The 249,056-nt window shown below is 43.9% G+C and overlaps 1 protein-coding gene and 1 pseudogene across 1 annotated transcript; one reads left to right on the top strand and one right to left on the bottom strand.

Moving 5' to 3' along the window:
- Window positions 1–57,936: 57,936 nt before the first annotated feature.
- ABCA4 (ATP binding cassette subfamily A member 4) lies at window positions 57,937–202,183 on the top strand. The gene is made up of 50 exons (XM_027536459.1): window positions 57,937–58,063; window positions 67,401–67,494; window positions 68,873–69,014; window positions 71,545–71,684; window positions 77,944–78,071; window positions 83,422–83,619; window positions 100,594–100,683; window positions 102,947–103,187; window positions 104,210–104,349; window positions 104,968–105,084; window positions 105,949–106,146; window positions 119,644–119,849; window positions 120,500–120,676; window positions 122,889–123,111; window positions 130,105–130,326; window positions 132,191–132,395; window positions 138,169–138,234; window positions 141,519–141,608; window positions 143,548–143,722; window positions 150,575–150,706; window positions 151,628–151,767; window positions 152,250–152,387; window positions 153,317–153,510; window positions 154,589–154,673; window positions 158,012–158,217; window positions 158,586–158,634; window positions 163,104–163,363; window positions 163,968–164,092; window positions 164,577–164,675; window positions 165,464–165,650; window positions 168,480–168,574; window positions 170,064–170,096; window positions 171,465–171,570; window positions 171,700–171,774; window positions 172,024–172,193; window positions 174,107–174,284; window positions 180,804–180,919; window positions 182,139–182,286; window positions 185,044–185,167; window positions 185,853–185,982; window positions 189,163–189,283; window positions 189,710–189,772; window positions 191,140–191,246; window positions 193,284–193,425; window positions 194,997–195,131; window positions 196,013–196,116; window positions 196,204–196,296; window positions 198,252–198,501; window positions 199,786–199,872; window positions 201,380–202,183. The coding sequence occupies exons 1-50, from the start codon at window positions 57,998–58,000 to the stop codon at window positions 201,413–201,415; spliced, it is 6,846 nt and encodes a 2,281-aa protein (XP_027392260.1). The 5' UTR covers window positions 57,937–57,997; the 3' UTR covers window positions 201,416–202,183.
- A 3,298-nt stretch (window positions 202,184–205,481) lies between these two features.
- Window positions 205,482–206,131, bottom strand: LOC113890319 (annotated as a pseudogene).
- Window positions 206,132–249,056: the final 42,925 nt, after the last annotated feature.

Consider the following 249,056-nt stretch of genomic DNA (forward strand, 5'->3'; position numbering starts at 1 on the left):
TACTTAATAATTCAGAATCAGAATTTTAAATGATTTTTTGTTTTGACTCAAATGCCTAAGTATGTATATGGGTGTATGTCACATATAAAGAATAATTGTAGAATGAACTCCCGTTAACCCTCAATCCCCTTTAATAGAATGTTAAGAAGCCACCAGAGCCCACTCCCTGATCATGTGACAGTCACTGCCTCTCCCCGCCCAGGTGTAACCGCCATCTTGAATTGTTAATCATTATCTGACTTTTTAAAAAAATTACTAATCTGTGTATTATTTAATTTTGCCTGTTTTTGAAGCTTTTACAAGTAGAATCATCATTGATTCTTTTGTGGCTGGCTTGCTTACATTCAACATGTTTTGGGGATTAATTCATGTAGATGTTTGTAGCTGCAAACATTTTTCCTGTTTTTTTTAAAAACTGAAGTGTTCCTGTGGAAAATACATACGATTTAGTATTCATCTAACTACCGATAGATATTTCATTTGCTTCTGATTTTTCATCACTATGAACAATGCTGCATTGAAAACTTAGTCTTTACTTTTTTTTTTATTTCACTTAAAAAAAATGTTTTGTCATTGTATCATTTAACCATTACCATAGCAGGTATTCTTAACTGCCTTTTTTCAGATGAACAAATAGACTTCAAAGAGATTAAAAAACTTATTACTGGTCATACACCTAATAAGAAAGGGTAATAAGACTTGAGCCCAGGTGTCTTTATTTCAGGCTTCCCGGGTAGCTCAGCTGGTAAAGAATCTGCCTGCAATGCAGGAGACCCCAGTTCAATTCCTGGGTTGGGAGGTTCCCCTGGAGAAGGGATAGGCTACCCACCCCAGTATTCTTGGACTTACCTGGTGGCTCAGATTACAAATTCTGTCATTTCTAAATTATTTCATCTTCATTTTTTCAGCCAAAAGCTGTGACAAATTGTTTACTTTCAGGCTTTTATCTTTTTCTTTATAATTGCTAGGATATTGAAGTTAGGGTTATCCATCCAACGTCAAGGTCATTTGTGTGTGTATGTGTATGTGTGTATTTTATTTATTTGATTAAAACGGGTCTAAAATTGCTGAAATTTTCCTGGGTTATAGTGAGTTTTGTAGGTAAATTTTGCTGATAATGAGAGAACAAAAGAGCAGATAACAATAAATAAACAGTTTTACCCCTCCACACTCTCTCTCAAAAAAGTAGTTTGGAAAACAATTCTGTAATGGAGAGCTGCTGAGGATTCTTTACATAGAGAGAATAGGGTTTGCCTGAGATCTCTTACCATCTGCTTGTAATGGGGGAAGGTGTCAGCAGTACAGGTGAGAAATGGGTCCTAAATTAAGCCACTGGCTATGGGGATGATGACCTAAATTCCAATTTATTTTTAGGAACATAACTGACAGGGATTAGGGACCCATCATGAATGTGGAGTTGGTAAAGGTTGAGGATGGACTTGGGCTGGGTGGAGAAAGACGTACTTAACCTGGAAGCCAGAACATAATACCTCTCTTCATTATCCTAAGTGAAAACAATTTAAGTTAAATATCTTACTTGCTCCTTTAGAAGGATAAGTTTCCATCACTGGGAGTTAAACAGAGGCAAATTTCATTTCAGTACACTCCAAGGAAGTCATTTATCATTAGAATTTTTTTTTTAAATTTTATTTTATTATTATTATTTTTTACTTTACAATATTGTATTGGTTTTGCCATACATTGACATGAATCCGCCATGGGTGTACATGTGTTCCCCATCCTGAACCCCTCTCCCACCACCTTCCCCATCCCATCCCTCTGGGATGCATTAAACCTGGACTGGCGATCCATTTCACATATGATAATTTACATGTTTCAATGCCATTTTCCCACATCATCCTGCCCTTGCCCTCTCCCACAGAGTCCAAAAGACTATTCTATACATCTGTGTCTCTTTTACTGTCTCGCATACAGGGTTATCGTTACCATCTTTCTAAATTCCATATATATGTGTTAGTATACTGTATTGGTGTTTTTCTTTCTGTCTTACTTCACTCTGTATAATAGGCTCCAGTTTTTGAATGGAATGTGTTAACTTGTGATTTGCTGAGCTTGCCCAAACTGGAAAAGTTCAAGGCAAAAACAAAATAGCCTCCTTTGTTACTAGGGAGGAAATTGGGCTAGATGATCTGTAGTCTTTTCAAACTCTGATCATGATTTTGTGACCTTGAATTTAAACTGAAGGAGATGTTTATTGGTGCTGCAAATCCTAAAATCACTGTATTAAGCGATTTCAGTGTTTTCAGTATGCCACTGTTTTTGATGTCAGCAAGCAAGCATTTAAACCTCATTACCTACAGGACAGAAAGTGAAGAACTAAAGAGCCTCTTGATGAAAGTGGAAGAGGAGAGTTAAAAAGTTGGCTTAAAGCTCAACATTCAGAAAATTAAGATCATGGCATCTGGTCCCATCACTTCATGACAAATAGACGGGGAAACAGTGGCAGACTTTATTTTGAGGGGCTCCAAAATCACTGCAGCCATGAAATTAAAAGACACTTACTCCTTGGAAGAAAAGCTATGACCAACCTAGACAGTGTATTAAAAAGCAGAGACATCATTTTGCCAACAAAGGTCCATCTAATCAAGGCTGTGGTTTTATAAAGAAAGCTGAGCGCCGAAGAATTGATGCTTTTGAACTGTGATGTTGGAGAATACTCTTGAGAGTCCCTTGGACAGCAAGGAGATCAGTCCTGAGTATTCATTGGAAGGACTGATGTTGAACTTGAAAACCCAATACTTTGGCCACCTGATGCAAAGAGATGATTCATTTGAAAAGACCCTGATGCTGGGAAAGATTGAAGGCAGGAGAAGGGGATGACAGAGGATGAGATGGTTGGATGGCATCACCAACTCAATGGTCATGAGTTTGAGGAAACTCCGGGAGTTGGTGATGGACAGAGACGCCTGGTGTGCTGCAGTCCATGGGGTCACAAAGAGTCGGACACGACTGAACTGAACTGACTGACCTACAGGACATCCTTAAAGTGCTAGGGGAAAAAATGTTAACTAAAAGTTCTATATAGAGTTTAAAATACCTTTCAGATACAAAGATGAAATATAGATGTTTTTGGCGAACAAAAAGGAGAGCTGGTCACCAGCATGCCTGTGTTAATCAAAATTCTATAGAGAGGTCTTTAGTCAGAAGGAAGCTGATCCCATATAGAAATACAGAAATGCAGGAAAGAATGAGGACCTCTAGAAAGGTTGAATATAAATGAATATTGACTGTTAATAAAAATGATAGTAATATAGAGTATAAAATTTATATAGAGTTAAAATATATGGCAACAATAATGGAAAAGTAAAAAAATGGAAGTATAAATTTCCAGCATTATCAGGGGCAAATGTACTAATTTGTAATAAATGCAATCCAGATGTGTGTTGTAACATTAAAAAGAATGGTAAAATAAAGGGAGAGAAAAGTGAAGTATTAGTATTTGAGTAATCCAAAAGAAGACAGAAGAAAGCAAATGAAAGAGTGCCTCAAATGGAAAACAAATTGATGGTAGATATGAAAGCACTTAAATCAGTGGTTATGTCAAATGAAAATAGACTAAATATCCCAAGTAATAAGCTAATGTTATCAGACTACAGAAGAAAATAAAACCAAATGCATTAATATATCCTGTTTACAAGAGACATAACCTTAAGATGCACAGAAAGTACAAGGATGGAAAATGATAAACCATGCAACTACTAATGAAAAAACAGATATAGCTATACTAATGTGAGATAAAACAGATTTAAATCAAGAAGCATTACTAGAGATAAAGAGGATATTCTGTAATGATAAAGAAGTCAATCTACCAAGAAAATTAAAAAATTTTAAGAACATTGCTTCAAATATGTAAGGCAAAAATAGACAAGTAAAAGGAAAAGCGGAGAAATTCACAACCATAGGGTTACTTTAACACACTTCTGAACAGACAAAAAGAGCAGTAAAAAGGTAGATCTGAAGAACACAGTTAACAACCTTGACCTAATTGACATGCAGGGAACACTGCCAACAATGACAGAATTCATATTTTGGTTAGGCCCATATTTAAAATTTATCCAAACTGATAATAAGCAGTCCATATAAGAAAGCTCCAAAATATTTCAGAGCATTGAAATAATTCAAACTATGCTCTCTGACCTCAGGGAAATTATGCCAGAAATCAGTAATAAAAGCTAGAAGATCCTCAAGTGCCTGGAAATGAAATAGAACACATTTCTAAATAACCCATGGATCAAAGAAGGAGCAGACATTAAGAAATATTTTAAGCCAAATGATAAGGAAGATGTACCATATCAAAAATTGTAGGCTACAGCTGAAGCAAAGCTTAGAAATTCATGGCTTTAACTACATTTACTATGAAGGTTGAGAGGTTAAAATCAATTAAACTTCATCTCAAGAGACAAAAATAAATCTAAAGAGTGTAGAAAAAGGAAAGAATGATTAGAAATAAGTGAAATAGAAAACAAAGTAAAGTAAAAAGCTGGTTCTTTGAAAAGTTTGATATATTCCCAGTAAGACATCAGTAAAAGAGAACGCAAAGTAACATTAGGAATGAAATCAAGAATATCATTAAAGACACTGCAAACACTAAAAGCTGTAATGCCATAATGAACAACTTATAGTGAACAACAAAATTTGAATAAGGACAAATTTCTCAAAAAAATTAAACTGACAGAAAAATCTGGAGAGTTTCCTCTCTTAATGGGAATTGAATGAGGCTTTATTAAAAGCCTTACTAGTGATTTCTTTCAAACATTTAAGGAAGAAATTATTCCAATTTTATATACATTCTTCCAGTGAATAGAAAAAGGGAACGTTTCCAAACTTTCTAAGTCCATCTAACCATGATATCACAATCTGTCAAGGACATCAAATACACAGAAAAAGAACTTGCTGTACATAAAGAGGATAAGCAAGTGAGGTTAACTCTCCCTGTATGCAAATGTAATTTACATTTGAAACATCAATGTAATTTTCCACCTTGATTTCTTAGAGGGAGAAAAACACAGTTATCTCAGATGCAAATTGAAAAAAGGATTTGATGAATTTCAACATTTATGATAAAAATTAATAGCAAACTATGAATTGTTGTTGAGTCACTAAGTCGTGTCCAACTCTTGTGACTCCAAGGACTAGCCCACCAGGCTACTTTGTCCATGGGATTTCCCAGGTAAAAATACTGAGTGTTAGCCATTTCCTTCTCCAGGGGATCTTTCCGACCCAGGGATCAAACCCATGTCTCCTGCACTGCAGGCAGATTCTTTTCACTGAGCCACCTGTGAAGCCCTAAACTATGCATAAAAATTCCCTAAACTGATAGAAATACAGATCTATTTAGTGGTAAAACACTGAAAGTTTTACCCCTGAGATAGACTACCTGCCATTACTACTTCTATTCAACATTGTTCTAGAGATTCTAGCCGTGAAATAAAGGGGGAAAAGAGAAACGAAGGGCATAAAGATAGAAAAGGAAGAAATAAAATAACCATTTGTTTACAGATGATATCTAATTACGTACACGGAAAATCCAAAGGAATTTACCAACTATTAGAATTAGTAAGTCAATTTAACAACCTTCTTATCAGGTCAGTACTCAAAAGTCATTAATATTCATATATAAACACCAAACAGAAAATGGAATTTAAAGTCAAAACATCAATGAGCTAGGAAATCTACCATGGGATATGTAGAGATGCTTATACATTGAAATAATTGATACATATACATTTGTATGTATAGGTATATACATATACATAAACATTGATATATATACATACACAAATATATTTGATACAATTTAAAGAAGAACTAAACAGGGGGATATGCCATTTTCATGAACTGGAAAATTCAATATTATGAAGACTGGAGTTCTTCATTTGGAGTTCTCACCAAACTAGTCTGTACATCCAACCCAGTCTTCTTTATTTGTGTTAATTTTTGACAAATATGCCTTAAGATACTTAAGATAGTGTCATGATTCCCAGAGAAGCAGAGCAGGTGTTTTGAACTTGCCCTTAGTGTCTTCAGAGGGGATAACTTGCCATGGAATATACAGCTAGCAGAGAAGAGGTGGTACATGAACCCGTGGGATTCTTACTGGGACATTTTTTTTTTCTCCTCTACTCTTCCACCAAAGACTGCTCCAGTCCTATTCTTCCTGGTTATGCTGCTTCCTCCTAGAATCTTGACACTACCAGAGACATGCTATAGGATTTAACCTGCCTCAAAATCCCAGGCGTTTTTTTTTTTTTTTTTTTTAGTGTTCTATGTATTGAAGTGGTCAAACAAGAGATGGCAAGAGTGAATGTCGACATTCTAGGAATCAGCGAACTCAAATGGACTGGAATGGGTGAATTTAACTCAGATGATCATTATATCTACTACTGTGGGCAGGAATCCCTCAGAAGAAATGGAGTAGCCATCATGGTCAACAAAAGAGTCTGAAATGCAGTACTTGGATGCAATCTCAAAAATGACAGAATGATCTCTGTTTGTTTCCAAGGCAAACCATTCAATATCACAATAATCCAAGTCTATGCCCCAACCAGTAACGCTGAAGAAGCTGAAGTTGAACGGTTCTATGAAGACCTACAAGACCTTTTAGAACTAACACCCAAAAAAGATGTCCTTTACATTATAGGGGACTGGAATGCAAAAGTTGAAAGTCAAGAAACACCTGGAGTAACAGGCAAACTTGACCTTGGAATATGGAATGAAGCAGGGCAAAGACTAATAGAGTTTTGCCAAGAGAATGCACTGGTCATAGCAAACACCCTCTTCCAACAACACAAGAGAAGACTCTACACATGGACATCAACAGATGGTCAACACCAAAATCAGATTGATTATATTCTTTGCAGCCAAAGATGGAGAAGCTCTATACAGTCAGCAAAAACAAGACCAGGAGCTGACTGTGGCTCAGACCATGAACTCCTTATTACCAAATTCAGACTTAAATTGAAGAAAGAAGGGAAAACCACTAGACCATTCAGGTATGACCTAAATCAAATCCCTTATGATTATACAGTGGAACTGAGAAATAGGTTTAAGGGCCTAGATTTGATAGATAGAGTGCCTGATGAACTGTGGAATGAGGTTCGTGACATTGCACAGGAGACAGGGATCAAGACCATCCCCATGGAAAAGAAATGCAAAAAGCAAAATGGCTGTCTGGGGAGGCCTTACAAATAGCTGTGAAAAGAAGAGAAGCGAAAAGCAAAGGAGAAAGGAAAGATATAAACATCTGAATGCAGAGTTCCAAAGAATAGCAAGAAGAGATAAGAAAGCCTTCTTCAGTGATCAATGCAAAGAAATAGAGGAAAACAACAGAATGGGAAAGACTAGAGATCTCTTCAAGAAAATCAGAGATACCAAAGGAACATTTCATGCAAAGATGGGCTCGATAAAGGACAGAAATGGTATGGACCTAACAGAAGCAGGATGGAGAAGGCAATGGCACTCCACTCCAGTACTCTTGCCTGGAAAATCTCATGGACAGAGGAGCCTGGTGGGCTGCAGTCCATGGGGTCTCGAAGAGTCGGACACGACTGAACGACTTCACTTTCACTTCTCATTTTCATGCACTGGAGAAGGAAATGGCAACCCACTCCAGTATTCTTGCTTGGAGAATCCCAGGGGCGGGGGAGCCTGGTGGGCTGCTGTTTATGGGGTCACCAGAATCGGACACGACTGAAGTGACTTAGCAGTAGCAGTAACAGAAGCAGAAGATATTAAGAAGAGATGGCAAGAATACACAGAAGAACTGTACAAAAAAGATCTTCATGACCCAGATAATCATGATGGTGTGATCACTGACCTAGAGCCAGACATCCTGGAATGTGAAGTCAAGTGGGCCTTAGAAAGCATCACTATGAACACAGCTAGTGGAGGTGATGGAATTCCAGTTGAGCTATTCCAAATCCTGAAAGATGATGCTGTGAAAGTGCTGCACTCAATATGCCAGCACATTTGGAAAACTCAGCAGTGGCCACAGGACTGGAAAAGGTCAGTTTTCATTCTAATCCCAAAGGAAGGGAATGCCAAAGAATGCTCAAACTGCCGCACAATTGCACTCATCTCACACGCTAGTAAAGTAATGCTCAAAATTCTCCAAGCCAGGCTTCAGCAATATGTGAACCGTGAACTTCCTGATGTTCAAGCTGGTTTTAGAAAAGGCAGAGGAACCAGAGATCAAATTGCCAACATCCGCTGGATCATAGAAAAAGCAAGAGAGTTCCAGAAAAACATCTATTTCTGCTTTATTGACTCTGCCAAAGCCTTTGACTGTGTGGATCACAATAAACTGTGGAAAATTCTGAAAGAGTTGGGAATACCAGACCACCTGACCTGCCTCTTGAGAAACCTGTATGCAGGTCAGGAAGCAACAGTTAGAACTGGACATGGAACAACAGACTGGTTCCAAATAGGAAAAGGAGTACGTCAAGGCTGTATATTGTCACCCAGTTTATTTAACTTCTATGCAGAGTACATCCTGAGAAATGCTGGGCTGGAGGAAGCACAAGCTGGAATCAAGATTGCTGGGAGAAATATCAATAACCTCAGATATGCAGATGACACCACCCTTATGGCAGAAAGTGAAGAGGAACTCAAAAGCCTCTTGATGAAGGTGAAAGTGGAGAGTGGAAAAAGTTGGCTTAAAGCTCAACATTCAGAAAACGAAGATCATGGCATCGGGTCCCATCACTTCATGGGAAATAGATGGGGAAACAGTGGAAACAGTGTCACACTTTATTTTTCTGGGCTCCAAAATCACTGCAGATGGTGAATGCAGCCATGAAATTAAAAGACGCTTACTCCTTGGAAGGAAAGTTATGACCAACCTAGATAGCATATTCAAAAGCAGAGACATTACTTTGCCAACAAAGGTTCGTCTAGTCAAGGCTACAGTTTTTCCTGTGGTCATGTATGGATGTGAGAGTTGGACTGTGAAGAAGGCTGAGTGGGGAAGAATTGATGCTTTTGAACTGAGGTGTTGGAGAAGACTCTTGAGAGTCCCTTGGACTGCAAGGAGATCCAACCAGTCCATTCTGAAGGAGATCAGCCCTGGGATTTCTTTGGAAGGAATGATGCTCAAGCTGAAACTCCAGTACTTTGGCCACCTCATGCAAAGAGTTGACTCATTGGAAAAGACTCTGATGCTGGGAGGGATTGGGGCCAAGAGGAGAAGGGGACAAGAGAGGATGAGATGGCAGGATGGCATCACTGACTCGATGGACATGAGTCTGAGTGAACTCCGGGAGTTGGTGATGGACAGGGAGGCCTGGCATGCTGCGATTCATGAGGTCTCGAAGAGTCGGACACGACTGAGCGACTGAACTGAATTGAACTGATATATTGAATAACATGTGGAAAGCTGAAAGAATGTGTGCTTAGTCATATCCGGCTCTTTGTGACCCCATTGACTGTAGCCAGGCTACAGTATGCCAGCTCCTCTATCTATCGGATTTTCCAGGCAAGAATAATGGAGTGAGTTGCCATTTCCTTCTCCAGGGGATCTTCCTGACCCAGGAATTGAATCCATATGTCTTACATCTCCTGCATTGGCAGGCGGATTCTTTACCATTGAACCACGTGAGTTCTACATATTATAGAAATTTTACTCTTATAAATAAAGTCTTTGAATTTAAAGTCAGAAATGACTTCCATGCAGCACTGGGGTTTACAGGCAGATTGTCAACAAATACTTTGAGTTGCTGTTCAGGGACATTCTGGAGATGTGAGCCTAAATATTTAACTGAATGTTGTTTTAACTATCTTTGTAAAAACAAAGTTCTAGCTACCCCCAGAAATTAAGACCCAATCTAGAGCAAGCCTTAAATTATTTGGGATCCTGTAAAGATTTTTCATAATAAAGACAAAAATTTTCCTAGCATGTGAGAGTTGAGTGAGTGGTGTTAATCGCATCTTCTTTTGGTTATTCATTGAATAAGCCTTTTGTTTCCTTACTATGTCGCTCTCCTTAAGCTAAGTTTAATTTCAAAAGGAAGTTTTTAAAATGTATTTGTTTTTGGCCATGTTGGGTCTTTGTTGCTGTGCTCCAGCTTTCTCTGGTTGTAGCAAGGAGAGCCACTCTCTAGTTGCGGTGTGCAGGCTTCTCACTGCAGTGGCTCCTCTTGTTGCAGAGCACGGGCTCTAGGTGCGCAGGCTCAGTGGTTGTAGCACGTGGGCTCAGGTAGTGGAAGCGCATGGGTTCAGTTGCCCTGCAGCATGTGGACTCTTCCCCAAATAGGAATCAAATCCACGTCCCCTGCATTGGCAGATGGAGTCTTACGTGCTGGACCACCAGGGAAGTTCATCAAAGAGAAATGTTTAAAGCTGGTAATCTTGCTTGGGCTAAGCTATTATCTGACAGAAGGCTCCCCATAAAAGAATGTGACCAGAGCTTCGCAGGGTTTCCTCATTGTTATCTGACTTCCTTGGACTCACTCTGAAGTCCTCGCGAGTCAGATAATATTTGAAGTATAATGTGTCATAATTCAATGTATAAATGTATAAAACCACCAACATACCTGTTGGCAGCGGAGAGGGAACACTAAAGACTTGTTCAAGGAACTGAGGAACTGTAATTGATTTTAGTGACCTATTAGGAATGTGGAGTTGCAAAAGGTGAGACTGGAGTTGGATAAGGTAGAGAATAGTCAGAATCTAGAAACTGGTCACATGATAAATGGTTGAAGACCGGGAGGCACATAGCCTGGAAAAGAGGAGAGCTGGGAACATGACAGTTATGCTCAGACAGTGGAAGAGGAAAGAGATGACAATAAGAATGCTTGTTTGCTCCTGTAGGGAGACATGTGACCACGGCTAGGATTTATAGGTGACAGGTGTCTGCTCAGTAATACAAGGAAGTAATACAAGTAATACAAGGAAGTATTACAAAGAAGTAATACAGCTGGAATAGATCTAAAATGAAGATGTGGGGGACACATCCAATACAAAAACTAGATGACCACCTTTTAAGCATAGTTTGAATGGGGAAATAATCTCTTGGGACAGAGGATGTGGTTTAAATAATTAGTAAAACCCCACTCCAATACTGTTGCCTGGAAAATCCCATGGACGAAGGAGCCTGGTAGGCTGCAGTCCATGGAGTCGCTAGAGTCGGACACGACTGAAGCGATGCAGCAGCAGCAGCAGCAGCAAAGCACGTTCTAACACTGAACTAAAGATTGTTAAGGCCTTGAGTTAAGTCTAATCTTCTACTTAGACACAGCCCTGTTTGCAGGATCAGCAAGGAGCAAATAAACCTCATTACCTGGCCGGGCTGCTTCCGAACATGCTTTGAGACAACTGGCAGAGACCTTGCCTGACAGCTCATGTCCTGTGAGCTGTCATAGGACAGGATCATTGTTCCTGGTTCCCAGGTTCCTGGCCTACTGGCAACATAAATGTGATGGTGCTGTTGTATTTCTATGTTTGTAGATTTTTGTATATTTTATTATAGAAAGCTTTAGGGTACATTGTATTTCTTTGTCACTTAATTCAACAAGCATTTAATGACAACTTACCATGAATCATCTATCCACTAAACCAGATCATAGAAACAAAACAGAAACTAAAAAACACTTCCTGTCCTTGCAGATCTTACCACCTAATATTATTAGAAATTGGCTCTCGGTTCTTTTTTTCACATTTGGAAAAGCCAGAATTGTTAAATATGGCTTTTTTAAGGAATGAATAGGGAATTTCTCTGTATACAGTCTGAGAATAGAAAGAACATTATATATTGAAACTAACATAGTATGACTTGTTCCTAAAATACTGTTATTCAGATCAGATCAGATCAGTCGCTCAGTCGTGTCCGACGCTTTTTGACCCCATGAATAGCAGCACACCAGGCCTCCCTGTCCATCACAAACTCCTGGAGTTCACTCAGACTCACGTCCATCGAGTCAGTGATGCCATCCAGCCATCTCATCCTCTGTCATCCCCTTCTCCTCTTGCCCCCAATCCCTCCCAGCATCAGAGTCTTTTCCAATGAGTCAACTCTTGACATGAGGTGGCCAAAGTACTGGAGTTTCAGCTTTAGCATCATTCCTTCCAAAGAAATCCCAGGGCTGATCTCCTTCAGAATGGACTGGTTGGATCTCCTTGCAGTCCAAGGGACTCTCAAGAGTCTTCTCCAACACCTCAGTTCAAAAGCATCAATTCTTCCCCACTCAGCCTTCTTCACAGTCCAACTCTCACATCCATACATGACCACAGGAAAAACCATAGCTTTGACTAGACAAACCTTTGTTGGCAAAGTAATGTCTCTGCTTTTGAATATGCTATCTAGGTTGGTCATAACTTTCCTTCCAAGGAGTAAGCGTCTTTTAATTTCATGGCTGCAGTCACCATCTGTAGTGATTTTGGAGCCCAGAAAAATAAAGTGTGACACTGTTTCCACTGTTTCCCCATCTATTTATTTCCCATGAAGTGATGGGACCGGATGCCGTGATCTTCGTTTTATTACCCATATCTAAAATTCTGCAGTGAATAATTAGGAGAGTCATGTCCACAATTTTAGGAAACTTGTTGAAAACAATCATGAGCTCTAACTGGAAATGTCTTCTGCTGCCCATCTAGATCTGAGTTGTCAATACAGTAACCAGAAGCCACATATGGCTACTTAAAATGAAATTCATTAAAATTATATAAAATTAAAATTTTAGTTCCTCAGTTATAATAGCCACATTTCAAGTGCTTAATAGCCACATGTGTCTGGTGGTTACCATATTTGACCATGAAGATTTTGTACATTTCTCTTATGGCAGAAAGTTCTATTGGTGTTGACCTAAAGAACCATTATATTTAGAAGCTGGATTTGAAGATGTTTAAAAGCACAAAAGCATTTGATAACTTTAATACTTATTTATGATAAAGACTTTAGCATACTATCAATAGAGAATGTCATTAGTTTGCTGCTGCTACTGCTGCTAAGTCACTTCAGTCGTGTCCGACTCTGTGCGACCCCATAGACGGCAGCCCACCAGCCTCCCCCGTCCCTGGGATTCTCCAGGCAAGAACATTGGAGTGGGTTGCCATTTCCTTCTCCAGTGCATGAAAGTGAAAAGTGAAAGTGAAGTCGCTCAGTCGTGTCCGACTCCTAGCAACCCCATGGACTGCAGCCTACCAGGCTCCTCTGTCCATGGGATTTTCTAGGCAAAAGTACTGGAGTGGGGTGCCATCGCCTTCTCCTAAAGTAGTTTAGTTTCCACTAAATGACTTGAATCAGCAGCAATACATGATATTCGGAAAACAGATAATTTGGAAAACCACTTTATTCTGTATATGTAAAATATATCTTGATGGTTTGTACAAATATGCATTGATAATGTATTAATCAAATATTACAAATTCAACTACAAGGATACCAGTAAACTAATTTATCTAATATGTTTTATAACAGATGGGAAATTCTGCCATGAATCAATACCAAGTAAGGGATGTGTTGTGTAAAGTGAGAATTATCCAGGACCTATCCAGTTTCATAGTTAGGTATATTGGTCTAACTGCTCCAAAAAAAAAAAGGGCCAAATTAGACTTACGAAATCACTAGATGTTATTTTTTAATATGCATTTGCCTGTGGTCTGATTTATGCTCATTATGCACATATATGTATATTTTGGTCCTCCCGGACGTGGTCCACTGGAGAAGGGAATGGCAAACCACTTCAGTATTCTTGCCTTGAGAACCCCATGAACAGTATGAAAAGGCAAAATGATAGGATATTGAAAGAGGAACTCCCCAGGTCAGTAGCTGCCCAATATGCTACTGGAGATCAGTGGAGAAATAACTCCAGAAAGAATGAAGGGATGGAGCCAAAGCAAAAACAATACCCAGCTGTGGATGTGACTGGTGACAGAAGCAAGGTCCAATGCTGTAAAGAGCAATATTGCATAGGAACCTGGAATGTCAGGTCCATGAATCAAGGCAAATTGGAAGTGGTCAAACAGGAGATGGCAAGAGTGAATGTAGACATTCTAGGAATCAGCGAACTCAAATGGACTGGAATGGGTGAATTTAACTCAGATGACCAGTATATCTACTACTGCAGGCCGGAATCCCTCAGAAGAAATGGAGTAGCCATCATGGTCAACAAAAAAGTCCGAAATGCAGTACTTGGATGCAATCTCAAAAATGACAGAATGATCTCTGTTCGTTTCCAAGGCAAACCATTCAATATCACAATAATCCAAGTCTATGCCCAACCAGTTAACGCTGAAGAAGCTGAAGTTGAATGGTTCTATGAAGACCTACAAGACCTTTTAGAACTAACACCCAAAAAGATGTCCTTTTCATTATGGGGGACTGGAATGCAAAAGTAGGAAGTCAAAAAATACCTGGAGTAATGGGCAAATTTGGCCTTGGAATATGGAATGCAGCAGGGCAAAGACTAATAGAGTTTTGCCAAGAGAATGCACTGGTCATAGCAAACACCCTCTTCCAACAACACAAGAGAAGACTCTATACATGGACATCACCAGATGGTCAACACGGAAATCAGATTGATTATATTCTTTGCAGCCAAAGATGGAGAAGCTCTATACGGTCAACAAAAACAAGACCAAGAGCTGACTGTGGCTCAGATCATGAACTCCTTATTGGCAAATTCAGACTTAAATTGAAGAAAGTAGGGAAAACCACTAGACCATTCAGGTATGACCTAAATCAAATCCCTTATGATTATACAGTGGAACTGAGAAATAGATTTAAGGGCCTAGATTTGATAGATAGAGTGCCTGATGAACTATGGAATGAGGTTCGTGACATTGTACGGGAGACAGGGATCAAGACCATCCCCATGGAAAAGAAATGCAAAAAAGCAAAATGGCTGTCTGGGGAGGCCTTACAAATAGCTGTGAAAAGAAGAGAAGTGAAAAGCAAAGGAGAAAAGGAAAGATATAAGTATCTGAATGCAGAGTTCCAAAGAATAGCAAGAAGAGATAAGAAAGCCTTCTTCAGCGATCAGTGCAAAGAAAATAGAGGAAAACAACAGAATGGGAAAGACTAGAGATCTCTTCAAGAAAATTAGAGATACCAAGGGGACATTTCATGCAAAGATGGGCTCGATAAAGGACAGAAATGGTATGGACCTAACAGAAGCAGAAGATATTAAGAAGAGATGGCAAGAATACACAGAAGAACTGTACAAAAAAGATCTTCATGACCCAGATAATCATGATGGTGTGATCACTGACCTAGAGCCAGACATCCTGGAATGTGAAGTCAAATGGTCCTTAGAAAGCATCACTACGAACAAAGCTAGTAGAGGTGATGGAATTCCAGTTGAGCTATTTCAAATCCTGAAAGATGATGCTGTGAAAGTGCTGCACTCAATATGCCAGCACATTTGGAAAACTCAGCAGTGGCCACAGGACTGGAAAAGGTCAGTTTTCATTCCAATCCCAAAGAAAGGCAATGCCAGAGAATGCTCAAACTACTGCATAATTGCACTCATCTCACACGCTAGTAAAGTAATGCTCAAAATTCTCCAAGCCAGGCTTCAGCAATATGTGAACCGTGAACTTCCTGATGTTCAAGGTGGTTTTAGAAAAGGCAGAGGCACCAGAGATCAAATTGCCAACATCTGCTGGATCATGGAAAAAGCAAGAGAGTTCCAGAAAAACATCTATTTCTGCTTTATTGACTCTGCCAAAGCCTTTGACTGTGTGGATCACAATAAACTGTGGAAAATTCTGAAAGAGATGGGAATACCAGACCAACTGACCTGCCTCTTGAGAAATCTGTATGCAGTTAGAACTGGACATGGAACAACAGACTGGTTCCAAATAGGAAAAGGAGTACGTCAAGGCTGTATATTGTCACCCTGCTTATTTAACTTCTATGCAGAGTACATCATGAGAAATGCTGGACAGGAAGAAACACAAGCTGGAATCAAGATTGCCGGGAGAAATAACAATAACCTCAGATATGCAGATGACACCACCCTTGTGGCAGAAAGTGAAGAACTAAAAAGCCTCTTGATGAAAATGAAAGTGGAGAGTGAAAGAGTTGGCTTAAAGCTCAACGTTCAGAAAACGAAGATCATGGCATCCGGTCCCATCACTTCATGGGAAATAGATGGGGAAACAGTGGAAACAGTGTCAGACTTTATTTTTCGGGCTCCAAAATCACTGCAGATGGTGACTGCAGCCATGAAATTAAAAGACGCTTACTCCTTGGAAGGAAAGTTATGACCCACCTAGATAGCATATTCAAAAGCAGAGACATTACTTTGCCAACAAATGTCCGTCTAGTCAAGGCTATGGTTTTTCCTGTGGTCATGTATGGATGTGAGAGTTGGACTGTGAAGAAGGCTGAGTGGGGAAGAATTGATGCTTTTGAACTGTGGTGTTGGAGAAGACTCTTGAGAGTCCCTTGGACTGCAAGGAGATCCAACCAGTCCATCCTGAAGGAGACCAGCCCTGGGATTTCTTTGGAGGGAATGATGCTAAAGCTGAAACTCCAGTACTTTGGCCACCTCATGTGAAGAGTTGACTCATTGGAAAAGACTCTGATGCTGGGAGAGATTGGGGGCAGGAGGAGAAGGGGACGGCAGAGGATGAGATGGCATCACTGACTCAATGGACATGAGTCTGGGTGAACTCCGGTAGCTGGTGATGGACAGGGAGGCCTGGTGTGCTGCAATTCATGGTGTCGCAAAGAGTCGGACACGAGTGAGCAACTGAACTGAACTGAATGTATATTTTTATTTCATTATACCATTTTATTCACTGTTTTTCTTTATAATTTATTTAGTTTCAGAGTTCATACATGCTGATAGAAATGTCTCCACTGTTAACTGCAGTTTTATACACTGCTGCTCCTGCTAAGTCGCTTCAGTTGTGTCCGCATAGTTTGTGCAACCCCATAGACAGCAGTCCACCAGGCTCCCCCGTCCCTGGGATTCTCCTCTCAAGAACACTGGAGTGGGTTGCCATTTCCTTCTCCAGTGCATGAAAGTGAAAAGTGAAAAGTGAAATTGAAGTCACTCAATCGTGTCTGACTCTTAGCGACCCCATGGACTGCAGCCTACCAGGCTCCTTTGTCCATGGGATTTTCCAGGCAAGAGTACTGGAGTGGGTTACTAGTAGAACTAAATTCTATTTTATATTGATCTACAATCTAGCATCAATAATAAAAGCTAGCATCAATGATAAAATAGTATCAATAATCACGGTGTCCAAAAGGATGGTGACAAAAAAAACAGCAATTTCCTACTTGCTCTATTCTCCATATTGTGCTAGGTGCTTAATTCCATTGATTTTATTTCATATAACAACTCTGAAATATTAAAAAAAAGGTAGAATTAACCCCAGTAAACTCATAGTGCAGCAGGCCAAGAACAGTTTCATAAGATCCCCTATATCATGCCCCTACTAAATTGTTCAATCAGAATGTGAAAACCCAGTCTGATTCTTATATATGTGTTTATTTCACTATTCCATTACCTAGGGTTCCCAATTATGAATAATAGTAAATGCCATTTTTTTTTTTTTTCAGTTTAAAAGGCAGACATTTCTATCTCATGATTGTTGAAGCTGGGAAGTCCAATATGAAAATGTTGGCAGATTTGATGTCTGGTGAGAACCTTCTTTGGAGAAGGCAATGGCACCCCACTCCATTACTCTTGCCTGGAAAATCCCATGGATAGAGGAGCCTGGTAGGCTGCAGTCCATGGGATCGCTAAGAGTCGGACATGACTGAGCGACTTCACTTTCACTTTTCACTTTCATGCATTGGAGAAGGAAATGGCAACCCACTCCATATTCTTGCCTGGAGAATCCCAGGGACGGGGGAGGCTGTTGGGCTGCCGTCTATGGGGTTACACAGAGTCGGACACGACGGAAGGGACTTAGCAGCAGCAGCAGCAGAGAACCTTCTTCCTGGTTTCCATAATGCCGTTTTCTTGATATACCCTCACATGAAGGAAAGAAAAATGTCACTTTCTAAGTACTTACAATATACTAGATAATTCTAAGCACTTTTCATGATTAGATCATTTAGGCCACACATTGCCATAGATACAGTTATGATTCCTTTTGACAGATGAAGACACTGAGGGACAGCTAGATCACCTTGCCCTCTGCAAAGGGGCAGAACTGAGCTAAACCCAAACACTGGGCTTCAGAGACTGCACTCTTATCCATTGTGCTGTGGTGTGCTTAGTTGCTTAGTCATGTCTGACTCCTTGCAACCCCATGGACTATATAGCCCACCAGGCTTCTCTGTCCATGGGGATTCTCCAGGCAAGAATATAGGAGTGGGTTGCCATGCCCCACTCCAGGGGCTCTTCCAAGCCAGGAATCGAATCCAGGTCTCCCACATTGTGGGCAGATTCTTTACCAACTGAGCCACCAGGGAAGCCCTCTCTTATCCATTACTCTGTAGTTTTTTTCCCTTAGAACAAAAGAAAGCACTTTGGTGCCTAAGGGCATCATTGACACAATGGACATGAGTTTGAGCAAACTCTGGGAAATAGTGAAGAACAAGGAAGACTGGTGTGCTGCAGTACATGGGATCACAAAGAGCTGGCCACGACTTAGCAACTGAACAATAGTCAACTGAAATGCATCAGGTCCCTTAAGGTATTCTATACACATAGAAAAGGACCTGGGAAATCAAAATAAGAGAGCACTGCACTGGAAGCCCAGGGAAGCTCCATAGTCTCAGGTAAGAAGGAAGATCAGATGAGGTGGTAACTGTTAGGTCATTCTGATGGGCTCCTGTCTGCAGATTGCTGTCCCCAAAATGTGGAAGAAGGACCTGGCAACAGAGCATGCTGTGCTCAGGGTTCTGAAGCTGAAGTTCAAAGCCAGAGTTGTTTGATGTTTTTCAGCAATAAAAAGGAGTGTGAGCAAACAGCTGGAATTTTCCAGCTGGGAATTTTTCAGGGAAGACTTAACAAAAAGGGTCAGGGTTTGAAGAAGCTCAGGGAACTAGTTTGAAAACACATGGACTGTGGGTTAAGTCTGGGAGTAAACTGTAAATGAGAAGAATGGCAATTTTTACCTAAAATAAAACTATTCACTGATTCATGTTGAGGTTTGAAAGAAAACAACAAAATTCTGTAAAGCAATTATCCTTCAATTAAAAAATAAATTTTAAAAAAGCTATTCAGTTTTAATCAGACAGGATGAATGTTACAGTCCATGTATTAGTTGATCAGATTAAGAGGGGCATCTAAAGCATTTAATATGATAGCTCTCACTGTGCTATGGATTTGATGTATCTGAAAAGTGGATTAAGGGAGTTGACAAAAGCCTTGGGATTCAGGGCACCTGCGTTTGGTTGGTGTAACTTTTCTGAGGTTAATTACCAATATCTGCCTATTGAAATCATGACAACTCTTTGGAACAAGTTTACTTCTGTGAAATTGTCTTGTGGAAATTCTTACTGAAATTTTTATAAATAGAACTTCTCAGAAGGAGAGTTTTTTTTTTTTTTTCTTTTTTTAAAGCATGTTTTGTAGTTTGTTACATTAATTTAAATACCCACACACACATACATAATTTTACAATTTCATTCAAAGTGTACTTTTAATCCTTTAATATATCTCCAGGGATAGGTATTCCTATTGAGTAGGAAACAGTTTCTGTCTACTTAGTAGAAAGAAATATTCACTAATTCCTATGTACTTTTTAAACTGAGAACAGTTTGTTTTAATAAATTATCTCTCCATTGTTCTGTGAATGAGTCCATCTGTCAGTCCACATTTTTTATTAAGCTTCACATTTGATTTTGATACATAAAATGATGATCCTTTTTTTTTCTTCTTGTCAGATGAACTTATTTGCAAAGCAGAAATAGAGACCCAGAGGTAGAGAATAAACTTACAGATACTAAGAGAAGGAAGTGTGTGAGAGAAATTGGGAGCCTGAGACTGACATAATACACTACTAGGTATAGAATGGGCTTCCTTTGAGGCTCAGCTGGTAAAGACTCCACCTGCATTGTGGGAGACCTAGGTTCAATCCCTGGGTTGGGAAGATCCTCTGGAAAAGGGAAAGGCTACCCACTCCAGTATTTTGGCCTGGAGTTCCAGGACTGTGTATTGGAATTCCTGAAATTCCATGGACTGCATAGTCCATGGGGTCACAGAGTCCAATACAAGTGGGTGACTTTCATTTTCATGTAGGGAATAGATAACTAATGAGAACCTATTGTATAGCAGAAGGAACTCCACTCAGTGGTCTGTGGCAACCTAAATGAGAAGGAAGTCCGAAAAATAGGGGATATATGTATAAGTATAGCTGATCGCACAATTGTACTTATCTCACAGGCTAGCAAAGTAATGCTTAAAATTCTCCAAGCCAGGATTCAACAATACATGAACCGTGAGCTTCCAGATGTTTAAGCTGATTTTAGAAAAGGCAGAGGAACCAGAGATCAAATTGCCAACATCTGCTGGATCATGGAAAAAGCAAGAGAGTTCCAGAAAAACATCTACTTCTGCTTTATTGACTATGCCAAAGCCTTTGACTGTGTGAACTGCAACAACCTGTGGAAAATTATTCAAGAGATGGGAATACCAGACCACCTTATCTGCCACCTGAGAAATCTGTATGCAGGTCAAGAAGCAACAGTTAGAATAGGACATGGAACAACAGACTGGTACCAAATCGGGAAAGGAGTACGTCAAGGCTGTATATTGTCACCCTGCTTATTTAACTTCTATGCAGAGTACATCATGAGAAATGCTGGACTGGATGAAGCACAAGCTGGAATCAAGATTGCTGGGAGAAATATCAATAACCTCAGATATGCAGATGATACCACCCTTATGGCAGAAAGCGAAGAAGAACTAAACAGCCTCTTGATGAAAGTGAAAGGAGAGTGAAAAAGCTGGCTTAAAACTCAACATTCAGAGAACTCAGATCATGGCATCTGGTCCCATCACTTCTTGGAAAATAGATGGGAAAACAATGGAAACAGTGAGAGACTTTATTTTGGGGGGTTCAAAATCATCGCAGATGGTGACTGCAGACATGAAATTAAAAGACACTTGCTCCTTGGAAGAAAAGTTATGACCAACCTAGACACATGGCATCCCACTCCAGTACTCTTGCCTGGAAAATCTCATGGATGGAGGACCCTGGTGGGCTGCAGTCCATGGGGTCACGAAGAGTTGGACACGACTGAGCAACTTCACTTTCATGCATTGGAGAAGGAAATGGCAAGCCACTCCAGTGTTCTTGTCTGGAGAGTCCCAGGGACAGAGGAGCCTGGTGGGCTGCCGTCTATGGGGTTGCACAGAGTCGGACACGACTGAAGCAACTTAGCAGCAGCAGCAGACGCATATTAAAAAGCAGAGACATTATTTTGCCAACAAAGGTCCATCTAGTCAAAGCTATGGTTTTTCCAGTAGTCATGTATGGATGTGAGAGTTGGACTATAAAGAAAACTGATCACCGAAGAATTGATGCTTTTAAACTGTGGTGCTGGAGAAGACTCTTGAAAGTCCCTTGGACTGCAAGGATATCCAACCAATCCATCCTAAAGGATATCAGTTCTGAATATTCATTGAAAGGACTGATGCTGAATATGAAACTCCAATACTTTGGCCACCTGATGCGAAGAACTGACTCATTTGAAAAGACCCTGATACTGGGAAAGACTGAAGGTGAGAGGTGAAGGGGATGACAGAGGATGAGATGGTTGGATGGCATCACCAACTCAATGGACTAAAGTTTGAGTAAACTCCAGGCATTGGTGATGGACAGAGAGGCCCTGGCATGCTGCAGTCCATTGGGTCACAAAGAGTTGGACACATCGGAGTGACTGAACTGAACTGATCACTGATTCACTTTGCTGAATGACAGAAACCAACACAATATTATAAAGCAACTATACTCCAGTGGTTTTTCCTGTGGTCATGTATGGATATGAGAGTTGGACTGTGAAGAAGGCTGAGCGCCGAAGAATTGATGCTTTTGAACTGTGGTGTTGGAGAAGACTCTTGAGAGTCCCTTGGACTGCAAGGAGATCCAACCAGTCCATTCTGAAGGAGATCAGCCCTGGGATTTCTTTGGAAGGAATGATGCTAAAGCTGAAACTCCAGTACTTTGGCCATCTCATGCGAAGAGCTGACTCATTGGAAAAGACTCTGATGCTGGGAGGGATTGGAGGCAGGAGGAGAAGGGGACGACAGAGGATGAGATGGCTGGATGGTATCACTGACTCGATGGATGTGAGTCTGAGTGAACTCCAGGAGTTGGTGATGGACAGGGAGGCCTGGTGTGCTGCGATTCATGGGGTCGCAAAGAGACGGACACGACTGAGCGACTGATCTGATCTGATCTGATCTGATACTCCAATAAAATTTTTTTCAAAAGATGCAATCATATACCTACTTGAAGTGCTCAAAACATCATTCCTCTCTAAAATGAAAAATCTCTAATCAAATTCCTTTAAAATCTGATTATACTTGTAACTCTGCCTATACACAGACTTATTCTAAGTTCTTCTAATGAAAGAAAGACAGAAATAGGAAATGTAAAGACAAGTTTTGCAAGTGTTCTTCTGTAGAATCTGGAATATGACCATCTTGTCCATCATGGTGAAACTATCCAAGAGAAGTTAAGCAATTTAGTTTTGCTGGATATGAACCTAGGCTGGTGGGCTTCCAAGCCTGTGGTCATTCTGTTACCTCATGATATAGAGTTCATTCCAAGAAACGTTGATCGTGATAAAATAGCTAACTGTACCGAGAATTTGTTAGATCAGGTACTGTTCTAAGCACTTTGCATCTATCTCTCAACAAACTTTAGCGAGTTCTCTATTGATTTATAAGGTTATACATCTATGAACTCAGTCAAACTTAGCTACTAATTAAATGCCCTTGAAATTTGCTTTGTAAAAAATTAATTGACATTCCATTTTTTTAAAAAATTAGGTTTTTGGCCTTGAAACAAGATACTCTTTTTTAAAAAATCAGTAAGTATCTAGATCTTGCTCAGCTCTAAATTCTTGAGCTACTTTCAGGGCACCGAGAACATTGCAGCCCAAATATGCTAATGATGTTCTAGGAATCCCTCAGAAGAAATGGAGTAGCCATCATGGTCAACAAAAGAGTCCGAAATGCAGTACTTGGATGCAAATCTCAAAAACAACAGAATGATCTCTGTTCGTTTCCAAGGCAAACCATTCAATATCCACAGTAATCCAAGTCTATGCCCCAACCAGTAACGCTGAAGAAGCTGAAGTTGAACGGTTCTATGAAGACCTACAAGACCTTTTAGAACTAACACCCCCAAAAAATGTCCTTTTCATTATAGGGGACTGGAATGCAAAAGTAGGAAGTCAAAAAACACCTGGAGTAACAGGCAAATTTGGCCTTGGAATACGGAATGAAGCAGGGCAAAGACTAATAGAGTTTTGCCAAGAGAATGCACTGGTCATAGCAAACACCCTCTTCCAACAACACAAGAGAAGACTCTACACATGGACATCACTAGATGGTCAACACCAAAATCAGATTGATTATATTCTTTGCAGCCAAAGATGGAGAAGCTCTATACGGTCAACAAAAACAAGACCAAGAGCTGACTGTGGCTCAGATCATGAACTCCTTATTGGCAAATTCAGACTTAAATTGAAGAAAGTAGGGAAAACCACTAGACCATTTAGGTATGACCTAAATCAAATCCCTTATGATTATACAGTGGAACTGAGAAATAGATCTGAAATAGGCCTAGATCTGATAGATAGACTGCCTGATGAACTATGGAATGAGGTTCGTGACATTGTACGGGAGACAGGGATCAAGACCATCCCCATGGAAAAGAAATGCAAAAAAGCAAAATGGCTGTCTGGGGAGGCCTTACAAATAGCTGTGAAAAGAAGAGAAGTGAAAAGCAAAGGAGAAAAGGAAAGATATAAGCATCTGAATGCAGAGTTCCAAAGAATAGCAAGGAGAGATAAGAAAGCCTTCCTCAGTGATCAATGCAAAGAAATAGAGGAAAACAACAGAATGGGAAAGACTAGAGATCTCTTCAAGAAAATTAGAGATACCAAGGGGACATTTCATGCAAAGATGGGCTCGATAAAGGACAGAAATGGTATGGACCTAACAGAAGCAGAAGATATTAAGAAGAGGTGGCAAGAATACACAGAAGAACTGTACAAAAAAGATCTTCACGACCCAGATAATCACGATGGTGTGATCACTGACCTAGAGCCAGACATCCTGGAATGTGAAGTCAAGTGGGCCTTAGAAAGCATCACTATGAACAAAGCTAGTGGAGGTAATGGAATTCCAGTTGAGCTATTTCAAATCCTGAAAGATGATGCTGTGAAAGTGCTGCACTCAATATGCCAGCAAATTTGGAAAACTCAGCAGTGGCCACAGGACTGGAAAAGGTCAGTTTTCATTCCAATCCCAAAGAAAGGCAATGCCAAAGAATGCTCAAACTACCACACAATTGCATTCATCTCACACTAGTAAAGTAATGCTCAAAATTCTCCAAGCCAGGCTTCAGCAATACATGAACCATGAACTTCCTGATGTTCAAGCTGGTTTTAGAAAAGGCAGGGGAACCAGAGATCAAATTGCCAACATCTGCTGGATCATGGAAAAAGCAAGAGAGTTCCAGAAAAACATCTATTTCTGCTTTATTGACTATGCCAAAGCCTGTAACTGTGTGGATCACAATAAACTGGAAAATTCTGAAAGAGATGGGAATACCAGACCACCTGACCTGCCTCTTGAGAAATCTGTATGCAGGTCAGGAAGCAACAGAACTGGACATGGAACAACAGACTGGTTCCAAATAGGAAAAGGAGTATGTCAAGGCTGTATATTGTCACCCTGCTTATTTAACTTCTATGCAGAGTACATCATGAGAAACGCTGGGCTGGAGGAAGCACAAACTGGAATCAAGATTGCTGGGAGAAATATCAATAACCTCAGATATGCAGATGACACCACCCTTATCGCAGAAAGTGAAGAGGAGCTCAAAAGCCTCTTGATGAAAGTGAAAGTGGAGAGTGAAAAAGTTGGCTTAAAGCTCAACATTCAGAAAACAAAGATCATGGCATCGGGTCCCATCACTTCATGGGAAATAGAAGGGGAAATAGTGGAAACAGTGTCAGACTTTATTTTTCTGGGCTCCAAAATCACTGCAGATGGTGACTGCAGCCATGAAATTAAAAGACGCTTACTCCTTGGAAAGAAAGTTATGACCAATCTAGATAGCATATTCAAAAGCAGAGACATTACTTTGCCAACAAATGTCCGTCTAGTCAAGCCAATGGTTTTTCCTGTGATCATGTATGGATGTGAGAGTTGGACTGTGAAGGCTGAGTGTCGAAGAATTCATGCTTTTGAACTGTGGTATTGGAGAAGACTCTTGAGAGTCCCTTGGACTGCAAGGAGATCCAACCAGTCCATTCTGAAGGAGATCAGCCCTGGGATTTCTTTGGAAGGAATGATGCTAAAGCTGAAACTCCAGTACTTTGGCCATCTCATGCGAAGAGCTGACTCATTGGAAAAGACTCTGATGCTGGGAGGGATTGGGGGCAGGAGGAGAAGGGGACGACAGAGGATGAGATGGCTGGATGTCATCACTGACTTGATGGATGTGAGTCTGAGTGAACTCCAGGAGTTTGTGATGGACAGGGAGGCCTGGCGTGCTGCGATTCATAGGGTCGCAAAGAGTCAGACACGACTGAGGGACTGAACTGAACTGAACTGATTAGTCTCTTGAGTGACTTCTGAGCAGTACAAGCTTCAGTATATTTTGTGTTTTGAAACATAAATAGAACACACTGATGTTTAAATTGTAAAGTTTCATTGATTTTTTTTTTTTTTTTGCTCCTGTAAAATGGACTCAATCTACCTTCAATAAAGTACAGTTGTCAAGCTGAAAGATACACTCAGTAAGAAGCAGTTTCACTTTCTTGAGTGCAACTAAGCGCTTATTTATAGAACTGAATTTCTGACTACATTGGTTAAAAAAAAAAAACCTCTACTGGTATAAATTACAAAGTTATGAAAAGAGATGACAAGACTTAACAGTTGTCCTGTTAATAAACATAAGCTTTTGTATTCCAAATGTAGACAGCTTCTTTCTAATATTTTCTGTAATAGTCAAAGGCTAGCAAATATATTTATATATTTTTATTTCAGGATTGAAGTTTTTACCAGTGACAGTTATCTGGATTGTACAAAGAAGATGCACAGAGGCCTGTTTCTGAATCACATGGTTTAGTTATAGCTCGTTACTTAGATTTTAAAATGTTAATAGTTTACCATTCAGCACTTGGGCTTTGATATATGTAAATTTTAAACTTTCAGTTAGATTCAAGGTGGCAATAAATATTTTGTATAATGGTGAAAAAGTCCAGGACTGAGTTACATATTAAAAAAACAGAATGTACAAAAAGGAAAGAAGAAATATTGGGAGAGGGATGAGTGTTTTAAAGCCATCAAACCACATTACAAATATTACTATTTCCTGAACTTCACAATTCAGACGAGATTACTTGCATTTTTTCATTGTAGAAGTACACGATATAAAACTGTCAACGACTAACATAGACACACTACTATGTATAACATAAACAACAAGGACCTATTGTAAAGCCCAGGGAACTATATTCAATATCTTGTATTAATAATAACCTACAGTGGAAAAGAATCTGAAAAAGAAATTATATATATATATATATATAACTGAATCACTTTGCTATATACCTGAAACTCACACATTATAAATTAACTATACTTCAATTAAAAAAATAAAACTGTCAACAACTGAAATATGAACATAAAAATAAATAAAATACAGTTTTAAGCTTTTTCACAATTTTATAAGACATTTAAAACTTGGTTATGTTTATATTTACACATATAGATATATATAATGTGTAATTTTATTTTTTCATATGTGAACAGTGCACAGATTGTTAACTATAGAGATCAGGTTAATTTAAGCTTGCTTCTGATTAGTTAAGTCAAGTTATTTAGAATATGATACATGGCTTAGTTCAGAGCACATCTGACTTGCCACATATTTTTGTTAATAAAATCTTATTGGGACCCAATCGTGTCCATTCATTTTCAGTGTCTGTGGCTGCTTTCCTTCAGAGTTGAGTAGTTGGAGCAGAGACCCTACGGCCTGCAAAACCAAAAATATTTACTGTCTGTCCCTTTATAGAAAAAAATTTGCTGACCTCTGTATTTGATGAGTCAGATGGTGCGCTAAATATTACACTTGCTATTACAATAAATGTTTTACGTACAGGAATTCCCTCTTCTGCGTTTTGACTAATGTGTCTAAAATAGAATATAAGACTGGCCAAGATAGCCTAAATGTCCATATTAGTATGTGCATATTATGTCTACCCATAGCAAATGTTTTATATGACCTTGTTATAGCTCGTTTATATATATATATCTCATATATATGTAAACTCAGTATTTGTAACCTATTTCAAGGACTCATGGCTCCTCTGAAATTGTGATCTCTTAGACTTTATTCAAGTCTGAGCCACTCACATGGTTTTCAACATTTTGAATCATACTTCTTTTGGCTATGAGATAAAATAAATTTCACAGGAAGTTGTATTATAGTACTGAATGTCATTAAGAAATAGAGGGGAAAAAAATAGCCCACTCTCTTTGCCTTAATAGCTTTGTTTTTAGTCCTTAGTGCTTGAAATATAAAAGCATTGTATTGTTTATGGAAACCTAAAAGAAATCATGGTAACTATGGCATCACTGACTCAATGGACACAAGTTTGAGCAAACTTAGGGAGATAGCAAAGGACAGGGAAGGCTGGCGTGCAGCAGTTCATGGGGTCACAGAGTTGGACATGATTTAGCGACTGAACAACAGTAACAACTTATTGAGCCTCCAACATGTCAGGCCCTGTTAGGTACTCTACACACATCATCTCATTTCATCCACATAAGCTTAAAAAATATGTTGTTGTATTATGCCTGTTTTACATATGAGGGCATGAAGGCTTAATGAAGACACTTGTCCAGGATCACACAACCAGTAATCGACAGAGCAAGGACTCACACAATGAACTGTCAGATTACAAAATCAGGACTCTTAATCTTACCATTAAATAATAGGTGTTAGTATTTATGCACTTCAAAATACCTTCACATGTCTTTTAACATGTTGAGACAACCAAGTCAGAGAATATAATGGAATTACCTGGTGAACTGACATCTTCGTTTGCCCTCACTGGCAAACCTCCTTGGGAGTATCGTTTCCTGCTGCCATTTCTTCCTTCTTAGTTCATCTCCCTTTTCCATTCCCCAACACTTACCAACCTACATACATTGAGGTGAGTCAGGAAGTCCTGCTTCAGGGGTCTCAAGTATCTCATTCTATCTATAATCCTCAGCTTATAGACACTTTCCAGCTTCTGAAGCCATTTAATAAGAATATATGTTGCTATTTCTATTGTGGAAGTCACTAGTTTGGAAAGAGATTTATTACAAATGGGCAGAGATATCTGACTGAGGGAAAAAGACAATAATAGCGCTGAGTTTATAAACCTACTGACTACCACGAGTCCTGGTAGCTAGTGTACTATGCCAGTGTAAAGGAGAGTGTCTGAGGAGGTGATGAACTCTAGTTTAATCTGGCTTTATGACTAGAAGACTTAGTTACAAAGATGGGCAGACATTTGGAAATGTTTCTTATGGTGTGCATTTGGGCAATGAATACAGAGATGGATAATGAGTGTTTCCTGTGATGAATTCTCTATTTTGAGATCTCAAAAGCAAATGGAATTAAATTCTTTCTTCCTTAGTTCACTTACTTGAGAAATGATACCATGACTTTATCAGGTATAATGCTTCTTATATTTGTCAGTACTGGAGTTTACTCCAGGAATTCATGGATGGTTCTGTAATTTAAAAATTATTAATATTATTTTATCTAGGGATGAAGTGGAGTAACAGCCTAAAATATCAATATGCATTATACTTTGTGGATGAACAATACCAGAGGCATCCTGATATAGAAAAACATAGCAAAAATACCTATCACTACTATTACTTAACTATTATTTAATATTGTACTAGAAATATTGGCTAGTACAATTAAGCAAGAGAAGGAATGTGGAGGGAAAAAGCTTGGAAATGACAAGATAAAATGATCACTATCTGTAGATGAAACATGATCGTAAACCTAAAACCTCAAGGAGAATCACTGACAAACTGCAAATAATAAGGGACTTTGGTAAAACAGTGGAGTGTAATAAAATCTGAATGTAATGAAGAGCACCTAACATCTATATTGAACTAGTATCACTGACACAGCTGTTGATAATGGTTTCTACTGAGGAATAAACACAAAACTGACTGTTTTGTTTGGATTTTCTGAAAAATCCTCAAGCAGATGTTCTCAAATCACCCAATGAAATCTTCCTAAACCAAAACAGAGACTATGATAAGGTAATTAAGCAATTTTTTCTAAGTAGCCTATTAAAAAAACTCAATGGAATTTTTGGTATTTTTATCATGTGAGGACTACCTTGGCTTTGTTCCCTCCCCTATAATAATAGTGGTCCTACCTGAAACTTTTCAATTTATGTGAATAGGGTCTTTTGAGCATTTTGAAAGAAAAAGCAACTTTCCAGGCAAGGTTGTTGCAGCTATTTCAATAATCATTGTGCATATGTCCGCTTTAATAATACTTAAAATCAGATGATGCTGACCCAGTTAGAGCTAAGGATTAAAGAAATCTGCTTAGAACTGAATTGGATCCACTAGAGCAACTGCCAAGAGAAATGCATTCCACAGAATGCCCTTCAGAGAACCTCTCATTAGCCAGACTGCAAACCTTTGATTTCTTTTCACTTGATATACAACTGCCTAGAATTCACTTAAACATGGATGTAATATATGTTCATATATGTTCACAGCATATTGGTCTAGTTTTTCATTTTTTTCGTGGACAAAATATATAGTCTTTTGCAGAAATTAGTTATTTGCAGTTCTACCTTAAAATATAAAAATCATATAATTTTAATACAAATTGTATACACTGTAGGTATACCTTTTATGTAATTTTAATACAACTTCAAATACATCTGAAGATGTTAAAGCATTGCCTTTTAAACCAGAAGCACTTTTTCTGACTATAAACCTTTAATTTGAAATTCACACACACACAAAAAGCAGTAACAACAGCAGAGTGTATTATTCCTCCCGTCAACCAAATGTAATAGAACCTACCCAGAGAAATCTCTGTGATTTCCCTAACCTCTGACAATATTGCATTTATCCTTCCATCTATTCATTTGTTTCTGCGTCGGACTTGATGCTATCTACCACTATTGTCTTTTGTCTAATAGGTATCCTTACTGCTGCTGCTACTGCTAAGTCGCTTCAGTCGTGTCCGACTCTGTGCGACCCCATAGACAGCAGCCCACCAGGCTCCCCCATCTCTGGGATTCTCCAGGCAAGAACACTGGAGTGGGTTGCCATTTCCTTCTCCAATGCATGAAAGTGAAAAGTGAAAGTGAAATTGAAATCGCTCAGTCGTGTCTGACTCTTAGGGACCCCGTGGACTGCAGCCCACCAGGCTTATCCGTCCACAGGATTTTCCAGGCAAGAGTACTGGAGTGGGGTGCCATTGCCTTCTCTGGGTATCCTTACTACTTGTCCTATAACAGATTTATTTACATCAATATTACCTGTTGTAGACTAAAATTCATGGATGGTAGGATTTTTAACACCACAGCTTTGAACCTTGGCTCTTCATTAAGATCACCTGGGAGGTTTATATTATGTCGCAAGGATATTGCTCCTGATGAATCAGCAGATGTTGGGTGGGCCCCATACTTCAGTATTTTTTAAAAAGTGTTATAGGTAATTCTGACATATAGGTAAGAGTTGGGAGGCACTCTTTTTAATATTATGCCTAATTCCATCCATTGCACCCAGCATAACTGACCCATAGACAACCCTCAAAAACTGCTTATGATACAAACCCTTTTGAGTCAGGTCCCAACAAGGGTCCTCCTGTCCTGTGTCACTCATACCAATAGAAGGAGACTGAGTTCAGTTTGGAAGCAAAGGAAAGCTTTGTTCTCCTTCTTCTTTTTAAAAATATTGATTTATTTGGCTATGGTGGTTGTGTCATGCCTTACTTGTGGCATGCTATTTCTTTCTTGCCACAAGTGGTAACTTTAGTTGCACTGTGCAGGATCTTTTTCAGTTGTGGCACGCAAACTCTTAGTTGAAGCATGTGGGATCTAGTTCCCTGACCAGGGATCAAACTTCACCCACTGCGTTGGAAGCCTAGTGTCCTAGCCAGGACCACCAGTGAAGTCCCAAGCTTTTATCTAAGAGTGGAGCCAGGCAAGGTCTCACTCTAGTGTATACACTCTCCAGAAAGACCGTTGGCACTGCTGCTTTATAGGGTTCTCCTTAGTGGGGGTTGGGGGGAGGTGATGGTGGTGAGGAGGAGAGGGGGACCTGTGGGAGTTCCTGCTGGTCCGGCGCAGGCGTGTTGCTCACGGCACTCACGCCAGGTCGTCGCAGTGCCAGGCGCAGGGTCTCTGCACTCCCGCTGACAACGGCCACCGCCATCTTGAATTGAGGTGTCACGTGCACATACCTGCAGAGCTGTGTCTGACGCAGCCATTTTGTACTTGGAACACTGGCCTGAAGAGGGACTCTGCATGCAGTACCCTATGAACAGGTGAAAATAGGTGAAGCACAAAGAAAAAACAAAAGGTTAGACTTTATTACCCGGGTTCTACTTTTATTTCCTGAAAATTGTTAATGGATTTTGCCCATGACAAGTCCCGCCTCTGCCGTTTGTCCTACTCCTCATTCGCGAGGGGTGCTGAGAGGCAGGTCCATCTTTCTATAACCACTTTCTGCTACTTTGGGCATCATGAACCCAGTTGGAGGAGCAGAACTTCTCCCCAGCTACACTTTACTGTCACCAGACATCAGTCCTGATGTTCCTATCTCTAGGCAATCACCAGTTGTCTAATCTTTTAGAGACAAAGGGCACCAGTCAATTTAATAAGACACATGGCCAAATTAAGACACCAGACAATATAAGACACATTAAGAATAATGGTTCTTATTATTCAACGTGCAGATGTTCAAGCCGGTTTTAGAAAAGGCAGAGGAACCAGAGATCAAATTGCCAACATCTGCTGGATCATCAAAACAAGAGAGTTCCAGAAAAACATCTATTTCTGCTTTATTGACTGTGCCAAAGCCTTTGACTCTGTGGATCACAATAAACTGTGGAAAATTCTGAAAGACACAGGAATACCAGACCACTTGACCTGCCTCTTGAGAAACCTGTACACAGGTCAGGAAGCAACAGTTAGAACTGGACATGGAGCAACAGACTAGTTCCAAATAGGAAAAGGAGTACGTCAAGGCTGTATATTGTCACCCTGCCTATTTAACTTCTATGCAGAGTACATCATGAGAAACGCTGGGCTGGAGGAAGCACAAGCTGGAATCAAGATTGCCGGGAGAAATATCAATAACCTCAGATATGCAGATGACACTACCCTTATGGCAGAAAGTGAAGAGGAACTCAAAAGCCTCTTGATGAAAGTGAAAGTGGAGAGTGAAAAAGTTGGCTTAAAGCTCAACATTCAGAAAACAAAGATCATGGCATCTGGTCCCATCACTTCATGGCAAATAGATGGGGAAACAGTGGAAACAGTGTCAGACTTAATTTTTCTGGGCTCCAGAATCACTGCAGATGGTGACTGCAGCCATGAAATTAAAAGACGCTTACTCCTTGGAAGGAAAGTTATGACCCACCTAGATAGCATATTCAAAAGCAGAGACATTACTTTGCCAACAAAGGTCCGTCTAGTCAAGGCTATGGTTTTTCCAGTGGTCATGTATGGATGTGAGAGTTGGACTCTGAAGAAAGCTGAGCGCCAAAGAATTGATGCTTTTGAACTGTGGTGTTGGAGACGACTTTTGAGAGTCCCTTGGACTGCAAGGAGATCCAACCAGTCCATTCTGAAGGAGATCAGCCCTGGGATTTCTTTGGAAGGAAAGATGCTAAAGCTGAAACTCCAGTACTTTGGCCACCTCACGGGAAGAGTTGACTCATTGGAAAAGACTCTGATGCTGGGAGGGATTGGGGACAGGAGGAGAAGGGGTCGGCAGAGGCTGAGATGGCTGAATGGCATCACTGACTTGATGGACGTGAGTCTGAGTGAACTCCGGGGGTTGGTGATGGACAGGGAGGCCTGGTGTGCTGCAGTTCATGGGGTTGCAAAGAGTCAGACACGACTGAGTGACTGAACTGAACTGAAGAATAATGGTCACATGTCAATTTTTTCCTGAAAGTGAAGGTGTCTAGGTCTTTTACCCATAGGCAAAAGTGTGCTCTGATGACAAGGCTCACTGCTGTGGCCCGAATCTCCCCAAGTCAAACTTTTCTTGTTTTCCAGAAGAGAAACTTCAGGTCAAAGAGAAGTTCCATGAGTAGTCAAGGAGGTTTATTGCCCCAGGTTGTGTCTCTGGACGTTTGGGTTTGCGGGCCCTCTTCACCTGAGTGTGATGTACCCACAGAGTGATCCCTGCAACTGCAGGCCAGAATGGGTAGTTAGGATCACCAAGCAGGATCTGTTCCACATAGGACTGAGCTGATCTTGTGAGCTTCTGGTTTTTTCAGGTTTTATAAATAAACCCAGTTTCCTGGTCAGGTGCAGGTAGCACCTGGTTATCATATACCATGAGGGCTTGCATGGTTTCTCCTACCTGGAGGGCACACTTCAGTTGCTCTGTTTCAACTAAGGAGGTTAAGGGGATAAGAGGGTTAAGGTGTCCCTTCTTTCAGGCTTGGGGAATGGGTCTACCATACATGAGTTCACATGGACTTCACTTTAACTTATTCCTTGGTGCTAACCACATGCAGAGCAGGGCTATCAGAAGCAACTTAATGCAATTTTCTTGAGTCTCCTGACCTAGTCTGGCTGAGACTCTTGTCAAAGTCTGATTGAATCTCTACTTTACCTGACAATTGGGGTCTCCAGACTGAGAGCAAGGTCAATTTTTATGCCCAGGGCATTCATAATCCCTTTATCACTTGAGATACAAATGCTAGACCATTACTGCTTTGGAGGGATATTGGGAACCCAAGCCTGGGGATTATTTCTTTTAGTAATGCCTTAGCCATTTCAGCTGCCATTTTGGTTCTAGCATAGAATACTTGTATCTACCCAGAAAATATGTCTACTAGCACCCCAGATGGCACTAGTGGTAAAGAACCCACCTACCAAGGCCAGAGACATAAGAAACACAGGTTCGACCCCTGGGTCAGGAAGATCCTCTGGAGGAGGGCATGGCAACCCACTCCAGTATTCTTGCCTGGAGAATCCCTTGGACAGAAGAGCCTGGCGGGCTACAGTCCATGGTGTCGTGAAGAGTCAGATACAACTGAAGTGACTTAGCACATGCACACAGCACCAAGAGAAATCTGAAATTTTCTGGTACTTGGCAATGGCAGTGACATGTCTTGGCATGACAGTGAAATCAATCTACCAGTCTTCTCCAGGTTCCCTTCACAGGTGGCTCAGCAGTAAAGAATCCGCCTGCCAAGCAGGAGACCTGGGTCGATCCTTGGGTTGGGAAGATCCCTTGGAGAAGGAAATGGCAACCCACTCCAGTATTCTTGCCTGGAGAATCCTATAGATACAGGAGCCTGGCAGGCTATAACCCATGGGGTCATAAAGAGTCTGACACGACTGAGCAACTTAACAGCAACAGCAGCATAGTGCTTCCAAGAGCTTCAATATGCTTAAGCCATGTTTCACCTGTTTATTCTCCACAGTAAGTATACTCTGTTTCTTTACAAACAGCCCTGTGTCCATGTAGGATGCCAGATGCATATTGGGAATCTGTGTAAACATCTAAGGTCATCCCTCTCCTGAGCTCTATGGCTCAGGTGAGGGCTATCAGCTCAGCCTTCAGGCCAGAAGTCCCAGGGGTAGGCGTCTTGTTTCTATGACATGGGTCTGGGAAGTTACTGTGTATCCCACCAGCTTTTTCCTCTCCTGTGAAGCTGCTCCCACCTGTGAACCATTCTTCTTTGGCATTGGGAGAGGCTCACTTCTTAGGTTAGAGTGACTAGAGTAGGTTGTCTTATAGAGTCATGCTCCAGGGAGAGCAGAGTGGCAGGATTTAGCATGTAACAGGTATTTATGGCAGCCACTGGACTATTTAAAAGTCCAACATGAATTTCTATCTATCTTCTGAGGAATAGCCATTCTGTTCCCTTAGAACATACTAATGCCTGAACCCAGTGTGGAGTCCATATAGTGACTGGCTGACCAAACCTCAATTTTTCAGCCTCCTTTAGCTGCCAATGCAGTAGACGCAAGTTCAGTCCCTGGGTCAGGAAGATCCTCTGGAGAAGGAAATGGCAATCTGCTCCAGTATTCTTGCCAGGGAAATTCCATGGACAGAGGAGCCTGATGGGCTACAGTCCACAGGGCTGCAAAAATCGGATACAACTTAGCAACTACACAAGTAGCTGGTACAGTCCTTCTCTCATGAATGTAAAGGTCGAAATGATTAGCTAAATCTGGGAGGGCCGGGGATGGGTCCGAAATAATTGTTTTTTCAATTCTTGAAGGGCCCTTTTTGCTTTCTGAATTCCATTCAAAGGAATCATCATCTTTCAACTTTTCATATAGAGGCCTAGATCATACTTAAGGATCCAAATGTGGCAAAACCTGGCCATCCCCAGGAAACCCCAAAGCTGTTTTCTAGTTTTAGAAGGGGTGAGGCTGCTAATGGCTTGTGACTCTGGGGCTAATGGAGTACAGAAGAAGGCATCTTTTAAATCTACCACATAATACCCGGTCCTGGTGGACAGTAGAGTGACCAGCAGGGCATAGGGATTAGGGACTACTGGATGCATTTTCTCAGTTGCTTCATTGACAGCCCTGAGGGAGAATAGGGTATTACAGTCCAACTGGCATAGTCTAAGGAAGCCCTAGTGAGTTAAACCCTGTATAACAGGGGTGGTGCCCAATAAGGCCTCCCAACAGAGAGGGTCCTGTTTGCCGTTGAGTCATGTATGTCAGGGTTTTATATGGACCATCACAGGACTGGCTTTTATAGCTCATCCCACCAGTCCCTGGGCTCAGACCTCAGGATTTACTCTGGAGAGATTGATTTATTCTGTCTGGGGAAGTTTATCTTTAGTCATTAATATTATCATCTTGTGCCCTTTGTCTAAGGGGATGCCAATCTCCAGTTTGTCTCCCAATATGTGGATAGTAACCCCAAATTTATGCAGGACACCTCTTCCTAGCAGGGGTATAAGGCATTCAGGGACATACAGGAAGGAATGAGTGATGTGTGTTGATCCAATTAACATTCTAAAGGTTCTATGAATGCCCATTCTTAGACCTTCCCTGTTATCCCCCCTATTGTTTTATAACTCTTGTCACTGAATTTGCCTGATCTGGTGTTCAGAATCGAGTAAGTGGCACTGGTGTCGACTAAGAATTCCTCTGTTTTTCCCACTATGTCCAGTGTCAGCCAGGGCTTCTCAGGGTTCAGTTGGAATGCCAGCCTGAGTCTCCTGGCCCCATCATTCTTCATCTTTGTTGACTATCTATCTTCAAGGGCAGTGGTTGGGATCTGCCATTTCTGTCCTCCTTCAGGAGTGGCAAGGGCATTCTTGTCCCTCTTATTTATATATGGTGAAGATTGGATCCTAGTTTCCTTGGCTTGCTAGCCCTCAGTGGGGCCCTGGAGTCACTCAAAGGAGTTGAGAGTCTTCATGGGTGGTTAGTCCAGATTCCTGACATTGGAAGGCAACAGCCAGTAGGTGGGCTTGCCTCTGGGCCTTTTTATCCTCTGACTTCTCCTCTATGAAAAGTGAAAGTGCAAGTCACTCAGCCATGTCCAACTCTTTGCGACCCCATGGACTATACACTCCATGGAATTCTCTAGGCCAGAATACTGGAGTGGGTAGCCTTTCCCTTCTCCAGGGGAATCTTCCCAACCCAGGAATCAAACCCAGGTCTCCCGCACTGCGGGCGATTCTTTACCAGCTGAGCCACAGGGAAGCCCAAGAATACTGGCTGCTAATGGGCTAGAAATAGAGAATTCCTCCTCTGCATCTCAGTTATTAAACACCTGGTAGGCAATCTTGATCAGGTGAGTGGTAGGGGTGTCTGCGTCTATTTCCAGTTTCTCAAGTTTATGTGCTTTGGGAAATGAAATATAACCTCAGGATTGCATTTGCTTCCAATGAAGGAAGGGTTGGTGATACTATAGATTTTGAGGCATCCCCTGAGGTCCTTTAGTAATGCCAAAGGGTTTTCCATTCGCTCCTGACTGATTTCCTTTATCTTGTTTCAATTGACAAGATTTTTCCAGGATTCCCTTTAGGATCACATTTTTATAGTGGGTCAGACTCTGTCTTCCATTTCTTTCTTTATTATCTCAGTGGTCCCAGGTAAGTTCATTATCTGGGATCACTTGATTCCCTGGTCTGAAAATAGCATGACCAGCATTGTTTCTGTTCTCTATGTCTACTTCCTCTTGGATTTTTGAGAAGACTGTGGCCTCTTCTTCCTCTCTTAGGAGTAAGCTGAGGAGGGTCTAGATGTTAGCCCACCTATCGTGGGGTGATGGATCTGAAAGATTCCCCTAATCATATGCAGGAACCCCTCTGGATCTTCTCTCAATGACTTCCTGTGACTTTTCTAGTTATATAGACCAGAAATGGTAAATGGAATGTATACCTAGATAAGCCCTCCTTCTCTATCAGGGACCTGCCTCAAATGCAGTACTTTTCCTAATAATTAGCCCTGCTTAATGTACTTGCTGGACTGGGTTCTGGGGGATTTGGGCCTGTAGTCCAAATCGCGATATATGAAAGGAAAAGTTTTGGGAGGGAACAGTAGAAAGAGGATTAGAAAAGAGATCAAGAAGGTCCTCAGGGAGAGGGTCAAGGACTGGTATTACCCCAGTGGAGGAGAGTCCACATTCCTTTTGAAGGTCTTTGTTCTAAGGCTATAAAAAACTGGACATAGGGAATTCACCTGATTTCTTTTGTCTCTCACATAACAAGTCCAACTGTAAAATAATGTAATTTAGAGACCTATCAGCAGGCCAACTCCCAGTCAGAGTTTGGGGCCAGGCTATATTACATGATTCATAGCTCAGGAAATTTTGGGAAGCAGCACCAACTACTAATGGTTTCGTCAAAAGATCACAATAGAAGGTCCAAATGTCGTGGACTCTGATATAACTGGAGGTCCCCCTTGAGTTTGTAATGATCTGTACTTGGGTCAGAACATTCCTCAGAAGTTTAGATGGGACTAACTGCCCAGATCACTGAGGCAGGTGGTATTCTGTGCTGATAACAGGAGGAGTGCCCATGGAACGTCAGTCAAGAATCACCCAATTTGCCTCATAAGCAGAGTGGGGAGAAGAGATTGAGGGTGGGTGTTCCCTGTTCTTGCTAGTAGCTCACAGGGCTTCCTGATCATGGGATTCCTGGTTCTGCAAGTGGCTCACATGCTCACCAGCCCACTTCAGAGAAACTAGTGCTGCCTGGAAGAGGTCAAGTCACAGTCCCATTCCTACCTTGGGACACTTTCACATTTGAGCATCGGATTGAGTGTCCTCATTCTGAGTTAGCAGGTGGTCCTTGTTACCTACTCCCTTTTCCAGTCTCACCTCTTGGCTCACAGGGCTGGCCACTTTCCTTAACCAAACCGCAAGTGAAAATGGAGAATGCTACTGTTGATCCCCAGAGTTTGGCAAAGAAGCAGAAAGCCCTAGGGCAGCCACTGTTGCCTTGTAGAGAAGTCAAGAGGATAGCATTACTGGCAAAGCAGAAACAAGACTGCAATGGTTCCCTCTCATCCACAGGTTCCCTTTGTCCCTGGGCTTCTGATATCATGAAAGACCAGCCAGAGGCAATAGACAGACAGGTGTGAGGTTTCAATCTCCAATCCCCAATGATTCCATATTATGATCCCTTGAAGGGGGGCACAGTCCAGATTACTCTGGGAGCTACACTGTGTGTGTACCATATGGAAGTGTTGGGTTGCTGGGCTGAGTTGCTTTGAATTTGGCTGAAGGCTGCCACTGTTTTACCCCATCAGGGTATACTCAAAGATCAGAGTCAGTCATCCTCACGTGAACCTCCAAAGCCTCTGCAGTCCTCTGCAGGCAGTACCCCATGAGCAAGTGAGACTAGACCAAGTACAAAGGGAAGAAAGGGATTAGCCTTTATCATCCAGATTCTATTTTTATGTCCTGAAAAATTGTTAATGGACTTTGCTGGTGATATTTATGTAATTGGTGAACTGGTTTGACATGGAGCTTCACTTGAAAGGTAATTGACAGTCATAATATCAATTAAGTAAGTCAAATAAGTCCAATGATTCCAAGTAAATAAAATACTGACAAAGCCATAACTGCACTTGTTTGAATTGTGTCATTTGAGCCAACCAAATTATTGACTTAACCTGGACAGACCTAACCTTTTGTAATTAAAAAAAAATTTTTTTTTCAAGGAGATTCTGGTTGCCAGCAGTCTGAGTTTGCAGAAAGAATATGCCTTTGTTGTCGTAAACAGTCTTTATGGAGTCCTTTTCTTTGAATTAAAAATGAGTAAATAACCATGTGTTCAAAGAAGAGCTTCAAATAAAAGATCCCAGAGCTGAGTTATAACATTCCCAAAGATTTGTTTGTGATTGGAAGTCAGTATTACATTTTCTTAGTATAAACTAATTCCACTTTTAAGTAGTTCCTACAGCAGCAATTGGTTTGTAGTAATCCTAGTCGTGAGAATTAATAAGACTTGGATGACAGTGTCTGAAGGCAAACCCTGGCACCCCAGTGAAAGGCTGGCCCATCTTTCTGTTCTTTACGTTGTTCCTCAAAGGTGAGGTGCAGCAGAATCACCTGGAAACCTCGATAAACATGCAGATTCCTGGCCTCACCCCCAGAGACTCTGATTGAGTGGCTTAGCCACCAAGGTTGAGAATATGTATGTTTAACAGCTGTTGATTCTGATGCAGGGGGTGTGACACCTATAAAAGGATTGGATTGTGCTGTTTTGTTTTCTTGTTTTTTTCTCTTTCCAATATCTGAAGGTAACTTGTGCAAGGGCTTAACAGCCGAAGCCGTCATGGGAGTTTTCCTGTGCTAGGCAGGTATTAAACTGTTTTTTGTTTTAATCTGTTTTTTAACACATGTATTTGTATACCAAAGAATTTATATGCCCTTGGACATATTTATTCCTAGTTGAAATTCAGTCTTGAAGCCAATGTTTTCAAGTCTAGTGAATTAAACTCTCACCAAAGCAGTTGGGAATGTTTTTACAAATCCTACCCTTTAATCCTAATGAAAATAGAATACAGACAGTACTAAAACAACCGCAGATATAATTCATAATCTAATCAAGAGAAAACACTGCCAAGTAATCTGACCCAATAGCAGTTCTCTAAAGTGCAGCAGCAGTTGGTAAACCATGTTGCAAAAGTACTCAGTAGTAATGATGATGATTTAGACTGTGAGGGCTTTGTGGTCGGAGAGGAGAGAAAACAAGGAATAATGATGCTCTCCAACTGTTTGCGTGCCACTGGGATTTTCCCTGTTTGGGGTTTAGGGACTGTGAGAGGGACCTGAGGTTAGCATGTGCCCCTTCTCTCTGCCCTCAACTTTTCTAGTTATTTTCCTCCTTTCTCCCTTGCTCTCTATTTTTGTTTTCCTGTCTTTTTTCTCGAGAATATGTGTGACGTCTGGGCCCTAGAGCCCATTGAAGGGGGTTATTTGACCTTTTTAAAAGATGACTGGGTGATACATTGACCTGCAGGTTCTCAGCCAAAGGTCTCCTCTTCAGGATTGAAAGGGCACAACAGTTTGTAAAACCAACCCATTTTTTTTCCTTTCTTTGAGTGCCGACAGCAGTAATTAAAGTCTATTGTGATACTTTCTGAAACAGGGAGGAAATAGGAAATTAACATCCTGAAGCTGAATTGGAATCCCAGAGAAGTTGCCAACCTGTAGCTGAGTCACTAAACGATCTGGAAGCTATTTGCCATCTAGCGAGACAGAAGGAGGTTAGGATGGAAATCACTGAAAAACAGATGACTCAGTTTTCCTTTTTAGAAAATGTTCAATTCCAGCTGCCTGATTTCCCAGTTTAAATAAAAGGGATAAAACCGCACAGGCCAATGGCATCTAGGACAGAGAGTAATAACCGCTACCTGCATTCGTATCAATCGAAAGGCACTCACTGGGGCGCTGGGGAACTTTATGCAGAAGCTTATGACATTTTGTTGGGCTTCCCTGCTGGCTCAGATGGTAAAGACTCTGCCTGCAATTCAGGAGACCCAGGTTCAGTCCCTGAGTCAGGAAGATCCCCTGGAGAAGGGCATGGCAACCACTCCAGTATTCTTGCCTGGAGAATCCATGGACGGAAGAGCCTGGTGGGCTCAGTTCAGGGATCCCAAAGAGTCGGACCCAACTGAACGACTAACACACACACAATGACATTATCTACCCGCAAGAGGAGATATAAGTCAAAGGAAGATTCAACCATGTAGTTATTTCCTGCTTTGTCAGAGACTCATGTGGCAGGAAAGAATGAGAAGTCCTGTGTTTCCATCCCAGCTTTTCTATTTACGCACTGTGTGACACTGGCAGGTCATTCAGCCCCTTTGAGAGTGCTGCCTCATCTGTGAAATTAGAATAATATCTGCATGACAAGGCAGCTGTGACGGATAGGTGAATTAGTATACTTGAGTTAATGTACATTTTCAGCCCTATAAAAATGTAAAGCATCTTTGTGGCTGTGAAGGTATTTGGAGGGGTTGGCCATGGTTACTTGATCACAGTAATAAGGTAAGAGAGAGGTCAGTGTACTGTTATTGCATTTAGAGGGGAAATAGTGTTTAAATGAAGATACTCATTATCATAGATTTATTTTTGTAAGTATGAAGATGACCTCCGTTTGAAAGTTCAATTATATCACCTTTCATTTCAAAATATTAGGTAGCAAATGCATCAACAGTAGGCATTTCTTACCAAAGTAATAATAATGGCCATCATCTAATGTTTTCTTTAGACTGAGCATAGTGATAACAAACTCTTCCCTTTATACCATCAGACTGAGCCATAGCCCCAAAATGTAAGCATTCTTCCCAGACACTGTAGACAACAGCCCTACACCAGTAAGTATTATTATGCCCACTTTAGAGATAATGAAACTGATCAAAATTAAATTTTAAAAAATTCCCCAAGGGCATATACCTAATAAGCAGAGAAATAGACTTTTTAACCCAAGTATATCTGACCCTAAATCATGTGTCTTTAACTACCAAAATCTTGAAGAGAATGGAAACCACACTGTTTTCCACTGAATTGGAACAGAAGTCTTGTCTCTGTGACAAGCTGACCTTGACTTAAGGTCCTGTCTTTGAAATCGGTACATGATGGTCAGAGTAGCTTAGATACAGGCACACACACACACAAACACACACACAAACACACACTCCTCCTTTATACCTGGCTCCTGTCAGCCATGAGTTTGTTATGAAGGAGACATGTGTTATAACTGACTGATAAAGGGCCAGAAAGCTTAGCTCATATTGCTGATTACCTATGTATCTTTGAGTAAGTGATTTAAAATCCAAGCCCTAATATCTGCTTTGAGTGAAGGTCATAATGTTTATCTAACCCACCTCATAGGGAGTTGTGAGAGTCAAGTGGAATGGTGCGCATAAAAGTATGTTTAGATATTAAAGAAAGGGGAGGGTGTTGTTAGGAGTTTCTCAACCAGTAAGAGATTGAGAGAAGGTTTGGTAAGTAATATAGAAAAAAAGGAACCATTAATCCTCTGCAATAGTCACTCCTTTTATTTCCCATGCCACTTCCATCACCTCACAGAACGCTGCCTCAGTATACAATAGTCTGATTATCTAAAAAAGTGGCTTTCAAAGTATGGTGTGCCAACTGGTGAGACACAAGATTATTTCAAGAGGTACTTGAAAATGTATTTTAATAGTTCTGTTTATTAGAACAATATAGAATAGAAAAATATCAAAATACTGTGATATCCCAAATTATTTTTGAGAATTCAGCTAAGTATAAAAAGTGAAGCAATTTAAAATGAATTAAATATAATGAAGTACAGGTATTACACAGATCCAGCAAACATGGCAAAAGTAGAAGCAAAAGATTTTAGGAAGCTCTGACAAAAGCGCTCTATTTGAAAACGGAGTCTTATGTCAGAGGAGCTTGTTGGAGCTATCTCCGGTTGATCTCTGTTGATCTCTTGTCTTCAACAACAGTAATAATAACAGTAAAGAGCTCTGTTGACATTCTCTCCAAAGCTCACCCCATACTCCCACCTTCCCTACTCTGGTTGAATGTACTTGCCCCACAAGGAAGCCAATTTGAGCCAAAGTATTGTTTTATTTCTTCTCCAAAAAATACACTTTTCACCCTACATTACACAGGATTCAAACCATGGGTGCACCTCTACACAGGGCATGAGTCTCTACTTTGAAAAATGAGAATTTACTCTTAGTATCATAAACATACTTCAGAAAGAAAGCCTAAGTGCTCTGGAAGGGTCTGTAACAGTCCTACTGGGACTGATTGCTCAGTTCAGGCCTTGAATATTTGCCAGGCCCTAGCTGGATCTTATGGAGAAGGCAATGGCAACCCGCTCCAGTACTCTTGTCTGGAAAATCCCATGGGCAGAGGAGCCTGGTAGGCTGCAGTCCATGGGGCCACTAAGAAGACTGAGCGACTTCACTTTCACTTTTCACTTTCATGCATTGGAGAAAGAAATGGCAACCCACTCCAGTGTTCTTGCCTGGAGAATCCCGGGGATGGAGGAGCCTGGTAGAAGGCCGTCTATGGGGTTGCGCAAAGTCGGACACGACTGAAACAACTTAGCAGCAGCAGCAGCTGCATCTTAACTGCTAAAGGTTAAAAGCTAGTGACAACTCTTCTACTGCAAGGCTTGTTTTGCAAGCCTTTGATGACAGGGCTTTCATTTAGGATGGCTTCTCCAGGCTTGTTGAGAAACCAGTATTGACCTGATGTGACCTCAAAAGAAAGCAACACAGTCTTCTATATTAAGGGACTTCAGTGGACCATGTTGGATTTTTCTCCGAATATAGTCTAGTAACTTAAATAGCAATTAAAACTAAAATAAAGAAGCATCATTTATTAAGAAAAGAAAAAAATCCCTTCATGTATTTTCCTGAGAAGTTCCTGGTCTAATAGAGACATTTTCTCTTACTAGCAGTCACACAGCTAAGGGCAGTCTGACATCCAAACCAGGGTCTCTCTGGTTCCAAAGACAGGGACTTTTCCCCATACCACAGTCCTTGTACTCAAATCTTTATTGATTGATATCAAAGAGTAGCACTTTGAAAATCATTTAATTTCATTAAGAAGAAAAGAGAATCAGAATTTAATTAAGCTATGGAGACGGAAATGCTTGCACAGCATTCATGGGGATTCCCGGGAGACTGTTGGGGAAATGCTGGGACCCCATCACTGCCTCGGCTCTCTGTGTTAGATAAAATGACTAAGCCACATTCTCGCTGGGGCTGAGCTAGAAATGAATCCAAAGCAGGGGCGAAGGCTGGCACACACCCCGCAGCTCTGCATGTGGATCTTGCCCCGTCCCCCGGCCCCAACAGATGCAAAGAGCAGGGGAGACAGAGGGCCAGGGGGGCCCTGAGTGCTGGGAATCATTAAGGCAGGGGGTGATATGGAGCTGTTTGAAGAGAAAGATTTCCCTCACCCGACAGAGGTTTTTCTCCCTTTGACAAATTTAGCTGAAGGAATCTGACAGCAAACCACAAGCTTTCTTTGTCAGGCTGAGCAGGCAAGAATCATGTGAAATATTTTCCCACGCCACTTCACCACCTCATAGAACGCTGCCTAAGTGTTCAATAGTCTCTGTTTTCCTCCTGTTTTTCTATGCTCAAGGTCAAACAGTTACTGGAAAGCTGACATCGTTGTTGGCCGTTGCGTGGTTTTGCCACTTGGCGGGTAAATCGGAGCAAGCCCTTCCTCTTGGTTCGCCTGTGGTGAGTTGCCCATTGTTGAGTTATTGCAGACCTCTCGGCAGAGTCTGCAGAGACTTAACTTGTTACCTCCTGACAGCAAATTCCCAAGGAGGGGCACCAAGCCTTCCTTGGTGTTATAAGGAAGATATATCTTCCACATGGGCACTCAAATTGTTGCTATTATTTGTCTCACTAAATGGATCACCACAAAGAACTTGTTCTGAATTAGTCCGGGTCCCTGAGTCTCAGTTATTTTTGGCACTGAAATACCTCTTTTCCTCTGTTCTTTAAGCTTACCCCTTGGTTGTGCTGCTTGCCTCTAGCTGGAGTCCTTCGGAATGTCTGGTTCTGGAAGCTGAGCTTATGATGCCCTGAGATTCCAGATTGGCAGGTCTGGCCCTGGGGGTGAGGTTACTCAGGTGTTATCAGACTCTGCCCACAGCCAGCAGCTCATACCCCCACTGAGGCCCATGTGATAACATCCCAGACTAATGGTCTGCTATGAAACACTCCTCAGCATCCCCTAAAACTCTGTTATCTGACAAGTATTTTGTACTTAATTCCCAGAAAATGTGAAATCTCTGGGCTCTTGTGGGTTTTCTGAATGTCAAGTCAGCACAACTCTAAACAGCTTTTGAAGTGAGTGCATAGAATGTGCTTGGAATAGCAACCTGCCTCCTCATTTTTGATAACAGCTTGATTTAGTTTTATTTATTCTGTTAGAACAGAGTCCTTTATACTGGGGCAAGTGGGCTACCCCCCTCCCCCACCTCCAAGAGTCCTCAAAGACTTTCCAAAGATACCAGACCAAGACAGCTGACATGGATACATTTCCAGAGCTTCAATTTCCATATGATTATTTCCCCAAATTTATCTAACTTTGATGGAAATGAGGATGCCAGTCAGGCTGAAGAATGAGAAGAAATTCAGACCGACTCTACAAACAAGGCTGGGACTGGGCATCCAGGGAAGAGAGGAGGGCGATATGTGAGTCCACGCGGCCTTTTGGAGCATGCCTTGAGGTGGAGGTGAGACCCAGGAACCCAGATCTTGTTTCCCCAGGGACAGCTGACCTTTCATAGGGTCTTGCCCTCCCAGAGCAGAAGTACTGTGACTGGGATAGGAATCTCCAGAAAACACTTCAGTTGGTGCTGGTTATCGGTTTAAACCGTCAAGTTGAATTAATAACAAGACCCTACCTGTGACTTGCCAATTCATTAGGTGAATATAGTGACAAGTATGTTTGGGGGAGGAGGGGTTCAATGAATAATTTCACCCCTAAGAGCTCTACACACTGCAGATCCGTTACTCTCCCTTTATAAATGGCTCAACATGCACTTTGCTTAACAAAAAGCTCAAAGGAGGACAAAAGAAAGATGAGAAATAAACTTGCATATTTGTTTCTCATTCAGTTCACAAGGTATTTTCACATTATCTCATTTAATCCTCTTATTTTTCCTTTGCCACATTTAAGACAGGAACCACTAGAGTGAGGTCCCCTAGCTCCTGGCCTCCGCTCTCTTAAGTGAATCTGCCCCTGCTCCTTGTGTATGGCAAAAACCACCACAATATTGTTAAGTAATTAGCCTCCAATTAAAATTTTAAAAAAATAAAAGAATTGGAGAAAAAAAAAAGATCCTTCCCACAATGATTGTGGGATGCAAGGTGTCCCTGCCCCTGCCCAAGGCTAATTCTACTTCCTCCCCTTCCTTGGGGCCACATTAATCATCCGCACTAGCTTTAGCATCTTCCTTTCAAAGTATTCTTTTCCCCACATATTAACAAGGTCAAATCTCTCCTGTCTTCAGGGAAAGAAAGCCTGACTGACCTGATGTCCCTCCATGTGTCTCACACCTCAGTCCTCTGCTGTCTGGTATCTACCTCCCTCGAGACTGTTCTCTCAGAGGCCAGTCATCCTACCCAATAGACAGCTTTCAGTCTTCATTCTACTCAACCTCCTTTCTTGAGCCATTTGGCACTTTGAACCAATTCCCCCTCCTTGAAACATCCTGTTTCCATGGCTTCCAGGGTATCGCTTTTTCCAGACCTTTCCCCATCACCTCTAGCTAATCCTGCTCAAGTGCCTTTGCTGGGTTCTCTTTGTTCACCTGCTTTTTAAGAAACTATTATTATTGAAGTATAATATAGAGAAGTGTCCAAGTCCTAAGTTTACCGGCTAATAATTTCCACAAACTGAACACACCAAAATAACTAGAACCCAGGTCAAAACACTGTTTCCAGTGCCCCCAGAAATCACCCTTGCAGCTGCCATGCAGCCAACTTGCCCCCGCAAAGAGTAGCCACCCTCCTGATTTTGAAAATAAGGCATGAGTTTTGCCTGGGCTTGAACTTCATATAAATGTGAACTATGAATGCTTTGTATCTGGCTTCTTTTGCTTGTCATGTGTATATGGGAGAATTAGCTATCATTTTCTGACTTTGTTCCCACTCATTGCTGTATGAGCTTTGACTGAGAGAACACACCACAATTCATTTATCCCTTCTTCTGTGATGGCTGTTTGGTGAATTTCCAAGGTTTTGCTATTAGAAGGCATGGTAACAGCAGAACACTCATGCACCTGCTTTTAAATGGTGAATTCTCTAGATTTCCATCCTAAATCTCTCCCTCTACCTTGTCACCCAGAGAAGCTCTGGAATATTTGAGGGGCAGATGGGCAAAGATGGCTTAGACATGAAAGCCAGTGTCCCTTCTCACTAAATAAGAAAGAAGCTGCTAGAAGTATTTCACATAATTTTTTTCAATTACAATTTTCGAAAGTTTAAATTTAGCATCTTCAAGTTAGCCCAACAACAACCTGAATTCCAAAATTCTTATACCAAAGATTAAAGTAGTGCCGGGTAATGTGCAAGGGCTTCCCTGTTGGCTCAGGTGGTAAAGAACCTGCCCGCAATGCAGCAGACCCAGGTTTGATCAAGAAGATCCTCTGAAGAAGGGAATGGCTACCCACTCCAGTATTCTTGTCTGGAGAATTCCGTGGATAGAGGAATATTCCATGGATAGCTCCATGGGGTCGAAAAGAGTCGGACGTGAATGAGTGACCAGGCATATAGGTAATGTGCAAGATTCTCATAAGAGAGATTAATTTAGAAAATTTGTTTTTCAGCATATAGGGCCATTGATTCCATAGTACTACTGAAAGTTTACATTCTCTTATTTTGGTCATTAGCTTCTACTCCACAAAAATTAGCAGGGCTTGGACCTCTTGATGACACAGTGTAAATGTTCTAGCAAGGTACAGTAGACAGTGTGCATGCCAACCTTGCCGCAGTAGTCAACCAAGTCAAAGCAACCTGTGACAGCTCCAAGTCACAAGGCTCACTGATAAGACCACGTCAAGTAAGAGTCAAGATCAATTAATAGATGAAACTGAGCTGTAGATACTGTAGGTAAAACCAAAGTTCTGGGATTATACTTGCATCAAGTCTGTAAAGGAATTTTTAATGTATTTTGCTACTGCTTTATTTGATAATTCAGAAATTATTTTTATTTTGGTATAACCATTCTCAAAAAAAAATGTCAATTCAAATCTAGTAGTATAATTAGCAATCCATAGAAAAAGATATTAATTTTATACTATCCTGAGGAGGTAGAAAAAAAAAATTTCATGATTTTTCTCACTTCCCAAAATTTCATGAATATAAATATTCAAATATAAGACTTATAGAGATTATTTTTATCCTTCAAATATAAGACATGTAGAGATTATTTTCTGAAGAAATTCTTCTACTCTGTGCCAAATGGTTTGGAAATAGTCATCGTTTCCCTCTGATGATAAACTATGTGATATTGCTTCTACTTTTAAAAACAAAGAAAAAATGTGTTTACAGTTTCCCTTTGAGGCTCTTTAGAAAGAATTCTTGTAACACTTAGTGAACTGTAAATAAATATTAAACAAAAAGCTGGCTCAAAATTGGAAACAAATATCAATATCACACTTGATTCATTGGCCACCAAAGTATAATATGTAAAGAATCAGTTGACATAATTTTCAGTTTAGATCATCGATGAAAGTATAGTCCCAGCTAAGAATTCACAATGGCTGATGTGCTTTGAACCTGCCACACATCTTCCCACTTGTTATGCCTGCAGCATGTTTTAAAAAATTGTCAACATTTTCCTAATAGAAGAGGAACTGACAGTGTTGAATATTTTGAAATTCCTTTGCTTTCTTAAAAGATCCTCATGACAGTGTCAGTTCAGTTCAGTTCATTTGCACAGTCATGTCCGACTCTTTGCGACCCCATGAATTGCAGCACACCAGGCCTCTCTGTCCATCACCAACTCCCGGAGTTCACCCAAACCCATGTCCATTGAGTCAGTGATGCCATTCAGCCATCTCATCCTCTGTCGTCCCCTTCTCCTCCTGCCCTCAATCTTTCCCGGCATCAGGGTCTTTTCAAATGAGTCAGCTCTTCACATCAGGTGGCCAAAGTATTGGAGTTTCAGCTTCAACATCAGTCCTTCCAATGAACACCCAGGACTGATCTCCTTTAGGATGGACTGGTTGGATCTCCTTGCAGTCCAAGGGACTTTCAAGAGTCTTCTCCAATACCACAGTTCAAAAGCATCAATTCTTCGGTGTTCAGCTTTCTTCACAGTCCAACTCTCACTTCTATACATGACCACTGGAAAAACCATAGCCCTGACTAGACGGACCTTTGTTGGCAAAGTAATGTCTCTGCTTTTGAATATGCTATCTAGGTTGGTCATAACTTTCCTTCCAAGGAGTAAGCGTCTTTTAATTTCATAGCTGCAGTCGCCATCTGCAGTGATTTTGGAGCCCAGAAAAATAATGACAGCCACTGTTCCACTGTTTCCCCATCTATTTGCCATGAAGTGATAGGACTGGATGCCATGGTCTTAGTTTTCTGAATGTTGAGCTTTAAGCCAACTTTTTCACTCTCCTCTTTCACCTTCATCAAGAGGCTTTTTAGTTCTTCACTTTCTGCCGTAAGGGTGGTGTCATCTGTGTATCTGAGGTTATTGCTATTTCTCCCGGCAATCTTGATTCCAGCTTGTGCTTCCTCCAGCCCAGCGTTTCTCAGGATGTACTCTGCATAGAAGTTAAATAAGCAGGGTGACAATATACAGCCTTGACGTACTCCTTTTCCTATTTGGAACCAGTCTCTTGTTCCATGTCCAGTTCTAACCGTTGCTTCCTGACCTGCATACAGATTTCTCAAGAGGCAGGTCAGGTGGTCTGGTATTCCCATCTCTTTCAGAATTTTCCACAGTTTATTGTGATCCACACAGTCAAAGGCTTTGGCAGAGTCAATAAAGCAGAAATAGATGCTTTTCTGGAACTCTCTTGCTTTTTCAGTGATCCAGCGGATGTTGGCAATTTGATCTCTGGTGCCTCTGCCTTTTCTAAAACCAGCTTGAACATCTGGAAGTTCACGGTTCACGTATTGCTGAAACCTGGCTTGGAGAATTTTGAGCATTACTTTACTAGCGTGTGAGATGAGTGAAATTGTGTGGTAGTTTGAGCATTCTTTGGCATTGCCTTTCTTAGGGATTGGAATGAAAACTGACCTTTTCCAGTCCTGTGGCCACTGCTGAGTTTTCCAAATTTGCTGGCATATTGAGTGCAGCACTTTCACAGCATTATCTTTCAGGATTTGAAATAGCTCAACTGGAATTTCATTACCCCCACTAGCTTTGTTTGTAGTGATGCTTCCTAAGGTCCACTTGACTTCACAGTCCAGGATGTCTGGCTCTAGGTGAGTGATCACACCATTATGATTATCTGGGTCGTGAAGATCTTTTTCATACAGTTCTTCTGTGTATTCTTGCCACCTCTTCTTAATATCTTCTGCTTCTGTTAGGTCCCTACCATTTCTCTCCTTTATTGTGCCCATCTTTGCATGAAATGTTCCCTTGATTTCTCTAATTTTCTTGAAGAGATCTCTAGTCTTTCCCATTCTGTTGTTTTCCTCTATTTCTTTGCATTGATCGCTGAGGAAGGCTTTCTTATCTCTCCTTGCTATTCTTTGGAACTCTGACAGTGTAGTTCTTTAAACTTTGCTGCAATTCTGTTGAGTTTTCTGCTATATTAATATTGTAATTATGTACCTACCTAGGTACTTTATTCACATACATCTCACAGGCTGCAAATCAATTTTTGCCCTATGTCAGTTGTCCAGGTGATAGCCTCTCCTTGATTACAATAACTCACATTAATCAGGAATTTTTTGGTTGCAAGTGATAGATGTCAAACTTGAGCTAAGTTAGGAAAAGTGGATTTTATTGGAAGGACTGGGGTGTCTTACAGCTAAATTGCCTGGAAGAAAAGCAGGAGAGCAGCTGTGTCCTGGGGACAGCTGGAAGCAGGGCCATAGCTAGAAGGAGGGCCACAGCTGCAGCTGAGACTGCTGCTCTCAGCCTCAGTCTCTCCTGTGCATTCCCATCATTCCCTCTCACTGCAGATCAGATTTCTCTCCATAGTGGGGTACACAGCCTCGAGGCCACTGCCGGTCCATGGCATGTGGGTGTGCATGCGCATGCCCACAGAGCCTCTCAGTTGTGTCTGACTCTTTGTGACCCCGTGGACTGTAGCCTGCCAGGCTCCTCTGTCCATGAGATTCTCCAAGCAAGAATACTGGAGTGGGTTGCCATTATCTTCTCCAGGGGATCTTCCCAAGCCAGGGATCGAATCCACGCCCTATAGCACTTTCGAACAAATTAGAAGGCGGAGACAGCTCCACAGTTGCATAGTTTGGTGAGAAGAGGCATCTTCATGAATTGAAAAATGCACACGTTTTTCTTGGATACAAGAACAACCTATACCAGGGCCCATGGTTTAGTCAGTAAAAGTAAGTGAGATTGCACCCACTCCACTCTTCACCTGCACAAAGTACCAGCTGGACCTAACGACCTAGCATGGCCTCTGATTTCTCTACCAACTTCTGTGCTTCCATAATGATAAACTCAAGCTTCTCTCAGGCTCACAATAAAACATTCTGTGATTAGGCTCTGATTGACCCAACTAAGGTCAGAAAACCACTCGTGACCAATCAGCTCTGACCACAGACCCACAGCATTTCCTAGCTACTGTAGACCCTTTCCTTGGCATTGGGGTCACCCCCAGAAGAGAACAAGTCTGTGAGTCAGGCAGCCAATCTGTTGGCAGCTCCTACCCAGGTTTGGATAATTTTTTTTGGAGAAAATTACATAAACTGAATTGTATTCATTTGTTGTACTATTGGGGCTTCACAGGCGGCTCTAGCAGTAAAGAACCCACCTGCCAATGCAGGAGAGTTAAGAGAACATGGGTTCAATCCCTGGGTCAGGAAGATCCCCTGGAGAAGGGCATGGCAACCCACTCCAGCATTCTTGCCTGGAGAATCCCATGAACACAGGAGTCTGGCGGGCTGCAGTCTGCAAAGTCAGACTAGACTGAATCGACTGAGCACAGTACATCACACTACACTATTACCTTATCAAATATTATTGAATAAGTTGAGGAGATGTTATTCATTACAATTGAAGGAGTTTGAGAATTTAACTGCCAATTATTTAGTTTTAAATCTGGTAGGAGTAAACTCTGGCGAAGGCAATGGCACCCCACTCCAGTACTCTTGCCTGGAAAATCCCTTGGATGGAGGAGCCTGGTAGGCTGCAGTCCATGGGGTCACACAGAGTCGGACACGACTGAGCGACTTCACTTGCACTTTTCACTTTGATGCATTGGAGAAGGAAATGGCAACCCACTCCAGTGTTCTTGCCTGGAGAATCCCAGGGACGGGGGAGCCTGGTGGGCTGCCATCTCTGGGGTCGCACAGAGTCAGACATGACTGAAGTGACTTAGCAGCAGCAGCAGCAGGAATAAACTCAAAGTTAGAAAGCAAAATATTTTCCCTTTTGTCTTACACTGTGATGTCTCAAAACTGTCTTTATGCTTATGACATAGATTCCTACTGCTTCCCACCCCACCTGTAATCACTGTTTTCAAAGAAATATGTGTCCAATGATGGATTAGGGTAATATTCTATTTTCTTCAGCTTGTTTCAAATGAACTATTGTTATCTATTGGTATTAGTTCATTATCAAGTTTATCTCCACTCCAACATTATAGTGTTTCTAATTCATTTAGCTTACATATTTTCCTGAGTATTTTCTCCAAGAAGAAACTTATTAAAATTATAAATTATTTTTCTCTGCTACATAATTTTTGCAGAATAACTGGTATAAGTAATAGAATGTTTCTTTCTTGATCACACTGCATTTCAACCCTCAGAAACAGAAATGAAATCTTTAAACTTCACCATTTGTCTTGAATTTCTGTACTTTTGAAGATAAATATAGGTTGATATAATCTATCACTTAACTTCACAATTCCCAAACCACAAACAATTCTCAATCCTCATGTAGGGTCCTAGCATGAAACCATTGCATTCCCTACATTTACATCAATTCTAGATTTACCCCCAATCAATTAGTGTTATTGGTGATAACTATCCGTGGGGTCACTAAGAGTCGGACTCGACTGAGCGACTTCACTTTCACTTTTCACTTTCATGCATTGGAGAAGGAAATGGCAACTCACTTCAGTATTCTTGCCTGGAGAATCCCAGGGATGGGGGAGACTGGTGGGCTACCGTCTATGGGGTCGCACAGAGTCGGACACGACTGAATCGACTTAGCAGCAGCAGCAGCAGCAGCATGCAAGGAGATCCAACCAGTCCATTCTAAAGGAGATCAGCCCTAGGATTTCTTTGGAAGGAATGATGCTAAAGCTGAAACTCCAGTACTTTGGCCACTTCATGCGAAGTGTTGACTCATTGGAAAAGACTCTGATGCTGGGAGGGATTGGGGACAGGAGGAGAAGGGGACGACAGAGGATGAGATGGCTGGATGGCATCACTGATTCAATGGACGTGAGTCTGGGTGAACTCCAGGAATTGGTGATGGACAGGGAGGCCTGGTGTGCTGCGATTCATGGGGTTGCAAAGCGTCAGACACGACTGAGCGACTGAACTGAACTGAACTGATAAGAATAAAATATGAAATTATTAGCACCATTCTTGATTAACTATGCATATTCTCAGAAGCATTTGAGAAAACAACATAGGATTTATTTTGACATAATTTTTAAACAACTATAGTTACCTGCAAGGAGTAAGGTGGGGGAATTACACTTAAAAATAGCTATAATATTTGAAGAGTAATTGTCCTCAACGTCACCAGTCGTTAGGGAAATACAAATCAAATCACAGGATACCATTTCATACCCGCTAGGATGGCTATTGGGCTTCTCACGTGGTGCTATTGGTAAAGAACCTGCCTGCCAGTGCAGGAGATGTAAGAGACTTGGGTTCAGTCCCTGAGTCGGGAAGATCCCCTGGAGGAGGGCATGTCAACTCACTCCAGTATATTTGCCTGGAGAATCCCATGGACAGAGGAGCCTAGCAGGCTACAGTCCATAGGGTTGCACAGAATCAGACACGACTGAGGCAACTTAGCACACATGCACAGGATGGCTATTATAAAACAAAACAGAAAGTAGTAAGTGTTGGTGAGAATATGGAAAAATTGAAACTCTTGCGCACTACAGATGGAATGTAAAATGATGCAGCTCTTATGGAAAACAGTCATTTTTAAGAAAATTAAATGTAGATTTACCATTTGATCTAGCAATTCCACTCCTGGGTGCTTATCCAAAAAAACTGAAGGCAGAGACTTGAACAGATATTTGTGCACCTATGTTCATAGCAACATTATTCACAATAGCCAAAATGTGGAAACAGCACAAATTACTGTGGATCAAAGAGCAATGAAATATTATTTTGCCTTGAGAAGGGAAGAAATTCTAACATAATGCTACAATATGGATGAACCTTAAAGATTATGCTAAGTAAAATAAGCCAGACACAAAGGACAAACACTAATTTTTACTTATGTGGGTACCTATAGTAGTGAAATTCAGAAACACAGAAAATAGAATGGGCCTCGGCAGGGGAGGAGGGAATAGTGTTATTGTTTAATAAAGACAGAATTTCAGTTTGGTAGGATGAAAAACTTCTGTAAGTGTACAGTGGTAATGGTTGGACAACAATATAAATGTACCTGGCACTACTGACCTATACACTTAAAAATGGTTAAAATGGTAGATTTTATATTACATATATTTTGCCACAATAAAAATAGTATCAACATCAACAAATATCTGTGTAGACAAGAACATCAGTTACATGGGAATAAAGCCACTGCAGTATCAGCAGTTGAGTTTAGCAAAGTGCTCAAAGTTTAAAATTTTCTGGTGTAACTCAATGAAAAACAGAATATTTGTATACTGTGACAAGACACAATTTACATAGCAGATATCTGATGACTACAACTTCTTCCCTTTGGGAATTTGAAAAGAGGCATATTTTTTCACCAGCTGTAGCTCCCCACAGCAATTCCACACGCTCTCCAAGTTTATCCTCCCTGGGGAATCTACTTAATCACTCCCAGGGCTTAATCTTCTGTTTATATGCTGATGAGTCCCAAATCTATGTCTCCATCTCAGAACGGCCTGCTGAATACCTCCAGTCAGATAGGGAGGTCATAGGGACCTCAAAGTCAATATGTCAAATCTGAGCCCATCTTCTCTCCCGCTTCCTCCTACTTCCCTAGGCCCTCCTCTGGCATTCTCCTCCCAGTTACGGGCAACACCAACTTCACTATACAGCCAGCCAAGCCCTGAACTTTAGTTACTCTAACTGACTTCTCCCTCCTCTTCCTCACCCACTTCCAGTTAGCCACCCAGCCGTCTGTGCCGTCTTCCTTTTGTCAGTCCAGTCCCTCCCCTATTACCTGCTGCCTTGGCTCAGGCCTTCTATTTCCCCCACCACTCCCTCCCTACTGCCAGAGTGAATTTACCCTTCTTGGCAGCCACTGGATTAAAATCTCCAATAGCTTCCTGCATGATTAAACCCATACTCCGTAGCATGCAGCAATGTCGTAATGACTCTGCACAGCGCCCCCTTCTGTTTGGGTGTGCCTTGCACCTGTGGACCACTGAGCGATCACTTCTTGGGAGCCCAGGAAACCTCAGTCGAGTCAAAGGTAATCATCAATTTGTCGGTCAAGTTTCCTTTCTAGTTGCTTCTTTCAGCATTTCTCCACCCATATCCTCCACTTCAGTCTGTTGTACTTCTGGTTTTCCTGGGCAGGATTAAGCTATTCCTGCCTCTCTGGCTTTGCATGGGGTTTAAATGAGATGTTCAGAAATCCGGCATTGTCATGTGTGACCCTAAGCACAGTATTTAATCTAACTAGACTTCTTGTTCCTTGTCTTGTAAACACCTACCATACAAAATTATAGTGAGGATATAATGAAATGACGTATGCAAAAGTGGTCTGTAAACCATAAAAATAAAATGTTATTTTGTAATTCATCAAAGCCTAATTTTAATGCCACCACTTCCAACAAACTTATTTGATATCCTAAGCAGAAACCAAAGAATTGATGCTTTTGTATTGTGGTGCAGGGGAAGACTCTTGAGAGTCCCTTGGACAGCAAGGACATCAAACCAGTCAATCCTAAAAGGAAATAACCCTGAATATTCATTGGAAGGACTGATGCTGAAACTGAAGCCCCAATACTTTGGCCTCCTGATGCGAAAAGCTGACTCATTGGAAAAGGCCCCAATGCTAGGAAAGATTGAGGGCAGGAGGAGAAGGGGACAACACAGGATGACAGTTGGAGGACATCATCAACTCAATGGTCATGAGTCTGAGCAAGCTCTGGGAGACAGTGAAGGACAATGAAGTCTGGAGTGCTGCAGTCCATGGGGTTACAAACAGTCAGACAGGACTTAGCTACTGAACAACAAACCAGAAACCATTCTCTTCCTCTTGGAAACCCTACCGTACACAGCCTGTTTGTGCTCATGGATTCCATCACACTCCTTAGCTTATCCAAGTTCATGTCTCATGTCTACAACCAGATCATTAATTCCATGAAGTCAGCAGCCATTCCTACTCTATGACTCTCCCTCCACCCTATCAAGGTCTCAAGGGTCTAGAGTCTTTAAAAAAAAAAAAAAGTAACTACTAAGATTTGAAATGGTGGAGACTAAAAGTTCCCAGTGGTGAAGCAGCAGAAAGGCTTCTGTTTGAGATGTTTGGGATCATGGATCCACCTGCAAATGACGAGTCCATCCACTGTGAGCTGGAATATAGTAGCTTATCCACCCACTATTTCTTCTCAAGCCTAGACTGTGTCAGGCATGACTGGCCAATCACAGTCTGTTCTGCTGAGCATGGAGGTTTCCAGCAACTTTTCCACCACAGCTCCAGGTAGCCATGACTAGCTGATCAATTTCAGCACAGGAGAAAAAAACTCTTTACCATCCACTAAACTCAGAGATGCCTACAAATAGCTGACCTAAAGTCACTACAGAGCAAGATAAAGGTTTTTTAAAAGGAGAGATGACTTCAGATCTGGCAAGTGATCTGACTGGGCTTTAAAGTAGTCGTCAGTCCTTGGGTGCTTGCTCAGGGCAAGCTATTTCAGAGGACACAGCCCACCCTATATTTATGGGGAGAGATTCTGTCCCAAACTGAAAGGTCAGATTCCCAAAGGCATATCCTCTTCAGGAACTCTAGGAACCCCTTTGATGGACAGGGAGCCTGAGGGTCTTGGTTTCCCATGAAATGCCCCCACCTCGATTCACTTAGTGCTCCGTCACTCATGTGTTCCCAAAAAGAAGCCAACAGAGTGTCAGCCTGCTTTCCTCCATGAAGGGCTTATGTGTAATTAAAAGGGATTATGCTCTGAAGAAAGTAGCCTTTAATCACCCCGTGAAGGACACAGCAGCCTAAGCTGGAGGTGCTCTGGGCACCATTTATGTCCATTGCTGCCTGTGAGCCCCTGTCACAGACAGAGGGCTGGGAGTGATCTCCGATCTTCCGTGATCACCAGCATGGGCTTTGCCAGACAGATCAAGCTTCTGCTGTGGAAGAACTGGACCCTGCGGAAAAGGCAAAAGGTAAGAGAGGAAACTGTGGTCTTGGACTGAGGAGGTGTGGAGCAAATAGACAATGGAGAGAATGGGTGGGGTGGGAGCGGGGAGGGTGAGAAGCCGATGGGTTAGTTGCTATTTGTCACCGAAGCAGCAAGTAATGTCTGGCTCCTCAGTAATGTGCCGCTCTGACGAGGGTCCTTCCCAGGAAGATGTGCTTCTCTGTCCTGAGGTAGCCGCCCTCCATCCGCAGCCCAGCATGGCCGTACTGTGAAGTGTGCTTTTGCCTGTCCTGCACATGAACCCATTGCCTGCCCATCCCTCCCCGCCCCTGGTTTTTAAGCCTCCGTCTCTGTCGGCATTCCCTTGTGCATTCATACTGTGTGGCGGAAAGAGTCCAAAGTCCTAAAAATCAGGCTCAAAGGAAAACTACGGTTTCCAAGAGCTTCCCAAACCAATGATACTATATTTCATTGGTTCTAAACGGCACACTGTTTTTTCACATTTCTGAAATTGAACTACAGCTCACAATCAAGTGATGCGTTCTTTTCTTAGTGTGCAAAAACAACCCATTAAAAAAGGTAACAACGCATCTTGATGGTGTCAGATTCGATGAGCTATAATATCTTATCAGCACCACAGATGTTTACTGAGCCTTCCAGTGAGCACACATGTACTGGGCTGGACCAGGGACTTAAAAGGCACAGATCCTACCCTGGACTCATTTCTAGTCTGGCTGAGAGAAACTGAAGTATGTTTTGAGACCAAGAGCAAGAAAAAGGAACACAGGCCAAATATCCCCTGAGAAGAACAGCCAACAGCCACAAGAGATCAGAGGACCCCAAGGGTGTACATGTAAATCCATCTGGCCTCTGTCAATTTTTTCTGGGAAACGATACAGAGTGAATACGTAACTATAGATAACGCACATTGCTGTGGCCTCAGGGGCATGGAAATGCTGGGTGACTAAAGGAGCCAAGAGAAGAAGAAGCGGGGGAGGACTGAGTGGATAGGACTGAGAGAGAGCCAGGCGAGGTAGGAGGAGACGGGGAGGAAGATGGGCTATGGGGAGGAAGACAACGGATCTGTTCCAAGCCTCGATTCCGTGTGGGTTTTTGTGGTCAGGACAGGGTTTTCATGGGTATTGGAAAGGAGATTGGAGAAGGAAGGGGGCCAACAGATGTAATATCTGAGGACCCCTGATGAGTATCTCAGTCACAGTCCAGTCAGAGGGACTCTAATGGAAGGAGGCATTAGCTGGTAACCAAGTTGGTACCTAGGAGAAGGCAATAGCAACCCACTCCAGTACTCTTGCCTGGAGAATCCCATGGATGGAGGAGCCTAGTAGGCTGCAGTCCATAGGGTCGCGAAGAGTCTGACACGACTGAGCGACTTCGCTTTCACTTTTCACTTTCACACGTTGGAGAAGGAAATGGCAACCCACTCCAGTGTTCTTGCCTGGAGAATCCCACAGATGGGGAGCGTGGTGGGCTGCTGTCTATGGGGTCGCACAGAGTCGGACACGACTGAAGTGACTTAGCAGCAGCAGCAAGCTGGTACCTGAGGATGTAAAAGAGCTCCAGGTGACATGGAGGCAGCAATTGCAGGATACAATTACCACCCCTACACCTGAGAGAACCAGGGAGAAAGTGGGATTGCTAAATATTAGAAACACAGAGGTGATGTCAGCAGAGCCGAAATGCAGATCTGTGAGGAAGGGACACAACGAGGCCACTGCTGAGGTCTCTGAGCCCAGTCTCAGGCTCAGACCCAAGAGGAGGAAGCCCTGGCTAGCAAGAGGGTTTGGAGCTGAGAGACGATAGGTTAATAACTGGCACGAAAGGGAGCAGCAAGGGCCACAGTCAACCAGTGGACAGATGATTCTTCCCATTTGTGTGTCTTGGACAGGATTTAGGGAGACTGTAGGGGAAGCCAAGTTAGGACCCCTTCCTACTGGGAGACACCACTATCCTCAGGCTGCTTTCCTTTGTCAAAGCTGGTGTGATTTTCAAACTAGCACTGAAGTTATATGTTACCCCAAGAACGCTATACTAAAAGTAATCAGAAACTTAATCTCTATTTCCAGGAGCTTCCTTCGTAGAATGCAAATAGGCAAAAACTGAAGCAGACTCGTTATTAAGTTCATTCATTTATTCATTTGCTCCTTCAGTTAACAAATACTTAATAATCGACTCATTGGAAAAGACCCTGATGCTGGGAAAGATTGAGGGCAGGAGAAGGGGGCGACAGAGGATGAGATGGCTGGATGGCATCACCGACTCAGTGGGCCTGAACAGTGAAGGACTGGGAAGTCTGGCGTGCTGCAGTCCACAGGGTCGCAGAGTCAAACATGACTTAGTGACTAAACGACAACAGTAATAGCCAGGCACTTGGCCAGGTGCTGGGCACACAGTAACAAGACAATCATGGTCTCTGCCTACATGATGTTTAGCCTAGATTTTCACTCAGTTTTACTCTCAATGTGCTCTTCATGGTCCTCTAAAAATGCACCCAGGGACAATAGCTGCTGGCCTGAAATGATTCCATTCCTGTGGCAAGTGTGTTGCTGTTACAGAGAATAACCCTATTTTCAAAAACCCTATCTTCAAAACCCTTTTGGCTCAGAGGCCCTCACGGTTTCTGCTTGCTTTCCCTGGTGCTGGTGGGTGGTCTCTGTTCAGGGATTCTATCTTCTCCCCAATGTGCTTCCTGGAGGCAGCATTGCCAGCGCCTCTGTGGTGAGACAGGGCCTTTCAGGCTGAGGACCTTGGCTGGGGGAATCTCCCAGGGTGCACATAGTCAGGCCTGACAATCATTTGGTGCCATTGGGATGATGGAGATTGAAGTCTTTGTCTGGTGTGCCTCCAGCTAGCTTCTCCACTGCTACATTCCAGGAATTTCCAGGATGTCTGGGTATGATGGAGATATCCCCACAGCCCCCAAGAGCTCTGATAGGGATCTGTGGCCCCTTCTGTAAACTTTTTGGAAGCTTCTGCCTCCACAAAATGATGACTATAAGAAAGAAAAGAAAAAGAAAAAACTCACCCAGCCCATAACCCAGCTCCTAGGTTTTTAATTCCTCAGACTTTCATGGTTTTGGATGTTTACTATTGTGGGCAGAGCAAGAGCAAAAACCAGATACCAGATTTCCCCCTTCCTCCTCTCTTTATCCCTTAAGGTCATAAAAGGAAAGTCTTCAGATCTTTGCTTCCCCCACCCCCATCCCTTTGTTTTTCCTTCCTCTGTTGACATTTATCAAGTATTACTGAATGTCTGGCATGGCACTAAGTATCACTTCATTTAACCCTCATCTCAATTCTGTGAGACAGCCTCCACTATTATCCACCATGGGCATCAGTGACGTTATTGAGTCTTTGGAGGTTAGTGACTGGTGGGGCTGGACCCAGGGCTCCAGGACAGGCAGACACGCCAGTGACCCCACACTGCCCCCAGGTAGCAAGCCCTGTGTAGTAAGCTGGTCAGGAAGACAACAAAGATAGGGTGACCATCTAGTTTATCATCCAATCCAGGGTAGCTTTAAAAGTGAAAGGAGGCACTAATGATGAATATACCAGAACAACGAGTGTAAAGTGATAACAGACCTGGGAAAGTGGGTTTTATGGTCACTATCTGTGACCTAGGGGCTTCCCTGGTGGCTGAGATGGTAAAGAATCTACTTGCAAAGCAGGAGACCTAAGATCAATCCCTGGGTTGGGAAGGTCACCTGGAGAAGGGAATGGCAATCCACTCCAGTATTCTTGCCTGGAGAATTCCATGGACAGAGGAGCCTGCAGGCTACAGTCCATGGAGTCGAAAAGAGCTGGACGTAGCTGAGTGACTGACACTTCCACTTTCTGTGGCCTAGTCATCTGCGCGTTAGATAGCCCCTGTCCTCACGGAACTCAGAGCCGGGGTGGGAGCGGGTATCTGCGCACAATGACTGAGCAGCAAAACATGTGCAGTAGTGGAGAGGAAGGCGGCATGGGGCAGGAGATGAAGATGAGCTCTGGGAGCTCAGAAGAGAGAATGGGGTTGGCAGGGATAAGAGCAGACTCCTCAAGGAGTTCATTCCCCAGAGTATGCATTTCTAGTGATAAGAGTTCTCCCTCTGTTCCCTAGCAAGTACACACTTGCTCATACTTTCGATGAGGCAGGCACTGTGTTGAGTGGGTTTATAAAGACATATTAGGTGTGTCTCTTGCCCCTTAGAGCCCACAGTCTAGGGCCCCTTGGTGTCATCTCTCTGGTCCCAGCTTCCATATCAGGGCAGGATATTTGGGGAAACCTGAGAATTCATGGAGCTTCCCAGGTGGCTTGGTGGTAAAGAACTCACTTGCCAATGCAGGAAACGCAGGTTTGATCCCCAGGTCCATAAGATCCCCTGAAGAAGGAAATGGCATCCCACTCCAGCATTCTCTCCTGGGAAATTCCATGGACAGAGGAGCCTGATGGGCTACAGTCCACGGGGTCGCAGAGAGTCAGACATGACTTAGCGACTTAGCAGGCGCACACGAGGATTTGTGAGAGTAGGGGGCTTATCATTTCCTGGGCCCCAGACCTGGGCATCTGGTATATCCATGACCTTTGACCTAGGGGCCAGAATTAGGTGAGGAGAACCTGGCAGGTGAGGGAAGGCTGGGCAGCTAGTTCCAAACCTCCTCAGGTCTTGGGGCATATTCATTCAGGATGACAATCCTGTCTGGGCTCTCAGTGCAAAAGGGGAAATCATGCAGCTGTTTGGATCCTTGGCCACCGGCTTTCAAATTGAAAACAGAGTAGGAGGGAAGAAAACCTAGCTGACCAAGGTTTCAAACAACAAGCATGACTCTGCCCTTCCCTGTGACCCCCTCCTCCCCTAAGTAGATTGAGTGGTAAAGGGGGAGGAGGGGGCAAAAAAAAAAAGAGAGAACAAGGAAATACCAGTTTGAGAAAAAAAAATTTCCACCAGCCCCTTCTGAGCTTCGGCTGGGCTTAATTAGTTACAGACATGTTTAAAGACGAGGGGTGTGGGGAGGGAGAGCTACTCCGAAAACATGTGTTTAATTATACTGTGGAATTTCTCCCTAGGGTATGCCTGTGCACAGTTGAGCATCAAGGACAAAGATGCCGCTCTGGGATGGGGGCTACACATACAGTTCTGGGGGAGGGGACGAGGTTGTTGTGGGGACTTGTCAGGCTAGAAAGGCTAGAAAAGAATTGCTGGTGGTCTTTGTGCAGGAAGTGAAGTGTGAAATGCAGCCCTATCTAAACAAATACTCGCAGAGTTGAACAGTAACACTGACTTCTCCAAAACTGCTTTTCAAAGATTACCAACTACTACTTGGGCCAGTGGGTCTCAGTCCCAGCCACACACTGGAACTACCTGAGAAGTGTTAAAAAACAAACAAACAAAAAAATACCAAACTGATGTCCCATGGCCAGACACCCTGGTGTAATTGATGTGGGGCATGGCCCGAGCTCCCTACAGATTCCTGCATTCAGCCATGTGAGAACCGCAGACCTAAGTTGATGAAGGTGATCATTTGAGAGGCAGGGACTTTAGGTGGAAAATAGAGGCCCTAATTCAGAGATGTGGTAAAGAGGAAAACCTGCAAAGCTGTACTAGTCCTTACCCTCAGCAAAGGGTGAAGGAGGAAAGTAAAGTTCTGAACTGGCCTCCCCGAATAGGTGGACTTGCAAAGACCAGATATTTCAAAACTACAAGTGTGAGTGAGTAAGTGGGTAAGAGAATGTGTGACTTACATGACAAAGAGGGATGAGATCCACTAGCCTGGGTTTGGGAATTTTATCCACAGGACAGGTAGACCAGGCTGGCTGACCCTCCCCTGGCCCAAGATCCTCCATGGAGTAGGGGACAGTGTGTGGTTAGTTTTCTCAGAAAGCCCCATGCTTCCAAACTGAAAACTGAGTAGTTTTGACTCCAGAAAGGAAGAAAAAGGAGGAAACGTGAATGTGAGTGGAGGGCAGACCTAGGACCTTGCAGATAATTTAAATTATAGCTCCTTGCTGTTCAGACTTTACAATGTGCTGTCACTTATAATGTCCCTGTGACCCTTGTGGGAAGTGAGGGTCAGTAATAAACGTCTCATGTCCATAGTATGTTTCTATGTGCCAGACTCTGCTTCAGGTGTTTTACAAACTGAACTCACTTCATTCTCACAACTGCTCTGAGAGGTAGGTCCTGATAGCACTCCCATTTTACAGATGAGACCCCAAGGCATGGAGAGATCGAATGGGTTACCCAAGGTTGTACAGCTAGTAGACAGAAAAGTCAGCTAAGAACCTCTGCTGTTGACACACTTTTAACCCTCAGTATAAGCTATAGGATAGAATAGGCTGATTTCACAGATGAGAAAACTGAGACTTGGAGATAAAACAAGCCCCAAAGTGATTCCTAACCTAGGTCTCCCCATTCCCAAATCAGCAGCAATGTTTCATATACCAGCCTATTCCCAGGTAGGCATTGCTACATGGAAGGTGGCTGACTTAGTAGACGATAGACAGCCAATGCCGCAAGCAGTTGTCTTAAGGAAGAATCAAAGATGTAGAATTTGGACTGGTTGTCTCATTTCCTTGGTGAGGACACCAGGAAAAAGTTTTGGTTTCATAGTTTGCACCTATCACTCACATTACTATCTTGCAGAACTTGCTCTCCAACCTTACCAAGTGATGGGGACTGGTTGGAGAGTGGGTGGGATGGGGAAATTTGGGATGGAAGCTGTGAAGCCAGCGTACTGTCCATGAGGGAAGCAGTTTGTTCAATTTGCAAACTGTTGTTTACCTGAGCCACTGAGTCACCTCCAACTTTCTAGAGGAGCCTCCTAGACCAGTCTTGACAAAGATTCATTCATTCCGCCAATATTTACTGGACATTTTTTATAAACTTGGCCCTGTATTGGGTGTAGTGACAAGGATAGACATGGTCCCTGCCCTCAGGAAGCTTATAGCCAGGGAGGGGTCCACCTGCATGAAGGAGTAATGACGATGAGTGCCATGGGAAGAGCTCTAGTGACCAGCAAGAATGGGTGCGTCCTTAACAGTGAAACAGGGTAACTGTGGACAGTTTTTACCCCTCCACCCTTGATTTGCATGGCTTGGGGGAACTGCCAACATTTTTATGACTATCAAGTGTGCTCGGAGCCAGTCCTTTTAATACTGGATGGGACTTGTCTGATATTGGTGTTTAGCCATTTGTGGGGAGAATGTATAGGAGAAGTCTTAAAAACGAGTGGTTTAAGGAAAAATCTACTGTTCTTTCTTCTTCCCATAATGTTTGTGTGAGTTTGTCTTCTAATACATCATCCCTAGACATATTTTGGATAAAAGGTTTTGTAAATGTTACAACAGCATAATCACCACCTATCCTAAACATTTTTTTTCTTTTCTTCAATGTATTGTCTTTTTTCTCTCATTGACTTATGTTATGATTTGTAATAATCTGTTTGCCAGCAGACCTAACCAACAGAGAAGGAACAAAGATTTATTGAGCATATGCTATGTTGTCTACTGCAGATGGTGATTGCAGCCATGAAATTAAAAGATGCTCACTCCTTGGAAGGAAAGTTATGACCAACCTAGATAGCATATTCAAAAGCAGAGACATTACTTTGCCAACAAAGGTCCGCTAGTCAAGGCTATGGTTTTTCCTGTGGTTATGTATGGATGTGAGAGTTGGACTCTGAAGAAAGCTGAGCGCTGAAGAATTGATGCTTTTGAACTGTGGTGTTGGAGAAGACTCTTGAGAGTCCCTTGGACTTCAAGGAGATCCAACCAGTCCATCCTAAAGGAGATCAGTCCTGAGTGTTCATTGGAAGGACTAATGCTAAAGCTGAAACTCCAATACTTTGGCCACTTCATGCGAAGAGTTGACTCATTGGAAAAAACTCTGATGCTGGGAGGGATTGGGGGCAGGAGGAGAAGGGGACGACAGAGGATGAGATGGCTGGATGGCATCACCGACTCGATGACATGAGTTTGAGTAAACTCCAAGAGTTGGTGAAGGACAGGAAGGCCTGGAGTGCTGCGATTCATGGGGTCTCGAAGAGTCAGACACGACTGAATGACTGAACTGAACTGATGTTGTCTGCCATTCTCCTGAGAATTTAAGTACATTAGTCCTAACCCATAGAAATGGAACAAAGGTTTATTGAGCACCTGATATGGTGTCCACCATTCTGCTGAGAATTTAAGTACATTTCTTTGGAAGGAACAATAAAGGGTTAAATTTAAAGCCACATGAATAGCCCCTAGCTGATCTATATAGGCTTACATTTCTATTTTCAGCCATCTGCTTAAATTCTGCTTTAGTTTTAATGCGTTTCTGAATGGGGGTTGGGTGGAAGAACTATTACATTCCCCAATACATATCTGTCAATACCAATAATCCCACACCTCCAACCACACCCTGACATGCCTTGGAGTGTGGGCTGCAGCAACCAACTGGTTCTTCTTTGGAGTCAAGAGTCCTTAAACTCTAAATTGAACCTAAATTAAATACCGACGTTTAGTCATATGTTGATATTGATAACTCCTTCCAGTATTGTAAAATCTCATGGCAGTGTGCCCTTCTTTGTTTATTTAAGCAACAAGAAATTGTTGAAGAAAAATGTTGGTAAATTTAGATTTCTGGGTTTGACTTTACTGTGAATCACAGTATTTCATGGAAGGATTTGCACCTTCATTCATTCATTCAGTGACCACACATGCGAAGTCCAGTGGCACCATAAGAAAACAGGGCAGTGAGGAGGGGCAGAGCTCTGGGCCTGGAGACAGGAGGCTGGATTTTGGCTCCAATGCCGTCACTGCCCATGAGATACTGCACCAGTCACCTGCCCTTCCTGGGCCCCTGTTTCCTCATCTGCAGAAGGAGAGGTTATCAGGAGACCTTTACTACCTGCGGCATCAGCATTACCTGGGAGCTTGTTAGACATGTGAGATCTGATAGGGCCTTACAGAATCAGAATTTGCGTTCACGTGCATAGCAACATCCAAAAAGCACTGAAGCACTTAGCCTGATGATTTTTGATGAATGTACTGTGCTAACAAAGTTTTCAATTGGGTTGGCCAAAATAATCAATTGGATTTGTCCATATCATCTTACAGGAAAACCCGAATGAACCTTTTAGCCAACCCAATAAAATAGAGGCAGACTGGAACCCAGATGACACCAAGTCTTGGGGGTCCAATATATCAGAGTAGAGGCAGTATGGAAGGTAAGGTCTAAAAAAGGAAGTCCTTTAAATATGCCACAACCAGAGTCCTGTTGCAGAGACAGACATGGAAATGAAGTGTGTCTGCTCGGGGTATGTTTCCTGTAGTCACTTAGTATCACTGGTCTTTCTCACTTTGTGTTTTGTTTTTCCAGATTCGCTTTGTGGTGGAACTCGTGTGGCCTTTATCTTTATTTCTGGTCTTGATCTGGTTAAGGAATGTCAACCCCCTCTACAGCAAACATGAATGTAAGCATAACAGAGCTGGGGTAGGGGGAGCCTTGGCATGCCTGGAGGTCCCTATCACTTTGTTTAAGAAAGGGTCTGGGGACTGGGGGGTGCCAGGATCTGATCTGCTTATCATCATTTCATGCCTAGAATGCAGAAAACACATTATGCAAACTAACTTTTAAATCCTGCACATTCTACACAAATACATGTGGTTACTAAAGAATTGTGTAATTATTTTTTGTTTGGTTGGTTTTTTCTACACCTAAACTCTTTGTACTTTTAAAGGGAGCAGATTATAGATGAATTCTTTGAAATATTGGGTTGGCCAAAAAGTTCATTCAGTTAAGATGTAGATAAACCCAAACAAATTTTTTGGCCAGCCCTATATTTTGAAGATAGTTTAGAAATATATTAGGCATGGTGCTAAAGAAAAAATAAGAAGGGATATCACCAGTCCAGGTTTGATGCATGAGACAGGGTGCTCAGGGCTGGTGCACTGGGATGACCCAGAGGGATGGGATGGGGAGGAAGGTGGGTGGCGGGTTCAGGATGGGGAACACATGTACACCCATGGCTGATCCATGTCAATGTATGGCAAAAACCACTACAATATTGTTAAGTAATTAGCCTCCAATTTAAATAAATAAGAAGGGACAGAAAATAGTGTATTAATAATGTAATATTTCTTGGACCCCAGAGGTGTCCTGGGACCGAGGATGAGGGTATGTGTGCCTCTCTTATACTATGCTCCTCAGAGAAAGCTTTCGCCTGGTTTCTGGCTGGGATGACTTCTTCTGGGCTCTTGGCAGCCGGTGTGGGATCCTCAGGAGTCATACCAGCTGTTCAGTCCCCTGTTCTGGTTTTCCATCCTCTTGTTAGTGAGTTTCAGGCCCCATATTCTGCATATGGACAGCCTTCTGCCCATTAAACACTTGCTTGTGTACCTGACCCCTCAAGGAGCCTATAACCTGTGCTCCCTCTTTAATGCTTGGGGTTAGATGCTCAATACACAGTTGTGGAAGGAATAGACAAACCTCTTCTCCTCGTTAAACATCAGCAACGCATGGAGGCTTCTCGCTCGAACATCGCTCCACCCCTTCCATCTCCCCACAACACAGTGTGCTCCTCTTCTGTTCGCCCTTCACAGGTCCATCCATGCCTCTGTTAGGTATGTTTCCATCCCACCACTACCCTGGAAGCTTGAGAGAAGAGACCCTGTCTCCAGCACCCAGCACAGGGCCAGGCGTACATTAGATGCTTCTGCTTCTTAAACATTGGTACATGAAGGAAAGCACCAGAAGGACCAGGGTCCATCCTGCAGAGGCTCTAGCTCCTAGGACCTGCATCCTTCTTAGTGTCAATGTCTAACTCCTTGTCTTCCTTTCCTTTCTTAAAGGCCATTTTCCCAACAAGGCGATGCCCTCAGCAGGAATGTTGCCATGGCTCCAGGGAATTTTCTGCAATGTGAACAATCCTTGTTTTCAAAGTCCCACTGCAGGAGAATCTCCTGGAATTGTGTCAAACTATAACAACTCCATGTAAGTGCTGGGATTCCCACCGTACACCCTTTATTCTCCTCTTGCCTCGGAGTTCGTGTATGTGCACACAGAGCATGTGCTGCTGAATAAGTGGTCTCGTGGCTTGTGGAAACCTTAAATTCAAAGGAGCAGGGCATGTTTCCACTCTGGAACATTCTGTATCAGCTGTCAGGGCACTTGAGGAAAAGGCTACAAACTTCGGCCAGATGACAGAATTTCTTGGTCCTTATATCCCAAAGATATGACTAGGAGTCTGATGCCAGCACCCTGCTGAAATGTGTCTACTGCCTCCAGCTCATCCATCTGCTCAAGCGGAGTCACTGCATGAGAAACAGTCCATTCCCCTTCTGATTCCTTATGTCACTCTCCACCCTGGATCAACTCTGAATGATCTCTGTTCTTTTAAAAGTCTTCTTGGACATCTAAAAGCTAAGAAAATTGTCAGGGGACCTTTTGAGGGTGAATGAAACCAAGTTTACAAGGTGAAATTTGCTTCTTGGAAGAAAAAGAGACAATTTCCAAATCCTCTGTCATAAATGTCGTTAGTTCTCTTGGTTGGCCAGATCTTAGGATGTTGCTTGAGAGCAGTAGTTCTTAACTTGTAGGGCTGAAGACCATTCCCAGAAGCTGATGAAAACTGATGGTCCCCTTCCCAAGGAAAATGAGGATGCACATACCCACAGAACATACACCGTGCATATGATTTCAGGGCATATGTGGACTCCAGGTTAATAACCTCTGGTCTGGGATTGAATTTCAAGTCAAATTCCATAAGATAGTCTATATTTGGAATTCCCTTGAAGTAGATAGGGGGACTTGATGTAGCATGTTCTATAGACAGAGGCTCCAGTGTTCTTGCCTGGAGAATCCCAGGGACGGGGGAGCCTGGTGGGCTGCCGTCTATGGGGTTGCACAGAGTTGGACACGACTGAAGCACTTAGCAGCAGCAGCAGCAGGAATGAGGACACGGTTGTCCTCCAGCCACTGGGCTGACCTCCAGCTGCAGTTTGTGATGCTTATGCCCAAGGGTCACCAACAAGGGCTTGTTGGAGTGCAGGCTTCACCTACTTGTATAAACATCAAGTCAGATGGAAACTGAGATATTGGGTTGCTCCAGTTCTTTCCTTAGAGGAGATTTGGATATAATTCCACCAGGGCAAAACTGCGTTTTGACAAAAAGAAAAAGAACATTTGGTAATTCCACTTAATACTCAGAGGTAACCTTCCCCACTGGGAACAAACTGTGACTGCTTTTGCCGTACAAGGCAAGAGTAGTTGTGACAGAGACTGCCTGGTCCACAAGCCTATAACATGTTTGCTAACCCCTGGTTTATTGGAAGACAGAAGAGGGAACACAGAACACCCATCTTCCTGGAAGACAGCATTTTAGCTGGGCTCCCCTGGCCGCAAACATCTTAATTTACAATCTGTACTTTCAGCTTGAGCCTTCTCGAGGTGCCTAAGAAGAAACACTTGCCTATCCAGAGAGACCCCATGAGTCACGTCATGGGATCAGGGGCGCTTTGGAGGTGCTTCAGCAGCAGCTCCGTGGAGCTTTGGTGGGACTGGCTCTGAGGGTCCACAGGTTGAGAAGTGGAACTGGGGAGGGGAAGCAGCTTTGGACTCTAGCTGTGTTCAGCATCTGAGCCAGGAAATCTGAGTTTCATGTTTCATGCACATAGTATACGTGAGATGTTGGCTTACTCAAAATTCATTTGCTTGCAAGGCACAGAAACACATTTAAACAAGTTTAAACCTCAGAAGGAAAGACATGATTTGGACACTAGACCTTCTTAAAAAGCCAAGAGCAGCAAGCAGTTCTCTGGGAGGGGGACAAGAACAGAAGAACCACCAGGAGCTGCTCCCTCCTGTCTGGGCCTACAAGGTCCAGCCTCTCCACCACCGTCTGGGGTTCTACTCCATCTGCCTCTCTCCACTGAGCACTCTGCCCTGCTTCTCAATGCCTCGGCTGGTGCTAGTTGCCCAGTTCACGATGCCTGGGCTTGGGCAATCAGAAGAGCATCTGTGAGTACCATTCAAATTCCTGGGAACAAATTTGTTTCCCCAGCTTTATTTCCCTTGTCCAGTCAGCCTTGGCAGAGGTGTGTGTGTTCATGCATGCAAGGAGGGCTTTGTAGATTAAGTATGGCTGTTAGAACCTGAGCATATGAATGGCTGGAAGGGCAGGTCTCAGAGAAGTGGATACTGGCTGAAAAGAGCCCCTACTAATATCTCCTATTATCATCCTAAGACTTCTTGGAGGAGGAAACACATAGTGAAAAGAGTTGAGAAGTGACCCAGCCCTGACAAAGTTGGAAGACTTTTGACAACAAATTGCTCAGAGCCCCCGTTATCTTATATGTATAAGGAAGTAAAAATATCTCCTTTTGTCTTGGCAATATTGAGAGGATATATAATGTAAGTATATGCAGCGGGGTCAAGCAGGTGGTATCTTAAAAAATTACACAATGTATTATAATAATGATGAAAATGACAGCTATGTCTTTAATGATGAGGCTCATTCTTACAGCTTGGCAAGGGTGTATAGAGATTTTCAAGAACTCCTCATGGATGCACCAGAGAGCCAGCACCTTGGTCAGGTTTGGAGAGAACTCCGCACCTTGTCCCAGCTCATGAACACCCTCCGAATGCACCCCGAGAGGATTGCAGGTGAGGTGGGCTTCAGTGTTCTTAAGTATCACTTGCTTCTCGTTTGCCTCCTCCACCAGACAAACTGAAAATACAGAAAGGAATTAGATTTGGTTGGAAAAGATACCAGAGGGTGTAGGAAGGGATCTAGAGACAGGAGGAGGCTTACCTTGGTAAGAACTCCTCTTTTTACCAGGCCTGAAGGTAGAAAGTTAGGAAGGAGGGCAAGAAAGATCTCATCCCAGGTAAGTCGCGAGATAGGAGAATGTGGAAAGATATGTGCTCTGGAAAGTCTGAGGCCAGGTGAAGGGGAAAGAGTTCATGGAGCCTGGAAAAGATGTGGACCATATTCACAGAGTCCTAGAGAGTGAGCTACCCAGGACTGTGCAGAAGCAATGCCAAGTAGCAGTAAAGAGCCAGGAAGATCAGTGCACATGTTGGTTGTTGTTATTTCTGTTGTTTAGTCGCTAAGTCATGTCTGACTCTTTGTGACCCCATAGACTGTAGCCTACCAGGCTCCTCTGTCCATGGGATTTCCCAGGCAAGAACACTGGAGTAGGTTGCCATTTCCTCCTCCAGGGGATATTCCCTACCCAGGGATCAAACCCACATTTCCTGCATTCGCAGGTGGATTCTTTACCACGGAGCCACCGGAAGCCCAGAGCATGTGTTTATCACGACATAAATATGTATAGTCCTTCTTTTTATTCTGGTAATATTCAGCGTCCCAGGCCCTGAGGCAGAGCAGGTGCAAAGTTGGGGGAAGTAGGATTGGGGGCTGGTAGGGAGGTGCCAGGGAAGGTCCAGGAGGTCAGGGCGTTGAGGGGAGTGATTGGACTACACAGATAGGGTCCAGGCTGCATATGGATGAAGGAGAAGCCAGAAGGACTGGAATTGCCCAAGGGAAATGGAGAGGCAAAAGAATGGAGGCCTCAGAGGGTTCCATGACGCTGGTTACAGACTGAGAAAACAACAGGATAGAAAGATTGACAGCTGTGGTCAGAATGTGAAATATGTGGATTCAGGATTTCAAAGGCATGCAGGACAGATGAGAACAAGCCCCCAGGCATGGCCATGGAGGTTGAAGTGGAGCAGAGGTGAAGGTTAGGCGACGGGAAGGCAAAGGAAAGCAGGCTGGATGGACACAGAGGTTGCGGGGGTGGGAGAGCCCCCTGGAATCCAGAAGCTTGAGGACAGAGGGGGAAGGAGCTCCCTCTCCCATGCCCCCCTCTCCAGGGCAAGAACTAGAAACAAGCAAAACCCAAACCCAGAAAATCTCGGACACCTCTTTTCAGAGCACAAGTGGATGCTGTGTGGTTTTCGCGTCCGCCATAGGCTCCTCTGTAGGTGGTTGGAGTTACTGGCTATGGAAACAGCCTGGGCACCAGGTGGACCACACCCGCTTTTCAGGGGTAAATGAACAGCTGGAAGGCAGCAGGCTGGCCAGGACCCCAGGGGTCAGTGTGGTTGTGGGGGTGGAGAAAAGGCTGCCCGGGTGGGGAAGTTTGTTCAGGGATGGGCTCAGAGGCTGTAAAGGAAGTGGTTTGTGGCTGCTGGGAAATGTCAGCTCTTTGAATGGAGATGAACTGACCATGAGGACGACCTTGCAGGATGACAACGGTGAGGAAGGTGATGTCCAAGGAGACAGAAGGGGCTGGATCGGACAGCTTCTGGCTAGGGAGAATGGTACGAAACAGTCGCCCAGGGCTCCTCACCCATGCAAGCCAGGCCGTGTGCTGGTGCCTGGTGACAGAGTCATTAGACCAGTGCCCTCCCCCGAGGGATCCCTGGGCAGAAGTGGAAGGCCCAGGTCCGCACCCTGTGGGGGCTGCTGGAGGGAAGCAGAGGGCCAAACAGCATAGGTGAGTAGGTCCAAAGAGAACCCAATCCTCCTGCCACTGGGCCACCTTCTCCCTTCTCTCCCTATTGGAAAAATAAAGCACAGGAGTCTGACCAGATGACGGTTAAGATTCCTTCATTACATTCTACTGCTTCTGAAATCAGTAATGCATACATGTTATGTCGTAAAACTAGAGTACAAACACGACCTTCTTTGCTGCTCAGGAGTTTACTAAGAGTAAGGGTTGAAAGAACCGCAGGGCCTTGCAGGGTCTGGGCACAGTTGACATTTTAATATGAGGGAAATAAGGGGGAGAAGCACCAACAAGGCAGCAGTTTTTCCCAAGGTTGAACAGCAGATGAGAACACGGGCTTGCCCAACGCCTGGAATGACTATCCACCCTGTTCATCAGTGCACGTTTCACTGCGTTTTCTCATTGTCAGATGGTCTGGCTGGAAGGAAGCAAAAAGGAAGTCATTTCAAACCACAGTGTCTCTGTGGTCTTTCAAGCCTTTATATGAGGACCGAAATCACTGCTTACAAGCCAACACAATGCTAGTTTCGAATTGCCATACAGGTGCTTCTTGTGTCAGCCTTCGGGCTGTGGGGGAACATTCCCCTCATGAGACTGGCTTCGGGGGGGTCTGGGAAAACAGCGTTAGAGGAGGCCAGCTGAGACTGTCCAAAGGAATTTGGGGGCTGAGAACATGGACTCTGCAGAACCCCTGTCCTTGGTGGCCATGAGAGGGGAAAACAGACCATCCCCAACAAAAAGGACAGGGTGTCTGAAGGAACTTCTGGCCGAGCACTAAAATCCACAGTCAGTAGTGAAGATAGTTTCAGAGTCTGTCCCTGGGCTCCCAGGACCTTGCTGGCTGTGAGCACTGAATCCTCAGCCCCAGGCTGCAGTGGAGGGTTAAGCCTCTGAAAGCGAGATGGGCGGCTGTCACTGGTGTGTACTTTTGCCTGTCAGTTCCCCAGTCACCTGGGAAAGTATGCCAACAGTGACCTAGGGCATTTTCCTTTCCTAGCAAACCTGTAGTACTGCATTCTCCACAGAGGAGGATTAATGGTAAAAAAAAAACACTAGCCGTGAAGCCCCCTCCCCTCTTACCCCCGAGCAAGCTCTGCAGTCTCTCAGTCATCTTTAAACATTGCCCTCTGAGCCTCACGCACGCATTTTCCTGGTCTCCCCACCCCCATCCCAGCCTTCTGAGCTCCATGGGCCTCAGCAGCCCCTTCCCCCAGCCTCTAATCTTCCCAGGGAAGAGAACAAGAAGAACAACATTTTAAACTACATTTATTTTCTTTTCCTCAGGGCCCCCCAGTTCACATTTCTCCCTCGGGAATCCTGCTGTCTGGTATCGGCCACTGCTTACATTCTGGCCCCACATCTCCCTACAGGGTGGCCCCCACCCTTCCTCAGGTGTGCTGAACCAGCACGCTCTTTCATGCACCTTCTCCCTGGGGCCACGGCAGCCCAGGCACCTGGGTGGGAATCTAGGCCAGGGCAAAGTTGCTCCCAGTTCCCCTCGTTTTGTCCCTTTTCCCAAGCGAGATGTTTGTAGATGTTTGTATGTAAGGTCAGGTGAGGGAGTTAAAGAATAACGAAGAGTTCAATAGTCAGATAGGGTCCTGACTCTCAGGTCAAGACAACAGTTATTTACTGGGTGTCTCCTATTACTCCATAGACATTCACCAAAGCCCTGATTCCATGTCAGGCTCTAGTGCTGGGTGTCACATAGAGATGACTTGGAGGGCTTACATCTCTGTGCCCAGCTAGGTATGATGGGGAGTGTGATAAAAGCAGTATCTGTAGCTCTCTACTCTCAAGAGACTCTGTGAATGTGTGTGTGTGTGTGTGTGTGTGTGTGTGTGTGTGTGTGTGTGTTGGGAGTTGTGTTGCTGGAGGTCAGAGGATATAGTATGATACTATATACAAAGAGATGATTTGGAGATGAACTACCAAGTTGGAGCCCCAGGTGAAGAAAAAAAAAGGAATCTGGGTTTGGAAGATAAGTCATTGAAAAGGAAAGAAAGCAAGAAGAAAATAGAGCAGCCCCTCTCAGAACCACTGCTCTCTCCTGGGGTAGTGTCCCCAGTCCATGGTTTCAGCTACCTGAGGTCATCCAGTCTGAAAATGTAAGTGGAAAATTCCAGAAGTAAATAACTCATAGGTTTTAAACTGTGTGCCTTTCTGAGTAGCATGATGAACTCTTGCACTTACCTGCCTGGGATGGAAACCATCCCTTTATCCAGGTATCCTGCCCATTAGTCACTTACTCCCTGGCTTTTTTCAGATTGACTGTCAGAGTATTACAGTGTTTATGTGCAAGTAAGCCTTATTTGATTTAATAAAGGCCCCAAAGTGCAAGACCAATGATGCTGGCAATTCAGATATTCTCTTACTCTGCCTAGTTTATAAATTAAACCTCATCATAGGTATGTATGTATAGGGAAAAAAACACAGTATATATATATATAGGGTTTGGTACTATCTGCTTCCCCTTGGGGGTCTTGGAATATATCCACTGAAGATAAAGGGACTATTGCAGTCAGGTCCTCCTTAAGGCTTTGGGTGACACTGGATTCCCTGGTGGTACAACTGTCAGCACGCTCCATGGTGGTGAGGGAGGTGTCCGTGTGATAGAACTTCAGGGTTGGTTCCCCGAAGCTGGCCCCAGCTGCATGGGCAGGTCTGTGGCTGGCCCATCCCCTTTCAAGAGGAAATTAGCAGAACATCAATCTGGAGGCGGCATATACAAAGAAAGTCACGACCTGAACATGAAGGGTGGCTGTCAAGCACTCAAGGGAACCTCTTGGCTGCCTGGGGAAGGGAGGATTTGGGGACAGAGCAGATGAGGCACTGTAGTATTAGAACCTGGAAGGAGCAGGGACATTTGATGGTTAAAGTTAAAGAAGAACTAAGAGATAAGCAGTCAACCAGGCTCCTGGCAAAGATAGGATGTAGAGATAAGCATTTTCATGCAACCCAAATATTTGAGTCTGACACAACTGAGCAACTGGAACTGAAATGAACTGCATGTTGAAATGATTTCTTAAATATCTGGACCCTCTGCCATCTTCTCTGGCTGGTGCCTCCAGAACTGGAGCAGTGGCCAGCTTGAGACTGAAGGTTGGCCCTGGAAGCAGGCAGAGAAGGTGAGTGGGAATTCCCTAGAAAGGGTAAGAATAATATTAATGCAATTAGGACAAGCTTTTTCTTTTTTTTTTAAGTTGGCAGCTAAGTACTTTACATTCTTTATTCCAAGTCACCCCCACAACAATCCTAAGAGGCATATGTGGAAAATGCAGACCCAGAGAGGGTCAATCACTTGCCCCAGGGTCACTGTAATGGTTAGGAATCCTTTATGCCTCCTTATAAAGAAATTTCTGCTTCCAGTGGGTTTGAGTGGAGTGGAAAGAATGTGACTGGGCTGATCAGGGCATGAGACTGCAAGCCCGGGCAATAGACCCTCCCCTTTCCCCACTTGAAGATTTTCTTGCCCCAGACAGCCCCGTAAGTCTTAGTCCAAGTGCATACCCTGAACTTAGAGCCATAGCTGACGTGACAGAAACACCAGGAAGGGTCGTCTACCCCTTGACAATGGCCCTGTGGACAGAGCACGTGTCTCCTCCAATTCCACGTGTCTAGGGTTTGAAATCAGTCCTGAATATTCATTGGAAGGACTGATGCTGAAGCTGAAACTCCAATACTTTGGCCACCTGGTGTGAAGAGCTGATTCATTTGAAAAGACCCTGATGCTGGGAAAGATTGAAGGTGGAAGGAGAGGGGAACGACAGAGGATGGGATGATTCAATGGCATCACCAACTCAATGGGCATGAGTTTGAGTAAACTCCGGGAGTTGGTGATGGACAGGGAGGCCTGGGTGCTGCAGTCCTTGGGGTCGCAAAGAGTCGGACATGACTGAGCGGCTGAACTGAACTGAAGGGTTTCTCAGCCTCAGCACTATTGACCGTTTGAACTGCATAGTTCTTTGCTTGGTCAGGGAAGCAGGGTTCTTCTGTGCATTGTGGGATGTTTAGTGGCATCCACTAGTACTTACCCACCAGTATTTTCCAAGTTGTAACAACTAAAAATGTCTCCAGACATTGCCATATATTCCCAGGAGGACAAAACTGCTCCTCACCCCACCCCATTGCCCAACACCGACTCTGCAAAGGATCTGATGACCACCACCACCTCCAGGCCAACCTAGCTTTTTCCAGCTTGTGTGCCTTCTCACAAATTTTGCCTATCTGCTCCAGCAGTAAATGCTGTGACTGTGTTGGTGACAGGCCTGACCCTTAGGTGCTCCCATGGAGCCCCCAAACAGAGCCTTCCTCTGAGAGTCCAGTTAGAAATCACTTCTCGATATTTTCCCTTATTTGACCCATTTTTCCTTCAACACCCTGCTCTTTTTCTCTTTCGTATGCAGGAAGAGGAATACGAATTCGGGAGGTCCTAAAAGATGATGAAACGTTGACACTGTTTCTCGTGAAGAACATTGGTCTGTCTGACTCAGTCGTCTACCTTCTGGTCAACTCCCAAGTCCGTCCAGAGCAGGTAGGTGGATGTCATTGGCCCAGTGGTCCCTGGAGGGGAGGAGTAGGCACTGAGCCTGAGAAAGGCAAGGGAGACCTTGAGTTTCTTTTTTCTTTCTTGCTTTCACATTCAGAAGCATTCAGATTCATGCCACATGCTCAGGAGAACACCTCGGGTTCAGTGAGATGATACAGTCCCCATGATGGGATTCTGAAGTGGCACAGAAGCTGGCAGCACTTCAAACACCTCAGAGCTTTAAGACTGGAAGGAACCTAAGAGATCACGTGGCTCAAACTCCCTTTATTGTTGAGGAAACTGAGGTTTATTCATGTAGCCATCAAATACATAGAGACGTTTTAGGTACCAGAATGCAGTGGGAACAATGCGAGGAAACCCCTGACTCCGGGAGCTCACATTCCAGTGGGGACAACAGGCGATGACCACGTAAGCCAAGGGCACCTACGTGCGTTCCCAGGTCGTGAGGAAGGTCCGGCAGCATCTGAGTTAGGAAGGGACGGGGGGGCAGTTTTCAATGTAATCATCAGAGAAGGCCTTCCTGAGGAGATGCTATCTAAGCAGATCTTACTGAACAGTAGACCCAATGCAAATGCCTGTGAGAGGAGAGTGCCAGCTGAGAAACAGGCAAAGCCAGGATCAAGTGTGCTGAGGTGACCTTCAAGGTCATGGAGCCTGATAACAGCTGCATACAGAGCAGACCTCTGCTTTCCTGGGCCGTGTCTCCTCAATGCCAGGCAAACTGCTTGTAACTCCGCTAAACCTGTGTCATCTGTTTTCATAATCTCCTGTATTTGTTCAGAGCATTTTTACCACTAAAGTAAGACTTCCACCTCTCTGAGCACCTGAGCTCCTCACACTAATCCCAAGATGGGTCAAACAGATGAGAAACTTGACATGCCTGGTGGCCGAGAGACTGGTGCCCAGCTAGAGAGCTGGAATTGCTGGAGCTGGAGTGGAATCGGGGTCTTCTCATTCTCAGTCCTGGGCCCTTTCATTGGTTCTCAAGGTCCCCAGACCAGGAGCATCAGCAAGGACTGGGAGTAAATTCACAGGCCTCACCCCAGACTGACCAGCACTCTCCACTTTAACAAACCCACTGGGTGGTTCTAACAGCTCAGGGGTGAGAACCATGGCTCTAATCTAGGGCCTCATGGGCTCCTGGCCCAGCATCCTGGGTGTGTGGGTTCCTAGTGTGATAAACACAGAGAGAATGCATGATAAGCAGGAGCCTTAGCACAGACATCCTGCCTGCCTCTCCTGGCCAGGATGGCACCTCCTCTAGACTCCGGAAGAATTGTTGTTTAGTCACTAAGTCTTGTCTGACTCATCCTGACCCCATGACTGTAGCCCACCAGCCTCCTCCGTCCAAGGGATTTCCCGGTTAAGAATACTGGAGTGGGTTGCCATTTCCTTCTCCAGGGATCAAACCCGCATCTCCTGCATTGGCAGGCGGATTCTTTACCTCTGAGCCACTAGAGACTCCAGGGAAGACGGAGATGTAAACAGAGAAATTTCAGGGCCTGTGTCAGTCTTGAGGCAAAGGTCTGCACAGGGTGCCGTCTGAGCCCGGGGAGAGGAGGGGACTTACCCACCTGCCTGGTTGAGGTTGGTTCTGTTGGATGGGCTTTTCAAGCTGGTTCCCAGTACAACAGTGAAGAAATCCATACCTACCTTTCTGGCTTCTCAGTCCCTGAGGTTTTCATGGAAACTAGACAAGGGGAAATAAGGTTCAGCCCTGACACAGCACATCAGGGCACTTGGAGTGAGGGCAGTGCCCAGGTGCGGCCCCAGTGCACGCCTGGGTAGGCCCTGGGGGTCAGGCCTGGCTGGCTGCCCAGCTCTGCTTGGCTCCCCCTCCCACTCCAACCCAATGGCAGGCAGCATGGATTGCTCACTTTCCCTTTGCTTTCTCTTCAGCTCATAAAACTCAAGTCCTGGAAATGCCTGTGATGACTTCCAGTTGGTAACACAAGGGAGATGGAGATAAGGGCAGGAATTTAGGGGAAATTTCTTTCCAGTTCCTCACCTCTGTGACATTTAGGTCTCCAGCTGCTGTGTTGCTAACATCAGGGCAACAGCCTTTCATGTGGGGAGGAGACAGGGCCATTGGGGTGTGCCTGTGTTTAGTGTTGCAGGCTCTGATTAGCTGAGGCTTCCCTGAGCTTAGGAAGGAGCTCAGCTCCTGCACTCCAGAGGCCAGTCATGTGGACCCAGCTCCCTCCATGCCTCCTACCCACCCTGCTTCTCAGCCCCAGTGACCTGTGAGCCTTCCTCCTGACCTCTTTCTCCATCTCCAACCAACTCTGTAACTCCTGGACAGAACTGTCCCCTGGAACTTCCTCCATGCTGGCAAAGTTCTCTCTGTGCCATCTATAGGGTAACCATAGCCGTGTGTGGCTAGTGGGCATGTGAGACGAGGCTAGTACAAGTGAGGAAGTGAATTTTAAATGCCATTTAATTTTAATTACCTTAATCGATCACATAGGGTGTGCTGCTCTCTAATTGATCATCATTATACATGGGATTTTGTTCTTGACTGTCAAGACTGGATATCCCTCTGCCTAGTATCTGAGCACAGCTCCAAAGGGAATCCCCTCGCCCCATCTAGGGAATTATTAGATGACTGAAGTAGCAGAGTACTCTGGCTTATCCCTCACCACACCCCTTACCCACAGCCCAGGAAACTCCTGAACTTTCTTCAAGGCCCAGCTCAAATGTTACTTCCTCAATCGAATGGTTCATAAACTCTCCCTTCTTTGTCCCGCCCCTCCCCCTGCCCTACTTGACAAGAGAATTAAGAGCAAAAGTTGTTCAAAATGGCTAAGCAAAAGCTCTGGGTTCAAATCTCAGCAAGGTCACACAGTTAACTGCAAGTTAAATTAATCACTCTATTTCCTCATGTGTAAAATGGAGACAATAAAATTTCCTACCATATACAGTGGTTGTGGGAGGTTAAAGACTTAGTATCTATAAACCACTTAACACCTGGCACATAGTAAACACTTAATAAATACCAGCTACTTTTACTAGCGATTCTTAATGCTCCCTCTTCCGTGCTCTGGTTTCACTACGTTCATTCTAGCACTTCAGTTCAGTTCAGTTCAGTTCAGTCGCTCAGTCATGTCCAACTCTTTGTGACCCCATGAATCGCAGCACGCCAGGCCTCCCTGACCATCACCAACTCCCGGAGTTCACTCAGACTCATGTCCATCGAGTCAGTGATGCCATCCAGCCATCTCATCCTCTGTCGTCCCCTTCTCCTCTTGCCCCCAATCCCTCCCAGCATCAGAGTTTTTTCCAGTGAGTCAACTCTTCACATGAGGTGGCCAAAGTATTGGAGTTTCAGCTTGAGCATCATTTCTTCCAAAGAAATCCCAGGGCTGATCTCCTTCAGAATGGACTGCTTGGATCTCCTTGCAGTCCAAGGGACTCTCAAGAGTCTTCTCCAGCACCACAGTTCAAAAGCATCAATTCTTCGGCGCTCACCCTTCTTTACAGTCCAACTCTCACATCCATACATGACCACAGGAAAAACCACAGCCTTGACTAGACGAACCTTTGTTGGCAAAGTAATGTCTCTGTTTTTGAATATGCTATCTAGATTGGTCATAACTTTCCTTCCAAGGAGTAAGCATCTTTTAATTTCATGGCTGCAGTCACCATCTGCAGTGATTTTGGAGCCCAAAAAATTAAAGTCTGACACTGTTTCCACTGTTTCCCCATCTATCTGCCACGAAGTGATGGGATCGGATGCCATGATCTTCGTTTTCTGAATGTTGAGCTTTCAGCCAACTTTTTCACTCTCCTCTTTCACTTTCATCAAGAGGCTTTTTAGTTCCTCTTCACTTTCTGCCATAAGGGTGGTGTCATCTGCATATCTGAGGTTATTGATATTTCTCCTGGCAATCTTGATTCTAGCTTGTGTTTCTTCCAGCCCAGTGTTTCTCATGATATACTCTGCTGCTGTTTAAATGCCTGCATTTCTAGCTAGCCCATGAGCTTTTTGGAGGGCAGAAAATTTATCTCATTCTCTCTGCATGCCTGGTAACTCTCCTAGTCCCTGCAGAATGGGAACACAGTGAATGAGCATTGAATGAATGAGTGGCACTCGTCTGGTGTCCCAGCTTTCCTCCAGCCTGTTGTATAACCCTATCAAGTCACCTAACCCCTTCAGCCTCACTTCTCTCCTCTGAGATACTAGAGGTTTGGACAAAATGAGTTAATTAATTCCCTCCCCTGTGTAGAATCCATGGGACTGTGGAGGCCAAGGAAGTCCATGAGCCTGTTCTGTTCATGGTATTTAATGCTTTTGTCCACTGGGAGTCCAGGACTCCAGGAGGCCATTTACTGTGCTGGGTGGATAAAGGTCCCTGGCCAGGGCTGAGGCCTCCTTTGCCTCTGGAGGCCATCAGGGAGCTTGTGCTTTGAGAGTCACTGCCCACGGGAGGTTTCTGATGTGGGTGCTCCAGGGGTTAACATCATTGGATAAAATACAGGGTGCCTAGTTAAATTTGAATTTTAAATAAACAATAAATAATTTTTTCAGCATAAGGATGTTCTATTTGGACTCCATTTGGGACATACTTGTACCAAAAATTGTTCACTGTTTATCTGAAATTCAGATTTAACTGGGCATCCAGTATTTGTATATGTAAATCTGGTGAGACAGGAAGGGGGAGAGGTGGTCATTCACCATCACTCCAAATGCATTCTAGCTACTCGCCCCCCTCAGCTGCACACAGTAGGTCCTGATGGTACCTTAGCATCATGTGCTAAGAAGGAATGGCTCATGTCGTAAAGTCTCTCTGTTAAAATGAGGCTTGGGAGTGTTTTCATTTTCTGTGGCTGCTGTAACAAATTACCACAAACTTAGTGGCTTAAAACAACACACATTTATTATTTTATGGTTCCAGAGATCACATTCTGAAAGTCAAGGTGCCAGCAGGGCTGTGCTCCTTACTGGGCAGTCTAGAGGAAAGTTCAATTTCTTGCCTTTTCTAGCTTCTAGAGACTGTCTACGTTCCTCAGCTGGTGGCCTCCCTTCATCTTCACGGCTAGTAGTGGCCGGTCCAGTCTTCCCCGCATCAAATTATCCTGACATTGTTTATTCTGCTATTCTCTTCCACATTTAAAGGACTCTTGTGATTACATTGGGTTCACCCAGATAATCCAAAATCATCTCCTTATTTTAAAGTCAGATGAATAGCAACCTTAATTTCATCTGCAATCTTTAATTCCGCTCGCTGTGCTGCATAGCATATTCACAGGGTCTGTGGGTTAGGACATGGAATCACTGGGGGGCCAGTATTCTTCTACACAGGGAGGTTTCCAGTGTTGCTTTTCCTTTCTGCAGTTTGCTCGTGGAGTCCCAGACCTGATGCTGAAGGACATCGCCTGCAGCGAGGCCCTCCTGGAGCGTTTCCTGATCTTTCCCCAGCGCCGTGCAGCCCAGACAGTGCGTGGCAGCTTGTGCTCCCTCTCTCAGGGAACCCTACAGTGGATGGAAGACACCCTGTACGCCAACGTGGACTTCTTCAAGCTCTTCCACGTGGTAAGGGAGGTGTTCAGCTGCTCGCCCCTTGGGAGGTAATTTCTGGAGGCAGTATAGCCAGGAGACAGGCCACTGGGAACTCATGAATGAACAGTCAGGGAAGGCATAAACTTGGTGTTCAAGACAGGCTCCAGAGGTCCCCAAACCAGCTGACAGTATTTCCAGAACATGGCCCAGACATGCAGCAGTCACCACTAGGTTCACCCTTAGACTTGGGTTGGGGCAGGCCTAGGCCCATGCCAAATGTGGGACCAGCCCTCTTCGCCACCACTGGCAGTATGGAAAGGAGGAGGCCTGGGGGGACCCCTGGATTGGCTTCCTGGCTAGGTCATCATGGACATGATGGTTAACCTTTCTTGGCCCTATCACTCATCTGTAAGACAAATATAATACTTTGAAGAATAGTAGAAAAGATACATTAAAAATATATGCAAAACATTTAATAAATGTCAGTGAATGAGAGCTTTACACTCCCTTCTCTGGGTCTGCTTTTGACCTCAGAGCTTACTGTTTATGGGTAGAAAAGAACAGAGAAAATGTTACAGAAAATTTGCAAAAATTTGGCATGCCTGATCTAGCACAACGCTATGCTCAGAACGACATCCTACATAGTCTTGGGATTCGATTGTATCTCTTCTTTTGCTCGAAGGGGCCTCCCTGGTGGCTCTCAGATGGTAAAGAATCTGCCCGCAACACGGGAGACCCAGGTTCAATACCTGGGTCAGGAAATCCCCTGCAGAAGGAAATGGCAACTCACTCCAATATTCTTGCATAGAGAATTCCAAGGACAGAGGAGCCTGGTGCGCTACAGTCCATGGGGTCTCAAAGAGTCGGACACGACTGAGTGACTAATACACATACACACACACACACACACACACACACACACACACACACACACACACACACACACGATGAGAGGGATAGGCTTCAGGCATTTGTTCTCGCACTTCAGAGTGCCTGAAAATCATCAGGGAAGCTGGTAAAAGATGCAAGCTCTAAATTCCTACCCCCAGAGGTTGATTCAGGAAACCTGGGCTGGGCCGCAATCTGCTGTTAACACAGGTGATTCTGATAGAGGTCTTTGTAGGCCACGCTTCAAGAAACACTCAGAATTAGAATTTTCTAGCATTGAATTGTGTTTTCTCTTTCGCCTACATTGTAATATCTGGAACTATATTTCAGGGAGTGCCAGTCAACTGAGAACTTGCCGGAGGAATTTGTGTTTTGTCTTAAAAAAACAAAACAAACTGCTTCTTAGTATATTTTTAAGAGAGTTATTAACTGATTTATTTCTGGCTGCTCTGGGTCTCTGTTGCTACTCGTGGACTTTCTCTAGTTGCGGGAGCGGGGGCCGCTCTCTAGCTGTGGTCTGTGGGCTTCTCACTGCAGTAGCTCCTCTTGTTTCAGGACACAGGCTCTGGGGCACGTGGGCTTCAGTAGTTGTGGCACACAGACTTAGTTGTCCCATGGCACGTGGGGTCTTCCCAGACCAGGGATCAAACCTGTGTCCCCTGCATTGGCAGGCGGATTGTTAACCACTGCACCACAAGCGAAGCACTGTGGATTTTTGCTTTGCTTTGCTTTTTTTTTTTTTAATTTGCTCTCTCAAGTAGAAAATTTGCCTTAGGCTTGTCTTTAAAAGCAAGGTGAAGGCCTTTAAAAACAAAGTAAAACAAGACCCCACAGTTAATGGCAAGGTTCACACTTCATTCCTTTCAGTGTGACTTTTCCTTGAAATGTCACTCCATAATTTTCCCAGTTCATTGGGGATCCAGAGTGGGTAAAGGGGTCATATCTATGGATGCCACCGATACTGAGAGTCAAGGGCCCCAGAAAAGATCTCTGCCAGGAGAATAAAAAGTCACGCATTTCTAACTTCTCTGTCCAAAGTGCCTCGAGGAACCCAATTTTAGACAGTTCTCAGTTTGTTTTCAGATTCGGACAGGAGAGTGAGTAGGTGATGAAGGTCCTTATTCTGGACAGCTGAACCCCAGCACCGTGGGAGACCAGCTCCTGCATTTGTAGGTTTGTATTTGAAGATCTGTGGGAGGTTCCCTGAGTACCTGGAATATGCAATCCTCTGGGCGCTAGAAAAGGGGTAGGGGCATGTGTCTCTTTTTGAAGCACCTTTATAGCAAATGTACCTTTGGGGCATGAAGACAGACAGCTTGTATACAGCAGGACAAAGGGCGACCTGCGCACAATGGTTCATTAGGGTCTGGACCCATAACTTAGGCTACTGACTTTAGATGTTTATCATATAAGAAAAACCAGCATGCTTTTTCTTCTGTCCTTATATGCTGCTCTGGCAAGTGTCAGCATTCAAAAACCAGAGAATTTTGGTTGGTCACCCTCACCTCCCTGAGATGGACCCTGGGTGCTTGCCCACCACCCACGTACACGTGTCCATGCACTCAAACCTGAATTGGACCAGGCACTGAGGCCAAGGGCCCAGCCACGGTCTGCACACCCTTACTGAATTCCCAGCTACCCTGAGACAAACAGGCCATGTCACAGCACTGAGGCTTAGGACATTTGGCCTCTAGAACAGTGGTTTCCAGCGTGGTTGCATACTGAGTTACCTGCGGAGCTTTTAAAAGTTACGAATACCACCTTTCCCCACAGCTGATTGATTTTGATTCAATTGCTTTTAGCATTTAAAAAAAAATTTACGTATTTTATTTTTGGTGTGCTGGGTCTTCATTGCTGTGTGGGCTTTTCTCTGGTTGTGGAGAGCGGGACTCCTTTAGTTGCAGTGCAGAGGCTTCTCATTGTGATGGCTTTTGTTTCGGAGCACTGGCTCTAGGGAGCTCAGGCTTCAGTGGTGGCAGCATGTGGGTTCAGTAATAGAGGCGCCCAGGCTCTAGAGCACAGGCTCAATAGATGTGCACACAGGTTTAGTTGGTATGCAGCATGTAGGATCTTTCTGGATCAGGGACTGAACACGTGTCTTCTGCATTTGGCCAGCAGATTCTTTACCACTGAGCCCCTAGGGAAGCTCTCTTTTAGCATTTTTAAAAGCTTCCCAGGCATTCTCATTCCAGCCAGGGTTGAGAGTTGTGGACCTACAATATAGGAGTTTGATTTACAGACTTAATTTCTGTAGACCAAGCATGTGAATGAGTGCTAGTCGCTCAGTTGTGTCTGACTCTGCAACCCATGGACTGTAGCCCACCAGGCTACTCTGTTCATGGGATCTTCCGGGCAAGCATACTGGAGTGGGTAGCCATCTCCTTCTCCAGGGGATCTTTCTGGCCCAGGGATGGAACCGGGGTCTCCTGAATTGCAGGCGGATTCTTTACCAACTGAGCTATGAGGGAAGACCAAGCGTAATAATAATAGTACCCAAATGCCCCGAAGGCCTCAGAGCACTTTCACTTTTCACCCCTAAGACCAGGGTGTTGTGCAGAAGCGTCTTCCCTGCTGTTGACCCAGAGACTGCCAAGAGGAGAAAGCCCTGGCAGGAGATGGGCTAACCCTGCAGATAGGGTTGCCCTACCTTCCATCTTCTTGCTCCTGCTTGTCTGTGGGGGAAGACCTGACCAAGACAGGACACATGGGCCCAAGCAAAGAGGACAAACAACCTAGGTGATGACCTTGAAACGTGCTTTTCCAGCTGACAAATGGACTAAGTAACTAAACATCTACAAAGAAGGAAACCTACGTGGCTCAGATGGTAAAGAATCTGTCTGTATTGCAGGCAGACGCAGGTTCGACCCCTGGGTCAGGAAGATCTCCTGGAGAAGGGAATGGCAACCCACTCCAATATGCTTGCCTGGAGAATCCCATGGACAGAGGAGCCTGACAGGCTACAGTCCCTAGGGTTGCAGAGTTAGACATGACTGAGCGATTAACACCAACATGAAGAAGGAAACCTATAAGGAATTATTTGCAGTAAGATGGAACTTTTGCTCCTATACCCACCCTATCAATGATTTTAGAAAAACAGTGATGAAACGGGCACAGAAAAGCTCAGGGCAGACCCTCCAACCCTCTCAGAGGGGCATGGGCCAGGCATAGCTGCTCGGAGGCCGGGGCAGAGGCCTCCCTGGGAGAGGGCTGTTGTTGCAGCTGGTTGGCAAGCAGCCAAGCTTAGGTCCTGTGCGCTGAATGCGTCTTCCGTTCTCCTGGGCTGTTTTTCAGGCACATGTGTATCAGTGTATAAATAAGCTTTCAGTAATTGCCAAATTGGTGCTCACTAACAAAGAGAGAGGGGCCAACTCACTAAACCACTGCATGACACCTACCCCTGTTGTGTCAGGACCTGGGCGTGTGGGTGGAAGTTTAACCCCCAAACTGGCCATACAGCCAAGAAAACTAGGAGAAGGGGGCTGGGGACTCAGCACCAACTGGGGCCAGCTGTGTTTTTCCTCAGCCCCTTGGAGATCAGAAGTGAGTGTTGTCATCCTCAAATAATCCAAGTGCAGTACCCACGCCTTCCTCCACCCCACCCATCCCCAGATGTACGCTCGCGTGTACACACACACACACACACACACACACTCCTCTCTCTCTCTCTCTCTGTGCCCAATAACCTAGGCAGACTGGGAAAAAAACAGCAGCCAGCTGACTGGATTTACTCCAAGAAGAATTAGCCCCTCTTGCTTTCACCTGGGTTGAGATGGTTTAAAAGAGCTTGCCTTCACCTGTGGCCTTTTCAGACCTAACACCCCCAGCTTGAAACCCAGCAGCTCAGGCCTGGGCCGAGGTACTGAGACTGCCGAGGCTACCTGAAACGTCTTGCACCTCATAAAAAACGGTGTGTCAGTTTCGGGTGAGGGGTTGGGCTGTTTCCCATCTGATCTGGCCCAAGGCGTGTGTGTCCCTCCCCCTCCTCCTCCCCCTTCAATCCTTCCTGTTTTCTCCCTGACTCCTGGTGCACAGCTTTGAAATCTTGCTGAGAAGCAAATCTGTCCCTTCAGCTCTGCATGTTTATTTGTGGAAGTTCGGCAGGAGAACTGAGGCGGGTGCCAAGACCTGCCACGCTGCTGGGAAATCTGCGTTTCCCTCCCTTCCCCCTCTCAATGGACACTGATAGAGGAAATTGGCCTCCCCGGCATTTTGGCCCGTGGTTTTCCCCTTTGCAGTCGCTTCCAATGTGACATGATTCAGCTTTCTTTCCTTTCCCTCAACTACTACTCTGAAACATTTTGAGTTTTCTGACTTCATTTTCCCTGTGTCTTTGTGACTATGGGGTGGCTGAACATTGATTGAGTTCCATAGGAGAAAGGCCAGTCTTAGGGGTGCTTGCTACATGCTCTTTTCAATGTCCTGCTTTGTTCTTGGCTCTGCTCCCTAAATTCCTGAATCACTGGGAATAAGCGTGGGTGGACTGCCCCTGCTCAGTGTGAGCTGGCCGTGGTTTCTGCTCTCTTGGATCATTCGTTGCAGTTTGTTAAATTTCAACTATGCGTTTCAGTTTTCGGGTGACGTTGCCACCTCAAAATTCTCTGGAAAAGCCCCATGTCTCCAGGATTTTGTGATGGTTTCTCCCATTAGTGACTTCACTTCATGATCTCTCTCCTCCCCTCTTTGAATCCTTGGGCTGTCAACATTCTCCCATTTTTGCAGGGTGTCTCGGGGGAAGGAAGAGAAAGCAGTGGTGCTCGGTGTCAGCAATGTGGAGGGAAGCGCAGCAGGCTGAGCAAAAAGAAAATCAAGTTAGAAAATAGATTGTTTTTTGAAAATTATTTAGCCACAGCAAATACAGCTGATTTATAGCATTAGTATTTGTTCTTTCTACAGCTACAAAATTATGTGTCTATTATAATTCAAAATTTTGGCAAGCTGATTTTGATAAAGAAATGAAATGGAAGAGAGAGGGACATTAATGTATGTTAAATGTATATTAGGATTATGGGCTTGACTGGCATTGGCCTGCAATGGTTTCTTTTAGGCTCCAGGCACCAGTAGGTGCCTGGAGCCTAAAATAGGCCAGGGCTTATTTTCTTACCAGATGAGTTGTAGCTTTATGAATTTAAAAAGGAGAAAAAGACTTAGAGGTCAAAACTAAAGTCACTTAGGACACAAACAGTCCCCTGCAAAGACTGCTCTTAGGATAAAGTGTCCTGGGGTTCTGGCCTTTATTCAGTAGCTGTAGATAGAGTAGCAACGTGTTAGGCATCCGGTTTTCTCCAAGGTAAACTGGTTTAAAGAAGGATTTCTGCCTCTGAGTTTTCTTATCTCTCCAGAACAGTAGTTCTTAATCTTTTTATAGATTAGGACTGCCTTTGAGAACGTGACAACAGCTCTAAGCCTTTTCCCTACAGAAATGTGAGTTCACACGGACACACAGCAGGTGGGGGCGCTTGAAGCCTCTGAAGTCAGACCCCAAGTTAAGAGCTTTTGCATTAAAATTTCTTTCCTACTTACCATTCATGTATATCCTTTCCAAAAGATTTAAAATACAGCCACAGATTCTTCCTTAATTCTCCTTATCAAGTAATCAGCTTCTCCCCTGAGCACAGGACCCCAGAGAGAGAGAAAGGACCAGAAGGCCGACAGCCTGCTGGGGTGCACAAGATCTCCTGATGGTCAGGGGCCTGGTCCTGGCTCTGCACTGGCCCCTTCCTTGCTGTCATTTGCAAGGAACTCAGCTTCCCCATGTGTAAAATTGAGACAGCAAAACCTATTCCCTGGATCTCATAGGATTCAGTGGTGAAATTTACATTAGAGGTAGAAAAGCACTTTGAAACAAAAAGCATTTTTGCTCTTACAAAAATAAGAATGTCGCTGCTTTGTGGGGGGCCGCCTCATTGCTCCACTCCCAGAAGTGTCCTCCTCAAACACTTAGGTGGGACATTCTTCCTCCCCAGACCCCCAGACCCTCAGACTAGGAAGAGGACTATTTCAAGGGGTAGTCTCTTGGCTGCCCCTAGATTCCAAACTCAGTTTTGCATTCATCAGCCACAAATACTGAAAACAAAACTGAAGTCACCATGGAAAGAAAAAGGCCCAGTTTCTGTTGAGCCGGAGAGAGTCCCATTACTTGTCTGTTCAAGAGCCCACCCTCTCATTCAGACTCTCTGCCCCTCCTTCCTCCCCAGTTCTGGGAGACAGCTTGTCTCTGTGACCTCTCCCGGTAGAGACAGTTTGGCATTTCCCCACTGCTCTGAGTGATTTAGTCTGAATTCTCTACTCATGACGCATTTCCTGGTACTCAGGGTGTCCCCTCCTGGTTGCCCCCTCACCACTGAAGCTGGTTTCCTCTCTTTTCATCTGATGCTTCACAACTGTCAGGTTGCAACAAACATGCTTCAAATCTACATTCCTCCAGTTGCCTAGCAACAACTTCCCTCCCGGATAAATCTGGATTTCCTGTAGCAGCCCACAATTAAACACAGTGGGCCCCTCACTGTCTGTCTACCGCTTCGTCTGCTTTTCACCTCTGTCTGGGTGGTTTAAAGACAGAAGCTCACCCTTTACTCCAGAGCCCTCCACCAGTTCCCAGAGACCACGTTATCCTTGTAAAGACAATTTTAACCCAAGGTTACCTATTCACCCTTGTGTTAGATCCTCAACTTAGAAATCAATACTGGTTTCCAGATGGCCTTCTTTGAATCAGAGAAAGTAAAACAAAAATGTCAACTCTTAAAACATGTCTTTTTTTGTGCTGACAGCGTGGCATCTGTTTGATTAACCTGTCGGATCCAAAGTGTCAGCAAGAATTGCTCAAGTGAGACTTTTTTAGTAGCTGCTGCTGCTGCTAAGTCACTTCAGTTCTGTCCGACTCTGTGTGACCCCACAGACAGCAGCCCACGAGGCTCCCCCTTCCCTGGGATTCTCCAGGCAAGAACACTGGAGTGGGTTGCCAATTCCTTCTCCAATGCATGAAAGTGAAAGTGAAGTCACTCAGTCATGTCCAACTCTTTGCGACCCCATGGACGGCAGCCTACCAGGCTCCTCCGCCCATGGGATTTTCCAGGCAAGAGTACTGGAGTAGGTTACCATTGCTTTCTCTGTTAGTAGGGAATATAGTTTATTCTGCCTCAAGAAAAAATATTACACAGTCCCAAAGGATAGGCATGTACCTCGTCCCTTGAGAACCCAGAGACCTCATGTAACCAGAATTTTCTTGGCTACTGGGTAGGACCTTGTATCCATTTTTCAAGTTCTGGACCAAGGCCCAGGAACCCCTCAGACCTCCCAAAGCTGATGGAAGATGATAGAGACCTACTTTTCTATAGCCCTATCTGTATATCCAATCTTCCTTATGAGATCTAATCAGGTCTTAAACGGGTTGAGTTCAACTTGAGTGCTGAGGACAGGCGTGACATAGAAGGGTTACTTGTTGTTTGGGAAATTGAGAGAATTTATTTGGCATAGGAAACAGTGGTGTGCGTGTGTATGTGTGAGAGAGAGAGAGATGATGATACTTGCCATTTTGGTCTGTGACCTTTTTTTCCAGAAATGTTTTCATATTTCCATTCAAATAAATTTACAGTCCCTTCCGGTTCTTTTGGCAGGAACAATCCATGCAAATTTGAATAGATACTGGGGGAGGGAGCCTGGGAAAGTTATTTTATAATTTATGGCAACATCAATCAGACAGTTGGTGACTAGACACATATGAAGTGTTCCCTGGGGAGACGGGATGGGGGAGCACTGTTCTGAGATGTAGGTGGTATCTAAAACAGAGGTTCGAGTACAAGATCCTCATTATTTACCATCTCCACTGGAAAGAGCTAGGAAAGGCATTGCAGCTGTGGTACCAGGGATACAGCTGGAACTCAGTAAATATTTATATTAACATAATGAATATTATTAAATTATTTTTTAATGGGATATAGTTGCTTTATAATATTGTCAGTTTCTGCTGTGCGACATGAGTCAGCTATATTCACACATATATCCCCTCTCTCTTGAGCCTCCCTCCCACCCTATACCCATGTAGGTCATCACAGAGCAGCGAGCTGAGTTCCCTGTGCTATATGGCAGGTTCCCACTAGCTATCTATTTTACACATGGCAGTGTATATATGTCAGTCCCAATCTCTCAATTCATCCATACCACACCACCCACCATGTCCACACATCTAGTCTCTATATTTGTGTCTCTATTCCTGCCCAGAAAATAGGGTACCATTTTCTTAGATTCCACATATATATGCACTAATATAAAATATTTGTTTTTCTCTTTCTGATTTACTTCACTCTATATAACAGACAAGACTGAAAAGGAAAATGTTAACCAAACACAAAAACCTCCAGCAGTTGTTCCTCCTGTCCCCCTTCCCCAAATTTCTGGTCTTATTCTGACTGGCTGGCCCTCTAGTCTCTCTTGCCATCTCTCCTTACATTCCTCCTCCTCCTGAAATTCCTGGCCCTCCTGTTCTGTCCATAAACACTGCCCTCACTCTCACGATCATTACCTTGTCTTCTTTCAAAGCAAAACCAAGTCTTAGCTTCCCCCATCCCTAGGCAGAGCCGACCACACCCTTTCTGTAAGTCACCATTGTATCCTGTAAAAATATCTCTCATTGAACCTAAAATCACAATAGACTTTGTCTCTTATCCACTAGATTGTGTTTATTTTCTCATTAAGTGATACAGTACACATTTATTGCACATTTACTATGTACCATACTCTGAAGATATATATAAAAAAAAATGTATTCCTATGCTTAATGAATTTACAGTATAGTAGAAAGACAGAGGGTCTTCCCAGGTGGCTCAGCGATAAAGAATCCACCTGCCAATGTAGGAGATGCAGGTTCAACCTCTGGGTCAGGAAGATCCCCTGGATCTCCAACCCGCTCCAGTATTCTTGCCTGAGAAATCCCATGGACAGGGGAGCCTGATGGGCTACAGGCCACAGGGTCACAAAAGAGTCAGACACGACTTAGCAACTAAAACAACAACAACAGAAAGAGACATGACTTAAAAAAAAATAGCAAACCAGTGTAAAAGTGATAAAAGGACAGAGGATTTAGGAGCAACTAGACGGGGTACATTAACTTACGGGGAAGGAGGGCAAGAAGAGCATGATGGTGAAGGGGAAGAAAGCTTTCTGGAGAAGATGAGGTGGTTTTACCTGACCTGACTGGCCAATAGGGTGAGGATGGGGTGAGATGGAGTGGGTAGGCTGTTTTATTAGGCCCTAAAATGATAACCTAGTAACTAAAGGCAACAGGGTTTGCAGAGGCCTACAAAAATGTTTGAGATCTAAAAATAAAAAATTAATCATACTCTGGTTTCTCTTCAGATCACATAAATCTTTCACCTTTTACTAAAAATAAAAATAATGGCTTCAAAATACAAAGAAAAAGCTTAGAATTAAAGTTAATAAACATTAAATTGAATCCTTAAGAAAGGTAATGTTATTCAACTTTATGGTTAAGTTTAATATTCATGAAATTCTAAATTTAAAAAACTGGTTTATAGATCAGTCTTTCCCTTTACAAACATTAGTAAGTATTTGCAGTGATTGCTTAGACATTGTACCAGATCATTCATTAAATGAGTTCAGTTCAGTTCAGTCGCTCAGTCGTGTCCTACTCTTTGCGACCCCATGAATTGCAGCATGCCAGGCCTCCCTGTCCATCGCCAATCCCGGAGTCCACCCAAACTCATGTCCATCGAGGCTGTGATGCCATCCAGCCATCTCATCCTCTGTTGTCCCCTTCTCCTCCTACCCTCAATCTTTCCCAGCATCAGAGTCTTTTCCAATGAGTCAACTCTTCACATGAGGTGGCCAAAGTACTGGAGTGTCAGCTTCAGCATCAGTCCTTCCAATGAACACCTAGGACTGATCTCCTTTACGATGGACTGGTTGGATCTCCTTGCAGTCCAAGGGACTCTCAAGAGTCTTCTCCAACACCACAGTTCAAAAGCATCAATTCTTTGGTGCTCAGCTTTCTTCACAGTCCAACTCTCACATCCATACATGACCACTGGAAAAACCATAGCCTTGACTAGATGGACCTTGTTGGCAAAGTAATGTCTCTGCTTTTGAATATGCTATCTAGGTTGGTCATAACTTTCCTTCCAAGGAGTAAGCGTCTTTTAATGTCATGGCTGCAATCACCATCTGCAGTGATTTTGGAGCCCCCCAAAATAAAGTCTGACACTGTTTCCACTGTTTCCCCATCTAATTGCCATGAAGTGATGGGACCAGATGCCATAATCTTAGTTTTCTGAATGTTGAGCTTTCAGCCAACTTTTTAACTCTCCTCTTTCACTTTCATCAAGAGACTTTTTAGTTCCTCTTCATTTTCTGCCATAGGGTGGTATCATCTGCATATCTGAGGTTATTGATATTTCTCCCGGCAATCTTGATTCCAGCTTGTGCTTCTTCCAGCCCAGCGTTTCTCATGATGTACTCTGCATAGAAGTTAAAGAAGCGGGGTGACAATATACAGCCTTGACGAACTCCTTTTCCTATTTGGAACCAGTCTGTTGTTCCATGTCCAGTTCTAACTGTTGCTTCCTGACCTGCATACAGGTTTCTCAAAGGCAGGTCAGGTGGTCTGATATTCCCATCTCTTTCAGAACTTTCCACAGTTTATTGTTATCCACACAGTCAAAGGCTTTGGCATAGTCAATAAAGCAGAAGTAGATGTTTTTCTGGAACTCTCTTTCTTTTTCCATGATCCAGCGGATGTTGGCAATTTGACCTCTGGTTCCTCTGCCTTTTCTAAAACCAGGTTGAACATCTGGAAGTTCACGGTTCACGTATTGCTGAAACCTGGCTTGGAGAATTTTGAGCATTACTTTACTAGCGTGTGAGATGAATGCAATTGTGTGGTAGTTTGAGCATTCTTTGGCATTGCCTTTCTTTGGGATTGAAATGAAAACTGACCTTTTCCAGTCCTGTGGCCACTGCTGAGTTTTCCAAATTTGCTGGCATATTGAGTGCAGCACTTTCACAGCATCATCTTTCAGGATTTGAAATAGCTCAACTGGAATTCCATCACCTCCACTAGCTTTGTTCATAGTGATGCTTCCTAAAGCGCACTTGACTTCACATTCCAGGATGTCTGGCTCTAGGTGAGTGATCACACCATCGTGGTTATCTGGGTCATGAAGATCTTTTTTGTACAGTTCTTCTGTGTATTCTTGCCACCTCTTCTTAATATCTTCTGCTTCTGTTAGGTTCATACCATTTCTGTCCTTTATCGAGTCCATCTTTGCATGAAATGTTCCCTTGGTATCTCTGATTTTCTTGAAGAGATCTCTAGTCTTTCCCATTCTGTTGTTTTCCTTTATTTCTTTGCATTGATTGTTGAGGAAGGCTTTCTTATCTCTCCTTGCTATTCTTTGGAACTCTGCATTCAGATGTTTATATCGTTCCTTTTCTCCTTTGCTTTTCACTTTTCTTCTTTGCACAGCTATTTGTAAGGCCTCCTCAGACAGCCATTTTGCTTTTTTCATTTCTTTTCCATGGGGATGGTCTTGCTCCCTGTCTCATGTACAATGTCACGAACCTCCATCCATAGTTCATCAGGCACTCTGTCTATCAGAGCTAGTCCCTTAAATCTATTTCTCACTTCCACTGTATAATCATAAGGGATTTGATTTAGGTCATACCTGAATGGTCTAGTGGTTTTCCCCACTTTGTTAAATTTCAGTCTCAATTTGGCAATAAGGAGTTCATGATCTGAGCTACAGTCAGCTCCCGGTCTTGTTTTTGCTGACTGTATAAAGCAGTTAGTCAAAGTCAAATTTCAAAAGTAAAATTAAGAGCCTTAAAAATGTGTATCTATCTACCTGTATCAATATAGCTATAGACAGAGACACACATGCTTTAAACATGTGAATTTGAGGCAGGATCAAGTTTTAAGATCAGAGCATGCCTAGAGCCTATGGAGATGAAGGAGAGAGGATGGAAAGAAGCTGTCCACTGAGGCAAAGCACAGACATAGATAGTATCTAGTCCACAGTTAAGTGAGGAAAACACACAACAAACTCACAAAGAAGAGAAAGTACTTAAAAGTGATAGGAGCTGTGACTGACTGATTGCTGTCCAGTCTCTGGGTGCATGAATGTGACAGTTGCTTATCTTCTGTGCCTCTGGACTTCTCGTCTCTCTTAGGTGCCTCCCATCATCTAGGACCCTGCTTGTTTTTCTCTGTACAGCTTCTTTAGTCTCCATCCCTTGATTCCAGCTTCTTTCTAAGGCTGTCTTTCCTATTTCTCTTTGCTCCCCTCTCTGCATTTTAATGGCTCATCCTGGCCCACACTCAGATCCAGCACCAGCTTCTAGATCTTCAGGCTTGGATTTTGACAATGGGATGGGGAAGAATCACCCGTGACTCCCAGGCTTCCAGCTCTGGTGACAGGCAGGAGGCAGTGCCACCAACTGAGGAAGGGCATCCCAGAACAGAAGCTGGTTTGGGAGAACATAATGAGATCAGTTTAGGACAAATTGGATTTGAGCAAATTATCCAGCAAACAATTGAAAGTTGGAGATGCAGATTTAGAAGTCATCAACAAAAATGTAGCGGATTAAATGATAAAGGGAATGAAAAAACCCAGAGAGAGTGTGTGGAGTGAGAAGAGCAAGGGTATGGAGGTCCTCGGGAACCTCAGCACATAATGCAGAAGGTGGAAGCAGAAGCACTTGGACAGGCAGAGAGAGAACAGAGGAAACCAGGCAAGCCGAGTGTCATGGAGGAAAAGAGCATGACCAAATTGTCAAGAGCAGAGAGGTCTGAAAAGACCAGAACCGAAAGCATCCTTTAGCCTCTAAAACTGGGGATTCTAGTGAAAGCATCTTGGTAGGATGATGAAGGTAGGAGACTAGGAAGTGCTGGTGAGGAAATGAATCACTGAATGTGAATTGTTCTTCTAAGAAATGTGGGAATAAAGGGTGGAGCAGGGAAGACCTTCTCCCAAGTAAGAGAGAATTCTTCCTGCCTTACTAGCTTTGAAATAGGACATTGATTCTTTTTCTGCTTTTGAACTCAAATTGAAACACCAACTCTTTGTGGGTCTCCAGCCCGCTTGGGCTTCCCTGGTGGCTCAGATGGTAAAGAATCTATCTGCAATGGAGAAGACCCAGGTTCAATCCCTGTGTTGGGAAGATCCCCTGGAGAAGGGAAGGGCTAACCACTCCAGTAGTCTTGCCTAGAGAATTCCATGGACAGAGGAGTCTGATGAACTAGTCCATGGGGTGGCAAAGAGTTGGACATGACTCAGCGACTAATACACACTTAGCCTACCAACTCACCCTGAAGATCTTGGGATTGGCCAGCCTCCATAATTTCATGAGCCAATTCCTTATAATAAATGTCTTCCTATCTATCTATCTTCCTATCTACCTATGCACTGCCCTTAGTAAGCATACCATTTCATGAAGTAGCAGGCACCTGCTTGTTGCTATGAGCATTCATTCATCATATTTGATATGTGCCTGAATGTCTACTATGTGCCCAACACACAGACATAGTTCCTGTCTACATGGAGCTTAGAGTATAATAAGAGAGACAGATAACATGTGAACAGTAGAATCATTACCTATGGTGAAGAGTGCAAGGAAGGAAATAAACAGGGCACCTTAAAAACTCAACAGAGCAAGGGTGAGTGAAGAAGCATATAAAAAGAAGCATCTTCTGAATCTACCATGAGAACACTGCTTTATAGATAGTGGTCTTAGGAATCAGCCTTGAAGAATGAGGAAAACTTTACCAAGCAGAGGAGGGAGGCAGACAATGTGCACAGGCCAGGAAGCATGAGAAAGGGACTGGCACATTAGGGAGTGTAGAATGAAGTCTAGACTCTGAAGGAAAAGTAAGAGAGAAGGCTTGAGAGGGAGCCACGCACCAGCTCATGAGAAGTCATGTGTGTCCAGCATGGGTACTGACCTTCTCTCCTGGAGACAGTAGGGAGCCACGGAGGATCTTTGTGCGGGAGAAGTAACATGATTGTATTGTCATGTCAGGTAACTCAGGCTATAGTGTGGAGGGTGCATCTGAAGGAAGGAGATTAGGGTCAAGAGGCCAGCAAGAAGGCTGTTCTCATAAGATGTTCTGAGAAAGAAGCAAAGAGAACTTAAGCAAAACAGTTTAGTGAGGAAAGAACAAAGAGAGGCGAGAGTATTCATGCAATATTAATTTATTTATGCATGCAAAAACCTTTTTATTTTTAGAATTTTTTATAGAAATAACTATAATAGAGAAAACAACATCATAAACTCCCATGTACCCATCACCCAGCTTCAACTATTATTAACATTTGGCTGTTCTTGTTTTATCTGTTCCTTTTTTCCCTGAAGTCTTTTAAAGCAAATTATACACAACATTTCACCCACACATATTTCCCTATGTATCCCTAACATAAAAACTTACTTGTTTTAACAAAACCACAGTTCTATGATCACTCCCAACAAAATTAATTCCTCAATAATACCTAATACCCTGTTACGTTAACTTTCCCTTTGCTTGTTACAGGTGGTTTGTTCAGATCAAAGTCAAAATAAGGTTCACAGTAGCATTGTAATTGGTTATGTCTTATATCCCCTTTCATCTGTAATAGTTCTTATTGGAGGTAGTTTGGAAGGCGAGTCAGCAGGACTGAGTGATATCTTACCACTGGCATATATTTTTACCTGCTGGCTTCCTCCCTTCCTACCTACTCTTCTCAGCCCCACCATCTTATGGGAAAACAGGAATTAAAGTACTTTGCCCAACACTGAAGCTATTTTCAAGGAGTTTGCAAAGTAGTCATGGCAAGACCAAAGTCTGGGACCAGTGTAAAGGTTAAGGAGAAAAGACTTTTCTCAAGGTTACAGTCTCAATGGTGGCTTTACTGCTCCTTAGTCTAGAAAATTCTCCTGCTGCTGCTTTGTAGCTCGCATGCATAAGGAGGTCTTTCATACTGCAGTTATAAAGTAAGTCTGAAACGCTAATGCTCCATAAGTGTACATACACTTACTCTTCAGTTCAGAGTCAGAGAGAAATATGAGGGCTCCTGCACCTACAGCCAGGAGAGAGGGGAGCAGGGCCACAGCTAGAAAGAGCCAGGCTGCTCAAAGCCCAACTCCACCTGCTTCTCTGCTTTGCTGCAGCTGGGTCAGTACCCCCAGCATTTAGGAGAGCGGTACTGGCAAATGAGAAGGCAAGGCTTGTGGCTTGTGGTCCACAAATATATGAATGAGAATTATATGTTGAGCTTGTTAAAACGCAGATCCCCTCCAGGCCTACTCAAGGGGCACACTTGAGTTTGAATCACCATCTCAAAAGTTAGAATTCAATCCTAAAAAAACAGAGAACTGGTGATTCAATCATTTTGAAACTATGAAGAATGAAGTCATTCATTCAGGACTTGAACTTGATTTCTGCCAAACAAGGTGTTCACATCAGGCTCCGGGACTCAGAGCCAGAAAACTCGTGAACTTCCACCTTCCCCACAGCGGTGGAAAACATGCAAACAGCCCTGTATTGCTGCACAGGCCTGGGATCACTAGAACACTAGCATGAGACAGAGACTCTGAGAGGGAACTACTCTCTCTATTCAAGGCTGCCAGCAGCAGCTTTGAAAAGAAAGGTGCTGGAGTTGGCACATCCATAACAGATTGGTGCTGAACAGAGGAAGAAACACAACCTGTTTGGAAAGGACATAAAGGGACAACAATGACAAGGAAGCCTGCGAGTGTCCACAAAGCCCAGGTGAACAGATGGGCAGCCTCCTTTACGCACCAGCAGCTGCTCTCTTTTCCTTCCTCCAGGAGTCTTGTTTGGTATCACTAAACCAGCAATCAGAATCACTTTGGTGTATTTAATGTCACCATAAAACTATTTGTGATTGACTAGTTCAGTAGGGTTGAGAATAAGAACCTTTGATTTTCTCTTAGACAAAAACTTGTTTTTGAAAGCAATCTTGCAGAAGAGGTCCTGTAATCAGAAAGAAGGTAGGAAATGTTTTACCAGCATACCGGAGATCAGATAGCACCAAACGTGCATATGTAGACCTATATACACACACATACATGTATATATATGTTTTTAAAATATTTTTTTCCTATCAATTACAGTTTCCCAGACTCCTAGACAGCCGTTCTCAAGGTATGAATCTGAGATCCTGGGGAAGAATATTATCTGATATGTCACCAAGAATTCAAGAAGTAAGTGGCTTGATGATAGTAATATAATTCCATTATATCTTTTCACTGTTTTATCACACTTAATATATCAAATAATTTAATTGTACTTCGGACCCGTCCAAGGAGAAATACATTTGATTTTTCCATCTAGCAATTTCAAAACACCTGTTCATATATCCTTAATTATCCATGCTCCTGAGTGGGAGGCAGACAAAAAGGAACCATTTGTCTAATTTCACACCTAGAAGGAAACAACACTTTAACTGGTATAGTGGATTATCAGGGGACTGACAACTGAATTCAAATCTTTTCATTCTTTCTGACATGATCCTATATTCTCTTATGTCCTTAAAATCCACATGAATCTATACCATTAATAGTAATAGCATATACTTACAGACTCTAAGTGTCTTATATACATTACTCATTTCATCACAAAGAGAGTGACTTTTTGGTGTTGTTTTATAAATGATGTGCACATTTTAATCAAATACACAAGCCTTTGCCCATATATAAACGATTTTCCACTCAACAGATGACAGGTGCTGTGGTCACGATGATGAAGAGACAGATATATGGTCACTGCCTTGTGAAATATGTAGTCCAACAGGGAGGAGAGCTGTGAAATAAACAATTAGCTTCATGTGTAATGAATATTATGAAAGAGAGGCAAAGGGGAAACATAATTTTCCCCCAACTTTTTTCCCTCCAGTATTCTCAGCTGATTTGGGCTTTGCCAACCTTGAAATCTGCATGGTTAGAATCTGTCCTCATAAAACTAAGCTCAGCCTGGGCAGAGTGCTGTGCAGGGCAAGTTAGAAAAGGACCCATTGTACTGATGACCACCTGCTGTAGTGGGAGTCTCTATTTAACATTCTTCTCTTCATAAGCATTTAAAAAATGTATATCAGTATAATAGGGTTGAAGTTGATAGAGAATTTTTTTTTTAATCTCCAAAGCAAATCAACACTCTTAACTCCATGTGGGAGTTCCAGAAAGTTTCTTGCCTGACTAGATAACAAGTCTAGCATTCGTGAACTGCACTGAAACAGATGGCCCTGTTTACATTAACTGATACTAGACCATTTGACCCTGGAACAGCCTCTTCATCTCTGAGCGCTTTGATTAAATGAGCAACATAATAATGGTAATAACCTCTTACAAGACTGTCATAAGGCTTACTGCTATTAAAGCAATTTGAGATTCCATCTTTATTATTGAAGCCTAGACTGTGATTATAGGCGTGACTCACTATGTGGATTCTCCACGGCACTCAACAGTCTCAGAGGGCAAGTGTTGGCATGTGGACAGAGAGGAGATGACAGGTAAACATCACTTATTGCAGTAGGAGAACTATTTTCAGTCTCACCAGATTGAATGGTTTTTTAAGACCTCCATATGCCTTTGAAAACAGGTAACCAAGTCTGTTTGGGGAATAAAAGCAGCATGGTTTTTATTTTGTATTTTCCTTTAAAGTCAAATGGTAGTATGGAAACTGATATCTTGGCAACTCTGGCAGCCCTTAACTTAGTTCTCAGCATTATAGATTCACCTTCAAAAAATGAGGCCAGTGAGTGCCACCAGTACCCATATGGAGAGAGGACCACCAGCCTCTTCTTAGTTTGGTGCAGAATTTAAAGAGTTTTTCCAGGAATGGAGAGTTCATTTGTTCTATATTTGCTTCGATCCTAAAATATAGACACACACACACAGACGGAAAGGAACCACAAACCACACATTTCAGGTAAATGGAACAGTCCACATTTGGTAAAGCTAAGCTAATAAGAAGATAATTTTCCAAATATAAGAAACTAATTTCTAAACTTTTGGCCAAAGACCAAATTTGCCCTGACTTTGCCTTTCTAAGACAGAGCTACTCCTTCATTTCATTTCCCAGTTTTTTCCAGTAGCTCCATCTTGGTGGGAATAACAGAACCAAAGAACTGACTTACAAAGAAATATTCTCTACATTTCGCTAAGGATACATTCCCAGGGAATTCACGCTAAACAGACTGGGAAAGAGAAGTAATATTAAAATGCTTTTGGAAGTTAACTCTTTTATCTTCTTTAAGGCTCATCCTAGTTTCCTCCTAGGGCCTGAGTGGATGGCAGTAGCTTTTATTTCACACCTGGATTAAAGATCGCCAAGAATATTTATATTTTCTTTTAAATGTGGAAATCAAACGCATATGCTGAGATCTCCCCAAACTTTGGAGCTTTGGCTTCACAGTGGGTTGTGACTCTGACTGCCTTAGAATGACCTGAAGCCTTTGCCTTGCCATAGTTCATCCACCGGCCAAGTGTTCAAGACTTGCTGTGGGTGACCAGGCCACTCGTGCAGACTGGTGGCCCGGAGACCTTCACGCAGCTGATGGGCATCCTGTCTGACCTCTTGTGTGGCTACCCCGAGGGAGGAGGATCTCGGGTGTTCTCCTTCAACTGGTATGAAGACAATAACTATAAGGCCTTTCTAGGGATCGACTCCACAAGGAAAGATCCTATCTATTCTTATGATGAAAGAACAAGTAAGTTTTCTAAGTCCTGCATATAAATTGGCTTCTAATGTTGGGTTAAGCTGATAGGGTAACACTTGCAGGTGAAATTAATCCTGGGGTTGACTTACCCTGGGTCTTGTTGATCAGCTTTGGGCAAAGAGGCTTCTCCTTGCACAGAGTCCATTTCCCCAAGTAGGAAGAGGGGCAGTGCTCCGAAAGAAATCTGGAAGTGAGTCAAGGAAAGAACTGAGACCCGCTTGGAAAGGGAACAGAGGGGACATTTCCTACTGATCTGATTGAACTAGGGTTAAGTTCTAGAGGAAGAGAAAGATAAATGAGGAGGCAGCCCAGAGTTGCAAGCAGAGCTGGGGTCAGAAGGGCTCTGGCAAATAAATATGGCTGGGGGATGTTTTTACAAACACAATACGGTGAAAATCCGTGTGAGTACTATTGAATTGTGTTCCAAATGGCAAGTTGCTTGCAAGTTATCTTTCCCACTTTTCCCTATTTTTTTTGGCTCCTGTGGGGTAAAGGAGGGTGGGGTATGGACGAAATGCAACTTAGCCCACTAGTTAAAAATTAAAGAGGCAATGAGGCACGCACCCAAAGCAGTTGGGCCCCAAGATAGCCACACACAACAAAGAAGTTAAGCGGCTAATTGAAGGGAAATTATTGAAACTAAAGCTGAGATTTCCAGTGAAGGCCTCATTTGGCCTCTCGGTCCCTTTCATCTGAGAATGTCCTCTGTTCCTTTTAATAATCGCAAGCAGTCTTCTCAACCTTCTTCTAAAGCAGGGGGGTAAAAAAAAAGAAAGCGAGGGCAAGCCCCGTCCTTTGTTTCTCTGATGAGGCCTTTATTGAGATGCACTGCGGCATTTTGTTACTTACTAATGATGAGCTTGTTATTGGTGGAGTGCAGCCTATTAATTTAGGTTATTTGTCAAATCCTCCAGCATATAGTTGAATGAAACATGTGATTTGAACACACTAATGACTATGTTTAGCTGAGCAACAGGGAGTTCCTATAAAATCCATCCCTTCTCTCCTGACAGCAACCTTTTGTAACGCATTGATCCAGAGCCTGGAGTCAAACCCTCTAACCAAAATAGCCTGGCGGGCAGCAAAGCCTTTGTTGATGGGAAAAATCCTCTTTACTCCAGATTCCCCTGCAACACGCAGGATACTGAAGAATGTAAGGTCCCAGCTGGTCTTGTCCCTTCTGCCTTCTGCCTCTGGCTGTCCAGTAGAACGAGAGTGTATGTGCATGCATGTGTGTGTATGTGTGAGTGTGTGTGTGTGTTTTACTGTGCCCTCCTGGTGGTAGCCTTCTGTTTGTTTTTTGCTCAGTGGACACTGGGTTCCTCCCCTGGGAAGGCTTTGCACCGGTGCCCCTGCCTGGACCCTCCCTTCTCTATGGAGCCTGCAATGATATTTTCTTCCTCATTGCCTAAATTCTATCCCTTAGAGAGGAGTTCACAGTTCTCTGAAGCCTAGCTTCCGGGAATAGACAAAGATAGGGAGGAAGGGAGGGAGAGCATTTGCTCACAGGGAGTCCAAATCTAGCTTTAATGAGATTCTGAGACAATACATCATCAATATTAGGAATACCACTGAGAAATGAGATTCTGTCAGTCCTGGAGGCTGGGAAATAGCCGATTGTTCTGGGAAATATCAGTTGACTGAAAAAATAAAGACACTTCCTTGAAAACCCTTTCCTAAACATTGAAGGTTAGTGACAGGAAAGGTACAACCAAAGATTGTCTCTTACTTTTTCTCTCTCCATTCTTTTGCTGTCTCTGTCTGATTTTAGGCTAATTCGACGTTTGAAGAGCTGGAGCGTGTCAGGAAGTTGGTCAAAGTCTGGGAAGAAGTAGGGCCCCAGATCTGGTACTTCTTTGACAAGAGCACACAGATGAGCATGATCAGAGTACGGATGGCATTAGAGGTCGGGAGGGAGAGGGGAAGAGAAGGGCCAGGAAAGTTCCATTTGTTTGCTCTTCCCAAAACTTTCCCTGGAATTAGATCAAAATATAACAGGCTCCAGTTTTTGAAGCTGTCCTTAAGTGGAATCATTGACTTTGCATGGGACCTAGGGCTTTGCTGGTGGCTCAGATGGTAAAGAATCTGCCTGCAATGCGGGAGACCTGGGTTCTATCCCTAGGTTGGGATGATCCCCTGGAGCAAGGCATAGCAACCCACTCCAGTATTCTTGCTTGGAGAATCCCATGGACAGAGGAGCCTGGCGGGCTACAGTCCGTGGGGTCACAAAGAGTTGGAAACAACTGAGCGACTAAGTACAGCACAGGTTTCTGAAACTGGGGAAATACAAGAACCATCATAAGACAAGTGACCTCCTGAGGTTCTTCACTGTTATGCATATACATGAGAGCCTCTGATTCAAAGGGGCATCTCCGCAAGGGGCCAGTTCTGTAACTACAAAGATAGTCAAATGTGTCTCCCTGGTCCCATTTTCCATTTTGCAAAATCAGGAGATAAGAGTCCTGTGTAGCAGAAATAATTTAAAGGAAACCAAAGAAAATCCTTAAGAAAAAGAAAGCTTCCAATATACCATGTCCCTACCCCTCTCCCCCATCTCTCCTTTCTTATAGAGACCTATGTATAGGGGGAAAACAGGATATAGCTAGATATGCTTTATGATAGAAGAAAACCCACTAGATTTTTAGGGAAACTTAGAGTCTATCCTATTTGTTAAAAATTGACAATGGCCTAAAAACAAGACCAGAGATCCTGTGGAATTCTAAATGCTGTAATTGTATTGCTTCTTCCCAAGAACACTCTGGAGAACCCAACAGTAAAAGCTTTTTGGAATAGGCAGCTTGGTGAGGAAGGCATCACTGCTGAAGCCGTCCTGAGCTTCCTCTATAACGGGCCTCGAGAGGGCCAGGCTGACGATGTGGACAACTTCAACTGGAGGGATATATTTAACATCACTGATCGTGCCCTACGCCTGGCTAATCAATATCTGGAGGTAAGGGTAGCAAGTCACCTGAGGGCCACCCAAGACCCCTTCAGGACAGCCCTGTACATGGAGCCAGAGATTCCTTAGCAAGTCAAGTGGTCTTGGGTTTCAAATCTCATTTTCCTCACTCAAAGATTGCCACAGTCCCCAAACAGAGATGGATCTTGTTCTCTATCAGCTTATCCACAATTGAAACAGTTCCCTCTTCACATCTCCTGCCTCCTGACAGCTCCCTAAATCCTTCTTGGCTGTTCCCTTGTAGCCCTCATGGTGTCACGTCTGTCCTTAGCCATCTCTTGTCTGCATTGCCTCAGCGGCTGTCCACTGCTAGTGTCACCGAACCTCAAGTTATGAGGTCCCCCTGCTTGTTAGACACTCCCACCCTCAGGTTCTACAGGCACATCAGACTCAACATGTCCCAAAATAAATTTGCGTTCACCCTCCCTGTACAGTGCATCCTCCTTCAGCATTTCCTACCCTGATCAAGTCCTCTGCATTTTTCCAGATTCTTAAATTAGAGGTTTTAGGGTCACCCTTAAATCGCCCTCCACACAACACTTCTCATTAATTGTGTAACTTTGTGCCAATCTCTGTGCTAAGTGTTTTCACGTACGTTAGTCCCTTCAGTCCTCCGACAGCTCCATCAAGTGTCGGTTGTCATCATTCCCACTTTACAGATATAGAAGCTGAGGCTTAAAGAGTTTAGGTAAGATCCCCATTAGCTATTAGGTGGAGTAGACAGGAGGTAGAGCCTGCTGCCCAGACTCCTGCCCTGCCTCTGTCATGCCCAGTCACTGAGCTTTGTCTTCTCATCTCTTAGTATTTCTCAGCTCCTCCTCTTACCTTCTAGGCTCTCTGAACCCCAGAGGCCTTCTCATCTCTCTACCAGTCCTTCCTAAATCCTCCCTCCCTGGACTCCAGAGTCCACTCTTTGTTGGTTCAGGTTCTTCTCCATGATGACACCAGAGTTACATTCCAAACTCACATCTGCTAATATCACTCTCACACTTACAGTCTTAATGACCCACCCTCCAAGAAGACAAGTCCCTTCCAAACCTGCCCCAGCCCGCCTTCCCAGCCTCTGCTCGTTCACACATCTTCAGTTCTGCCCCACTGGCCCTGCCACCACCCTAAAGCACACCCTGGCTTCTCATGGTGTCATTCTTTACAAATGGCTGTTTCTCTGCCAAAGTATTGGAGGCTTTTTGCCTAAATAAAGACAATTTATTGGTTGACATAACCTGGAAGTTCAGGGGACCTAGGACACTGTGTCCTTCCCCCTCTTACCTTGCTGTTTGCCTCGGCCCGACTCTGATCTCAGCCAGATCCTCTCCACTGGGTAGTGAGTCAGCTGCTCACAGCCCTCAGTGGTCATCCTTATACCAAAATCTCTGCGGAAAGAGGGAGTGGCTTTCCCACAGCATTCACAGTCCTCCTGGACAGTATTGGCCTGGCCACTCTACCTATCACCAGCCCCTTAGGGGACTGTGTACCACCCAGGGGTAAGGGAGGCAGCGTTAGCTTCATCTGAGTCTCATGGACTGAGCAGGGTTACTGTAAAGTGGGGGAAGGTCTTTCCCCAAAAGAAGAAACACAAGGCAGAGAAGTCCAAAAAGCTTTCCCTTCCCCATCGATTGAGTGACTATTCATTCATTTTTTGAGGCTTAGCTCTCAAATGTCACTTCTGCTTCAACGTAGGGTTAGTCATTCACTCCTCTGTGCCTCCCTGGCCCTCTCTTCGCATCTCTCTTAGATCTTGTTCCAGTTAGATTCGTGTCAGCTATTAACATGTCCATCTCCAGCTGATCAGCAGACTGGAGTTATCAGAGTCAGGGAACATATCCTAGTTATGTTCAAATTCTCAACCTCAGACTCCCAGGGAACATCTCTGTCTGGGAGCTTATTGCAGCTACCAATGGGCCTCATGTCATACAGCACATTGACACAGAGAAGATGCTCAAGGAAATAGGAGAGGAAATTAAGCCAGTGGCCCCCAAGAGCAAGCCCATCTCCCCCATACTCCGTGGTCCTAAGGATAACTGACTAGTGAAAAAAAAGCCCACCTTCATCTGTCACCACAGCATTCTTAAAGACTCCCTGCTGCTCTTGGAGCCACCAGAATTCTCCCAGTGTATGCGCCACTTCCTCTCCAGAACCGTGGATGTGTCAGCACAGGCTTCCTAGGAGGCCTTTCAGAAGGGGCCAGGCGTGGCAGAAACACAACCAATGTTCAGGTCATTCAAAGTGATTCCCACTTGTCTGACGGCAGCAGTGACCATAGGTGCTTTCTACAAGACAGATTTCTGGACACAAACCCAGATCGACTGACTCAGAATTACCAGGGAAGAGGCCTAGTAATCTGTGCTTTCACAGACCTATTAGATTGGTGGGGCCTCGGAGTCCCTCGTACAATTACTCAGTTGCTGTTTTCTTCTTGCAATGCCTCTGCCAGCTAAGCCCCCATTCCTGGCCATGCCCACCCCCATCTGCCACTGTGGTTATAATATAGGCAGGATTTTTGGATGGGTTCTGGACAGAGGCACTCTATTTGTTTACTCTTGCTGAATGGAGTTCACTGGGTCTCACAGTCTTTTTTGTGAGGTCCTGTCAGAATACCTCTTACCTTTTGTTTGACTTGATATTTGTATAGTGATGTAAAGGACTTATTTTCTTGAAAGATCAGTTTTCCCACATATCTTGTGCTTAATATAGTACCAGATACCAAATAGATACTTAATATATATTAGATGGTTAAGAATTTAGTTTCTAGAACCAGACCACCTGGGTTCAAATCCCTGCTAATTGTGCCTCAATTTCTGCATCTGTAAAATGGATATATTGATACTTATCTAATAGGCTTGTTAGGAGAATTAACTGGGTTAATTCTTGCAAAACACTTAAGACAGTACCTGGCAATTAGTAAGCACTTAATATTAACTTTTTAGTAAAATACAAACAAACAGAAGCTACTGCTTGGGAGGAGGCGAGTGGAATTAGTGAAATTAGGCCCAGACACTGAGCCCCTCCTGCTGCTCCTCTAGGGATTTCAAAGCTATAATCTCATCTAACATCAGCCACCAGCATGTCCCCAGGGACTTGCAATCCCATTAGCCCAGCCAAGTGCTCCTAAGCAAAGACTAGGATAGCCACCAGTTAGTGGCCTGCCCCAGGGGTTCCTAACAGGGGTTTTGATGGTGGCAGAAACTAACTGTGCTGAGGTTTCTGATCTTCCTGCCCTCAGGGGTGGTGGGGGGAGGAAAAGTGAGGACCAGTGACCTGAAAAGAGAAGAAGGGGGTGAAGAGTAGTGAAGAAGAATCTGATCCTTGCAACTGGTCCCGGGATGTTCTGTTTTTGTCCTTGTGTTTTGGGAAGTCAGGAAGAGCCTTGGAATTGGGAAGTCCAAGGCAGAGCCTTGGAAACTCCCCAGTTCTTATCCTCAGGAGCAGACAGGGCATGAAAACCCCTTCACAGTGGCTGCAGGACTTCTCCAGGACAGGGCAGTAAGCGTGTTCCTGCACAGGCTGTTTAAGGCTTGACTGAGCCTCTCCCCTCTTCAATAATATGACTTTCGTTAAAGAGCTTTGAGAACTTCTGGGCCAGACTCAAAGCCTACTTCCCTGCCTGTTCCAAAAAAAGAAAAGAAAAAAATCATTTCAGGAAAATTCAGCAAAAAATACTGTAAAACATAAAATATGTTGATCCAGGTCAGCTTCCCTGGTGGCTCAGCTGGTAAAGAATCTGCCTGCAATGTGGGAGACCTGGGTTTGATCCCTGAGTTGGGAAGATCACCTGGAGGAGGGAAAGGCTCCCCACTCCAGTATTCAGGCCTGGAGAATTCCATGGACTATACAGTCCATGGGGTTGCAAAGAGTCGAACATGACTGAGCGACTTTCACAGGTCAGTGTGGCATTCAGAAGTGATATTGAACAACAGCAGCTCCAAGAACTAAGACCAAATTTTTATACATTTTGTCATTATAGGAAAGGGGAGTGATTCAGTAGGTTCTCTCCTCACCTCATAGAAGTGCTAAATCTTCTTTCTCTCTGCTTGGGGTAAGGCCTTAGTTACTGGACGTTCCATGGAGCAGGCTGGAGAGCGTACCATGCCTCTGGAGCCGCCTTGCTGGGTCATTGTATACCATGTTAGGTCACTGCTTGGGGAATCTTCTCACCCACCAGTGAGGATAAACATCTTGGATCTGGCTTATAAGCTGTATCCCTCTGGGAAATCTACTTTACCTACAAAGGCTCAATTTTGTCGTTTGTAAAATATAGGTAATAACACAACAGATCTCACAGAATCGCTGTGGAGGATGAAGTGAGTGAAGTGTGCGATGCACTTAGAATGATGGCACTCACTCAGTGCCATTGATTAGTTAAGCCTGTGTGTAAATTCTCTGCCCTTGATTCCTCACATCTTAGGTGGGGCTGGCAGTGCCCTCCTTTCCAAGTGGCTGTGAGGATGAGACTGGAGAGGGTTGGGCACCTAGCCATTTGATGCATGGCAGCTCTTGCTGTGAACCACAAGGATGTCTACCCTTGAACCACAGGCCATGTGAGGAATGTCCTTTTTCTCATTTCACGTAAGCATTAACCAGGGATATGAAGCCACTCTTCATATTAACCTTATGAACTGGTTTAGAATCAGGACTGTCAGATAATTCCAGAAGGGTACAAAAGTCTACAGCATGAAAGCATATTATTTCAAGAGCCATGAACTGGATCACAAACAGCTTATGGACAATGATCTTATTTTATGTCTCATCAGTCTTTCAGAAACATAGAACTGGATGGAGGAAGGAGAACACAGGTCGGGGATAGGGAGGGCTTGAGTCATAGGTGGAAGGAAGGAAGGGGCGTTTGAGCCTGCTGTGACCAGCCACTGTGCTGGACAGTCCTACACGTCATCTCGTGCAACACTCCCGCCTGCCCAGCGGGCATAATTGTTACCATTTTATAGAATGAAAGACCTAGTTGCCTAATATACCACAGCAGATAAGAGATGGCTTCAGAATTCTAACCCAGAACTGTCTGGCTGTGAAGAGGAAATTTTTTCTTCTACCATAGGGGCCACATTAGTAGGGAGCTCAGTAAGTTTGGATAAATTATATAATGAGTTGGATGCACGCTTCAGTCGTGTCCAACTCTTTGCAACCCTATGGACCATAGCCTGCCAGGCTCCTTTGTCTGAGGGATTCTCCAGGCAAGAGTACTGTAATGGGTTGCCATTTCCCCCTCCCGGGACTCTTTGTGACCCAGGGATCGAACTCTAGTTCTTTGCCTCTAGGAGCACCTGGGAAGCCCATTTAATAAATTGGATAAGGACAGTAATTATTTTGTAAAGTTCAGGATAGCAGATACTATTCTTTTTCAGTCTTTTCTGGTTGGAAATAGCTAGGTTTAGAGGCTTCCCAGGTGGCACCAGTGGTAAAGAACCCACCTGCCAGGGCTCGAACCTGGGTCGAACCTCTTTACTGACTGAGCTACCACGGCCTTCGTAGTGGTAGTATCTCAGAGAACTGCTACAATTCAATCTGATGGAGGAGAAGCAAGTTGCGCAAATCCAAAATGTCACAAATCCTCCAAGCTCTGTCAATTATCCTCCAAATTGTCTCTGAAACCCCCCTTCCTCACTCTCTCCGTGTACGGCCTCTGTTTACAGGGACTGGTACCAACTCTCCTCGCTGGTTTCTGGGCCTCTGGTCTCTTACTGCTTCTGTTCAGCTCCCATACTGCCCAGTGAGATTTTCTGAAACTCATCTTGCCATCACTTACTGGTTCTGTGATTTCAGGCAATATTGTTCCCCTGCCTGCTGAAAATAAGGATGATAAGTGAAGTTACAGCCAGGGCAGCATTTACCAATGTGGCTGGACTGGGTGTTTGTGATTGGAATGTGCTTTCAACAGTTAGTGCCCGGCTCTGTTGCTTATTAAATATTTTAAGTATGATAACACTCACCTCCCAAAGTTGTTGGAATGATTAAACAAGAAAGCTTTGAGAGCTAAAGTGCCCTGCAGTCAGCCAGACTGTTCTCTTTCCTTGAACCCAGCTACACAGGAAGCATCACCTGGGGGCTTTGGTGGAGTGTGAGTCTTCATGCTCCAACGTGACCTTTTTATTTGTTTCATTATTGTATTTATTTTAGAAACAGACATTTTTAAACAGCTGTGCATTTCCTCTCCCTTTGTTTTCCAGTCATGGTGCATTTCCTCACTTTTTACAGTTGAACATTTCAGATGTCTGTTCATGGTGCCCAGTGTGTTAGATAAAATTTATTGCGGCGCCTCTGGCCTGTACTTCACCATCCCAACCAACACAAACAGCCCAAAGCTATTTTATCCAGTGGCTTTTTCCATGTGGGGAGAAACAAATCTTGAGTGTTAAGGTTTAGATCTGCCAGGAAATTCATTCTGGGATGTTTGCCCACATTCATTGGCATTTTTCAAAAGGAACCCCAGGTGTCTACATTAACACCAGCAGGACCACTTGAGGCATTCATCAGCCACTTTGTTCTCGGCCTGAGTGTGGAAGTTAAAGATGTAAGAGACAAGGTTGCAGAGCCAGCGTCTCTAAGGGTGCAGTGCTTTTCTTTTCCCTGAAGATTTATGCCTCACATGTCCTGAACGTATTAGCCAAAAAAGGTCAGCCCAGAGTACCAGTCTCCTTTGATTATCAAGTTCAAGCCAAGAGAATGGTTCTTTATTTCTTTGCCTCTACTGGATATAGTTTTCCACTTAAGAGATAATTTAATTTATTTATTACTTAATGTGTTTGAATTAGCATTGGAGGGGTCACAGTTGAAGAAGGAAGCCTGCTGCTACTGCAGCTTCTTCTCCCAAGGTGGTGTTTGACTTAGCTGTATAAACAAATGACTGCATTCTCCAGAGGTCCTGAACACAGCTGTCTGCCCTGGAGAAGGCCACACCTCTTCCGGCAGGGTGAACTCTGCTTCCTGCTGAGAATCAGCAAAACAACCAACAAGGAATGGTAGGAATTGTATAGACTTCAAATGGCAATGACCCTGCCACCCAGATTTTGGCCACAGCAGTTGGAAACTGAATGAGACAAGGAAACCTCTTCTCTGCTTTACTGCCCTTGGCTATCACAGGGCATTTTAAAAATTCTCTTTGAGATTCTCAACTCTGGTTGCAAAATTTGTCTAGACGATAGCCATGAGACCCCGGAGACTGTCTTTTTAATCAGTGAAGATGCCCTTTGAATTTTTTCCTAGTCGTGATGCTATCTTTCTGCTGAGCCTCTCTCACTGGCCAGTTCTTATCTACCTACAATATTCTTCCCAGCATCCATGATCACACTGTTTCTCTCTGTTTAGAATCAAAGAGCTTTTATAAACAGACTCTGTGGCTTCAGTCTCATTAGAATCTACTATGTTTTAACTTAACAAGCCAACCAGACCAGACCAGATGTGTCAAAATTCATGACCTTGGTTAAGGGTGTAGTCATTCACCATTGCTTCCCAAACACACTCATGCACCTACTCACATGAGTATACATGTTCATTAGTCAAGATCTTCACTTCAGGGACCCAGAGTAAGTGCCAGTAGGGAATGAGGTCACTTGCTGTGAGGCAGGTAGCCTCCCCATGAGAATGCAAGGATACATTATGAATCATACCTCAGGGTATGACCTAGGGACTTCTGACTCATGTCCAAACCAGCTTCCACAGCTGCTCTGCCTTGACCTCTGGATTAGTTTCATAAGACCTTCCTCTGGATAGAGTTGTCTGACTTTCAACTAATGGACAATGAGCAAGCTAGTGAACACCAGTGGCTTAGGATCCATCCCACTGCCACCCCTGTTGCCCAGGTGGAAGCTTTGGCTTCTGTTCATAGCATACTTCTAACCAGATGGGGTGCTGCAGATAAGTTTGGGATGGATTGTGTTCCCAGCCATATTGTTTTTTTAAAATAACTGTCTTCTTCCCTAGACAAACAGCTATTATAAATGGCTGGGCTTAAATGCCACTGGACTCTCTTAACTTTGAAGATATTTTGCAAAAACAGTGATTAAAATGGTATTGATCAAGTCCTCATTATTTGTGAAATTGTTTAGTATCCTACAGGCTTTCCTGGTGGCTCAGACAGTAAAGAATCTGCCTGTAATGCAGGAGACCTGGGTTCGATTGCTGGGTCAGAAAGATCCCCTGGAGAATGGAATGGCAACCAACTCCAGTATTCTTGCCTGGAGAATCCCATGGACAGAGGAGCCTGGTGGGCTACAGTCCATGGGGTCACACAGAGTTGGGCACGACTGAACAACTAACACTCACTCACTCTTAGGATCCTACATAGTTAAAACACAGGTTCTCTCCAGAGGAAGTTTGCTTGTTTCCCTCATAAGAGAGCTTGGAGTGATCATCATAAAGTGGTTGGGAGGATTCACGGGGTTAATACAAGCAAAGCCCTTGGACCAGTTTTGGGTACATAGTAAGCCTTCATTAAGCATCAACTGTTATTCTTACCAGAAGGCAGTGGTTGGCCCTTCCCAAACACACTCATGTGATGCTTAGAACATACCTATAAGGTAGGCACATCTCTGTTTTGCAAATAGAGAAAGAGAGGCCACATGGTTAGCAAACAGCAAAGTAGGGATGGCATTCAAACACTACCCTGTACCATGTTTCTAGAGATGATAATTTAACTTGGAAAATGGGTCAAATGTTTCAGGGTGAAAATGAGTGAGAACCATTTAGATTTTGTTTTTCCAGAGACTATCAGAGTACCAATCTAGAGAGACACAGCAGGAAACATGGCTGTGAATCAGCTGCCTGATAAAACAGCCAGGATGGAGCCCCGGTCATTGCAGGACTAAACAATATCACTGAAAAATCAGCACTTACTCTACTATTAAAGATTTCCCTTTAAGACATGAAAGAAGAATTCAAAGAGAATGGGTTAGATTGCTCAGAAAGTCATATTATTAAAATGTATTTGTTTTTATTATTATTATTATTTTTGCTTTAATGAGAGTTATACTCTTGTTAACATTATACCAAAAATTCACCTTTCACTAATTTCTCCCAGTTTGTCATCTGATTTCAGGTGCATAGGATTATGTTCAAAACACACAGTAGTAAGGTTGTATTTCTTGCAGCATTTGGGACTTCTAAATTTAACTCAATTCAGTATACACTTATTAAGCCCCTTTCATGAGGAAATACTGTTACAGAGACTTAGTAAACAAGACATGGCCCCTGACCTCCGGAAATTTACTATCTTTAGAGCTGTGCTAACAATACAGTAACCAGCAGTCACATGTGACTATTTAAATTTAAATAAAGTGAAAAGGCCAGTGCCTCAGATGCATTAGCCTCATTTCAAGTGCAAAATAGCAGTGTGTGCTTCCTGGCTACCATGTTGGATAGGGCAAAAGTAGAACATTTCCATTGTTGTGGAAAGTTCTACTGGACAGTGCTGGTCTATTGACCAGAAGCAGGAGATCTTGTTCAAGAATTCTGTTACTCCCACTTTGTGGCTGCTCTTAGAGGAATGTGAAGGAACAGCACCACCCTTCAGGCTTAACATTTGAAGACATGGATCCATATTCTGCTTCTGACCCATATTGACCTTAGACAAGGACCTTTGCCCATCGGATACCAGTTTCCTCATCAGGGAAGCAAAGACATCAGACCGTAAGACCTCTATGACTCCTCTGGCCAAGTGCCTTGTAATGCTATGAGGGAATTGATAGACTGTTCTCTGTGTGTGTGTGTCACAGCCACAAGAAACTGAAAAGAATTCCCATCTCCCCAATAATATTCTTTTTTATTTTGGAAGTTTAATTTCAAGTTCACCCTATTTGTCAATGCTAAAACTCTGTATGTGCAGTCCTAAACTTGACAAACTGATTTTTTTTTAAAAAAGGGAGACGTTTTTATTTTAAAATAGACAAGTAATCAGATCAGATCAGATCAAATCACTCAGTCATGTCCGACTCTTTGCAACCCCACGAATCGCAGCACGCCAGGCCTCCCTGTCCATCACCAACTCCCAGAGTTCACTGAGACTCACGTGCATCGAGTCAGTGATGCCATCCAGCCATCTCATCCTCTGTCATCCCCTTCTCCTCTTGCCCCCAATCCCTCCCAGCATCAGAGTCTTTTCCAATGAGTCAACTCTTCACATGAGGTGGCCAAAGTAATGGAGTTTCAGCTTGAGCATCATTCCTTCCAAAGAAATCCCAGGGCTGATCTCCTTCAGAATGGACTGGTTGGATCTCCTTGCAGTCCAGGGGACTCTCAAGAGTCTTATCCAACACCACAGTTCAAAAGCATCAATTCTTCAGCACTCAGCCTTCTTCACAGTCCAACTCTCACATCCATACACGACCATAGGAAAAACCATAGCCTTGACTAGACGAACCTTTGTTGGCAAAGTAATGTCTCTGCTTTTGAATATGCTATCTAGGTGGGTCATAACTTTCCTTCCAAGGAGTAAGCGTCTTTTAATTTCATGGCTGCAGTCACCATCTGTAGTGATTTTGGAGCCCAGAAAAATAAAGTCTGATACTGTTTCCACTGTTTCCCCATCTATTTCCCATGAAGTGATGGGACCGGATGCCATGATCTTCATTTTCTGAATGTTGAGCTTTAAGCCAACTTTTTCACTCTCCACTTTCACTTTCATCAAGAGGCTTTTTAGTTCCTCTTCACTTTCTGCCATAAGGGTGGTGTCATCTGGATATCTGAGGTTATTGATCTTTCTCCCGGCAATCTTGATTCCAGCTTGTGTTTCTTCCAGCCCAGCATTTCTCATGATGTACTCTGCATAGAAGTTAAAGAAGCAGGGTGACAATATACAGCCTTGACGTACTCCTTTTCCTATTTGGAACCAGTCTGTTGTTCCATGTCCAGTTCTAACTGTTGCTTCCTGACCTGCATACAAATTTCTCAAGAGGCAGATCAGGTGGTCTGGTATTCCCATCTCTTTCAAAATTTTCCATAGTTTATTGTGATCCACACAGTCAAAGGCTTTGGCAGAGTCAATAAAGCAGAAATAGATGTTTTTCTGGAACTCTCTTGCTTTTTCCATGATCCAGCAGATGTTGGCAATTTGATCTCTGGTTCCTCTGCCTTTTCTAAAACCAGCTTGAACATCAGGAAGTTCACGGTTCACATATTGCTGAAGCCTGGCTTGGAGAATTTTGAGCATTACTTTACTAGCGTGTGAGATGAGTGCAATTGTGTGGTGGTTTGAGCATTCTTTGGCATTGCCTTTCTTTGGGATTGGAATAAAAAATAATAGCTATGCTCTATTTTTTTTTTTTTACCTTTTTATTTTGTATTGGGTTATCCCTGTAGCTCAGATGGTAAAGAATCTGCCTGCAATTCAGGAGACCTGGGTTCAATCCCTGGGTCAGGAAGATCCTCTGGAGAAGGAAATGGCAACCCACTCCAGTATTCTTGCCTGGAGAATCCCATGCACAGAAGAATCTGGTGGACTACAGTCCATAGAGTCACAAAGAGTCAGGTATGACTGAGTGACTAACCCACACATAGATGATTAACAGCGTTGTGATAGTTTCAGGTGAACAGCAGAGGGACTCAGCCATACATGTGTATCCATTCTCCTCCCAACCCTCCCCCATCCAAGCATGCTCTCTTACTTTATGAGACAATCGTAGCACATGGAGAGCCCATAGATTGGGCTGTACCAGTGGCTTCTGGTGTGGGAAGAAGTCTGGACCTAGAGTTGAAAAATGGGGAGAGAAGCCAGACTCTGCCACCATCTAGCTATGTGAGCTCTGCCAGGTCTCCTCCTCAATAAAACTAGGGTTCCAGGTCACTCACCAGGCTCTGTGGGAGAGTTAATGTGTTCCTTTAAGCCTGTGTTACATCAGCAGCCTTCTAACCAGGCTTCCAGCTTCCCCTTCCTACCACCAGTGAACTTTGAGAAATATGATCTAATCTCATATGTCATACCTCTGCTTAGAGCCCCACAGTGGTTTCTTGTGGCTTTTTAGGGTTTTGCCAGGAAAACTCCTGACTAGCATGGAAAGCCCTGCATCCCATGAAACCTTTCAGTTGGCCAATCACCCTGCAAACCCAGTGGAGCAACTGACCTGGTTTCCACCTGCCTTTTTAGTGCACACCTCTCACCACGCACCTCTGCTCACTTACATTCTTGTCTATACCCTAGGACAACCTGGGTGTGGGCGTTTGACAAAATACTGATGCCATGATCTTGCCTTCTGAGAATCTGACTTCGTCGTTTGGAGTGGGACTTAAGTATAGTTGTCTTTTAAAATCTCCATAGTGGTTTGAAAGCACCAGGGAAAGGGATCTCTATTCTGTTCTTGCAGGTCTGGAGAAATTCTGTGAGTGATTCTCCATGCCTGAGCTGACCTTTCCCTTGCTTTCTTCCCTTGGCTAATTCCTGCTTATTCTCGTCCTACTCAAGAGTCTCTTCCTCCAGGCAGCCCTCTAGGATCCCCTCCAGGTAGACTTAGCTTCATTCCACCACCGGGCTGCTTGACTACCCCAGGCCTGCTTCCACCAGAACCTGCATTCTGACTGTTGGCTTACACCAACTCTCTCTCGTTAGGTCTGGAGTTTCTTTCAGGAAGAGATTTTATCTTTCTTCCTTGTATCCCTGGAGCCAAACAGGCTCTGGCACCTTGCAGGCTCTCAGTAAGTATTCCGTGAACAGATTAATCAAAGCAAGGCCAGCTGACCTCTTGTGAGTTACATTCTAAGAAAGAAACATCGCACAATAACCCCAGTGTATTATAGAAACAGGAGATTAAGGAAAAAACACACCCGAGTACAATACAATGCTTTAATGAATCTATAAAAGTGGACAACACTCAATATTCAAATTAAAAGAAATTCTTAGTTCTGCTCTTTTCTAGATAACAATTTTTTTCTCTTCCAGGCGGAGAAAAGAAAAAGACAGGTTAGGAGATTCCTTCTCTATCCTCATTACCTGTCATAAAATTGTAACTGGAAACGATTTCTCTGACGAAATGCCTTTGGTTTTCTGTTATTTTCTCTCTTCCTCCTCACTCTTCCCTCAGCTGGCCATCCTTGTGTGTTTGCAGAGAGGCAGGAAGGTTCACTGCTGGGACTGTTTCTGTCTCCCTTTAAAACTCTTTTATCGGCTGGCTTTCTGATCTTCAAAGCAGCTTGTATCTGATGTGACCCCACTCCCTAGACTCCATGTACTGGGGAGTGAGAGCTGGGAGTATTTTTGTCATTTTGATGACTTGCATGTTTGGACAGCCTTGGACAGCCCAATTGTGCAGTCCTTACTAAATCTGCAGGGATGAGAGCAAGTCAGTGTTTCTAAGCCCCCTTTCACCCCCCAAATCTACACACATTGAAGACTTGACACCAGAGCCCAGAGTTAAGCAAACAGCAAGTTTATAAGTCTTCTTGCTTTTGACCCATCCACTGGGGCAGCAACCCTGATCCTCTGCCCTGTTTTGCCCTTGAGTCTTTGCGTTTGGTGTTCCTCAGACTCTCAACCTTTGTGATTATGCACAGTGCTTGATCCTGGATAAGTTTGAAAGCTACGATGATGAATTTCAACTCACTCAGCGAGCCCTGTCCCTGCTGGAGGAAAACAGGTTCTGGGCTGGAGTGGTATTTCCGGACATGCACCCCTGGACCAGTTCCTTACCACCCCATGTGAAGTACAAGATCCGAATGGACATAGATGTGGTGGAGAAAACCAATAAGATCAAAGACAGGTGATGTTTCAGGAGATCTCAGAAGACCCTGGGTATCCCCAGTGATGTATGAGGCAAGGAAAGGGGGCTCCTGTGGGCTCAGGCCACTCATCTCCTCCTGAGACAGAAGGGTCACTTGGAAAGGCACAGGAAAGCACTTTGGTATCAAAGAACTAAGCTAGACAGTTGACCCTGCTAGTTGGTGGGACCAGGCGAATTCAGCTACATGTGTTTACTTCCTCACCTTAGCACTTGTCCTTGGCTGGCCTTCGAGCAATTTGGAGATGAAAATCTCTAGGTATTGGGTTATCTTCACAGAGATCCTGCAAATGAGGTTTCACCAGAGTCACTGAGAAATTACATTTGTTACAGAGTAAGGGATTGAAACTGGGCTCAGCCTATACATCAGTAAAAATTAAGTTAAAGGAAGTAAGATAATTTGTAAAGCTCAAAGTAGAGTCCTTGAATGAAAGCCATTACAAATCATGCTGAGGTTAATATTCATCACTGAGATTTAAACTTTGACCCAGAAAACAGAATCAGAGAGTGTGGAAAAGTTCAGGAGAGAGTTTCAGGAGAGTGAATGCCAAGTCCCCTCATGCTTATAACGAGTGAGTTGTCCTGTCCATTCCCACCCACATCCCTTGTCCCTGTCTCTGGTTTCTTCTCAGGTACTGGGATTCTGGCCCCAGAGCTGATCCTGTGGAAGACTTCCGATACATCTGGGGAGGGTTTGCCTATCTGCAGGACATGGTTGAACAGGGGATCACGAGGAGTCAGGCCCGGGAGGAGGTTCCGGTTGGAATCTATCTCCAGCAGATGCCTTACCCCTGCTTCGTGGATGACTCGTGAGTCGGAGGTCCCAGGCCCCCTCCAGGACAAGCTAATCAGGTTTCTGGGGTGGGATGAAGGGGAGGTGCTCCCCAGGCTTCAATCTCTTTGGAGAAAAATCTTTTTGGGTCCTGGGGCCAGCTCAGGGAGAATAGAGCTCTGATTGAGGAACCTGCCCTGCCCCCTCAGCTGCAGGCAGGGCCAGATGGATAAGTAAAGTGGGAAAAAGGAGTTGGTAGAAAAGGGAAGGTGAAAATTAAAGCAGGGAAAGTGAGGCTGGGGGAGGGAACACAGGCTTTTAAAATTTCCACTATGTAATATGTTTGGTATGTGGAAGAGTTCAGGTCAGAGTGTTTGCCCAGTGATTGCCAAAACAGCAAAGTAGGATTCTGCATCACAAGTAGGTCCGGTTCCTAGGAGCCTTGGAATAATGCAGCTCCTTCCCTAATTAGCATTCCCATGATGTGTGCTTCATGAAAAGGTGGAGGGGTGTTGGATGAGCTTGGACCCCCTTTCCTGTCCACCCCCATCCCCAAGCCTGTACATTTGCTGCCCAGTAGCAAGACATGCTAGTATCCTACTGTTTTCTGAACATGCATTTGGGGGTGGAGCGGTAGAGGGAGGGACAAAGAGGAAGAAGGGGCTGGGAGGGCTCATTTACTGTGGTGGGTGGGGGCAGAAATGTCCCAGGACAGGAGCAGAGATCTGCAATTGGCTTAGGGATTCAACTCCTAGAAAAAAAAAAACTGGCAAGTTCACCATAGTGTATATGTGGGTCTGTGGGGTTCAGGGAGGAGAGAAATGTGCACAGCCTGAAGAAAAGAAGAGTCAAATTGCCAGCTGGCCAGGTTGTATAAATAAAACCCCGTATGGGTGTAATACCTTAGTCCAATCAGTTCTTCTTGCTCAGCTCTGCAAAAGACTGAAAGAGATAACAGGGACTGTTCCACAGTCAGTTTAGGGTTGGACAATAGGCAGAGATGGGAAATGGAACCAGGAGCAAAAGCCCAGTTCCACTTTTATGATCAGAATAGAAGTGAGTGGCAGGTAGACAGTGAGGAGGCAGGAATTCTGGCCATTCAATGTGGGAGAGCCCTCTGGTGGCAGGTCCCAGAAGGGCGGGCTTTATGAATGTATGATTCTCTTCCTAGGGCCATCTTAGTGAAACTCTCCCACCCTCGAATTGGGCCCTTACTGTGTTACCCAGAAGTTTTCAATAGATAATAACCTCAAGGGCTTTACTATAAAGGTCAAGTGTAGGGAAAACATATGTAAAGTTCCCACTAGAGTAATTCCAGAATACCAAATTTGCCCTGCTTGCTGGAATGAATATCCATGAATGTACTCCATGAGTATAGGCCGGTGGAATCAGTGACCATTGAATCACTGATTGATTTGTCAGTGGGTCAGTTGCCTTCTAAAAGTGCCACAGTGATTAGTTATTTTGTGCTGCTTCCTGTATAACTGAGGTTTGATCTTCAGGGTAGGTAGTGCTTCACTGGCTGACCCCTTATGAGCTCAGTTAATGATCTCACCACAACCAGTTCCCTTGGTCCACCTTCTTGGACTTCAACATCAGTTAGCATGTATCTCTTCCAGTCACATCCTGTATTATCAGTCCTTTCCTGGGAGATCTTATAAGAAGCTATATAACATATACAGTATGATTTAATTTACATGTTTTATGTATAGAGAGAACTCATCTGTACTAACCAAAAAGCTGAGATCTTATAACGAATGCTGTGTAATATACATAGTACAATTTTATTTATACATTTTACTCACAGAGTTTTCATCAGGGCTAACCAAAAGGCTACCAACATGCTCTAAGGAAAAAAGTAATCCTTTGGGGCTACCCTAGTGGCTCAGACGGTAAAGAATCCACCTGCCAATGCAGGAGACCCAGATTCAATCCCTGGGTCGGGAAGATCCCCTGTAGGAAGAAATGGCAACCCACTCTAATATTCTTGCCTGGAAAACCCCATCAACAGAGGACCCTGGTGGGCTACAGTCCATGGGGTTGCAAAGAGTCAGACACAACTGAACAACTAACATACTATTTGGGAGGAGGCAGAGTCCAATATATTAAAAGATTGAATGCCCCGTGGAGACTTTTCTGCCTTTTCCCTCCACCTGTGCTTCATTGTCAATTCATTACTTCATTACTCAAACATTTACTCCACCAGATTCAGGGCAATCTACTGTTCTGCTTCTCTCCTCTTGCTTTAGTTTTATGATCATCCTGAACCGCTGTTTCCCTATCTTCATGGTGCTGGCCTGGATCTACTCTGTCTCCATGACTGTAAAGAGCATTGTCTTGGAGAAGGAGTTGAGACTGAAGGAAACCTTGAAAAATCAGGGTGTCTCCAACAGGGTGATTTGGTGTACCTGGTTCCTGGACAGCTTCTCTATCATGTCGATGAGCATCTGCCTGCTGACAATATTCATCATGGTAAGCCAGATGGAGAAGGTCCAGAAAACCTCGAATAGTTTTGTTCCTCTTACTTCCCTTCCTGTTAATGAACTTGTACCTAGATTAGTCATCTCACCAACAATGATAGCATCACATGTAGCTGTCTTGCCATTTAGGCCAAGGTGGAAGACAGAGAGACAAATTCTTCTCCAAGGAGCCGCTGTATCCGAGCATCTTCCCTGTCCCCACTTCCTGCCTGGGTAGCCACAATCTATTAATAGATAGATTATTTAACCCCATTACATGAACTATCTGGAAAAGCTGCTGTTAGCAGATCCCAGACTCTGCTAACTGGGTGGTTGTATGTGCAAAGGGTTCTATCTTGTCAAATACAGAAGAAATGAATCTAAGGAGTGTTTTCTTGGGATTACTGTCCCAACCACTAGCTGGAGTGGGAATGTTGAGAGCCTTTTCAATATATTAGGAGAGGAGATCTGGACTGTTTATTAATAACCATCATGGTCACTCCATTCATTGCTTGACCAAAGAACGTTCTGATGCCTACAAAATCTTGGATAGAATTTGGAATCCATCCTTTCCAAGTGACAGATATTTAATCAGCGCAGACAGCATGCATAGGTCATTGTCCACAAATTTACAGCTCCCATGCAAGCTAAACTTATATATAAAACTTTATTTCATAATACCCTTTTGTGCTTCATGTTCAACTCCTCTACAATAGATGAACTTTTGTACTTATTAAATGATGGGACAGAAATGTAGGTAGTTTTTTACACTTATTTGTTGGGCTTTAGTATAAGGCTTAGACTTCAGGCTTTGCAAGCTTCTGATAACTTGTGCCTCTTTGGCATCATGCTATTAAGAGCTCCTTGCACTAAGCAATATGTGTGCTGATGCATAGGCTCTGGCTAAGTGTGTCCCTTGTTTTCCTGGACCATACCTGGTGGCTACTTGATCCAAGAATGTTCCATCACATATCTTGGCCGACCAACACATATCCAGTTAAACCAAATCCTGTCCCTTCTCTTTGCAGTAAAATGTACTAAGTCTGAATGGTTTTGGTGTAAGTGTTGCATTGAGAGTCAGTGAACAGTGGCCTTAGCCAAACCCTGGTCTAGAGCCCTATCAAAACCAATGCTGATTTTGAAGTCAGCCTGCTCAGTCTGACCAGACCCAGATGTAGCATTAAGTACTCAAAGGGCCCTGGAGTTCCACGGAGAGGAGGGGAGAAGCTGAGTAACTTGTCTTCCTCTAGGGATCTTTGTTCCTTCCCACCCTTCAGTCTACTCTTTTCCTCACTACTAAGACATTTAGTGTCCTCAGAATCAAAGGAGTCAAAATACATGAGCATCTGACTCATGCAAAATGCATAAACATGCATGACGCCTTGTAATGGCCCTGAGATGTGTTGCTGATAAGTGGCATTGAGAGTTGCCTCCCTGAGAATGGGCATTAGGACTTCAAAGCTTTTAGGATGTGAGGTAAAGAATGTTTATGAAGACTTTCTTGTACAAAGGGGTTTCTCCTTGTGGGAACCAGGACATTGTTCCAGTGATGGCGGAAACAGAGCTTTCCACAACAAAATAGGATTTTCCTTTGAATGACGTTCTCATCTTTCCCCTGTCCTTACTTCCCACCTCAACTATGCAGGAAAGAAGCTGGAAGCGGGGACAATGGAAGGGTTCCATTGTTACTCAAGCTATTAAAACAAAAAAGAAAAGTGGTCATAAGAAAAAGCCAAGGCCAACCACTTTCATCTCTGTCTTAAGCCAATGAGAAATTATATAGCCTAGAAGTTTGTAGGACCTTACTTTGATTTGAGATAAGAAATTGATTTCATTCTTTTGAGATTAACAACCATCTTAAAGGTCTTCCAGCCAAAAGCCATGTGCTCAGTCTGGGACTTGCTTTTATTGAGTTGCATGGCATTAAGGATAAGGAGTGAGATTTCCAGGGTAATGTGGAGAGCTCTTTGATACAAAATGAGGCTTCTGAGTCTTAATCATGATTTTATTTAGATTTCCTCAAAGTTTGCTTTTAGTTAAAAGCATGGCTCTTTTCCACATCCTTTGCCATTTGTTTTATTCCATTATTCAATCTGTTCTGTCAGTGCCCAGCAGGCACGACAGCATGAAGGAAGAAGAAATGGTAGCAGCAGGAGGTAAGTGGCACATTTTCTTTATATTCAAATCTTACATGCCCATTACAGATATTGCTCTAGAGGAGAAAATGGCAACCCACTCTGTTATTCTTGCCTTGAAAATTCCATGAAAAAAAAAAAAAAAAGAAAGAAAATTCCATTGACAGAGGAGCTGGTGGACCATGGGGTCACAAGGAGTTGGACACGACTGAGCACACACATCAGTTTCAGTTCAGTTCAGTCGCTCAGTTGTGTCCGACTCTTTGCAACCCCGTGAACCACAGCATGCCAAGCCTCCCTGTCCATCACCAACTCCTGGAGTTTACCAGACTCATGTCCATTGAGTCAGTGATGCCATCCAGCCATCTCATCCTCTGTCGTCCCGTTCTCCTCCTGCCTTCGATCAGGGTCTTTTCAAATGAGTCAGCTCTTCACATCAGGTGGCCAAAGTACTGGAGTTTCAGCTTCAACATCAGTCCTTCCAATGAACACCCAGGTCTGATCTCATTTAGGATGGACTGGTTGTATCTCCTTGCAGTTCAAGGGACTCTCAAGAGTCTTCTCCAACACCACAGTTCAAAAGCATCAATTCTTCTGCACTCAGTTTTCTTTACAGTCCAGCTCTCACATCCAAACATGACTACTGGAAAAACCATAGCCTTGACTAGACGGAACTTTGTTGACAAAATAATGTCTCTGCTTTTTAATATGCTGTCTAGGTTGGTCATAACTTTCCTTCCAAGGAGTAAGTGTCTTTTAATTTCATGGCCACAATCACCATCTGCAGTGATTTTGGAGCCCCCCAAAATAAGATCAGCCACTGTTTCCACTGATTCCCCATCTATTTGCCATAGAGTGATGGGACCGGATGCCATGATCTTAGTTTTCTGAATGTTGAGCTTAAGCCAACTTTTTCACTCTCCACTTTCACTTCATCAAGAGGCTCTTTAGTTCTTGTTCACTTTCTGCCATAAAGGTGGTGTCATCTGCATATCTGAGGTTATTGATATTTCTCCCAGCAATCTTGATTCTAGCTTGTGCTTCTTCCAGCCCAGTGTTTCTCATGATGTCTTCTGCATAGAAGTTAAATAAGCAGGGTGACAACATACAGCCTTGATGTGTTCCTTTTCCTATTTGGAACCAGTCAGTTGTTCCACGTCCAGTTCTAACTGTTGCTTTCTGACCCGCATACAGGTTTTTCAAAGGCAGGTCAGGTGGTCTGGTATTCCCATCTCTTTCAGAATTTTCCACAGTTTATTGTGATCCACACAGTCAAAGGCTTTGGCATAGTCAATAAAGCAGAAATAGATGTTTTTCTGGAACTCTCTTGCTTTTTCCATGATCCAGCAAATGTTGGCAATTTGATCTCTGGTTCCTCTGCATTTTCTAAAACCAGCTTGAACCTCTGGAAGTTCACAGTTTACGTATTGCTGAAGCCTGGTTTGGAGAATTTTGAGCATTACTTTTCTAGCATGTGAGATGAGTGCAATTGTGTGGTAGTTTGAGCATTCTTTGGCATTGCCTTTCTTTGGGATTGGAATGAAAACTGACCTTTTCCAGTCCTGTGGCCACTGCTAAGTTTTCCTAATTTGCTGATATATTGAGTGCAGCACTTTCACAGCATCATCATTTAGGATTTGAAATAGTTCAACTGGAATTCCATTACCTCCACTAGCTTTGTTTGTAGTGATGTTTCCTAAGGCCCACTTGACTTCACAGTCCAGGATGTCTGGCTCTAGGTCAGTGATCACACCATCGTAATTATCTGTGTCATGAAGATCTTTTTTGTATAGTTCTTCTGTGTATTCTTGCCACCTCTTCTTAATATCTTCTGTTTCTGTTAGTTCCATACCATTTCTGTCCTTTATCAAGCCCATCTTTGCATGAAATGTTCCCTGGGTATCTCTAATTTTCTTGAAGAGATCTCTAGTCTTTCCTATTCTATTGTTTTCCTCTATTTCTTTGCATTGATCGCTGAGGAAGGCTTTCTTATCTCTTCTTGCTATTCTTTGGAACTCTGCCATTCAGATGCTTATATCTTTCCTTTTCTCCTTTGCTTTTCACTTCTCTTCTTTTCACAGCTATTTGTAAGGCATCCTCAGACAGCCATTTTGCTTTTTTGTATTTCTTTTCCATGGGGATGGTCTTGATCCCTGTCTCTTGTACAATGTCACGAACCTCCATCCATAGTTCATCAGGCACTCTGTCTATCTAGTCCCTTAAATCTATTTCTCACTTTCACTGTATAATCATAAGAGATTTGATTTAGGTCATACCTGAATGGTCTAGTGGTTTTCCCCACTTTCTTCAATTTCAGTCTGAATTTGGCAATAAGGAGTTCATGATCTGAGCCACAGTCAGCTCCCGGTCTTGTTTTTGCTCAACTGTATAGAGCTTCTCCATCTTTGGCTGCAAAGAATATAATCAATCTGATTTTGGTATTGACCGTCTGGTGATGTCCCTGTGTCGAGTCTTCTCTTGTGTTGTTGGAAGAGGGAGTTTGCTATGACCAGTGCATTCGCTTGGCAAAACTCTATTAGCCTTTGCTTGCTTCATTCTGTACTCCAAGGCCAAATTTGCCTGTTACCCCAGGTATTTCTTGACTTTCTACTTTTGCATTCCAGTCCCCTATAATGAAAAGGACATCTTTTTTGGGTGTTAGTTCTAGAAGGTCTTGTTCTTCATAGAACTGTTCTACTTCAGCTTCTTCAGTGTTACTGGTCGGGGGACTTGGATTACCGTGATATTGAATGATTTGCCTTGGAAACAAACAGAGATTATTCTGTCATTTTTGAGATTGCATCCAAGTACTGCATTTCAGACTCTTTTGTTGACTATGATGGCTACTCCATTTCTTCTAAGGGATTCCTGCCCACAGTAGAAGATATAATGGTCATCTGAGTTAAATTCACCCATTCCAGTCCATTTTAGTTTGCTGATTCCTAGAATGTCAACATTCACTCTTGCCATTTCCTGTTTGACCACTTCCAATTTGCCTTGATTCATGGACCTAACATTCCAGGTTCCTATGCAGTATTGCTCTTCAGAGCATCGGACTTTGCTTCTATCATCAGTCCCATCCACAACCGGGTGTTGTTTTTGCTTTGGCTCCATCCCTTCATTCTTTCTGGAGTTATTTCTCCACTGATCTCCAGTAGCACCTACTGACCTGGGGAGTTCATCTTTCAGTGTCCTTTCTTTTTGCCTTTTCATACTGTTCATGGGGTTCTCAAGGCAAGAATACTGAAGTGGTTTGCCATTTCCTTCTCCAGTGGACCACATTCTGTCAGTACACACATACACACTCACATACACACACACACACACAGATTGCTAATTGGTTTCTTCTCTCTACTTAGAGAAACCCAGTGCTTTAGGGTACCACCACCAAATAATCAGAACCAATTCAAGAGGTAAAGCAATTTGTACCTTTATGTTCCCAAGAAAAGAACAGGATGATCTATACATATTTGGAGTTATGTGCAAAGTGTAAAAATCCTCATAGGAGGCCTATCGCAAAAGAGAAACAAGTAGACTTGATCAATTTTAACATCTCAATTTATCTGCTAATGTAATTGGATAGTAGCTCACTCATTAAAAATAGCTAGTTTGGTTCTATTTTCTACGTAGCCAGTGACTGACCCATTAGTTCACATGAAAGGTACTGAATATTGTCCACAGATTCTGTGAAATGTATTTCTATAATATCATGTGCTGCAAGGATTAATCCACTTTCAAGTGATGTGGATTAACTACAGACATTTTCACCAATGTGAGAGGCAAATCTCAGAATATAAGTATAAATGATTAAGTCAACAGACCAGGTGGTGGTGATTTAGTCTCTAAGTCATGTCCAACTCTTGCGACCCCATGGACTATAGCCTGCCAGGTTCCTCTGTCCACGGGATTTTTCAGGAAAGGATACTGGAGTGGATTGCCATTTCCCAGAACCAAAGCAAAATGTTAAAGCTTGTTGGGTGGTCTCCCACCTCCCTCTTTTGTTCCTCATAAATTCAGTATATCACAGGAACTATTGATGCTCCAAGACCCCCTTTGCAGATCTTCCTCCCTGCTCGAGGCTCCTTCCTCCACACTTTCCTCTTCCCAAGGATTTCATTACTGAACCATAACAATTACTCAGTACTGTTGGGTAGCTCAATATGTTACCCTCCTAGGAGAAAATGACATAATTAGAATTAAAGGACCTCAACATATTGAGTTGGAGAAGGCAATGGCACCCCACTCCAGCACTCTTGCCTGGAAAATCCCATGGATGGAGGAGCCTGGTAGGGTGCAGTCCATGGGGTCGCTAAGAGTCGGGCACGACTGAGCAACTTCACTTTCACTTTTCACTTTCATGCATTGGAGAAGGAAATGGCAACCCACTCCAGTGTTCTTGCTTGGAGAATCCCAGGGACGGGGGAGCCTGGTGGGCTGCCGTCTATGGGGTCGCACAGAGTCGGACACAACTGAAGTGACTTAGCAGCAGCAGCAGCAACATGTTGAGTATTAAGTGTGGAAAATTAGACACTAACAGGGCTTCCCTGGTAGCTCAGACGGTAAAGAATCTGCCTGAGATGCAGAAAACTGGGGTTCGATCCCTGGATCGGGAAGATCCCCTGGAGAAGGGAATGGCTACCCACTCCATTATTTCTTGTCTGGAGAATTCCATGGACAGAGGGGTGTGGTGGGCTACAGTCCATGGTATCACAAAGAGTCAGAAAGAACTGAGCAGCTAACACACACTGGGCTCATGGGAAAGATCCCTTTGTGGCGGAGGGCTTCTGAACGCATAGAGATCACTTCCTAAAGGGGTGGGGCTCCTGGATGTGGATGGAAATTACTGACTCAAGTGGCCACTTTGGTTTCAGCATGGAAGGATCCTGCATTACAGCAATCCGTTCATCCTCTTCCTGTTCCTGTTGGCTTTCTCCATTGCTACGATCATGCAGTGCTTCCTGCTCAGCACCTTCTTCTCCAGGGCCAGTCTGGCAGCAGCCTGCAGTGGTGTCATCTACTTCACCCTCTACCTGCCACACATTCTCTGCTTCGCTTGGCAGGACCGAATTACAGCCGACATGAAGATGGCTGTGGTAAGGGACCCTGGGCTTACACCTAGAATACGATGCATTCCACTTGCAGGGTATGTAGCAGTCTGAGAGGACTGGCTCGCCCTTTAGGGGGTCCACTTTGCCTTTGGCAGAAATGGACATAAGGTTTAAAGGCACAGGTACAAAAGTGGGAGTAGTCTTCATCTTGAGCAACCTAACAGTTCCTCTTCACCACATCTGCTTGATAAGTCTGCCCTGGGAAGTAATCGAAAATCAGTTCAGCTCGTGGGTCCCTTTGTGTATCCATAAGAGGAGAACAATGGGGCCCATTTCACTCAGTTCTTTTTTTTTCCCTAACATCTGAGAAAATTCATAAGGGAGGGAGCTTCTCCTTTACTAATCTGCCCAGAAAGATGTTTCCATAAATTAAAAGTTTTTGTTTATCTGTAAAAGAATTTGAACCAGAGTAGCTCTAATGTGTCTTTGTCATGTTCTACCAGGGCACTCAGACAGGGGTGCACAAACGAGCCAGTTGGGCCCTCTTCCCAGGAGAGGTCTTCAGAAATTGACTCTGGATTGCCTGAAAGACCTCTTCACAATGCCCAAACAACATGGTTTTTTTTTTTTTTTCTCTAATTGTTTTCAAATAATCTATGTCCACTCTGTCATTAAACAGACTAAATAGCTTCTAAGCCCTGTAGGATGCAAATTTCTTTGTCCTCCAAAATCTCCCTGTGCACGGTTCTTTGTACAATGCAGTTGAGAAAGGACTGTCACCTGCATCTCACTGGGGAAAATTTAAGTTGAACTTGTTCTCAAGACTCAAGCGTATTTGGCTCAAGTGCTGCCAGGGCATCTGCCTTTTATTTCTCATGTTAAATAAGAATTAATTACTGTTGTTTATGGCACCTAATTTTCTAACGTTATCACAATGGGCAAGAAATTCTTATGACTCTGGCTGTTGGCAGAGCTGGGCTATCTTGGTATCTAGACAGTTGGCACTTAGAAGCCACAACTAGTTCTTTGCATGTGTGGATCTACCAGGAAGCTATAGTTCTGGCTGCTCTGTGGACCAGGGCTGGGCTGAGATTTTTTTTAATGGTTTTTGTGAAGATATAGCTAGGGAATCCCTTCCTTCTGCAGAGAGATGCTCTGAACCCCATCCTATGTCCTGCAAACTAGAGGTAGGCCTCCCAGCAGAGCAAGTGGGAATAGCTCATCCCTCTGTATGTGTGTATGTGCTTTCTGCCATGCCAGGCAGCAACTGTGGGGATATGGCTGGGGGACTTCCTCTTTAGACTTTCTGCATACCACTTACTCAGTTACTTGTGCTCTTCAAGGAGATTCTAAGAAAAAGATTTTCCCTAGTCTGGAAATGAGAAAAGGTGATAGTCATTATAAGCTGAGGATTTTTGGCTTAACATTGCTCAGGAGGTCATGAGACAATATCCTGTCTAGCCTTCTAGTCTGCTCTAAAACACTGATGAGTTTATGGACAGTTCTATTGGGATTCTCACAAAGCAGTTCCAGTTAGCTTCTTTGTTGTACCAAAACCTGTGAGATTTTGTAGAAGAGGCAGGTAGAGGCAGGGAGAGGTAGGAAGACAAGCTTGAGGACCTTTGGTCCCTCGCTGTGCTGTGCCGTGCTGTCTCCCCTAGTGTACCACTGTGATCCACTGGACAGGTGAAAGGTGCCAAGTAGGTATTGGGCAGGGGTCCCTGAGGCCTGAGAAGTATTCCCAGAACTCTCTTCCGGTGGGAAGACTGCCTTAACCCCTCCCTGGGGTGGTCTTAGACCGGAATACATTGTAGACCCTCCATCGGCCTTCCTCCATACCTTGTGGGTTCTGTTGGGTTGGGTTAAAGATCCTCTGCTCATCTTTTATGCCTTCTTTGCCCCACTGCAGAGCCTGCTGTCTCCTGTGGCATTTGGGTTTGGCACTGAGTACCTGGCTCGTTTTGAAGAGCAAGGTGTGGGGCTGCAGTGGAGCAATATTGGGAACAGTCCCATGGAAGGGGATGAATTCAGTTTTCTGATGTCCATGAAGATGATGCTCCTTGATGCTGCTCTGTATGGCTTGCTTGCCTGGTATCTTGACCAGGTGTTCCCAGGTAAGGGTCCTCCTCCATAGGGTAAAGGTAATTATGTTCTTTAGTTCCTCTGCCTTTTCACTCTAGTTTAAATCTTAATCAAATATCCCATGCTTTTGGATTGGAAGAATTAATATTGTTCAAATAGCCATACTTCCCAAAACAATCTACAGATTTAATGTGATCCCTATTGAATTACTCCAGTATTCTGGCCTGGAGAATTCCATGGACTGAATAGTCCATGGGGTCGCAAATAGTCACACATGACTGAGTGACTTTCACTTACTCACTCACTATCAAATTACTCAAGATATTTTTCACAGAACTAGGACAAATAATCCTAAAATTTATATGGAACCATGAAAGACCCAAAATTGCCAAAGTAATCCTGAGGGAAAAGAACAAAGCTGGAAGCATAACCTCCCAGACTTCAGACAATACTACAAAACTATAGGAATCAAAACAGCATGGTATTGGAGCAAAAACAGACAAATGGATCAATGAAACAGAATAGAGAGCCCATAAGTAAATCCACACAACTACACCCAATTAATCTTTGATAAAGGAGGTAAGGATATACAATAGAGAAAATACAGTCTCTTTAGCAAGTCCATTCTGAAGGAGATCAGCCCTGGAATTTCTTTGGAAGGAATGATGCTAAAGCAGAATCTCCAGTACTTTGGCCACTTCATGCAAAGTTGACTCATTGGAAAAGACTCTGATGCTGGGAGGGATTGAGGGCAGGAAGAGAAGGGGACAACAGAGGATGAGGTGGCTGGATGGCATCACTGACTCGATGGACGTGAGTTTGAGTGAACTCCGGGAGTTGGTGATGGACAGGGAGGCCTGGCATGCTGTGATTCATGGGGTCACAAAGAGTCGGACACGACTGAGCGACTGAACAGATTGACTAGCAAGTGGTGTTGGGAAAGCTGGACAGCTACATGTAAATCAATGAAATTAGAACACACCCTCACACTGTACACAAAAATAAACTCAAAATGGTTTAAAGACTTAAAATATAAGACGTGATACCATAAAATCGTAGAAAGGGATATAGGCAAAACACTCTTGAACATAAATTATAGGAATGTTTTCCCAGGTCAGTCTCCCAAGGCAAAAGAAATAAAAGCAAGAATAAACAAATGGAACATAATCAAACTTCTTGGATTTTGCATAGCAAAAAAGGCATAAAGCAAAAAGACAGTCTATGGACTGGAAGAAAATGATTGCAAATGATGCATTAGACAAGGGATTAATTTCCAAAACATACGAACAGCTTACACAACTAAACAGCAAAAACAAACAAACAAATCTAAAAATGGGCAGAAGACATTTATTCAAAGAAGAATAGATATTTATTCAAAGAAGACATACAGATGATCAATGAGCTCATGAAAAGATGCTCAACACTGCTAATTATTAAAGAAATGCAAATCAAAAATATAGTGAGGTACTAGTCAGAATTCAAAAGCAGAGACATTACTTTGCCAACAAAGGTCTGTCTAGTCAAGGCTATGGTTTTTCCACTGGTCATGTATGGATGTGAAAGTTGGACTGTGAAGAAAGCTGAGCGCCAAAGAATTGATGCTTTTGAACTGTGGCGTTGGAGAAGACTCTTGAGAGTCCCTTGGACTGCAAGAAGACCCAACCAGTCCATTCTAAAGGAGATCAGTCCTGGGTGTTCTTTGGAAGGACTGATGCTAAAGCTGAAACTCCAATACTTTGGCCACCTGATGCGAACAGTTGACTCATTGGAAAAGACTCTGATGCTGGGAGGGATTGGGGGCAGGAGGAGAAGGGGACGACAGAGGATGAGATGGCTGGATGGCATCACTGACTCGATGGACATGGGTTTGGGTGAACTCCGGGAGTTGGTGATGGACAGGGAGACCTGGCGTGCTGCGATTCATGGGGTTGCAAAGAGTCGGACACGACTGAGTGACTGAACTGAATTGAGTCAGAATGGCCATTATTAATAAGTCTACAAATAACAAATGCTGGAGAGGGTGTGGAGAAAAGGGAACCCTCCTATACTATGGGTGGAAATGTAAATTGATACAGCCACTATGGAAGGTAGTCTGGAGGTTCCTTAAAAAACTAAAAATAGAGCTGTCATATAATTCATCAATCCCATTCCTGGGCATATAGCCAGAGAAAACTGTAATTTGAAAAGATACATGCACCCGAATAGTCAAAGCAGAAGTATTTATAATAGCCAAGGAATAGAAGCAAACTATATGTCCATTGACAGAGGAATGGATAAAGAATATATATACAATGGAATACTACTCAGCCATAAAAAGAATGAAATAATGCCATTTGCAGTGATGTGGGTGGACCTAGATATTGTCAAACTGAGTGAAGTAAGTCAGATACAGAAAGACAAATATCACATGATATCACTTGTATGTGGAATGTAAAAACATGGTGCAAATGTTTTGTTATTTACAAAAGAGAAATAGACTCACAGACAGAGAAACTTATAGGGACTTTCCTGATGATCCAGGAACTAAGAATTTGCACTCCCAGTGCAGGGGGCCTGGGTTCAATCCCTGGTCCAGGAACCAGATCCCACACTCCACAACTAAAAAGCTGGATCCTGCATCCCACATGTTACAGTGAAGACTGAATATCCTGCATGCCACAACTAAGACCTAGAGCAGCAAAATAAATAAATAAAAATAAGTAAATATTTTTAAAAAGAAGAAAAAAAGAAAATGAACCTATACTTACTAAAGGTGATAGCAGAGTGGGGGGATAAATCAGGAGTTTGTGATTAACATGTACACAATACTACATATAATGTAGATAAACAACAGAGACCTGCTGTACAGGGAACTATATTCAATATCTTATAACAACCTATAATGGGAAAGAAATATAGGAAAGAAATAAAAAAAGGAGTATAAATATAGGTATGGTGTACAGCAAAGTGATTCTACCAAAACCAACACAACATTTTGTATCAACTATACTTCAATTTTTTTCAAAATCTTATTCTTTCTGAAGTCTTTCAGCTTGAACTCTCAGAACCCATATTTAAATCTTAAATCCAGGAACCAAAAATCCATCAGTGAATGCTTGACTCACCTTTAGAAACAGATTCTGAATATGATCCCTTGTCACCAACTCTACACAACCTTCTCAGTCCAAGCCTCCTCCTTCCATCATCATCTCTTACCAGTCTGTTCTCCATACTGTGTTCAGGGAGATCCTTTCAGAATCTAGGTCAGGTGGTGTCAATCCTCTGTTCAAATTCTTCAGAAGATGTCAGGGTAAGAAGATGCTGAATTCACCTTCCCTCATAGAGAACTGAGTCTTCAGCTTCATATGCCACCATTTCCTCTTTTAAAAAAACCTAAAGTCTGGCTGAGTGATAACTACACATCAGGCAAAGCAGGTAGGGGAGTTTAAGACACAGTTTCACCATAATCCCCACCCTTGGCACAGTGATCCATAACCAGGAGGGATCTCAGAACCCAACACCCATTTGCTAATTGTATTCATCATAATATTGGAAGTCCTAGCCACAGCAATCAGACAAGAAAAAGAAATTAAAGACATCCAAATCAGAAAAGAGGTACATTTATACATAGTAACATTTGTAGATGACATTATTTTATGTATAGAAAACTCTAAGTTAAAGTGAAGCCTCTCAGTCGTGTCCAACTCTTTGCGACCCGTGGACTGTAGCCCACCAAGCTCCTCCATCCATGGGATTCTCCAGGCAAGAATACTGGAGTGGGTTGCCATTTCCTTCTCCAGAGAAGTTTTTAGAAAACTCTAAAGTTTATAAAACTCTAAAGACTCCATCAAAAAAAAAAAACTGTTAGAACTAATTTTAAAATTTAGTAAAATTGCAGGATACAAATTACATACACAAAAATCTCTGAGCACCGAAGAACTGATGCTTTTGAACTGTGGTGTTGGAAAAGACTCTCAAGAGTCCCTTGGACTGCAAGGAGATCAAACCAGTCCATCCTAAAGGAAATCAGTCCTGAATATTCATTAGAAGGGCTGATGCTTAAGCTGAAGCTTCAATACTTTGGCCACCTGATGCAAAGAACTGATTCATTCATTGGAAAAGACCATGATGCTGGTAAAGACTGGAGGCAGGAGGAGAAGGGGACGACAGAGGATGAGATGGTTGTATGGTACCACTGACTCGATGGACATGAGTTTGAGCAAGCTCTGGGAGTTGGTGACGGACAGGGAAGCCTGGTGTGCTGCAGTCCATGGGGTCAGAAAGAGCTGGACATGACTGAGCAACTGAACTGAACTGATGAATAACAAGGGCACTTCTATCATTCAGGAAACTCCAGAGGTTTTAAGAGCTCTGTACCAGGAACTGTGGACAAAGATCAAGTATTATTTTGTATTCTACACACACCTCAATATATCTCTTTTGGGGGAAGAGAGAGTCAAGGGACATAATTCAACCTTATAACAGTGAATTCAAAGAAATATACTTGACTTTCTCAGCCTCCATTTTTTCCATCTCACTGGGCCATTAGAGAGAGGTATAATAAGTGAAAATTAATTAGATTGAAAATATAATTTGTGCATATTTCAAGAGCTTTCTTTTAGCCAAGATAAAGCTTTAATATGATCAACCACTATGTACTAAGCAGCACCAATGTATTAGACTCAGTAGCACAGGTACTCAGAGAAGAAAAAGTGAAAAAAACTGACCCAAGCCTGTCCTTCAGGGATTACAGTCTAGCATTGGCCATAAGGCACAGGGTAACTATTAAATAAGCAAAGATAATATTCTCACAAAATCAACATTTATAGGCAGCAAGCTAGGAGAACTGGACTAGAAACTTGGTAGTTGATTCTTTGAAACTCAAGTGGATCCAGTAGGATGGTATGGTTAAGATTAGTGATGTTGGGCTTCCTTGGTGGCTCAATGATGAAGAATCCACCTGCCAATGTAGGAGACGCGGGTTTGATCCCTAGTCCAGGAAGATCCCACATACCATACAGCAACTAAACCCATGTGCCAAAACTATTGAGCCTTTGCTCTAGAGCCTGGGAACTGAAATTACTGAGCCCACACACTGCAACTACTGAAGGCTGTGTGCTCTGGAGCCTGTGTTTTGCAACAAGAGAAGCCACCGCAATGAGAAGCCCATGCACCACACTAGAGGGTAACCCCCACTCACTGCAACTAGAGAAAAGCCCCTGCAGCAGTAAAGAACCAGCACAGCCAAAAATAATTAATTAATTTTTTAAAAAAAGATCAGTGGTATTAGAACCAGACTACCACTGTTGGAATTCTTACACCTCTATTAAATTAGCTGTGACATTGGGCAGAAGCTTCAAATTCAGTGTGCCGTAATTTCTTTATCCACAAGAATAGTAATACTACCTATCCCTTTGTGTTATTTTGGGGATTAAATTATTTAGCACATTGAAGGGGCTCACAGTTATGTTTGACACAGAAAGAACATTCAACAAATGTTAGTGGTTATCATCACTATTATTATCTGGTAACTGTTGAAAAGAGCATGCTTAAATTCTTTAATTAAATGGTTTCTTGGAAAACTACTGTTAGTTAAGATCATCAGTCTTGGTGTTGCTGATTTCACCCCCGAAACATGACCTTTTGAATTGAAGCATATTAGAAGTAGTCTTAGAGGAACCATATGGATAGCTATGTAATGCTTATGAACTATAAATATATATAGTTACAACCTGAGGTTCAGGTAGATAAATTCTAGATCTTATAGAACTATGGTAAGATTGAACTACTGAGACTTTTTCCCTTTATTTGCCTATCTATCTTTAGGGGACTATGGAACCCCACTTCCTTGGTACTTCCTTCTACAAGAGTCTTACTGGATAGGTGGTGAAGGTGAGTTGTTTAAATTTTTTTTTAATTAAGAAAGAAAAACAAATGTTTGAAATTAACTCCTTTGTCTCTATATTGGATATGTGTGCATTGTAGAGGTGGTTCTTACATGAAATGTGAGATTCCTGATTAGTTAGCTGTCTGCTGGGGGCTCTGTTCCTTAGTGCATCATCACGGCCTCTGGGAGCCCCTGTTTTGTGAGTGACTGGACCAGGGTGATGGCTGAGCATTGATAAGCCCTTGCATCCTGGTTGTGCCCAGTGGATTAAAGTGCACGCTTAAAAGAAAGCCAGACCACTTGAGGGTGCAAACAAGGTTTGCAACTTCTCAATTTAAAGCAAACAGATCTATAGAATCTGGAAAAGAGAGTTGTGGTATATATACAAAGTGTATATATTACTCAGCTATTAAAAAGAACACATTTGAGTCATTTCTAATGAGGTGGATGAAACAGGAGCCTATATACAGAGTGAAGTAAGTCAGAAAGAAAAACACCAATACAGTATATTAACACATATATATGGAATTTAGAAAGATGATAATGATGACCTTATGTACAAGACAGCAAAAGAGACATAAAGAACAGACTTTTGGACTCTGTGGGAGAAGGCGGGGGGGGGGGGGAATTATTTGAGAGAATAGCAGTGAAACATGTATATTACCATATGTCAAATAGATGACCAGTTCAAGTTCAATGCATGAAACAGGGCACTCAAAGCCGGTACACTGGGACAACCCAGAGGGATGAGATGGGGAGGGAGGTGGGAGGGGGGTTCAGGACCAGGGGACAATGTGCACCCGTGGCTGATTCAGATCGATGTGTGGCAAAAAACCGCCACAATATTGTAAAGTAATTAACCTCCAATTAAAATAATTAATTAAATAATAAAGCAGACAGATCTAGAGAATCACAGAGAAATCCATCTTCTGCTGTGTCTCTTCGTGTGGTTTTTTAGTCCTCTCCACTTTTTCAAATATAAATACATTTATTTTCCCAAAGCAATAAGTTTATTTTCCTGGCATCCAGAGGCTGGGGCAGACTCCCAGATTCCCTTAGCGCTGGTCTTTCTTGTGACTGGAAAAGAGGGTTAAAAGGACATTTGCCCAGAATGCATCAAAAGTAAAATTTACCTTTTTTCCTGAACAGGACAGAAGCCAAGGGAGAGTTCTAGAAGTGGGGGGTGGAGAGGGGAGCTGTGTACTATAGACTCCTGTGAGGGATGAGGAGATAGAGAAATTCCAGAGCTGAGAGCTGGAGGCGCCCCTGGAGCTAGGAGTCTCTGGAAGCAAAGGAGATGCTTTCCAATCTGCTTGTTCCTTACCTACTTGCCCTTTACTTTGTATTATTGGGCCTGGGCCAGGATTTAGCCTTTAAGCACTAAGATAAATGTTTGTTTTCTCTAGGGGATTAGTCTAGGACCTTTAAAAGGTTTGCAGTGGGGGTTGCCTTTTTTTTTAATGATTCAAACAACATTTCAACAGCTCAGTGTTTTGTGGGGTTTTTTCCCCATTATGTTGCCTTGTCTGTCTTTCTTGTCTATCTAGTAAACTTTTAAACTTCTACTATAATAAACTTATAACCTATCATAAATGGGAATTTTCAACACAGAAGTCTGTTCCATATGTTTCTAATTTCAGTGAGTATCACGACTTTGTGGGCTTGTTTTTCCCTCTATAATCTCAACAGATATGCTGCCTCTAAAAAGAAAAATTTTAAGACAAATGTGCTCCTTCAAAAATGAGTCACATGTATTTTTGCCAACAGAAGCTAAATATTTTTCACCTGTCTCACAAGCTAGACTGAAATAGATTCCTAAATTTCTCTAAAATTAGAAAAGAGCTGAGTTTTTCCACCTAATCTGCTCCTTTCATAGATGAAGACATGGAGCCCAAGAGACATCTAATGTCTAACCCAGTTCCTGTTGGCCATTTTGGACTAAATCTGGAATTGGGACATGTATTTCCTGGCAAGGAACTCACTCCAGTGACTAGGAGAATATTTCCTCCTGCTATTTTATTATTATACATTTAATGCAGTATGATGGCTAGTAAAGTGATCAAAGGGATTGTGGGCAATAGATTTAAAAGTCCTTCAGGAAACAGCAGTGCCAGCGGGGGCCGGTCCCTGAGCAGGGCCCAGTACGCATCACCCACCACACAGCCTGCGGTCTACAGACAGCAGTGTGGGCGGAGAGGCCTCGGCCGACTGCAGCATTAGGACACCAGCCTGCTCGCGGATGTGCACCTGTAGCCAGGGCCTTTAGATGCTTGGCGACGACGGTTTCCTCCCGCCTCTGCTTTCTTCTCTAGCTGGCTTGTGTTTCTGCTTCTCTTCCCCTTTCAGGGTGTTGTGATGTCCTTTTTTTTCAGGAAATGAATTTATTTTTTGTGTTGGAGAATAGTTGCTCTACAGTGTTGTGTTAGTTTCTAAGTGCAGCAAAGCAAGTCAGCCACATGTGTGTATATGTATCCCCTCTTCCTTGGATTTCCTTCCCGTTTAGATTACCACAGAGCACTGAGTAGAGTTCCCTGTGCTGTATAATGTGTTCTCATTAGTTATCTATTTTGTCCTTTGAAACCAAAGGTGAAGTTTACAAAAAGCGCCTCTGTGAGGGCTAGGGGTATGGGTGTTGTGAGTGTCAGGGTGTGTGTGAGTGTGAGAACATGTGCGTGAGTGTTTACACCACAATTTGTGTAAGCCTGTCCAGTAGCCAGGCTCACCTCTGGTGTTAATCCCCAAATACTTGAATGCCCATGAAAGTATTGACAGATTTCTCAGGTAAACAATGTCTCAGTCTGCCTGCCCATCATATCAGCTTGAATGGACTTTTACTGGAGATTCACCATGACTTTGACGTGTTTTGGATTGGAGTGAAAAGTACCATTAGTGAGCTGAAAAAAAAATTAACCCATTTAAAAGTCAATCCTGGTTTTAATTTTTTTTTAAATCACAATTTCTGGCACTGTGGGCTCCACCTGAGGATAAGTGAAACTTCTAGTACAAAATTCCCTCTGTGCTCACCAACAGCTGCCAAATCAGACCTCTGGGAAGCACCCCCTCTCCCCAGACCCTGTGGGAACTTCACAGCCCCACAGGTCAGAGGCTGGCAGGGCCCTCCTCGGGGCTGGTCCTGGCAATGTCGACCTGGCCTTCTGAGGGAACTGTGCTTTCCAGCTATTTTCCAGCTATGGTAGGAAACTCTGCTCCCCTCTTCTTCTCTTGTTTCCTGTCTTTCCTGATTCTCAGCCTTCACCAGGAGAGTAACAGTGGCTTTTGGTTTGTGCAGGCTGTTCAACCAGAGAAGAAAGAGCCTTGGAAAAGACAGAACCAATAACAGAGGAAATGGAGGACCCAGAATACCCAGAAGGAATAAATGGTAAAAAACAAAAAACCCTCAATAAAGAATGCAGAACAGAGGCAAGAGAAGATTTAGAATACTGCAAAGGGCTAGAGCAGAACACCTCCTGAGTGGGGTGAAATGGAACCCAGGAAGCTGACTCTCTTGACAGGGGTTAAACCTGATACCTTCTGTAGGGTCCAGCTGCCCATGTGTGGAAGGAATGGTCCAGCCAGACATTAACACATATTTCCTGGAGAAAGCAAATCCCAAGTATATGGTGTGTTTGTGCCCTTGTTAGGCAAACCCCCAGTGAATTGCACAAATGTGCTGACTTCCGAGGATTTAGCAAGAACAATAACTTGGGTCACTGGGACTTCAAGCGGATATGAGCTATAAGGAAAGACAAAAATAAATGCTCCTGTGCACAGGGGGAGCGTGTCTAGAGGAGCTGACTACATTTCATTTGTGATTTACAAATCTAGAGGTCCATTCATTCAAGCCATCAAAGGCCTTTCCTGACCATGGAAGTTACTTAATAATTCCTCAACTCATAGACCAAGTTTGCAAGTGTTCTCTTGGCCTTTACCTCCCTTACCTTCCCTCTTGAACCAGTTCTGTCCTGGTTCCCCCACCCCTACCCCACCCCCACCATGTTCTTCTTTCCTCAAGCATATGGATTTCTCTAGAATTCCTCTATGGATTCTGAAATGCTCCGCTATTGTCACCCTGGGTGCAGAGAGGCAGCATGACCTCTGGACTTCACCTGATGTTGCAGGAGAAGGTCCAGCCTCCGTGTGTCTGACGCACCCCAGGTGCTATTTCACAAAGCTGAGGTTGGAGACCTGTGATTCCTGCAGTTTCCAGTCAGCAGAACCTTTGGGAAGACCCTCCTCCCAGAGTAGAATTCCAAGACCAAAATCAGAGGGTGGGGGTCCAGTCCCACCTCAACTGTCAGCAAGGCCAGAGGAAGCACAGAAGCAGCACTGGGATTTCCCCCTCCCCCCTTTCTTTGGCAGGGGAGTAAGTGCTCAGAATTACAATATTAAGGTGACAAATTAAGTAACACATATAAATGAAAAGTGTTAGTCACTCAGTCATGTCTGACTCTCTGTGACCCCATGGACTATAGCCCATCAGCTCCTCTGCCCATGGAATTTTCCAGGCAAGAATACTGGAATGGGTAGCCATTCCCTTCTCCAGGGGATGTTCCCAACCCAAGGATGTAACCCAGGTCTCCTGCACTGCAGGCAGATTCTTTACCATCTGAGCCACCAGGGAAGCCCCATCACTGTCTTGTGTGAACTAAAGCAGGGAGAAGTGGACACCAAGTGGACCTCAAACTGGAGGGGAGTATGGAGTTTAAAAGTGGAGGGACAGAGTTTGAGGGACAGTGGTGAGAAAGAGTGGACTGTCCTACCCTAAATTGGAGAAACGGGAGCGCTAAAAGCAAGTAGTCAGCATTAGTAGAGTTGACTCAAAGATGTGAGCCAAGGTGACTAGGAGAATGGACATAAGATAGCCTGAAGGAAGACACTGTTTGGGAAAGAGAATGAGGACCCTGAGCTGTTCAAAGAAATTCCTGAGGAAATCCCCTGCAGACTGTCAGAAATGAAGGCCTGGGACTGAAGGCTGAGCTTAGGGCTAACTCTCCATACAGACAATGAGCACATCTGCATTCAAATCCCAGCTCTGCCACTCACAAACCATGTGACCTTGATTGGACTCTTGATATCTCTTTAGGTTTCCTCATCTGTAGAAATGGCATGGTAATATATATAAAGCACTTGAAACAATGCTTGGCACAGAGTAACAGCTCAACAAATGTTAGACACTATTATTACCATTATTATTCTGTAGTCACCGTGATAAAGTTATAGTTAAAGCCATAGGTACAGAAGACAATGGTCTCAACAAGGATCCTTGGGTAGTGTGTACGTGAAGCCATTGTTACATCATGTTCATTTTTTCCAACAAGACTGCTTCTTTGAACGTGAGCTTCCAGGCTTGGTTCCCGGAGTATGTGTGAAGAATCTGGTAAAGATATTTGAGCCCTATGGCAGGCCAGCCGTGGACCGTCTTAACATTACCTTCTATGAAAGTCAGATTACCGCATTCCTCGGTCACAATGGAGCAGGGAAAACCACGACTTTGTGAGTCTTTGATCATTTTCTGACTCTCTTCTTCCTCTATTAGCTTCAGTCTATTCTTTCTCACTCCGGGGCTTCCCTGGTGACTCAGGTAAAGAGGCTGCCTGCAGTGTGGGAGACCCGGGTTCAATCCCTGGGTTGGGAAGATCTCCTGAAGAAGGAAATGGAAGCCCACTCCAATATTCCTGCCTGGAGAATCCCATGGACAGAGGAGCCTGGCAGGCTACAGTCCATGGGGTCACAAAGAGTCAGACACAATTGAGCAACTTCACATTCTTTCCCACAGAAGTTTAGTGAGAAAAATGTGTTCTATATGTGTGTGCAAGGAAGGTATAGTATACTGCAGTTTTCAAAGCTTGCTCACATTTATCATTTTATTAGATCATGAAGTTGGAGAGAGAGGTGGAGTAGTAAGTTCATTGCCCCTTGGTGCCAGGGATGGGGACATCCAGAGAGTGAAGTGACTTTCCAAGGAAGCCATGTTGTGGTGGTTCCATGGACGCAAGAACAGGATCGTCTCTTATCTTTGATGCTGTGAGCTGGTCCCCCTATCCCCAACATCCCCAGCGTTTCTATCATGATGGTGGTGATAAAGTCTTGACCACTACCATCACATGCCCTCCATCTGTAGAGCATTGTGTGTGCTTGCATGCCAAGTCATTTCGGTTCAATTCAGTCACTCAGTCGTGTCTGACTCTTTGCAACCCCATGGACTGCAGGACACCAGGCTTCCCTGTTCATCACCAACTCCCGGGGCTTGCTCAAACTCACGTCCATAGAGCTGGTGATGCCATCCAACCATCTCATCCTCTGTTGTCCCCTTCTCCTCCTGCCTTCAATCTTTCCCAGCATCAGGGTCTTTTCCAATGACTCAGTTCTTTGCATCAGGTGGCCAAACTATCAGAGTTTCATCTTCAGCATCAGTTCTTCCAATGAATATTCAAGACTGATTTCGTTTGGATGGACTGATTTGATCTCCTTGCAGTCCAAGGGACTCTCAAGAGTCTTCTCCAACACCACAGTTCAAAAGCATCAATTCTTCAGTGCTCAGCTTTCTTTATAGTCCAACTTTCACATCCATACATGACTACTAGAAAAACCATAGCTTTGACTAGACAGACCTTTGTTGGCAGAGTAATGTCTGTTTTTTAATATGCTGTCTAGGTTGATCATAGCTTTTCTTCCAAGGAGCAAGCATCTTTTAATTTCATGGCTGCAGTCACCATCTGCAGTGATTTTGGAGCCCCCCAAAATAAAGCCTCTCACTGTTTCCATTGTTTCCCCATCTATTTGCCATGAAGTGATGGGACCAGATGCCACGATCTTACTTTTCTGAATGTTGCGTTTTAGGCCAACTTTTTCACTCTCCTCTTTCACTTTCATCAAGAGGCTCTTTAGTTCTTCGCTTTCTGCCATAAGGGTGGTGTCATTTACATATCTGAGGTTATTGACATTTCTCCCAGGAATCTTGATTCTAGCTTGTGCTTCATCCAGCCTGGCATTTCACATGATGTTCTCTGCATGTAAGTTAAATAAGCAGGGTGACAATATACAGCCTGGACATACTCCTTTCCCGATTCGGTACCAGTCTGTTGTTCCAAGTCTAGTTCTATTACTTCTTGACCTGCATACAGTTTTCTCAGGATGCAGGTCGGGTGGTCTGGTATTCCCAGCTCTTTCAGAATTTTCCACAGTTTGTTGTGATCCACACAGTCAAAGGCTTTGGCATAGTCAATAAAGCAGAAATAGATGCTTTTCTGGAACTCTCTTGCTTTTTCGATGATCCAGCAGATGTTGGCAATTTGATCTCTGGTTCCTCTGCCTTTTCTAAAACCAGCTTGAACATCTGGACGTTCACAGTTCACATACTATTGAAGACTAGCTTGGAGAATTTTGAGCATTACTTTGCTAGTGTGTGAGATGAGTGCAACTGTGCAATAATTTGAGCATTCTTTGGCATTGCCTTTTTTTGGGATTGGAATTGAAAACTGACCTTTTCCAGTCCTGTGGCCACTGCTGAGTTTTCCATATTTGCTAGCACATTGAGTGCAGCACTTTCACAGCATCATCTTTTAGGATTCAAAATAGCTCAACTGGAATTGCATCACCTCAACTAGCTTTGTTTGTAATGATGCTTCCTAATGCTCACTTGACTTTGCATTCCAGTGATCACACCATTGTGATTATCTGGGTCATGAAGATCTTTTTTGTGTAGTTCTTCTGTATATTCTTGCCACCTCTTCTTAATATCTTCTGCTTCTCTTAGGTCCATACCATTCTGTCCTTTATTGTGCCCATCTTTGCATGAAATGTTCCCTTGGTATCTAATTTTCTTGAGGAGATCTCTAGTCTTTCCCATTCTATTGTTTCCCTCTATTTCTTTGCACTGATACTGAAGAAGGCTTTCTTATCTCTCCTTGTTATTCTTTGGAACTCTGCATTCAAATGCCTATGTCTTTCCTTTTCTCCTTTGCCTTTAGCTTCTGTTCTCTTCTCAGCTATTTGTTAGGCCTCCTCAGACAACCATTTTGCCTTTTTGCATTTCTTTTTCTTGGGGATGGTCTTGATCACTGCCTCCTGAACAATGTCACGAACCTCTATCCATAGTTCTTCAGACACTCTATCAGATCTAATCCCTTGAATCTATTTGTCACTTCCACTGTATAATCATAAGGGATTTGATTTAAGTCATACCTGAATGGTCTAGTGGTTTTCCCCACTTTCTTCAATTTCAGTCTGAATTTGGCAATAAGGAGTTCATGATCTGAGCCACAGTCAGCTCCTGGTCTTGTTTTTGCTGACTGTATAGAGCTTCTCCATCTTTGGCTGCAAAGAATATAATCAATCTGATTTCAGTATTGACCGTCCGGTGATGTCCATGTGTAGAGCCTCCTCTTGTGTTGTTGGAAGAGTGTGTTTGCTACGACCAGTGTGTTCTCTTGGCAAAACTCTGTTAGCCTTTGACCTGCTTCGTTTTGTATTCCAAGGCCAAATTTGTCTGTTACTCCAGGTATCTCTTGACTTCCTACTTTTGCATTCCAGTCTCTAATAAAAAAGGACATCTTTTTGGGTGTTAGTTTTAGAAGATCTTGTAGGTCTTCATAGAACCATTCAACTTCAGCTTCTTCAGCATTGCTGGTGCTGGGGCACAGACTTGGATTACTCTGATATTGAATGGTTTGCCTTAGAAACGAACAGAGATTATTCTGTCGTTTTTGAGATTGCATCCAAGTACTGCATTTAGGACTCTTTTGTTGACTATTATGGCTACTCTGTTTCTTCCAAGGGATTCTTGCCCAGAGTAGGTATAATGGTCACCTGAGTTAAATTCACCCATTCCAGTCCATCTTAGTCAACTGATTCCTAAACTGTCGATGTTCACTCTTGCCATCTCCTGTTTGATCACTTCCAATTTGCCTTGACTCATGGACCTAACATTCCAAGTTTCTATGCAATATTGCTCTTTACAGCATTGGACTTTACTTCCATCACCAGTCACATCCACAACTGGGTATTGTTTTTGTTTAGGCACCATCTCTTCATTCTTTCTGGACTTATTTCTCCACTGATCTCCCATAGCATATTGGGCACCAACTGACCTGGGGAGTTCATCTTTCAGTGTCCTATCTTTTCGCCTTTTCATGCTGTTCATGGGGTTCTCAAGGCTGGAATACTGAAGTGGTTTGCCATTCCCTTCTCCAGTGGACCATATTTTGTCAGAACTCTCCACCACGACCCATCCATCTTGGGTGGCCCTACATGGCATGGCTCATAGTTTCATTGAGTTAGACAAGGCAGTGGTCCATGTGATCAGTTTGGTTAGTTTTCTGTGATTGTGGTTTTCATTCTGTCTGCCCTCTGATGGATAAGGATAAGAGGCTTATGGAAGTTTCCTGATGGGAGAGACTGACTGAGGGGGAAACTGGGTCTTGTTCTGATGGTCAGGGCCATGCTCAGTAAGTCTTTAATCCAATTGTCTGTTGAGGGCTGTGTTCCCTCCCTGTTGTTTCACCTGAGGGCAAACTATGGTTGAGGTAATGAAGATAATGGGGACCTCTTTCAAAAGATCCCTGCAAGCACTGCCACACTCAGTGCCCCCGACCCTGCAACAGGCCACCATTGACCCACGCCTCCGCCGGAGACTCCCGGACACTCACGGGCAAGTCTGGGTCAGTCTCTTGTAGGGTCACTGCTCCTTTCTCCTGGGTCCTGGTGCACACAAGGTTCTGTTTGTGCCCTCCAAGAGTCTGTTTCCCCAGTCCTGTGTAAGTTCTGGTGGCTCTATGGCGGGGTTAACGGCGACCTCCTCCAAGACGGCTTATGCCATACCCAGGTCTGCTGCACCCAGAGCCCCTGCCCCCTGTGGCAGGCCACTGCTCACCTGTACCTTCGCAGGAGACACTCAAACACAGTTCTGGCTCAGTCTCTGTGGGGTCTCTGGGACCTAGTGTACACAAGGCTTTTTTGAGCCCTCTGAGCATCTCTGCCAATAAGGGGTTTGATTCTAAACGCAATTTCACCTCTCCTACCATCTTATGGTGCTACTCCTTTGCCCTTGGATGTGGGGTATCTTTTTTTGGTGGTATCCAACATTCTCCAGTCAACAGTTGTTCAGCAACAAGTTGTAGTTTTGGAGTTCTCACAGGAGAAGATGAGTGCACGTCCTTCTACTCTGCCATCTTATGCCACCAGATTTTTCTCTATCACTCATTAAGAAACATCCCTCTTGGGTTCTCAGTGACTCTTCTGAGAAAAATATTCCCCAATCCCATTAGAGGCTAAGTTACAGTATCAGCTTCTCCACACAGGGATGATGTGCCCATCCACATGCAAACCAAGGCAATGATGGAAAGGATTCCTTACATTTGGTTTCTAGGGTCTTCTGATAGATGGCTACCCTCTGAATGCCTTAGTCATTTCAGTCGTGTCCAAGTCTGTGTGACCCTATGGATTGTAGCCTCCTAGGCTCTTTGTCCATGGGATTCTCCAGGCAAGAATACTGGAATGGGTTGCCATGCTCTTCTCCAGGGGATCTTCTAACCCAGGAATCAAACCCACATCTGTTAAGTCTCCTGCGTTGGCAGGCGGGTTCTTAACCACTAGCGCTACCTGAGAAGCCTGTAGAGCACTACTTACTTTCAAAGAGCATTCCTTTTCCTACCTGTGAGGGTTGGTGGTAGCTCTGGAGAAAAGGATACATAAAGAATGCTCACTTACAGCCAGAGATCCCTCTGCAACTCAGCCATCACAGCTCCTGGTGCTGTATTAAAATGTTAGTTGCTTGGTCATGTCCGACTCTTTGCAACCCCATGGACTATAGCCCACCAGGCCCATCTGCCCATGGGATTCTCCAGGTAAGAATACTGGAGTAGGTAGTCATTCCAGCCTCCAGGGGATCTTCCTGACCAAGGGGATCAAACCCTGGTCTCCCACATGACAGGAAGATTCTTTACTGTCTGAGCCACCAGGAAGCCCATCGCTCTAGGGGCTCAGTTAAAGGTATTCAGTACATGGGTCCAAGTTTTGTCTGATGTCACCATCACAAAGGGCAAGGTCTTGGTGGGAAGCCCAAGCATTAACATGTGTTTTTTAATTAACTGATTGAACCCAGGTCTGGGAATTATCACCACAACAATTTTGGATCCAAAATAATAAAAAGCTGAGCAACTGAAAACCAAGTTCAGGAAAGATGAAAGCTCTTCATGGAAGCCTCAGCTCAGGACACTCTCCTGGCTTTTCTAAGGGACCCAGGTGCCATCTGCAGTAAAGAGAACATGGCCATCTAAGGTTCCCCAAGAAACAGCAGGGGCGGCCCTTTCAAGGGGCAGGGAACCCATGTGAATGCACTCATCAAGTCCGTTGGCTTTTTGCAGAGCCCCAGGAAGGAACAGCCGTGTACACCCTGTGTTGGAATGTTCTCTGAGGGCGGGTTCAGTGCCAATGGAATGTGGGGCTGGTGCCATTCCACTTGATTCTGTTTCCCTCTAGTGGTTGATCCAACAGACAAGTTTAGAGAGTCTGAGATTGTATCTGACTCAGGAACAAAGCTGGGAGGAGCAGCACTGACCCATCTCATTTCTCTCCTTGTTAACTAATATGGTCAGAGGACCCCAAACACAAGTATATTACTTCATGCATGAGAAACGCAACATCACCTGGGGGCTGGAACACAATGCTTAATAAAAGTAGTATAACATTTTTTACTCTTCCTTTATGCTAGCTCTGTTCTAAGCGCTTTAGAGGTAATAATTGTATTTAATCCTCACAAAATACCCCATGAAGTGAGAGTCATCATTTCCCATTTTACAAAAATAAGTTAACAGTGGTGGTGGGCTTTTTCTTACTTTGGATCCAAAATTGTTGTGAGAATTCCCAGGCCTGGGTTCAATCAACTAATTAACAAATACGTGTTGAATGCTTGGGCTTCTCACCAAGACCTTGCACTTTGTGATGGTGACATCAGGCAAAACACAGACCCATGTGCTGAATGCCTTTAACTGAGCCCCCACAGCGCCAGGAGCTGTGATGGCTGAGTGGGGGAGGGATCTCTGGCTATAAGCGAGCATTCTGCATCTGGAAACCCCAGAGGCCCATCGGCACCTGCCTGTGAGCACAAGGGCGTAAGAGAAGCACAGAAGGACGGCAGATGCACTCACCCTCCTGGGGGTCCTGAGGACACACTAGTGCTAAGCCCTGTCTGGGAAACTGTTGGTTCCTGCCACTAGTGATGGTTTGCGTTTAACTGAGAGGCGTGGGTAGAATTACTGAGAGTCCTCATTGACCCCGGGGTGGAGGCTGCTATCCTAAGGTGTTCCAAAGGCCAGGCTCTCTGCCACTAATTTCTGCTTTTGGCAGGTCCATCATGACCGGTCTGTTGCCACCGACATCCGGGACTGTGCTTGTTGGGGGAAAGGACATTGAAACCAACCTGGATGCTATCCGGCAGAGCCTTGGCATGTGTCCACAGCACAACATCCTGTTCCACCAGTAAGTAGAACAAACCGAGACCCTCCCGGTGCCCTAACCTCACCTTGCCCTCCCCTAACATGTTCCCTAGAGTGCAGCTGAGGGATGCTGGCTCTGGGGCCAGAGGCCATACTCTTCAGTGACTTCCCCCACATTTGGGGTCCTTTGTCCTGTTGGCACTGAGAAGGTCCCTCAGAACATGAGACTGTTTCTCTCATGCTCAGGAGACTGGCACTACCTTCTCTCTGCCAGGGTGGCTGGTCCTGGGGCCCCTTCCTCAGAACTTGCCCAGAAGTCTGGTCACTCTCAGGGACCACGAAGGGACACACAGAGGCGACATGGCTCCTGTTTTACTCTTCAGCCAGGCATTAAAAACCGACTTTTGAGGAAGTTTTTCAGTTGCTTTTTTCCCCAAACTTTTCTTATATAAAAAATTATATACAGTCATTGAATAAAGGAAGGAGGGATCACAGGAAGGAAGGCAATATAGATTGAAACTAAAAATCACCTGTAATTTCACCATCCATAGGAAACCACTGTTAACACTTTGATATATAATTTTTCAAAGCTTTCTCTTATGCATGTATAGCTATACATATATCTGAAATTATAAAAGAGAAAACTCTGCTTACCATTTAGTAACCTGCTATTTTAATGCTTTTTTAAACCTAAGATATCATGAACATTTTTTCATGCTGTTATGTATTCTTCTTTAAAATTATTTTTAATGTATATGTACTATTCCATTGTATAATGTGCTATTTAAGCTGCCAGATATTTTGGTAGGATCAGTATTTTGTCTCATTTTTCTGTTATGAAAAACACCATGATGACATCATGATTGCTAAACCTCTGTGCTCATCTTTAATTATCTCTATAAGGTAAATTGTTACAAGTGGAAATGCTGAGCGCATTGTGTTTCTCGCTGCCCCATCCCCATAGCCTCACCGTGGCTGAACACATCCTGTTCTACGCGCAGCTGAAAGGGAGGTCCTGGGACGAGGCCCAGCTGGAGATGGAAGCAATGCTGGAGGACACAGGCCTCCACCACAAGAGGAACGAAGAGGCTCAGGATCTGTCAGGTGCTTGGTATTGGAAAATGGGCTTCGGATGGCCAATCCACGGTTTCCCAGTGCACAGGGCCTTGTATATATACATGTGTGCTTGTGTGTGTGTGTGTGTGTTCTTAAACTTGTAACAGGAGAGCTCCTAAGGGTTGGAATAATCTATAAAGTTATTCTGAGCATCTAAGAGAAACCCAACTCTGGATTATTTTCTACATAGAACACTATCCTGCAGCAGCCTGGGCTCTAATGTGCTCTGAGGTTTATGTGTTTGAACTAAAAATGTGAGAACAATCTTCACATGGTCTGATCCTGGGAGGCAGGGAGTTTCTGTTGTGTATTATAAGGCCTGAACCACTAGGGTTCTGAACACTGTGGACATCTAAGGAGGCAGCTTGAAGCTGCTGCTGGATCTAAGGTACCTTCCTTACGTCGTCAGCCCTGGGCCGTTCCTTCACATGGTTCACAGCTCCCGTGACCCTGCCGCCTTGTCCCTCTAGGTGGCGTGCAGAGGAAGCTGTCTGTGGCCATTGCCTTCGTGGGAGATGCCAAGGTGGTGGTTCTGGATGAGCCCACCTCTGGGGTGGACCCCTACTCACGTCGCTCAATCTGGGACCTGCTCCTGAAGTATCGCTCAGGTAATGGCCACTGCACATCACCTGTGCTCTCGCTGAGGCTGAATGTGTGTGATCTACTCTCTTACACCTGGCATCTTGCAACTCAGTGTAGTAACAGCCACAACTACACTCAGATGTGGCATTATCACTGGCTTGGGGAGTCTAAGTTCCAGGTGAAGCCTCCTGAGATTTTTTTTACCCAAATATAAGCAGGGAATTACTGATGAAGCAGCCTACTTCCCAAAATGCACTAGAAAGTTCTCTCAACCCAAAACCCTTCTGCCTGGAACAATGGGAGCAGCTGTAAGTAAAATTCCCTTTGACAAAGGGACCCGAATTATCTACGAAAACCAGGTGTGAGGGTGAGGAGCCTATATTCAGTGCTGTGGATGGAAATATCTCAGTGGGACGGTCCCTCCTCTGTCATGGCACCTGAAACCAGATGCACAGACCCAGACAAGACAGCAAGCAGAGCCACCATAAAAGTAACAGTGTGGTTTAAGCCTGTGGTGTATTTGCCTTCTTGGAATCCTCATTACCATTTTATTTTAAGGACATCTCTAGTATGAAAGAATGTAAGTGTGAGTGTGTGTGTGTGTTCTTTGCAGAGATGATAAATGTAGCACTTAATGATCCAGAGAATATACTATAGAACTCAATAGATACTGACTGACAGTAATAAATATGTCCCATACATGGTGGTTTATTTGCATCAGGCCCTATGCTAAGGAAGAAATACTCTATAAAATAGCGCTTTACAATATGCAGGATGCTATAAAATGGTAGCTACTGTTATTTTTTATTCTAATATTCTAGACTGTATTGCAGAATACTTGTTTTTATTTATTAACTCCCAGTTTTGCAACCCATGGAATATGGAGTTTGCTATACACTTTCTCCCATCCATACCCAGGCCTGCCTGGTAATTCCCCTGACCCCTGCCTCTGCAGGCAGAACCATCATCATGTCCACTCACCACATGGACGAGGCCGACATCCTCGGGGACCGCATCGCCATCATATCCCAGGGACGGCTCTACTGCTCTGGAACCCCACTGTTCCTGAAGAACTGCTTTGGCACAGGCTTCTACTTAACCTTGGTGCGCAGGATGAAGACTATTCAGAGCCAAGGAAGAGGCCGCGAGGTTTGTGTCTGTCCAGGGAAAGAGCCTGTCCTGGGTGAGAAGGAACGTCATTCCAGACACTTCTACCCAAATCAGACTCCAGCTAGCAGAACTGACCTCTTTGTTTCTGGAACCATTTGTAGATTTTGATAAAAGAACATTCTGAACTCCCCTACAGAAATGCTTTAACCAACTAGCTTAAAAGACCTGAAATTATTACAGGCCAGAATCCTAAACTACACACATGGTTTCATGCAACATAGAAGGGAGGGAATGACTTACTCTGCAAGGTTACACTGTTTAAAGGACAGTAGTTATTCAAGCTTTCTTTTTTCATTCAAACATTTATGTTAGCTAGCTAAACCCAAATTCCATTGGCAAATGAAAGCTAAGAAAAAGCTTCCCTAGTAACTATAACCTGGAAATGGTGACACGAAAAAAGTGCCACCCAGCAGAGACCACCTCAGCGTGTCAAGAATCCCAGGTTCAAGTGTGGGCTTCAAGGTGAACAGACTGTGTCACCTTAAGCAAATTCCTTAATTCCTCATTGTTGTTGGGTTTTTTCCACATAGAAAGTGAAGCTGATAATTCCCACTCTGCTTTCCAGGGATGTGGTGAAGATAAATGAGATCAAGTATGATAAATGTGCTTTGGGCTCCTAAAAAGGCACTGCTCACCTTCCAGTTGTCCTGTCATGCCTGTTTTATTGTGTTATAGCATCATTTACGCCTTCAGCCCTGTAGTTCAGGTGTCTGGCTGCTTCTGGGTTTTCCAGCTCTGGGTAGATTTCCACAGCCCAGTGTGCATCCCCAGAGAGGGAGACGCAGAAAGTCTCGCATGGGCTGACCTACAGCTGTCACATAAGTGATGACAAGCCAAAGGAATCCATTAATGCTCTCTCCGTGCCTGATTCACACACTCTCAGAACAAAATCAGACAGCCACACCCTCAAATGTTCAGATGAAGTAATAGATTAAAACAGTGAAGAAAAATGTGTTGAGCACACTTGATGTGAGAGACAAAGCATGGTGGTGACAGCGGTGGGCATCAGGGGCATCAGGGAGGCGCTGTAGGAGTGATTCCCGCCCGTCTCTCGTAGGCGACCTGCAGCTGTGCATCTAAGGGCTTCTCCGTCAGGTGTCCGGCCTGTGCCGAGGCGATAACTCCAGAACAAGTCTTGGACGGTAAGGACTCAAGCAGACTGTCCCTTGGTCCTGGTCTGGCCATCATCTCCAGGTCTTGTTGGTGTGTCCAGCTGTCGAGCACTTCAATGGGAGCAAAGAGAACACTCTGTGTGCTTCTCAAGCTCACAGTCATGCAGTTGCTCATCTTCTTCTTTGAGTTTTTGTCTCCTCCTCCATTCCCAAAGAATGTTGAAGTCTTGGGCTTACAAGCCCTCTCCCTTTAATGAGGAACCCAGTCTTTGTTTACTCCTCGCCCTTGCCCATACTAAGCCTGTGTTTCTGGGGTCCCCCTGCCTGGATCCAAGCCACTTTCCTCAGTATCTGGAGAGGAGGTCTTCGAATGGTGCCAGCTGGAGCCTATGAGCCTCGGCGATGCACAGCCCTCACAGTGAACTTCTCCAGAGAGTCAGGTTGCATGGTGTAGATGCCAAATCTGTGGGTTAATGCATAGCCCTGTTACACTCCCAGATTTTCTCTCAGTTTCCTAATTTTGAGTGATTCTCCCTTGGATTAGATACAGTGTGTTAAACCTTGTAAGGGGCACCTCCACCTCCAGAAAGATGCAAAACAGAGACTCTCACTGTGGAAGCACTCATGGGGCCATGACTTCCTGGCCCCCGAGTGCTTGTCAACAGCTGTTTCTATTCTCCGCTAATGCCTGCCTCTCATCCTTCCCTGGTTGGGGGCGGTGGAGGGGCGGCCTGGGTGGAGGAGAAGGGACGGGGAGGGGTTGTCCTCAGAATTGGAATACCATATTCCCCATATTCCTAAGTAGGAACAAAACTAAACCTATGTGCTGATCCAAGTTAAGGGGAAAGTATTTGCTTTTTAAAGACAAAGTTTCCTAAGCACAAATATTTTTCTAACTAAAATCTGAAACAAGAAAACAGGCAGTTTGTGCACTATGCTTAAAGCTGAGGGAAAATGCCTGGAGGTGCATCATATTTACTCTCTCACCCTCTCTCGCACTGACAGAACCTGTGGTGAACACGCACATATCTTCTTAGAACATTTCTGTGTCTTTTTCCTAGTCTGCCTTGCTGTAGGCCCCTCCCTGCTTTCCAAATAATTTTTTTGAAAAGAACATGTTTAATTACGGGGGCTTCCCAGGTAGCACCAGTGGTGAAGAACCTGCCTGCCAAAGCGGGAAACGTAAGAAGCACGGGTTGGACCCTTCGATTGGGAAGATCCCCTGGAGGAGGGCATGGCAACCCACTCACGTATTCTTGCCTGGAAAATCCCACAGACAGAGGAGCCTGGCAGGCTACAGTCCACGGGGTTGCAAAGAGTCAGACACGACTGAAGTGAAACACACACCCCAAAGTCGATATGCAAACAGAGCCTGCTGGGTGGGGTAAATTCTTTAACTATTACTTTATTTCTAAATAAAGGTTTATTTTCTTTGAATAGAAGAGGGATGCTGTGAATAGTGGGAAGCACAGTAAGTTGTTGTGCCCCAAACAAGAGAAGGAAGATCATTTCAATTCCCATTAGCTCCTTGAGAGGCTTTCCACTCGAACAGACTCGCAAACCACACACACTGGCAGACCCCCTTGCCAGATGCTGAAAGCCCTGCCGCCCAGAAGGACCACTTCTGGAAAGGCTGACACACACATCTAAGACACAATTCCTGGGAATCCAGCAGCTTCAGGTTCGATTTCCTTCCTCAGAGAACAATGAACGTGACCCCCGGAGAGAAGTTAGGGCAGAGCTGCTTCCTCCCACGAGGAGCCCTCTAGCCCCTGCATGAAGTCATCTGGAACTGTAGACAATTGAGCCTCATTTGCATGTTTGACATAAAACAAGCCTTCCAGTCCAGCTAGGCAGAAGGATTTGGGTTGAAAGCCACGAAATCCCTCCTCTTGAGTCATTTCTGAAACAAAGAAAGAAGAGAACTCACTGGGTGATCCTGACTCTGGGAGGGTTACTCGCAAAACACACAAGAGTTAGGCTCTGGGCGCCCAGAATCCCTTCCCCTTTGACCTGCTTCTCAGAACAGTATGCTAGGGAACTGTCTCTTTAAATGCATGTTAATTAGATTTTTAACAAGTGTTTTTATTTGTTTAATTTGGGGCCATCCCTGCAGCATATGGGATATTACTCCCTGACCAGGATTCAAACCTGTGCCCCCTGCGTTGGAAGGCAGAGTCTTAACTACTGGACTGCTGGGGAAATCCCTAGATTTTTAATTTTAAAGTAACGTATGCTCATGCATAAAATTCAATTCTGATTGCATGAGTATATCAGGTAAATACCTGATACTGGATACTTCCCTTTACCCCATGCTGTGCTTCCTGCACTCCATCCCTTGGTCCTTCTCCACAGCTTCTCAATCTCCTTCTGCATTTCCTGTGAGCTGGGATTTTTTGTTTATTTGAGGAAGCAGATGCAATTCCAAGGGAAGTGGCGCAGTCCTCCAAAAAGTTGGGCCAGGCCTGGGTGTGTGATGTAGGAAGTGGGGTTCTCATCTAGCTTGGTCACCAGGTCCGGGTCTACTTCTTGGTCAAGTCCCGTATACCTTGGGGCTTCCCAGGTGGCATTAGTGGTAAAGAATCTGCCTGTCAATGCAGGAGACATAAGAGAAGTGAGTTCAGTCCCTGAAGTGGGAGGATCCCCTGGAAGAGGGCATGGCAACCCACTCTTGTATGCTTGCCTGGAGAATCTCATGGACAGCAGAGCCTGGTGGGCTACAGCCCATAGGGTCGCAAAGAATTGGACATGACTGAAGCAACTTGGTGCACACACACACACACACCTTTGGCCAGACCAGAAAAATGAAAGCAATTTTGACTCAGGTTTGTGGTGATTAAGAATGAGCAACATTGATGACAAGAGCTTTCTTACTTCAGATGATGTTCATGATAAGAAGAGCAGCTATCACTCATCTGTGGGCCAGACACAACATTCTCAGTGGTTTCTGTAGATTAACTCATCCAAGCCTCACACATAATAATAATATGGGTGCCACTATTTTTCTCTTATGCAAATGAAGAAACTATGGTATGACCTGCCTGATGTTCCATATAGCTAGTAAAGAACAGAACATTTGATCAAACAAAGGAGAAAACTGGCACAGGAATGTTATGTGAGCTCCCCAAGGTTACACAGCTAATTTGGGGGGAGTTGGCTTCCATCTCCATCTCCCTTTCAGTGCCTGTCACAGGGTCTACTAAGTTAAAAACAGACATGATGGAGCAATATTCCTCCACAAGAGTCACTACTGATAAAGGAGATGGGCCTTCCTCAAACGCAAAACAGAAGAAAGTAGAGGACCTGGGTAAGCTCCCTGTCTTCCAGCTTCTGGAAAACAGTTGATGTCAGCCTTTTTCTTGTCTTAGGGGATGTGAATGAACTGACGGATATGGTTCACCACCATGTTCCAGAGGCGAAGCTGGTAGAATGCATTGGTCAAGAACTTATCTTCCTTCTTCCAAATAAGAATTTCAAGCAGAGAGCATATGCTAGCCTTTTCAGAGAGCTGGAGGAGACGCTGGCTGACCTGGGACTCAGCAGTTTTGGAATTTCTGACACTCCCCTGGAAGAGGTGAGGCAGAGACTCCCGCTGGTTTCTGTCAGGCACCAGAGAGGTAGTTCCTTGCCAAAGTCTAACACAAAAGTCTAGAAGGGAAATTTTGTGAAAGCAAAAAGCCATAATTCCTTGCCCAAGCGTAGCAGCTGTCTTCACTTTTGGCTTACTTCCTCCTGCCTTTATCCATACTCACACATATTTTACATAGCTGTGGTCACCATGTGCACACACTTCTGTATTTACAGAAGAATATGTTCTTAGATAAAGAGTCATAATGTATTCCCTTCCCATTATGAAGCAATACCCAACAGAACTGAGCCTGGGTTAGATTTTTTTATAGACTGGGAACGCCTGAATCAAATTCTCTTTTTCTTTCTGGACAGATTTTCCTGAAGGTCACAGAGGATTTGGATTCAGGACATCTGTTTGCTGGTATGGTGCCCCCAAGTGTGTAGTTTGTCCCCTCACTAAACCCTTATGCTCTATCTCAAAAATCTAAGGATAAACTCATGAAACAACAAAGTAGACTAACACTCCTGCATCCTATTTATCTGACCCCCAAATAACAGGCCTTTTGAGTTCTTGGTTATATGACACAGGAAAGGTAAGTGGAATCGGGTCCAGGTGGGAAGATGCGAGGTGAATCGGGAGTCTTAAGAAGGTCAGGCTGGGAGCTCTGCCACCCCCAAGCTTCGCATCCCGCTTCCTGGTCTCCTGTTCCTTCCACATCACCACCCTCATCTTCTCCTCTTCTCTCTACCAGGCCTATGATCCACTCTGCCTGCAGGAGTGACAGCTCACAGAGTTCTTAGAGACAGTACAATCCAGATGCCAGCTAGGACACCTGGCCTCTTTGAGATGGAGATAAAACGGTTCTGAGCCCTCATTTAGTGCCCTGAGGAATTTTGAAACTGTGGGGACCATAAATGTTGTGGGTTCTGGGGGTTTCTTATCCCCTTCCACAATTTCTACCAAATCTCAGAGCCACAAAAAGCACTCACGACTTAAGTGGTCTTTACTGTGGAGGACGGAGAATGGGAGGATGGACGTGCAGGAGGACTTAACTGCCACAACACAGGCCACTTCTGATAGAAAAACTGGCATCCACCCAGTCTGATTAAAATCCTCTCCCTGGCTTCTCCCTTCTTGTTCCATTTCCCTCTCCTTGGTCGTGGGCAGAGCTCTGAAGCAATTCACCTTTGCTGACGTGGGCACCTGCCACTGGTTACCTCTTTCTACCAAGTGTGACATACCACAGCATTTTCCTGTACAAAGATTGTTTCCTCTCTGTTTCTGGTGCCTGCTCTTAAGTCATGGTTTTCATCTTGCTTTGTAAGTGATCCCGGCTATGTCTAGAACTATCAGTGGTCCAATATATCAGCCCAAATGTGTATCAGGATCCAGGTAGATTGTGTGGTGGCCAGAAGAGGTGGCCATCTGGGCAGGGTGGGGAGTAAAGAACAGTGCTCTGGAGGGAGTGAGAGCACCTCACCACAGGGCCCAGGTCTTCTTTCCAGCTTTTCAGACACAGGAATTAAATTCCCGCAACTCACCCAAGGGCAAAAACTCCCATAACCAAGACCAGAGTGAAAACATGATAATTTATATTAGAAACTATGATGAACTCAAGAATTGGGGCCTTTAATCTGCACAGAGTGCTTCTGCTTAATAATTAGTCCTCTTAGAAGAATAAATAAATTCGGAGAAGGCAATGGCAACCCACTCCAGTACTCTTGCCTGGAAAATCCCATGGACGGAGAAGCCTAGTGGGCTGCAGTCCATGGGGTCATGAAGAGTTGGACACGACTGAGCGTCTTCACTTTCACTTTTCACTTTCATGCATTGGAGAAGGAAATGGCAACCCACTCCAGTGTTCTTGCCTAGAGAATCCCAGGGACGGGGGAGCCTGGTGGGCTGCCGTCTGTGGGGTCACACAGAGTTGGACACGACTGAAGCGACTTAACAGCAGCAGCAGCAGAAGAAGAATAAATTATAAATCAGAAGAGTGATCATTCTGGATATATTAATAGAATAGGATATTCCAAAGAGACAGAGGTAGGAGTTAAGTGTAGCCTCTACAATGAAGCAGGCCAAACACCAAACCTGAATTCTATAATTTGTTGATTGAGTGGCTTTGGGTGCATGTGTGCTAAGTTGCTTCAGTCACATCCGACTCTTTGCCTGCCAGGCTCCTCTGTCCATGGGATTCTCCAGGTAAGAATACTAGAGTAGGTTGACATGCCCTCCTCCAGGAGATCTTCCCGACCTAGGTAAGGGTCTAAGCCGCATCTTATGTCTCCTACATTGGCAGATGGGTTCTTTACCACTAGTGCCACCTCAGAAGCCCCTTTGAGTAGATACTTAGCCTCTTTTTTTGTTTATGAACACTCTTAAGATTCATTCCCTTAATAACTGCCATGGATAACATATAGCTGTGTTAATTAAATTTATCATGTCGTACATTATATCCCTAGTACTTATTAATATTTAGTTTCTTTGTACCTCAGTTTCCTCATATGCCAAATGGGGATGATAATAGTATCCACCTTTGAAGGTTGTTGTTCACTCACTCAGTCATGTCCAACTCTTTGTGACCCCATGGACTGCAGCACACCAGGCTTCCCTGTCCTTCACCATCTCCTGGAGCTTGCTCAAACTCATGTCCATTGAGTCAGTGATGCCATCCAACCATCTCATCCTCTGTTATCCCCTTCTCCTCCTCCCTTCAATCTTTCCCAGCATTGGGGTCTTTTCTAATGAGCCAACTCTTCACATCAGGTGGCCAAAGTATTGGAACTTCAGCTTCAGCATCAGTCCTTCCAATGAATATTCAGGACTGATTTCCTTTAGGATGGACTGGTTTGATCTCCTTGCAGTCCAAGGGAACTCTCAAGAGTCTTCTCCAACACTACTGTTCAAAAGCATCAATTCTTCAGCACTCAGCCTTCTTTATGGTCCAACTCTCACATCCATACATGATTACTGGAAAAACCATAGCTTTGACTAGACAGACCTTCATTGGCAAAGTGATGTCTCTGCTTTTTAATACACTGTCTAGCTTTGTCATAGTTAGGTTATTGAGAGAATTAAATGAGTTAAAGCATGCTAAGTCTTAATGCAGTATGCAATTTCTGTTAATGATTCAGCAATACCCTCATCTCAGCACTTACAAATATCTCTTACCTCAAACTCAGCCATAGCTTATACTTTACAAAAAACTAAATATCCATTGTTTTATTTGATTGTCACTATAACCTTATGAGGCTGGTAGGGCAGGAATTGGCCCCATCTGGGGAAAAGAAATTAAAAGTGTTAGTCACTCAGTTGTGTCCATCTCTTTGCAACTCCATGGACTGTGGCCAACCAGATTCCTCTGTCCATGGGATTTTCCAGGCAAGAACATCTGGCGAAACAGCTCTTATAAATTGGATGACTTGCCTTAAAGTCATATAGGCTTCTGAGTCTTATTCCTTGGTCTCAGTTCTCAAATCTAGAGCCCTCAATTACACACTCCTACTGTCTCTCATTTTTCAGATTGCTAATTGCATTTGTCTGAAAGGGCTGTTTTTGAGGCCGGCATTTTTCTGATCTTGTCTTCAGAGTCTGAAGGAGCTGTGGCTGTCTATGAAGTCATACACTGCATGGTACCAAGAGACTCCAGGCCATTTCTGAAGGATGTCTCATTGCCAGTGGCCTCTAGAGGGTAGCAGAGAGCCAGGGACAAACAGGCCTGAAGCCCTCAACTCTGATCTGAACAGTGGCCTCCAGCCTGGATGGGGTTTCAGGGAGAGAGCACGGCTCAGAGGACAGGCATGAAGACAGGCAGCAGAAATCCTGCCAGAGGGAGGGCCAGCCACAGCGAAGGCGTCAAAGCCAAGCCCAGATCAGGAGAAAGGAGGCAGAACTGGGGCGCTGGTGCTGAGTAGTCAGTGAGCCTGCAGATGGTCACCCTCTGAGTAGTGAGCCTGGTACACGGCAGGTGCCTGTGGACATTAGCTGAAAGAATGACTCAGCTGACCCAGCTCCCTCTGCAGTTGTTCTTGTCCTAGAGGACGTTAGGAGAGAGACGTGGGGGCCAGCCAGCCATCCTCTAAGCTCTCTAGGTCCAACAGCACATTCTGCAAGTACATTTTAATTAACTCTAGCTTCAAAATAGCTGATGACTTGCGATGGTTTATAAAGCACATTCACATGTGTTAGCTCATTTAATCTTCATAATAACCCTTTTCTTGTTTTCATTTTACAGATGAGAAAACTCAGATTCAGACAGATTGAGTCATTAAGACAAATTTGCACGTCTAGTTAGTTAGAGTCAGGATTCACACCCAGGTCTGCCAACTCCTAGTTTATTGGTCTTTCTACTTTCTACTTCTCAGTGACCTCTAAAAATATAGAAAGAAACACAGGTTATACATGAATATATTTTGCTGTTAAATTCAAATAATACAAAAAAGGCTAACCCTTCCCACTTCATCCCCTGCCCCATCCAGCTCTGCCCCTGAAGTGATCTTTTAACAATTAACAGGTATTCTTTCAGAACTTTGCACATGTGTATACATCGTGAGTGTATGTGTATACGTAAAACATGTTTCTTTCCAAATGACACATGTGCTAACATAAATATGATCTTATTACACGTATTGTTCTGAAACTTTTTTTTTTGCTTATATGTTTTGAACCTCTCTGTCTTGTCCTCTTTAACTGTATAGAGATTTTTTAAGCAGTTTCAGGCAATTCTGTCAAAAATATTTGATATCAGAAAGTAGAATTTAAAAAATTTTATTAACCTTCCTGACAGATATTTTGTTTCTAACTTAGATGAAGGGAAAACTAACACAGTGAGAAAAAAAATTGACCTTGTGAATGTTTTTCTAAGTTACTCATTCCATCCTCCAAACCAGGAGGCACTCAGCAGAAAAGAGAAAACATCAACCTTCGACACCCCTGTTCGGGTCCTAGCGAGAAGGCCGGACAGACTCCCCAGGGCTCCAGCAGCCACCCCAGAGAGCCAGCTGCTCACCCGGAGGGCCAGCCTCCACTGGAGCGGGAGGGACACAGCCGACTGAACTCAGGAGCGAGGCTTATTGCCCAGCACGTGCAGGCACTGCTGGTCAAGAGGTTCCAGCACACCATCCGCAGCCACAAGGACTTCCTGGCCCAGGTATTACTGCGGTCTTTGGCTGTGCCTGTTTGCTCGTGGCCTCCCTGGCCTCCCCATCCTCTCCCAGGCTTTCTTGGGCATGTGGGGTCAGACATAGCCACGGCTACCATCTTTGGGTTCTGTCAGCTTTGTTTTCTCCTTGCCAACCTTTGCTTCTTCTTGGTAACATGAAGCTTCTTTGTAAGTATTCTAGTACACTTAGCAGAGAAAATAGCATAATAATGAATATATTAATATTGGTTTTATTTTTACAAGGGAAGGTAAAATCATGTTTTTATTCATTTTTTGCAGACCCTACATCATTGTCTGCTTTTTCTCTTTAGATTTTTTGTTCAGATGCAGAAACTCTGGTTTACCTCTGGCTGAGCACTGGCCTACTTTAGGGTTCAATACTGGCCTGCTTTAACTACCCTTCAAAGGGGGGAACGTTCTCTGTTCTCCTTTACAACTTGCCTTTGCACATCTGCCCATCATGTTAATCTCTATTAGGGGCTAGTTATGAGGCTGCCGGATAAATGTTTAAAAGACTCTGTGTGTGTGTGTGTGTGTGTGTGTGTGTGTGTAACATACCATAGCCTAAGTTACCATGTTTATTGTCCCACAGATTGTGCTCCCGGCCACTTTTGTGTTTTTGGCTCTAATGCTTTCCCTCATCATCCCTCCTTTTGGTGAATATCCTGCTTTGACCCTTCACCCCTGGATGTATGGACAGCAGTACACCTTCTTCAGGTGTGTAGACTTGTCCCCAAAGGTCATCATTCACCTCCTTGGGTTGTGGGGCCCTTGGGTCCCCTGCTGACTGGTAGGGCCCTGACCTTCCTACTCTCTGGGACAGTCCCAGTGTGATAGGGGTCCTCAGGCTGCCCTCGGAAAGAAAGATAACTTACCTGCCACTTGGGAAAGGTGACCTCCACGTGGACACCCAAGACTGCCAGGAGTAAAGGAAAGAGAAGGCAGATGGTGGGTGAGTGGGTTTAAGTTCCCTTGTTTTGAATTGCAGACATGATGTGGCATCAGACTACTGAGTGTGTTCAGGCAGCCTACCTACCCCCTTCTCAGGTGACCCATAGCCACATCAAGGCAGCGTCCTATGCCCTGTGTACAGGCCTGGCACACAGTACCCATTCAGTAGACATCTGTTGAGTTGCATGTTGGTGGCTTTGTTCCTCTGTCCCAGTCACATGTCCACTGTCTATGCCCTCTCACTGTCTAGCATGGACCAGCCGGACAGTGAATGGCTCTCAGCACTTGCAGATGTCCTTGTGAATAAGCCAGGCTTTGGCAACCGCTGCCTGAAGGAAGAGTGGCTTCCGTAAGTCCCTATGCTCCCCTGCTGTAACACCAACAGCTGCCCTGGGAGACCCCAATAGTGGGAGCCTAGGACAGCATGGTTGGCGAGACCCCATCTATATTACTCAGACACTTCCATATCCCTGAGCAGCACTCACCTGGCCTCTCCTTCAACACCTGTGTGCAGGGGTGTTCACTAGCTTTCAGGAAGCCTCTGCATCACTGGATAAGTCTCTATTTCTATAATTCTCTATAAAGTTCCAAACTGAGTTGACATATGCTACTCACAACTTATGCGAAAGGAATCTGAAGGAGGAAGGAGAGAGATGGGGGCATGCTCTTGTGTAATTGGATCTAGAATGGCATTACTTACATATATGGCCAACTTTCAATATTGCCTTCAGTGTAGAGAAGAGAGTTCTAGAGGAAAAGTCATGCTTTTATTCATTGGTGGTTGAAATACACCAAGAATTTAAAATGTTCAGTATAATTTTAAATGCTTTTTTCATCTAGTCTTTTTCAGAGTTATTTGTGAGGACCAAAATAGACTAATTTCAAATTCTTGTATTTGTTCCCTTATCAGAGCTGCCAGCAGATAAAATTTGCCCAGACCCACACCCCCTAGTCAATCAACAAAATTCTAGTCTTGATTTTTCTTGAGCAGAAACCTTTAAGAGTAGAAGAAAATGCATGGGTCTGAGGAAAGGGCAAAAATGGTTAAGAAGGAAAGGGCTGGGTGCTATTTCTCATTTTTAGGAGTTTTTATAAACTTTGGATCTGATTGTGGAATATGCTCTTGTCTTCCATGAGGGAGTTCCCCTGTGGAAATTCAAGCCCCTGGAAGACTCCATCTGTGTCCCCGGACGTCACCCACTTGCTCCAACAGCAGAAATGGACAGCGGACCAACCTTCACCTTCCTGCAGGTGCAGCACCAGAGAGAAGCTCACCATGCTCCCTGAGTGCCCTGAGGGCGCAGGGGGCCTCCCACCCCCGCAGGTACCTCCACCTCCGGGGCCACCAGGGCCCTGAGCCTGCCTGCAACAGCAGCCATTGCACCTCCTGAGTTTCTAGACAACTAACATTTCAAACTAACAGCTAAGTGAAGGACTAAGTGAGGCTCTGGGTCCTCACCAACTGAAGGAAGTCACTGACCAAGAGTTTCATTTCCATTAAACACTCCCGTTCAATCTAGTAAGAAAATATCTTTAAGTATTGAGAAAATAATACATCATGCATGCTTACTATAGAAAAATTAGAAAATACAGAGAAGTCAGAACAAAAATATTTCACCCTATCACTTGGCAATAACCACCAATAACATTTAGTTTTTATTTGTTCAAATAGGATTATATTCAAAATGTTGTCCTGAAACCTGCTATCAATAACATATCGTGAACATATGTCCACATCAGTAAATATACACCTACCTCATCATAGTATGCCTGCACACTATCCTACGTATCCTTTGGATTTACTTTAATTTATTTCATCTCTCATTGGAGAAGGCAATGGCAACCCACTCCAGTACTCTTGCCTGGAAAATCCCATGGATGGAGGAGCCTGGTAGGCTACAGTCCATGGGGTCGCAAAGAGTCGGACACAACTGAGCGACTTCACTCACTCACTTTGCTCATTTCATACTTTATCACTGGAGAAGGAAATGGAAACCCACTCCAGTATTCTTGCCTGGAGAATCCCATGGACAGGGGAGCCTGGCGGGCCGAGGTCCATGGGGTCGCAAAGAGTCAAACATGACTGAAGTGACTGAGCAAGCAAGCAAGCATCTCACACTGCTGATAGGCGGTTTCCTGATAGCTCAGTTGGTAAAGAATCTGCCTGCAATGCAGGAGACCCTAGTTCAATTCCTGGGTCAGGAAGTATTCTGACCTGGAGAATTCCATGGACTGCATAGTCCATGGAGTCGCAAAGAGTTGGACATGAATGAGCAACTTTCACTCATTGCTGAACATGTGGGTTTTCCATTTTTCTCTTATAAACAATGTTGTAGTGTCCATTCAAGTGCACACTTATTAACAATCTTAATTAAGAAGTTTGCCATGTGCTGTATAATTGTCATACATACACATACACACACATGCACACCACACAGAGTTAGCAATCTATGTTTTTCAAGGATATCAGCAATCTTGGCTCTGAGCAGCATCCTCATGGAATTCTAAACGCCATAATGTATCACAATGAGCTTCTCCATGGGGTTTCAGAGGCAGTGAGCTGGGCCAGAGAAGTCTTAGTTTGCCTAAGGTTTATAAGAGGCCTCCAAGCTGACTAGGACAGAGCTGGGTCCTCTATGGTCATCTCTCATGATTTGCCAATGAATGAATGAAGAAATCCCCAAGAGGCAGTGGAATGAGCACCATCATTGGCATCAGAGAGCCATGGATGGGTTACTTAGCCTCTCTAATAAATTGGAGATAATTTCCTCACTTATAAATTGAAGATAACTACACTTTCTTAGGGGTCCCAGATGGCTCAGCTGGTAAGGAACCTGCCTGCCAATGCAGGAGACATAAGACACGTGAGTTCAATCCCTAGGTCAGAAAGATCCCCTGGAGGAGGGCACAGCAACCCACTGCAGTATTCCTGCCTGGAGAATCCTTATGGACAGAGCAGCCTGGCTGACTACAGTCCATAGGGTCACAAAGAGTCAGACATGACTGAGGCGACTTACTGTACACGTCTGCCTCTGGGTGGCGCTCTTGACACCCAGGTTCATGACCGACCAGAAACTAAATGCTATGTATTCTTATATTTAAAGTGCCACCTGGTGGTCAAACTCACACACTTTTGAATTCTCTAAAATCTTTTGATTACCTCGAGTTCTAGATGAATTTTCAAAGTGATGTAAATTGTAGGGCACTGTTTGATTTCTTTCATTCAAACTCACGCACTTTTGAATTCTCTAAAATCTTTTGATTACCTCGAGTTCTAGATGGATTTTCAAAGTGATGTAAATTGTAAGGCACTGTTTGATTTCTTTCATTCACATCACAATTTATTGTGTCAACTCTATGCCAGATACTATTCTGGTTGCTGGGGACACAACAGCTAACAAGTCAGAAAAAGTCCTGGCTCTCACAGAATTTGTGTCCTATCCTACAGACAAAGACAAGTAAACAGATTGAAAGGAAAATTTCAGATAGACATGAAGTTGTGAAGACAATACTACCATGTGTGACAGGATACAGAAAATACTTCTCTGAGGAATAAACTTTGGGCTGAGATTTGAATGATGACAAGTTAGCCATGAGAGGTTGTCCAGGGAGAGGGAGGGAATGAGAGGTGTGCATCTGAGAAACAGAAGTGGGGAGGTCAGGAAGCGAGGGGGTACCTACAGGTGAACTCAGCCTTGGTAACAAATTTGGATCTGATCCTATGGCTTATTGGAGTGTGGTAAGCAAGGCAAATGGTATATTCTGATTGATTTTTTTTTTTAAGCTCAGTCTGGCTCCTGAATGGAGAATGGATTGTGGAGGGCCAGGGTGGAAGCAGAGACCAGTTTGGAAGTGTCTGTAGAGGCCCAGGTGATGCCTGGGTGGAGACTTGGTCTAGGGTGATATGGTAGAGCTGGAGACATGCAGTTGGATTGGAGATTGATTCTGAAGTGAGAACTATCCTGGGTCATCAATGGAATAAAGAAAAAAAAAGGGCTCGAAAGTGACTTTCATATCATTGCTGTGGGAACTAGGGAGACACCAATCCTTTACTGTCTTCCCAGTAGTTGAGTCTACAAATAATTTTTGGAAAAGAACAAGTAGTTTCACCTCAAATTCAGAAGTAATTAATGCAGATATGTCCTTGCTTCAGAGAATACAACGCAGCACTGAAATTCTGCAGGACCTTACAGACAGGAATGTCTCCGACTTCCTGGTAAAAACATATCCTGCTCTTATCCGAAGCAGGTAAGATACTTTTTTGTACTTTTCATCCTGGGTCCCTTGGGAAAATATTAACTAAGATCAGAAGATAATTTCCTCTCATGACTTTTCAACAATCAGGGCAGTGGAATTTTTTCTTTTTCCTAATTTGAAAGTCTCAACTGATAGAAAAGACAACTGGGGCATATACCAGTCAAATGCAACTTATGATTAATTTTGATCTGTTTTTGGTTTTGTTTAGGCCAAGCAAAGTTTAACCCATGCACTACTACAAGTAAAATAAGAAAGTATAGAATTTTTCCAAAACACAGTCTCATATTTTAAGTAGTTCAAAAAGAGAGGTGAAGTTTGGAGGGAGGAAGGAGAGTAAGGGGGACAGGGAGAAGACAAAGAGAGAAGTAAAAAAGGAAAAGTAAGAAGCAACAAGGAGAAAGGAAACAATGAGACCAAGATAGGAGCGAGGCAGTGGGAGAGAGTCCGTGTGAGCCCACAGGTTGTCCAGGTTAACTGTACCTGTTGTACTCTAACTGTGAATTAGCCCCGGTATCACTGCCCTTTCCAATGCCAGGCACTCCTCTCAGCTCTGCAGCTGTTCTCATTGAGCTCCATCCAGGATGGACCAACTTCAGCAGCCCCATCACAGCAAACAGTGAGACAAGAGCATGCTATGGAGAAAGGGTTATAGGGGACCCTGGTCTAAGCCCCATGTTCTCTGGAATTTTAAAATAAAACATACTGTCTAACTTTAGGCATATTTTCAGTTGCTTCCCCTCCCAGTCCCTAAGCAAAGGATTAATGGACTCAGTTAACTACAACACACTGCAGATGGTGATAGCAGCTGCTGAGAAAGGAGTGCCAAGCCAGCAGTTAGCAAATGAGGAACACCATTCGAGCACGAAAATACAAGCAGAGTGCATAGAATTTATTCAATAATGCAGTAAACAATGACCGCATCCCACCCTTTGTTCTCAGCAGCACATTTGCAGTGTGGAATTTTGGATTTTGTGCTTTGTGGTGAAGATAGTTTGTGAGGACTGAACTCTGAGGACTAGAGCTGGTTCTGTGTGTTTCCTATCTTGTAATTTTGTCCCTTGTTGGCTGGAAGTCAGTCCCTTAACTCTGCACTAGGAGTAATTCAGAACTTCCTCTGAGCGTGCAGGTGATTATGAGAGTCTCGTTCTTGCCGGATGCAAGAGGGGAGGGCTGCAGCCTTCATTGCATGCTGGCATGGTCATTGTCATATTTCCTGGGTCCAGATCATCTGATAGATGACCTTACAACAGGGCCAGCCAGAAGGCCTAGCAGTCAGGATGTGACTGTAGGGCAAGTGTTAGAAAATATCAGTCTTTTCTCCACAGATTTTTTTCAGGCTCAGCCCTTGGCCTATGAGGGGCTATCAGGAAATACAAAAATGCCCCTTGAAGACTGGGACACCCCAGTGGGCATTTGGGAAAGAAAGTCAACACGTCTGTATATTTGTTGTATTCACTGTATGATTTGTTTTGGCTTTCAGTTTGAAGAGCAAATTCTGGGTCAATGAACAGAGGTAAGAAACTATTTTTGTAAGAAATTAAAATCTCAGAGTGATCTATTTTAAATTATTGTACAGTAAAAAAGTCACACCTCAGTCATGTGAATGAGCTGTTCTGTACGTGCCCAGGAATTCGTAAGACATGTCTTAAGGGACGTGTGGCTACAGACACCCTATGCCCAGAACATGCTCAGCAGTGAATCTCCTTGGAGGACATAAATGAGAGGGGATACTTCCTGAAGAGGAGTTCCAGAGCACTCTCCCTCCAGGGAGGTTCTAAAACCTCCAAGCAAATAACAGTTTATAACGAGAGCACGAGTTCCCTACGCCCTGGCATTCCTTGGCCCATTCCATTTAAGGCTCCGGGAGTCTGGCCCAGCCCCTGACTCACCCTGTCCCTGGGTATCTAGGAGGTTCATGAGGTTCCTGAGGTTTGAGAATCCTCCAGAGACAGTCTACGAGTGAGCTGGCCTCCCTAGGGTCCCTCAGGAACAGGGCCTCTAGAATGAATGTGGAGCTGATGTTGACTTGATTTCCTGGGCAGGATCCAGGCCATGAAAGTAAAATTCAGCTTTCAGAATCATTCCCTAGAAGGTAGTGAGGGGCCTCAACTGAAGCAGAAAGGTAGGGAGGTGGGGAGGACAAGTTGAGTCTCTGAGAAATAAAGTTCTCCTCCTCTGCCTCCCCTACTCAATATGTTTTGTTTGTTGAGAAGTTTGGCTTTTATGCTGCCATTGAAGAGTTTTAAGCCAGAGAGTGACATGCCCAGGCCAGTGTTAGGGCACCAGTGTGGAGGGGGTGTTAGACAGGGAGAGACCCGAGGCTAGGATCGCAGTTGAAGACCAGATAGGAGTCAACGCAGGGAGTGGTGAGGGATTCCCTGCGGCAGGGATGGGTGAGAGGCACCAAGAGAGGATGGCAGACTGGGCAGGTGAGTCCAGCACACTAGAAGTACCTGCAAAGTATAGAAGCGGCACGGGGGGAAAGTTAGGGAAGACCTCAAAGAGAAGATAACACAGGACAGATGAGTTGGAAAGGCACCCAGAGAAACTAGCAGCCCTGCAAAGGCAAAGAGACCATGCTGAGCTTGTGGCATGACTGGATAGCTGGAATGGGCCACTGGAGGTCGGGCATAAGGAGGGTGAAGTTGGAGAGCTTGGCAGGCACCAAGCTCAGAAGGAGTCAGGACTGCATCCTGGAGATAAGGAAGAAGCTGTGAAAAGTTGGTTTGTAAAGTGAAGCCATGTTTCCCACTAGTGCAGACTATTCCTGCAAAAATGCACCTTTTCCTACAGAAACTGAGAGCTATGGCAGCCATGAGGTACACACACGTGGTCACATGGTTCATGACATAGAACTGAGGACTTCTTGTTCCCTTGTCAGGTATGGAGGAATTTCTGTCGGAGGAAAGCTCCCAGCTCCCCCCTTCACTGGAGAAGCACTTGTTGGATTTTTAAGTGACCTTGGCCAGTTAATGAATGTGAGCGGGGTATGTAAACAGACTGGAGATTTGGTGGGACTTTCAACTGGCCACTTATAGAAATGATCATGAGTGCTAAGAAGAGGTGGTGAGGGGGAGTGGGAAAAACCCTCTTGTTTGTTTTTTATGGCTTTCTAGGGCCCTATGACCAGAGAGGCTGCTAAAGAAATGCCTGCTTTCCTTAAACAACTAGAAACTGAAGACAATATTAAGGTATTGGCCCTGCCTGAACTGCCCTAGAGCTAAAAACTCACATGAGCTGGTGGCTGTTTTATTTTCCCAGCTTAATTAAATTCCACCCCCACTCCTGTTGGAATCAGGCATGAAATGTCTCCCAGCTGCCAAAACCTTCCTCCTGCTCCCATTCTTTTTCCTGCAGCTCATTTTTTCTTTAAATAGCTGCTGTTCATGCAGAGTGTCCTGTGGAGTAGAGCCTAACGAAGCCACCTTCCTGTCCTCTAGGTGTGGTTTAACAACAAAGGTTGGCATGCTCTGGTCAGCTTCCTCAACGTGGCCCACAACGCCATCTTACGGGCTAGCCTGCACAAGGACAAGAACCCCGAGGAGTATGGCATCACCGTCATAAGCCAGCCCTTGAACCTGACCAAGGAGCAGCTCTCTGAGATCACAGTGTAAGCCACCGTGCCCCCCGCCTCACAGAGTTCTTGTCACCTTCTCCACTCTGAACACCGCAAGAGGATTCTCACTAGCAGGCGCTGCCAGACTGGATGGCAAGCTTGTTTAATCGGGTGCACAGAAACATAAGATTCCTTGTGCCAAACTGCTTGGCCATTCTTTCTCCTTACTTATTTGGAAAGTAAGCATATGTTTGGTTCCATTCCCTTTTTGCTTTTGGTAACACATTGCTCCTGGAACTTACACAAAGCGTCTCCTTTCCATTATCCAAAATGACTGCCAGTGACTGGGAAGTTCAGTAAATCTTTCATTGCCCCAGCAGTGATTATCTTAGATTCCGGTAATTTCCCCCAGACGGTCAGGCTTTGGAACTGTCAACATATCCTTACCTTCCTAAAGCATAGGCTCAGCTTCAAGCAGTAAAAACATTGCTCTTTTGCAATTTGTAGCGTGTTTGCCTTATCAAAGGTCTATATTTGGTGAGAGTGCTTTTGTTAGTACAGACTCCTTCTGGAAGGCAGTAAGGGGGCTCTGTATACTCCAAGTGCACTGACCATGCCCAAGGTCATGGCTAAACTTGGATCTGAAGCCGTAGGGACCTTCCTTGGGACACCCACTGAGGCCCTAGACGGAGGAAAAGTAGTCTATGTCCATTCCCACTTAACCTCAGTTTCTGTACTTTCTGCCAAGCCTTTTGAATATGAAATATGAGATAGGAGTCTTGTGATTATAAGAATAGTATATAAAATAGTATATGTTCATTAAATAACGTTTATAGAAGAGAGTTTTAAGAACTAAGTTTCTATAACCCAACAATTTAGGGTATTTCCTATAACCATTTTTTGGCGTTTCCTTCTGATCATTTGTTCTAACCTTACTATATGTGTGGATCAAGCTGTCTGTCATTTTAACAGGGGCACCGGCCAGCACACATAGTGCTTTTGTGGGAATTAGTGAAGGGTGCTTCGGGTGGTGCTAGTGGTAAAGAACCCACCTGCAATACAGGAGATGTAGAGAGACATGGGTTCAATCCCTGGGTCAGGAAGATCCCCTGGAGGACAGCGTGGCAACCTACTCCAGTATTCTTGCCTGGAGAATTTCATGGACAGAGGAGCCTGGCAGGCTACAGTTCACAGGGCCACAAAGGGTTGGACATGACTGAAGCGACATAGTATGAACACATGTTCCTTTGTCAAGGTGGGCAATGGCCCACACTAGAGTTCATGGCTCGTATGTGAAGGCTGGGTTAGATTTCAGCCCATACTTGCCCCATAAGGCAGATGCTTTCTATCTGATCCAGGAAAGAGTGAATATTGCCAAGTGCCTGCATAACCATCCTGTTCCCTTCTCACTTAAACTTACATTATAATGTAACATTTCTCTGTGTTCTGATGTGTTTCTTAAATGCATGATTTAATAACTTATTGCCTTTAAAAATGTATTTCTTTTCACAAACCATGTATTTGTCTACATTAAAAATTCAAGAGTATCTATAGACAAATTATTAGAACTAATAAAAGCATTATAGTGCATGATATTTTTGAGGTAAAAATCCATTCCTATACACAATCAACAAATAATTAGAAAACGTAATACAAAGAAAATGTGTCTAGACTTTCATATTAACAGGGAACTGCATATGATATTACATACATGGTTATATATTACATAACCTTAACGTTCAACATCACCTAGAACAGGAAACACACAAATCTCCACTTCATCTTGACCTTGACCCAGTTTGATTTAGACAGTCCCGTGGGATGACAAGCTTCAGGTTAAGAAAGGGGATTCTGGAGGCTGTTCCCTGGGTGGGGTGAGGACTTTTCAGAGCCTGATCTTGTCCTTCTGCTTCTACGCCTCCTCCTTCACCTGCCTCTCTCTCCCCATGTCTCCCGTCCTTCTGCAGACTGACCACTTCGGTGGACGCTGTAGTGGCCATCTGCGTGATTTTTGCCATGTCCTTCGTCCCTGCCAGCTTTGTCCTTTATTTGATCCAGGAGAGGGTGAACAAGGCCAAGCACCTCCAGTTTGTCAGCGGAGTGAGCCCCACCACCTACTGGCTGACCAACTTCCTCTGGGACATCGTAAGTATCAGGTCACGGCACCACTCTCGCCACCCTGGGCCCAAGGGTGTTTGTGTCTATTCTGACTGAAGGAACACAGCAGGGTGGGGCTCTTATGTGGCCAGGGCTGCCAGAGGGTGCCATGCCCAGGGCCCAAGCTGGGGAAAGATGCAGGGCACAGCTCAGCAACTGAGGTGGGGGGTGCTCTGCATGTTCTGACCCACCAAAAAATCACTGCTCGGCAGGCCTGAGGCTGGCCTTCCTGGGAATAATCTGAAGCTGAAGAGGTAATATAAAGAGGTCCTTCACCCTACATGCTCCTCTTAAATCTCACCACACCCTCAAAGTGGGTGAAATGGAACCTCCCCTGTGGTCGAGTCACCATAAACATAGGATATCCAGTTAAATTTAAATTTCAGATAAAACAATGAATAATTTTTAATATAGTTTATCCTAGTTCAGTTCAGTTCAGTTGCTCAGTCCTGTCTGACTCTTTGCGACCCCATGAATCTCAGCACACCAGGCCTCCCTGTCCATCACCAACTCCCGGAGTTCACCCAAACCCATGTCCATCAAGTCGGTGATGCCATCCAGCCATCTCATCCTCTGTTGTCCCCTTCTCCTCCTGCCCCCAGTCCCTCCCAGCATCAGGGTCTTTTCCAGTGAGTCACCTCTTCGCATGAGGTGACCAAAGTATTGGAGTTTAAGCTTCAGCATCAGTCCTTCCAATGAACACCCACGACTGATCTCCTTCAGAATGGACTGGTTGGATTTCTTTCCAGTCCAAGGGGCTCTCAAGAATCTTCTCCAACACCACAGTTCAAAAGCATCAATTCTTCGGCACTCAGCTTTCTTCACAGTCCAACTCTCACATCCATACATGACCACTGGAACAACCATAGCCTTGACTAGACGGACCTTTGTTGGCAAAGTAATGTCTCTGCTTTTGAATATGCTATCTAGGTTGGTCATAACTTTCCTTCCAAGGAGTAAGCATCTTTTAATTTCACGGCTGCAATCACCATCTGCAGTGATTTTGGAGCCCAAAACATAAAGTCTGACACTGTTTCCCCATCTATTTCCCATGAAGTGATGGGACCAGATGCCATGGTATTAGTTTTCTGAATGTTGAGCTTTAAGCCAACTTTTTCACTCTCCTCTTTCACCTTCATCAAGAGGCTTTTTAGTTCCTCTTCACTTTCTGCCATAAGGGTGGTGTCATTTTCATATCTGAGGTTATTAATATTTCTCCTGGAAATCTTGATTCCAGCTTGTGCTTCTTCCAGCCCAGCATTTCTCATGATGTACTCTGCATATAAGGTAAATAAGCAGGGTGACAATATACAGCCTTGACGTACTCCTTTTCCTATTTGGAACCAGTCTGTTGTTCCATGTCCAGTTCTAACTGTTGCTTCTTGACCTGCATATAGGTTTCTCAAGAGGCAGGTCAGGTGGTCTGATATTCCCATCTCTTTCAGAATTTTCCACAGTTTATTGTGATCCACACAGTCAGAGGCTTTGGCATAGTTAATAAAGCAGAAATAGATGTTTTTCTGGAACTCTTGCTTTTTCAACCATCCAGTGGATGTAGGCAATTTGATCTCTGGTTCCTCTGCCTTTTCTAAAACCAGCTTGAACATCTGGAAGTTCAGGGTTCACGTATTGCTGAAGCCTGGCTTGGAGAATTTTGAGCATTACTTTACTAGCATGTGAGATCAGTGCAATTGTGCAGTAGTTTGAGCATTCTTTGGCATTGCCTTTCTTTGGGATTGGAATGAAAACTGACCTTTTCCAGTCCTGTGGCCACTGCTGAGTTTTCCAAATTTGCTGGCATATTGAGTGCAGCACTTTCACAGCATCATCTTTCAGGATTTGGAATAGCTCAACTGGAATTCCATCACCTCCACTAGCTTTGCTCGTAGTGATGCTTTCTAAGGCCCACTTGACTTCACATTCCAGGATGTCTGGCTCTAGGTGAGTGATCACACCATTGTGATTATCTGGGTCATAAGATCTTTTTTGTACAGTTCTTCTGTGTATTCTTGCCACCTCTTCTTAATATCTTCTGCTTCTGTTAGGTCCATACCATTTCTGTCCTTTATAGAGCCCATCTTTGCATGAAATGTTCCCTTGGTATCTCTAATTTTCTTGAGGAGATCTCTAGTCTTTCCCATTCTGTTGTTTTCCTCTATTTCCTTGCACTGATCACTGAGGAAGGCTTTCTTATCTCTTCTTTCTATTCTTTGGAACTCTGCATTCAGATGCTTATATCTTTCCTTTTCTGCTTTGCTTTTTGCTTCTCTTCCTTTCAGAGCTATTTGTAGGAGTTTACCCTAACTTCCCCTCAAATATTGCATTCTTACCCAAAAACATTTATCGGTTTCTGACCCAAAATTCAAGTTTAATTGCATGTTCAACATTTTTATTTGCTAAATCTGGAAACCCTATCCAGGGGCCTTATTTTGATTTCCCAACCAGATCTTCATTATATTAGATGAGCTACCACTTCAGAGAACATGAAGAAAAAGCTATGTATCAAATCAGAAGCAGACTACTACCTCAGAATCAGAATTGGTGGGGGAAGAAAGGGTCAGGATGGGCTACTGTACTACAGGTCACAGGATCCAAATGACTTGACAGCAGAGGTCTGCTTATAATGTGGGAGTTGCTTGACACCAATTCCAGTCTATTCCAGGCATCTCGGGACCAAGATACTTTGTTTTATCTCAACATTCTAAGACTAACATGAAGATGTTAGTCTTCCACTTCATGTGAAGATAGAATATGTCATGATGGAGACCAACACAACCTTTTCCACTATGATTTTTAATAATGATGACAGATTTAGGGTTTATGAAGACATGCTCTCTTCTCTCTTACTCAACTTACTAAGTAGCCATCATTCAGAAATCACCGGTAGCAACTAATCTTTTCTCTAGCTTCTGTCTACCTGAGGAAGCACTTATGAACACATGGGGAAGAGGTCAGAGACAATAAGCCTCCCTTTGAACAAGAACGTCACTTATAGTCACTCATGTTGGCCTGTGCTTAAACATGAGTGAAGCTAGGCTCTCCTGCACTGAAAAGCTATTAAAGTGCTGGGTTTGCATCCTATTTTTTTTTTTAAGACAAGGAATAGAATTTAGAGTTGAGGCTGACCCACGCACGTGCCTGGCTATAGACAGAGATCTCTGAGCCTAAGGACAAATTTGTGGACAGAAAGACAAAGCGAGTGTCTAAATGGGAGATGATTCTAGCAAAGTAGACACTTGGCAGTCTAATGAAGAGCTTGGAAATGGTGACTATGATGCCAGCAGGCTTCCTGATGCTCTAGAATTTTACGAATGGCCTGGAATCATTTCAAGGAGCTATATTGTTGGGACTAAGCACCCTCGTTGGCCAATGGTAAAAAGATAACATTGGCCTGGAGGTCATTGTTGAATAAATGAACAAACACATTGTTTATATCATTCACTCAGCACATATGTGATGTTGTAAGTTCTTATTTTTATTATTTTTTTTTAATTTTATTTTATTTTTAAACTTTACATAATTGTATTAGTTTTGCCAAATATCAAAATGAATCCACCACAGGCATACATCATCTGTTTTTCTTTTCTTTTAAAGTTTGAAATAACCACAAACTTATAAAAACATTGAAAATACAGTTTTAAACTTTTTTCTGAGCCATTTGAGAGTAACTTCTTCATAAGATACATACACACACACACACACATTGCATTTTGTTGCCCTGTCTCTTCAGTCTCCGTCAGCCTGGGTTGGATCCTCCCTCTTTCCTTGACACTCATGACTTGACACTTTTGAAGATCGTAGACCAGTTGTTTTGCACAATGTCCATTAGTTGGGGTTTGCCTAATGTCTCCTCATGATGGATTCAGGTCATAGCAGCAGTTTCATGAAAGCATGCTCTAGCCTGCTCACTACACGCTATCAGGTAGCTTCTAATTTCAGTTTGTCCTATTACTGGTGATCACTTTTGTCACTCGATTAAGATGGTGTCTGCTGAGCTTGTTCACTGTAAAGTTACTCTTTTTCCCTTATAATTCATCAGGATTTGGAGAGAGGTACTTTGAAGCTAGGGCTTCCCTAGTGGCTCAGTGGTAAAGATCCACCTGCCAATGCAGGAGACATGGGTTCAATCTCTGGGTCAGGAAGATCCCTTAGAAAAGGAAATGGCAACCCACTCCAGTATTCTTGCCTAGGAAATCCTATGGACAGAGAAGCCTAGCAGGCTACAGTCCATGGTCTCACAAAGAGTTGGACACCACTGAGCACACATACACACAAACACAAACAAACACACAAACAAACACAGAAGAGTCTTCTGGGCTAAAGTCCGTGGGGTTGCAAAAGAGTTGGACGTGACTGAGTGACTAAACAACAACAACAGACATTTAAAAATTATTTCTACATCTCCCTTGTCTTTCCAGGGTTTGAGACCTAAGTTACATTAAATGAAAGAATTAAGTAAGTTCTAATTTGATATCAATTTTCCAGGTTACTAAATATTTTTCAATGAAAAATATTGGGGTATCAATGATATTTTTAGATGGCCTCCACAATAAGATGAGAGGAGTTATTTAGAAACTTAAAACTTCCACTAAAGAAAACACAATTTTTATTTATTTTTTTGTTTTCTTTTTTGTTTTCTTTTTTTTTCTAATTTTATTTTATTTTTAAACTTTACATAATTGTATTAGTTTTGCCAAATATCAAAATAAAACACAATTTTTAAAGTTTTCTAGCCTCATGGAGTCCTATTGAAACAGAGTAAGTTCCCCAACAACAAAGTAATCTTTTAAATTTCATCCAACACAAAAGTAAAACTGTAACAATACTCAAGAGATCGCTTTACCTCAAAGGAAAAAAGATCTGTAGGGCAGCTGAGAGGTCACTTTCTTCAAGTCTGTTTCTGGAACGTGGATGTCAGCCACGCACAGACATTTAAAAATGTCCTTCCCCAGGACATGACTCAGTGACTGAACAACAACTTTGAAGTTATGTAAATATCCTGGTTTTTTAAATCAAACTTTCCATTTATTTGTATGTTTATTTATGCTTTTATGGAGTCACGGTTCCTGTGTTAATCCAGATTACAATCTGATACCATTCTTACTGATTTTGGTGCTCAGATTATCCCGTTTGGCCAGTGGGAACTCCTCCACCCCAGCTCCCATGCCCTTTGGACTTGTGTCCACATGTTCCTTGAATTCATCCAAGTTCTCTGCCCAGTCCTACCCTGGAGTCAGTCATCTCCCCAAGGAATTCTGGGTCCTTCCAGTGGAAGATGTCCTTCAAAACCAAGACCTTGGTGGTGAATATATTCACTGCCCCTGGGGTATCAGTGGTCCCAGGCCTTCACGGTGGAGACAGCTAGGTGAGATGCGCACGTATCTACATAGACATGCACACATTACATCTGTACTTCATCTATATGCTGAACTAAACTGAACAATTGTTGTTATTGCTATTTAGTCACTAAGTTGTGTCCAACTCTTTTGCAACCCTACGGACTGTAGCCTGCCAGAGTCCTCTGTTCATGGGATTTCCCTGGAAAGAATATTGGAGTAGGATGCCATTTCCTTCTCCACTGGATCTTCCCAACCCAGGAACTGAACCTGCCTCCGCCATTGGCAGGAGGACTCTTTACCACTGAGGGACCTGGGGATCCAACAAAACTGAACAAAACATTTACTAAAAAAACACCACCAGTTCCAATCCAGCACTACAGGTTCACTCTGGTTTCTGTCTTTCCATATTTGTAACTCCCTTCTCCAAAAGTGAACAACTGGTTGCTGCTGCCCCTGACTCATTTACCTGCCTGAGCTACACACCTGTATGTAGCAAGTTCCCCATCTCTGCCTTCGTCCTCCCTGCTGTGTGGACACCCTCCTCTCCCTCCTCCAGCCACCCGCCTTCTTGCGCAGGCCATCTCCGTTCTGCTCTGGCTCTGATATCGCACACCAGATCAGCCCCTGTAAGACACCATCCTGACCCCGCCTGGGGCTCCAGCACCCCGTACCAAGTCACCTCCATGGATGTCCTTCTTAGGTTCTCATTCTGCTTGGGACCATTTTGACTCCTCCCCTACCCTCACCATGGCTGCCCACCTTTCCCTGTCCAGCCTGATGGACTAAATTCTGTTAAGAAGAGAGGGGAGGAAGTGATGTGAGGCCAAGGATTATACTATAAATTTTTCTGAATTCTGGAGACATGCTTAGAAAGTAGAATCAACAGGACTTTGAGACTGATTAGAAAGAGGAGAAATCAGGTGGAATTTTATAATTCATTGTTTCAAAAGATACAAGTGAAGATTCCTGTGCAGGGAGGTGGGCGTGAAGTAAGGTAGGAGGACGAAGGACACCTTTACATACGTTTGCTAGCCAAGAACTGCTTATACAAATAGAGTCAGAATCCCAAACTGTAAGTACTGGAGGAGCCTGGCCCAGCCCATGTCTTACTGAATGAGAAACAGAGGTGCAGAGATTAAGGACCTTGCTCCCCTCTTCTCTCTTCAAGATGAATTACACTGTAAGTGCTGCACTGGTGGTGGGCATCTTCATCGGGTTTCAGAAGAAAGCCTACACTTCTTCAGAGAACCTTCCAGCCCTTGTTGCGCTGCTCATGCTGTATGGGTGAGTTGTGTGGGCCCTTAGCTAATGAGAAGGGAAGCCAGGGGAGGAGCTTGCTCTTCTGACAGAAAACCTGGGTTTCCAGTGTCAAGATCAGCTTCTAGTTCCTGGCAGGGTCTGTGGCTGCTGATCAGGAATCTGGCTGGCTTCTGTTTCTGACTCCATGCATGGAGGTGTTCCTGCAGCCCAGTGCACTCAGGAACAATGGAGACACCCATATGGTTTGAATCTTAATCCTCCTCCACTCAAACTATGGCCTGACCAAAGTCTGAGAATCCATCACTGCCCAGTTCCTCACTCAGCTCTGACTCTCATTCATCTGTGGTCAATCTGTCCATCTCAGTGTCTCCTATACCAGCCAAAAGTTATTTGTACATAGAAGACTACAGCTGAAAAGTCATTCCTGGGTCAGGACCAGAAAATAACACAAGGATTAAATCCAATAGAATTACAGAGCATACAACTTTATATCCAAGTCCACCACTTACTATACATATAACTGCTGCTGCTGCTGCTGCTGCTCAGTTGCTTCAGTCGTGTCCGACTCTGTGCGACCCCACAGACAGCAGCCCACCAGGCTCCCCCGTCCCTGGGATTCTCCAGGCAAGAACACTGGAGTGGGTTGCCATTGCCTTCTCCAGTGTATGAAAGGAAAAGTGAAAGTGAAGTCATACATATAACTGTAGACAAGTAATTCACCCCACTGGGGCCTGAGTTTCCCCATCTGCAAAATGGAGATCAGGATACCTGGCCCTTCCTACAGGAGCCAGCAGTGTCTTGCCAGAGCAATGGCCTCTATTCATCTCTCTTAGAGAATTCAGGAACAAGTGTGAATATGACATATCAGCTCCAGTGAACTATGAATATTAGCCTGTTGGAATCTCAGCCCAGCTTTGCTGATCCAGACTAGAATGGAAAGTGTTGCAGGGTAGAGAATGCTCCTATATATTGTGTAAGGCTTTATAATTTACAAGGCACATTCACAGCTACTATCTCATTGCTCCTCACAAAAACTCCACGAGGTGGTCAGGAAAGGCATTATTGTCTCCATTCAAAGTTGAAGAGCAAAGACCAAGAAAGGGAGTATCTCTTTGGTTCCCCTGGACTCTTCATCAGTTCAAACATACCACCCCGTGTGAAAGGGGGATGAATTATATCTAGGGGCACAGCAGGTGGGGTGGAAATTGGAACTCCATCAACTGACTTGTGTCATTTCACACAGGTGGGCAGTCATTCCCATGATGTATCCGGCATCCTTCCTGTTCGATATCCCCAGCACTGCCTATGTGGCCTTATCTTGTGCTAATCTGTTCATTGGCATCAACAGCAGTGCCATCACTTTCGTCCTGGAATTATTTGAGAATAACCGGGTAAGCGTGCCTTTCTTGGCTGCTTCTTTTGATTATTTGGACACTAGAGAGTGTGTGATGGTCAAGCAGAGCCAGGGGCAAACTCCGTGTCTGTGCATTCTTAGTGTGTAAATGAATGTTGCTTCCTCCCTTCCTTTATCCCTCCCCTCTTCCCTTCCTTTCTTTGTTTCTTTAAGCTCCTTGTTCATTCATATGCTCTGAATGTCATGGTTTTCTGGACCCTTTCTGCAATTTATAAAGGACCTTTCATAATTCTAAGCTTTTAGATCTTACTTCTTCAAGAAAGTATCCTTGGGGACTTTGGGTCTTAGATTTTACATACACAAGGTAACTCATTCATGTAATTTCAGAGTTTAAAAAGAACAGAAAGGCATACATAAGTCTCCTCCTTACTCCTGTTTCCCACTTGCCTAGTTCCATTCTCCAGAGGCAACGTTTTGTTTGAATTTCCTATGTATTCTGGAGTACATGCATGGGTGTTCAGTATGCTGACATATAAACGAATACATATATGATCTTTCTCCCAATTTCATACACATATTGTAACAGAAAAATATGAAAATTAATCCTGAGATTAGGCTTAGGAATCTGTAGTGCTGAACGACCCACTTTATGAGCTGTGCGGTGCAGTTGTCACATGCACACCCGCAGACTGCTCCTTGCCCAGCAAGAACTGGCAGAAGGAGTACTAACACAGTGGCAGTGCCCAGGGCTGTCTTTGCTCTGCGCTTGCTCCCCCGGTCCTCTGTGTCTCAGCCCTGGCCGTCCTGGAAACACTCCCGAGGATCAGTGGGCTCTCCCGTGTGCCTGTGTCCCCAGCACCTCTCTTGCCCTTCTCTCTCAGAAGGTCTTCGCAGTTGAGAGGGTGGGCACCAGCCAGCACATCTGCACACCTGTCCTGTGGCCCCTCCCCCACGCCTGCTTCCAGGCCTTGCTGGGAGGACCCAAGGCAAACCTGCATTAACCATCCAGTCCCATGGCTTCCGGAGAGCAACTCTTTCCCTGACTTCATCAGGCTTTCTGTAGCCACTAAGCAAGAAGCAAAACCCCAGCTGTCCCATGACTGATAAAAAATGTACCACATCACAGTCAGACCCCAGAAAGGAGGTGGATGAGAACACAGACTCCACTAATGACCAGAGCATCCTGGAAGACTGAATATGCTGCTCTTTGGAGTTGCTTTTGTCACAGGCTCACAGCTCACCACATCTTGATAGAGTGTGTTACTTCAAAATAAAGAGCTTAAACCAACTCAAAACATCCCACTCCTGCAGACTGCACTCATTTAGCCAACAATTACTGAGTGCGTACCCCTCCCCTGCATAAAAAAGCTGGCTGCTTCCCCCTAAATTGTGGAATAGACGGATGCTGCAGAAATTCCCAGAATCCCACAGGAGGCTCCTCAGGTCACAGAGACATCCACTAGGAGAGCACTGTGTGATGAATGTGCCAGTATAAACCAGTGTGGCCCCAGGAACTCCCTTCCGGTGAGGAAATGATCTGCATGCTGAATTAGGAACCAATATAAGCGGAGGTTCATAACCTTCCATGAGACAGTGTGTGACAGAACATCGAAGGAGCAAGACTGATAAAACACCACAGACCAGAGTAGGCCAAAAGAGCTGGACTATGGGGTCAGCAGGGCCTCGATAGAGGAATTCAATTCATACCTGGCTTGGAATAAGTAGTATTTTATTAACCCACTTAATAAACAGTGAAGTACCTACAATGAGCTAATCAGGTGTCAGGTGCTTAGGAAGGACACCAAAATAATTTGGACCCAGTCCCTGCTCTCTGGGCAGCAGTGACTAGTGCAGAAAATATGCAGGTAGAAAAAAAAATTAATCGTGGTGATGTGGTAAGTCCTCTAAGAGAGGGTTTGATGTTTTTCCATGGGAACCGGGAAAGGTTTAGGCGAGAAGAGAGTATTTGAGCTAGGTTTCTAAAGAAGGCCAGGAATCTACCAGAGAACAGGAGGGGAAAGAGCATTCTTTTCACTAATAGCAATGGTTAATAGAAGTTACAAGTGCAAGGGCCTACAGATAAGAACGTAGTGCCTTCCAGGAAGAGTGTGGGGGGACGGTGGGGAGGGTAGATAGACGGCGATGAGGTGATGTAAGCAAAAGTGCAGAGGCCAGAGAGGAAGGAGGTTGTACGGCAGAGATGGGCCAGAAAAGCAGGTCCGCCTCAGCCCCTTGTGTCCCTCTGCCTGACACTGACACTTGAGGCTCATGCAGCAAATACAATCTACCACCTGAAAAATAAGTCCCCCAGCACAACCCAGGCACCAGGGAGGATCTCCGGCCATCTTTTCTGCTGGTGACAGTTGCAGACAGCCATTGCTGTCCTTTGGGAGCTGAGAGGCAGAGCTAGAAGATGCTCAGGGGCCCTCTCCGCTTTGGTACAAGCTAGGCTACGACACTGCCAGCGACAGAGCCTGAGCCCCAGCGCAGCCTGCAGCTGTACCAAAGGAGGGAGAGTTCAGACCACAGGCCCAGCAGCTGCTGCATCTCCTGGTAACAAAAGCCTGGGAGGCTTCCTGTGTAATTTCAAAGTGAGTCTGCAGTGAAAGCTCCCCAAGCAGGCTGCTGGCTAGGGACACCTCCTGTGAGTATTCCCAAGCCTCCTATCTGCTTGACAGATCCCTCCAGCAGCCAGGCCCCTCTGGCTGCACACCATCCCCTGGCCCTACTCCACTCAGGAGGGGGCGGACAGGCTTGGCCCCATCACTGACTGTCCTGCTTTTCTAAATTTCAGACGCTGCTCAGGATCAATGCCATGCTGAGGAAGCTGCTCATTATCTTCCCCCACTTCTGCCTGGGCCGGGGTCTCATTGACCTGGCACTGAGCCAGGCAGTGACAGACGTCTATGCCCGGTTTGGTGGGTAGCAGTCATGTGGCCCTGGATCCTCCAAGACTGGGAGGGCTCCAGTGGGAGTTTCTATGACCAACCTGCAGCCTGGACTGGGGCTGGAGGCACCTGGTTGGTCTGGGATTTTTTCCTAGAAGGAATAATACTAGATAATAATATAGATATTTTTCCTAGAAGGAATAATACTAGATAATAATATAGATATTTTTCCTAGAAGGAATAATACTAGATAATAATAATGATACTAGAAGGAATCAGGGTGCTTCTGTCCATGGCTGAGAAGCATAGGAGGGATCAGGGACAGTTCCTACTCTGACTTGAGCCAATATGAGACTCGGATGATGGCTCAGATGGTAAAGAATCCACCTGCATTGCGGGAGACTTGGTTCAATCCCTGGGTTGGGAAGATCCCCTGGAAAAGATCATGACAACCACTCCAGTATTCTTGCCTGGAGAATCTCCATGGATAGAGGAGCCTGGCGGGCTGCATGCAGTCCATGGGGTCAAAAAGAGTCAGATACAACTGAGAAACTAAACACAACACAGAGACTCGGGTTTGTCACTGACTTAATCCCTCGCATAAGGCGTGGTCTAGCTGAGCCTCGTGTTGTAACTAGGTCTTGGGACGGCTGGGGCAGCGGGACGGCTGGGCAGCAGGACTTACCTGTCGTTTTCTGGTGGTCTGCATCCCCAGGTGAGGCGCACTCTTCAAATCCATTCCAGTGGGACCTGATTGGGAAGAACCTGGCTGCCATGGCAGTAGAAGGTGTGGTGTACTTCCTCTTGACACTCCTCATCCAATACCAGTTCTTCTTCAGCCGATGGTATGCTCCGCCACCACCCCGAGGGCACCAAGCCCAGCTCCTCACATCTGTCAGTCAGGGGACTTGATTTCACATCCATGTGGTCGTCTCTTTCCTCATGAGCCCCACTCCATAAAGACTGTTATGCTCTCAAAGCCTGGCTTGTTCTGAATAATGCAAGGAGAGACACATTAAAACAGTCACATTAGAATTTGTGAAAATTTTAAAGTGTTTAGAATACAGTGCAATTAATTTCAATCACTAGTGTTTAATCCCATTCATTTAATAAACATAATCATATTAAATTGGATATAGCATCACAAATGATAATGATTAATTGATATCCAAAGTACTAGGAAATAAATACATGCATTCATGAGGAAACAGACAAATCAGACCCCTTTGCTAATTAGAGATTTGAGAGTCGGGACAGGGCAGAGGGGGGAAGAGAGTAACGCGGTGGGTGATATTTGAGGTGAAGGCGGCCAGGTGCAGTGTGGCGGGGGTGGAGCAGTGGTCATGCCCCCCTGGTTGGGGAGCAAGAGGGTTGTCTGCCAACCCAGACCCAGCCCAGCCATGCCTTTCTTCCCATTCTCTTGCTCAAGGCCCTGCCTCATTCTGAAGTGGGTGCTCAGGTTTCCAGAAGGCAGCCCCCTCTGCAACCCAAGTTGATATTTACTGGCCTCGGCTCAGAGCCCTGAACTGCAAGTCACTGGGCACTCAGAACAAGCTTTCCTAGACAGTGTTTGTCCCTTACCCTCTTACCCTCTCAGGCCAAATGTGGTCACATATAAATAAAGATTCAGAGGACTTATCTTTAGCTTTTAATCCTCAGGGAATTGAGTTATTGGAAAGAGGTGGAATAAGATAATGAATGTCAACACACTTAGAATAAAAAAACATGACCAGAAAGTGATTCTAGCATGAGGATTTGTCCATGGGACCCTCAGTTCTTGCAGGCCCCGCTCTGCAGCTTTGACCACCTCTTTTTTTTGAGGGGAGGCACCTCTTTAAGAGGCCTTGGGTGGGAGAGAAGCAAGAGTTATTTACTAAAACAGACGCATTAGCTTCAAACTCTGGTGTCAACACATCAAGTGTGTCCTTCTGTATCAGAGCAGAAAGAGGACCAGAGAAGTGTTCCGAATCTCTGGCTTCAAGAAGACAACAGTGCCCATCCTGAGAAACAACCAGGAAAGGAGAGAAATTAGAGGAGGGAAGAACGGGTGCTCTTGGTAGTGGGTATGCCCACATGTGGGGAGTTCAGGATGGCTGTGAAAGGAGAGGGTTGGGGTGGGGGTGGTGAGAGATGAGTCTGGAGAAGAAGGCAGAGTCAGGTCATGAAATGCCCCCTCACCTTGGTGAGGACTTAGAATATAAGCCTGAGGACAGCAAAAAGTTGTTGGGGTGTTTTAATCAGGGAAATGACATGATCTGCAAGCATTAGAAACAGAGAGATCAGACAGGAAGCTGCTTTGTTACCTAGGCAAGAGACAGGGGTAGCCTGGAAAGGAACGAGGGTGTTAGGAGATGAAGTAAAAGAAGTTGATGGAGTAAATAGTAAGAAGTTTGTTAGACAAAACTTTGTAATGAACTGGATATGGCCAGAGATGGATGGAGGAGAGCATGTAGGTCAGGGTATTCAGGGTGTTCAGAGAAGAGGCTGTGTTGTTAAGGATGGTGAGATTCTGCTCCGCAGGGCAGGAGAACAAGAACACTGAGCCGTTGGAAATGCCTGCAGGAGCTGGGAGCTGGGAAAGCCTAACCTGGGCTGGGAGCTATGGGTAGATGGGTAGAGGGAGCTATGGGTAGATGGGTTGGTGGAGGAGTCAGTCCAAGAGATAAATGGGTAAGATCTCACATGCCACCCAACATGGCCAAAAAAAAAACACCTTTTAATGTGTGGGGAGAAAATTTAGGTATCTACTTAAAGCTTTTCAAAGTTATGTTGAGTGTACATATTCAAAAGGGTTTGAGTATTACTGAATTAATTACTGGAGAGTAATTGTGCTGCAAGGGAACCATCCAGTGCAAGGAGGCAGGGCTCTGAGCTGCAGGACCTGACCTGACAGAAGCGCCTGCCCCCCTGTGAACCTATCTCCTCAAATGGACAATAAGGAGATTGGATATAATTCTGCTACTCTCTGTTTCTTGAGTCACTAACTGGGTGGGCCAGGCCATTTGGAATGTAATTTCTCTACCAATGTTGTTGTCGTTCGGTCACTAATTCACGTCCGACTCTTTGTTGACCCCATGGACTGCAGCACGCCAGGCTTTCCTGTCCTTCACCATCTCCCAGAGCTTGCTCAAACTCATGTCCATTGAGTCAGTGATGCCATCCAACCATCTCATTCTCTGTTGCCCCCTTCTCCTCCTGCCCTCAGCCTTTCCCAGCATCACTGGTCTTTTCCAGTGAGTCAGCTCTTCTCATTAGATGGCCAAAGTATTGAAGCTTCAGCTTCAGGATCAGTCCTTCCCATGAATATTCAGGGTTGATTTCCTTTAGGATTGACTGATTTGATCTCAGTGCTGTCCAAGGGACTCTACCAATAATAATACCATTAACTGCAATAATAAAACCCTCTACAATTTTTTGAATGAAAAAAAAAAAAGGAGAAAGATTAATGGGAGGATGAGTGGGAAAGGTAGGTGGGGCCTGACTGCAGGTCTCTGGGATTTCAGCTGAGGAGTTAGGATTTTAACCTACAGCTGATGGAAAACTATAGTTTGGGACAGGAGATAACCTGATGGACTAAAAGAAGTAGGAGGCTTGGTTGCTAGTAACTATCATTTGTTGAGTGCTTACCATAGATGAAGGGTTCTATCATGACAGCAGCTACCACGTTTTGAGTCTTGACTCTATGCCAGACCCTGTGCCAAGTTCATCTTTACCACAATCCCATGAGGTAGACACTCTTACCACCCCTCCCTGTCTTATGGTTGAAGGAGGCGAGGTTCAGCAACATCCCCACAGTCACAGACAGGGAGGCAGGACTGGAGACCAGGGCAGACTCTGGTCTCGAGCGCTTGCCTTCTCTGCCTAATGCCCGACACCTTTCCTGTGCAGAGTCCTTTTGAGAGCCAAGCGTTAGGCGTGGAAGGCTGGGCTGGGGTTGAGGCCAGTGAATGAGCAGAGGGTAAGATGAAAGGACAGCGCTAAGGACACTGTGAACCAGCCCCCTCCGTCCTCTTTTCTTCCTCTAGGACTACCGAGCCTGCAAAGGAGCCCATCACAGATGAAGATGATGATGTGGCTGAAGAAAGGCAGAGAATTATTAGTGGAGGAAATAAAACTGATATCTTAAGGCTAAATGAACTCACCAAGGTAAGGGAATAGATACAGGAATGTTAGTTTGGAGATGCCAGTTGGACTAAGATGGCACGAAGCTGTAATTTACCTTCTGAAGAATAGGCAACATGCTAATGCAAGCAATTCCTTTCCCCAGTGTTATGTGAGATTGTCATCTTTGTTATAACTAGTCTTCCAAGAACTTTCAATGCTCTTTCCCTAGCATTTATCTTGAGCACTGACACAGGGCCTCAGCAAGAGCCGCTGCAACTGAGCCCTGCTAATGAATCTTCCTGCACTCCATTTCTGCACAGAGGCTCAGCTTCAACGCTCTCAGCGCTCACAGCACCTCTGTGCACATCATGTCGATGTGTAACCTTCACCTAAGCCATCGTTTGCTCTCCTGCCCTCCCCCTGTTTAACCCTCTGTTAGTCCTCAGTCCACTTTCTCTGATCTTGCAGGTTTATTCAGGCACCTCCAGCCCAGCAGTGGACAGGCTGTGTGTGGGAGTCCGCCCTGGAGAGGTGGGTACTCTGTGGGCCACATGTGAAAGAACCTCAGGAAACCAGCTCCCATGCATGTCTCTGGTCCCCTCTGAAACAGAGCTGATCAACAGACATAAAACACAAGCCACGTAGGTCATTCTAATTGTCTAGTAGCCATAGGGGAAAAAGCAGGTGAAATTAGTCTTAATCATTAATCTTGTCCAATATATCTGAAGTAGTATCAGATATACTTACTTCAACATGTAAGTTATATAAAATGTTTTTTATATTTTACATTATTTTTTGTTACTGTTCTAAATCTTCAAAATCTAGTGTGCATTTAAGCTCATAGTACATGTAGATGCATTTCAAATGCTCAGCAGTCACTGTCAAGGAGGGAAATTCTGCTTCCTACTACCCTTTTAGGTTCTGGAGCCAGGGCTCTGTCAACTGAACTGATAAAGATGGAGTAACGAGAGAAAAGCAAAGAGAAAGCTTGTTAGCATGTGCACATGCGCAGGAAAGATGACTACCCCAAAGGGGTGGTGGGAACTTGGGCTCATGTAGCACCTTAGCAGAGGAACAATACATTTTTAGGGAAGTTACAAGGCAAAGGAGATAGACTTACAGTTTCTAGCAGGGTGGGTTGCAGGCAAGTGTATGGGTAAACTGTTTGTGACCCCATGGACTGTAGCCTGTCAGGCTCCTCTGTCAATGGAATTTTCCAGAATACTGGAGTGGGTAGCCACTCCATCTTCAAGGGATCTTCCCGACCCAGGGATCAAACCCACATCTCCTGTGTCTCCTGCATTGCAGTCAGTTTCTTTACCATCTGAGCCACCAGAGAAGCCCTGTATGTGTAAATAATGGCAGATAAAGGCTAGTTATTAAAGCTTGTGATATAGATTCCTCTAGTGTCATCTCTTGGAGAAGGCAAAGGCACCCCACTCCAGTACTCTTGCCTGGAAAATCCCATGGATGGAGGAGCCTGGTAGGCTGCGGTCCATGGGGTCGCTAAGAGTCAAACACGACTGAAGTGACTCAGCAGCAGCAGCAGTGTCGTCTCCAGGCTAGTAAGAGTCTAAAGTTGTCTCCAGTGATTACTTTTGTCCATCTTGATAGAGAGGAAAAGGGAACACCTTGTAAATTTATGTCCTGCTTTGAGGCAAATAAGGAGAGGGCAGACAGCTTGTCTTATATCTGCTTCTTCCGATTTGCCTTCAGCTTACAATCACCCTCATGCCAAATGACACATTCTGCTTCCATACGCCATAAATGACTAATCACCTTTATATGGCAGCATGGGTCCAGCATGCCTCCCTTCACCACATACACTTGCCCTGGGGCCTGACACTCTGACCTTCTTGGGCTCCAGGGCAAGGCCAATTCTGTGTGTTCTCCCTCAGTGCTTTGGTCTCCTGGGTGTGAACGGAGCTGGCAAAACCACCACATTCAAGATGCTCACTGGGGACACCGCAGTGACCTCAGGCGATGCCACTGTCGCAGGCAAGAGGTGAGTATCCACTTATCCTGTCTCAGGGTGTCTCTCCCAGGTCCTGAGGCACGTCCTCGTCCCCACCCTGTACCTGAGGATGACTCTGAGAGCCTGAAAGATCTGTGTGGAGGTACAGACCTCCCAGCAAACACGGTCTGAAAAGTCTAAGACTATCTGGAGAACTGAATTGAATTGTGATTTTTAAAATATTCCTCCATTAGCATGAATTCTCAGAAAATTCTGGAAGCACCAAATCAGTGGTCATCCTTTGTGGGTCATAAGCCTCTGACCCTTTGATCATGTGATGAACACTGCTGCTGCTAAGTCACTTCAGTCGTGTCCGACTGTGTGTGACCCCATAGACAGCAGCCCACCAGGCTCCCCTGTCCCTGGGATTCTTGTACCTATAAAAATTGCTTCCCATTACCTCTCTTCATATGTTCTTTACAAACAGTTTCAGGGAATTAACTGAGCCCTGAAGCACAGTTATGACCCTACAGGAACCCCTAGGACCCAGATTAAGAACGTCTGTGATGAAGCACCCTTTCTCTGGGTTGAGTATCTACATGGCGCTTGTTCAGGAGCCTTGGAAGCTTTAATCTGCATTGGCTATTTCTGTGCCAACACTTGGCTTTGCTGGCCAAGATTCTTTTATAAAGGGAGAACTGGCATGTGCTCTTGGATTCTGGGAGAGTGCCTGCTGCTCTCTGAAATAAGGAACATGGAAACAGACTGGTCTTGGACAGGACAGGACAGGACAGAAAACATGAGCTGGCATTGTCTGCCTCTTTACAAGCTGCTCCTGGAATAGCAGAGCTCACACATATTGTGCCCAGAGAAAATCTCTGTCCTGGTTTATGAGTAGAGTTAGGCACTGCTGACATGAAACCAACTTCTGCTTACCTGGGAAAGCCATCATCAACATGGCCCAATGCTCCCTGGGTGAGGAGAGTCCTAAGCATTCTTCACTGGCTCAGACAGGATGAATTTGGTTCCCCAGCCTTCCCAGCCTTGATGTTGGGTCTAGAGTAAAGGGAATGGCAGAGGTGGAGCCAGGCCATGACTGGTTCCATCTCATCTTCAGATCTAGCTTGGCCTACAACCAAGTAAATGACTTCATGATGGGAAACAAAAGGGGAGAGGGCAGGGAGTGGAGAGCAAGGGGATGAAATAAGATTTACCATGAGACATCAAAATGAAACACAGGTAAAGTCAAGACAGAAGCTAGAAAGAAACTATAGGTTTAAGGCACAGGATTGGGGCTCTTAAGTGTAGTAGTTCCAGTGGACTTGCTGAAGTACCCTCCTTGCTTCCCTGGGCGATTTTAACTGGCCATACCTAAGAGGTTCTGTCATAGTAGGGAAGTACAGCCTCTCTCCGTCCCATACCATTGCATCTATCCTTCATTCTTAGACCCTAAGCTATGAGACAAGGAGGAAGAAAATTGGACCAGTCTATAGTCAGTTTGTTTTTTCATCAAGGCAATATATTTTTTAGCGGAGGAGAATATATTGATTAGAGGGAGTTGATAGAACTCACTTCATCTCTTCATCTCTTCTGCCAGTCTCTTGCTCTGTGTGGTGATCTGATTGGTTCCTCTTTCATTGACAGTATCTCTGTCATTAAATACAAGTTGAAAAGTTCACTTCCATTGGGAAGCACGCATCTTCTCTAGCTACTTCCCAAAAATTTGAAAGGGATCAAAAAACTTTGCTCATTTTCTTAAGTTTGATCTTCCCTTTGTTTTTAAATTCACACATGAGGTGATCCAATCTAAAAGCACAGCTGTCTTCGGGTAACAGGTATTCAGTTTATCCTAGATAGGGGAATCTAGGAGAATCCAACTGGATTCAAAGCTCAGAACTCCTGGAGTTTATCAGTTTCTAACCAAAGAGCCCCTACTTTGATTCCTAAATGTTGTTCACATTTTTAAAGCAAAAATGGGAAAAGAGGAGAGGGAGCTTTATTATCGTTTTGGCAGAAACTCCTCCAGTCCCAGATCTCTGGTCACCCATTTTGTGAAGGAAACCTACTAATTGTTTTTTCTTCTTGCAGTATTTTGACCAATATTTCTGATGTCCATCAAAGTATGGGCTACTGTCCTCAGTTTGATGCAATCGATGACCTGCTTACTGGGCGAGAACATCTTTACCTTTATGCCCGGCTTCGAGGTGTACCAGCAGAGGAAATTGAGAGGGTAAATTAGCTTGCTTTGTTGTGTCCAGTTAATAGTTTGGTAAACCATGAACCTGCTTCATGAGAATGCATTTATTTAGATATGGGAAAACTAGAGCATGCTATCCGTTAATTCATTCAACAAATGCTCAACTGAGTGTCTGCTGTGTGCCAAGTACTCTTCTGGAAAACAAGGGCATAGCAGTCAACAAAGCAGATGAAAAAAAATTCCCACCGTCCTATCTAACAAAATGATATATGCATTTACCCTTTGATCCAGCCATCCCACTGCTGGGCATTTACCCTGAAGACACACATCCCACAGTACACAAAGACGTATTCAAAAATGCATATTCACTACACTTTAGTCATAAAATATCGGAAATAGCTAAATGTTCAGGTATATAGGAAATTGAATAATTTATGCCATAAATACATGCAACAAGGTCTTATGCAGCTATTTAAAAAAAAACAGGATTTCCCTGGTGGTCCAGCAATTAAGACTCTGTGCTTCCACTGCCAGGGACATGGGTTTGATCCCTTGTTGGGGAACTAAGATCCCACATCCCGTGCCTGGTGTGGCCAAAAAGAAAAATCAAAACCAAAAAAATAGCTCTGTGAATGATACCGACTTTTTTTCAAGCAGATACTGTTAAATGAAGAAAGCAAAGTGTAAAAGAGCACAGGTAGAATGCTACTTTTTCATGTAAGAAAGTAGGACAAATAAGAAAGCATAAATATGTCTGCTTACCTTTACAAATAGAGATACAGGAAGGATTAACTGGAAAACAACGAATGTGGTGATCAGCATGAGGGAAATAGGGTGAAAGGGAAATGGGAGGGAATAACACTTCTGTCAGGATATTTTTTTGTATAGTTTAAACTTTTGGAATCACTAACATTCTACATATTCAAAAAATAAAACTAAATCAGTAAGAATGAGAAAGAGGTAAAAGTGAAAACAAAAAGAAATCCTAACACTGAAAGCAAATTAAAACCAATTAATCCAATTTTATTTCAAATGAATGTAATAATCATACGGAAGGGGAGGAAAAGAACTAATACAAATAGCTGATGACACAATATTTGATTGTGTATCCTCGGTCCTGGGCAGGCAGAGTGGAGAGAAAGAACTACAAACAAACTATGAGCTCTTCTTAGTCGATTTGTTTTTTATAGAGGCATGGGAGAAGCACTCCTGAAACAATTTTACATGTTTTACAGGACTAAGTAAATGAATAAGTGGGTTTATGTCATTTGGAGCCAGAGTTCTTCCTCTTCCACTCCTAACCATAGTCCATCCAGGACACTGGGTAAGAGGCGTTGTCCCGCTCTGGAAAGGCTGAAGACTATTTCTCAGGGAGTTGCATCCAATGGATGTGAAGCAGACCAAACCATAGCGGGATCTAAGGATCTGAGGGTGGAAAGGAGGCGCCTGGCCCTTGAAGGCCATGAGCCACTCCATAAGTCATCACGTTTCGGCCTCACTAGTCTGTCATCCTGGAGGAGTGAGATCTAGGAGCCCAAGACTTTGAATTGGTGGGGTGTTTGCTTGTTTGTTTTTCCCAAATGGGATTTCTTTCTCCTCCCTAGGTGACAAACTGGAGTATTCAGAGCCTGGGCCTGTCTCTCTATGCAGACCGCCTGGCCGGCACCTACAGTGGAGGAAATAAGCGGAAACTCTCCACAGCCATTGCGCTCATAGGCTGCCCCCCACTGGTGCTGCTGGTGAGGACCCTGGAGGCCACCTGAGGGCCTGTGAGAGCCGAGGGCTGCATCTCTGTGGTTGAGCCGGCAGATTTGGGAACTGCAGCAGTCTCTGTCTGGGTTGTTCCTATACTGCTCATGTTGAGTGAATCAGTCCAGTGTTTGATTCACAGCTCTTGGGGGAAACCAGAGTCAATACACAGTATTACTTTGAGTTCCTGGGAAGCCTCTAGTGGGGCTTTAGGCTCACAGCAGGGAAATTCAGCCCTTCTGCAGAATGTCAGTGACTGGTCAAAACTTACTTCTGCCTGAGGAGGACTGTGAAGGTGAAAGTCGCTCAGTCATGTCCAACTCTTTCTATGGACTGTAGCCTGCCAGGCTCTTCTGTCCATGGAATTCTCCAGGCAAGAATACTGGAGTGGGTTGCCTCTTTGAGGTCCTAATTGGACAGGAGCGCTGGCCTGGAGCAAAGGCTCATGTGGTTCTCGCCAAAGCTAGACCAGGCCCAAGGCCCTTTTCCCAGGCAGTCTGGGGTTCATGAGGGCATGGGTCTTGAAGGGACCCTGAAAAGTCACCTGAGCTTTCTTCCTGCCTCCTTGCAAGCACATGTAGAGAATTTTCTTTTCTTTTTTAAAAATAGTTCTATCATTGTTTTAATGAATTTTAAGTCATTCATGGGCTACAGATCTAGAGGCGTGCTGATGTTTCTTCACGCTCCTGATTCGCCCCCTGCCTTCCATGGCCTGTGCTCCCTTCCCTGGCTCTTGCCCACTGGGGAGTGACTTTGTGCACTATCTGCCAGAGAGCAATGTTGCTCAGAGAGGAAGGTGCAGCCAAGGAGGGTGCAGGAACTGGGGGAGGCTGGCTCCCAGCCTGGCCCTCTGCCCTCTGCCTCCCCGCAGGATGAGCCCACCACAGGCATGGACCCCCAGGCACGCCGCATGCTGTGGAACACTATCATGGGCATCATCAGAGAAGGGAGAGCCGTGGTCCTCACTTCCCACAGGCAAGAGATTCCCAGGGGCTGAGGTGGGGCAGGCGGGTGATGGAGTCCAGTCCTCTCAGCCCTCACCTGCTCTCTCCCTGCCCCCAGCATGGAAGAGTGCGAGGCCCTGTGTACCCGGCTGGCCATCATGGTGAAGGGCGCCTTTCAGTGTCTGGGCACCATCCAGCACCTCAAGTCCAAGTAAGGATGTTGTGGGGGGTTGCCTTTGTTACCTTCGGGGGAGAAGTGGGGAGTCAACAAGGCCCTGTGCTCTTTTCTGACACGTGAGATGTCTTGCTGCTCCCCCATGCCATGGGCAGAGGTATCTGAGCCTGATTCTGCAGCAGCAGGTGGAGAAAACCGGTGTGCTGAATGTAGCTCTTCTTTATTGGGCTAACGGCCTGTGGCTGAAGGCTTGCTGAGGCTCCAGATGGGAATTCTGAAAGGGGAAAATGCAGAGCCCAGTTGGGATGAGAGAGGGTCATTACTACTGCCTCATTATCACACCACTTATCCCAACAGTCCAGAACCCGTGACCTATTTAATGAGTCCACAACCAACATAGGAGCAATCCAGAGACCAAACAGCCTGAACAGTCAGTTTCTTTCTGGCATGTCATATGCTTTTTTTTCTCTTTCTTTTTTATTTTTTAAATTATGAAAGTATTATAACATATTTACAGGAGACTTGGAAAATACAGAATCATATGCTTTTGAGTTTGGGAAATAACCACGTATTATATGACAAACCAGCAATGCCAGTAATCTTTAGTAGGATTATCCTGTCCTGATAAATTGTAAACTGCTATAAATAACGTGTTATTAATAACAGTTTGTGTGCCAAAGTGGACAATCACTTAAAATAAGATTTGGATAATAATGCCATACTCCCTTGCCTTCTGATATGTTTTATAAACTAGGAAGGGTGGACTTTAAATTATTACTTATTTATCAAACACATTTTGAGAGCCCAGAATAGAAAAAGTCACCATGGCAGTTGGTGAAAGGAGGAACACATAACCCACTGCATCTGTGCCAAGACACTTCGCCTCGATGTTCCAGGGGAGTGTCTTGCACAGCACACATCAGGCTTCAAATGCATCACATGCAACAACAATTGAGGTGAAGGTCTAATAGGTTAGCTGCATCTGGGCACTAGACCCATAATGTCTTGAGTAACTACAGCTTGGACACTATACAGGGACTTCAGCATGTGAGGTCACCAGACCCATGTCAGCAGCTTCCAGTGTCCACCTGCTGGAGAACGGATGCTCCCTACCCCCTTTCCCTCTCAGTCCTCAGTTTCCTGTAGGAGAGCAGGTGAGCGGGAACATTCCTGTGTGAGGGATGGTCACTTTTCTGGGGGTGAAAGGTAAAGGCATTTTATTGTAAAGGGAAACAACCCTGGAACCTGGATGGAGCACTGAAATAAGTACACCATGAGGTAAGTGTGAAGGGATGCCATCTGGCCGTGCACTCACTCTCTAGTGGACCATTTATCCACATGCGAGTGACCTGGTGAGTGAAGGAGGGAGGCATCCATGGCCCAGGACCTGGCAGCTCCATTTGTTCTGGAAGCTTCCCCAGGGAAGCACTGCCTTCCCAAGGCTTTTCTCCCACCAGGCCAGTCTCTTAAAGGCCCAGGCAGTCTTTCCACCTCTGAGGAAGCCCTGGGCAGCCTGTGATCTCTGCACAGGGCTCAGACAACCTTTGACTTCAGCACATACATTAAAGGGAATGGAGCAGGGAACACCTGTGTCTCCAGAAGGTGGACACAGGAAGGTGTGACATAGACCTGGAGACCTACTTCACCACATGAGGCATTAAGACCTCTAAAAACTAGTGTCAAACCACCTCTCCAGGAACCATCATGGCCCTTTTGGTCCTAGTTTTAAACATGCACACAAGATCTCTTTTGGTTTAGTTGCTAGGTTGTGTCTGACTCTTTTGCGACCTCATGGAGCCCACCAGGCTCCTCTGTCCATGAGATTTCCCAGGCAAGAATGCTGGAGTGGGTAGCTGCTTCCTTCTCTTCTCAAGATCTACAGTATGGGCCTTTAATCCCCAATATTTGTGATAAGTCTAGTCCTCATTTCAGGATTTCCTTAGATCCAGCTGCTAACAGGCCTGTTCCACACCGCCATGTGCATCCCCCAGGTTTGGAGACGGCTACATTGTCACGATGAAAATCAGGTCCCCAAAGGACGACTTGCTTCCTGACCTGGGTCCGGTGGAGCAGTTCTTCCAGGGCAACTTCCCAGGCAGCGTCCAGAGGGAGCGGCACTATAACATGCTGCAGTTCCAGGTCTCCTCCTCCTCCCTGGCCAGGATCTTCCGGCTGCTCGTCTCCCACAAGGACAGCCTGCTCATCGAGGAGTACTCAGTCACGCAGACCACACTGGACCAGGCAAGGCTGGGGGGTGCCCAGCTGGGCAAAGCCCGGGCTGCAGTGCCCAGCTCAGCTGGAATCTACACAAGGGCAAGGGAGGATGTGCCCAGGTGCCAAGTCCCTCTGTCCATTAGGGCAAACTTGGAAACTCAGAAATGGTTTTCTAAGAGTATTTCAGTCATCAACAGACTTCACTGACTTTTTTACAGCATTCTTCCTCACAACACTATGATGTTTTTTCTCCTTCCCAGTTTGTGGCGATGGCCCTTTTTTCCTTTCAAATCATCTCCACTGGTGCTTAATTTAAATACAATAGAATGCACCTATTTAAAGTGTACAATTCAGTGAGTTTTGATAAATGTATGTGCCATGTGTCAGGTTTTTTTAACGTGATCATTTTTTATTGTGGTAAAATATGTATATAAAATATATGTAATTATCATTTTTAAGTGGCATTACACTTCAGCGGCATTAAGTACATTCATATTGTTGTACAACCATCACCACCATCCATCTCTAGAAATTTTTCATCTTCCCAAACTGAAACTCTGTACTCATCAAGCAGTAACTCCCAAGAACTGCTCCCCTGGCCACTGTTTTACATTCTGTTGACTACTCCACATACCTCGAAGACGTGGAATCACACAGTATTTGTCCTTCTGCGTCTAGCTTATTTCAGTGAACATAATGCCCTCAAGGTAAATCCATGTGGGAGCCTGTGTCAGAATATCCTCCCTTTTTAAGGTTGAATAATATTCAGTTGTATGTATATACCATGTTTTGTTTATCCATTCATCTATATGGATGTTTGTTTCTGGGTTTCATTGGTTTTTATTTGTTCTTTTTAAAATAAATATCCTTAAAGATTACTCAGCATAGCAGTAGAAACAGGCAAGTCCCTGCTTACTCTCTGAGGAGCTGGCTCCCAGCACCTTCTTGCCAGCATAAATAGATGGAGGCAGAGACAAGAGTTGGTCACACTGCACATTGAATTGAGAATAGAAAACTGGAGCGATCAGCTCCCTTCTTCCTGGTTTTGATTTTTTAGTTATTCCTGTAGAGGTTTAGGAGGCTACCACTAGCTGAAACTCTGCCTCGTTTACCCATAATCCTCTTGTGGGCACGCCTTTGGCTTAGCTCACAAGTCTAAGAAGAAGCCCTGTGCCCTGGGCAGGACACAGGCTGCTCCAGCAGGGCTGTACATTAACTGTGGGAAACAACAAAGTGAGTGGGTGGGAGGGTAGGTAGAGGGCGCCCTTTTCTGGAACTATCCACCTACTCTTGCCCTTCTCTTGCCTCCAGGTATTTGTGAACTTTGCTAAACAGCAGAATGAAACTTACGACCTCCCTTTGCACCCTCGAGCTGCAGGAGCCAGCCGACAGGCCAAGGTACCCCTGCCACCCCTTCCCTGTCCACTGCTTGGGGCAGATCCTTGGCTCAGGGACCCAATTGACACACTGGGCCTGCAGGGGCCCCAGACATGCCTCCTGCAGAGAGTCCCACCCATAGCAGCCCTCACCTCCTCCCTGCCACTCCTCACTTGTCTGGGCCGAAGGTAGCTGTGTACCTTCCTTTTATAATCAGGAAACTTTTGGATGGTATCAGAGAACATTTTTGAAAAGAACTTTCTCGTATATTTTTGCTTATAGCAAAAAAAAAAAAAATTGGATTTTGGAAATAAGCAGGGAAGATAGGAGAGAATATTAAAATATTTCAGTTGTTGGGATACTTGACATATACATCTGGTCTTATGTTTGAGTTTCAAAGTAAGGAAATTAACTGGCACTCATTTCACTGGTGGTCTCATTTGGCTAAAAATCATTCTCTGTTTTATGAAGAGGGCTCTTTGCTCTTTATAAAAATTTCAAGATGATGAAGGAAGTAACAGTAAAAGGTATGTATCCTGGCCTGTCATAACTCTTGGGATACGTGCCTCCACATTCCTGCCCTGACACAGCACCCACGTAAGGAACACATTCATCCCAGTTCCCCAGAAAGAGAACAAAAGAGAGCTGGAGAAAGTCCTGGAGGAGGCGACCTAAGCCTGGGGTGTTAAAGGATCAAATTAATTCAGCCATCCTCTCCTGACTTACCTGGAGAGTAAATCAAATAAAATCAAAGTATGTTTTTCAATAAGCCTAATTTCCCATAAAGTTCTCATTCCTTCCAGTTTCCTGATTGTGAGAAAAACCAGGTGCAGGTAATGATCGAAACATTCCTTTCCAAGGCACTATTTGTGATGCATTTTCCCCATTTCTCTTGACCAGCAGAGACCTAATGGCTACTTGGCAAGGCTGACTTTGCCCAGAAATACCTACGTAAAGGCATCTGTCCAGGGAAAATTAGTTCTGCTGAGATTTTCCAGCCATTCTTTCTGATTTATAAATCTTATATTTGCTGTTTACACCAGCAGAAAATTATTCTTTGAAAGTAGTTGCAGTTACAAATTCCTTTTGTAACTCAAAATACATAATTTGGTTTCAAAAGTTTTTCCTAAAACTGTCAGTGATCTCCTCACCCCCAGCTGGCATGTGCCCTCATAAAGGGGTAATACCAGGTCATCTCTGGACCTGACAAGGGGCATTCATGATCCGTGATCTGCAGCAGTTAACTCCAAACTTTCCCTCTTACTAGATGTGATCGTTTTCTATTCTGTCTGTCACATTTTAGCATACAGATACTAGAAAACCTACTGCAGCGTATATTTATTAAATCAGCATTTTTCCATAATAAATGTGTGGTTCAAAACCTAACCCTGACTCTGTGACATACAACCTTTATAAAGCTTTGCAAAACCCCTCCTGCAGAGCATTGTACATAAGTAAATGTCATGAAACAAATAGTAATTATGTTTTTGTTTACATTATCCCATTTCAAAACAATTTTCTTCTATAGGAAGTGGACAAAGGGAATTCTGCACCTCAAGGGTGACCTTAATTATGATTTCTTGGCTTTTAAGACAGTAAGGACATGATAACTTCCTTGGGCTAAAAAAACAAACCAAAGGCACCATGAGAAATGTTACAGAGGGTGTGGCTAACACACATGTCAACATGTACGTGCATGGTGGGGCATGAATCTTTAAAACATCTGGATCATAGAGTCAGAACCTGCAGGATCATCGGCTCCAAACATTACAGACAAGGAAATAAACATAACCTGTAAACTTGGATGATCTGATAGACTTCAGTGCCCTCAGCTGAGCTTCCTTCAGAGCTTGACGGACGGCTATTTAACTTAAAGTCTAAAAGCCATCAAACCAGAACACCGAGATGAAGAGAGTCCACCTGATCTCCTTCTACACTGCCCAGGTTTTCTGCTGCAGCTTAAAAAGAACTGTAGGCAGCTGAAAGTGCAGGAGCCTTTGCCATATGGTCATTCACACCAGCCAGCATAAGCAATCCCTTGGCAGCAGAAATGAACACAGAGGAGGCACACAGTAGACTCCAAATGGAGGCTTTTTCAGAAGGAAACAGGAACTGACTCACTCACCTGAAACACCTGATGGGAAACTTACCCAACCAAGGAGTGCAAAACGCGTTTCGTCCAGACCACAGGAGAAGCCTTGGTCCGTCTTCCTCCTGGCCGTGGCCTCCATACTGCTCTCATTTCAAGTGGATCTGCTTTTTGTGTGTGTGTACGTATGTGTGTGTTATTTTTCAAGAGAAAATAAAGTGCAAACATACTTTCAACAAACTATCCCAATTCACTCCTCTCCCTGCGTGCACGATCTGGTGTAGTTTTGGACATTCCCTATACCCATAACGCTTGCCATCATTGCATGAGCTTATGTGAGAGTAATTGCCCCAGGAGTGCCAGTCACAGCAAGCTTCTGTAATGAGCTAGTCTCGATGTTCCATGTCAAGGCTGCTTCACAGGGTTTGAGACAACACCCAACTGGCAATGCGTGTAGACATTATCCACTGTCAGCTGGGTATTATTTGCATCTAGGTTTAGTTCCCTGGTCTGGGAACTAAATCCCGCAAGCCACAAGGTACCACAAAAAATAAATAAATAAAAATTTTGAAATACTAGTCGTGAAACATAAGCAGGGAAACCTCGAGAGGGAGGAGGCATGCACATACTTAGCCTGGGTTTGAGGAGAATTCAAGTGGGAAACTAGACCCAAATCTCCTAAGAACATGTTTAATTTATTGAAAACTTTCCCAATCTGGTTTAATAAGAGAGATTTACAAAGACGAGGAGGAGAAAATGGAAAGAGTCAGTTTAGAAAACAAGACCACTTGGGAGGTGTTTCAGGAGTATGACTTGCTTCCATATTTTCTAATTTCCTGTTCTTCTTTGGGGAACTCAAGATTTTAGAACAGCTGAGATTAAGAGGATCTCTTTCAGTCTAAGTAAAGAGCTCATAGAGAGCTTGGTTTGTTCCTGCTACTCTAGATCTCCTAGAGAAAGAAGAAGAGGAAAGCGGGGCAGAAAACAGGTCAGCAGAGCGCTGGGCTTGGGAGAAGAGCCTAAGTATTTGCACCAGGACCAGTGAGGAGGAAGTTAGCACCAGCAGCCTGAGGGGCTTGTGGAGAAAGGGGAAAGGTTTTCCCCTAGAAGGACAGCAGTATCCCCTTCCTGAAACAGGCCCCAGAAGCTCTCAGCCCTCTGGACCCAGGCTATTTGGGGCTTGGTTTCCTCAGTGTGGTACTTCAATGCCTCAGGAGGTCCTCTGAGATGAATAAGACTCCTGGTATCCACAGGGCGTAACTGCTGCCACATTTGTCCAAGGTGTTTGTCAAGTTAAAGAAAGCAGAGGCACTAGAAGTTTCAGATTCAGAGACTTAAAGGCTTGTAGAGCTAAAAAAAAAAAAAAGGCTCAGTTTTCAAAGATGAAATCCTTATGTAATTGTTTGATTTACACTGTTTTGACAGAAAAGGAAACCAAGTCCCAGAAGGATTCAACTACTTGGCCGGCCATCCAGGCTTCCCTTCAGGCCTCACTCTGGTCCTCCTCTGGTTACTTCACTTGCATGTCTGAAGACACATGCCCATCAGACCCAGAATTCCCTGCCCAGCTGGTGTAAAGTCTGCCTCTAGGGCCCAGTGGGCCTCTTTCCTGGGTCATAGATGGTCCTTGATCTCTCAGGTTCAAGTCTGCTCATGGCTGAGGGCCCTTGGGAAAGCAGGAAAGCGATGAAAAGAGGGGTAAGCCATGGGGCAGCTGGCTCTGCATCACCACCGTCCAACACAGGACTCCAAGGAATCCAAGAAGTTGATAGTTGAGCCTGCCTCACCAAGGAGGGCGTTATTTAGCAGTTTCTTTGCTTAGTTTATTACTTTAAGAATTGAGACATACATGATATGGGAATCCCTCAAAGCTACTCTCCTCAGAGCCTTTCCCAAAGCTCACCATGACACCTACTCAGCTTTTCAAGCAGCTGTCTGATATCAAGGCTCAGACATGTGTGTCTCATCAGTCAAGCTTTGGCCAAACCAGTCATCCTCTTGGTTCAGCACATTAGCAACTTTCCTAAGGGACCACAACACCTTGTAGCCAAATCCCTTAGTCCTGGCTTGTGGTGAGTTTCAGGAAGGACACGTCATCTACAAAGCACTGCACACACAGCACCTAGTTGACAGGATCCCTGGTACACAGCTCTGCAATTGTGCTATTCTCATTTTCCGCCAGAGCTTGGAAATCTCTGTGGTCTTGAATGATACTGACTGCTGAGTCCATCCTCTAATGCCAGCTAGAGAAGGAAAAGATAAGAGAGGAGGGGAGAAGAGGGCAGGAGCATCCAGTGCTCCACATCCTGGGTCTAAAGCAGAGCACAAGATACAGCCAATGTCTCTGTGGTATTAATATTCTCATGCGTTATTGTTCAGTTGATAAGCAATGTCCAACTCTTTGGGACCTTATGGCCTGCAGCACGCCAGGCACTTCTGTCCTCCCTTATCTCCTGGAGTTTGCTCAGACTCATGTCCATTGAGTCAGTGATGGTATTTAACCATCTCGTCCTCTGCCGCCCCCTTCTCCTTTTGCCTTTAGTCTTTCACAGCATCACGGTCTCTCCAGTGAGCCAGCTCTTCACATCAGGTGACCAAAGTTTTGAAGCTTCAGCTTCAGCATCAGTCCTTCCAATGAATACTCAGGGTTAATTTCCTTTAGAATTGACTGGTTTGATTTCCTTGCAGTCCAAGGGACTCTCAAGAGTCATCTCCAGCACCAGTTTGAAATCATCAACTCTTCAGCGCTCAGCCTTCTTTATGGTCCAACTCTCACATCCCCACATTCTCATGTGGGGGTCATCAAACTTTCTGAAGGGGCCAGAGAGTGCAATGAACTAAATGAATTGTTTCCAATTCATGCAATGGATGCTATATAGCAGTGGAAATGAATTAATTAAAAATATATATTTCAAAATAGATAAATCTCAAAACTTAATGATTAGCAAAATAGCCAACAGCAGCAGGATAGTAACAGCAAGACCCTCTCTGGCTACTCAATCTAAATTTTCAACTGTCCCATCCCCATCCTTACATCATACCCACTTCTATGCTTTTTCTTAAATCCTTGGAAGTTATATTATCAAACATACTGTATGTTTTTACTTTCTCTTCTTGTTTATTGTTTCTCTGCTCCCCTAAATACAAACTCCATGAGGGCAGAAATTTTTGTTTAGTTTCTTGTTTTTTCTGGTTGTTGTTAACCAAACCATTTTTAATTTTTAAATTCTTGGCACTACAGAACTAAACTTAAATGTAACATTCTGCTCTTACATTTCTTATCAACAAATATAACTATACTTCATGAGCCAAAAAGCCCAAAACAAAACTAAAAACAGAAAAGCTTGTGAAACTAAATACAAATCCCAGCATTAACAGCTGAACAGAGAATGTGATTTTTAAATTTTTAGCAAATGATAAAAAGTTGTATAGAAACTGAACACTTGGAAATAATTTAAAACCTGAAAATCACTGACCAGAAATCACACAATTCGATTATGTGGACACAAGATTAAAAGTTTATGAGTGAACCTACATTGTTCTAGCTACAGCACCTGCCCTTCTCAGAGGAAAGCCTGGCATTGATTAGATTCTGGGCCACACTAACACTGGCCACAGAATCAGTGATAGCAATCTGCCTTCCAGGACAGCCTTCCATTGGGTCAGCAGTTTTGATCTGGGCCCTGGACATCTGGCAAATCTCATTAATGTTGGTGCCTTGGCCCCTGACTAACCAATTAAGCTATTTAGAATGGTGCGTTCGTGGGTGGTTGGACTAAAGGCATCCAAACTTGCCCAATAGCCTTTTATCTCTGGAAAGCTGGAGTCAATTCTGGTAAATCCAGTCTCACCACGAATCACAGCAAAGTGATGCCATCTGGTTTAACTTAGCCATATGGAGTGGAGAAATGGTGTGTTGCCCTTTAATTGAGTAGGCATGTAGTCGTGGTTCCTCCGGGTCATGGGTAGTGTAGGGATAGCTTGCAGCATCACTGCACCCACCTTGGCAGCCCTCACAGATGACAGATATCCGGCATGGGCTGGTACAAATGGTCATGACTCTTCATTTGGGGACCCAGAGAGCATCTCTAGCATGCCCAGGCAGAGCTGCTTGGCACACTTGGTGATAGAGCACAGCATGCCAGCAATGATGATGGCCCACTCGGTGAAGCTGCCCAGCATATTTCCCATCCCCAGTGTTAAAAACAGTGCCTGGCCGTAGGAGCCACTCAGTAAGTATCAATATTTGTTGAGTTAATGACTAAATAGTGTACCCTGACATTTTTATAAAATCTAAACACGTGAAAGCACTAAAGATTATTTATAGATACATGTGTGTGCAGTGAAGAATATTATGCTTGAGGATTATGAACACCAAATTCAGGTGTGACTGCTTCTAGGTATGAGGGAGGGAATGACATTCAGGGTGAGATGCAAGGAAGGTCTAACTGTATGTGTAATATTCAAATTTCTTAAAAATATCTGAAGCAAGCATTGTCATATGTCAAGAGTTGATAAAACCAACTGGTGGATACATAGGTATTTTTAAGATTACCCTCTCTACTTTTTGTAGGCTTGAAATAGTTCATTTAAAAACTATCCTATCCACAGGACTTCCCTGTTGGTCCAGTGGTAAAGAATCTGCCTTGCAGTGCAAGGGACGCAGATTTGATCTCTGATCAGGGAGCTAAGATCCTACATGCTGTGGAGCAACTAAGCCTGCGTGCCACAACTGCTGAGCCTGTGCACCACTAGAGAGTCCACGTACCACATTTAGAAAGATCCTGGAGGGTGTAACGAAGATCTTGTGTGCTGCAATTAAGACTCCAGGCAGCCAAATAAATAAAAACAAATAAAAACTATCCTATCCAGAACTAATATCTTACACTGCCACCCACTACCCCTAACAATACCACCTCTATCAGAGGCCACCCTTTGCTCCCAGGAATATTCACAGCAGTGTGTTGAGGGCTCTTCTGAATGACAGCTACTCCACTTCTCCCACCCCTGCTGCTGGGTCAGAGGATGCCAGATACTGAATCTCACTCGCCTTTGCATCCCATCCCTCCTATGACTTTCACGATTCTCTTACTATAAAATGGATTTTTGGTTAATATTGAACTAGGTAGGATGAAAATGCTAATTTGGGAAACGGCAGGCAGGATCAGCTACATAATTTTGGAGGCCCAGTGCAAAATGAAAGCTTATTAGAAAATTATTTAGAATTTCAAGATGGCAGTTGTGCTCAGATGCTCAGTATTGTCCAACTCTTTGCAACTCCCAGCAAAAATAGTGGAGTGGGGTGCTATTGCCTCCTCCATGGCATCTTCCCCACCCAGGGACTGAGCTACATCTCTTACATCTTCTGCACTAGCAGGTGGATTCTTTACCACTAGTGCCACCGTTAGCAGAGCATTAAATCAAGCACAAGTGCACAGGCCTCACACTCATGAATGCGGCCCTGAGGCCAGGCTTTGAACACAGAACTCATTAAGTAGCCGAATGACTTAAAAGAATAGGCTATGGAGAGGCTCCTAACTATGTACTACATCCACTCATTTCTTCCACAATAACAGAGCAGTGATTTGGAGCCAAATTGCCCAGGCAGAGTCAGCACTTCTCCAGCCTTGTGGTAAGTTTGGCCTGGTCACTAAGCTCTCTTCAGCAGAATGGAATGGAAGTGGCAGGCATGACAGTGGAGTAGAAGTGCCCCTCCATGCGCTTTCCCCAGCTCTGCTGACTGGAACCTGATTTTTGTGGTAACCATGGAGACAAGTTCAAGGATTCAGGATGGCAGAGCCACAGATAGAAGGCCCTGAGTGTGTGTGTAGAGCAGAACTGCCCAGCAGCGCAGCCCACTCCCCTATACCATTAGGTGGCCCAAACTAGTCTGTGTCTTCATTACATTACAGCAGCCTAGCTTGATTGACTTAAGTGGTGTGATAGAAATACTATTTTTGATTCACCCAACAACCAAAAATAGACTCTTCCAGACAAATCCAATGCTATAACAACCCACTAGGGACTATAAACTGGCAGCACTAGGCTCTGGGCCAGCCCCAAAGAAACAGCCTGGCTTAGAGGGGAAATAATACATACATTCCCTCCAAAAAACTCAAGCAGCTGCTTAGGATGTTAAAGTTCCTTAACAGAGAAAGCCTGTAAACCTCAGTGTGGAAAAATAGATGTCCTCACAAGTGCTGGAAACCCTCCCAGCAAGTCTGGGATGACTGGCCATGAGCTCCGCTCCTTGCTGATCATTCACAACCATTTCTCTAGAGACACAGTAGGCAAGACTGCTGGCCCTGCAATCGAGCTTGGCAGTGTCAGATGGACCAGGGGATGAGACTGTTTTTCAAGCAAGATTGAAACTCCATAGTCATGTAGTTCCCAACAAGGCTATAAACTGTTCCCAAAGCACATAATGACCCAAATCCAACCAGCTACTCATCAGATAACATCCAGAGGTCAAGGATCAGGTGTTATACAACACAGCACATGGCCCAGAGCATGCATGCGCGCGCGCGCGCACACACACACACACACACACACACACACACATCTTTTTTGGCAACGGACCTTGGTTTTCATAACCACATTCTACTTGAATTTGCTCAGGAGTTTTTTTTGTGTGTTTTTTTTAATAGCTACAAGTAATGAATGCCCATAATATTCCTGTTTTGATAAAAAATGAGTCAGCTATCTGATGATGCTCAAGCAGAGGGTATCTGACCCTGGACTTGCAAAACAGAAATTTGTAACTTGCCAAAGGATACAGCTATGCCGTTGAGAAGATATTTTCAATAAATAGTATTTTCAACAATATTTAGCATATCCCCCAAGAAACTTCTGGACCCTTCATTACAGATTTCATTCAAAATTTAAAGAAGGCCAGAGGGAGACTCAATGTCAGAGATTGGATCAGACTCAAGTCTTAATGATCCCAGTCCTGTCTGCAGCCGGCACTCATACCTCCTACTCTTTTAAATTAAAAAAGCACCAGAGAAACAGACCAGTCTCAAGAAAGGGCCAAAAATTGCATGTATATACTTGTCACACCCTCTTCTCAAAAACATGGTACATCTACAATAACCAGCAAAGAGCACTGCAGTGCTGAAAACACGAGGAGAAACAAACTCTGGGCTTGAAACAGCAGGGTTGGCTAGAGACGAGATCGAAATGATGATGAAACTGTGTGTAGTGGGACTGGGGTAAGGGAGGCCATACCCACCTGGAGACAGGTACATGCCCAAGGTCATGCACACAGCCACGCAGGGAGAACCAGGGCCCGGGACAGAGGCTGGAGGACACAGAAACAATTTGCCTCTCTGATGCTCTCCAACAGCATGGTTCCATGGGATATCCCATGAACAAACACTGTTCATTCAACCTTTTGAGGAGATGAGAAGAATGGCAGATACAGGCCAAACTGGAAATAAGACAAAAGAACTTAAGAAAGCTAAAGAAGCCATTCAGAATAACACTCCAGTGCTGACACTCCCTGGAGCTCTGGGAAGAGACTCGGTTAATCCAAGGAGGCCAAACATGAGCTTTCCATCAGGCCAAGGTTGAAAAACAAAGGGTGCAGAGATAAAACAGGCAGCAGTGTTCAGGGACCCCTCACTGTAAAGAGGAGCACAGTTTTCAGAGTGTGCCTAAAACTCCAAACATGCAGACCTGGAGGCTCACCACTTCATGAAATGACTTCATTTTGGAGAACACCGATGAAAATGTCACTACTTAAGGTTAGCCAGAGCGGGAAAAGGGATGCTGGCCTTATCTAAAACCACTGAAGTTGTGGTCAGTAGCAGAGCCAGAGAGAACAAAAAAGTTTCCTTTCCCCTCACAGCCTGGGCCCCCACTCCCACGGATGCCAGGCATTTGCTTTTTCAACCTGGAATCTGAGAATTTTAAGATCTTCAAGCTGATGGAATTTGGGGCCACCAGGACCTTAAGAGTTGTAGATTCTTAGACATCCTGCTGCTGCTAAGTCACAGCAGCCGTGTCCAACTCTGTACAACCCCATAGACGGCAGCCCACCAGGCTCCTGTCCCTGGGATTCTCCAGGCAAGAACACTGGAGTGGGTTGCCATTTCCTTCTCCAATGCGTGAAAGTGAAAAGTGAAAAGTGAAAGTGAAGTTGCTCAGTCGTGTCTGACTCTTCTCGACCCCATGGACTGTAGCCTACAAGGCTCCTCCATCCATGGGATTTCCCAGGCAAGAGTACTGGAGTGGGGTGCCATTGCCTTCTCCCTTAGACATCCTAGAACCATGAAATTCCAGAATCTCAGGGTCAGAATTATTGTGGCCAGGGAAGAGACAGCTTCCACCACTTCCTAGTTGTGTGACTTTGGGCAAGATGCTTAACATCTCTGTGCCTGCATTTCTTCATCTACAAAGCGGAGTAATAATTGTACGTACTCCCTTCTCTGCTCTCGGCCACACGAAGATACAGTAAGTCAGCAGCATACAACCCAGAAGAGGATCCTCACGAGAACGCTCCCACGCTGACACCCTGATCACAGACCGTCCAGACTCCAGAACCGTGAGAAATAAACAGCTTTATTTTTAAAGGAAGGAGGGAAGGAGGCTGGTAAGAATTTTATCAGGGCTACCTGACCATCCTGTCCAGATGCCCACCTTCCCCAAGGTGTCATGTTCCCATGAACCTATGTCTAGGTCCCATAGCTACCTTCAGTTGACCTTCTTAAAGCAGGGCCTTCACTATAAAACCCCATCCCGGAGACCATCACGCTGTTCCAAGGGCTCCTGGAGAACAGTGCCAGCCTGCCTTTTCCAGACTTTTCACATTCTTGGCCCACTTCTCATCCAGCTCATAACTCTTGATAATGGTGGTGTTCATGGCTCTACAAACTGCTGCCTTCAGGCTTTGGTAAGGATACTTAATCTTGGAAGCCCCAACCCTCGGTATGCCTGCTAGTGCTGACCCAGACCTCTGACTCCTTTCTCCTTGGAGGTCCTGACTCCTATCTTAGTTTCAGCCCTGGGTTCCTCAACTCCCAGCAGCTGCCCACCTATTCAACACCCTCATCATCTAAATCTGGCCCCCTGAATGGGATTTTGCACAGATGGGACGTAACCAAATTGTGATTGTACCCCCATCTGAAATTTGTTGCATATATAATGCCTAACAATTTATAGTAAAGTGTATATAATTAATCTCATAGCTCGGGTTTATTACTTAATTTATTATTCCCATTCCTGTCTTTTTAAAAAATATTTATTTGGCTGCACCATGTCTTAGTTGCAGCACGCAGGATCTGGGGTTCTTCATTGTGGTAAGAATGATCTTTAGTTGCAGTTGCAGCATATCGGATCTAGTTCCCTGAGCAGGAATCGAACCAAGGACCTCTGCGTTGGAAGCACGGAGTCTTAGCCACTGGACCACCAGGGAAGTCCCTCCATTGTTGTCTTTAAGAGACCAGAATTTAAAAACAACTACTACCACCAATATTTGGGTTTTGTTAAGAAGATGTGCTCAACTCAAGTAGACCCAAGCCTGCAGTGCCTCTAACTTGAAATTTTGATATATTCTCAACTGTTTCTGAGCCTCTACTAAGGGCCAGGGAACATAGCACACTGGGGAACCAGGACAAGACACAGTCCCAACTTGTGGAGCTCAGAGTCCAGTGGGAAGAAAGACAAGTCCCAGATGGTTAGGAGTCAGTGTGGACGCTGCTAAGAGGCGCCTAGAGGAGGCAGCAGCGGAGCGAACCGTTAAGAATAAAAGAGTAACATGGGGAAGGGGAGGTAGTGGAGGGAGAGTGTTTTAAGCAATGGGAGCATTAGGTAGAGGGAGACCCTAATTCTGTGCATCAGTTTGTCTAGACGTGGCGGGGTGGGGTGGATAAGTGCTTCCAGGAGGGATGAGAAGATAGAGGCAGGCATACCCACATTCTGGTGGGTTTTGTCTTCCTGGCTAAGCAGTTTGGACTTTATCCTGTAATGTATCTTGATTCTTGGTGTACATAAGAGTCAGTGAGGGACCCCATTTTTAACTATGGCTCCTGAACCCTGCACATAGAACATTAGATTCAACAGGTCAGGCAGTGGACCCAGGAATCTGCATTTTAATAACCTCTCCCTCTGCTGAGTAAATCTGATGCAGAGTATGCTTGGGCAGTACTTTTCTGAATTCAGTTATAGGAGACGGGGAGTCATAGAGGGGTGGCATGATCAAATCTGTTTCAGAAAAGTCGCTCTGGCAGAAAGTATGCATACGTGCTCACTCAGCAAAAGCCCCTAATCCTTTGATAATCCCCTAGTAACCTTCTGTTGCCCAGGGCCTGGAGCGCTCAGAGTTGGCTCTGAAAGAGATAGTCTCCTAAGAAGGGAGTCCACTGGGAAAGTTATGCCTGAGTGCTCCTGGCCTGTTGTTCTGAACGTTTTGTAGCTCCAAATCCAGGGCAACAAGAGGTACTGGTTGTGAAAGCAGGAAAGCTTTGGGGCTCCAGGTCCACTGATGAACTTCTGAATGCTGGAGGACACAGACTCTTAAAGGGGCAGACGGGTGGAGCAGACCCATGTCTAGTCTTGTTGGTGCTACAGAAGCTCCTGACAGGACAGAACCTGTGCTCATTTGGTTAATAAAGACCCAGGGGGATTTGGGTGCAAGCCACATCAGCATTTTCCCCTGGAATGCCAATAATGTCACCTCAGAGAGCTGAACCCATCCTGATTAGCATGGCCTAGTTTCTTGCAGCCAATGGCAATAAATACACTGATAAATATTTTGTGATGGCTACAACAATGACATTCCAACCAAAAGCCACACTCATTTCCTGGAACTGCTGAATCAGTCAAGCAGCAGTTCTGCAAAAACTGCCTTCTTATAATCTGATGATTCTGACCATGGTAAAACGTTCAGGCGGACTGATGCTGGCTGACAGCATAGGAGGCTGGGTGATGTTCACCCCAACTCACCACCCACACCCACACCTAGATCCAAGCCCAGTGAGCCTTTAGTCCCAGAACCTGTCCACCTTCCCGTGCCTCTTCCAGAGCAAAAGTCACATCTCTTCCAAAGTTGGACCATGCTGTGATCTGTAACATTTTGTTTCATATTCTACCATCTCAAAGGGCAAGAATCCTGTCTTGGGCATCTTCTGGCTCCCTGTGCCAAGCAGCTACTCCAATGAGCAGGTCTGAAATGACCAAGAGACCTTCATGTGGTCAGGCTGGCCCCACTCTTAGCCCCAGCCAAAGTCCTCCCAGCTCAGCTCTGCCACTGCCCAGGCACCAGACTCTAGCCTGGGACATATGTTTCCTGAATACTCCCCGAATAATGCTGTTGGCTTATGCTTACAGGATTGCCCCTTTGCCAGCTGAATCCTGACTAGTATTTTCTGTGATGGAGCCTCACTGACCACCTGGCAGGACCCCACTGGGGATCTAGAGAAGAAAAATAATCTTGTTCAGGTACTTTAAATAGCCATTAGAAGGTGATTGCATTTGGATCAGGGGGACTACCTCAAATATTTTGGCTTTTCTGTGTTAACTTGCCAGTCAGATTCTAGTCTATAAACATTTATTTATCTTAAATTTATTTATTAATTTGTGGCTGCTCTGGGTCTTCATTGCTGTGCTCAGGCTTTCTCTATTTGCAGTGAGTGGGGGCTGCTCTCTAGTTGAGGGGTGCAGGCTTCTTTCTCCTTGTTGTGGCTTCTCTTTTTGTGGAACAGGCTCTAGAGTGCCTGGGCTCAGTAGTTGTGGTGGATGGGTTTAGTTGCCCCACAGCATGTGGAATCTTCCCGGACCAGGGATTGAACCCATGTCCCCTGGCAGACTCTTCACCACTGTACCACTGGGGAAATCTGCCAAACACATGTAAATATAATTTGTGCACATGTGTGTGTGTGTGTGCATGTGTGAGAGAGAGGTCTAATAACATTTGTGAGTATGTAACTGGTACCTAAAAAGATCTAATCTAATATCTAACTTGATATGTTTACTTGAAGGGTACGTTTCAACATAGGTATCAAAAATATTTATAATTAATGAGTTGCTAGAAAATTGGGTTTGCTGCCTTGTCTGGAAAACACAGCCATTTCTTGGTCTTATAATCAAGAATTTCCACCTGGCATAAACAAAAATTACAACAAAAACCCTACCTATTGGTTCTGTGCGGCCTACTGGCCTAGGATGCCCCACAGCATGTTTATATAGTGCCATTAAGGTGGGACTCAAAGACGGGGGCCCCACTGCCTCCCCTCCCAAGTGCCTTCAGCTCAGAGACCCTACTCAAAGATGCTCAACCAGTTTTCAGACACCAAATGACAAAAGTGAGTTTCAGGAGACCAATATTTACACACACACACACACACACACACACACACACACACACACAGCTGGGCCACCCTTCATCTTAACAGCTATACAAAAGGCTTTGTGTGCACCTGCATGGTCATTCTGAGAGACCGTATTTCAGATGGACTGGGCTGAGTCCTCCCCGTTCTCAAACTGTCAGCTTAGTTCATAGCCTCCAGCTACCTAAGCTGTAATAATCACATGGCAAAGCCTGTGACTCTGCAACCCACCCATGGCAAACAGATAAGGCTGAAAAGACATAATAGGTTTGGGAGGAGCGCTGATATTTGTCAAGTTACCACGACAAAAAAAAAAAAAAAGCTTTCAAGATAATCCTCTGAAGTATCTACTCTTACCCCCACTTTTTAGATGAGCCTACGCAAGCTCTAGGAGATTGATCTGCCAAATCCATACAGCTAATGAGAGGCAGAGTAGGATTTGAGCCAAAGTCTGCCTCTCTCACCACCCATGTGTTCTCTCATCTATTTCATTTAATGTAATTTGCTCTTCTTCACATTATGATGACAATATTATTAGCACTACTTCCCAGGTAAAGAAACTGAGGTTGTTTCTGAAATGAGTTTCCCCTCTGGAACACTCAAGCATTTTTCCACACTGTCTCGTAGAAGTATTTTTAATATACAAGTCAAGACTCTTAACATAACACAGAAGAAAAGCTTTTTGAGAACAAGTCCCTCACAATGACTGCTCAATCTCATCATAGTTCCAAGTAGACTAAGTCTTCATATAAACCCTCATGATTTAATATTATAAACAAAATGGTAATGATGAATAGCATACAACAAAAGAACCATGACTTCTAAACCTAAAATTCATGTCTGAAAGAAACTGTCCTCAGCTCCTAAGATTCCTGGCTAAGATGTCATGGTTGCAAATAACAGAAACCAATCTGACTTAGCATAAATAAAATGTGGTTTTATTGGAAGTATGAAATTCAATAACTAGGGCAAGACAACTTGCAGGATCTCAGTGTGTTGCTCAGTCATGTCTAACTCTTTGTTAGTTGTGTCTAACTCTTTGCTATGGACTGTAGCTGGCCAGGCTTCTCTGTCCATGGGGATTCTCCAGGCAAGAATACTGGAGTGGGTTGCCATGCCCTCCTTCAGGGGATCTTCCCAACCCAGGGGTTGAACCCAGGTCTCCCACATTGCAGGTGAATTCTTTACTATCTGAGCCACCAGGGAAGCCCAAGAATACTGGAGTGGGTAGCCTATTACTTCTCCAGGGGATCTTCCTGACCCAGGAATCAAACCAGGGTCTCCTGCATTGCAGGTGGATTCTTTACCAGCTGAGCTACCAGGGAAACCTGTAAGGGCTTCAGTAGGGAGTTTAAAGACCTTCCTTCTACAGGTGAGGCAGCTTACATGACTCAATTCCCAGCCTCAGGACTCAGGCCAAATTCTCAGAATGAGAAGTGAATATTTCCAACTAATTCAGCCAGTTCTGGAGCAGGGTTACCTGGTAGAAACATGGCTGCCAGGACTCACCCATATAAGGGGCAGAGTTTTTAGCAAAGGAAAGTAGTTGTTCCTAATATTTATTCATAAAAATATAACATATAGCTAACTCTAAATTCTAAGCACAAAATTATTGTATGGATAGAACAATAGGATGGGGAAAACACCATATAACAAGTTAGGCAATGTGATTCCTATTAATTCTCTGCCATATCTTTGGGCAATTCCTGCATCTATAAAAACAGGAGTTGAAGTAAATGACCAAAAGTCTTCTAAACCCACCCTCAGGTCTAGGTTTCTGTAGATGGTTGGTATAACAGTCATTTCAAGGAGAATTTAATACAGCTATCTGAGGAATGCATATGTTTTGATGAACCCCAGAGTTTGTTTGAAGCTTTTTCCTACAGAAACAAATGAGTGCAACATCACAAGAATGTCAACATCCAGCTCTGTGAAGAGGGAAGAAAAGATTAACATGCCGATTCTGGGACTTTAGTGCTGGCCCCTCAGACCCCATTTCTAAAGGAGCTTCTTTCACGCCCATCTGATCAATGTTCTATCTGTACTTGGCTCACCAAGCAGAACACACGACTGCAATATCACATTTCTATGCTGGATTTTAGTCAGTACTTTAAGTTTGCCTCAAATTAGCTGGGAACCAGACTCAGAGTTACTGCTGACATTACCCTTGTCTTATGCTGACCAGCCAAAACTGAGCTCAGATCTTTATCAATAGAGAGAATAATAAATCAAAGCAATTTGTTTTAACCATATGCTTTATTCCCTACTGTGCCCTCCTTCCATGTCCCTTCTTTCAACCACTTTATTCTGCTACAACCACAGTACTTGGGTGTTTGTCTAAAACTAAATTAGTTTTCAGCAGAAACATTTTTAAAATTGTAACATATTTGTCACCCCTACCCACCTGCCCTCCAAACCCCCTTTACTCTGCTCTGCCTTTTTTTCCCCAAAGCATTTATCACCTTCCAACATATCATATGACTTATTGTGTATATTCTCCCATCAGACTGTAAGCCCCCACAAGGGAAGATATCTTATTGTGGTACATATATAACTGGATTTTTTCCCCTGGTCCCTGGCACAGAGCACCTAAACCCCTGGAATTTCCTGAGCTATGGGAATGTATTTTGTTAGTCATAGTGAGCTTCTTCCTGATCATAGTTGAATTTAAGCTAATAAGGTGACTAGTGGTGAGGTCCTAGATAGTTTCAGGATGGAGGTTAATGGCCAGAAACACCGACCATATGATTAGAGGTTTAGAACTTATAGCCCCACACTCAACCTCCAGGAGGGGAAAAGGGATGAAATTTGAGTTCAGTCACAATGGCCAATGATTTAATCAATTGTGCCTATGTAATGAGACTCCCTATACAAACTCTAAACAAAAGAGCTTCCCTGTTGGCTGAGAGGTAATGAATCTGCCTTCAAGGCAGGAGACCTAGGCTCAATCTCTGGGGAAGATCTCCTGAAGAAGGGAATGGCTACCCACTCCAGTAATCTTGCATGGAGAATTTCATGGTCAGAGGAGCCTAGCGGGCTACAGCGCATGGGATCTCAAAGACTTGGACACAATTGAATGAATAACACTTTCATTTTCATACAAATTCTAAGCAACAGATTCAGGGCACTTTTCAGTTTGTTGAACAAAATTGCATGCCTGGAGCATGATGTACCCTGACTCCACCAAGACAAAAATTCCTGCAGTTGAGACCCTTTTGGATCTCGTCTATGTACCATTTCATCTGGCTGTTCATTTTTATCCTTTATGTGTTAGTCGCTCAGTCGTGTCCGATTCTTTGTGACCCCATGGACTGTAGCCCATCAAGCTCCTGACTGTCCATGGGATTCTCCAGGCAAGAATATTGGAGTGGGTTGTCATTTCCTTCGCCAGGGGATCTTCCTGACCAAGGGATCAAACCCAGATCTCCTGTATTGCAGGCAGATTCTTTACCATCTGAGATGCCAGGGAAGCCCTAACCTATGGAGTCTGCAATAACTCTAAGCAGTTAGTGTCAGAATTGAACTGTGAACACCCAGATGGTGCTAGAGAAGGAGAGAATTGGTTGTTATTTTAAAAATGACACACCCAACCTCTTAGAAAAGTGTCTGGTACATAGTAGGCACTCGCCTAATATTTACTGAATGAGCAAATGATAGATGTCATCCTATATATGACTTCCATTAAAGTTCTCCTGTTTTGACCATCATCTCCTTGGGAGTCCCATTCCTTCCTAACAGATTTTTAACAGCTCAACAAATAAATATTTTGAGGTCCCAACACACGCCAGGCACTGAGGACCCAACATTAATAAAGTTAGCTAGGAGGTAGCAAGCATGCCACTTGATGCCATAGGTCTTGGAGCTACTCAAGAACTCATGGTTCTCTGCCCACCTCACCAGGATGGAGCCAGACCTTGTGGACAGAAGAGTTCTGGCCCTCTCTGAAACTCAGTGAGGTCCACAGTGATTCTTCAGCTTCCCCTCGCAATCAACAGAATGCAGCCCTGAACATATTCCTCTCAACCTCTGAAGCCTGGATTAAAATCACACACGGAAGACTGGCTATAAAGACACAAGGTTTGAGAGTCATTCTCAGCAGGAAGCAGATGGAACTCCAAGCCAGCCAAGAGCACAATTCTTTGTGTTTTCAGCAAACAAGCTTCCCCAGGGCATCCAAGAGCCAGCTGAGTTGCTCCCTCCATCTCTTCTTTTAGCTTTTAGCCTCTACACTCAGCTCTATGGAGAATTTTAAAATTCCACTCTATATATGACATTCACAAAAACAAATCCTGGTAGATGAAAGTGTTTAATTTAAATATACAATTCCTACATTGCTACAAAAGAATCTTGACCTTTAATCTTGGACGGGAGCAGTCCTTTATAAGCAGAACAGAAAACACAGAGGTAATAAAGGGAAAATTAGAGGGTTTAATTAAATAACTTTTGAAACTTCTTAAGGAAAAATAACAAGACTAACAATGTTAAATATAAACTGACATAAATATTTCAACGTAGATCAATAAGAGGGTTAATAGAGGTAATACAAGTCTTTAGCAGAGAAGCTCATGAAGCCATTCAGTAGAGACGTTTGGAGTCTGGGGATCTAAGCAGAACAGCCTTGGGGACCCCAGTGACAAAGGGTGGTTGGCACACAGTGAGCAGGTGGCCCTTTCCCCACCTCTGCCCGAAGCTCAACATCCCAACTCTGCCAAACAAGAGTTGGAACCTTTGGAGCACCAGCACTGGAGGGACAGCCCCTCCCCGTACTCCCTGCTCCACAGGCTCTTCCTGATGTAACCCAGCATGAAGGCCTACATTAACTACCTGGGAGAGCGTCTTGGCCTTGCGCAGCTGCTGAGCCAGGGACTGCAAGCTCCAGGCAGCGGGCGTTACCATGCGGGGCGTGGTAACCTGCACACGGCCCTGAGCCGCTGGCAGACCTGTGAGCGCACACCCGTGTGTGGAGCCCACAGCCTTCGCGCTGCTGAGCCACTCTTTGCTCACAGTGCTGCTCTCCCACCTGCAGGGCAGGCTCACAGCCTGGGATAAGTTCCTGACAGGCCAGGCAGTGGTGAGGACGGAGAAGTACCAGTGAGTTCCCTGCCCTGTGGGTCCAGGTCTGCACCTGTCAGTGAATAGGCCTCAAAAAACTGGACAGTGTTTTTTAAAAAATGGACACTTTGGAGACATCTGGAAATAGCACTGCATGGCATGGACTTTGACATTTGGTTTCTGTTAACTTCTCCAAGCTTCTGGGCAGATACACAAGAAGCAGGGGCAAAGAGAAACTTAGAAGTTACCATATGGAGACAGAACCAGCAGACAGGTTTAGGGACAGAGGTGAGACACCCTTTGGGGACTTCCAGAAAGAACTGGAGGACATTGTGAGGGCCCTGAGAGCCTGGTTTTACTTGGGATACTACAACAGAAAATGTCTGGACATACATATATACATACATTTCTTTTAAGTCTGGAGGGACTGGTTTCTTGGAGAAATGGAATTATGAGAGGAGACAGGAAATTCTACCTTCTATTTTATACATTTCAGGGATGTTTCATTTTTTTTAAGAAACATATATTACTTTCATAATAGTAACATACAAAAAGATAGTCCCACTTAGAAAAACAAAAAAAATACACAGGATACGGCATTTGCCTTTCAAGGATGGCGCCCTGCTCTAGAGCATGGCTGGTAACAGAACCAGTCCACAATTAGTCATCCCGTGTTTTGTGACCTGTGACAGGGATACATAGGAGCTTCCTAGGCCTGAACTGGTTCTGGAACTGAACCGTGTCTAGGGGCAAAAGTTGTTTTGGTGGCCAGCGTGGAATGTCAGGGTTAGTGACTATCACCGGCATAGAGGCCCTGACTTGTTCTCCTTCGAGATCTCAGAAAAACTCACTGTTTTGGGGGCAGTCACCACAGGGTTCAGAGGGTTTCTCTCTCACACACACTAGGTTGCAAGTGAGAGATGGAACCAAGGTCTCATGATCTGCTGCTCTCATGAAAATGTCCAGCATCTTCATCCAGATTCACAAGGCCTGGCCCCTGCCTTCCTCTCCAGCCTCATCTATCTCCTCTTTGAGTTTTGAACATACTAAACCAGGTATGGTCCCCAGAGTGGTCTCCTCTTTCTACCCTTCACCTGCCCCTTTCCTCACTCTTCCATTCCCAGTTGCATTATTACCCCTTGCAGAGTCCTCCCTGAGGGGCCCTCTGAGGGCCCCCCACCCCGGGTGAGACACCAGCAGCTCTGCTCCTGACGCCCTGAAACATCACCACTCTGTAGAATGGTTGCCTGATTACATGTCTGCAGCCCCCAGCTGACTGGTAGCTTTTCGTCCAGCAAGAGTGAGAGTGTTACCACCATGGCCTCCAGTTCTGGTCGTGAGGCTCCGTAAACATTTGCTAAATGAAGAGGAACATGCTGGCTTGGCCTCACCCTGCAGGCATTCTCATGGGAGGGCCCTGCATGTTCACTGACCCACATGTAAGCTCTTCACAGTTCCCGAGGGAAGGATAGTGGCAAAACACCAAGAAATAACAGCACTTACTAAAATGTCTCTTCGTGGAAGAGAGCATAAGAAGAGAGTTAAATGCTCACAAAGGGAAAGAGAAAAACAAGTGTCATATATTAACACACACATATATATATAGAGAGAGAGAATCTAGAAAAATGCTGTTGATGAACCTATTTGCAGGGCAGCAAAGGAGACATAGACATAGAGAACAGATGTGTGGATGGAGGGTGGGAAGAAGAGGGGGGACGAACGGAGAGGGTAGCATGGAAACATATCCACTGCCATGTGTAAAAGAGATGGCCGGTGGGAACTTGCTGTATGACTCAGGGAACTCAAGGCTCTGTGACAACCTAGAGGGGTGGGAGGGAGGGTCACGAGGGAAAGGAAAACATATGTATACCTACGGCTGATTCATGTTGATGTATGGCAGAAACCATCACCATGATATAAAGCAATTATCCTTCAATTACAAATAACTAACATTTTTAAAATGCTCACAGAGCTAAGTGGGACTGCAGGCCTCCCACACAAAGTTCTTGGTATGTCAATTTACCAGGAACAAGTGGGAGTCTCAGGCCTGGCAGGACAGAGAAAAGCACCGTGGGGCTGGAGTTCTCGCTGTGACTGTGGGCACATGCCTTCACCTCTCAGGCCTGGCAGCCCCTGTGTCCGCCCCAGGGTCTGTGGAGTAGAGGCTAGGTACTGGCTAAACCCTGGGGGTGGAAGGAGAAGAGCTGACCAATCTGAAAGGCATATCAATTGGGCTCCACCCAACCTTGACCTCAGCCCTGGATACAGACCAACCCAAATCCTCCTGCCTTGTACAAATGCTCCTCACAGCAGACATTCAATCTGGGTCACAGGGCAAGAATCTTACCAAGGCCTTTGCAGCTGGTGCTTTGCACAAACAAGCAAATCTAGACTGAACTGGCACCTTTCCTTTGAAGGGAAGGACACAGGCCTCCTTGCACCCCGTTTCCCAGGGTATAAGTTTTACCTGGACTTTATTTCTTCCAAGACCAGGGAGTCACTGGCCCCACAGTTCTGTCACCAGCCTGAGCCTCCCTCCCTGAGGCAACTCCAGAGCCAAATCCACACCCTGTTTCCAAGGTGCTAGATGTGGGAAGCTACTGCCTATGTTACAATGTAGAGTGTGCGTGTCCTAAGTCGATTCAGTTATGTCAGACTCTTTGCGACCCTATTGACTGTAGCTGCCAGGCTCCTCTGCCCATGAGATTTTCCAGGGAAGAATATTGGAATGGGTTGCCATGCCCTCCTCCAGGGGATCTTCCTGACCCAGGGATAGAACTTGAGTCTTTTATGTCTCCTGCATTGGCAGGTGGATTCTTTACCACTAGTGCCACCTGGGAAGTGCTATAAGGTAGAGGGGAACACATCTATTCCCAGTGACTTCACTGAACTGGGGGACAGGAAAGTTCGTTGATGTTTTTCTTCTATTCTGCTACATGCACAGGCTTGGGCATCAGTGAGACCTGGCTTCCGGTCTCAATTCTGCCTCTTTCTAATGATTTGACTTTGGGCCAGTTACCCACCTCTCTGCCACTCAGTTTTGAATCTGCAGAGTGCAGACAGAAGGCCTACCTGGGAGGCTTACAAGGCAGAGTTGTTACGGGAATCAAATGAAGCGACATCTATCAACCACACAGCACAGGGCCTAGATAGTTGCTGAGCAAATGTCAGCATCTTTACAGCCTGGAAATGTCTGCCAAGAGAAATGGGGTGTTTTTATAAGAATTTCCCTATGAGTCATGGTCAGAATTGAATCCTGATCCCACAGCCCATAAGTCAGGTCTCTTCATGCCACCTCACTCACCACCCCACAGTTCCAGCTACTTTTGATTGAACAACTGAGAACTGTAAAAATGGAAACCCACAGCCAAAGACCCAGCCTATTTCTGACCCTCCAGGAATCCCCACAGCTGAGATCTGCTATCTCTTTCTGCCCTGGCAGCACAGCACTGAGGGAAGGATGCTCAAAGTCAAGTTTCTGACTTGGAGGCTATGGTGCTTCCTCCCCAGTGAGCTTTTCTTTACTCATACTGGGACCTTCCGCATAGTTACTTTTTAATCTCATGAAAAATCCCTGAGCCTGCTTTGTAGAGGGGTAACCACCTGGAAGAAGGGTGCATATTCAGGATACATGATGACAGATGGCACCTGGAACTGAGAAGCAGAACCCCAGATGTCTCTGCCAGCTCTGGGGCAATAAACCTTTTTGTCTCTTTGGGTTAGCTTCAATTTCTTTTTTTCTTTCTTTCTGTCCTTTTTTTTTTTTTTTTTTTTATTCAAACCAAAGGATCAAAATGAGACAGGCAATAGAGTTAATAAAGACTAATGCCCCAAATCTATGTTAGCTTCCTCAGCCAAACTCTCCCGGAGCTGGTTAATAAATAAGCCAGTGATTAAGCTGCTCTGGCACATTCCATTCTGTAGCCCAGAAGGGATCTTTCCTGCGTGGAGGGACAAAGACACTAGATTTGTAGCTTCAGTCCCTGTTCACCTTCCCTGCTCCTGTGTCTGCGGTGTGGTGGGTGATGGGACTGCCTCAAACACCAAGTCATTTCTGGGACACCACCAGGAACAAAGAGGACCCAGAGAAAAAGAGAGGCCGATGGGGTCCTGTTGTACAGGACTGGCCCGTGACGGGGTGGTACACGCCTCACACCACATCTCTGTGGTGTGAGATGTTAATTAATTAATCCTCCTAGTGACCCCTTGCTGCAGGAGCTGTCACTAGTGCGAAGGCTCAGAGGGGTTAGTGGCATGCTCAAAAAGCTGGCAGAAGCAGATCCTAAGCCCCACAGCCTGATGTGGGAGAGCATCAGGTAATACTACCTTTACCTTTTTACTACCAACCACAAATGTAGTATTTCCAAAACTTGAGAGATTAACGAGCCGTGCAGTTACTCAAGAAGGTTCACTGGAAGGGGGAGGATTTGGAGAGGTCCCGGGCAGGAGGCCAGGCACCCACGTGCTGGGAAGGAGTCTGGTGGGTACAGGAAGTGGGGGCAAGACCAAGCATAGACTTTGTTAAGGCAAAATTTTTTCACATTCCTGCTGTAATGTATCTAATCTCTAATTTAAAACATACTGGAACTTGTATAAATGAGTGCTGTTAAAGCACCTGTTAATTTTAGCAGCTAGCACTCAGGATGAGAGAGTTATGAGCAGGCAGGGATGGTCCTCTCAGGCCTTCCTCTCAGCCAACCGGTGCTGACACCCTGCTCCCTCCACATACCTGCAGTTCTGTGAACAGCGGAGGGTCAGGGTAGCTTCCACCATGCAAGCTGTTTAGGCTCAATATCTTTCTAAAAAGAAAATTGCTCTTTCTTTGTGTTTTGGAAATTCTGCTGTGCAAATGGTTCCTGCAAGTTTAAAGTTTGGTTTTTTTTTAGCTGTTTGGCATTGAGAGAAAATGTTTTATTGTTGGTTGTCCATTTTAATTGAAGGATAATTGCTTTACAATATTGTGTTGGTTTCTGCCATACATCAACATGAATCAGTCATAGGTGTACCTACACCCCCTCCCTCTTGAACCTCCCTCCCACCTCCCAACCCATCCCACCTTTCTAGAGCTCCAGTTTGAGTTCCCTGAGTCATACAGCCATTTCCCATTGGGTATCTATTTTTACATATGGGAGTATATTTGTTTTTTAATGATTTCTACAAATCAAATATATAATATTTCTCTTGAAATTGAAGTCATCTGATGACTAGTTCAACGTTCAGAACAAGACAGTTCCAAGTTGTCCAGACAAACCAGAAAGGGCAATCACCACCTGGCAGAGCCTAGCTGGCTCCCTACGGGAGAATGTTGAGCCCACGTGGTCAGTCTCCAGCTCCCAGATAGCAGGAGTCGCTCTCTCTTCCTCACACCCTCAGCCCTGGGTCTATAGCATTCCTGAAATCTCTGCCCTACCCTCATGTTAGTGCTCTCAGTGACCAGGCCACCAAGCAGGAAGTGCCTGGAGGTGAGGGTCATGCTTCATCCTCACTTCCAGCAGGAAGTACCTTAATGTCTTCTATGTGCCAAGCAAATTTCTGGGCCCTGGGCTACACCTGCAAGCAAGACTGTCCTGGCATCATGCTTAGGAATATAGACTCTGGAGCTAGCCTGCCTGGATTAGGATCCCAGCTCTACCATGTACTAGCTACTGTTGCCCTGGGCAAGTCACTTAGCCCCTGTGTATCTTGTTTCCCCATGTGTACAGTGGTGATGGTGACCTACCTCATAGTGATGAGAGGATTAAGTGAATTCATACATTGTTAAGTCTGTTTACACTTAGCACCCAGTAAGTCCTACAAAGAAGTTAATGTTAGAGACTATAGTGATAATGAAATAGACTGCTATAGTAAAATACAAGTGCTCTCTATATCAAGGGTAAGTACAAGACTATTTTGGAGCACACCAAAAGGGTGCATAAACCCGGACTTGGGATGGCTTCCCAAAGGATGTGCTGCTGTGTGCTGTCATCTCCCACTCTTTGCAGCCCCACTGACTGCAGCCCACCAGGCTCCTCTGTCCATGGGATTCTCCAGGCAAGAATACTGGAGTGGGTTGCCATTTCCTTCTCCAGGAGATCTCCCTGACCCAAGGACAGAACCCAAAGGACAGGAATAGAACTCCTGTGTCTCCTGCATTGGCAGGTGGATTCATTGCCGCTAGCGCTACCTGGGAAGCCACACTCTAAACAGAGACTTAAACCACAGGAAGGAGATTTGAGGATAAGGAGAAGCATGTTCCAGGTTGAGTGACTTCACGTGGAAAAATGTGGGGGCAAAAGTCCACACTTTGTTTGGTGAGTTTGCTTCATTTTAAAAAATGATACAAACAGAAGTTCAGTCACTGAGTAACAGTTATCAGAGTTAGTAACATGCCTTCTGTCCGTTGAACCATTAATGAACAAACAGAAAATTCAGGTTCTGATCCCCACAGCAAGTCTGAACTTAAGGCATCTTTGAAGGTCATACCAACAAGGTCACAATGGCTCACAAGTTCTCTTTTTATTTTCAGTAGGAAACAAACATGAACCTCAAATCTTTAGGTTAATTGAATTATTTCTTGAATGATTTCTGGTCTATAGACTCCCTAAGAGAAGACATTATTGTTTTTACTCCCCACATCACCCCCAGCACACCTTCCACACGGTAGGTATCCAGCAAAAGCCTTTTTTTCTTTTATACTTGAATGCATTGAATTTTAATTTGCATCTCAATATTTTTTAATAAATGCATTTTAAATGCTGAATGTTAAAATGAATTCTGCCAATGCCCAATGCTTCTCTTTCTACTCAACTCACAGGAAAGCAAGTTTGGGCCTGCCTCTGATCTCTTAGAGCAGAAAGCTAATCTCCAGGGTGACCTCACCACAGAGGTGTGTTTTATAGTCAACTGGCAAATCTCAGCATGAACTGAGAACGAAGGTTGAAAAGACAATAAACATACAAACACATCAGGATTGTACAAATCAAGTCAGTTCAGAGAACCAGCGGGACTTATGACTAGTTTTCAATTTTAAGAAAACTACAAAGGGAGAAATCTTCCTGGCCAATAGTAATCCTTTTCAGAAGACTAGGACGGCCTTTCTCTTATTAGCAAATGAAGAAGTCTGGATAATAGAAAGAAGAAAAGGATTTTAAATTCATCTATGCCAGGGATTTTCAAACATGTTTTGACTGAGGAACACTTTGTTCAAACTAAATATTACTAATATATATGAGCAAATAAAAACACATCAAGACAGAGCTTGAAGGCAGGATCCAGGCCCCAGTTCTAGCTGTTGCTCTCTTCCCTTCAGTTCAGACCAGTCGCTCAGTCGTTTCCAACTCTTTGTGACCCCATGGAATGCAGCACGCCAGGCTTCCCTGTCCATCGCCAACTCTGGGAGCCTGCTCAAACTCATGTCCATTGAATCGGTGATGTCATCTAACCATCTCATCCTCTGTTGTCCCCTTCTCCTCTTGCCTTCAATCTTTCCCAGCATCAGGGTCTTTTCAAATGAGTAGGGTCTTCACATCAGGTGGCCAAAGCATTGGAGTTTCAGCTTCAACATTAGTCCTTCCAATGAATATTCAGGACTGATTTCCTTTAGCACAGACTGGTTGGATCTCCTTGCAGGCCAAGGGACTCTCGTGTCTTCTCCAACACCACAGTTCAAAAGCATTAATTCTTCGGCCCTCAGCTTTCTTTATAGTCTGACTCTCACATCCATACATGACCACTGGAAAAGCCATAGCTTTGACTAGATGGACCTTTGTCGGAAAAGTAATATCTCTGCTTTTTAATATGCTGTCTAGGTTGATCATAGCTTTTCTTTCAAGGAGTAAGCATCTTTTAATTTCATGGCTGTAGTCACCATCTGCGCTGATTTTGAAGCCCAAGAAAATAAAGTCTGTCACTGTTTCCATTGTTTCCCCATCTATTTGCCATGAAGTGATGGGATGCCATTATCTTCGTTTTTTGAATGTTGAGTTTTAAGCCAGCTTTTTCACTCTCCTCTTTCACTTTCATCAAGAGGCTCTTTAGTTGCTCTTCACTTTCTGCCATAAGGGTGGTTATCATCAGCATATCTGAGGTTATTGATATTTCTCCTGGCAATCTTGAATCCAGCTTGTGCTTCTTCCAGCCCAGCATTTCTCATGATGTACTCTGCATAAAAGTTAAATAAGCACGGTGACAATATACAGCTTTGACGTACTCCTTTCCCAATTTGGAACCAGTCCATTGTTCCATGTCCAGTTCTAACTGTTACTTCTTGACCTGCATACAGATTTCTCAAGAGGCAGGTAAGGTGGTCTGGTATTCCCATCTCTTGAAGAATTTTTCCACACTTTGTTGTGATCTACAAAGTCAAAGAAGTGCTCTCTACCCGTGAGCACTTCTAAAACTTCTCATTGTAGTCAAACTTCACTGGCCCTGCCATTGTGCAGTAGGAAGACCTGAGACTGAGAAAAAATACTTGATTTGTCCAAGGTCACACAGAGGCACCAGGATGAGTTCCTGGGTCGACTTAATCCAAATTCAGTGACCCTTCCACTGCACCATGCAGAGGGTAGGGAAAATTTGCTTCTTAATGGAGAGGGGTGGCTGATGGGAAGGAGATGGAGCACAAGAGGAGAAGGATTGCCCCGTCAGATGCACAGATTAACAGAGCAGAGCAAAGCCATGCAGCTGCTACTGGCTGTTTGGAGGCTCCAAGATACCTGCTGAAATGAGAAGATACCATATCCTGTCTTTTGGCTGGATCACTAGCCTGCGATGATTTACTCACATGGTCAAGTCAACAGACATTAACTAAGCATCTGCTATCAGGTGCTGGGAAACCTGCTGAATACAGTGATACAAAGACAATTAAATCACTCTGTCAGGCCACAAAAATGAGGAAGTCACGTCTTTATCCCAGGTACTCATGGTCAAGTACAGAAAACAGATTGGAAACCCTAACTAGAGTGAGTGTGAGACTGCTGCATGGACCTACAGGATGGCTACACAAGCGAAGGGGAGAGATAATTTACTGGGAGAATCAAAGATGCCCAGCTGAATAGACAGCCACGTGGGCTTTCCAAGGGTGAGTCTGTGTGCAGGTGGACAGGCGAGGAGACACATCTGGTTCAGAACAGAGAGTACAGAGAAATAGGTTTCAAACAGTGGCAAAGATGCTCATTTGCAGTTTAGAAAGATCTCTGAGGTGGCACTGTGGAAATTCACAGCATGAAGAGGCTCTGCACTGTTTGGACTGAGGGGACTCAGAGTAGGAATGGAAAACAACGGTGGTTTTCACAAGGAAACTCAGCATAAGGAGTAGGAGCAATAAAAATGACAGGAGGGTTCCCTGGCTCCTGTGGTTCCTGAGAACTGTGGAAGGTGGTACCATCACAGATAAAGAGTTTCAGAGAGGAAATAAGGAGCCAGCTTCAGCGGGCAGGAGTTCAAGGTGCTGGTGGGCCCACCAAGTGAAGATATCCGATGGGGAGACAGATGTAGGGGTCTGATGGCGCACACAGCACGGGCTGGGTTAGTTCCTCAGCTTCAACTTCTAAAGGAAAGGTGTCACCTGTTTCCCCTACATGGGGCTTCCGAGGTGGCTCAGTGCTAAAAGAATCTGCCTGCCAATGCAGGGGATATGGGTCCCATCCCTGGGTCGGGAACATCCCCTGGAGAAGGAAATGGCAGCCCACTTCCAGTATTCTTGCCTGGAGAATCCCATGGACAGAGGAGCCTGACAGGCTATAGTCCATGGGATTGCAAAACAGTCAGACACAACTTAGTGACTAAAACCTTTCCCCTGTGTGCCACAGAGCTTGTTTCAGCCCTCTATTCTGAGGGCTTTTCATAAGTAGAACTTTGTGAAGTTCTGTGTTGGTTGTTTCTTTTTCCTAAGCTATCTAGTTGAATCCAAACCCTATCAGCTTTTACCACAAGTTAGCTGGGGAATGCAGCCACACCCCAGAGATACTGGCTTCCTCTATTACATCGTAAATAGGAAGCAACTTTATTTTAAGCAATAATAAAAATATACAACACTGAAAAATACAGAACGTATATCCGGTTTATCTTTGTCCCATCCATTCCTAATAAAATTATCACCATTTTCAAACAAGAAAAGAAATATAGGAAGAAGGTAAATGTACAGGTCCCAAGCCAGGGAACCCTGCAATTACTCAGAATTGAGTTAGGTACTTTGTTAGCACTCAATCAATACATCTGTACCAAGTAACTTAAGGTGCTGAGGCACAATACCCAGAACCATGGGAGATACTAAAAATAGAGAAGCCTAAGAAATAGATTGCAGCCATGAAATTAAAAGATGCTTACTCCTTGGAAGGAAAGTTATGACCAACCTAGATAGCATATTCAAAAGCAGAGATATTACTTTGCCAACAAAGGTCCATCTAGTCAAGGCTATGGTTTTTCCAGTGGTCATGTATGGATGTGAGAGTTGGACTGTGAAGAAAGCTGAGCGCCAAAGAATTGATGCTTTTGAACTGTGGTGTTGAAAAAGACTCTTGAGAGTCCCTTAGACTGCAAGGAGATCCAACCAGTCCATCCTAAAGGAGATCAGTCCTGGGTGTTCATTGGAAGGACTGATGTTGAAGCTGAAACTCCAGTACTTTAGCCACCTCATGCGAAGAGTTGACTCATTGGAAAAAACCCTGATGCTGGGAGGGATTGGGGGCAGGAGGAGAAGGGGACGATGGAGGATGAGATGGCTGGATGGCATCACCGACTCGATGGACATGAGTTTGAGTGAACCCCGGGAGTTGGTGATGGACAGGGAGGCCTGGCGTGCTGTGATTGGTGGGGTCACAAAGAGTCTGACATGACTGAGCAACTGAACTGAACTAAACTGAACTGAAGAAATAGAACATCAGCTCCAGGAGCTGATAATTAATTAACTAGATAATCAAGTACCAAAATGAAAATGTAAGGATAAATGGAACAAATGTCAATAGAAATTAAATGTCCCAAAAGTTCAGAGGTAGGAAATAGAAAGTTTAATCAGAGTAATGAGGAAACATTTCACAGACGAGAGGTGCGATCTAAACTTAGTGTTGAAGGATGAGCTGAGTTTGAACAAGCTTGGTGGCTCAGACGGTAAAGTGTCTGCCCACAATGTGGGAGACCTGGGTTTGATCCCTGGGTCAGGAAGGTCCTCTGGAGAAGGAAATGGCAACTCACTCCAGTACTCTTGCCTGGAAAATTCCATGGACAGGGGAGCCTGGTAGGCTACAGTCCATGGGGTCACAGAGTTGGACAGGACTGAGCGACTAGACTAAACTAAATAAAGGAGAAGGCCACTAGGCTGGAGGGAGGGAATGGACTGAAGGTGCAGCATGTGTCCCACCAAGTGTTTCAAGACTAGAGAATAGGTGATTCTGGTCAAAGCAGAGGGTCCACACATAGGAGCGACCTCAGCGGGACAGGAGGGGGTCTGAGGGCCCTGACTCCAGATGGAGGAGGTCATGGGAAATCTCAGAAGGGACTCTAAGCAGAAAAGGAAATGGGGCATCAGAAAGGTGGGAGTGGGGACAACCAGATGGATGGCAAACTGATCACCCCTGAGGGAGAAGAGCACGAGGCCATGAGAGAAGCAGAGCAGAGGTGAGGGTGGCTTTGTGACGAAGACAGTGTGTGAGGTAGGTCTGGAAGACCGGGCTACTTGGGATGTTGAGATGGAAGAACAAAATCATAGAGGCTGAAAAATGTAGTCCGTATGAGGAAAATCACAAAGTGCAGCTGCCTTCATTGTAGGGCCTGACTAGGAAGTCAACCGCATGAGACAAAAGGCAGACTGGAGCTGGGAGTTGCTGACCTATAGAGAATTGGACTCTGTTCAGAGGGCAGTGAGAGTCCCTGGTTGTGGTTGATAAGGGGATGTACTGGATCAGAAGCTGTGTGTGAGGAATGCCAGGTGATGATAGATAGCTTCACAGCTTAACAGCCAGCAATATTCATAGCATTTTGACTGATAGCAAAGGTCAAGACGGATGAGGGAGAGCTACAGAAGCTACCCAGATGGGGAGACAGGCACAGGCTGTGCTGACCTCAACAGGAATGTGGGTGCTGAGGAGTGGGAGTGAGGGATGTGAAGGACATCTGGAGGCCTTACCTGAAAGTCTGAACATGTTATGGGAGAGAAGGTTTGAAACAAACATCCTGACAGACCTGCCTCCATGAGCTGTGAACTATGCCAAAATAATGTTCATATCAATGATATCTGAACTTTCCAAGTATAAGCATCCAAACCTGGCTATATTTAAAATCCTCTCTACACACATGCTTGAAAGGTACTCTGAGTATAGGAAGAATTTCTAAAACACTCTTACATTATGAGACTTATCATCTTTATTGAAAAATCAAATAAAACATATTGGTGCAGCTTAAAGAATTATTATAAGGTGAACCCCTGTGTAATCTCTCCCAGGTCAGGAAATAAAATGTTGGCAGAAGCCAGCTGTGTGCACCTCCCAATTTGAAACCTCACCTTCACTGTCCTAAATTTTGTGACTACCATTTCCTTCCTTTACTTTCTACTTTGAACATATGCATATGCATCCTCGACTGGATGGTATATCGTAGTTTTGTCTTCCATCTGTGGAAGAGAATAGAAAGAGTGGGAGCAGACCTAATCTACAATGATCAAAACACTATGGTATTAGCACAAAAGCAGACACATAGACTAATGGAATAGATTAGAAAGTCCATAAATAAACCCACATGTAAGTGATCAGTTAATTTACAACAGAGGAGCCAAGAATATATTATGGAGAAAGGACAGTAGTCAACAAATGATGTTGGGGAAACTGCACAAGTGAAAGAATGAAATTAGACTGCACTTTTACACCATACGCAAAAATTACTGAAAATGGATTAAAGAGTTGAAAGAAAGACCTGAAACCATAAAACTCCTAGAAGAAAACATAGGGAGTAAGCTCACTGATATCAAACAACAAGACAAGAAAATCAACAGTTGAGACTACATCAAACTAAAAGGCTCAACAAAGGAAAGCATCAATAAAATGAAGTCAGTCTACTGAATGAAAGAAAATATTTGCAAATCACATACCTAATTAGGGGTTAATATCCAAAATACATAAAGAATTCAATCAACTCAACTGCAAAATAGCAAAGAATCCAATTAAAAAATGGGCAGGGACTTCCCTGGCAGTCCAGTGGTTAAGACTCTGTGACTCTTCCGCAGGATGGCACAGATTTGATCCCTGGTTGATGAACTAAATAATTAGTTAATTAATTAAGTATTTAAATGGACAAAAGATCTGAATGGACAGCTTTCTGGAGGAGACACACAGTTGGCCAACGGACACATGAAAAGATACTCAATATTACTAATTAGCAAGGAAATGTAAATCAAAACCACAAAGAGATGTCACCTCACACCTGTTAGAATATCTATTATCAAAAAACCCCAAAATGACAAGTATTGGTGAGGATATTAAAGAAAAGGAACACTTGGGTACTGTTAGTGAGAATGTAATTGGTGCAGGCAGTATGGAACATATGATCAAGTTTCTTCAAAAAATTAAAAATAGAAATATCATATGATTCAGCAATTCTACTTTTGAGTATTTGTCCAAAGAAAACAGAAACAGTACCTTGAAAAGATATATGCACCCCTCTTCTCATTGCAGCATTATTTACAATCGCCAAGATATGGAAATACTCTGTGTTGTCAATCAATGGACGAATAAATATAGAAAATGTAACATGTATATGGAAACGGAATATTTTTCAGTAATGAAAAAAGAATGAAGTTCTGGCACTGTGAGAACATAAATGGACCTCAGGAGTATTATGTAAGTGGAATAAGGTAGACAAAGACTGACAAATACCATATGATCTTATTATATGTGGAATCTAAAAAGAACAAAGCAAAACCCAGGCTCATAGGTTCAGAGCATGTTGCCAGAGGCAGGGGGTGGGGAATGAGTGAAATGGGAAAAGGGGGTTAAAAGATACACACTTCCAGTCTTGGGTCTTGGGCTCTCAAGAAGATGTGAGTGAGTGAAGTCGCTCAGTCGTGTCCGACTCTTTGCGACCCCGTGGACTGTAGCCCACCAGGCTCCTCGGTCCATGGGATTCTCCAGGCAAGAATGCTGGAGTGGGTTGCCATTTCCTTCTCCAGGGGATCTTCCCAACCCAGGGATCAAACCAGGGTCTCCTGCATTGGAGGCAAATGCTTTAACCTATCAGCCACCAGGGAAGCCCCATAGGGGTCTGGAATTCTCAAGGAGAAAGGACAAACATCTTCTTTTTCTCTACATTCCTTAGTCTTAAGTCTTAGTCTTAGTCACATAAAATGTTTTTTTCTTTAAAGTGATGATTACAACAGAGGATGAGATGTTTGGATGACATCACCGACTCAATGGGCATGAGTTTGAGTAAACTTCAGGAGTTGGTGATGGACAGGGAGGCCTGGTGTGCTGGGGTCGCAAAGAGTCAGACACGACTGAGCGACTGAACTGAACTGATGATTACACAACAAACAACTCAGTTTAAACTCTGTACTAAGGATTATATAACAATAATGTATCCTGCTTGAGGACAGTTTCTCCTTCCTGAAAACCTTTTGGCTAATTCTGTTATCTTAAAATAAGATTATAAGAGTGGGTCTACTAAGATCTTTACAACCTTGAGACATTCTTTTGATTTATTGTAATAACTAATTTAAAAATCAGGGGGCACTCTCCGTCCCCCTTCTGATGTCTGTGTCAGAAGCTTTCTCTGTCCTTTTTCATACTTTAATAAAACTCTGCTACACAAAAGCTCTTGAGTGATCAAGCCTGGTCCCTGGTCCCAAACCTAAGTCTTCTTCAGAGATCAAGAATCCGACACTGTTCACCTGAAGCTATCATTAATAATACTACATTGCATATTTGAAAGTTGATAAAAGAGTAGATCTTAAAAGTCCTCATTGAAAAATTATAATTATTTATGGTGACAGACCACCCCCAAGAAAAAGAAATGCAAAAAAGCAAAATGGCTGTCTGAGGAGGCCTTACAAATAGCTGAGAAAAGAAGAGAAGTGAAAAGCAAAGGAGAAAAGGAGAGATACACCCATCTGAATGCAGAGTTCCAAAGAATAGCAAGGAGAGATAAGAAAGCCTTCCTCAGCAATCAGTGCAAAGAAATAGAAGAAAAAAACAGGATGGGAAAGACTAGAGATCTCTTCAAGAAAATTAGAGACACCAAGGGAACATTTCATGCAAAGATGGGCTCAATAAAGAATAGAAATGGTATGGACCTAAGAGAAGCAGAAGATATTAAGAAGAGGTGGCAAGAATACATAGAAGAACTGTACAAAAAAGGTCTTCACAACCCAGATAATCACAATGGTGTGATCACTCACCTAGAGGCAGACATCCTGGAATATGAAGTCAAGTGGGCCTTAGAAAGCATCACTACGAACAAAGCTAGTGGAGGTGATGGAATTCCAGTTGAGCTATTTCAAATCCTGAAAGACGATGCTGTGAAAGTGCTGCACTCAATATGCCAGCACATTTGGAAAACTCAGCAGTGGCCACAGGCCTGGAAAAAGTCAGTTTTCATTCCAATCACTATGAAAGGCAATGCCAAAGAATGCTCAAACTACCACACAATTGCACTCATCTCACACGCTAGTAAAGTAATGCTCAAAATTCTCCAAGCCAGGCTTCAGCAATACATGAACTGTGAACTTCCAGATGTTCAAGCTGGTTTTAGAAAGGGCAGAGGAACCAGAGATCAAATTGCCAACATCCACTGAACCATCGGAAAAGCAAGAGAGTTGCAGAAAAACATCTATTTCTGCTTTATTGACTATGCCAAAGCCTTTGACTGTGTGGATCACAATAAACTGTGGAAAATTCTGAAAGAGATGGGAATACCAGACCACCTGATCTGCCTCTTGAGAAATCTGTATGCAGGTCAAGAAGCAACAGTTAGAACCGGACATGGAACAACGGACTGGTTCCAAACAAGAAAAGGAGTTCGTCAAGGCTGTATATTGTCACCCTGTTTATTTAACTTATATGCAGAGTACATCATGAGAAATGCTGGGCTGGAAGAAGCACAAGCTGGAATCAAGACTGCTGGGAGAAATATCAATAACCTCAGATATGCAGATGACACCACCCTTATGGCAGAAAGTGAAGAAGAACTAAAGAGCCTCTTGATGAAAGTGACAGAGGAGATTGAAAAAGTTGACTTAAAATTCAACATTCAGAAAACTAATATCAAGGCATAAGGTCTCATCACTTCATGGCAAATAGATGGAGAAACAGCGGAAACAGTGGCAGACTATTTTTTTGGGCTCCAAAATCACTGCAGATGGTGACTGCAGCCATGAAATAAAAAGACACTTACTCCTTGGAAAGAAAGCTATGATTAACCTAGACAGCATATTAAAAAGCAGAGACATTACTTTGCCAACAAAGGTCCGTCTAGTCAAGGCAATGGTGTTTCCAGTAGTCATGTATGGATGTAAGAGTTGGACTGTGAAGAAAGCTGAGCACCAAAGAATTGATGCTTTTGAACTGTTGTATTGGAGAAGACTCTTGAGAGTCCCTTGGGCTGCAAGGAAATCCAACAGTCCATCCTAAGGAGATCAGTCCTGGGAGTTCATTGGAAGGACTGATGTTGAAGCTGAAACTCCAATACTTTGGCCACCTGATGCAAAGAGCTGACTCATTTGAAAAGACGCTGCTGGGAAAGATTGAAGGCGAGAAGAGAAGGGCAGAGAATGAGATGGTTGGATGGCATCACCGACTCAATGGACACGAGTTTGAGTAAACTCCAGGAGCTGGTGATGGACAGGCAGGCCTGGCATGCTGCAGTCCATTGGGTCACAAAGAGTCGGACACGGACAGTCGCTCCGGACAGGGAGCGACTGAACTGAACTGAGCTGATGATGACAGACATTAACTAGACTTATTGTAATGATCATTTCACACTATATACAAATACTGAATCATTATATTGTACACTTGAAATTCAATTCTATCTCAATTTTAAAAATCCAAATATGGTATGAATTATATGATACCTATTTCATATCATTTATCAAAATAAATTATAAATAAACTATAAATAATATTTTATTTAATCAGATCAGATCAGTCACTCAGTCGTGTCCGACTCTTTGCGAACCCATGAATCGAAGCACGCCAGGCCTCCCTGTCCATCACCAGCTACCAGAGTTCACTCAGACTCACGTCCATCGAGTCCATGATGCCATCCAGCCATCTCATCCTCTGTCGTCCCCTTCTCCTCCTGCCCCCAATCCCTCCCAGCATCAGAGTCTTTTCCAATGAGTCAACACTTTGCATGAGGTGGCCAAAGTACTGGAGTTTCAGCTTGAGCATCATTCCTTCCAAAGAAATCCCAGGGCTGATCTCCTTCAGGATGGACTGGTTGGATCTCCTTGCAGTCCAAGGGACTCTCAAGAGTCTTCTCCAACACCACAGTTCAAAAGCATCAATTCTTTGGCACTCAGCCTTCTTCACAGTCCAACTCTCACATCCATACATGACCACAGGAAAAACCATAGCCTTGACTAGACAGACCTTTGTTGGCAAAGTAATATCTCTGCTTTTGAATATGCTATCTAGGTTGGTCGTAACTTTCCTTCCAAGAAATAAACGTCTTTTAATTTCATGGCTGTGGTCACCATCTGCAGTGATTTTGGAGCCCAGAAAAATAAAGTCTGACACTGTTTCCACTGTTTCCCCATCTATTTCCCATGAAGTGGTGGGACCGGATGCCATGATCTTCATAAAGCTATTTTATAAAATAATTTATAAAATAAATTATAAATCAAGTAAAGATTTAGTATAAAAACCAGAGCAAGAAAAGTACTAGAAGAAAACAAGAGGGAGATAGTTATGTTATCTTGAAAGGCCCTTCTAAGGATAATACCAAAGGCTGAGACCATAAAGGAAAAGAATGCCAGATTTGTCTATTAGAAAAAAGTAAAAATCTTCAGTAAATCAATAAGCACAGTAACGGAAACTAAAAAGAAAACGCCCAAAGGGAAAATTACATGGAACATCATACTAGCAAAGCAATTATGTCCATAGTTCTTACAAATCAGTAAGAAAATAGAACAGTGGCAAGAGTAGCTAGGACAGTGTCTGGGTTAGCTGTGTGTGCTATGTGCTGTCGCTTCGGTCATATCCGACTCTCTGCGACCTTATGGATGTAGCCTACCAGGCTGCTCCGTCCATGGAATTCTCTGTGCAAGAATAGTGGAGTAGGTTGCCGTTCCTCCTCTAGGGGATCTTCCCAGGGATCGAACCCGCATCTCTTAGGTCTCCTGCATTGGCAGGCAGGTTCTTTACTGCTAGTACCACCTGGGAAGCCCTTCTAGGTTAGCTATTGCCACAAAAATGATGAATAATAAAGAGGCCCAGAATACAGAGGTGTAAAATAACATTTATTCTCACTTATGACATGCAAGTCAACTGAGGTTGTTTGGGCACTGGGCTTAGCACAGGCAGAGTCCAGGCCCGAGCCATGTGTTTCTCATGCTTCTGGCAGCAGGCTGGCCTGGGCATGTTCTTCTCAAAGAGATGGCAGAAGGCCAACAAGCACTCCCCACCATCCAAGCAGTTTGGACCTTTAGTCACCTATCTCCTGCTAACATTTTGTTAGCAAGTCAGATGGCAAAGCCTAACCTTAATTGGTTGTGTAAGTAGGCTCCACTGCAGTGGGAGGGTGGATAATCAATATTTGATGATGGCAAGTGCCATAGACTGAATGCTTGTGTCCCCTCCTCCCAATTCAAATGATGAAATCTAAGCCCAATGTGATGGTATTAGGAGGTGGGGCTTTGGGGCTCCACCTTTACAAAAGTCACCCCCCGGGGAGAGCTCTTGCCCCTCTGCCATGTGCGAACACAGGTACAAGAGGGTATCTACAACTAGAAAGCAGAGCCTCACCAGACGCTAATCTGCCAGTGCCTTGATCTTGGACTTCCTAGTTTCCAGAACTGTGAGAAATAAACTTATGTCATGATAACTAATTCCAACAGCCCAAATGGTCTCAGACAGCAGGTATCATCAGGTACTACTGGAAAAACAAGGACAAATGACCAATTAGTATGTGAAGGAGCGAGCAACATTCTTTATATGGAAAAATACAAATCTTAAAAAATATATCATTTGTGGCTTATCAGATTGGCAATTACAAATTGACAACATCTAACATGAGTGACGATGGTCCCTCAGTACTCTTTTGGTGAGACTGTAAATTGATATCATCCTTTATATCAACATTTATAATATATACTCTTATGATTTGCAATCTTACTTTTGGAAAATTATTCTACATATTTAACAGTACAACATCCTAACGATGTATCACAAGAATATTCAATATAAAGTAGTTTGTAATAGCAAAAAATTAGAAACAGTCCTAAGCCCAAAAATAAGGGATGTTAACAGGACATAGAATTCCATGAGAAAGCGGGATTTAGGAGACCATTTTTAAGATGGAGATAATAAAAGAAATGCTACTAACCAGTGTTGTCAGGAATATATATAATGCATTTTATGTTGTGCATATTTGTTAACATAAAAATATTCACAATACAGTAAATAGAAATAGATTATAAAACAATTCAAACAGTATGATCGTGTTTTAAAAATGAAGATATATAAATATGCAAAAGACATCTAGCCAAAAAGAAAAAAAAAAGACATCTAACCAGTGACAGATCATAGTAATGGTGATTTGGGATGGTAAGATTTTGGATTTTATTCTTTTTTGTTTGTATATTTTAATCTTTTATAATAAACAGGTATTAATTTTATATGATGTTAAGTTGAAAAAAACATCATGTTTACTATGATGTTAAGTTGAAAAAAGATACATTTGTTGAGACAGTATGAGTCATTGTCATGTAAATGTGTGTTTAAAAACACATTAAAAATATGTGTTTAAAAACCAATATAGATATGTTTGAGTAGTATAAGTTATTTTTTTCTACTTTTCTGCATATTATAAATATTCTGTGATAAAATACATTCTTCTTATAGTGAAAAAATATTTTTTAAAGACAATTGCTGGACAAAATAATTTAGGATCCCATAACGAATTGTATCTGTAGTCAGATGTCAAAAAAAAAATACATATACAAGTCCAATGGTTTTCAAGTTGTAGTGATCCTAGGAGACACCTGGAAGGCTTCTTTAAAAGGCACATTTCCTGTTCTCATCCCCTAAACCTGCCAGTCTTTGATTTCTACTATATAATGGTATTTGACAGTCCCAAATAGTGTTGGGGCTTCCCAGGTGGCTCAGTGGTAAAGAATCCTACTGCCAATGCAGGAGCCATAGGACACTTGGGTTCTATCCTTGAGTCAGGAAGATGCCTTGGGGGAGGAAACAGCAACCCACTTCAGTATTCTTAGCTGGATAATCCCATGGACAGAAGAAGCCTGGTGGCTACAGTCCACAGGGTCACAAACAATCAGACTGCACTGAGCATACAGACACACACACACACAAATAGTATAATATGAATATCTCAACTCAGTCTCTTCTTTATGTATTTTTTAATTTTATTAAATGCATTTTCAGTATTTGCAAAGTAAGTATATGATTTTCAATTTAAAACTGCTAACATGATTTATATTGGTAGGTTTTCTTTTTTAAAGTATTTATTCATGCATTTTTGTCCGTGCTGGGTCTTCATTGCTGCCTAGGCTTTTTTCTAGTTGTGACAGCAGGGACTACTCTTCACTGCAGCGTGTGTTCTTTTCATCGCTGTGGTTTCTCTTGTCTTAGAGCACAGGCTCTAGGGCACATGGGCTTCAGTAGTTGCAGCGTGTGGGCTCAGTAGTTGTGTCTCATAGGCTCTAGAGTGAGGGCTCAACAGTTGTGGCACATGGGCTTACTTGCTCTGTGTCTCTGCTCCCTTGATCCCTGGGCACCTGATTCCCTGGCAGCCCAGAGTTTTCTCCAAGCCCTTCAGTCTCTTAATAGTAATTTGTCATTTAATGACAAACATGCTCATCTTGGGATGGAGGCATCATTGAGAACACTTAAGACAGAATCTAGATTTCCACATTCCACCATGCACTGATGCTTGGACTTGCTGCTGCTGCTGCTAAGTCGCTTCAGTCGTGTCTGACACTGTGTGACCCCATAGACGGCAGCCCACCAGGCTCCCCCATCCCTGGGATTCTCCAAGCAAGAACACTGGAGTGGGTTGCCATTTCCTTCTCCAATGCGTGAAAGTGAAGTCTCTCAGTTGTGTCTGACTCGTAGCGACCCCATGGACTGCAGCCTACCAGGCTCCTCCATCCATGGGATTTTCCAGGCAAGAGTACTGGAGTGGGGTGCCATTGCCTTCTCTGGACTTGCTGCTAATGCCCACCAATCCCCAAACCAATAAGCCACAATTTAATGAAAGCCTAAAGTTGGCTCAACACTAGTCAGATTTCAAATATAACTTGTATAGAGTTAGCAAGTATTAGCAAGTTTCAAAGACTTTTAAAGTTCGTTTCTTTCATCATGGAGTATTTCCTCAGGGATTTTGGATGTTTCTTTGAATAAGGTAGCCAACACATCACAGAGAATATAAAATGATATATACAAATAGCTAAAACTAGAAACTAATAAGGACAGTATCTTTGCCAGAAACTCTTAGAATCCTTGTCCCAATAGTCTTGTATTTTCTAAGTAAATCATGCAAAAAAAGTATTTATTTGTACGATAGATAACATTTCTTGAGCTACACATGCTAAGATATTATGCTAAGAATTTTATATATATTCTCTCATTTGCATAACAACTGTATGAGTTGGGTGCTAGGATTACCCCCACCCCATTTTATAGATGAGAAAACGGAGGCTTCAACAGAGTAAAAAGCTTACCCAAACACATACTTCTGGCAAGTGTCAGAGCAAACGTTTGAACTAAGGTCATCTGATGCAGCTTTCCTGCTCTCTTAACCATTCCTGTATATGCTTCTCTGGTTAGCATTGTCTATCATTCATCTATCAATGAATATCATCCTCAGAAATGCACATGAGAATTTAGTTTTTCCCTGTTTTTAATCTTCCTAGAACTGTTCTCAGAGACGGCAATGGCACCCCACTCCAGTACTCTTGCCTGGAAAATCCCACGGACGGAGGAGCCTGGTGGGCTGCAGTTCATGGGGTCGCTAGGAGTTGGACACGACTTCACTTTCACTTTTCACTTTCATGCATTGGAGGAGGAAATGGCAACCCACTACAGTGTTCTTGCCTGGACAATCCCAGGGACGGGGGAGCCTGGTGGGCTGCCGTCTATGGGGTCGAATAGAGTCAGACACGACTGAAGCGACTTAGCAGCAGCAGCAGCAGAACTGTACTATTATATTTTCATGTAATAATTTTAAAATATGTATATCATACTCATGAGTGTGATTTTGTGGGTATAATTGCAAACTAAAGTTAGCACTTTGCCCAAATGTATAAACATTTGTATCAATGTATACTTAAAAATTATAGAGTGATATTTATTTGCTAGAGATGGGAAGAAATGTATATTACATCTTAAAATAGTAGTACATTTTTCCCATAGTAGTAACACATTTTAAATGAAATTATAAGAATAGAAATGGTATCAGTCAGGGTTCAGTTGGGGTAAAAAGAAACTATTTTGTTAAAGCAGAAGATAATATTTAATTCAGGAAATAATTGAAGGTTGGACAAACAAGCTCTGGACCAGGTGTCTAGAAATAACACCCATGGTGACACTGTTCAACTTGTCCCTTCAAGAGAGCTTCTCCTAGGACACAATAAGAAGGATGAGCAGCCAGGAGGTTGCCATGGAATCATCATTGCTGCAATTCAGGGATCAGAAAGTGGTTCTAACTGCCTCCGTGACATCTGCAAAGCTGGGGGTAGAACATCAGACCATGGCTGTGGCAAATTCAACAGTTGACAATGCAGGAAGATGCCCTCCATTGAACTTCTACTTTGAAATCCAAACCTAGTACATGGAATTTATGTAATCTAATTTGTACCTAGAATAAGGGCTTGTAAGGAATTCTGAGAATTAGTGAAAGAGCCTGCAGGCTGTATCATACAGGAAAGCACCCTAGAAGGAATTTGGGGATTGAGTGGCAATTTAAGATTTTCACCACAAACACACTATCAAATAAGGTAGCACTGAATTCCTATAGCTGTGAGGCACTGTGGTCTGTGTCCCATGGGCAAACCGCCAACTCAGTAACTGGATGGCAGTTTCCAATGCTTTATGAGGAGGTATGCAGGGTTATTTAACACGCTCCTTTGGAAATGCTACAGAACCGGGAACCAAGAGAGAAGAAACCTGACTTGTGGATTTTTTTTTAACTGTCTACATCACTTCTTATTAAAAGCTTGTTTGTCTCAAGAAGTTCTTATTGTTCAGTCGCTCAGTCATGTCCAACTCTTTGAACACCATGGACTGCAGCACTCCAGGCTCCCCTGTCCTTCACCATCTCCCGGAGCTTGCTCAAACTCATGTCCCTTGAGTCAGTGATGCCATCCAACCATCTCATTCTCTGTCAACCCCTTCTCCTCCTGCCCTCAGCCTTTCCCAGCATCACTGGTCTTTTCCAGTGAGTCAGCTCTTCTCATTAGATGGCCAAAGTATTGAAGCTTCAGCTTTTCAGCATCAGTCCTTCTAATGAATATTCAGGATTGATTTCCTTTAGGATTGACTGATTTGATCTCCTTGCTGTCCAAGGGACTCTCGAGAGACTCCTCCAATATCACAGTTCAAAAGCATCATTTCTTCAGTGTTCAGCCTTCTTTATGGTCTCTCACATCCATACATGACTACTGGAAAAACCATAGCCTTGACTAGATGGACCTTCGTTGGCAAAGTAATGTCTCTGCTTTTTAATACACTGTCTAGGTTTGTCATAGCTTTTCCTCCAAGGAGCAACCATCTTTTAATTTCATGGTTGCAGTCACCATCTGCAGTGATTTTGGAGCCCAAGGAAAAAAAATCTGTCACTATTTCCATTGTTTCCCCATCTATTTGCCATGAAGTGATGGGACCAGATGTCATGATCTTCATTTTTTGAATGTTGACTTTTAAGCCAGCTTTTTCACTCTCTTCTTTCACCTTCATCAAGAGGCTCTTTAGTTCCTTTTTGCCTTCTGCCATAAGGGTGGTATCATCTGCATATCTGAGGTTATTGATATTTCTCCCAGCAATCTGGATTCCAGCTTGTGATTCATTCAGCCTGGCATGTCTCATGACAGACTCTGCACAGAAGTTAAGTAAGCAGGGTGACAATATACAACCTTGACATACTCCTTTCCCAATTTGGAACCAGTCCGTAGTTCCATGTCCGATTCTAACTGTTGCTTCTTGACCTGCATACAGATTTCTCATGAACCAGGTAAGGTGGTCTGGTATTCCCATCTCTTTAAGAATTTTCCACAGTTTGTTGTAATCCACACAGTCAAACACTTTAGACTAGCCAATGAAGCAGAAGTAGATGTTTTTCTGGAATTCCCTTGATTTTTCTATGATCCAGCAGATGTTGACAATTTGATCTCTGATGGCTTCCCTTGTGGTTCAGCTGGTAAAGAATCAGCCTGCAATTTGGGAGACCTGGGTTCAATCCCTGAGTTGGGAAGATCCCCTGGAGAAGGGAAAGGCTACCCACTCCAGTATTCTGGCCTGAAGAATTCCATGGACAGTCAATGGAGTTACAAAGAGTCGGACATGACTGAGTGACTTTCACTTTTCATTTTCTCTTCCTTTTTCTAAATCCATCTTGAACATGTGGAAGTTCTTGGTTCATGTACTACTGAGGCCTGGCTTGGAGAATTTTGAGCATTACTTTGCTAGCATGTGAGATGAGTGCAATTGTGTGGTAACTTGAACGTTTTTTTGGCATTGCTTTTCTTTGGGATTGGAATGAATACTGACCTTTTACAGTCCTGTGGCCACTGCTGAGTTTTCCAAATTTGCTGGCATACTGAGTGTAGCACTTTCACAGCATCAACTTTCAGGATTTGAAATAGCTCAGCTGGAATTCCATCACCTCCACTAGCTTTGTTCATAGTGATGCTTCCTAAGGCCCACTTGACTTCGAACTCCAAGATGTCTGGCTCTAGGTGAGTGATTACACCATTGTGATTGTCTGGGTCATTAAGATCTTTTTTTGTACAGTTCTTCTGTGTATTCTTGCCACCTCTTCTTAATATCTTCTGCTTCTGTTAGGTCCATACCATTTCTATCCTTTATTGTGCCCATCTTTGCATGAAATGTTCCCTTGGTATCTCTAATTTTCTTGAAGAGATCTCTAGACTTTCCCATTCTATTGTTTCCCTCCATTTCTTTGCATTGTTCACTTAGGAAAGCTTTATTATCTCTCCTTTCTATTCTTTGGAACTCTGCATTCAGATGTGTTTATCTTTCCTTTTCTCCTTTGCCTTTCACTTCTCTTCTTTTCTCAGCTATCTGTAAGGCCTCCTCAGACAGCCAGTTTGCCTTTTTGTATTTCTTTTTCTTGGGGTGCAAAATCGTATGGAATATGATCACAGTATATCATAAAACAACAAAAATCTTAAAAGTCTTCTTTATAATCAAGGAATAATGGGATACCATTTATTATTCAATTGGCAAAAGCTGAAAAGACTGATAATATGTAGTATTGAGAATTATGGGAGGAAATGAGTAGTCTTATGCAATTTAGATTTGAGTATAAATTGGTTCAGTGGTAGCTATTAAAGTAGAAAATATGCACACCTTCAGGACAACAATACGACACTTAGTTATCTTACAGGAAAAACATTCCCTGATATATAAAGAGGCAAGTATCAAGAATGCTTATGGCCACATTGTTTATTCTAGCAAAAACCTGAAAACAACCTACCTGGTCATCAATACTGAAAATAAATAAATTATAGTATATTTATATAATACTAGGTTTCTAAATATACATGAAATAGAAATCTATGTATTGACCTACATACATATATATGTATATATAATTAAATTATACATGTAATATATAATTAAATTTAAAATAAATTGCATAAAAATAATAGTGTATTCACATTTATGTTAAACACACAAAAACACATATATAACTAACATTTATTGAACATATTTTGGACACTATTCTAAGAGATTTATGGGTTTTGACTCATTTAAATTCTCATAGCACCAACATGAGCAAGAATACGATAATTATGCTTATATAATTATGCTTATTTTACAGAAGAAGAAATCAAGATACAGAATGTTAAGTCACTTGGCCAAGTGCAAATGGCCACTAAGAGGTGGAACTGAGATTCCGACCCAGGAAGTCTTGCTCTAGAGTCCATCCCTTAAAAAAGGAAGAGATAGGACAGGAAGCTAAACCTAGTTCTGAATGACTCCAAAGCCCAGAATTTCATTTAAACTTCATTTTTAAATAACATCATGCTTGGATTTTACAGAAGATGGTTGATCATTTTACCATAGTGGTCTGTGGGTGTTGTGTCCTATTCAGGGTGAAATATTGGAATTTCAGAAGCCTGCTGTCCAGAATTCTTGCCAAGTTGTCTGGTATCTGGAGAATGGGTCTGACCTGCTTTGTGGAGGTGAGCCAGGCCTGCCTGAAAACCAGAAGGACTCTCAGCAAAGTGCTGCCTTCTGACCTTCTGAAAAATAACTCTACACAGCCTTATTAAAAATCTGCTCACTTTTCTTGGTAGCAGTAACTCAACCCTAGATATCCTCTTCCTAGTAATGGAAAAATATAACAGTTGAAGCTATAATGGTGCAATGCACGTGCACAGGGCTTGGGCTTAACAATGAATAGACTGTAGGCATTGTTATAAAGATTGCCAATCTCCCTTACACTCCATCACAATCTCCTTTTATTTTCTTCATAGCCTTAAATATTATTTGAAATCATTTTAAAGTCTTATTTTGTATATCTATGTACTAAAATTAAGGAACATCTCTATCTTGAAAAGCCAGTCCAAATCCCTTAGAAAAGTTCTTAGATGACACATGAAGTATTCAATAAGATTTCCTGAATTATTAAATAAATGCTATTTATGCCATTTATTTCCCTGGAATGTTGTGGTCCTGTGCATGCTAAGGCCTGTGAATGACTGATTCTACTTCCCTTTTTCTAACAGACGTAACCCACTTGAAATCACCCTGCCTGCCTGCCCTTAGAAAGGGCTGCTTTCCCCTCCTTTGCCTGGACTCCGTAGCAGCGTTATGGGGCAGGGGAAAATGAGGCCAGGGTTGGAGGATGGGGAAGAAGGGATTGTTGGGGCCTTTTGTTTCCCCTAAGTTCCAGATGCTATAGTAATAGTTTAGCATCAACAGAATGAAGATGATTCATCTAGATGATTGTGACCTCAGAGAATAACCAATATGCAAATACTCAACCCAGGTCTGAAACAAATCATCAGAAATGGCATTCATTCATTCATTCACTCATTCATTCAGCAAATATTTATTGAGCTACCACATGCCAGACACTTGATTTGTACTAACAGGAATACTGTCTACATGAGCAAATAGATCACTCCTTAGGATCCCCAATCTGTAATTCCCAATCTGCTAAGTAATAGATAATTATCACAAACTGACTTCAGCCCACTACACACACTCAAAAACTGGATGTGATAAATGAGAGGCAGATGGTGTTAGGATTTCATCAGTTTTTCTGTGCTCTTATCAATATGGATAAGGCTTCCCTGGTGGCTTGGATGGTAAAGAATCTGCCTGCAATGCAGGAGACCCAGGTTCAATCTCTGGGTCAGGAAAATCCCCTGGAGAAGGAAATGGCAACCCACTCCAGTATTCTTGCCTAGAGAATCCCTTGGACAGAGGAGCCTGGTGAGATACAGTCCACGGGGTCACAAAGAGTTGGACACAACAGATCGACTAACACTTTCACTTTTTTTCACTTTATTGATATGGAAAAATAACATTAAAGGCTAATTGATACGTTTCAGTTCTCTCACTTTTCTCTGAGCCCCATTTTCTCTTCTGCTTACTTTAAGTAAATCTTATCAGTTTTTCTAACCCCACCATGGCAACCTGATTTCTCTCCAATAACTAGGGCAAATGAAGGCAAATCTATTTGGTTTTTTTTTTGGTTGGTTGGTTTGTTTTTGTTTTCACCTGCACCATGGGCATATGGTTCCCCTATCAGGGATTGAACCCATGTCCCTTGCATTGGAAACTTGGAGTCTTAATCATTGAACAACCAGGGAAGTCCCACATCTAATCTGTTTCAATGCATCTTCACAGCCTTCTTTCACTGTGGGCCAGGTTTTCACTAACCAATGTCTAGATGACTACCAGAGTCTTTGCACTGGTCTCTTGGCATTGAAACATTCCCACTACAATTTTATATACCACTTGTAGACTTATAATATTTGTACCTCTTCTTTATAGTAACAGCCACAGCAGAATTTTACATTTACTTGTAATTATATGACTAAAGTCAGAGAAGGCAATGGCAACCCACTCCAGTACTCTTGCCTGGAAAATCTCATGGATGGAGGAGCCTGGTAGGCTGCAGTCCATGGGGTTGCTAAGAGTCGGGCACGACTGAGTGACCTCACTTTCACTTTTCACTTTCATGCATTGGAGAAGGAAAGGGCAACCCACTCCAGTGTTCTTACCTGGAAAATCCCAGGGATGGGGGAGCCTGGTGGGCTGCCGTCTATGGGGTCGCACAGAGTCGGACACGACTGAAGTGACTTAGCAGGAGCAGCAGCAGCAGCATATGACTAAAGTGGCCTCCTCTACTGGATTATAAATTATGTGGGGACAGGGATAAAGTCACACTTTGCTCACCTTAAATCTGTAGTGCCTAGTCCAGCATCTGACAAGTATTAGACATGTAAGAAATATCTGTTGAGTAAATTAATATTACTTTAAATATAGATTTTTTTTTCTTACTTCCTGGAGTCAAGACTTTGTTTTACTCAAGGTCAAAGTCTTCCTAACCCAAATCCAAAAACTCCAGGTTGCTGATAATGGTCTGCCATTAATCACATTCTCACTGCCTTCACCTTTAAGGGGTACTCCTGCTCAAGGCAGGCGCCTCTCTTTCCTATTTTCAAAAAAATGCTGTGGGTGTTTCCGCTCCTCTGTACTTAACTCATGTTCTTTCTATTCCAAGCCACCAGTCTGTTCTTCCAAATTGTGTGAGAGTGACAGTTGTATTATTTCCAAACGATCTGGGTTTCAGAAATACCCTAGAGAAATCTTTTTATATTTTGTTATATTTATTTTTGGCTATGCTGGGTCTTCATTGCTGCGTGGGCTTTTCTCTAGTTGCAGTGCACGGGCTTCTCATTTCGGTGGCTTCTCTTTTTGCTAAGCATGGGCTTAAGGGCACACAGGGAGGTTCAGTAGTTGCGGCTCCTGGGTTCTAGGGCACAGGCTCAGTAGTTGTGCTACACCTGCTTAGTTGCTTTGTGGCATGTGCAACCTTCCCAAATGAGGGATCAAACCTATGTCTCCTGCATTGGCTGGCAGATTCTTTACCACTGAGCCACCAGGGAAGTCCGAGAAATCCTTTTAAAAACCTTCACTTCTAAAGTGGCCATGACCAAGTTAGTTACTCCTGAATGTGGTAACATTAATTTGGGGAATTAAAACAAAAGTCAAGAATTTAAATCAGTTTTAACTGATTAAGCATAAAATGTACCAAGTGGTCCCTTAATAAGGTGAAATAAATTTAATTTTCATATTTTGCTTGTTCTTACATAAAACAAAAATGGACTATGAATT

This window comes from Bos indicus x Bos taurus, chromosome 3 (assembly GCF_003369695.1).
Source record: "Bos indicus x Bos taurus breed Angus x Brahman F1 hybrid chromosome 3, Bos_hybrid_MaternalHap_v2.0, whole genome shotgun sequence".
Lineage (NCBI taxonomy): Eukaryota > Metazoa > Chordata > Mammalia > Artiodactyla > Bovidae > Bos > Bos indicus x Bos taurus.

Excerpts from the sequence above, each read along its gene's own strand:
- ABCA4 (XM_027536459.1), top strand. The coding sequence starts at position 57,998 with ATGGGCTTTGCCAGACAGATCAAGCTTCTGCTGTGGAAGAACTGGACC. Across the intron at positions 168,575-170,063 it reads CCTGCTCTTATCCGAAGCAG|TTTGAAGAGCAAATTCTGGG; the intron begins GTAAGATACTTT and ends TTTGGCTTTCAG. Across the intron at positions 185,983-189,162 it reads CAGTTCTTCTTCAGCCGATG|GACTACCGAGCCTGCAAAGG; the intron begins GTATGCTCCGCC and ends TTCTTCCTCTAG.